The 288,358-nt window shown below is 34.9% G+C and overlaps 2 protein-coding genes across 3 annotated transcripts; one reads left to right on the top strand and one right to left on the bottom strand.

The window, feature by feature from the left end:
* Window positions 1-12,977: 12,977 nt before the first annotated feature.
* On the bottom strand, window positions 12,978-28,858 carry LOC118205759 (mitochondrial ubiquitin ligase activator of nfkb 1-like). Its single transcript, XM_035378045.2, has 3 exons — window positions 28,627-28,858; window positions 28,333-28,538; window positions 12,978-14,661 (listed from the first exon to the last, which is right to left on the bottom strand). Exons 1-3 carry the CDS (start codon window positions 28,738-28,740, stop codon window positions 13,920-13,922), a joined length of 1,062 nt encoding a protein of 353 aa, XP_035233936.1. The 5' UTR covers window positions 28,741-28,858; the 3' UTR covers window positions 12,978-13,919.
* Window positions 28,859-69,397: 40,539 nt separating this feature from the next.
* On the top strand, window positions 69,398-222,643 carry LOC118201659 (potassium channel subfamily K member 18-like). 2 transcript variants are annotated; one of them, XM_085820409.1, is made up of 5 exons: window positions 69,398-70,101; window positions 83,651-84,060; window positions 111,757-111,880; window positions 217,532-218,201; window positions 221,012-222,643. In XM_085820409.1, the coding sequence occupies exons 2-5, from the start codon at window positions 83,773-83,775 to the stop codon at window positions 221,445-221,447; spliced, it is 1,518 nt and encodes a 505-aa protein (XP_085676535.1). In that variant the 5' UTR covers window positions 69,398-70,101; window positions 83,651-83,772; the 3' UTR covers window positions 221,448-222,643. The 2 variants fall into 2 exon arrangements, with proteins under 2 accessions (XP_085676535.1, XP_085676536.1); XM_085820410.1 differs by lacking the exon at window positions 69,398-70,101 and adding an exon at window positions 72,281-72,398.
* Window positions 222,644-288,358: the final 65,715 nt, after the last annotated feature.

Raw genomic sequence — 288,358 nt, forward strand, 5'->3', positions numbered from 1 at the left:
TTATTAATATAAACAACTTTAAATTTCAAATGCTATTCATTGCACATCATGATTTCTATCATAAACAATAAAAAATATCAATAATTAAATTGCATATATAAAAAAACCCTGTATATGTATGGCATTTGCTTTGTGGTTTCAGGGCACGACCACATCCCCACTAGAGCATTGTGTCACAATGCTCTAGAGGCTCAGTGGTCGCGCCTTGAAACCACTGCTCTTCACAATGGCGTTTGCTTGCTTCTCAAATAGGAATGTTTATTTTTCCCCGGATATAGATAAGGGGTTTTGAAATCACAGAGTTATTTTATTACTAAACAATACAAGCACCTGCCCAGTAAAAAGGTCTTTCTTTTCCAGAAACTTTTCTCTGACCTCAACACACTTGCTCCCCAAGCTAGTACTGTGACTTTATAAATTACTTCCTGTGGTTTAAATTTAATGTAAATATACTTTGCTGTAATTAAAAATAGAAATCGCGTAAAGTTTTATTTAAATTAAAAATATTTTCTAAATATTTTGAGACGAAATACGAATAAAATAAGTATGAATGGGAAACGAAAGATCCGTACCAAATCCAAAAAGACCAAGACCTCCCCCCCATTAACATAACAAAAAAACACAAATTTCATGTGCCTGATAAAAAGAAACTAAATAACGCTGAACATATACCAGTGAAATATAGATTCAATCTGTGTACTTTGTGTAGCACAAGGAAGAAACAGAAGATACATGTGCGAAACCGTGCAATGTGGGTACCAAAAAGACAAAACATGCTTTGAATAATGTCACAAAAAATATTTGTTCTTTGAAATTAAAAAAAAAAAAAAAAACACTGAGTCTTTTTTTTTTTATTCTTATTTTACTGAGTTTTTTAATCCATGTAGCCAAACGTCCTTATTATGTAGGTACTTATACTTTCATTGCTATAGAAAAATTACATAAATGTTTATTTTTAATTTTTTCTGACGATTTAGTTTGTAAAATAATGTAAAAAATATATATATTATACAATTCTTACATGCATTTTTTTTTAAATTCGTAAATTTCGTCATTTATAGGAAACGCACACGGACAAAGGTAAGTTTTTTTCCCCTACTATGTAGGTAAGTTTCAAAGTCCTAGACGCGCGGTGGTTTCACAGTGCGACCACCACCTACAAAACAATGGGCAAGAGTAGATTTTTTTTAATTCATATATTATTTGTCTCTAGGATCATAATATTCAATTTCTAGAGTTTTTAGTTACAAAAATTATAAAAATAATATCGCGCGCGTCAGAGGGTTAAATGACTGCAACAAAAGAAAGTTTATTCATTATCAAAAATGAAGAAAAATTTACAAACCTCCTTGCGTCAAATTACATTAGTTGGACCCTGTTTAAACCACAATAAATGCGCTGGGTGCGTAGCCTGTGCCATTATTTTCCCCACTGCAATATGAATACCAGCCAGTTTTTCTTAGAAAGTCCTCTACAAAAGCATCTCTCTCTGTAGGCAGATACAACACATCAGCGGCCGAGCAGTAAAGTTGCTGAACACCGGTAGCAAGTGAGCTGGCTGCATGGGTGTTTTTGAAGTTTTACCCATATTTAATGCATATGCAGGCCAGTTTTCCATAGAAAGTCCTCTGCAAAGGCATTCCTCCCCTCAGCCACACAGCCTTTGTGTACTTTGTCATAATCCATATGGCTTAATCTTCCACAAGCACTTAACAAAATTAAGCTTGTTCATTTTTACCTGAAGGTCAGGAAAGTAGATTGTACACTTGTAAATAAATAATGGTTTTTAACTATTTATTGCATTAAATAATAAACTAGTTTGCAATCAATATCATTACTGAAAATTTTTGTACACCTTACAATTAAGCAGGATGATTATGGATTAGAGTCACTATGAAAATTAGTTTAGCCCTTGTAGAAATCATGGTGTGTTTTCTGCGTAATATACATTAAAAATAAAGACCTGTTCCCTCAACAAATCCTCCATAGGCTTCCCCTTCCATAGTCTTGACTTGTTTTCCCTTAATCGAATAATTCTAATTCACATATTCGCTGAAGAACATCATAAACACATACTTGTTTAATAATGTTATGCATATGTAGTTCTATATGAAACAGCTAAAATTTGCCACTACAGAAAATTGAGTTTTATAAACTTGACAGGCGGTCTTACCATCACAGGTAGATAGCTTTTGAGAGGGATGAGAAAAAAAGGACAAAAATTTAGAACCATCAAGAATTGCTTGCTGCTGTTATGAATTTCTTTAAGGTGTTAAATTCTCTGGTGACAGTAGAAACTCTGTAATCGATTTGTTCTTTGACAGAAGAAAATCTTTCTTCAACTTTGTTTTCAACAGTGTCTGTTCTGCTATTCATAGCCTCAAATCTGTTTTCGGTTGATCTTTGAATTATGGTAACTTGGCGATTTTTTGGCGAAAATTTGGCGACCAACTCTGCCACAACAACCCTCTATTTTTTTTTTTTTTCACCGCCATTTTGTCTTCACGAAGTAAAGACATGTTTCTTTTCTTTTTATTTACCGAACACTTTTTCCAACAATCTACTAGCCGAATTACACTGATGCTAGAAATTTTATGTAACAAAACTGCTTAATCATGACAAATATTAACTGCAAAATTGGGAAAAAGTGCACAATCGCAAACTCCTTGCGCGTTTTTCAGAATAGCACATAAACCATTTACACATCGACTTATTTTTACTTAAAAAACATCCCAGAATTGCACAAAAATGGCATTGCACACACTCTTAACTTTATCCATCTACACTGCCAATTTCTCATAAATTACAAAAATTTGCACGAAAATGCAGGAAAATTTTCTTAATCTTTAAACTCGATAAAAAGCACATATATGAAATTACCTGATCGCGAAAAAGTACATACCCTTTCCAAGGATGAACATTTCCACGTATAAAATAAATAAAATATCCAAAAACTTTTACCTCTAAATTATCTATTATATTATAAACGTCAGCAACGAATTTATACGCAAACATTAAAAATAGTTACAAATACTTAGTGTCAAATATTTAAATTATTTCCATACACGTTTACTTCAACTGAAACGTATACCAAATTCCTACAAACATAAAATCCACAAAATAACTATCATTTAATTAAAATATCACTAAACCATGTACACGTCGACTTAATTTTACTTAAAAAAACATCCCAGAATTGCACGAAAATGGCATTGCGCACACTCTTCACTATATCCATGTACACTGCTTTTTTCTCATAAATTAGAAAAATTTCACGAAAATGCATGAAAAATACTCAACGTATACTACTCAAACGTATTCCAAAATGCTACAAATATATAACTCACAAAATCACGATCATTAAATTAAAATATAATTAAATTAAAAAACACTACTTAAAATATAAATAAGCACATACATTAAATTAATAAAAATTAGATTACAATCCTAATTACTTTAAACTAAATCATTGCTAATATCAATTTTCCAATAATACCACATTAACTTACTCCTTACATTTATAACAATGCATAAAAATAATATCCTCAAATGATTAAAAATACTACCTTACCTAATCTTCTTCAGAATCTTCATTACGTTGCTGCAGTACTACTGCTAATTTCTAAATCCTAAATCAAGTAGTCAACTGGAAGTCTATTCACCAAGTAATAAGAAATTAATAAAATTTCACCTATACTCAAACTACTTTCAGCAAACCACATACCCTTCCTTACACTCCTTTTCACAAAATGTCCATTTTCACCATATTTCTTGCACCGCCATTTAAACTTAACTGTAATATCCTTCCTTTCACACAATCTCAACTTATTATTATTATCAGATACACGCATTAAAAATTTAGAATTCACTTTACATAGCGCCATGCAATCCGAAAATTAATCAACACTATTTCACACAACACACAATGAAGCTTAATACAAAATAATTTTTCCAAATTAACCTCCTTTTCCGATTAAAGAACTGTAACTCGTCCATTAATGTCACGTTTCACACAACACAGAATAAAGCTAAATACGAAATTTCCAGATCCCCCCTTTTCCGATTAAACAACTGTAATTCGTCCATTAATGTCACATGACATATCTCATGATCTCTCATTTCCCTCACACAAAATAATGCGTAATCGGAACTGAGTGCTTCTCACATTATTACCAAAGTCCTAGGTAGTAACCTTTATCGCCTCCAAAATGTCACCAAACTACCAGTTACCATATCACCTTACTTTCTTTGGGAACATGCAGAGACCTGACTCGGAACAGGGAGCTTACTAAAGCTATGTTCAATAAATGTGGGAAGTAGACAAGATACACAGGAAGGGTATACGAAACCCTTTATTTTTCACTCTTTACAATAATTTCCGTACTTCGGAATACAGAGACCAACTACTTGTGGTCTGAACGTAAGAATATAAAAATATTAACTAAACTCTAACTTAACTTTGGAATAATAAACAAGGGCCTACGTGGAAGATTGGCCATATATTAACAGGAAGCCGTATGTAGTACAGAGACCTGTTAACACTGTAGTGTTTAAAATACGTTTAAAATTATTAAGAGGATTAAACCTCTGGCCTGGAAGGCAACCAGCAACCGAGTAAAACTGCTAAGGCAAGCGGCCTGCTTCTACTAACTCCTTCCTCTCCTCTCGCTTGGCAAAAAGCCACAACTTAAGTACTTGGCGTTCGCCAGACACATTTGCATAAATAAGTTAAAGCTTTTAATTCTGGCCGGAAGTAGAAAATAAGAAGTGATAGTAAAGATTTAAAATAAAAATAAACGTTAGTAAAACTTAAGATCTTTACATACTTCCCGCCAGAGTTAATTAGTTTGAAACTGAGGTCTAAAACGACCTTGTTGAAAACTTTTAGCTCTAGAATCTAACGCGAAGCCAAACTTTTACAAACATTTCTCACTAGAAAGTAGAAATTTTTTAAAAAAAAATTGTTTTTACATTATCAGCTCCATGGACAATCACTTTTCATCTGTACTGCATCTAAACAGGAGCTTTTAGTTCAAATCTGGTTCCTTCCAGAGATCTGGAAGGAAAACTAGTTTAATGAAATGTTACACAATGAAATGGCAAGTAACATGAATATTTATATTTCTCTTAACATTCTTATTTCATTCATGACTTTATTTTAATTATCTCTCCCCGTGCTCTCTGACATGTGTTGTAAAAGAAAACACCAAACACGAATGTGTTTATGTATACGTGTTCAACACTGCCGCCTACAATCAAAACACTAACGTGTTAAAATTCAACATAACAAGACCTCGTAACACACCCTATCTTCAACTCTAAACCCTGAGCTACTATTCTGAAAGTGGCTAACTCTGAAGTGTAGCGTCAGAGAGCCTAACTACATTCATTCAACCTTTAACTGATGTTCACAATACTTTTTTTTTTTTTTTTTTTTCAGTCACACGAATAAGTTTAAAATTTTTGGCATTACTTTCATTTTTACCATATCACAGTATTTCTTAACATTTAAAATAACAGTTCACATTGTATGTAAGAACATATTAACATGCCGTTAATTTTACGCATTTTAAAACATACATTAGTAGTACATTGTTAACTTCTATTCTTTTCCAAGCAAGTGCCAGTTCTTCTACATTGAAATACTACATTTCAAAAGTCTTTCAGACTAAAACTTCTTTCTTGCCAGAATGTTTTAAATAAAATTTATACAATAACTTTTACAATATTCAAGTATTTACACATTCCTATTATACATCAACTTTAGTTTTACTCGCGAGTAATTGAAAAACATAATACCAAAATAGGTAACAACTCATTTCTCGCCTTTTTGGCGATAAAGGTAGACCTCACATGAGGTAAAACTTCTTGAAATCTGCCACTTGCAGTAAGAATGAAAGATTAACTTAAGTTTGCAAAGTAACATAAACTTTTACTTATCTTTGTGATATTCGGACATTCTTTTCTCAGCCCAGTCCTGAAAGGTAGCAACGATTCGTGTTTGATTTATCCTCCTTCTTGTGCGGGCTCGCCCTTCAGTACCTTCCTCTAGAAGCTTTCTTTTCCCTCCAGTTCGGTCACCCTTGAATATTTTCTTTTTCGCCTCTGCCTGTGGTCCTGGCCGTTTGATGGCCGCTGGTCTTGGCGGAACCGGGACACTTCTCTCTCGTTCCTGCTTGGACCTCGTTGCTGGCCGTTCAAATTTTCCTTGTTTCTTTGCCTCCGCAGCTGGTGTTCCTTCATCAATTCGTCGACATTTGCTGCGTAGACTCCTGTCCGATGGGTAGATTTTCCGTTTTGGAGCCGGGTTATAGTTGCCGTCATTTCTCCTGGCTCTCTTTGCATTTGTCGTACTTCTCCCTTCTTCATTCTGGGGGTGGACGGTGGAACGGCTTCTTTTTCTTGTTACCTTCAATTTTCCAGCGGGGAAACTTTCTTTTCAATTGCTCCTGCCTCCTAATGGCTTGCCCTTGTACTTGTCGTTGTTCCACCTCTGGAGCTTGTGCCTGCCGTGCCGGATCCTGCAAAAGATCTTTGAATATTTGCATTTTATTACGATCATAGTATGGTTTTATTTGATCAATGTTTGCGGAGCATGTTTCACCATTCCTGGCTTTTAACACCACTACAGCGTGAGTTATTTTTTCTATGACATATGGTCCTTCAAATCTGGGAAAAAATTTGGCGGTTTTATCTTCTGGTGCTGAAGAAAGTGAATGCTTAATTTTTAATACTTCATCTCCTACTTTATAAGTTACTGCCCGTCGTTTCAAATCGTAATAGAGTTTTTGTTTCTTTGTGCTACTTCAGTGTTCTTTTTTGCTTCTTTAATTAATTTTTCTATATCACCCATTTTAAATTCTGGGGCTCTTTGTTGAACATAAAATAATTTATCTAACGGCGTTATAATCTTTCTGCCTAAAAATAACTCAGCAGGAATTTTGCCCGTTGTATCATGTTTTGCGGTCCTAAGGGCGAAAGCAAATTCATTGACATAGTTATCCCAGCCTTTATGAAAATTTTTAACATAACCACGGATAATTTTCACTATATTTCTATTGACCCGTTCCGCTATATTTGAATGCGGCCGATACGGGACCATTTTTAAATGACGTATGCCCAGTTTTTGGCACATGTCTTCAAATATATTACTTACAAATTGAGGACCATTATCCGATATAACTTTTAGGGGCGCCCCGTATTTTAAAATATATTTATTTAAAATAGAATCAGTAACTAATTTCGCGGAGGCTCGTTTTAAGGGAACAATTTCGGTCCACTTACTAAAATGATCAACCATAACAAGGAGATACCGACTTTTATTTAACTGACTTTTTGGGAAAGTGGCCAATAAATCGATGCCAATTATTTCATTTGGAAATTCGGATTTAATGCTATTTAGAAACCCGGCCGGGGTAATTAATTATATAATTAACTGCTTGACATGTTGGGCAGGACTGGACATACGCCCTTGTTAGCTTTTGAAGTTCAGGAAAATAGACTGCCTCGCGTACGCGTTGGATAGTTTTTCGAATACCAACATGAGAAGCTAAAGGGCTGTCATGTAACTCCTGCAAGATATTTAATCTAAGACTAGCTGGGATAACAGGTCGAAATTCGTTGTTGAAATTTGTAGTTTTTGTATAAAATAATAGACCATCTATTAGTTCGTAATGGGCCGCCCTATTTCTTATCGCCACCTTGGTGGCTAAAATTTTCAGGATCCTTTAAATACTAATAAATGTTTCCAAACTCAGGATCCTTACCCAGTTCGGTTATTACAGTTTCTCGGGAATTTATTGTACATGCTGTGAGCATTGCCACCTTTACAGTATTACCTTCTTCATCTATTTTTATTCTGGATAAGGCATCTGCTACGATATTTTCCTTTCCGGGGGTATGCTTGATTACCAGATTATATTCTTGTAGCTTGAGTGCCCATCTTATTAAACTTGGGGATAAGTTTTTCCCTGAGTACAATCTAGTTACCGCCGCATGATCAGAATACACTGTTATTGGCGCTCTTCCAAAACAGACTCGGAACTTTTGCACTGCTAACAGAACTGCAAGTGCCTCTCTCTCGGTCGCGGAATAATTTCTTTGTGTTTGATTTAAAGTTCCACTAAAAAATGCCACGGGCTGCTGATTTTGCGAAAGTACTGCTCCTACCGCATAATCCGAAGCATCCGCTGAAATTTCTAAATTCTCATCCTTTTCAGGAAATTTCAACACAGGGACTTGCGTTAATGCTTGCTTTAATTTTTCGAAAGCACTATTGGCTTCGGCCCTCCACGAGAATCTTTCCTTTTTCCTTTTTAATTTTAACAATGGTTCAGCAATAGCTGCAAAATCTTTTATAAAGGACCTATAATATGAACAAAAACCTAGAAAAGAAGAAAGCTTCTTCGCCGTGTTTGGCGGCGGATACTTTTGCACAGCGATTATTTTTGATTCGTCTGTCTCTATTCCTTTCTGAGATTTTTTGTAACCTAAGTATTTTAATTCAGGGGCTGCAAATTTGCACTTTTCGACATTAACTTTTAGACCGGCCTCATTTAATAATGAAAACACCTGTCTTAGATCCTGTACATGTTGGTCCAGATTATCACTAGTAATAATGATATCGTCTAAATAGATAAATGTGGACTTTCCAAGAACAGGCCTTAACACAATGTCCATACATCGCTGAAATGTTGCCGGTGCCCCTGAAAGGCCAAATGACATACGCAGGAATGCATAAGTGCCAGACTTGGTTATAAAAGCAGTCTTAGGCACGTCCTCCGGTCTAACCCCTATTTGAAAATAACCAGTCGTTAAGTCTAAAGTCGTCATATATTTGGTAGACGTTATATTCCTTAGAATTTCTTCAATAATAGGTAACGGATATACCGGATATTTAGTTATGGAATTTAATTTACGATAGTCAAACGCGAAACGCAACCTTTTTAAATGTGTTAATGGGTAGTCATTGTTTTTCTTACATAAAACCACCGGGCTAGCATAACTACTTGAGATGGGCGTTATGATCTTTTTACGTAGCATATCGCTAATGTGCCATTCTCTAATTTTTTCTTTATTCGTATCATACCGGTATGCTTTGTGGCGAACTGGCATTGAATCTCCGGTGTCAATACTGTGGTTAGTAACTTGAGTAAATCCTGGAATATCACTAAATAACGAAGCAAATTCACTTACCACTTGTCGGATTCTTTCTTGCTCTTCCTTAGGCAGGTGATCAAGTTTTAACATTGGCGGTTCCGATTTTTCTTCTCGGACTGGTTTCATCGTCAGCTTAAGGGACGCTTCATTAAAATCCAGCGTTGCTTCTGCCTCTGAAAGAAAATCTATTCCTAAGATAATATGTGCTTGCAGATTCTTTACTATAAAAAACATAACCTTTACTTGTTCGTCCTTGATACGGACGTATAGCGGTAATTTACCTATGCACTTGCATCTTTCTTCTTGCGCAGCTAACACTGTCGTATTATCCGAATTATATATGCTATATATCCGAAAATACATCCTAAAAAAATCTTCTAACACACAGGAACACTGCGCGCCTGTATCCAGGAGTGCGGTGGCTGGGATGTTATTCACCAACACTTCAATCTTTGGAAGAGTCCAATTTTTCACCATTACTGTATTTAACTTGAAGGAAGAGGGGTTTTCTTGGCATTTGGATTTCCGCACCCTCCCGTTAGCAGAAATACGTTTTAGTTTAAATCTTGTTTTTACCTTTCCATGCTTTCCTTCTTTTTCCACTGGCCTTCACACTTTTTTCCTGGATTGCTATTGAACTGTCGACGTTCGCCGGCTGTTTTTGGATGCTCGGGTTTCCTTGCCCACTGATTCGCTTTGCTTCCGTAGCCGTGTGCTTGACTGTGGTCTTGGCTAACCAAATTGGTTTCGTTGTTGATATTGGCGTCTTCTTTCAATGTCCGCCGTTCTTCTACTTTCAAACTGGATTGCTAGCTCAAATAAACTTTTCCAGTGTAGTCGGATTCCTTAATTCAATAAAGTCTTGTACTTGTGGAAGTAACCTCGGCAAAATCACTTGAATTATCTTTAATCACTTGAATCAGGATCCGGACGGTTTCCATACAAGAGTTTGAAGACGTGAATTTTTCTTAAAATAAAGGTGGAAAGATTTTCGATTCTTTGCTGATATATGCTGAAAAGTTCCGTTTCTAATTTCGCACGATCCCTTACGACAGGGAAGGCTTTTACTAGGGCAGTCTTGAAATTTTCGTAAGTATAGGTGGGACTTCCTGCTTGATCCAAGAGACTTCTGCCTATACATTTGAACCAATTAAGCGCTTGGCCCCTCAAAGCGCTGGTAGCTAAGGTAACTTTCTGGAACTCGTGCACGGGATACATCATGAAGTGGTCCTCCAATTTTTCCAAAAACTGGTTACCGGTGAGTTTCCATTAAATGTTGCTTCTGGTTTCATCGCTGCACGCATGGTCTGGACGATGTAACCAAATCCTTCCAGGGCGGCAGCTGGCATTTCTGGATTCTGAGCCGTTTCTGCAGGCAGCACAGGTTCTTCTTGAAACTCGGCCATGGTTATTCTTCTTCGTTGGGCGCCACTATCAGGTTCAGTGTTCCGCCTTACTTTCTTTGGGAACATGCAGAGACCTGACTCGGAACAGGGAGCTTACTAAAGCTATGTTCAATAATTGTGGGAAGTAGACGAAACCCTTTATTTTTCACTCTTTACAACAATTTCCGTACTTCGGAATACAGAGACCAACTACTTGTGGTCTGAACGTAAGAATATAAAAATATTAACTAAACTCTAACTTAACTTTGGAATAATAAACAAGGGCCTACGCGGAAGATTGGCCGTATATTAACAGGAAGCCGTATGTAGTACAGAGAACTGTTAACACTACAATACGTTAAAAATTGTTAAGAGGATTGATTAAACCTCTGGCCTGGAAGGCAACCAGCAACCGAGTAAAACTGCTAAGGCAAGCGGCCTGCTTCTACTAACTCCTTCCTCTCCTCTCGCTTGGCAAAAAGCCACAACTTAAGTACTTGGCGTTCGCCAGACAGATTTGCATAAATAAGTTAAAGCTTTTAATTCTGGCCGGAAGTAGAAAATAAGAAGTGATAGTAAAGATTTAAAATAAAAATAAACGTTAGTAAATCTTAAGATCCTTAGAACCATATTCCATAGCTTGATAAAATTTATTCTACCAAAAGAAACATTTTACAATTCTGGAATTTTCCACAAAAATATTCTTACAGCTCTTCACAGTATCACAGAGTACAGTCAGTAGTTCACGTCAAACTACTAAGGACATTAAATACAACTAAACGCGAAGTGCATCATAAAAGTGAAGCTATTCGGGGGGGAGGTATGTATCTCAGTACTCCAAACGATGTTGAAACAACAACTGTTGCTCTCTCCGGTCTTATACTTTTCTCGCAGTAGGTAAGAAATCTCTAGTACTTTTTTTTCCTTATAATAACTGAAAGGCCTACGATGGCTGGATATGGTTACAGATAATATAGGAATCACTTACAGTTATTAAATTATACCAAAATGGACCAAAATGTCACTAAATTTGGCGACTTATGCAATTTATCACCAAATTTAACAATTAAATTTAGTTGGCAAACTGTTGCCAGCTTGGTGATATCTCACCAAATTAGCGAGATAACCATTTACTTCTTTCTAAATATATTTACCTTTGTATTCTTATTTTTCTGGCACAGCATTGTTTCTCGCAATCTCTTTATGTTACATCATAGAGAAAAATGCAACAATTTCATATAAAATTTCACCAAAATTATACATATATGTAAAAAATTCATATCATTATTGATCCTATGCTGACATTTTCAGTACATAGTTTCTCAAAAAGAGTTAAGAAATACAGTCAAAAGTCGTTAATCCGGACTCATCGGGACTTCGGCGATTCCGGATTATCGATTTTTTCGGATTATAGATCATCAGTTTAAATCTGGTAAGATGGCATGCAGAAATTATAAAGTCAAAAATATGAAACCGCAATTTATGAAATAAAGAACAATTATGATCTAAAGGGTATCAAAATTTACAAAAAAATAAGCTTAATATTTATTTGTTTACTTTATTAAACATTTCTTTCAATGTAAGTTGTTTAAGTTGCTTCGTTCTTTTTATGTGATAATGCTTTTTCTTTAATTCTATAAACAGACATAATTTCTTGTTCAGTTACAAAGTTCCACTGTTCAAGTCCTATAATCGCTGTGTCGAGGACATTATAATGACGAGGAATTTGATTTAAATCATATCAAAAACGGAGTACATCGAGATGAAATAATACATTTAGTAAGGAATTATAAGCCGAATACAATAAAAATATCTCTCCTGAAGATAAGGATAGTGCTAACAGATCAACTTCCAGTTAATTGCGCGCCGCGACGTTCCCCCCCCCCCACACACGCAGAGCAGCGCGAAATTGATAAACAGATTTTGGAATAATTACATAAACAAAGGATATGCCTTTATCCATTTTTTGCAGCAATTTCACTTTTTGTTTAATGGACTTCGAAACATACTTTCGCTTTGTAGATCCTTTACATATTAGTAAATATATATCAGAAATTCTATTTGACATAATCGAAAGTTCAAGCTTACTTTTAAAAAATTGCTCTAACGGTCTGCAAAAAATAATAAGCCGGATCCAATTCGAAGATTAAGGAACAACGCACTCTGCAACATTTAACTGAATTAGATAATTTTACCTTAGCTTATACCGTCCGTTATACATTAAACGCGCATTCGTAAACGTATTTTGCGCATGCGCACTCGCATATTCGCAGCCGTAAAGGTCTTACGTAGCTTTGAGGTCTGGATTATACGTAGATCATTCCGGATTATGGGTGTCCGAATTAACGACTTTTGACTGTATTATGGAAACAGTTTCTGGGTAGTGAAAGGGAGTGATGTAAAAGTAATATTATATAGCCTTATACAACAAAATTTCCAATTAATAAAATACTCATTTTAATTAATTAAATAAAAAGTTTTATATTTTTACATACAAAATTCCAGAAGTTAGAAGCATTCCTGAATGACTTGCACACTTAGTAGATCACAGTCCTGAGTTAGAAAACATTTTAGAATTGAAGGGCTTGCAGCAAGCAAGGTCCAGCTCCACTTTGGTGGATTTTGTGTTCATGGGTCTTTTCTGTAAAAAAAAATCGTTCCTTGCATTGGAGAAAAAAGCTATCGGAGAAGCCATAAAATATCATTTTTACTAGCACTTCCTCAATATTTTTACTTTTGTTGACATAGTGAAACACAAGTGGGAAATTACATTATTTAAAATGTTCCATAGCTTTGTATGCAAAAATTTGTGAAATTAAAACTTGTCTTTACTACTTACTCCCTGAACATAATTTAGTATTCGGCATATTTTTCTGGAGTTCTTTGGTTTTGTAGAGAATACTTCAATAGTACTGCTGGGAAAGTAAACCACACATGTGATATTAATTATACCCTAAGATGGGAAGACAAATTGAGCACATTTTTCTCGGAATTTCAGTGAACGGATTTTCATCGGGTGGCATGCTGTTCTTATAGGGTTACCTCATTTAAAACTGAACTGCTTTTAATTACTTCATACTTTGGCTTCATGTACACGCTTACGATGCTGTAAATCATTTAGTTCAAACTTTTCATTGCAACAGCCCCATGTCATTCCTCTTTCCTGCAAGGCAATTGAGAGGGAAGGGTTCAGATAAGTCTTTAACTCATTTGCACTTTTAAAGATTATACAGCAACATATATTACTGTTCTTCTTGCCTAATAACTGTAAGTCCAACACTAAAAGTTACATGAACTTCAGAATCTAAATAAACGATAAAATTCTTTCCAGTTTTATAAATCATTTAAGATCATCGTTCAAGATTATTACAGATTTCATGGTAAAAATACTTGTACAAATGAGATAATTTTAGACCTACAAACTGGACATAAGTCCCGAATTTCCTGAGAACAGTTTAAGCACAAGCATGCATGACCACATTCAGTAATTAAAATTTCTACAGGATTTTCCATGCACACAATACATCTAGAACAATTATTATCACTAGCTTGCAATTTACGGGTGCTGTCTGCGATCATTCGCAGCCGCCTCGCTTCTTCAATCTCTTTCAAACGTTTTGCTCGATTTATTCGTTCTTTAATTCCTGTATAGCCTCTTTTTGCAATATAAGCAAACAAACATAAACCTATCGCACCTGTAATAATGCAAATAATTTTGTGAAATCTAGCTGAATCACTTACTTTTTTAATTAGAGAGTCCAGAGTCATCGGAGTCACAAAATAATTCAGACCTGGATCAGGAGGCATTATTTTTACTTTACCTTTGTCAACAATTAATTTGCCAACTGCAGTCAAAGTGGAATCTTCCATTAACATATTTTCAATTTCTTGAATACCAACTGTTCTTTCTCCACGAAAAAAACTAAACACTGCTTCACCAATAGTATCTTCATGCATGGTAAATTCATCATAAATTGTAGGTAATATCAGTTCTTCAGCCACAAATGGGTCCACTATTTCTACACATATTTGCTTCTTAAACAAACTATTGGTTCCTACACACACAGCAAATGGCACACTGCTCACAGAATGCTGAATGTTATTATCATGGGCACTCCTAAAATGAAAACAGCAAAATATTACAAAGCAAAAGAATAAGTGTTAATGATTCTAATAAAAATTCTAATTAAAAGAAACAACAAGTATAGACATTAACACAAAAGAAAGATAACAGCACTGAAATCCAATTGTATACAGCATTGAAATTGTTAAAAATAAGACAATGAGAAATTAAGTATTAGCTTTAGATTATTTTCTTTAAAAAGAAGTCTGTTTTAAAATAAACTACAAATTTAAATAGTATATATGATTAGGCTTACCATATTATTTTAGGTTCAACACAGAACATATTTTAGAAATTCTTTAAAAGTCTTAAACAGTTTACTGAAACAAACTTTATTTATTCAGTTGTATATTTCAATAGACATGACTTTTCAGAAATTTTTTTTTTCTTTTAATTACATCATAGAATTCATAACAAGTAAGCTCGAATTACCTTTAACATTTAGCAGATGTTTAATAGTAGATACTCAAAGTCTATCTTTTCTGCAGGGCAAATATTTCCCACAATTGAAAAACACTCTCCCAACTGGAGCAGATGTCTCAGGCAAAGACATCACAAACTCAACCATTTTAGAACTATCAGCCTTTTGAAACACCTTTTGAAAGTAAAGTTTTAAAGTAACTTGAAATCCCTCCTCCAAACTGAAATATCTTAAAACAATTGGAAGTTTTACTACTGTTTAAGCTATCCATCATTACTTTTAACATAATTAATGCTTTCAGAAGAATGCAACAAATTATCAAATATAAATAGAGAAATGATATATTAAATATAAATAGAAAAATGATATATCAAATAGAGACCAATGATTCTAGGTTATTTTCATACCTTATTTGGTGTCAAATATCAAATAAACTTGTACTTTTTAAATGTTTTTATGAAACAATACAGTCCAACAACTATATCTTTCATATATCTCACACACCTGTTTTTGAAATTTTCTTTTATTTTTAAAACTGTTTAGCACATTCTGTGTGAACTGTATTTAAATACATCCCAATAATCATTCCATGTGATCCATTTTATTGTTTTTCTCTACATTTCACTACCATTGGCATCTTCACTCTCCATAGAGGGTGCCAGTGCCTCACACCTCCTCATTCAAGTGGGAGCTCGAATGGTGTGATTAAAAGTAAATACTTTTCTTGAAATCGACTAAATGAACAATATTTTTAAAAATTAATCATATCGGAATACAAATATAGATATTTAAAACATAAGATTTAATTCTCTGTTGCCTGCTGCAATAACTTCATAAACTGTCACCCAAAAGTCATTTGGCACTATATTCCAATATTTGAATTTGACTGGCATATCACTAATTATATCTTCATAATATAATCTATAATACAAGGTAAGCAAAAAATGTTCTTTCCATTTCTGATATGACATTGGAAGAGTGAAACCCCAACATAAAAATAATCGCCAAACCTGGCAATGAAATGGTTAGAAAGGGAATCCAGGCATTGACCAAGAGTATCAAAGTGCACTGCATCGGTACCTCAAACATAATTCACACAGCAACTGATTGAAATGGACGCATCAAAGGCGTTCATTCGGAGTTGTTTGCTGTATGATTTAAAAATGGGGCTGTCAGCAGCAGAATCAAGTTGGCGAATTTGCCAGGCCTTTGGGGATGATGCCGTTAACAAACAAACTGCTAAGGCGCAATGTTTCCAGAAGTTCAGGTTAGGGGATATGTCTCCATCGCTGTGTAGCACCACAGAGCGGTCGGCCACAAGCGCTGGACAATGAGGCCCTGAAAGCAGCCATAGTGACAGTAGGCATGTGGTGAACTTGCTACACACTTCCAGGTATCTGATGAAATGATCAGATAGATCTTTCCGCTAGTCAGTTGTTTATATTCGCATCACTGCTGATGACAATCTGCATCTGTTCGTAATGGTTTGTTGGGGTTAAATGGAAACTTTTTGACTTTGTATAGCCCTTCTATCATGTGAATTAAATGCATTTGCTCTCTCTCAAGCTTGTACTTCTTTTTTGAGGAATTCTAGAAATTTTTTTTTATATTTAAACATGCACCATCATCATTCATATGACTATATTCTAATCCTAAATAAAACTGGGATACACATATTGTTACAAGTTTTAGGATAAATATTTAAAGAAGAAAGACTTCAAACTTGTACTTCTATAGTGTTATATAATTTTCTTAATTTTAAAATATCACTTGATTTGTAAACAGGGGAAAGATTTAAGAAATTTTGCTTATATGTGCATTTATGATAACATTGTGTCTTCCAAATCTAGTACAGCCAAATACCGAAAATCCGCCGACCTAAAATCCGCATTGCCTCTCAAAATATAAACATTTTTATAGCTTCCGGAAACCGCAACATGGAGCACGAAATATCGAAGAAAAAATACTTACTGGATAATGACATCATAATTACCGAATAATAATGAGTCATAACGGAAATACCAAATTATTGACATCATGATAAGTTTTTTTCCCTTCCAATCTGTATCGAGGTAAAAAAGCAGATGATTAATCAACTCTTCTTTCAAGTTTACACTTCACGTTGTTGTACTTTCTGAGCGTTATTATTTCACGAGATTGTTTAGTGATGTCGTTTTTTTTTATCCACATATTTTGTTGATAAATTAAGAATGTTTTTAATTTCAGCGCTTTTTAATACTATGACAGACAAGAAACGCACTCGTGATTTTACTGCTTGCAACGTTGAAAAACGTAAACACGTTGCATTGATGGTAATGAAAAAAGTGGAAATTCTGCTAAAGATGGAGGCAGGTGCTTCTCCTCGGTTTATAGCAGAATCGTATGGAATTGCCACACGGACTGTGTATGATATACGAAACAATAAAGGAAAGCTGTTGAAATTTTACAGCAACAATGATTCTAACACCGGAATCTGAAAGAGGAAGTCTACATGAGGCAAAGTCGGCAAACCTCCATGCTGTCTTCTACGAGTGGTTCCGGCAGCGGCAGAGTGATGGGGTACCTATTTCAGGACTACTAAGAGAAATGGGGAAGCAGATTCATACTGATTTAAAAATAGAGGAGCCTAATGTAAATGAACAATATAATCAGTTTATATATGTAATAATAATTTAATGCATTATAATTAGTTATTGTATTAATGTATAAAAAATTTAATTAAATGTATCTAATATGCCTTATTTATTTTGCACTTTTAGTCTGAATATTATCTTTTCTGTCCTGAAATCTGCAAAATCCTAAAATCCGCACAACCTCTGGTCCCAAGTGTTGCGGATTGCTGGACTTCTACTGTATTTAAAATTTGTATTGCTGCATTGTAATTTCCTTCAGATACTGAAAAACCTTCTATAACATTGATGGCAGTTCCATTTAAGTAGTATTTTAAGTAATTAAATTTTTCTACTTTCGAAAGAGCAATATTATTGTGTATCATGATTTTGAATGAATTCCAAAAACTTGCGCATTGACTGACGTCACCACAACCACAAAATTTAGAAATCTTTAATTTAGGAAGGAGAATTTGATGATTTTCACTCTTGTATTCAGTTGACCTAATATGCAAGTTTATTTTGTGGTGTGTCCGACTGGATTTTAAAAATCTCTACTTTAGATTAACATAAAATTAGTTTATCCTTTCAATTTCTATTTCAAGTTTCTTTTTATCATCTATCAAAGCTACAATTTTCTCATCTAAATTATACAGTTCTCTTTCTTTTTCAATTAATAATGCTAAAGAACCTTATATTAAATTTTCAGTATCACTTTTATTTTTTGGCTCTAGTGTAGAATTGGGTACTCCTTCAATTAGTCACACATTTTGTTAAATTTTGGTGATGGAACATCATTTCTGGTTACCATGATAGTTTTAACTTCGCTTTGGCTTCCCAATATTTTTTAAATGAAAATAGATCGATGTGTACACGGACAAAATTAAGGCAGTGCACAATGCCTAGTTTGTGCAATTCTCTGATTTTTTTTTAAAGTGAAAATAGATCGATGTGTACATGGACACGGAGTTTGTGCAATTCCACAACTTATTATTTTGATTTTGAGTAGCGGCCATCTTGAAATTGTGCCTTCCTGGTGACGACCTTGGAGTCACCAGAATTGCCAAAAAACAAGGGGCACCCAATTATAAACTTTAACCTATTTTTTATATTGTCATTTACTTTTAACAATATTAGTTACTTATGTTCTGAAAGCTCTTCACTTTTTAATAGTGTTTTCATTTTATCCATTTTAACCTAACAAAGTAAAATTTTTACCTTTAGAAGTCTCTGTACACTTTAAAACTCAATTCAAAGGTAAGGATAACTTAACCTTATGACCCCACTTCTGACACCAATCTGTCATGACTGATGATTACGGGTCCTTTCGATACCTTATTTGGCGTCAAAGATCAAATAAACTTGTGCTTTTTAAGCATTTTTATTGAGAGTAATATAATAAAACAACTATATCCTTCATATATCGCATACATCTGTTCTTAAGATTTTCTTTTATTTTTAAAACTGTTTAGCATGTTCTGGATGACTGTTTTTAAATACAATCCAATAATCATTTTACGTGATCTGTTGTATTGTTTTTCTCAGCATCTCACTGGCATTGGCATCCTTGCTCTCCATAGAGGGTGCCAGTGCCTCACAATAACGTTAAAAATAATTGGTCGGTTTTGGTTCTAACAGATGAAAATTTTGCATCACGTGACTTTTAAACCAGTTTAGATATACAGTCTGATGTTTTGAAACAGAGTTTGTGTCTAGCAGCGTCAAATGAAAATGTGGGGGTTTTTTTAGCAGTACATTCCAAATCACTTTATTGCTATTCCCATCTCTGCCTGTAAAAAAATCTCTAATGTTTGCTGAAGCAGTACTATTAACAGCAAACATATGTTTAGCTGTTTTCACAAGGTCTTCAATATCACCCTTTCTTTTATATGCAACTGAAAATTTTGCAGTACACAGTGTGCAAAAAACACATTTATTGTTACTGTCATTACACAATTTCAAAAATTTGTTTTCCTGCTGCTGGTTAACATTAAACACACATTTTTTTTCCTCCCACAGCTAAATGATGAGACAAAAATCGAAAAGAGATAAAATGATCAAAAATATGTAGAAAAGACATTTCACACACACAAATAATATAAACATATTGCCCTTGTTGTGTTACAAATAACTAAATAAAATATTGTGGCAAGACCGGTAGCTACGCCTCTCAAAATCAACATCAGCACTTTTTTCCCAAGGTCGGCTGGAGATGCATGACCTTAAGAGAATGTTTAAAAACGAGCATCTTTGCCAACATTTTTGCAACCCCACAGAGTACTAAAAAAAATTAGGACTGCCTGGGCTAGTCTTAGACATATGGCAGGGCTCTCCAACGACCCGCGGGCCAAATTATTTTTATGGCCCGTGAGTACATTTTACTATGAATAAATTTATGTTACTAAATTATTATTATTAATATTAAAATTATTTTACTATGTGAAAATTTAAATCTAATTTGAATTTAAAGTAGGTACTATTTAGTTTGCATAACTTCACTTAACCTGGCTGAATACAGCAGCAATCCGTTTAACATCTGATGACGGTTGGCTAAACGTTGGCGCCACATATTATATTTGTGGTTGGTTGTTGTCTATCTATGGTTGCCGCATGTGATGCGCACACTACCCTGTGCTATTTGCTTGATTTATGTAATCATGAGAGTGCAGTCTTGTCTAGTATTTGTTGAGGGGTGACTGTGTTATAATATTAATTATATATTTTTTAATTAACATAAACTGACTTAAGACACAATAACACGCCGAATAAATACTAATTCAGAAGTCAAACAACAAAAATCAGTGTTATATTTACAAAATTTTCACAGGACTAGTTTCGATGGTTTTACCGAACCACCATCTTCAGCTGCAAAACCGCAAATGAACAAGATAGGAAATAATGATTAGATAAGATAAGAAAGCCTGGACAAGAATAAGCAAGTGGCACCATCTGTTGGTGAAACCAGAACTAAAACGTAATTTCTTTAAAGGGCGAAGGCAAATTTGGATTGGAATTAAGATCGTTAACTAGAACAGAAAGATTTTTATGAATGTGAAATGTCTCTAGAAAATCCAGTTCTCCAATGGAAGATGTTTTTTGAATAATTTTGGCAGCAGCAAAAATTGAAAGTGTGGTTTTCAGACCAACAATGTTGAGCAACAGAAGACTTCTGTGTTTCCTTTTTTCTAACATATGCCTCATGTTCCTTAACGCGAAATTTTAAGGCTCTCTTAGTTTGGCCAATGTAAATTAAACCACACTGGCAAGGAATCCTATAAATACCCCAGGAATTCATATCCGGAATGGGGTCCTTGAGTATGGAACTCGGAATTTTATTGATGGGAGAATAAACAACCCGAAAGTTAAATTTCTGCAAAATATGTGGAACAGCACATATTTTGCAATTTCACGTCAAGGAACATGAGGCATATGTTAGAAAAAAGGAAACACAGAAGTCTTCTGTTGCTCAACATTGTTGGTCTGAAAACCACACTTTCAGTTTTTCTGCTGCCAAAATTATTCAAAAAACCTCTTCCATTGGAGAACTGGATTTTCTAGAGGCATTTCACATTCATAAAAATCTTTCTGTTCTAGTTAACGATCCTAATTCCAATCCAAATTTGCCTTCAGCCTTTAAAGAAATTATGTTTTAGTTCTGGTTTCACTTACAGATGGCGCCACTTGCTTATTCTCGTCCAGGCTTTCTTATCTTATCTAATCATTTTTTCCTATCTTGTTCATTTGTGGTTTTGCAGCTGAAGATGGTGGTTCGGTAAAACCATCGAAACTAGTCCTGTGAAAATTTTGTAAATATAACGCTGATTTTTGTTGTTTGACTTCTGAATTAGTATAAACTGACTTTTCATTTATCAACCTTCTTGGCCCCCCAAAATGTTTGGTGAAGAAAATATGGCCAGCGGGCTATGATAAGTTGGACAGCGCTGACATATGGTAAGCCTAGATATGATAGCTATAAAAACAAGATATAATAATAATATTAAATATAAAGATTTATTTTTCAATAACTGGGGGACTGCCCGGGATAGTCTTAGACATATGGTAAGCCTAGATATGATAGCTAAAAATCAAGATATAAGAATATTAAATAAAAAGATGTATTTTTTCCTATAATAAAGAACAGTTCTCATACTCTGTAAGCTTATATCACAAAATACTACAATTTAACACTAAAATGATGCTTATATTTAGAACGTTTCTGATATAAAAACAGAATATTTTATAATTCAAATTTTGAAACTACTCTTATATACACCCTTGCTTGGCGACAGATTTCTCACCAAATACTTTTGGCGAGAAACTCCACGGAGCCATATTACTATTGAAATTTTTTGTCTACATTTTGAACTTTAAGCCCAAAATGTCTTCAAAAACGCTGTTTTATCCGCAACAAAAAATTTAGATAGCGCAAATGTAAAGTTTCTGACCAAATATATTTGACAAGAATCCATGTACACAGCGATATATTTTAACTTAAAAAAAACATCTATGAATTGCACAATCTAGGCAACGAACGAATCTACGAACACCTCGCTTTAATAAATTAACATAACAACAATACATTTCAAAGAATACCATATACACAGCATCCTGTTTAAACTTGAAAAAACATCTACGAATTGCACAATCCAGGCATTGCGCACAAATCAACAAAATAAACTAAAATAATAAACATTTCAAAAAACAACAATAACAACAGAAATTCATAGTAAAACAATGAACATAACATTCTACAAAATAAAAACAGTAAAATAAAATGCACTTACCATTATACATTCGTTAATAACATTTTGCCAGTCACACAACGTCTGTGAGCAAAAGTGCCACGATTTTGCTATATCACATGTCTTTCTGGGATTCAAAATTTCAAAAGTAATGATAAAAACTTCCTCCAAAGTTAACTTACTATACGAAAACAACGATCCAAATCTTAAACTCCGCTGACAGCCACATACTTTACCAGCAACCATTTGACTGCAAATCCACACAAGAACTATCAGAAATGCTCTTCTTTGTCCGAGTTCTTATAGCAGCTCTGCATTTCGGACTCCATTTTAAAAGTCCCACAGAAATTTCTAAAATACACTTCAATCCTCATAAACACACCCGTGAACAAAAAACTCGTTAACAACTCCAACATCGTACTCTTTAATACTAAATTTACTTTCCATATATTCTATTCTATCCGCTATTCGAAAACGCATTAATTCATGGTAAGTGCATTTTATTTTATCCCTGTTCTTATTTTGTAGAATGTTATGTTCATTGGTTCTTTAGTATGAATTTCTGTCATTATTGTTTTTTTTCTAAATTGTTTGAAATTTACTTTAGTTTATTTTGTTGTTTAGTGTCTAGACTGTACAATTCGTAGATGTTTTTTAAAGTTGAAACAGAACGCTGTGTACATGGTATTATTTGAAATTTATTGTTGTTATGTTATTTTATTAAAGCGAGGAGTGCGTAGATCGTAGATTCCTTCCTCACCTAAATTGTGCAATTCGTAGAATTTTTTTTAAGTTTAAACAGGATGCTGCGTACATGGTATTCTTTGAAATATATTGTTGTTATGTTAATTTATTAAAGCGAGGTGTGCGTAGTTTGTAGATTCGTTCGTTGCCTACATTGCGCATTTCGTAGATGTTTTTTTAAGTTAAAACATGTCGCTGTGTACATGGATTCTTGTCAAATATTTTTGGTTAGAAACTTTACGTTTTTGCTATCTAAATTTTTTGTTTCGGATTTTTAGCTAAATTGTGTGTTCAAAACGTTTTTGCATGTGCGAAAACCGCGTTTTTGGAGACATTTTAGGCTAAAAGTTCAAAATGTAGACAAAAAATTTAGATAGTAATATGGCAGTGTGAAGTTTCTCGCCAAAAATATTTGGCGACTTGAGGGCACATATCAGAGTAGTTCCAATTTTTCTAATTTAAAGTATACATTATCATCTTAATGCTTCAAAATATTTTAAAAAGATTAAATTTAAAGTTAATTATGGAAAATAAATAAAATAGCTTGTTTGGAATTTCAGCTTTAAATTTATTAAAAAAATCAAGTTAATCTAACTATAATAAGAATCAAATGGCTAACTATTGTTGGTTTAGCATTTGAATGAAATAGAAAGTGTCACAAAATCTCCAAGGAACATAATTTTCATTACAACAATGGTCAAAACTAAATGTTAATATAAACAGCTACCAATAAATTCCACCAGCTTTTAATCAAACTTTCACATAATCATATAGCATCCTAAATATGTATATAATAAGCCTCATCAACATAGATGAATGCTAAAAAAATGAGCAAGTAATAGAATAAATCATTGCAATGAATACGTTACAAGCTGATCTTGAAAAAGAAGTTTATTGACTAAAGTAAAGATTAATCTGGACATAATTTAGAAGCATTTTTATCACACACATGAAACAATTATAATAAATAGAAAAACTACATATCGAATAGAACGGCTTGCATGAAAAACAAGTCATGCACAGAAACTTGAAAAATCAGCTTATTAATGATGTTCTTCACAGAAAAAAATAAAAATTAGTTTTATAAAAACGAAACAGTGACATACAGAAACATTATTTAAAGAATATGTTTAAATATGCATTTATTTATTATATAATATATATTTATTTTATCTATTAACACACATTTTTTGACATACATTAAATCTAGTCAAGCTATTTCAAAGACAGATATTTCTAGCAGTCTCTGAACATTAATTATGTGACATTCTACCTTAAAACACCTTTGCAAATCATTTGTTGCTGACTTGAGTGTTCACAACTTGAGACACCATTCATCATCCAATGCAATTGACACACCCCAATTGACCCTTTATTAAAGTGCCTAGTTCAATTGAACAGCATATTTTGCTTTCTAGACAAGAAAAGGAAAACAACAGTCAGCAAGGATACTCACACAAATCTCCTAAAAGGACAACTCCTTAGCTAATGCATTTAGATGTTTAGATTGGCAAATTTAATCACTTTATCCATAAAATGTAAATTTCAAATGCATATGCTAAAATTTATGTGATAACTGTTTTAAAAAGGAAGTAACCCCCTAAATCCATTGCAATTAACTCATAGATTAAAATTACTATTGGTATTTATCACAAAGTTTGCATCAACAAACTATTTGCATAAAACTTTTGAGAATATAACATTAAAATTTCATAAAACGTTCATCTAAAAAACACCTTCATTTTATTAAATTCCTTAACTTTAATTGCCAAAATCTTTTTTTGGAATTATAAGCCAGGTTCAAATGAGTTTTTAAAAGTCACTGACTGTTACCAAGCACTAAATATTTTATCCTCATACCACATTACTTAATTGGCAGTCACCAGTAACATAGCTAAAGGAGAGTAAACAAACATGGTGGCACTTTTTTTGGAGGTAGAACAACGATACTCTGAATTGCCATATAGAAATAAATTGAGAGAATAAGTATTTTTTAATACTAAATAAAGTGCGTAAATAGATCACTAAAAGATTTCAACAGCTACATCACCCTCGTGGCTAATCTTTAGAATATGCTAACAGGTAGTTTGGCGACATTTTAGTAAGGCGATAAAGGTTACTAGGTAGAATTTTAGCAATAATCTGAGAACTACACAGTTCGAATCGCAGATTATTTTGTCTCGGAGAAATGAGAGATCATAAGACATGTCATGTGACATTTTCCGGAAAATTCCGATCGTGATTTTAACTAATGAGCACTTAGAAACAATTTCGCTGCTAAAGTGCAGAATCGCCCACTTATTTGTTTGGCCCTTTTTACAAGAGTAAGAAGAATTGGATTTTTGTCAATTTTCTTTGACTTTTTAAGTGAAAATAGGTCGATGTGTACATAGATAAAGTCAAGAGTGTGCACAATGCCATTTTTGTGCAATTCTGGGATGTTTTTTTTAAGTGAAAATAGGTCGACATGTACATGGATACCGTGTATGTGCGATTCTTAAAAACGCGGGAAGCAGTTTGCGATTCTGCACTTTCTCCCAATTTCGCACCTAATCTTCGTCATGATTAAGCATTTACGTTCCATAAAAGTTCTAGTATAAACGTAATTCGGCTAGCAGATTGCTGGAAAAAATGTTGAGTTAAAAAAAACAAAAAAAAAAAAAAAATGCCTTTACTTCGTGAAAACAAAATGGGGCTGATCTTTACAATATGGTAACTGGTAGTTTGGCGACATTTTGGAGGCGATAAAGGTTAGTACCTGGGACTTTGGTAATAATGTGAGCAGTACTCAGTTCCGATTACGCATTATTTTGTGTGAGGGAAATGAGAGATCATGTGATATGTCATGTGATATTAATGGACGAATTACGGTTCTTTAATCGGAAAAGGGGGGAAATCGGGAAAAAATCTGGAAATTTTGTATTTGCCCTTATTCTGTGTTGTGTGAAACAGTGTTCGTTAATTTTTGGATCCAATGGCCCTAACTAAAGTGAATTCAAAATGGGTATTTAGTGGGATTGAAAGGCGTAGTAATAAGTGTTTCTTTAAGGTTGTGCGAGATAGAAGTAAAGATGTTTTATTAAGTTATTTATTTTACCTGGTACCTTGGTGTGAACTATAAGTATGATTTTAAAGATCCTGAAACAGAAATAAGAAAAGTTTATCGGACACGTAATCAAAATTCTGAAGAAGAATAGGTAAGTTAGTATTTTTAATTATTTGAGGATATTATTTTTATGCATTGTTCTAAATGTAAGGTGGAAGTAAAGTAATTTGCGTAAACGTGCATGGAAATAATTTAAATATTTGACACTAAGTATTTGTAACCATTTGTAATGAAGTAAAGGTATGAATTAGTTAGTGACGTTTGTAATATAATAGATAATGTAGAGGTAAAAGTTTTTGGATACTTTATTCATTTTATACGGGAAAATGTTCATATTTGGAAAACGTATGTACTTTTTCGCGATCAGGTAATTTCATATATGTTCTTTTTACCGGGTTTAAAGATTCAGAAAATTGTTATGCATTTTCGTGAAATTTTTCTACTTTATGAGAAAAAAGGCAGTGTACATGGATATAGTGAAGAGTGTGCGCAATGCCATTTTTGTGCAATTTTGGGATGTTTTTTTTAAGTAAAAATAAGTCGACGTGTACATGGTTTAGTGATATTTTAATTAAATGATAGTTATTTTGTGAATTTTATGTTTGTAGGAATTTGGTATACGTTTAAGTTGAAGTAAACGTGCATGGAAGTAATTTAAATATTTGACACTAAGTATTTGTAATGCTTGCGGTATGAATTCGTTGGTGACGTGTATAATATAATAGATGATTTAGAGGTAAAAGTTTTTGGATATTTTATTTATTTTATATGTGGAAATGTTCATATTTGGAAAGGGTATAAACTTTTTCGCGATCAGGTAATTTCATATATGTTCTTTTACCGGGTTTAAAGATTCAGAAAATTGTCATGTATTTTCGTGAAATTTTTCTAATTTATGAGAAAAAAGCAGTGTACATGGATATAGTGAAGAGTGTGCGCAATGCCATTTTTGTGTAATTCTGGGATGTTTTTTTAAGTAAAAATAAGTCGGCGTGTACATGGTTTATGTGTATGTGTTATTTTGAAAAACGCGTAAGGAGTATGGTATTGTGCACTTTTTCCCAATTTTGCAGTGCATATTTGTCATGATTAAGCAGTTTTGTTAGATAAAATTTCTAGCATAAGTGTAATTTGGCTAGTAGATTGTTGGAAGAAGTGTTCAGTAGATAAAGAGAAAAGAAACATGTCTTTACTTCGTGAAGACAAAATGGCGGCGGGGAAAAAAAAATAGAGGGTTGCTGTAAGAGAGTTGGTCAGCAAATTTTCGCCAAAAAAACGCCAAGTTACCATAATGTAAAGATCAACCCAAAATGCCATCCAAAACAAAACTAGCAGGTTGCTGTAGCAGTGTTGGTCGCCAAATTTTCGCCAAAAAATCGTTAAGTTACCATAATGTAAAGATTCACCAATCTCGTTTTACCTTTGTTGAACTTTTGAATGAAAAATATGAATATCATTTAAATTATGCTCAATGATATTAATACGGAAGGATTCCTTATTAAGAAAGAAATATTTCAGTTTTATTTCTGTTACTGCTGAGGAAAATTAAAGAGGGACAATGAAGGGCAGTCCTTTTGAACTTCTGCAGTTTATTCTAAAATTCAAACTCCACAAAAAAGTTTGAAACACCATAATGCTACTGCAAACTGTTTAAAATGTTGCTAGTTGTAGCAAAATTTTTTTAATGAATAAAAATATATTTAAAACCTACAAATGTATATTTTACTATTAAGAAATTTCTCTATACTGTTGCCACAACATCAACTGGAGCAGCGATGCAGACCTCTACAATGTCATTGATGGTTCAGAAAACAAACAAAATAATAAAATAATAGAACTAAAGTTTTACTTCAAAATAAGAGTTTTAATTTATTTCCCTGTGTATAATTTTGACATTTTTAGCTATTTGCTAGCGTATCGATAGGGACGGAAAAACTCTGGTTACACAACTGGTAGTCGTATGTTTAATTCAGATTTTTGTCTAATCTAATACATTGAACATAATAATTAAAACGTTTTTGAATCACACTAAAGCATACAGACCACATTCTCAGCATTGGACTCCATTTCACTTTGCGTTCTTTAATTATTTTTTCTCGTATAACTCCATGCACTGATGGAAAATATTGACTTGTTAGAGATGTTGCAAGAGCTTTCACGTTTCCCGAAATAACAGCGTACGGGACAACTCCGCCACTACTTTTTACTTTTTCGGGTAACTCAGAGTTAATTTCAAAACTTTCAGCTTCCTGCGAAAATACAAAATATATCAAGCGGATATCTTAAAAATAAAATATGTAACCGAACACCTAAAAAGATGTCAATATAAATACAGACCTTTAAGGACTTTAGACATATTTCTCTAGTTTTATACAGTTTGTAGAACAGACTAAAAAGACATACGTCAAAGGCTAAAGTAGCACATTCAATAAAAACTGAATCTGGGTCCATAATGAAAAAAAATGATTTTCATGCAATCTAATAAGCTTAAAATTTCGAAACGAATTTAACGAGTAATACAATACGAATACTAAGCGGAATATAATTAGATACCTACAGACAGACAGACAGACAAAGTAGACAGATGTCTTGTTTTGCACCCGCTAAGTCTTTCTGCACCGATGGGCGAAAAATCAAGCATAGGTGCGAAGGAAAGGTATATAGAAAGAGGGGCAATTTCGTATTTGAGGAGAGTAAAAAGGAACTTCGTACATCTTGTACGAGTTCAAAAGGCCAGGAAGAAAAGATGGGACAAAATAAAATTTAAAATAAATGGCCTAAAAATAATAGAGGGAAAAAGAAAAAAAAAAAAAAAAGGGCCTATAGAAAGAAAAGGAAAAGAAATAGAAATATCCTAAAATACGATTGTGTCCATGAGTGTAGTTAAAAGGAGAAGAAACTGTCTTCATTTACAATAAATAGTGTCTCACAGGTGTGTTTGTGTAGTGAGTGTGTTTGGTAATAGTGAATAGATGTGTTACTGGGGAAAAAACAAATATTGACGGTGTTAAAATGCTTTGTATCAAGGTATTTAGCATGGAATATAAAGTAATATGTACGCTTGCATCCTGAGATATCAACAAAGGTCATCAAACAAAAGTATATATTAATTTAACCAAAGTAACTTATGCTACTTTCATTCTCAACATTTTCATACATTTTTCAAAAAGCAGCAGCAGACTAACAACATAGAACCATATACAATACAAGACCACAACCGCATACACCAAAAAAAAAAAAAATAAAAAATAAAAAAAAAATAAATAAATAAAATAAAATATATATATATATATATATTTATCTGTGTAAATAACTGAGTATATGTATTAAAAACACAAATTAAAAAGTATTTATTAATTTAACTATCATAATTTATTACAAGATTAATTATTTTACTATCATAATTTATTACTAGTTAAATAATGTTAATATAACACAATGAGGCACACTGTTATTTATATAAGCTCATAGTTCTAAAAATTCATTTAAGGCGGTGAAGAATAAACCATCCCTTACATATGGACATTTAACAGATAGCAAAGAACAGTATGAGAAAAAATCGGTGAGGTAGAATATTATTTAAAGGCGAAACTATCCGCGATTCCAGCGCTCTGATACGCCATCTAGTGGCTAAAAGGTGGAAACATTAAAGCTCGGTATTTACGTTTGGCAATGCTACCTAGTTTATGAAGCGTGTTGTGATCGAAAAGTAATTAAACGTTTTATTTTTTATTGTTGTGGGAATATGTATAACTTAAAAAGAAGTACAGACCGCATGTTTTGTTGTGTACATCAGTGTAAATCACGAGCTTGCAAGGAACCTGAGTTATGCTTCAATCGCATTCTTGGTTCGAAAAATATCGAACGAGATAGCAAAACGAAGAGGGTAGATTCGCGTATTTCGAATTGGAAAGAAAGTGGGACATTATGTGAACGTGCGTTCTAAGCATTTAAAAAAAAAACTGATTACATTTTTTCTCGTAAGAAAAGTTTTCTTTATATATGCAAAATTTCTTTCTCGTGTATCACACATATAAACGTGTATGTGTATCCATTATTTTTAAAATTGATATATTTAAATGCTTTTGTTCATATAAAAACAGCAATAAACACATTTCTAAATAATAAGATTATTAAGAAAATTTGGAACATTTATAAAGGTTTGCAAGGACAACATGATCGATTTTGTTATAAATCACATGGTTTTGACATGTTTTGAGTATGCTCCTGACAGATTGGTAGAAGCCTGGTGATCCTGTTATGAACAAATCTTAACAGATAAAGATATAACATGTGAATATAGAATATAAAGAAAAGGTAAGGTTAGATTAGGCTATTTGAATATGGCTAAGCACATTGGTTATCAGCCTGAAGAAGAATGCTTTTATGAAGAACTTTATAGGGAAAACTGGTTCGTATTCACAAAACACATGCAAAAAAATAAAAACTGCACAGCCAGCTTGTTCACCAGGATTTGAGCTGAGATTAAACTACCCGTATTGAGTTGTTTAAACCACTTGTAGGACAAAACTAAAGAAAATGCTTTTAATATCATGTAATCAAAAGTTAACTGCATGTTATATGCCACAATTGCTTTCTCAAGTACTGAGGTAGGTAATACTTAATCTGCTTTTTTTTTTTTTTTTTGAAATGTTTGGTCATGGTATTATTCATTGCATGTATTTTCTATAATACATACAGAATATTAATAGTTCTATAACAAGTGTCTTTTTTTCATTTTTAAGTGCTTTGCTTGTTGATATTCTCAAAATTGCATTTGATGATTAGTGCTATCATGTGTATAATAAATACAATAGTTGCATATAATAGATCAATATATTTTTAGTATACATATAATAATTCAATATCATTTTTATGGGGAAAAAAGACACTTTTGACTGCACAGATTTTCTAGAAATCCCAAGTAAAACACACATGAAATCATGGTTGATCTTTACAATCAGTGAACGTTAAAATCAGCTACCTGTCACAATACAATAAAACAGCGACACAATTTCCTACAACAGCCAGCAGTTCCTCCGTTACGTGAACAAGAATTTTTTTTTAAAATTTTTATTTGTCCTTTTTGAACAATGAAATGTCCTTCGATTTCATGCGATCAGGACGCTATAGAACTTATCCTTAAATAGAAAGCCAAAACTTGTACATTGGATTTCAAGTAAAATTCCGTGCATTACCAAATGATCAGCTTTTTAAAATGCTCTCTGCTTCAGTAATACAGCGAGAATTTACGCCTCCTTGAACAAAATCAAACATTTCGGAAGAGCTAAGTAACTCCATTTTTGAATGTACGAAGTCAGATCACAAATCAAAATACCGAGTTTTATCCGCCATACTAATGTGCGAAAGCGCCATCTATAGGTGAATTGAATCGCGGATATTCAAGGGATCTAGAAAGAAAAGAGAATCCAGAAGATCCGAGAGGGAAATAGCGCGATGCACAAATTATCCCTCTCATCCCCAAATTTTCCCTCTCTCGAGATTCCTTAAGGGCTTTGTAAGTGTTGACAGACGTGAACTGATAACGCTGGCGTCTGTTTCGAGTTGATACACAAAGGAAGCCACAAGCAATGGCAATTTCAAGTATTTTTTAATGCTTTAAACTGATGAAAAATTAAGATTTATTGATTTAAAGGCACTTATTTATAGAAATTTGATTTAGTTTAGATGAAAGAAAAGTACTTATCTTAAAATTCCAGGCTTTTGGAGTATATCCTTACATTGTCCGCTGTTTTATTCTCGTCAATATCGGAGCCGAAATTCATTGGAATGATATAGGTTTTGTAGGGGAAAAATAAACATTTTTCAAAGAAATTTAATTGATAATCACCAAGAGGAAAGGAAAAATTTTCACTTTTTTACGGAGCGCAGCGATCGTGCTGCCGCTTGCCTCGGTGATGGCAAAGCGCAGCTGCCAAACGCAATCTGAAAAATTTGTAAACCTAAATAGATACCTAAACTCTAGTCTTTCTGCCCCGTAGACTATAGTTACAGGGCTATAGTTAATTCAATACTGTAAAGGCCTTTATTTTCTCGAGGCTTTCATTTTCGAGATTTTCGCGGGCCCGTCGTAATCGCAAAAATTTAAGCCTTGCGAAATACTTTTTTTTTCTGCCTGAAATAATAATAAAAAATCAAAAATTTTTCACTTACCCAAAATTTAATGATTTATTGCGCAGTTACAAGCATTTTTTGACAACTTTTTTCCTTATAACTATTTTTTGAATAATATAGAACTATATTTCTTGAATATAAAACAATAAAATTAATAGAAGGCAGCTTATTCATTTAGAATTCTATTTATATCAGCTTCTTTGAGGCCATTCAAAATTATCTCATGTTTGGCTTCAATACCATTAAATACGCGCACAAGCCAAGACGCGTGAGTCGGTTATATTCGCCAGTCCACAGATTCTTTTTCCTCTAGAAATTGAAGCTCATATTAGAATACCACTCAATAAACTCATTCTTGAGCAAATGTTTCAACTCGCCATTTAGACCGGAACGGGGGGGGACGAACTTTTCGGACAAAAGGAAGTTTCTTAAAATGCTTTATGCAAAAGTTGTACTTACGCAATTTTTCAACTTTCTCAACTTTACTTACTTTTGAAACTTCCTTAGGTACTTTTGAAATTTTTCAACTTTCGGTTCTGTTCATATAAAATTCGAGAAATTTTCAACTCGCGAAATCACCGATATACTCATTTTCGCGAAAATTACGGCCCGCGAAAATAAGGGCCTTTACAGTATCTCGCATGGTATTCAGTACTGCGAGATATTCAATTAACTATATAACAGTGTACTGTAGACTATAGTTAATTGAATATCTCGCAGTGTATTTTCTTCTTTGATAGTGTACACCAAACTTAAGTAAAGTATAAAATAGAAACTAACAACATACAGGGGTTGGACAAAAATAGGGAAACACCTTTAAAAAAACATGTTTCTTTACTTAATATGGTGTAGGAAACCCGTTGGCATCCAAAACAGCTTGCAGTCTTCTCGGAATGGATAAATACAGTTCCTGTATGTTTGCCAAGGGAATATTATACCATTCTTCCTGCAAAACGGTGGCAAGTTCAGATAACGATGTTGGCGGTGGATAACGAGAACGCACTTTCCGTTCCAATGTAGACCACAAAGGTTCGATAACATTCAGGTCTGGTGACTGTGGTGGCCAGGGAAGATGGGACAACTCATCCTCGTGCTCAGAAAACCAGTCCTGGACAATGTGAGCTGTGTGAACAGGTGCTTTGTCGTCTTGGAAGACACCATCACCATCGGGGAACAAAGTTTGTACCATGGGATGAACTTGATCGGCCAAAATGTTCACATAAATCTTGGCAGTCATGTGCCCTGACACAGTTATCATGGGGCTAGCAGAGAACCACGATATGGCTGCCCAAACCATAACAGAACCCCCGCCATGTTTCACTCTTGGCAACAAGCAGTCTGTATTATAGGCTTGAGATGGCGTTCTCCAGACGTAAACTCGGCCAGAAGTGGGAAACAATGTGAAAGAAGACTCGTCAGACCATATTACTCGCTTCCACTGCTCTATAGTGCAGGCTTTATGACTTAAACACCACCTTTTCCTGTTACGGGCATTAGCATCACTGATGAGTGGCTTCTCAATTGCAGCACGGCCAGCAATTCCCTGTTTATGAAGCACTTTTCTAATTGTTTTGGTACTCACAGGGTTCGGTAACACAACATTCATTTCAGCAGTAACTTATGCGGCTGTGGTCTTCTTATTTTTCGTCACAATTGCTCTTAATGATCGTCTGTCACGATCACTCGGGACACACTTTCGTCCGCGCTGTGATTTAGCAGATGATGTTTTTCCGCTTTTCAAATATGCGGAATAAATCTTCGATACAGTACCTCTTGAAACACTAAACACCTCGGCTACCTTGCTTACGGAAGCACCTACCATACGTGCTCCAACAATTTGCCCACGTTCGAAGTCTGTTAACTCTGACATAATGCAATGACAACCTCACATAACAGTACTCCGACAACAACTAAACTGTTTAGCACATTTACGAAGTTGTATAGGTGGCGTCAGTAGTCAAAAACGCCAGCGTCACCTACATATTTGATTAAAATCAATCTTTCTTTTCAAACATGCATTTCACAAGGTGTTTCCATATTTTTGTCCATCCACTGTAGATTTGCAGTATGAAATAGATTCAAATTTATTTTTCATTTTCAGCAATGTATTTTCTTCTTTGATAGTGTACTCCAAACTTAAATAAAGTATAAAATAGAAACGAACAACATAGATTTGCAGTATGAAATAGATTCAAATTTATTTTTCATTTTCAGCAATCTACGAATAATATATTTTTCCCTTCCCAAACGTTATTTCCGCAACGCCATTAGTTATAAAGATTTCTCTTGGGTTACGTTACCGTATTTGGCCCTTTATCACATTGTTGGAAACTGAAAACCAAGAAGGTTAGAATCATGACCTAGAATCATGGAGGTAGGAAGGAAGATGGAGTGGCTCTAACCAAGTGGCCTTGGCCGTACTTCGGAAAAAAACTTCTTGTGAACACTTTTCAATATGGCGTCGGAACCACACAGCGATAAATTTTTTTTTCAAAGAGATCGTAACTGTCCACAGGAATACAATTATCGTCGTTGTTTACAACATCCTCATTTTTTTCAAACCATATAAAGTGGTATAAATTTCATATTGTTACTTAGGGAGAAAGATTGTATATTTGTAAATCAATGATCCGACCAGTATATCTATATGCTACACCTGTATGTAACACCGTAAGTAATAGGAACCTATATAAATTACGGTTTCTATTAAATCTAATTTTCTGCCTTACAAAATTCTCCTTAATTTTTACAAATGTTCGTTATTTCATGTGTAACAAGAAGCTCTATAAGTAGTCCAATATTAAATACACCAAATACTAACTTCAACTATATAACAACTTTTAAAATAAAGCAGTTGAGTGTGAAAGAGTATTCAATAAAATACAGCTACGAAATTTTCGAGGGCAGTTACAACTTAAGTCACACGGCACTCATTTATTAAATATTAATTAAAATACCTTTGCGACGACTTATACGTGTTTCATTATTTCAAACAGAAAGCGATAGCACAGATAGTTGAGTGGTCAATGCGATAAACTGCAAAAGGAATGTTTGCGAGTTCGAACCACACCCGTAGCCAGTGTAAATGAACCCTTAGCCTGTCGAGTGATTTTCTGCGAATCCCTTTAAAACTGTCGCTAGTTTTGGACCGAACTTCCCGTAATATGTCGCGAAAATAACCCTAAACCTCTGAAAATTGTCAGCCAGTTCTTTTGTTATTTCCCATCCCTCCCAGAATTTTACTTCAATGATTCCGCTAAGTGAGATTGATTGCTATATATTGTTCGCATCTATGTGAGCTCTCAAGAGAATTGCAAAAGGCTAGACTCTCCGTGATGACCGTCTTAAAGCCGCAGGGTACAGCTGCGAAACGTAAAAGTTTTCTTCCCTTAAACAATCTTATTTCTACATATCTTCTCTACATATAATAAAAGAAAGAGTCTGTCTGTGTGTGTGCCTTTCGTTCGCGCTGCGCGTAAGCTAATAGACCCACGGCTACGAAATGTGGTACATAGGTACATCTACACAAGAGCCAGTGCACTTCGAAGCGATTTTTTCGAAATTCGAATTCGAAATTTTTTTATTTCATGTTTTGTGACGAAATCGTGTCATTTTGAAACATAATGGGCTATAGGAAAGCGAGATTTTACTCTACACACTCCATTTTCACATCGTCATGAAACGTAGGCACTTAGCTATTTTACGAACTTAAAATAAATTTCGTGTTTCAATAAATCGATTAAATACGAATTTATTTAACAAAGGGAGCTTAACACTTTTTCAATGGGAATTTTTCTAAAAAAGTTTATTTTTAAAAATGTACAGTTTATTTTTCTTTGATTTTTGAACACGTTAAACTTTCATCTTTGCGAATGCTTTTACAAAAAGAATTTTGGAAAAATGATAATATTTTGTATTTTTAAAAGATTTTTTAAATAAAGCATCCGAGTACAGTTCTCACATCTCACATCTTTAAAAATGTGATTTTGGCAACAATTTTCCTGTCTTATTGTTGTTGATAGATTTTTGATGAAATCGCATCATTTTGAATTGTTTCATTCTTTTAGAAATATGGGTTTGGCAACAATTTTTCATCGTATTTCTTATGTCACTGTTTTTAAGAGATTGGCATATTTCATTTTCATTTTTATATAAATATAATATATTTTTATTGATTTTTTTTTGATAAAGTTGTTCTGTGGAGTAAAATTCTACGCGGAATTTTATGCTTTTTGAGTTGCTTTCATGTTATTTTTTGCTTATTTCACTGTTTATAAGATATTGAAAAGTTCTGCATAATTTTTGTTCTACGGAAAGTTGGTTAATTTTTTAATTAGGCTAATTAATATTTGTATTAAGAGATATAGCTTATTTCATTTTAATTTTTTCCCTTGAAAACATAAGATAAAATATCATTAATTATACTTTGCTTTTCAGAATTTTTTGTTTTTTGCATTCCTTTATTTTATTAATTGCTCATTTCACAGTTTTTAAGATATTGAAAAGTTTTGACTGATTTTTTTAGGAAACAAAGTTCTTAACCTCCTTAATACCATTTGAGTTCTTAAGATTTTGCAAAGGGAATTTGGTTAATTTATTTATTAGGATAATTAATATTTGTATTAAGGGATATTGCTTATTTCATTGTATTTTTGTTATACGTAATAACTTTTTTTATGAAGTTGTTCTGCAGAGTAAAATCCTACGCAGTATTTAAAGTTAACGTTTGGAGTTCCCTTCAGCCATTTTTCTGGTACATTTAAAAGCCAGACGAAGACTCGCAGCGAAGCTGCTAGTTTTCAAATAAATTGGTTTTAAAATTTACCCGGTTAAATTTTAAATTATTACGCATTTTTAACCCAAGTAACCTAAATCTGTATGTCACTGATTATCACCGGAATTTCAATGCAGATTGATTAAACTGCTATCACTAAAATTATATTCTGAAAAATATCTGGTGCAACTTTCATTCCTTCTGAGATATTGCTGAAACATTTCGTATTATTTCCGATTTTCTGTACTTTTGTCATTAATTAAAAATATTTAAAACCTTCAGCATTTTCCTATATTTTTCAACTGCATGCAACTAATAATTATTTTAAATAATTTCTTTTTTCCTTAATTATTACGTAGTTTTAAGAGAGTAATAAACAAATATTTGGGTGTTTTAAGGCTGATAATATTAATATTAAATTTGCATTTTACTTTTTTATATACATTCAAGATATTCAGAAAGGGAATTATAACATGAAACCGTTTTCAGTGTATCATAAATTTATTGATTCAAATTAAAAATTCTTGCTTTCCTATCCAAGAAACACTAGTAAATTTTATCTGAAATAGGAAAGATGAGACATATTAATAACAAACAAAGCAATTAATTTGGAAGTCAAAGAACAAAAATCAGCGTTATATTTTCAAATTTTCACAGGACTAGTTTCGATGGTTTTACCGAACCATCATCTTCAGCTGCAAAAGCGCAAATGAACGAGATAAGATATAATGAAAATTAGATTGTGAAAATTTGAAAATATAACGCTGATTTTTGTTGTTTGACTTCCAATTTAATGTTTGTTCTGCTTGTTATTGTATCTTAATTAAAGAAAACAATGTTGTTACTTATTAGCTTACAATATAATTTATTTAATATGGTATTTTTTTAAAGAAAGAGTGTTGCTGTACATTTGGTAAAGTATAAATAAGCATTTCATTTAATAATTATAAAAGTTATTAATTATTTAATAATTAATCATAAGAATATGAATAATTAAATATTTTTTCGGAGATATATTTTCCGGCGATATTTTTTTTCTAGGGATCCCAGCATACATTTTTGAAGCATTATGCTCTCAATAAATGTCTTGTTTAAACATAGCATTTATTGTTGACAAATCTCCAACCAAAGGAAATACCTTACTAGGGAGGATATTGAAACAAAAATTTTTATTAGAATAAATATTTTCGTTATTTTAATACTACTAATAATATACAAGCATTAGTTTAAGTTCACTATAGTTGAGTGAATAAGATTGCTGGATGTTGGTATTTTGTTGTTGGCAACCGAACAGTTTAGCTGCTGCTTGTGATTTTCCCGATGCGTACATGAATTCAAGCCAATTTTATTTAGAAAATTGCCCACGAAGGTGTTCTCTTAAAGCAGATAACCCATGACTTCTTAAAAACTGTAAAATATAATCTGTGGATATTTTCCGTTATACGATAACACGAAGAAAATGATTTCCTATACGAAACATATGATCAGCGCTGTTATTGCCCGCCGTTTAATTAAATGCATCCATCTTATTCCTTACAATTAATTTTCCTCTTTCAAAGAAAGTTTGATTTCAGTAAAATGTACTATTTACAATGTGTCATTTTATTTTGCTCGTTTTTTATGCAAATATTCAAATTCAGATAGGTATTGCGTAAGTTCAGAAAGCCAACTAGTCTCCAAGCGGTAAGATAGCTGAGCACCGGTAAATTCTAGCGGCTGCGTGGGGGGGGGGTTTAGGGGTTTTTCATAAGTACAATTGATTGTGAATTAACAGTTTGTTTCCCACAAAAAAAATCTACCCCGAAGACTTCCTTTCCCTTAGACAAATAGGTCCTGTGTGCTTTATCATAATCCAAAATCTTAAGCGTAAAAATCTTTTATCATAGCCCCGATGATGACGATAAAATATTTTCTATCTGATGTGTCAAGTTAGCATAATTGTATATTTCTAACGAAAATTGTTTGGCTCATGTTACCTTATAATGAAAAAAAGATTCAAATCGGTTTTTAGCTTAAACAGTATTTTCATTATTAATTATATCACGAATTTTATCAACAGTATTATTAGTATTAATTGCAGGCATGTATTCAAGAATATAATATACACAAAGCTGTGTCTAATGATTACGGCTAATTTTTATATAAAATTTTATAGTATAAAAATTTAGGTTCATAGGTCAGCCATATTTGAAAGAGTACTTGTGTATTATAAGAAAAGAGAGAGAGAAATTTAAGAATCAAAAAATTTACCACGAAGTAATATAAAAATGCAATAGAATACAAAAGAGTACAATACTATTTCATGTTTTGTGGATATACTTGAAGACAGAAACATGTTTCAGCTGTATTCGTTCATCGGAGAAAAACTTTTCATATGAAGCTATTTTTTTCAAATCTTTCAATATACAAGTAATACAAAAGCAGTATAGGAATTTCTTTTCTTAATACCCAACCGAAGAGCTGAGGGGACGTACAATGATTAACATACAATATGTGCCTTGAATTATTTTGTTTTACATGCAGTTTCCTTATATATGTAAAACAAAATAAATTTTCACCCATTCCAAGATTTCAAGAACTCACAGAGAGAGAGAGAGAGAAATATCTACAACAAATTTTACTGCTGTTTGAATGATTGCTTCGGGAACAATAAGTCTTGAAACTCAAGCTTTCAAGCTTCAAGCTATTCAAATACGAACGTTTTTCAGCAAAGCCATTTGGACCGCATCTGCTTTGTTAAAGAAAACCTTTTGGGGGTAAAATCATCCACTTCATCAGGTTTTTCAAACAAAGCAGTCAGTGGTCTTGTTACAACCTGCTGACCTAGAGAAATTTCTCAGAAACTTTTGTTAAAAAAAAACGAGTTTTATATTTTTAAGAATTTCCATTCTGACAGCAAGATTTTGTTATTTTTCATATATAGATGAAAAGAAACTACTTTGTTTTTAATAAAGAAGAAAAAAAAATTAATAAGCTTATTTAAATTTTTTACACAGCACCGAGTAACGAGACGAAATTTAATTTTCTTTATAAATACTTTTCTCAGACAATACTTTAGTGTTTTTCAAATTACGAGAATAGCGCGTTAGTGCATGCATTTTCAAACCAGATTTATTTAATTAATATATATGGATATGCCGAACAAGCACACTTTCGCACACATACACTGTATATTAGTACATACATAAAAATGAAATAAAATTTGAAAACAAGCAATTTAAAAACTACTGTATTGAAAAATTATTGAAAATTTTTTTTTACCTCATTTTCTTTTTCGTTATATACATTTACGTCATTTTTTTATATGCATTTACTTAATTTTATTTTCTTATATGCATTTACTTAATTTTATTTTGTTATATGCATCTGTTATGCTGTTATCACATCTATAGACGCGCGCGCTTACCCGGGACAATTCCGAGAAACGAGATTCTAGTAGTACGGCTTTAAGCGGCAGGCTTCCGAGAAATGTTTCGTCTAGCTAGGAGGAACGTGTCCCGGCTACGAGCAACATTTTAAAACTTTTCCCAAAATGTTCCGGCTGGAGACGTGTTCCTCGAACGTTCAACCAATCAGACGAAAGGTCAGCTTCTGAAGGATCACGGGTAACTTTCAATATGGCGATGGCTCTCACTGTGAAGTGATGGACGGTGGAAATAGAGGCCGATTTAATTATTGCTATTTTGTTGTAATACAACTGCCTGAGTCATTTTTTAAATGTGTATATATTCATTAAATATATAATCGTGGAAATTTCAGAGTTGACAGTATTTTACGACGTTCTTGCATTTCGGATTTGTTTACAAATTGTTCGTAGCCAAAAGTTCGCCAAATTTGTCGTATTTCGTGCTGATCGTGTATTATAACACTGTTATATAATAGAATTTTATTTCTTAAATTTGAATAATATTTTAAAATCCGTTTGTATATGCGCGGAACTGCATAATCAGTGACACATTTTAAACAGCATAAAAAAGAAAAGCATAGCTTATGTAATAATGAGAATACTCATTAAATTTGTCTATTATTTTCATGTTATTAATGAAATACTTTTTTTGAATTATAAATACATTAGAAACTATACTTTTATTGTAAATGCTACATATTGAAACATTGAAAATTTATGGATTTATTATTATGCATGATGAAAAACATTTGTATATACATTCATTAATATAAATCTTATTCATTACATTAATACTAATAAATATATATTAACAACTTCTAAAACATTGCATCTCTCTATCTGTATGTAAATATATGACTTATTAGATGTGTATATATATATGTATGTATGAATACAAAAATGAACATTGCCAAGAAGTTTATTTGAAGTTACTTTTAATTCAGATAACGATTATGTAATTGGCAGCAACTATAGTTATCAGTTCTTTGCAAATTATTATGGGTATGTAATAATCAGTTGAAAAATAATTGATGAGTATTTGAGTACTAAAGAGTGTACACATTTTGTTATTGGGTTAATTCATAATTATATCATACGTATGATCTACGTAATAAAAACATGACTAATAAATAATAAGAAATGTAACAGCTGTGCATTTATAACATTTGATTACTTAAAACAGCGCTCAACTGATTATCACCTTCATGTCTGTTTACATAATGAATTGCACTTTCCAGTTAAGTGCACGGGCCTACTAGTGGCCGAAGCGTCGTTGAACACTTGTAGTTCTGTCTCAGGTTAGAATGCCGCGAACGGGCTGGCTACATGACGTTTCCTTGGTTTGCCCCATTTGTAACTGGTATACGAGCCAGTTTTAAAAAATCTTCTACAAAGGGATCCCTCCTGTTGTTATCCCTAGAGGCTTTGCGGTAATCACATAAAACCAACTGAGCCCACCAGCGGCCGAGCGGTAAAGTCGCTGAACACTGGTAGTTCGGTCCGAGGTTCGAATCCCACGAACGGGCTGGCTGCATGGACGCTTTCGTGGTTTTCCCCATGTGTAACGTGTATATGAGCCAGTTTCCCTTAGAAAGTCCTCCCCGAAGGCATCCCTTCCCTTAGGCAGATAGCCCTAGTGTGCTTTGCTGTAATCTCAATAAACCAAACCATAAAACAAACTCATGATGTAAACACCTAATTTCTAGAGTTGGTATAATTAATGTGTTTTAGGTATATTACCGAGTGTTCTATTGGACAGTAAACAACTCGCACATGTTTGATTGCTCATGTATTCATATGCTTTATTTGATCTTCATTTTGCTGAATAGTATCTGCTGGCTGTGAGGAGGTAAATATCAGCCATATAGATTTTTGTCATTTGAATGGACAGAACAGTAATTATGAGCCATAAAGTTAGTCAGAAAATGCTTTCACCAGGTCACAAATTTTCCAGTGAGCCATCAAATTTTCATTGAAATGCAGACAACAGAAAATACACATAAGCGATGTGTGATAAATAGACTTATCCAGCACATGTTTTTAAACTATTCTTAGGTGTATACAAAATTTGGCTATTACTGATGTAATTGATTGCTATAACCAGAAGTGTGTTTATCTGTTACATGAAGTGCCAGAGTGGAGATCAAAGTGATTAACTTGATAGCAATCACCTTTCTATTATCTTCCATTACTAACAATAAAGTTTAAAACGAAAAGCGTGTTAGCGATACAAAACAATACGAAGAAGCGAATGTCACTTGAAAGGAAACGTCACTTTCGCCAATCTGAGCGATAACTGATTCTTGTTTGGCTTTCAGCTTGTTTGCCAAGTGAAGATGGTAACCCTATTTCGCCAAAGGCCGTTTCTCAGAACTGTTGCTACAAACGTTTTGTCCCGGCAACAAACAGCTAATGTGATAACGGCTTTAGTCTTTTTGAAATATTTTTAGATTTTTTGAGTATGGCAAAGGAAACGAGATCTATCAGCCGAAGGCAATGAATGTCTCCATGGACGACTTTCTAAGTAAAACGTAATCATGTTCATGTTACACATAGGGGAAATCACAAAATTCAACCAGTTCGTTTGTTTGGGTTCGAATATGAGTCGAAATAGCGATAATCAGATATCTTAGCCAGGAGGGCATTGATTGGGTTTGACAGATTTGGAAACTTAATAAATAGTATTTAACAAATATAATATTATTAAACGAATCGAATTTATATAAACCAAATAAAATTCTTATATCGAACACAACTAAAACTCGATATAACTTACACTGATAAACTGATGTGTAATAACACTGATAAATTGAAATACTAAACGGAATATACATTAATTCTACATAGATAATTTTTTGTAATGTATTTCGCTGGGAATGTCTGGCCGCAAAATCCTGATTATATATATACCCTTATTTTAAGGTTATCACATATCTGATGGTTTGACGTTTACCTCAAAACACAAAGAATCCACAAAATTCAGTAAAATTAATAACTTTATTTCCCTGTTGAAAATTCTCTGAATCTTTTCAAATATAAAAGCACACGCGCCAAACAGTTTGCTTTAAATAAATACATGCAGCAACCGACAAGATGCGCTTTTGACAGCAACTCGTTTCGAAAATCGAAAATTTTTCTAAATGTAAGAGATTTGTTGCTTAAATTAATTTTTCATTAAACAAAAAAAAAAAAAAAAAAAAAAAAAAAATAGAATCGCATATTATTAAAAGAATTTTATTGATAATTCAGATTCTGAAAACAAGAACCTTGTTGTTATAAAAAAACAAAGAAAAAATAAACAACATATTTCATTCAACGGGGGCCAAATTTGGCGCATGAACTTTTCAACATAAGAATATTTGAAGCATGTTATGGATAAAGGTTTATTTGATTATGGCAAAGTACTCGATGGTTATTTGCCTAAGGTGAAGGATGCCTTCGTTCGAGGATTGCCTAACGGAAATTGGCTTGCATACATGTTACACATATGGAAAACTAAGACTATCATTTTGGCAACCAGCCCGTTTCCCGGGATTCGAACCCCGGACAGAACCACCAGTTGTTCCGTTAGACTCCGCTCAGTCGCTGGTGGGCTGTCCGATAACGGAAAAGTTCAAAATTTCAAATTAGAGGAAAAGTGGTAGCATAGTATAATTCGAAGTTATTGCTATTTCAGTAATGTGAAGAGATTTCAAGAATGTTTAATTATTTTATTTAGCTTATGACAAACTAAATAAAATAATTAAATATTCTTGAAATCGCTTCTCTTAACATACTGGTAGTTTGACCTGCATTCAAACCCCGTGAACAAGCTGATTGCATGGGCGTTTTTATATTTTTAACTTTTTGTAGTGCGAGATTGTTTCCCTTAGAAAATCTGTCACGAAAGCATACCTCCCCTTAGACAGATCGCCTTCACGTGCTTAATAATCTAACAAGCCAAACCAAACACAACCCGAGTGAGGACTCGTAGTCAAGGCACGTCATCATGAAAAGTTAACTAAAATTGGCTCATATTCACATTAAACATGGGCAGCAAAAATTCGCTAAAACTGGTATGCAGGCAATCCATTCGTCAGGATTTGAACCCGCTTCAAACTATTAGTATTCAACGATTTTACCGCTACTTCGTTGGCGGCCTTTTGTAGTACCTATAAGAAAAATAATCGCAAAGACACAATCATTGCATACCGACGGATGAATTAAGTTCGGAATTTAAAGAATAACTTTCATTCGTGCTATAGCTGTTAGCATTGACATTTGGACAGATGTTAATTTATTTTAAATTCTTTTAATGTAATTAATTCATATCATTAAATAATTGATCTTCTGACTGTAAATTTTTGTGCGGAGTAGATCTAACCCTTACGTACACTAACTGTTTTAATTAATTTACACTCCATTAATTTTAAGAGATATTATATCGATAGATTTCTTTCTAAAAATGTTTCAAGGATTACATATTTTTTTCTTTAGATTTCAAAACATTTTGGATTTAAAGTCTTAATAATAAAATTTTTAAAACTAATATTTCTAGAAATTCCTTCGGCGTATTCATTTATTCCATTTAGTTGAAGTTTCGAGTAGAATATCTTCCTTTCAACATTCATATAATTTTTATATGTCAGTTCGCCATTTCTACGGAGCATAGAGCCACACATAGGAGTACAAAACTCAGGCATGCTGAAAGCACAGTTTTAACATTTAAGGATGTAAAAAGAAGAATATACCATTATAATAACGCGCATTTGAAATACGAAGGCAAACAAGAAAGCTGGTTCCAACATTTTATATTTTTTTCCTGACGAATCAGAACTTGTAATCATTTTTCAATACAAAAATAAAATATTTGATTCTATAACATATAGGTATAAAGGCGTCCTCCGTTACAATTCTTATTTTTTCTTGTTTCTACTAAAATTCGGCAATGTACTATAACAACGTCGGATCCTGTTTGACTTTCATTTGTATAAATTACCACAAGGCAAACAGTTGTAAAACGATTTATCTTCTTTCGCAAACGTTTAGTCGGCACACAGATAATACATACCTGCTGTCTGCCAAAGATATTTCACTCTAAGGACTTTATCCTAAAGTGCTCTTTTCAAAGACACTTCACACCCTATTAAGACCTTTGTGTCAACTGACAGCCGCCTGCAGAAAGGTAGGGGAAGGAAGACCAGATCGCGTCGTCTAAACACGTCTTAAGCAATCTTCGCGAAATTCGGGCTTCGTGTATACACGTCTTAAGCATTTTTCGTGCGATTTGAAATTCGTGTAAAGACGTCTTAAGCATTTTTAAAGAAATTCCAAAAACGTTTAAACACGTCTTAAGCTGTTAAAGGGTTAAACCTGGCTTTTTCTCGTGGCTGAAGAGTGTTTCTTACACACAAACATGAATCATTTTATTCTTATTTTATGTATTTATTATTATTGTTTTCATTTATAATGTTTTCTATTATTATTATTGTTTTCAATTTAGTTTTAAAATGTACGTTCTAAATATAGAAACCATTAACCCATTATGTAATTTTATATATGTATCTCTTATAAAAATTATTTCTTTATTTTTACCCCATTGCATATTTTATTCTTTACGTAATTTTACATAAACTGTAAAAGATTTAAACCTTATTCTAAATTCAAAAATAAATAAAAAGAAAAAAAATAATAAAAAGAAAAACAAAAGAAAAAATCTGAAAGCTTTCAGAGTTTATATAACTCTTAAATGGGTGTTTTTCCCCTTTCATTTACTGGCACATACACGTTTTGAGAGCATTTGGACTAACGTCACATTGTAATAAAAGCATTTAAAACAACATATCTTTAGAAATTTTCTTGGATGAGCTTTTTCCTTCAAATTTATTTGTGTAATAATATATACAGAATAATCAAATTATAGACCACTTTACTTATTACACAGGTTCCCTTACACTTACTCCCATACCAAACATAAGCAAACAAGCCAGTGGAGGGGTGAAGACGAAAAAATGCGAAGTTGATTTTATTATATGATGGATTGTGTTTCAAGTCATTTAACTCTCTTTATATACTGTTTTATAAATTGTACAAATTAAAATTTTTTACAATTTTATAAATCTTAATTTGTATAAAAACTGGTTTTTGTGTATACTAACTGTTTAATCTTACTTTCCGATTTCTTAAATTGCTTAATAAACAAAAGTTCACTATAAAATTAAGCGAGTGTGATATTCTTTTGATCAGACTAAAGAGGAAACACTTTAAACTTGTATCCTTTTATGTGATCTACGTTCTTCTTCCTACGTCATTTTTTTTTCTCTTCAATAATTCCATCCGTTAAACGCAGACTTCGCTCGCGTCCTCGTTTGACGACTTTTCGCCGGCGACGTGTGTTTCGTTGTGTTATTTACCTCGCACCTTAACATCGAGAAAAGGCAAAGACCGGTAATATGTGGAAAAAATAGGACAATATGATATAGATATCATATAAAAATATGATATGATATGAAAAGTAGGACAATGTCCTGGCTGTACAACTACAGCAGCCGATCATATGAAGCCTGTTCCTGCTTAGAACTGTGCGGCTCCTCTGCACTTGTATTTTTTGTTTTTTCCTTTTTTAAAAAATTTATTTTCAGGTGCGGTCTTGATATACCAGTGCCGCTGATCCGTGTTTTCGAGGTCGAAAACAAAGTCAGAATATTCGAGCTGGGGAACGACAAGTCTTGCAGCCACCAGACGGCATCATCTGATAGGGAAAACTCATCGCATGCGCACCTGAAGACAAGTAGCGTCTCCGTTCTGCGAGCCTTACTATTCACGCAAGCGCAATACACATTTTTTCAGCACGGCAACCTTCGTCGATTGGCGACGGATGTAGACTTCAGACACGCATTATAAATCAAGGTGCTTTAATATTATAAATTACTGCGAAGTGTGTGTGCTGTGTTTTTTATTCATATACAAAAAATAAATGTTTAAAAGTATTCATATTCCAAAAGATAAATATTCAGTACTGTTCGCATTAAGAATTACTGATTTGTTATTTCGCTAGTCCAAGTGCGGCCTTTGCTTGTACACTCCCAGGCGGAGTTTTGCTAAATCTTATTGGAATAATAAAGGGTTAGTTACCCTTCTATCTTGTTGTTTCTTGTCACCGAACTCAAACGATTATTCGCTTATCAGTTCTTAGATTCTTCACTTCCAACATTAACTTAGAATTCCAAAGTGTTCTACACTACAAGTTCTTAACAAAAAATAACAATGAGTTAAAATGAATTTTTAGTAACTCAATATATTATTAATTAGTATTTAACATTAGTGTCTAGTGTCTTTATCACTTGTGTGAACTTTGTTATTTTTAAAAGTATCGAAAAAATTCACTGCAATTTAGATGGCTATTAATTTTGCAGATTAGTAAAGCTTCTACTGTTGATTCAGCCAGTTTACATCTTTCTTCAAACAATTTTTTTACGGTGCTCATAATTGACTATATTCTTTTGACTGCTGCCAGTGTGTATCGCATGCTTGAAAATATAGTCTATCATTTAAATGGCACTGTGCAATGAAATGTGTTTTCTTCGAAATGATTGAAATTTTCCATCCATTTTTCTTCCCAATTTTTTCCAGTTTTATTGACAATGTCAGTTGTTTTTGTACTTTCCACAATCAACATAGCTTTGTTAAATAATGAGAGTTGCCATTGTAAAAACCATAAATAGTTCATTTCAATACAATTTTTTTATCATCCCTTCAAAGCGAAAGAAAATTGGTGTTGTTTATGTTAACAACCTTTTTAGTCTACATATACAAATTCACAAAAACCTTTTAGTTTTGTGACTCAAATTTATAAATAATAATCACACTAAATATAAGACACAAGGAAACCGGTAAGTCAGAGCTAACTCGAGCGGTGACAATATTTAACGGAACAACATTAATCGCCAATCTTATGATACGTCGCCAATAGAGTATAACAGATGCCAGCCTATTACGCTAGAAAATCATATCACTGCGCATGTGTGAAGCGTTAGCCCTGCAGAACGGAGACGCTACTCTGGAGACAGAGCGAGGTAGAGCAGTACCTCCTACAGTAGGAGGCACTGGGTATGTAGAAGGCATGGAGGTAAGAAAGGAAGGAGTGGCCAACCCGCACTTGAAGTGAAGCACTGCTTCGAAGCTTCGGTCACCAGATGGGGTGTTCTTTGTTTACATTCAGAACCTCGCTTGACAGTGTTCTGATAGTACTTCGACACACGACAGTTCCATACAAATCGAAAAAGGGACACTTTCACATGAAAGAAACATTCATAGTGTGATAAATAATAGCAATTTGTATAGTTAAGTGACATTTACGCAAAAATCACATCTTGTTTTTTTTTCGATAACTAACAACAGCGATTTTGATTATGAATTTGTTTTATAAAATTCTAAGCTGTTGAACTACAAAAATATAAATTTTAACAAAAATGTTATGTTTAAAGAATGAAAAATACCTTTAAATCTTAAAAAAAATTTACCTTAAAGAAATTTAAGCGGTACCTTTAAAAATGTATACTTCTTTCGATACCCTTGATAGAGTATTCGCTACTTTTATTTTATGTTCCAAACACCAAAATGTTTTAAATAAAATAAATCTTTTTTCTTATCCATATATTATTGTAACATGTACCTTTTAAAATTTTTTAGAGGAGAGGCTTTACTGTTGCTCATTTTATCATTTTAATTTTATATATCTGAAATATAATCCCTTTGGGCTTACACGTTTTACTTATGTGGGTAAATTAAAAATAAAATCTAGCGAATGCACAGAAATGAAAGATTTGCACATGCCGGAAATGAAAAATATGAAATATGTTTGGGTATTTATGCATGTGCTTGCAAAAAGCATGTATCTATCTGCCTTTGACAAAATACATAAATATTCATTAAATTATTTATAAATGTGTTTGAAATGAAGAATTTATGCACTTATAAACAACTGTGAAAGTACTGTGAAGAAATCTAATTATTAAATGTATCTAATTTATAATGATTATAAATGTTATCTAAATATATAATAATCTTAATATTGAATTGTAAACATAAATTGAAATCCTGTTGAAAAATATGTTATAAAATTATTTAAGCAAGAATTATTGTTCGTATTGGAAAGCAATCTGTTAAAAGGTACTGTGAAGCAAATGCTATGAGATGCGCACTTAAGAACGTAATAGGAAGTTTTGGAATATGTATTGTTGAAATGAAGGGTAAAAAAAAATCTGATAAGTATAATTAAAAGAATTATTCCCCTTACATTTTATAATAACTCAGTTACAAGTTTTAAATAATACTTTAAAAAATCCTTATTTTATTCCCTTTCAGAAATGTTCAGAGAGAGTTAAGTACTATTTAAAGTATTTCGCTAATTTTTAATAATTCTCTAATTTAAAATGAACCGAATAGAGCATTAATTATAAATTGACTTATATTTTTCTATCTAAAGATGCCTCAGAAGCCAAAAAATTATGTCATATTTAAGAAAGTATTTTAGGCAGAAGCTCTATAAATAGAAAAGAAATAATGCATAATTTTAATATTAATAATACAATAAACTTTGATCTTAATTTTTGTACCTTAACCGAATAAAATCGAATTACTTTAATTTTTTTCTAATGTAATTAACGAAAACTTGTGAAAATATTTCATTCAAATTAAACCATTCTGAGAAAACTGTTCTGCGAAAAGGATAGCATTTAATTCCGTTCAGAATGAAATGTTGTTTAAAAATATGTTGTTTTCATATGCTTAGGACTCTGAAGTGTTGTAGAAAAAGAAAATATATACTTTTATATGTATATTTACGACTTAATTACAAAATATTTACATCCGATCGCGTTAAAACCCATTGAACTCAATGGTAAATGACCCAATGTTTTGGTCACTACCATCTTACTTCCTACCTCCATGGTAGGAGGCATGGAGGTAGGAAGTAAGATGGAGTAGCCCTAAACAAGTTTCTCCCGTATCCTGCTCTGAAGCACCGGCGATCCCTACGTAGTGACAATACATATTCCAAAACTCCCTAAAGAGAGAGATGCCATCGTGGAGGAATTTTGAAGAAAAACTGACCTTTGAGTGGGTATTAAAAATAATGCATATAATTTTCATTCAAATTATATTCATATATATTTTTATGTAAAACTTTCGGGTGTATGCTAAATTAGTGTAAATTTCTTTACACGAAAAATATAGTGAATGCACAGAAATTAAAGATTTGCACATGCCGGAAATGAAAAATAGAAAATATGTATAGGTATTTATGCATGTGCTTGCAAAAAGCATGTATCTGCCTTTGACAAAATACTTAAATATTCATTAAATTATTTATAATTATTTATAATATTATATTAGGCAGATAGCCCTTTGCATGCGTTACTCTATTTAATAAAAACTTAATCTGACCTATGTGCCTAATTACAAATATTTTAACATACGTAATTTTATATTTACATTTAGCTATCAAGTTTCAAACTTTTCAAATCTTCTAGAAAATAAATTTTGGCAGAGCACTCAGTATTTTAAAAGTACATGTTACAATAGTATATGGATGTGAAAAAAATTTGTTTTATTTAAAACATTTTGGTGTTTGGAAAATAAAATAAAAGTAGCGAATACTCTATCAAGGGTATCGAAAGACGTATACAATTTTAAATGTACCGTAAGGTATTTTTCATTCTTTAAGCATAACATTTTTCTTAAAATCTATATTTTTGTAATTCAACAGTTTAGAATTTTATAAAACAAATTCATAATCAAAATCGCTGTTGTTAGTTATCGAAAACTAACCAAGATGTGATTTTTGCGTAAATGTTTCTAAACTATACAAATTGCTATTATCCATCACACTATGAATGTTTCTTTCATGCGAAAGTGTCCCTTTTTCGATTTGTATGGAACCGTCGTGTGTCGAAATACTATCAGAACCCTGTCAAGCGAGGTTGTGAATGAAAACAAAGAACACCCCATCTGGTGACCCAAGCTTCAAAGCAGTGCTTCACTTCTTGTGCTGGGTGGCCCCTCCTTCCTTTCCTACCTGCATGGTAGGAGGCATGGAGGTAGGAAGTAAGATGGAGTCGCCCTAAACAAGTTTCTCCCGTACCCTGCTCTGAAGCACCGGCGATCCCTCCGTGGTGACCAAAACATTGGGTCATTTACCATTGAGTTCTATAGGATTTGACGCTTTCGGATGTAAATATTTTGTAATTACGTCGTAAATATACATATAAATGTATGTATTTTCTTTTTCTACAACACTTCAGAGTCCTAAGTATGTGAAAACAACATATTTTTATACAACATTTCATTCTGAACGGAATTAAATGCTATACTTTTCACAGGACTGTTTTCTCAGAATGGTTTAATTTGAATGAAATATTTTCACAAGTTTTCGTTAATTACATTAGAAAAAAAAATTAAGGTAATTCTATTTTATTCGGTTAAGGTACAAAAATAAGGATCAAAGTTTATTGTATTATTAATATTAAAATTATGCATTATTTCTTTTCTATTTATAGAGCTTCTTCCTAAAATACTTTCTTAAATATGACATGATTTTTTGGCTTCTGAGGCATCTTTTAAATCGAAAAATGTAAGTCAATTTATAATTAATGCTCTGTTCGGTTCATTTTAAATTAGAGAATTATTAGGAATTAGCGAAATACTTTAAATAAGTATTTCGCTAATTCCTAATAATTAAATAGGTATTAAATAGTACTTGACTTTCTCTGAACATTTCTGAAAGGGAATAAAATAAGGATTTTTTAAAGTATTATTTAAAACTTGTAACTGAGTTATTATAAAATGTAAGGGGAATAATTCTTTTAATTATACTTATCAGATTTTTTTTTACCCTTCATTTCAACAATACATATTCCAAAACTCTTTATTACGTTCTTAAGTGCGCATCTCATAGCATTTGCTTCACAGTACCTTTTAACAGATTGCTTTCCAATACGAACAATAATTCTTGCTTAAATAATTTTATAACATATTTTTCAACAGGATTTCAATTTATGTTTACAATTCAATATTAAGATTATTATATATTTAGATAACATTTATAATCATTATAAATTAGATACATTTAATAATTAGATTTCTTCACAGTACTTTCACAGTTGTTTATAAGTGAATAAATTCTTCATTTCAAATACATTTATAAATAATTTAATGAATATTTAAGTATTTTGTCAAAGGCAGATACATGCTTTTTGCAAGCACATGCATAAATACCCATACATATTTCCTATTTTTCATTTCCGTCATGTGCAAATCTTTAATTTCTGTGCATTCACTATATTTTTCGTGTTAAGTAATTTACACTAATTTAGCATACACCCGAAAGTTTTACATAAAAAATATATATGAATATAATTTGAATGAAAATTATAAGTATTATTTTTAATACCCACTCAATGGTCAGTTTTTCTTCAAAATTCCTCCACGATGGCATCTCTCTCTTTGGCAGATAGCCCTTGCATGCGTTACTCTATTTAATAAAAACTTAATCTGACCTATGTGCCTAATTACAAATATTTTAACATGCAGAATTTTATATTTATGAAACGTGTAAGCCCAAAGTGATTATTTTTCAGATACATAAAATTAAAATGATGGGTTTAAAATAAGCAGCAGTAAAGCCTCTCCTCTATGTAACATGTACCTTTTAAAATTTTATATTATATGGATATATAATATTTTATTATGCCTTTTAAAATTACCTTTTAAAATTAATTAACCTTTTAAAATTTTAAATTATTATTACCTTTTAAAATTTTAAATTATTATTACTTTTTAAAATTTTATATTATATGGATATATTATATATTATTATTTATTATTTATTATATGGATTTATATTATATTATATGGATATATGGATGTGAAAAAAATTTGTTTTATTTAAAACATTTTGACGTTTGGAAAATAAAATAAAAGTAGCGAATACTCTATCAAGGGTATCGAAAGACGTATACAATTTTAAATGTACCGTAAGGTATTTTTCATTCTTTAAGCATAACATTTTTCTTAAAATCTATATTTTTGTAGTGCAATAGCTTATAATTTTATAAAACAAATTCATAATCAAAATTGCTGTTGTTAGTTATCGAAAAATAACCAAGATGTGATTTTTGCGTAAATGTCACTAAACTATACAAATTGCTATTATCCATCACACTATGAATGTTTCTTTCATGCGAAAGTGTCCCTTTTTCGATTTCCATGGAACTGTCGTGTGTCGAAACACTACCAGAATCTTGTCAAGCGAGCTTCTGAATGTAAACAAAGAACACCCCCTCTGGTGACCCAAGCTTCAAAGCAGTGCTTCACTTTTAGCGCGGATTGGCCCCTCCTCCCTTTCCTGCCTCCATGGTAGGAGGTAGTGGGTAGAGACGAGATGTCAGACCACGCCCCGAAGGTGAGACAATGGGACTTTGCTCTGATCATGAGTGCGAGTAGGCTCTGAGTGACTGTGTAAACATTTAAAGTGATGCAAAATTGTTCTAGTTTTCAACTGGCGCGAGAAGGCACTAAGCAACTGTTATATCCCAATTTAATTTGTAGCTTTTCACGTCATTAAATATTCTGTGGGGTGGAAAAAGGATTCCTCATTATTTACTGAGTGACATCACCTTCAACTTCGCCCTCACATTATTAACTTGCAGTTTGTGCTTGCTGCCTTTGGTACAACCTTAATGTGTGGTTTGTTTTGGTACTTTTATTTATTTTGCACACTGTTTTTATTACTTTATGTCTTTACAGGATCATTTTGAACAAGGAAACATTTTGAAAAACAAAATGTAAAATAAATTTGCTTCTTTTCTGGTCTTACACAGTTAGATGGAATATCTGTGCTTCAAATTGATAACACAGCTGCTATTAGATTAGCACAAAGTCATGAGGTTCACTGTCGTATAAACCCCATCAGAATCAAACATTTTTTTTTTTTTTTTTCATAAGAGAAAAGGTCTTAGAAAAGCAAATACTGGTGCAGCAGGTATCTCCAGTTGACTAAGTTGCTGATATGATGATTAAACTTCTGTTTAAACCAAGACTATTGACTCTGTGTTCTAAAATAGGACTTTTATAATTGTTTATAAGAACTTTAATGAGCTCACAATGTATATATATATTTTTCTTTTAACAAGGGAAAGTGTTAAAGATTCATTCACAAAATGTGTCGTATTAAAAGAAATTCATTCTAAGAATTAAACTAATTTCTTGCTTCCTTATCCAAATATGTTAAGAACTCAGTTATTATAAATAACTCTGATGTGTAAATCAGTATTCTATGATTTTGTAAATTCTAAATTGTTCTCCTACTCTACTGACTGACTCGGCAAGATGATTTTCTTCGAGTTTCTGGATGACTATAAATGTTATGGTGTGCTGCAGTATTTTTGTTTAGGTGCCAATTCTGAAATAAAATTGACTTTTGTATTTAGTGCTTACTTTAACATTGCATGTATTTTTAAAATTCCTTAAAATAATTGATTTCTAAAATTTATGCTATACTGTGATGATGTAAATATAGCTGTATTGGAAGAATGATATCTGCATATGTTTTTAAATTGGTCTTCTTCTCTACTGATTAATATGTACGATGAGGGTTTTTATTTTACTGGATGATTTGGAACATCATAGTATTTTTGAGGAATTGACAATATTTTTTGTATATATGTCATATTTTGTATATATGTCGTTTGAATGTACTTAAAGATTGGCTTTTGTGTATGTAACGTAAAATGGTAGTGGATAATAATTTGGCTAATAGTGCTTTGATATTGAGCCAAGTATTTTTAAAAAGGAACAGATTATTACTGCAGCTAGTTTTAAATTTAGTTATAAATTTAGGTACTATTTATTAAACTGAAGTTATCTTCATATGGTTATATACTCATATAAGTATGGTGTGCTTCAGAAATCTAAAAAAAAAATGACTTGGGTATGCAACGAGTAGAAAAAGGTTGTTGAGGATAGGTCTAACAGACGAAAGTATAGCACTCTAGTGTTAAAGAAATATCTTTTCAAAGAATATTTTATGTGGAACTTTTAAGCTTTTGAACTCTGTATTTTATTAAATGGTGAAATTACTTTAGCAACTTCTTGATTCCAAGATTAGTATTACATACAAATGAGGACATAGCTAGAAGTTTCAGTTGAGGGGGCGGGGTAACCGAGTAATTAGCAAAGGAAATTTTATATTTAATAACTTTACATTTTGTGGAAAGGGGGAGATTCAAGCACACTCAGCTCCCTTTCTCTTCATATTCATAAATGAAGTACTATCACTTTTCTCATTTTATGATGCATAGAAAAAGTTTAAATAGTTAAATCGGTATCTTTTTGTGCATGAATTTAATCTGTGTTCATTCTATTGCTCATTTTCTCGCAAATATATTTCTTATGATAAACAACTGATGTGCAATATCATCAGGTGATTCAGCTAGTCCAGAGCTTTTGTCAAAAGATATCAAAGATGCAAGTTATAAAATTATATTACATTGTCAGTTCTCGTTTTCGAGTCTATAAAAAATATTAAAATGCTTTATAAGTGTATTTTTCAAGCAATAAATATAAATAGTTGAATAATTCATGTGTTTGATTATTAACATGGTTCCACATATTGCCTTCTTTATAGAAATTGCATTGAAATACATATGTGGCGTTCCGACAGATACTTCAACTTCTATTCATGAGATGGCGCCACGTGTAAAATCCAGTTCTTAATCGGAGCAGCAAAGCGACATCTTTACTCACTCAGACTTCTCGTCGGACAAGTGTACGCGACGCTAGCACGAACTGTGTTCCGAGCTCTGTGTTGATCTCTGCAATGTAATTTAAATTGTAATTTAGTACTTAATATATTCTTTTGTTATAGGAGATTGTCTATTCTTATTTTCTTTAATTATATCATGCATTAAGCACACACGACCACCAAAAGTGGTGACCTTTTGACTGAGCACGCTACTGACAATGGATTTTCAACGACCCTAAGCCACGTGCATCCAAGGCATTCTGAAGAACTGACTAAAAATAACAACGAATATGGACATTAAACGTATGCTACAACGTACCCCTTCAATTACTTCTAGATGTATTGATATATATTGCTTGTGTTTTTTCAAAGTCGTGCATATCATCGCAAGGAGCTTCAGCAAATCATCAATGTGATCTGTTCCGTTCCGCTGACTTCGCCAGTCGTGCAATAATTCTTCGATCATTCAACGACAAATGTGCTACAACAGTGATTTTCGCTAAATGTGCCACATCAGTAACTTTTCTGCAACGTGCTACGGCAAAATTCTTTTCTCAGTGTTCGAAAGTAGTGAATTGTTTCCCCATGTGCTACAGGAGTGATTTCCTTTTTCCTTCGAAAGTGCCTTAGCAGTGTGAAGTGGTGATTTTGTGCGTGCGCAATACAAAATTAACGCATCATTTTTTCTCAAATAGGGGTTTCTTTTCAAATGCATTTCGGTAAAATATTATTTGTGTGTGTAATTGCTGATCCTGTATTATTTGTGTGTGTATCGTTACGTAAATTTTTTCTGCATGGTTAAAATATTTATTGTTATGGCAAAATATCAATAGTGTATCATCTTGCTACAATATTTGTGCTGTTAAGTGTTTATTAATTAAAGTGAAAATTATCTATCAGTATGCCCGACGATATTCCACCAGAGCCACAAATCACACGCGTTGCGGTGAAGCCACCGCCTTTCTGGAAAAATAATCCTTCATTGTGGTTCGCTCAGATCGAAGCACAATTTTCTATCGCTCGCATTAGTGAGGATTCTACAAAATTCAACCATGTAGTTGCAGCAATTGAGTCTGATATTCTGAATTCAGTGCATGACTTAATTCTCAAACCACCTGATTGTGATAAATACTCCAAACTGAAACAGCGGCTCATTGAAATCTATTCAGAAAGTGAATCTTCAAAAATACGTACTTTACTACAAGGACTTGAACTTGGAGATCAGCGACCTTCATACTTGCTGTCACGAATGCGTGATCTGGCAGGAAGCCATTTTAGTGACGACTTGTTGAAGTCACTATGGCTTTCGCGTCTCCCTAATAACATACAAATAATTCTTGCTGCTGCCAATGAAGATCTAACCCGTTTAGCAGCAATGGCTGACAAAATTAATGAACTTGTTACTCCAGCTTATGTCAGTGCTGCTAATGCTGCACCTTCCAGTTCATCCCTCGAACAAAAAGTGGCTGAATTGACCAAAAAAGTATCTGAACTCTCTACAAGTCTTCATGCTTCACGGAGATACAATCGATCAAATCAGGGCCCACGTAATAAATTTCGTGCTCGAAGCAGGAATCGTTCTCGTCACAATACTCGAACGCAGTACAAAGATCCCACAAGTGGCATATGTTTTTATCATATGAATTTTGGCACGCAAGCTCGCAAGTGTGCCCCTCCATGCACTTTTGAACAAGCGGGAAACTAAATGGGCGGTCTTCTGCTGGCCAACAGAATGTCCGCCACATCGACAGAATAGTACTGGCTGATCGTTCAACTCAGTTATGTTTTCTAGTAGATACTGGAGCTGACATATCAGTGCTCCCGAGAACTAAAACAAATGCTCACCAACTTAATAAACTTGTACTGTATGCAGCCAATGGTACCCAAATTGCAACCTACGGCACCAAACTATTGACACTTGATTTAAACTTACGCCGGACTTTCAACTGGCCTTTTATTATTGCTGATGTAACTCAAGCAATTATTGGTGTCGACTTCTTGACACATTTCCACCTTCTAGTGGATGTCAAGAATAATTGCTTAATTGATGCTACAACTCAGCTGACATCACAGGGCCAAGCTTCTCACGTATCAAACGTACCTACCAACATAAGTGTTTTATCGGGCAGCACACGGTTTCATCGGTTATTAGCAGAATTCCCTGACATTTTAAACCCATCCAAATCAGGGCAGCATACTCATCAGCCAGAAGTGTATCATCACATTGAAACACATGGCCCACCTGTATTTTCCAAGCCTCGTCGTCTTTCTCCAGAGATGCTAAAAGCTGCTCGCAAAGAATTTGAATTCATGCTAGCACAGGGAACCATTCGCCCATCTAAAAGTCCATGGGCCAGTCCACTTCACATGGTTAAAAAGTCTAATGGTGACTGGCGGCCGTGTGGAGATTATCGTCGACTTAATGCCGTCACAGTCCCTGACAGATATCCAGTCCCACATATCCAAGACTGTACCCATCTTTTTCATGGAACAAACATATTTTCTACCCTCGATCTTGCCAGAGCATATCATCAGATCCCAATGCATGCTGAAGATGTGCCTAAGACCGCAGTGACTACACCATTTGGTCTCTTTGAGTACTTATATATGCCATTTGGCCTTCGCAATGCTGGCCAAACATTTCAGCGTTTCATACACCAAGTACTGTCTGGTCTCGATTTCTGCATCCCATATTTTGATGATATCCTGGTTGCATCTACAGATGCGGAAGAACATTTTAAACATCTGCGTCAGATTTTCACTCGCCTTAAAGATCATGGATTAAAACTAAATCCATCCAAATGTGTACTTGGTCAACCCTCAGTTTCCTTTCTTGGATGTCTTATCACCCAGAATGGAGTCAAACCTTTACCGGAAAGAGTCAAAGCAATTAACGACCTACCTCAGCCCAAAACCATCTCTGAACTGAAGCGTTTTCTAGCAATGTTAAATTTCTACCGACGCTTTCTGCCATATGCCGCAAAAACACAAGCCTGCCTACATGAGTTTCTGAAGAATAGCAAAAAAAAAAAAAAAAAAAAGATCAACGAGCTGTCCCTTGGACTGAATCTGCATCTGCAGCATTCGTGCAATGCAAACACGATCTGGCAAATGCAGCCACACTTTCTTATCACTCATCTAGTGATCAGCTCTCTATAATGGTAGATGCATCTGACAAGGCCATAGAAGCAGTGCTTCAAGCCCATACCACTAAAGAACTTTCCCCAATGGCATTCTTTTCCAGAAAACTCACTACTGCAGAAAGGAAATACAGCACATATGACAGAGAGCTACTTGCTGTGTACTGTGCTGTTAAATACTTCCGGCACAACTTGGAAGGACACGACTTCATCATTTTCACCGATCATCGACCATTAACCTTCGCTTTTAGAAAAAACTCTGACTCATGTTCTCCTCGTCAGCTTCGACATCTGGATTTCATCGCCCAGTTTAGTACAGATATCAGATATGTCTCCGGTACTGATAATTGTGTCGCTGATGCCTTGTCTCGGGTAAACAATATCAACCTCACTACCCCAGATTTCTCTGAAATTGCAAAAGCTCAATTGCATGATGAGGAACTCAAGAACCTAATCTCAAATCCACAAACCTCCCTTCAGTTACAACCGCTGCACATTGATCCAACGCTTAAAATTTACTGTGACATAGAGAACAATAGAATACGTCCCTATATTCCTGTCAATTTTAGACGTGAAGTGTTTAATGCCTTGCACAATTTGGCACAATTTGCCTTGCACAATTTGAAAATATATCCGCTGAAACTGTAGCTCGAGCATTCATCTCCCAGTGGCTTTCAAGATTTGGCATGCCTACCACCATCACTACTGACCAAGGCCGACAATTTCAATGTCACTTGTTCGCATCTCTCACCTCTCTTCTTGGCATTCGCCATATTCGCACAACACCATACCATCCATCTGGAAATGGGATGGTGGAACGCTTTCACCGATCTCTCAAACAAGGTCTGAAGTGCCACAGTAGCACATACTGGACAAAGCCTTACCCCTAGTCTTGCTTGGTCTTCGCACAGCATTCAAAGAAGACATTGGTAGCACTTGTGCTGAAATGTTATATGGTGCAACCCTCCGTCTGCCAGGTGAATTCTTTCACCCAGAATCTACTCCAGTTATCGACCCTCCAACATTCCTTCAACGTTTACGTGAGACCGTGAGCAATATCTCGCCAACCCCAGCATCTTCGCATAACCAGCCAAGCTATTTTGTACATCCTGCGCTTGAAACATCTTCGCACGTATTCGTGCGCAACGATGCAATTAAGCCAACTTTAACACCTTCATATGATGGTCCATTCAAAGTTGTCAAACGAACACCGAAATATTTCACCATCATCTGCAATGGCAAACAATCAGTGATTGGAATCGATCGTCTCAAACCAGCATTTCTAATGCAAGATCCAACAACTTCCTCATCACCATCACTCCCGGAAGAAAGCTTACATCCCGTTAAAGAGCAACCTAAAACTACCAGATCTGGAAGAAAGGTTAAATTTAACCCAAAGTACTTATAACGTACCGATGGTACTTGGGGGGGGAGTACTGTGGCGTTCCGACAGATACTTCAACTTCTATTCATGAGATGGCGCCACGTGTAAAATCCAGTTCTTAATCGGAGCAGCAAAGCGACATCTTTACTCACTCAGACTTCTCGTCGGACAAGTGTACGCGACGCTAGCACGAACTGTGTTCCGAGCTCTGTGTTGATCTCTGCAATGTAATTTAAATTGTAATTTAGTACTTAATATATTCTTTTGTTATAGGAGATTGTCTATTCTTATTTTCTTTAATTATATCATGCATTAAGCACACACGACCACCAAACATATTCTTCTGCTCGATCTCCGGGTAACGTTCCGCAAATACAGAAGCAATCGAAACACTATGATCTGTTTTAGATGTCAGCACTATGGACACGGGCAGATGTTCTGTAACAGCGCAGCTAGATGTCTTAAGTGTGGGCAAAATCACTTAACTACACCTGTAAGTTACCCAAGGAAGAAAAACCAACCTTTGCGCATTGCAAGTTGGATCATATTGCTTCTTCGAAGCTGTGCGAGTTTCGGCTAAAAATTCGTGGCAAACCCACTACTAAGAAGTCGACCGACCTCAACACGGAAATTTCAACCTGATACCTCCGATGTCTGAGACACCGGCGAAGAATACATGTATTTTGCCGTCGAAATCTTATTTGGATGTTCTGAAGCAAACAAAAGCAGATTTCAAAATGGACAAAAATTTCCAGCTACTTGTCTTCAAATTTATTGAATTTGAAGAAAAATGTAAGAAGATAGAATCCCCCCCCCCCCATCAAGGAAAATTCCTACTTTCTTTTGGAATCGTTGAGCAGATGACCCAAATAGGCTTGTAATTCTCCTTTTTTTTTTTTGCAAGATGTATTCTAGAAACTCCTTTATAGTGTGTTTGGGCTTCATCAGATGGCGCCATATTATGGACTTTGCATTCGTTCACTCGCAAGCATCAACTCTCACTTGTTATGATTAGACTCCTCTCTACATCTGTCATGTTTTAGGCTTCTCTTCCCTGCCATGCCTTTCTTTTGAATTACTATGTCCAAACCTTCTATGTCATACGCCTTCTGACCTTATTTTGTCATCCAGCCGGGTACGAAGCGCTTCGCGCGATATCCCGGCAATACTTTCATAGACTAGACTGGGCGGTAGGAAGAGGAGTACAGCACTAAGTGAGCAACATCCCATTAAGGGAGATGTAAAATATAACGGAAAATAATTAGAACTAGTGTATGTGTAAAAACAAATTTAATAATATTGAAACAACTAATAATAAAATCACGGATTAGAGTTCTATAATTGATCAGAATAATACATCCCGTACTAAATGCACTGTTATGCTGAAATTTCTCTAAAAAAGCAGGCTAAAGTCATGACATTTCAGAGAAAATGCAAATTTCGTATATAAAAGAAACCCTAAATTTTATTATCAAGTACGGGTAGCTAAAATAATTCGTAAAATTAAGAATTCATAAACTAGAAAGCCATTTAAAAAGCGAAAAATATGCAATTGGTCTAACTTATATTTATTAGAAACTCCAAAATTCTTTTTAAGTTTTCTTTGCTTTCTACCTGCACTCTAATAAAGATGTGATCTATATAATAGTTACTGGCAAACATTTGCTGATTGTTATGTGCTTTCGAGGAAGGGAGAAATCCAGTTCATCATCAGATTTCCCCATCGTCTGCTTGCTATATGCAGCCATGTTAAAAACATTCAGAAAAATCCTGAAGGGTAAGGAATTCTTCAGAAACTTGAGCATTTTGTCCACGAAATCCTCGCATCTGAGAGGTGTTCTGCACTGTGATCGAAATCCTTTTACTACGATAGCTTTACCTGATTCTGAATGTTGAATGTTTCGTAAAATTTTGTCATACTAGGAAACTTTACACCTCCTCGTCAAATTTTTGGTAAAGCTATAATATGTACTGATAATTTTACTGCAGTGATAAATACTGAGAATGTGTAATTTTAGTTCGTAAATCGAAGCAAAATTTAAAACTGGTTGCAAGAATAACTTCTGGAACCAAGGAGATAGTCCGTTAAGATGATCAGCTCGTAAATGCGAAATGCATAAACGTCCACGCATAGAGATTTAACACATTGTTGGGAATATGAAGGAAATTCTATACATTGCAAAAATTTTATGACAGAGGTTATGATTCCTTAGAGTATAAATAGATTAATACAAGTAATTGTATCAGTCAAATTTCCCTTCAAGAATCCTATTGATGTAATTTCGCTATTAGTGAATGAGCACTTATAATTTGTTAAGTTAGTTCTGATAAGTAATAAACCATACGTTTTGACAGAATATACAAAATTTGCAAAGTAGTAATTCAAATTTTAATATGGATCAATAAAATACGAAAAAATCTTTCGTAATCGGCACCCAGTTAACCGTTAATATAAAAGTAACAGGAATTTTGAAGTCTAAATTTGTAGGGTTCGGCTGTAGAAGCTTAATTCAGTGTCTTTCAGACTCTTAGAGTAACAAGCGAGCTATCGTTCCATACTGAATTCAAATAATTCGAGGTTTTACGAAAGTTAACATATCTTTTTATTTAATTAAGACACAATAACACGCCGAATAAATACTAATTCAGAAGACAAACAACAAAAATCAGCGTTATATTTACAAAATTTTCACAGGACTAGTTTCGATGGTTTTACCGAACCACCATCCTCAGCTGCAAAACGCAAATGAACAAGATAGGAAAAAATGATTAGATAAGATAAGAAAGCCTGGACGAGAATAAGCAAGTGGCGCCATCTGTTGGTGAAACCAGAACTAAAACATAATTTCTTTAAAGGCCGAAGGGAAATTTGGATTGGAATTAGGATCGTTAACTAGAACAGAAAGATTTTTATAAATGTGAAATGCCTCTGGAAAATCCAGTTCTCCAATGGAAGATGTTTTTTGAATAATTTTGGCAGCAGAAAAATTGAAAGTGTGATTTTCGGACCAAAAATGTTGCGCAACAGAAGACTTCTGTGTTTCCTTTTTTCTAACATATGCCTCATGTTCCTTGACGCGAAATTATAAGGCTCTCTTAGTTTGGCCAATGTAAATTAAACCACACTGGCAAGGAATCCTATAAATACCCTAGGAATTCATATCCGGAAGCGTAATGGCAGACCGCACATTGAGTTGAACAGTGTTAAACGAATGTCGCATACTGCGCATGCCCAGAAAACAATTTGGCGTAATTACTGTGTTGGCGCTATTTGAAAAGAAGATAAATACGGTATATGGTAGATGTACCGCCATCTGATTGTAAACAAATCTGGCGTTTAAATCTTCGTAGAGTATAATGTAAATGTAAATTAATTACTGTGTTAAAATACTATTTTTTGCTGTACTGCTCAAACAACTAAAAAGCTGAAATTATTGCGAAGTAATGTGAAGCAGTGTTTGCATTCAAAATGTAAAATATAATACCTATGAAATTCTGCACATTCCTTTGGAACTGTACAAATTTTCGTTCAGAAAAAGACTGAAATTTAGGACATATTAGTTGAAAACTTATTCATTATACTTTTAAGCAATAAAAACAATTCAGGATTTACCATACGTACGATTCGTACATACATAAAGAAACACTGAGGAATATAACAAGTGCTTGCAAATAACACTGAAGAAATTTTACAGTTCCTTAATGCTAGTTATTAAATTCTTTGAAATGAGAAAATAAAAGCGCGAATATACGCTAACAAACGAAGCGAGATACTCCAGTTTACAATTACTGAATTATAACATGTAAACAAATTACATTTAAATAACGAATTATTACGAACATATAACAAATATTAAATGCACTGTTATTGACAAATTACAATGAAATATATATTAGAAAAATAAGCAAGTGCAATCGGTATGGATGTTAAAATAACTAATAAGCAAAGTTCCACAACATTACAGTTGTAAACATCATTCGAACACACTCGACAGCCATGGTGATCACGAATAAGCTAGCGTAGGGTTGCTTAGTCGCCAATATTTCTCTCCGTGCCAAAGGTACACCATCAAGCAGTAAGCGAAATTTGCTTAACATTATTCAACTCAATGTGCGGTCTGCCATTAAGCTATCCGGAATGGGGTCCTTAAGTATGGAACTCGGAATTTTATTAATGGGAGAATAAACAACCCGAAAGTTAAATTTCTGCAAAATATGTGCAAATTTATAGCTAATTGATGGAAAGAAGGGAATGACAACAGAATTTTTATAATAGCCTGAAACAAGAGTGTGCCTTTTAGTGTGTTGAGATGAGAATTTTTTAACTGCATGATTAATAATGTTGGGTGAAACCATATAACCCGATCCCTAAAGATCCTTCACCTTCCGACTTGTCAAAAATAAAAACTGCGATCAAATCTTCGCAAATCATTTCAAGCAACTTAAAACATTCGCTTATCCCATCTGTTGCGAATTGTGCCAGATTATATGGTCTTCCCAAAATTCATAAAAGTGGTATTCCTTTCCGCCCTATTTTATCAAATTTAAGTACTGCCTCGTATCCATTAGCTAAATATTTGGTTTCTAGATTTTCCACTCTATTAGACAATAACATTTACACCATAAAAAATTCAATAGAGTTTGTAAAAAAGGTTAAAAACATTTCTCCTAGTAATTTACTCATGGTTTCTTTTGATGTAAAATCAATATTCACCAATGTCCCAGTGGAGGGTGCATTAAGATGTCTAGAAACCAGACTTCGCGAATTTCATTTCTCTTGCATCGAAATTGATGAGCTAATTTCTCTCACTCAACTCTGTTTGGAACAAACACATTTTGTTTTCCAAAATAAATATTACAAGCAAACTGAGGGATTTGCCATGGAAAGCCCCCTCAGTCCCATCCTGGCTGATATCTACATGCATTATTACGAATCAAAATTGTTTGAAACTTTAAACTTCCCGGCATGGTTCCGCTACGTAGACGATACTTTTACCCTGTTTGAAGGTAATAAAGATGATTTAAATAAAGTTCTTTCAACAATGAATTCTATTGATCCTGCTGTTCAGTTCACTTTTGAACTTGAGACTTGCCATTCTCTTCCGTTTCTCGACATTCTGGTCACACGTAACACATCCAACTTCAGTACTACGGTTTACCGTAAACCTTCATCGGTTTGCCTTCCACCACACTTTAAATCATGTCATCCGACTAAACAAAAGTTAGCTTCATTTTATTCCTATGTTTTCCGTGCTCTTCAAGTTTGCTCCTCCAAACTAGCCCTTGATGAAGAACTAAATTATTTAAAAGCAATACTATTGACAGGGGCTTTTCACCCAACATTATTAATCAAGCAATTAAAAAATTCTCATCTCAACACACTAAAAGGCACACTCTTGTTTTAGGAGATTATAAAAATTCTGTTCTCATTCCCTTCTTTCCATCAATTAGCTATAAAGTTGCACATATTTTGCAGAAATTTAATTTTCGGGTTGTTTATTCTCCCATCAATAAAATTCCGAGTTCCATACTTAAGGACCCCATTCCGGATATGAATTCCTGGGGTATTTATAGGATTCCTTGCCAGTGTTGTTTAATTTACATTGGCCAAACTAAGAGAGCCTTAAAATTTCGCGTCAAGGAACATGAGGCATATGTTAGAAAAAAGGAAACACAGAAGTCTTCTGTTGCGCAACATATTTGGTCCGAAAATCACACTTTCAATTTTTCTGCTGCCAAAATTATTCAAAAAACATCTTCCATTGGAGAACTGGATTTTCTAGAGGCATTTCACATTTATAAAAATCTTTCTGTTCTAGTTAACGATCCTAATTCCAATCCAAATTTCCCTTCGGCCTTTAAAGAAATTATGTTTTAGTTCTGGTTTCACCAACAGATGGCGCCACTTGCTTATTCTCGTCCAGGCTTTCTTATCTTATCTAATCATTTTTTTCCTATCTTGTTCATTTGCGGTTTTGCAGGTGAGGATGGTGGTTCGGTAAAACCATCGAAACTAGTCCTGTGAAAATTTTGTAAATATAACGCTGATTTTTGTTTTTTGTCTTCTGAACTAATCTTTTTATTTATTTTTTTAATTTAACAGAAAACTCCACTTGTGCTGCAGGACGAAACTCCGCCACCTGCGGGTATTTAAAATAACATAAACTGAAGTTCAAATTTAAGTAACGTAGTCTGAGGCTACAGGCAAATAATTATATTTTGATTTCAGCGTCTTACTAACCGTTGCTTTAAAATACGGCCAAATGATTCTGAGCCAACCTAATTAGACTATTTTGTGTGTAATCTCAGACTATATTAGCTGTATCTGAATTACTTCCTACTATGCTGATTTAAATAATCCTTAGATAACGGAAGTTAGTTGTAGCACAAGCTGTGCTTGTTCTATTGAACTTGAGACTAAATGCACAGGTTATTTTAACCGTCTGTATTTGTGAATTGTTTAACAAGACATAGCGATAACTCGCTATCAGTCTAGTAGGGACAGCGGGACTTCAATACAAGCTCCCAGTTATAGAAGAACTCTACATTTGGCGTCCAACAGTATCACGAAGCAAGATAGCGCAAAATTTAGCCTGCCTCCCTCCTCCCCAAGCTCCTACGGCATTAGCGAGTCCTGTTGAAGGATTCGTCTTTATAAATGGATACTTGTCGTGCATCTATGAAACCATCTAGCAATTTCGAGTGCAGAAATTCGGTACAATTATTTTTAGAAAGCTTGGGAATGCAATTTTTGCTATACCAAGTTGGAGAGTTCCAAAAGGAGGCTATAGCTACCGATGCGCTGCTAGGTTACGACATGAGTTGGTGCAAAGATATCGGGAAATATTAACCAGGTGATCTAGGTAATGAGAATTAGAAGTTTTTGGTATTTAAAACTGCTCATATGAAAGCATTGCTTGTAGTTGAAGATAAGACAAACTTAGAATCAGAACTTTACGGTAAATATCAGATGGTAATACGGTTAGATGAGTAAACGGATCTCATTCTAAGAAAGGTACAGATGGCGAATTTGTTGTATAGGTAAAAAATCCGATTTAGAAGTGAGTAAGTCGACCCATATTGTTGCCGCATATTCAAGATTATATTCATAGATATTCAATAGATAGATCGGCATTGTTTGACAATATTGTTTATTGATAGTTTTCCCATGTTTTTCAGTCTGAAAGACATGTCACCATAAATTAAGACTTTTTGCCTCGCTGGGTTTTAGTGAATTCCAGTATTTTTCTGAGACTTGTTTAGAAGAGTTCGTTTCGTAACCAATATACTCGTAGTATAGAGCAGCAAGCTAACGAATGAAAAAGAGGAGGAAAAAATGCTGCAAATGCTGCTAAAATTTGGTCGTCAGGAAAGGTCAAATGCAAAGTTAGATTAATACAAATCGAATTATTGTTTTGGTCGGAACGGATGATGAAGAGTCAAAAGCTCATTCACTCACGTATATATATGAGAATGTGGAAAACAAAAACTGAGCTGGGAATAACGGTCAAATATTTCAATTAATATTAAATTTTCAATAAATAAAATTTTCAAGGTTGAATGGGACAACTCTAAGGGGTTCCATTGACTGGAAGAGCTTCACATGCAAAGTCCTATCTTTTCTGAATCACTGTTAAAAAGTGAAACAACCACTTGACTGACTTGATTTTATACGATGACGGTAATGCCATGATTATTTCGCCGAGCGACATGCTCGGCTCGATGAGAATAATGTCGTATGAACACATAATATGAGCACTTCTTGACCGATGCAACCCTGAAAGAGTCAGTAAGTCCAATGAGAATGCATAATGTCGCATGGAGACATAATATGAGCAGATCTTGATCGATGATAGCTGAAAAAGTCAGAAATTCCGAATGAGAATTCATCATACAAAGGTTGCAGAAATTTAAAATTCAGCTCCTACAACCATAGTAAGTGAAAGCAGAAGCTTTTCCTTTGTAGCTTTGATCTTCTTACATTTTCCGCAAGCATTATGAGTTTGCTGAAGAAATTATTTATTCATCCATCCACGTTTATCTCGACCTTTTCGGAGTTTTAATCTGCTCACGTTGGGGCGAACACTGCGCTTAGTGATACTGGACTGCTAAATAAAGCAAAATTACATCAAGATACTAGTGAATATTACTTTATTTTTATTCGAAAAAACACATAATGTTATTACTTTATTTTTATTCGAAAAAACACATAATATTGCGTATTTGATGGGTGCTAATAAATTGCTTACAAATGGTGACACGCTAAATAGTCTGATAGTCTGAACCTGAAATGAGCGCATAATACTGAGAAGTCATCACGCGAAGTACAAATTGACAACGCGCGTGACTGAATGATTTCCGCCCACAATATCCGTCACTTAGTTTCCGGATCTTTTACTGACAGCATCTTCCCTCACGTCAGAAAGCGTATTTATAACCTACGCGATGCCAAAAACTTTTCCCGCCTCTCAGTAGTTAATACGAAATACTGGAGAAGTGTAGCTTGTTCGAGGATGCGTCCGCTTCAACCTTACGCACGAAAGCGAAAAGTTTTTCAAACTTAAACGATATCAAAGCAACTATTAGAATTTTTAGGAAGAAAATGTATTCAAATCGGTAGATAAGTAAGTGAAAATACATTTACGTGTAAAATTACTGTGTCTGGTATGCGCAGACGATACTTTTCTCCTTCAAAGAAGGAAAAGAAAATCCAGAGACTGGAATGAAGTAATTAAAGTGAAAACTTTCATAATCTCTTGTGTTAAAAAATCCGCTAAAACTTATAAATTCGTTGTATTTTTTTAAAAGCAGTTAATGCATTTAATTAGTTTTCTAATCATTAAATTCAAATTATCAAACAATTTTAAAAATCATAAGCATGGTTATTTGTCTTTGATTCTTTTAATACTATTTTAAAAATATAAAGTATTTGAGGCACAACAATAAAATATAGATATATATTTCATTTAATGCTACTTGTACTACTAATTTGCTACGTCCACGTATTCTTTAAATTCATTGTTGCGGAATAAAATATGAAACTTATGCTTGGAAACCAATTTTGGCCTCTCGAACTTGGCTCTAAAACACGCTTTATGAGCAAATATTTCCGTACTGCTATTTTGAGAAATTTGTGCATTTTAGAAGGCTCGCAACGTGTGGATGCTACTGATGAAGCTTCTAATTTCTGAAGTAAGTAAAATATTTTTCCTCTAGAAAGCAACTCTGTTTAGTATTATATGAAATGTGTATTTAAAGTTCTAATGTTATTATTTTTATTTAATTTTAACAAACTTAAGTAGTTAAATTAATTATAAAATCAAATTTTATTTCCTTCATTATTATAACTATTTAAAACACAGGATTGGTCAGAAAATTTGACGATACTTCTCCATTATGCACATGAGACGCTTTTTTGCCCCTTGAAGAGAAGACAAAAACATGACGACCGCGAATAATATAATAGCAAATCATTTGGGGGATATGTGTGTATGTGCGTGTAAATAAGAATAATTAAACACAAACTAACATATTAATTATAATACTACTTTGGAGATGCAATTACCAGTTTAACTATATCAACTAGATAATGAAACAATCTATCAGTCGGAGTGATTCACAGCAGCTCAGAACAATTTTCATTACGTTTCGATGAATTAATTGGATTGTGCTTTATTACTCCCGTTGCCACTATTAAAACAGGAAACCTGTACTACGAAGACTTCAAAATGCTAGATTATATCATGGTCTGATATTTTTAAGAAATTTTACTGCTAAATATTTCTAAAAATTGAAAAAAATATATAAAAAAGCTTACATACAAGATTTTGCAGCCGTTACGCAACATATGATGTTAGAAACATTTTTAATTACAAAAAAGCTGTAAGTGTTTCCCAAAACTATCAGATGAATTAAGTGTAAATTAAATGTATTACAATTTAAATTAAATATTTTATGTCTTGCGCAGGGGCGAAATTCGCCACTGCTTCCCCGAGGCTACTTCTAGACTTTTTCTGTTTTCCTCATCCATTGGTTTTGCCCCGATCAGTTCTGATACGTAAAATGAAACTAATACAGCTGGAGATGTAATTACAGGAGAATAATACAGTAGTTCTTCTATAATTTTATGTAACAGGCAATAACATTCATGCACTTATAGTATTCAGCGAGTCGTAGGTGAATCAATATACAATGAAAAAGATGCTTCATAAAATATAACTAACTAATAAAAATTCATTTAGCGTTATTGGGTATTTCCTATGCGCAAAAATTTATTCATCAACCTTTTCTCTTCTAAAAAGGCATTTTGCTAAACAACAACAACAACAGTTAGGATCGTAATAATAAGACTCTATAATGATCAAATTCATAATTAGTTTTTCATGAGCACTTTGTGAGATTTTACTTTTGGTTCCAATAATGCAGGGCATAATATAAAACAAATGCAGTGTAAAAATTTCAGTCCATTTCATGACTCTTATCGTGCTGGACATTCTACTGCGCAGCTATTGCACGTGCATAATCACGGCCTTGTTGATGAAAAATGTAAGTGATATTCAAGTCCACTTTCGGAGTCCTATGTAAAACTATAATATGCTTGCTTTTGCTTAACTAATTTAAAATGTGACATTTGAAACATTTGAAATTTGTTATAAAGCTACCCACTTTTTGCAAGACGTGACTAGTGAGATAGTGTTTTAAGATCACTGAATATTGGTAGTTTAACTCGAGTTCGATCCCCAGGCTAACGGTATGGCTTTGTGGCTGTTTTTCGTGGTTTTCCTCATGTGTAATGTCAATACTAGCCAGGCGTTACAAATCTCTCCCTTTAGGCAGACAGCAATTTGTTTAACAGCATTTAAATTACTTAAACTAACCTAAACTTTCGCAAGACATAATCGTCGATTATGTCACCATAATATAAACTTTCAGCAAAACCATTTCCTATGTACAGAAATGAAGAATTTAGCTCTTCTTGTTTTCGTTGTTATATTTGTATTTTCTTCTCTTCTGATTTTCTCAATGATATTAATCAATTATTACACGTTGTTACTACACTCCTTGTTACATAATACCACAACACGGTGATTTGAAATCAGGCTGATATGAGATATAAAATACTGACACAAATAAATTAAGAGTTTTGGTTTGTTTAAAGTCATTTCTCATGATTTCTCTACATATATAATGTTTCACTATATAATGTACACAAAGTGTACGAAGTGATTGATGAAATACATGTCAAAAAGATGTTATGATAAATTTACTGATGGTGTATGCATCTTGAAAATAGGAATTTCAGGTTATTTGAATACTGGAAAACACAAGCGGGCTGTCTGCCTCAGGAGAGAGATTTGCAAGGAAGTGGGTTGCATTCATGTTACACAAGAGGAAAATCACAAAAATCAGCTGTAAAGCCATGATGTTTGCCTAGGATCGAACTCAGTTGGAATAACTAGCATTCAGCGGTCTTAACCAATCTGCTACTGGTAGGTAACGTCTTAGACAGATGGATAGATCTGCAATAGATTTAAAATGTTAAAAATGTTGCATTTTTAATTAAGTAAGTATTGTGCTAGTTTGAAGTATTAACCCTTTGTACTCTAGGTTTTTTTTTTTTTTTTTTTTTTTTTTTTGCTCACGCGAACTCTAAACTCGAATCGATTTTCCACATATTTGGTGAATTTCTTACAGCTGACTTGAAAGATTTCACATACCATTTAAAGAAATTTATTGGTTCTTTTATGTCTCAAGATATTTGCTGCACTGCAGCTCTTTCACCGCATACAAATGGCATTCTTTACGATATTTCTCCGGATTCTGTGCTCTTTATCCATTCTGAATTTTCTGTCATTTTTGAGGAATTATTATAGCTTTCACATTCACTATCTATCACCTTGATTTTTCGCCTAATTACACTTTTTACTTCATCGCCTATATTCACCTTTAAAATTAAACTGAAATAAATCGCCTATTGTTTTCCTCCTTTCTGTCGTCAAGTAGTCATCATCAAGTATGCATTGATGTAATTTCGTTCTTCATCAACGGCAAATTGAACTCATCTTCACTTGAATTAATTCCTTCCTCGTATTCCATGCTTACTGAGCTCCGTAACTTTGAAAATAATGCTTCTATTGCCATGACTGTCGAGTTCGAAAATGACGTCGAAGATGCATATATAACAATAAATCTATAAAGGTAAATTAAGATTAAAAATTGGCAGATGCTTATACCCATGCATGGTTGAATACACTCATGAAGCTTTATTGCCCAAACCAAACCTAAATAAACATTGTTACCGCATCAAATTAAGTGTGTGACCGAGAGCTACATCTCGAGTGTAAAGGGTTAATATATCTCCATTTTTATAGGAAGCAGTAAGGTTTCAGGCGGATTTAAATTTCAACTACATTTTCATCATGTTTCATTTTGTAGCATGTACAGGGTCGTAATTGTGCATGTGAAAAGGTCCAGCATTCTAGGAGTCACGAAATGGATTGAAATTTTTACATTACATTTATTTTATGCTGTTACCTGCATTCACGGAGTCCAAAGTAAAATCATACAAAGAGCTCATGAGAAATTAGTTACGGATCTTTCTAGAAGTTTAACCTCTTTTTATTATGACAGTATACGTTTACATACAAGTATGCCATCTCCAGGATTCGAACTGAAACTCAGAGCTCTGGCAACGGGCTTCTGTACCTCCGTGTCAACAGAGCGGTGTGGGTAAAATGCAAATATGCACAAATGTGCATGTCCAAATGCAGATGTGTTGAACTAACATTCTCACACAGTGATAGTCTTGGGACCAGATGCATTGTCTTAAAGAAGAAAATAGATGTAATTTTTCAAATATTTTGTCTCCATATGGTGTATTTTATGGTGGGGTTATTAGTCCCAGAAGCCCAGACTGACTATTAAATGCTCAGAAGGACTATTAATTTCGTTTTAGCAATTTGCGTTGGTTCACTATAAATGTCGGTTCTCTTTAAAATTGTTGCCACCAAATATTATCGCCCTATATTATATTTAAAGGAATTAAATAATGAAGAATCTGCGTAAATGTATGCTACCTAGAGACATTTTGAATAACGTACTTTCCACCCGAACATGGGCATCTGGAAGCCCAAATTTTGAATTTGTTTTATTATCTTATTTCATATTTAGTAAAACTTTAACGAGTTTTTGATTAACCAACTCAACGATCTAAAAGCGAGCAGTGGCAACCCTGTACGAGAAAAAGAACCTTTTTATATCTAGCGCGCGAGATATCCGGAAATTCTAAAGATATGCTCATTTTAAAATTATTTTGCGATATTGCTATTGAACTGAATTTTATGTTTTGAATGCGAAGCACATGATATTTAATACACAAAGGTAACACACAAAACGTTTAAAAAAAGCCCCTTTTGGCATCTGAAAGCTTTCAGATTTTCAATTTTTTTTGTTATTATTTTTGTTTTTTATTATTTTAATTAATCAGTTATTTATAATTTTAGCCCTTACTCTCACTTCTCCTTTCCGCTCACTCACCAGAATGCAAATTAGTTAGAGAGTATATAAGTCCAGAGTTTTGGATTGTAACGTGTTTCTGTCTCTCGAGGCCACGTTAATAGGTTTGCCAGCTCTGAGAAGATTGTAATTCTTTAGCTTTGCGCTTCTGCTGCCGACATTTAATTGTCACGCCGGTGAGTAGTTCTAAGCTGATTTAAAATCAGATGTGTAGTCGTTTACTGCTAAGCAAAGTTTCAAATTTTGAATTTGAAACTTACTTTAAGTTTCACTGCTACAAGTGGTGGGTGGTCAAGACGCTGTGGATATTTCAGTCCAAGCAATAAGTCCCTCTGAGTCTGTTAGGAGTTTGATACTAGTTTATGCTGCCAAAGAAAGTCAGACTCTATATACTACTTTAGAATATTCTGAAAGATTGCTGTAGAAATAATACTTTAATTATTGGATCTAATTTATTTATGAGAAAATCCTTTATTATCATACGGAAATGGGAGTATTGCATTAATTACTATTTTCGACAAAAGAGATTTTTAAATTTTTGGTGATTTTGGCAATTTTTGTTCTATTTTGCTTCCATGATATCTACATTTTGATTCCTCTTGCACTATTATTCACGAATTTTGGCTTCTTTCATTAACAGATATGAAGTTACTGTGCAAGTAACGCGATGTACGTCCAGTTCAATTCACTTCACATTCTATAATAGTTACTCAGGTATACGATATTGATAGCAGTAGTCAACCGCAACGATTTCTAACAGCGTTCCTTTAAACGGTTTCCAGCAATCACTCATATTTTGGTCACGCATGAAGAGGTTATCTCTTCTAGCGACAACCCCTGCCAGACAGGTCTTTTCTGAAAAACGAGATTCTGGTAGCACTGGTTTGAACGAGAGGACTTCTAGAAAAAAGAGCTCTGCTGGAAGCGAAGTCCCGCCTAGGTACACACTCAGGCTTAAGCTAAAGTAGAAATCTCATTCGTCAGCTAAAGTACACTGTACCAAAAAAAGGGGGAGGGGAATCAGTTCTATATCTTCCGTTCTACTGGGCCGATTGGCAAAATTTAACTTGCATTGTTGTTTTCATGTATCGAAAAGAGCGACTTAGGCTATATATTAGATTTATACATAACATTGTTCTAATATAGGTATTCTAACACAAAATCGGAACTTTTCTGAATTGACATTCCTATTTTTTTTCCATATTTCGATTTTCGATTCAAATTATGTCAAAGTGCCAAGATTTGTAACATGAGTAGGTTTTAAAAAATTAGCTTTCAAAATTTTAGCTCCTCAGTGTTAATTGAATTTGGTATATCTTTATTCATCTCTATCTCTCATTTTTTTAAAATAAACTTACTTGATGCCTTCTTTCACAGTCCGAAATTTAAGTTCAATCCAAATAAAATCTGCGACTATTTTCTGATTAGTTTTAAGAATTTGAATTTTTATAAACTTTTGAAAATAGTTTTTGATTTATAGCTATAAAATTGTTAGCCTCACCTTTAAGTAGATATATTTCTAGGAATACCTGCACAAAAATAGCAAAAATTAAAAATAGATAGCAAGCGATAACAACGCCTAAGTCCATCGTAATTCAACCCCACTCCTGACACTAATAACTGGCTGCGTGCGGACGGGCTCGTTATGGACTGAATGCAGACAGAGCCGATGATAGCTTGATAAAATTTATTTCCTAAAAGAATCACCTTACAGTTCTGGATCTTTCCAAAAAAGTACTTAGCTTTTTCTCAGTATAACAGAGCCCAATTAGTAGCTACTCTTCAAATTATTAAGAAGTTAAACACAACGCCACGCAGAGCTCGTCTAAAAAACGACATCGTACGGGCATCTCTCAATATTCCGAATCAGTCCTGAACTAAAAACTGAGAACTGATATTCTCTCCGGTGTTATATAGTTTTCCCCCGGCCGCCGAGAATTTTTCAGTATCTTCTATTTCCCGAAGTTACCTGTTAAAGTTACATATAAGGTTCGGATACGATTACAGTTATACATGGGGAGGAATTAGTTATTCAGTTATAGTACCAATTAAAGTTACACCGGAGCGAGGCAAAATGTCGCCAAACATGGTTGTAAATTTAATTGTTTGCAAAAATGATTGCCAAATTTGGCGAATTTTGTGATTTCTCGCCATTTTGGCGAGAAAGGCCATTTGCTTCAGTGTTAAATAGACTTGCCCCTGTAGTCTTATTTTTCAGGCAGAGCTTCATTCTATCTTCAGACATTTCGTGTTACATTATGCGAAATTCGTAACAATCTTTTTGTTTCAAATTTAATAAGAAAACTCAGGGCTATAAAAGAAGTGCGTTGCCACTTAACAAAATGTAATATATTTATTTGTCTTTTAAATTTAATTGCATTGTAGAAACGCGTCGATACCAAGAGGCACCAGATTTTCAACAAACATAGTCCTCCCCTCGAAAATATCCACTTGGAAGCCTGAATTTTAATTTTATTTCATATCTTGTATGAATTTAAAAAACTTTGAATAAAACTTCAGCTGTATAAAAGTTTTGTGTTGCCAATCGGCAAAGCTTAAGATATTTATTATGTGGCAGCAGGAAAAAGGGTACCTGAACGTGCCCTAACCCTGCTTAATATTCATAAATAAAGTTCAAATCAGATAAGAACACATCGTATGGTTTCGATGATAATTTATTCTGTGAGGTGATGTAGCAGCAGGGACTAGTTAGAAAAGTCAAGTGATGGCAGAAAATCAGAAGAATGATAAAGAGCATGGAGCTAAGCTGTTGAAATACTAAAAAGAGTATCAGAACTAGGAGGCTTTCGTAGGGGGTTGAGGGAGACTCTTTCAAAAACCGCACAGTTTGAAAAAGCGGAAGGAATAGAGAGAAATTTCAAGAATAATTTATAAATAAATTACGAAAGATGCAAATTAATGTACTAATTGCTCATCATTATCATTGCCATTGATCCCGGAAAGATTTGCAGGAAAATATAAAAGCTTATCGATTTAACTCTTATAAGTTTTAATTGTTGGCATATATGTGTTGCTTATGGATATTATAACATTAAATTAATTTTTTTACCAATAACAGAACTTTGCCTTGTATTATTAACTTTTTACGTGTTTATTTTATTTATTAAATATCACGTCATTTTCACTTACGACACATAAAATTCACTTCAACACCAAAATTAAATAAATAAATAAATAAATAAAAATAGATTTTACATTACCCCAAAGACGCGTTTTTTTAATGTTTTATGTGTTATCTTTATTTATTAAATATCATGGTCTTTGGACTTAAACCCTAAAATTCAGTTCAACAACAATATCGCAAAATAATTTTAAAATGATTATCTTTAAAATTCAATTATCTTTAGAATCTTTAGAAAATTATCTCTAGAATTTCCTATACACATCTCGTACGCTGGAGATTAAAAGGTGTTTTTTTTTTTTTTTTTTTTTTCCCCCGTAGAGTATTGCCATTGCTCGCTTTTAAATCGTTGAGTTTATCAAAAATTCGTTAAAGTTTTACAAAATATGAATTAAGATAATAAAACAAATTCAAAATTTGGGCTTCCAGATACCCATTTCCCGTGGAAACGTACGTTATTCAAAATTGGATGGCTCTAGGTTTTCTCTTCGTGCGCTTCCATATTGCATAACTCACGCACTTCAGCTGCACTCTCAAAACCGCTAGGATATAATTTCGCTGTCTTGCTTGCTATCGCAATAATATCAAAAATGTAAATGTTCTGTGAATAGGCACGACTGGAGTGCCAAGTAATTGGGTTTCACAAACGTCAATTGCAAATAAAAATGGAATTAAAACTGCCTCGACTATTAAGTTTTTTGGATATTACGAAGTCAACATATTAGCATACTCCGCAATTAAAATCCTTCCTCTTCAGTATGATCTGGATTTACGATCTATCCTATATAGGCTATTACGTATCAACACTGCTTCATCTTTTTCTTGCTATTATTACACTCACGCACACATATATGTAAGAAAATAAAGAATATGTAAAAGATTAAATTGGCAGAGAAAATTAATTCCCTTCTGTATTCTAAAAACAGTAACCTCTATTTGCACTGCGTCATTTCGAGAAAAATCTATGTCATATGACTCTTACATAATTCTGATGATGTAAATGAAACTAAAACAGACAGCCAATGGTAATTTTACAGCAATATTAACCATCCAATCAAAATGCATTGAGAACCAAAACTAAGTTTGAATTAAGATTTCACTCTGAACATAGCACACTTGCTTTCAACGCTTTGGCCTAGCTGGACTGCTGTCTACCTGCTGCTTCTTTCTTGCTACAAAGTTATCGAAAATGTAAGCTTCTTGGAATAGGCACAATTAATGTGTCAACTGGATTACCGCCACAACATGTTTACTGAAATAAAAGTTAAATATACCTTGACTGCCAAATTTCTTATTCCTTGTGGATCGGCGTTTCAGCATTCTACGGCAGCGAAATTCTCGTTGTTCATTTTGGATACAACCACTTCATATATACACAACAGAAACTATTATATATATATATATATACACATATACTAAAAGAAAGAATCTGTCTGTGTGTGTGTCTTTCGTTCGCGCTGCGCGTAAGCTAATAGACCCACGGCTATGAAATTTGGTACATAGGTACATCTACACAAGAGCCAGTGCACCTCGAAGTGATTTTTTCGAAATTCGAATTCGAATTTTTTTTTTTTTTTTTTTTAATTTTAGGTTTTGTAACGAAATCGCGTCATTTTGAGACATAATGGGCTATAAGAAAGCGAGATTTTACTCTACACACTCCATTTTCACATCGTCATGAAACGTAGGCACTTAGCTATTTTACGAACTTAAAATAAATTTCGTGTTTCAATAAATCGATTAAATACGAATTTATTTAACAAAGAGAGCTTAACACCTTTCAAATGGGATTTTTTCTAAAAAAGGTTTTTTTTTTTTTTTTTTTTTAATGTACAGTTTATTTTTCTTTGATTTTTGGACACGTTAAACTTTTATCCTTGCGACTGCTTTTACAAAAGAATTTTGGAAAAATGATAATATTTTGTATTTTTTAAAAAAAATTTAAATGAAGCTTCCGAGTACGCTTCTCACATCTCACATCTTTAAAAATGCGATTTTGGCGACAATTTTCCTTTCTTATTGTTGTTGATAGATTTTTGATGAAATCGCATCATTTTGAATAGTTTCATTCTTTTAGAAATATGGGTTTGGCAACAATTTTTCATCGTACTTCTTATGTCACTGTTTTTAAGAGATTGGCCTATTTCATTGTCATTTTTTTATGTATATAATACATTTTTATTGATTTTTTTTGATAAAGTTGTTCTGCAGAGCAAAATTCTGCGCGGAATTTTTTGTTTTTTGAGTTTCTTTCATGTTATTTTTTGCTTATTTCACTATTTGTAAGATATTGAAAAGTTTTGCATGATTTTTTTTCTTGAACGGAAAGTTGGTTAATTTTTTTTACTAAGTGCTATCTTAAATGTTATGTTCTGTTAAATGGCTGCGATGTGACTGCTGACACATTTTATTAGAAGATTCCTAAAGTATCATAGCATTTCAATATTTCAGAAAAAGAATCATCAAACTATCGAGTAAGAAACTGTTTAAAAAATTTTAATTTTATTGTAGAATTTTTATATAATTTTTTATGTAGTTATGGTGGTGGTTAAGAAGGGGGATATAAATTATGCTTTAACAAATGTTTAATGCACATCTCATGCAATCAGTTTGCTAAAAATTCAAGATGTATATGTTTTATAGAGATACATAAGGGCCGTATGCAAGGGACGGTTGGAATCTTAACAAAGAGAAAAAAGTTGGAAGAACTTACGCGGCCCAGGTGTGTCTTTTAGGCATTTTTCCGGTACATTTAAAAGCCAGACGAAGGCTGGCCGCATAATGCTATTTCTGGCCTTTATATCCTCATGTACATTCCCTTTTCTTATTATATATATATATATATATAATTTTTAATTTTATTTTTTATTTTTTGATTTGTTTTTACAAAGATTGCATTATTTTTCTTATATTTTGTAATTTTCTATGTTTATTTCAATTACTTTGAATTCTATTTCATAATGACAATTTCCAATGTTTAATTTTTACAAATAGTTTTGAACTAAAATGCATAAACACGAGGGTGGCGGGGGACAGTTACTCGAGCGATATCAATTTTACTGCAGAAATTGCTTTTCACTCAAAATTGAATTAGCTAAAATGCTTTATCGTAATGAGTTTTTTGGTTCTCTGCATTGGTTCTTCATCCCTTCTATTCACGGAAATGTTTGGCCTAGCTTGAATTGCCGGTTTGGCATCGCCTTATTGCTCGAGTAAAGGACGAAACACCTTCGTATTTATTTCTTAATTATTGTTCATTGAACGGGCGTTGGTTTGCTTCCCTTGAAAAGTCAACTAATTTCCGATCAATGGCAATGATTACTTGCATTTAATTTAATTACTTACTTTTAATTTATTTCTTTTTACAATTGAAATTTTGTTATTCATGATTTTATTCAAGTCCCCATTAAACATTTTAAACATTTTTCGAAATTGAACTTACTAAGTATGGATTAACTCTTTTAAGATAGTTCTACTAAAATTAATCTTGGGAGATAATATAATCAATATTCTTTAGTAAATAAATTATTATTATTATATATATATATATATATAAAACTTGGATAACTCTATGATTCTTTTCTGCGCGTATCCTTGTACCAACTTGGCAAGATGGCAACGTTATAGATGCATAATAGAGAAAACTTCTGATGTGGCCGTAGATTCAACATATAATTTTATTTTTCCTAACTAATTCTCACGATTCTTTATTCATTATCCATATGACTTTTACATAACGATAAGTTACTCAAAATTCTCAGAACCGAAATCTTTTGCTTAAACTAAGTTTGAATAACTACGCCCTTGCTTTCAGCACTTCGGCGTACATAGACTGCTACTTACTGCTTCTCTTCTTACTGAGAAGGTATAAAAAATGCGAGTGTTTTAAATCAAGCATAATTATAGCGCCAAGTAAATTGTGGCTACAAATGCACCAACTGAAATAAAAATTAATATTGAATCTGCCTCAACTGCCAAGTTGCTGTTTCTTATGCACCAGTATCTGTGAAATCAATGTTTCTACATTTTTACATATACATATGTGTTTATATGATTTTTTTAAAAGAAGAATAATAGTAATGTAGTAATTAGGTAGATATAGTAGCATTTAAACATATATTTAGGTTTTTGCTTTTAATAGAGTCATTGACATCACAGTTGTTGAGTTGTGCCTCATCTCACTTGTCTGACCTAATCAGAAGAAGCCCACGAATTTTATCGACCCAAAGAGTACAAGACTGTGTGTGTCGTTGCAATAGCCTTGGGCACCATATAGGTAGCAGTACGATTTTACTCTTCCACCCCTGTTTAGAGAGAGAGAGCATTTGGGGGGGTCGAAGGATCTCCCACTCTCTTCTACCACCAAACCACACGAGATGATTTTCGGCTCTCCATATATTTAGATTTCCTCCATGCCGCAAAATCTGTTTACATTTACAACATCCATGTCTTCTTTGGGATTCGAATCTGGACCCTTTGATACAGTAGTCAAAATCATCAACCACTATTCGGCTGGGCGGCCTATCATAGTTGCAAATCTGTGCCGCAAGGAGAACAAGACTGCGTCTGTCGCAATATTTAGCATTTCATTTCGTTAAGAATGGTTTCCAAATTTGTAGGCAAATTGAAGAAATCGGGTTAGGGTAAAGTTATAATATAATTCTGAAAGTGTTTGTTTATTTACATCTTTATTGTTTCTTTATCTTTGTAAGCGAAGCATTTTAGGCTGAAGTTAGATTAGTTTTGTTCCTTTCCGGACCATTTGGGAACTGCCAAATTGGGATTAAATTTTCCCAAGGACAAAGTTTTGCGATATACGTTGCTTAACCATAGAACCCTCGTGGTGTAATCTGCCGAAAAGGCGATAATTTCATGTTTTCCCCATTTAAAGGGTGACTGTCTAAACCAGATCCAGGTGGTGGCGATTTATTGTTCACCATATTTTATTTCAATCGTCCCCACACAAACTATTAGGTTTTTCAGAGCTGAAAATTCTGAAAAATCAGATGTGTCTCCTCTAGGATTCGAACCACGAATTTATTTTTTCAGAAATTTAATTGCTTGAAATCTGTTTCCATTGACACAACATTTTCTTTTATCGTCATTTCCTCTTGTTATCATAAGAAACATTCCATCATTAGAAATAACCACAATAATATTAGTTCATACCATTTTACCCTTTTATAAATTACATAATTGTTCGGTGTCTCCAAAAATTCCAATTTCAAGTTATTTTCTCACCTATCACAAAAATTCTTAAAGATCCCATCTCTAATTTTAATTCTTGGGACGTTATAGCATATCTTATCAGTGTGGTTTGACGTAAGATGTCCAGATTAAAAATGCGTTAAAATTTCGTATCCAGGAACACGAATGTTCTGTTTTAAGAAAAACTAACAAATCTTACATATTTAATGATGAGTTATTATTATTTTTTTTTTCAATCACGGCGACTCATACTATGGTTTTCTCTATAGGGAAGGATGCCGCGTGGAGCACTTCAAGAGAACCTGGCTTGTATCTACGTTATACATGGAAAAACCAGCGAAGCGGCGATACAGCCAGCCCGTTCGCCAAGATTTGAACCCCGTAACCTAACTGCCAAAGTTAATCATAATTGGGTTCTTAATCAAAATTTTGACTTTGATTCTGAGAAAATTAATCGCCCAGTTTCATGAAATGTACTTCTTTGAAGACTTTCACATACACAAAAAATTATTTTTCCTTAATTAATGACATTAAAATCCCAATTAAAGTTTAATTAAAATTTCTTTCTTTCTTTCTAATTAAATCTTTCTTCTTCTTTTTTCAGTGCTTTCAAAATCCTAATACTTTAGGTGTCTTAGGTTTTTTCTGTCTTGAAATAGAGGACCTTACATTTGATCACCCCTGATATCGATAGAGCTTAATTAAAAATCTGCACCAATTTTAATGTTGTTTTCTGCCTAATTTAAAATTTTACATAGGCATGCTTCACTTACGATTTGATTTGTTAGAATGCTTAAAAAAGTTTTATTATGATGCTATTTATTGTCTTTATTCCCCTCCATTGTTTTACATTTTTTTTTTTGTTTGTTTGTTTAGGGTTCAAAAGATTTACAAAACTTCTTGGCATCTACTTTTCATCAGCAAAGCTAGATATTTTGTTCCTCACATTCCTGCTTCAATGAAAAAATCTGATAGCAAACTAATTTAAAGGCTGAGAAATGCCCGGTCATTCCAGTGGTGTTTCGAAGTGCTCCAAATGTCGAAGATACTGTCGCCTCATTGCAACTTTCTTGTTCTCACACATTGGCCTCTGTGCGCTTGTAGTAGGCTATAGTATCATCGGAGCTTTCACATTCGAAGCTCTCGAAGCTGGACATGAGAAAACTAAGCGGCAACTCATGTTGAAAGAAAGAGAAAATGTCGTTATAAATCTTTGGGCACTTACATCGAAAAGCAATGTGCTGTCCGAGCATAACTGGACAACACTGGCCACTGAAACGTTACAGGTATGTTTTTTAAATATCCTTTGATATTCTTTCCAGTTATTTAGATGTATTGATAGTATTTTCTCTTACTCAAATCGGCAATTTTCGCCTATTCTGTGCTCAACATTTTGTCTTGCAAATTGTGTATTATACCTCCTTTTATTTCTAGAGTTACCTTTTCATTGCTGTCTAAGAGTCAGAAATAATATACTAGTTTTATTGCACACCCCATTAAAATTTAAGATTAACGCCATTTCCTTAAATGTTACCTTTTTCTTGTTTAAAGCGTAACACTGGAACTAGAAACAGGTTAAATAAGCAACAAAAATTTTCCTCCGTAATAGATAGTCCATGTTATCTCGATTTTGTAAATCTGTACTATTAAAAACCGTTCCAGAAGGATCATTTCAGTAGCTGCTTAAAAGAATTTGACTGTATTCAACTGCGAAACGTTATAAGTGTCGAAATATGAATTAAAAGTGTTCTAAATAATATCAATAATAGAAAAAAAATTAACAATTAAAAGAGTATTTTAAAAAAGATATCGTCAATAAATTGACAGCTCATATTTTTTACCCTTCAAACTGTTTACATTACTAATTTTCAATTGACAAAAGAAATAAATGCATATGAAGAAATTGACTGATATTTTCAAACAGTATATGTATTGCTGCGTGCATACGGGTTCGTAAAGGTTCAATGCACAGAAAACTTTGGTAGTATGATGAAATTTATTTTATCGAAAGAGACAAATCACAGTCTGAAACTTTCCACAAAAACTGTCGAACAACTCTTCACAGTATCACAGAGTACAGTCAGTAGTTACAATACAAACTACTAAGAATATTAAACATAACGCAATGCAAAACGCATCTAAAGAGAGAAACTAACACGATAATAGCTTAATACTCTGAATACACAACTGAAAGTAGATGCACTCTCCGGTCTTATACACCAGTTTTCACCTGGCCGCCGAGATATTTTTAGGTCTTCTCGAAATTATTGGAATACATATGAGGGCCAGACACGGTTACAGTAATATAAGAAATCATAGAGCTATTCAATATCAATACGTATTATGGTGATACAGGGACTGGACCAAAATGTCGCCATGTTTGGCAACTTTTCACTATTTCTCGATAAATTTGGCAAAACAATTAGTCACGCAAACCGTTGCCAGCTTGGAAACATCTCCCAGATTAGCGAGTTAGCAATTTACTCAATGTTAAATGGCCTTCCCCTGTGTTCTTACTTTTCGGGCATAGCATCGTCTCTCTAGATTTTCATGCTACGATACAAAGAAAAATGCAACAATTTCACTATAATGCCCTAAAATCATCTATGTATGTACAAAATTCGTAACATTACCCCCCTCCCAAGGACTACACGTCCCGGGCAGTACAGTCCCTGGAGGGAAAACCATCCTTACAATAAGATAAGTCAATGCAATACTTAAACAATAATTGAAATGCATAATATAAAATAAATCAAATGCTAAACCAATAAATACATACATTTACAAATTCATATGCAAATAGGAGCATGGTCTTAGCATACTATTCACATTACATACACTATGGGGACAACGTAATATGGCCATAACAAGGATCCAGCCTGTCGTAGTGAAAAATTTTAGGCTTAAGGTTTGATGACTTACGTATCCAAACTAGAGCTCATACCCATAAATCGTTCAGCCTGTTTAGCACTGCGTAAGGACGGTCCCAGGTTGACTGTTGTTTAGGAGGAAATCCTTTCCGTCGAATAGGATTCCATAACCACACATTGTCACGTTCGTTGAATCAATGTCCTGTAGCTCTCGTGTTCTATCGGGTTTTCATCTTCTCCGTCGCAAAGCTGACTCACTGTCGTGCAAAGATGTGCATCACTTAAAACCGTGTCTAGAGATCCTGGATATACACCTCAGTCGATCAAGCCGCATCCGAAGGGCGACCAAGTAAAGCATCACAAGGCAGACGGAGGTAACGACCGAAGAGAATCTGCGTTGGGAAATAGCCAGAAGTCTCGTGGACAGCACTAAGATAGGCCTGTAAGAACAGAGGCAACTTCTGGTCCCAACCTTGTTGGTTTCTCGAAACCATAAGCGAGAGGTTGTTATGGGCGGTTCAATTAAATCTCTGTGTCATGCCATCAAAGTGCCGATGTAAAATTGTCGTTTGGGTTTTGTAAATGCCGAATAGTTTTAGAGTACTTTAATTACAGCCGATATAACATTTCTTCCTTGTTGGGAATGTAACTGAAGTGACAATCCGAGCCTGGAAATCCATTGCTGTGTCATTACCTCTGCTACCGTGACAGCCCCTTGATTAGGTATAGGATACGATTCAGGCCACACGGTGAAGTAAACAATGAAAACGAGGACGTATTTTTTGCAATTAAAAGTATGCGGCAGAGGTCCTAAGATGTCAAAGCCGATACCTTCAAAAGTCGTTCCTATATTTTAACGTTGCAGATTCCTCGGCTGCGTTTCTTCGGTGCTTTCCAACTCACACAATTATCGCTTGATGGGAACCACTTTTGCATATCATCCCTTGCATTACTCCAGTAAAAGCGTTCTCGAACTTTATGCAGTCTTCATTATTCCGAAGTGGCCTCCTGTTGGACTGATATGTAATTCTCTAAGGACGTCCGGATTCCGGGATCTTGGAAGCATCAGCTGCCATCGGAATGCCTCTCCATCATCCGATTCGAACTTCCGGTACAAAACGCCGTTTCGAATATGTAGTGAGTCCCAGAGAGTATTGTCGTAGGACTACAGAACAAAACGTCCTGCCAGGTAGGTTTTCCATTTGAAGATTCCAATATGTCAACTATATGTTTAATGTCGGCATCTTCAATTGGTATTTGTTAACTTTTCGTAGTTCATGGGTCTCGATCAGCAGATGTTGAAGATGTAACTTCTTGAGCGACCGGATTAAGTAACTCTTATTTCACTTCGATTCTGGAATAATATAGGCAGCTTACTGGACAGGGTCATCTAGGTAGAACGTCAGCGTTTCCATATAATTATCCTTTCCTATGACAAATAGTTATGTCATATTTTTAGAGTCTCTGTATCCATCTGACTATATGGCCTTAATGGGTTCTTGAAATTTAATAGCCAGGTCAACGATGCAGCCACTGCTCGCAACCGTGTCAAGAATAAGTGGTTATCGAGCTGAGGATGCGTCAAGATTGTTGTAGATATTAATACTTTCTTAAGGTTGTTAAATACATCCTCACATTCTTTCGTCCACGAGAACTCTTGCTGCTTACTCTCAGTCAGCTTGTGAAGGGGATCTTGCGATAGAAGAAAAGTCCCTAAAAAATCTCCTACAGTAGGTGCAAAGCACCAGGAAACCTTTTAGCTGATGGATATTTTCGGGGCGTCACCAGTCTTTAGCTCATGACATTTTTTCTGGATTTGTACCGCCACCTTCGGTACAGAAAATATGTTCAAGGTCCTGTCTGAACCATTTACATATGGATGGACTTAATTTTAGATTTGGTTCTTCCAATTTCTGAAGTATCTTTCTTATATTTTCTAATTTTTCTTCGAAACTCTTCTTGACGATGATGATGTTACTAGATAGGCTTCGTAGAAAAGACCTGTTCATACGGCATCCATGAGGCATTCATATGTTACCGGCACATTATATAATCCACACACGGCATCATCTTAAATTACCACAATTATTGTCCGGTAGTAAAATCCGTCTTTTCTCGGTCACCAGCGTGTAACTCGACCTGCTACTATCCACTCTCTAAATCAAGCTTCGAAAACCGCTTACTTCCAGAATATCGTCAGTTTTAAGAAGATGTTAGCTGCCATTCTTCATATCCTCGTTCAACCGGCGATAACCAACGCAAAATCTAGTTGAATCATCTTTCTTTCTGACCAGGACGAAGGAAGAAGCCCCAGGACTTGCTGATGGCTCGAGGACGGAGCTTTCTTGCATATCCTCTAGGAGGTTTTCTACCTTTTTTTATTTAACAATCGGATTCTGGAAGGTTACTTTTTGTTTAACGCAGGTCTCCAGAGTACCGGACCATGTAAACCATCATGACTGGATATTGCAACAACTTCACCTTTCGTTAATCACTTTCACCTTACCGGTTACAATGGCAACTTTCACCGGGATAACTGTCCTAAGTTGATATGTGCTTAGGCTAGAAGTACTCATCGCAGGGGGGTTACAGTTCTTGGGATATTCCATTACACCGTGCCGGAAATTTTCGTTTTCGGCTATGAATTCAGGAAGTAAAAATTATGTTCTTGTTGGTACTGTGATATCGTTTTGATGATATGAACTGTGATAGGATTCATTAATTCCGAATAGGGTTATGAATAGAGTTATATGAGGTAGAATGGAGTCTGATATTTTTAAAGTCCACGGAGAAAAGTGCATTTCCGTAGAATGTAATCCGCGTGTGCGAAGGTCGGCAGTATTCGTTACATATGCCGTGTGATGGTAAGCGTCGCTTCCAAGCGGGATGTTTACGTTTAGTATTCCATCGATGCCCATTTTATCCTCGGACATAGTCTGGACGGTAAGGCAGGACGTCGTCCACATGAGTTGACCTTCGATTTTTTAAGCCAAATCTTTTCGAATGAGGTAACATTGGCTCCATGCTGCCTCCAGAATCGTATTTGCAAATAGAAGGCAAATAGAAGCGAGACTCATCGCTGTGCACTACCCTGCACCATTCAATCATCCAAAAGGTTATGCCTCAACACCACTGTAAACTGCGGTCTTGGAAGTTGATGGCTTTGCTTCAATGTGAATCTTCGTAAAGGGTGGTATGACTTCAAGCTATGCGTCTCTTCATACGTGCTGACGTCCGTCTGGATGTCTTAATAACCTGGCACAATTCACATTCCTTTCCTCAATTCATCTTTTTCAAATCGTTTTACACATTATACTTATGTATATGTGTTTCAGATGAAATACAACGTTGACCGGGTTCACTAGCGGCCGAGCGATAAAGGGGCTGAACTTTGGTAGTTCGGTCAGAGGTTCGAATTCCGCGAACTGCATGGGCGTTTTCCCCTTGTGTAACGTGTATACGAGCCAGTTTCCCTTAGAAAGTCCTTCACAAAGTCATCCTTTCCCTAATCAGATACCCCTCGAGGCATTACTGTAATTAAACAAATCAAGGCATGACCGGATGAAGGCTGTCAGAAATTCTAAGCCAAGAGTTCTCAAACAGGGACCGAATTTTAGAATTTTTAGGGAAAATGCGATCAAATTTTTACTTACTTGCTAATTCTTTTAGTTTACAAATATAAGAAACTGCTTTTACTAAAATTTTGGCATTTATAGACATTTGCTTTGCTTTTTCTGGATTTAATTATAACCCAATTTAAATAAAAAAATATGTATTTTCAAGTTTCAGAAAGGGAGGAAATTATTATCCTACAATGGTGAAAGTGGTGCATGGAGCAAAAAAGGTTCAGAACCATTGCCCTAAGTAACTGAAAGATTCTGATACCCACATATACATTTTAAGCAGAGGTCTGCAACACTCGCGGTCACCATAGCACCCGCCGACGTTTTTACGTACGCCCGCTGCTGTACAGCTATGATAAAAAAATATATAAGTTTTCAATAAATTGTCATGTAAAATGGTTTAAAGTTAGTAATTAATTAGAGAAATATGATTGTATTTATTCGAAAAAGTATTTGCTTTTAATTATGTATTTATAATTATACATTATACCTTACTTTGAATAAACTAAACATCCCGGTTTGATTTGGATTGTCCCAGCATAAAGGTATAGTTCCGACTAGTTTTTTTAAAATTTTGTCCTGGTTATTTGTTAAAAATTAAAAGAATGTCAAGTACAAATATTATTAAGAATATCTTTTTGCCTCCCTCAACTACTCTACTGCGTATCACTTTCTGTAGATGGCGTCATACCCAGGGGGTGATTATATGCTCTGCACTCTGGTGCCATGTATGGAAAATAATCCTTATTTAATGGGTATGCTCCTAAATGCTATGTTATATTTATTGAAAGTTATATGCTGATATTTTTAGTGCACGCGTCTCGTACGTTATTGCTGGAGATTTCTCTTTCATTATTTTTATATACTTTATTTTTTAACTCCGAAATAAGTGATTCAAGTAAAAGACAAAGGAGATATAATTTTAACATTGATTGGGCAGAATCATATTGCTTTGTTAATTTCAAAGATAAGTGTCTTTGTTTGTTTTGCCTCAACATCAGGTCCCAAAGAAAGATGTTGAACGTCATTTTCAGGCGATTTATAAGGTTAGTATTTGAAACCAAGCACTTATTTATAATATTTCAGTCTTTACTATAATATTTTCTTTTTGTTTTTTCACCAGAATGCAAATTAGTTAGATAGTGTTTAAATCGAGGTTTCGGGATTGTAAAACAGAGCATGTTTCTACCTTTCGAGGCGACGTTACATTAGTTCTGTCAGCTCTGATAAGTTGCATTTATTCGGCATTGCATTATTGTTGCCTTGCCGAAATTTGAATTTATTACACCGGTAGATTTATTAAGCTATCTTAGATTAAAATTTAATTTAGCGTATCGGCCAGATAGCCCGCTGACGGAATTAACTTAGTCCATATAACACACTTTGGTGCATATTGTGCTGAAGACGAGTGCTGGGAGCGCTGAAAACAAATGCTGGGCGAGATGATAATGTAGTGATGGAAGAAGGGTGCATTGCAGACATTTACAGAGTTATGGATAGGTGGTTACAGTAGGCATCCACAACGTGAATAATAAATGAGTACAGTACAATATATGAGCAATTAACAGAGTGACTGATAAAAAAGTAAAAATAATATCTAAAAAAGGCAAAATACTAAATAGAAAATAAAACATAAGTAAAATAAGGCAAAACAGTGAAAATAATACATAAAATAAGGCAAAATACATAATTCAAAGTTCACATTTCAGGTTTTACAGTTCAAGGAAATAAGTATAAACAGAAAAAGCTAACTTAAGATAAAATAAATTAACTACAAGTACAGAATATACGGGGGATGTGCTGGTGACGAGGAGGGCAGCTGAGAGTTACTCCATCCTGTTTGAGATTTTGGGTGCAATATTAACGGAATCGCATATGCGTTTCAATGCACAGCGATTTTTCGAAGTAGCTTCGCCCCATGCATGGATGCGGTACGCTACTGGCTGCCTAAGATGATGTTCCAACGAATACACAGTGGTCCGGATCTCCTGCCATCCCACATGAGCAATGGTCGTTTTCGCGTCGTCTGAAGCGATGCAGGTAAGTCATGAAGGGAATATGCCCTGTTAGAAACTGGGTGAAGTGAGGCGAGCCACTTTTTAGAAGCCGACAGACTTTGGGGAAAATCTGTAAACTCTTCTGCCAGTGGCTTAGAAAGTCCTCCACGAAGGCATCCCTCCCTTTAAGCAGATAGCCCTCGTGTGCCTTGCCATAATTGAATAATCCAATCCAGTCCTTCTGCCAGTGGTCTCTGTCTCCCACAGATGTTACCAACGCTTCAGTAATTCTCTCTCGAGCTCAGCTTTTAAGAGCGAGTCCGAAAGAGACACATGAAATGTGCGATAGGGGAGGTTAGTTGCTGCTCTTTTGTCTGTTGCATCTGCAATTTCATTACCCAGTATCCTGGTGTGGGCAGGTACCCACTGGAGTTCAGGCCTATAGTATTTTGGCGTCCTTATTAAGAGTTTCTGCATGCCCCTGACGAGTGGATATTTACTGCATGTGCCTTGGATTGCCTAAAGGCTGAGTCTGAATAAATACTGAAATAGTTATTTTCCAGTACATAAACAAGTGCAGCTCTTAATGCAATCAGTTTAGCCTGAAAAACTGAGTTGTAGTGCCTAAGCTTTCTTTCCCAGGTCTTTAAGATCTAATTCCCATGTTAGAACACAATATTCGCTACCGGTGCCACATTCTCCTTTGGAACCACTGGTGTAGAATGCAGTGTCTTCGAACCACGTTGGTGACTTGCAGTTAATCAAAATGTTGAATTCGGCCGGGTAACAGAGTGGCTCGGAAATGCTTTGCTCATAGTCAGTATATACATAAGTTCTATTCCACAAACTTATTGTCTCTTTGATTCAAAATACTCGCACTATTGCCCTCTCGCGTTGATCTAAGAGATGCAGAAGCGGCAGTCCTGAAATCACGTTTAGAGCATTAGTAGGCGAGGTTTTATATCCTCGGGAAATGTTTAGGAGGAATGGTCTTTGTGCTGAGCGTAGCAGTGATCCTTATGCCCCACGTGGAGGCCACATACAGTGCAATACACTCAGCAACTACAAAGTACCACATCTTAAGCATCTTCGAAGAAACTCCCCATGTTGGTGTTGCTGTTATGAGCATGGAATGCAATATCCTGTGAAGTCGTCCCTTGACTTCCTTTAATGTGGCATCCAAGTGAGTGTGTAGTCAATTACAATCTCGCAGTATCTCAAGTTTCTAACTATTTTAATATTTTTGCCATGAAGGTTGACGCAGGGGGTTCTTCGATGGCGCTTACCTGGGCAATAAGCATACCTTGGGTTTTTAAAATGACAATAACTAACTTATAGACATTGTTATTGGCCCGTTTGGCAATCTTGTCCATTTCTTCTTGCGCCCTAGTCTCATATGCGTTGCGGCTGTGCCCTTTGGTCATCAGCAAAATGTCATCGGTATAAGCCAGTATTTCCGTTTGAGGATCTGTGTTAAAGAGATTCAGCGCTGTCTCGGCTACAAGATTCCAAAGCAGTGGACCCAGACAGGATCCTTGAGGACAGCCTCTATTGATGGATCGTGAGTGCACTCCTGCGTCCGTTGTGGCTCGTAAGCGGCGATCACTTAGGTAGCTGTAAATAAGATCAAAGAGTATCCTAAGGCAACGCATGTCCTGTAATCTCTCGAGAGTAGGTCGGATGACCACAACGAATCGAAAGCACCCTGTATGTTCACAGAGATAATGAGACTGTGCTAGTTATTCCTTTTAATATTTGCTATTATTTTTGTAAGTGTTGCAGTGCATGATCCACCGATTTGCCAGGGATGGAATCGTATTGTTTTTTACTTATACTATGCCCAGACAAAATTTACTTATACAATGCCCAGACAGAACGTTAATAGCTTTCCGTATGCCTCCTTCAGTTGCTTCAAAAAATGATTGACATGTCTCTTAACAACTCGCGAAACCAATGAGCCATACACTAACGTGGAGGGGGAAAGCACTAGGTAGAAAATAAACGAGGCGTTGGGGCGGTTTGCCGTTGCCTGAATGAACGGGCATTACGGGCGACTTCGATGCGAAAGAGTTAATAGATTGCAGAATGCCATTATCTACGCCATCAAGACCTGGGGCTTTATTGATGTTTAATGCTTTAACAATGTCGCTCATTTCCTTGACGGTTGGCAGCGGTTCTAAATCTGGTTTCTTGATTTTGTAATATTGCTCAACGTTGAATGTTTGGTATTTCTTTGTGTGGGATTATCTGTGTCTGTGTTATCAGGTCTGACGATATTGTGCAGAATGTGCGCGACTATTGTACTAGTTGCTGCTGCGTAGATTACTGTGGCCGTAAGATAAGACTGTGTAAACATTTTATCATGTGCGAAACGGAAGACAGTTCCGAAATTATTCGCAGTGTTTGTACAGTACTCTTTCCAGGATGAAAACTGTCTTTTGTAAGCAGCTCTGTGCTTCCGAAAAATTAGCGAGGGTATCACTCTTTCTATGGGATCCTTACATGCTTTCATTCTGCGCCTTAGGGCACAGATTTTGCTGCGTTCTGTAGTCAGCGTGGAGCTCCACCAAGGGGTGCAATTCGGGGCAGCGTAATTTTTTCTTTTCAAGACTTTTTCGCACACTGTGAGCAGTGTTTGCATAAGATCTTCATGCATTGCGTCGATGTCTTTTCCACTGTTGCAACTGTTACATTGTGCGACGAGACTTTCAATATGGGATAACAGCGCATCTTTAAATTTGTTGAGGTTTATGTACTTCGTTTTCCATTTATTCTTTGAAATAAATTGGTGTTCCGAATCAATTCTGAACTCAATGTAGCGATGATCACTGAACGAGAGGTTTTCGCTAACCTTCCAATTGTGAATTTTGTTAAGTATACTAGTGGTAGCTGAAGTCATATCAGGCCACCCCTGAGCCCTGGTAGTCCAATATGTAGGAGGGCTGTCGGTGGGTTTGATGACTGTAAGGTTATGAGAAGAGATGAAGTCAAGAACAGAGGAAGCACGCCTGTTTTCCTCTGGGGCGCCCTACAGAGGCGGCATGTCTCTCAAATGCCATTGTGTGTTCTCCGCTGAGCAATCCAAAGCTGTAGTCCTTGACCATTAGTTTTAAATTGAAATTATTGTTTCTTTTGTTGCATCACCACGAACCGTGGTTGATTTTGTTAGCACAAGTTTGTGCATTGATGTTTTAACTTCTGTTTAATAAAAAAGATTATTAAAATCTCTCCATGGCTTATAGTTGCTTAGACAGCCGGATAGCTCGCTTCATATCTGGTGGGGTTAATAATTTCTGATTGAGTACAACCCTATGAACTCATGCCATTTTTAGTACTATTTGTTCATTTAAATAATTTAAAATCAATCATAAAGCCCGTGGTAAAATGAAACATGCCATAGCAGCATCTTTCAAAGAAAGAATTTGGAATTGTTGCTGATTGTTTGTTAGAGGGATTAAAACTTACAGTTTTCACTTAATACCGTCATAATAAGTAAACATGCCATTTCAAAAGACATGCAAACTCATTTAAACCGGGACCTGGAAATACGTGACCGGCTCTAACTACAATTTAATGAGTGTACAGATATATAAGACACTGCGCAGTTAGCAGTTATGGTGCGAATGGTATTTCTAACATTAATCTTTAGTGTAAAAGAAGCCCTATTGAAATTATTATCCATGAAAGGACGAGTGAGAATATCTACAACATATTTACATGCTTGTGTTCCAGTAGTGTTGGTAATGATCTCTCTGTAAGGAAGGTAAATAATTTTAAAATTTTGCATCGTATTACTGCATTACCCACCAGGAAGCTTTGTGTAGAAGAATATTGTCCTTCAGATACTTCATGGAAATATTTAAAAAACAGTAAAATTTACTTCAACAGCCCGCCTAGGGCATCATCATTTCAAGACCCTACTAGAAAATTCTGCATACTGAAGTACGTTGTCTTAATAATGGTAAATGTAAGATACAATAAGATGCCAAACAAATATTAATTTAGAAGTCAAACAACAAAAATTATCGTTATATTTTCAAATTTTCACAGGACTAGTTTCGATGGTTTTAGTGAACCATCATCCTCAGCTGCAAAAGCGCAAATGAACGAGATAGGATATAATAATTAAATAAGATAAGATAAGAAAGACTGGACAGGAGATAAACTACTGGGCCATCTGTTGATGAAACCAGAACTAAAACATAGTTTCTTTGAAGGCTGAAGGCAAAGATGGATTGGATTAGGGTCGTTAACTAGAACAGAAAGATTTTTTTGAATGTCAAATGCCTCTAGAAAATCCAGTTCACCAATGGAAGATGTTTTTTGAATGCTCACTGCTTCACAATTTATATTGAAAGCATGGTAAAAATATCCAATTTTTATTTGAATGGCAGTGAAATCTTGAAACCTGCCTTCTAACTAAAAACGCAGTTTTCTCAACCCATCTTCATAATTCTTAAGCTTCTCTTCATTTTCTGAGGGTATTGAATTTAACCTCGGGAATGAGACGTTCTTAACTTACTGCCCAGCAAACAGATTAAGTTTTAGTTTAAAAGCTTTGATATGGGCCCAGATATCGTCGACAAATTAATTTTTCCCTTGCATCTTGACATTCAAGATGCTTATACGACAAAGAAGATTTGTGAAAAATGCAAAGTCCGAAAGCTATTCTGTATTTTCTAACATTTCGCACTTCGTAGAACACTGTTTCCCATGGAAGAACAACACAGCTGCTAAACTCACTAGAAAAAACATCTTTCACTAAGCCATTTTAATTTCGTGTAATACAGTGCATCAGAGTATTCAGATTGCACAAATTGAAGAAAATCTCGAAACTGCCTGTGAGAAAGCCCACGAGATCGAATAATATTTACAAGCTTCACGACTGCGTAAAGCACGAGTTTCATATTCAATGCACATTTACACAGAGCATCTTGATGTATAACACAATGTAGAAAAAACAGCATTGTTCCCGGGATAGTTTTGATTAAAGTCGGAGAAATTCAAATTTTTTTCCTGTCATATTTGGTTCTCCATCGGTCGTAATATTACACATATTTGTTATAGGCACTTTGAAAGTTAATAGCCCTTCCTGAAAATCACGAAACATATCTCATCCCGTTGTAGTTCCCTTTAAAGAACGTATGAGCGGCAGTTCCTCGGTAATTTCAAAGTTTTCATCAACACTTCTTATAAATAATACTAATTGAGCAGAATCATTTATTTACACTAATGTCCATAAATTAAGGATAATGCAAAACCAGGCAAAGGAAGAGTTAGAAGCAAAACAAATTTGACTTATTTGGAAAGCTTATTTATTAAACAAAAGGTAAAGAGCAAAAAAAAGATGCCATATGTTTGATATTATTAAAAAAAATTAGCGATTTTTTCTTCCTGGAGCAAATTAAAAAAAAAAAAAAAAAAAAAAAAAAAAAAACTATTTACAAAAAAAAAAAAAAAAAAAAAATTACGTGGTTGGTAGGATTGTTAATACATTGTATGTCTCCCAGACGACGCAACACAGTCCGTACAACGCCTAGGCATGCTGAGTATCAAATTATCGATCTGATCTTGGGGGATATTACACCACTCAAAAAGCAATGCTCTCCGAAGTTCCGGTAGACATGTGGGAGGATTTTGACGGGCTGCAACTCGTCGGCCAAGCATGTCCCACACGTGCTCTACTGGATTCAAGTCCGGTGAGAATGCTGGCTATTCCATACGGGTGATATCCTCCGATTGAAGGCATTCACTTACGATGTTTGCACGGTGAGGACGGGCGTTGTCATCCATAAACACAAATTATGCGCCCATGGCGTCCCGAAACAAACGTACATGTTGTTCCAGAATGACGTCCCGATAGATTTGGCTTGTCATAGCTTCAATTTGAACATGCAGGTCAGTTCTGGAACCCAGAATAATTCCACCCCAAACGAGCACTCCTGCACCACCGAAACGGTGTCGTTCAATGATGTTTTCTTGGTGGTAACGGGTACCTGGAGCTCTCCATATGAAAGTCTGGCGAGAATCAGACTGCAAGCTTAACCTGGACTCGTCGGGAAACATCACAGAAACCCACTGTTGCGGTGTCCACAATGCATGCTCTCTACTCCAGGCTAACCGCAGGCGACAGTGAGTTGCAGTAAGTGGAACGCATTTGACAGGTCTAAGAGGATATAGACCAACCTGTCCTAAGCGTCTGTACACGGTCTGCCTTGAAATTGTCGTACTAGTGGCTGAAGAGAGCTGACGAGACAGGTCTGAGGCTATGCTCCGCCTGTTTCTTTTGGCAGTAACTGCCAAATACCGGTCCTCATTCGGCGTTGTAACTCTGGGGCGACCTGTGTTGTAACGTCTACTGACATTACAATCATCTTGGAATCGTTGCCAAAGCCTGGAGATGACACTCTGGGCAATTCCAAGTTCGTCTGATACTTCCAGTTGGGTACGCCCACATTCCAGACGGCCGATAATTCTACCACGTAAAAAAGTCATTATGTCCTTTGTGTCATAACTATTCAGTTATTGCACTGAAATGCTTATAAAGCGCCTGCGAACAATTTTACTTCTTTGCCTGTATTCCTTATATATCACTCTCTTACACTCTCGTCATTGTGACGTACCATCGGTGTCATCTGGTTACTTCCTGAAATCTGCATATGATTCTTGAAGATGTGTGTAGTGATTTTACAGGTGATATATTTATTTTAGAGTTCGATTTCCGCGTACATGAGTGTATATCAGTGCTTTATCCATAGCTATGGAGCAAAATTTAAACTGGTCAATCTTTAAACTCTCATTGTGATGTCAAATTTTTATTGATGTCTTCGATTATAGAAGTCACCGTTTTTTGATATAACCTTAGTCTCATAATTTTCTTCTCTGGAAATAAACCATAAAAAACTTGGAGCATGCATTGTTAACAAACTCCTCATCACTGAGAGCTTTATTATCTTTAGCAATATTGTGTACTACTATGTAACTTGCATATGTAGCTGCTTCTTGGATGCTGTTTACCTTCTTGAAAAAATTTTATCGGCCTGATAATTTTTTACAAAGACTTTCTGCATTTTTTTTTTCATATTCGGGCATTGCTTCGTAATTGGAATTCTTATGTTTAGATGCGAAATGATGGGAAATGTTATATTCTTTGAAAACTGCTACAGCTTCATTGCAGAATCTTTTACAAATGTAAAAAAAATATTTCCAGGTCCATTAAAGCACGGCTCTCTGAATCAACTTTACTTTTTCAGTAGCCATTTTGGTGTTGAAATATTTTACGAATAACCCAAACAAGCACTAGATACGTTATACTTTTAATAATTTCTCCACTATTCACAGTGATGCAATATGTCCTCAATAATGCCATACGCAACCAAAAATACTAAAACTCACGTCAAAAGAAAAAGCCGCTGGCTGGAGTTTAAAATGCACAGTCTGCCACTAATGAGGTCTAATTAACCTATATTGGATTCCCATATGTCTGCTCCCCGAGAAAGAGATAACGCTTGTTGGCGCCAATCTACAGCTATAACTAACAAAGAACTCCCGCTTCTAACTCCTTGCTGATTGAAAGATGTCCGTGTTTGCTATTTCCGTCGATTTATGTTTTGTGGAACAAAAATAAGGAAAGTAAAAAGATCATCAGTCCTTTGAAAAATAGGAAGAAAAAAATAATACTTAAACAAAGTAGGAGAATATGTAATGTATAAATATATATGTAATGGGTATGTAATGTATAAATGGTGATGATGTAATGTATAAATATGAGATATGTAATGTATAAATATGAGATATGTAATGTATAAATATATGAAGATGGATATGTAATGTATTAATATGTATTTCTTTTAATTTGCCTCGGACCAGCAAATTAAAATTCTATCCGCGGGCCGGATAGAACCTTCCGGCGGGCCGTAGTTGGCCATCCTTTTTAAAGGCTATAAAATGTTTGCGTGGCTTAAGCCACGCACCTGCGCGCGCAAACTTTTGCATCGTTTAACTTATCGTTATGAAACTTTCAACATTTAATGTTTATATAACGACAACCATTTTAAGCTATAAAACCTATTATATAGTAAGAATTGTAAGCTCCCTTCAGCCCACCTGGACACGAGTGTTCCCATAGCTCAAAAGAAGGGGCCCCGTATCTCCACAAACGAGGGCATCTAGTAACCCAGCTACCCCCAAACAACAAACAAAAATACTAAATTCAAAATAAGTAAGCACATCTAACACAAAATTACAGACCCCACCCCCAAAAAAAAAACATAAACACAAATTCACAGCATAGAACACCACAAATATCTAAAACCCATATAAATACAGAATTCAATTTTAACAGAAGATTCCTATCAGCGCCCTATTTTCATTGATAAACTTAATTAGAGCAATAGAATATGATTTAAAAACTTTAAAATTAATGACACTTACATTAAAATCGTAATGTTAAAAATCTTATTATATAGTTTAAGTTTCAACAGATAAGTTAAATTTTATAGCCTATAACCTTTTCTAATATAACAAAAATATTTCTTGAAAATTTCATGATGATCGCTTAAGTAATTAAGGCGTGAAAGCATAATAAACAAACAAACTCACGTTCGCATTTATAAAGTTAGGATACAATACTGTTTTATAGTCTCGTTATGTAGTCTTGTTATACATTTGGAGCTATCATGTTGTAGGCTGCAGTAAATGTGTGCATGCATTTTTGGATGAAAGTATATTAAGAATAAATTTGTTACAGCGTTTAACAAAAGGTGAAATTTTTGTCAAAACTGGGACTCATTTCGCAAAAATAATTTTTAAATTCAGATTCAAAAAGTCAGATTGACTCAAAAGTAAGAAAGATTCATAAGTCAGATTAAAAAACGGATACCCAAATACTGTAAAACGTGAAAAAATGCCCAAATGCTGTAAATCATGAAATTTTGAAAAACGTGTTTAACTGTAATAAAAATAAAAGGCACTTTTATAAAGTGTTTTGGAAAATGTAATGCAAACATTAAAATAAAACGCAATTAAATTAGAACGCAAGGAGCATTTAAAATTTTTATTTAAAAAATTCCATTTTATGTTTTAAGAAAATTGAATTATTTAAAATTTGAAATTTTCAACACGTATTTGATAAAATAATTTTGAGATTGACTTGCTGCCTACTGCTATAAAACGTATTTGTACAAAACTTCTTGTTTAAAAAACAAAAAATCGAATTTTTTTTAAAGCCCACTATTCCTTTGTAGAAAACTGTCCCCTTTAAAAAAAACTTTGTATAGAAATTTCTAAAGGAAACAAGTTCGTTTTTGCGTTACACACAGCGAAAAACATGAAGATATTCTTGCAGCCACTCGCAGGGATTCGAACCGAGTCAAATCCATCTCTTATGCGTAAAGCTACAGTTTTTGAATGAATGACCAATTATCTCTTTCGTTTCTTGCAGTATGAAATTTCATGTACATAACACACGTAAAAACTTTAAAAGTGATTTCCTTAATATAAAGGATAAAGATGCTTAAGGAAAAAGTATCAATGGTTTATCATTTGATACTTTATACACATTTGATGCTATATATATTAATGTTAATACATAATACATACTTATAAAACGTTACGCAAAGTATGGGTTATTGACTTTATTGTCTCAATTAATTCTAAATTTGGTTAATTGATTAAAAGAAAACCACGTAAGGGCGATCTGCCTAAGAGAGGAAGCCTTAATGTAAGACTTTCTAGGAAGAACTAATTAATATTTACGTTAAATATGAATTAATTTTATTTATTAAATTATGACAAAGCTTACTAAATTATCTGCCTCAAGGAAAAGATGCGTTCCTGAAGAAATCTCTCCGAAAAAAACTGTTTCGTATCCATATAACACATGGAGAAAATTTCACGAAAAAACCCACGTAGCCAGACGGGTCTCTCAAGTTTTGAACCAAAGTCCAACTGCTTAGTCAGCTTATCCATTTGGCTTCTCGTAGCTAAATAGGTTGAATTACGAAATAAATAATTATAAGCAAATACGTGCAGATAAGTACTTTGATCATAATTTTATTTCCTAATAAATTTAGTACTTAATACCAATAATACCAAGCACTACTGTGATTACTACCGACTTTTATTTAGAGAGTTTTATTCTAATAAAAACTGAAAAAAAAAAAAAAAAAAAAAAGGAAAGAAACATTTATTTATATATTTAGGTTTTTAAAGTAATGTTTATTTTACTATATCATGTTGCCAATATTCTCCAGTAATAACGATATTTTATATATTTTCCAGTTGTCACTAACGATTATCATTATTTTTGCTATCTTTAATATCCGTTGTCATTACAGTAATATGAAGAGTGTGTTTCAATTGTTCCAAAAAAAAATCTGAATTTTGAATCTTGTTTTCTATTTCTTTGAAATTGGACAATTCATTTTATTATCGTATAGTAAACAATTATAGTAATTATAGTAATTTTATTATTGTATAGAAAACTTCGGGAAGAGAAATTGTGCCTTTCCTGATATGTTTACTTCCAAGTCATCACAGAAAACGCAGTTCAAATGTCAATTGGCTTAACCAGTCTATCAATAACTGAAGCTATTTCAGGAATAACCGTAATTAAAATCAATTGTGTAGTTCTGGTAGAAAATAAATATGAGTACAACAGGATGAAAACTCGAAGAATGCGTAAGGTTCAACTGAAAACTTAATAAGAAAGAATGGACCATGAAACTGATAATGAGATGAATTTCATTTTTAGAAAACCTTATTTAAACTTCTGATGCAATTCTAATGGACTTTATACACCAGATCTTGCTGAAATAAGCTTTACATGTGCATCACATCATTTTAAGTTGAATTTGTGGATGATAGAGATCATATCATGGCAAAGTTGCCCTAGTTTCAGTTTAAAGGGATTTGTTATAATGGAAACTGCAGTAAAAATTGGAAGTAAAACAGAAACACCGATATAGGAGCGGCATTTTTCTTCGGTGCTTCTGTCTTTGTTTCTTATGGATTTTCAGTTTATGCATTTCATTACTATCATTAATATTTATTTAAACCGCAGCTGAGTTATTTATAAAATTTTTATTGATCTTCTGTTCTGAACTGATAGGCAAATATGCAATGAAAAAATTTGTTTTCACAGAAATCAGCATGAATTAAGGTAAAAAAGTAAACCGGTTAATTCCCATTTAAACGGCTTTTTGCTTATTACTTTGATACTAAGCTGTTTCTAATAAACTGACAGGCCTATCCTGACCAAAAATATGATTACGAAAAATGAGCAAATGGAATCAGATGTTCGGCAACGCAGCACCGACAATGAATGCGTTATCAAGAACTAAATGCTTTTGAATTGTTGTAAATAATGTTAATAAAGTTTTTTATTTGAAATATGGTATTTTAAACTGTGTTTCAAAGTCGAATGTTTTAATGAATTTCTAGTGTTTTCTAGTGCCCCCTTTCTTGTAATTCACCTATAAGTTCCTTATTTGCATCACCTTGACAGTGGCAAAGTACATTGAATATATCACTTCTAAACTAACTGGCATGGGAGAAAGTAGGCGTCTATGAGTTGGTGAAAGAAAAAGAGAGCTTTGGCCAGAAAAAGACGCTAATCCTCACTCCTCAAAAGGGAGAATGCTCATCTGAACCGGAATGCAGTAGATCCATGCCAGTTCAGACTCTTGCCTTTCAAAGCGACAGTCAAAGCGTTATACAGAGCACGTAATTTCTACTTTTTGGGAGTTTAAGAGTCAGAAAATATAATTTTTGCTAATGGCACCGTTTCACTCGCCAGCCTGTATGTCTGACGTTACGAGATGAACTGTTACATTTTAACTTTTTATTATATAACAACGAGATGTAATTTCCTTAGTAACCAGATGTTTATCTCACAGAATAACATCAGGACAAACTTATGAAATTCATCGTGGCAAGGAGTGCAAGACTGCGCCTGCCGTTGGCAAGAGCCTTGAGCACCATACAGAACTTGACTGTAGGACTTTGCTCAGTTCCGCTCTCCAGTTTTGAAGGAAAGCACCCGGAGGCGTCGGGTGCTAGGGTCACCTACCCCCCTCTCTCTTCCCCTACCATCTACCTCTCGAGAGAACTTTCGGTTCGCTGCATATTAAGAGGGCTCCCATGCCGCAAGAAACTATACATTTAGAAACATCCATGCCTTCTCTGGGATTCGAACCCAGGACCTTCGGTACGGCAGTCAGCGTAGTTAACCGGTTGGGCGGAGTAACCAGATGTAGTCAAAAATTTCCGCATATTTAATGAAAGTTTTTATGTAATTAAATTGCGTCCTTTTACGTGCCATGCTATCTCTTTATTTTAAGAGTTACCGAAGTAATGTCGTTTAGATGTTATTTATTGTGTTACGTTTTCAGAAAAAGTCTTCAGTGCGAGACACGCAACAATCATAGACAGAATCACTGTTTTATTGTTTCCACCAGAGTATCGACAGATACGTCTCGCTTTTGCATGAATCCCATTTTCTGTGCTAAGAACACATATGCGTCTTCATACGTAGAGATGACGGCTTGAGATTAAGGATCTATTCTCTAAGGATACACTGTCTGCGGAAATACGCAAGAATCATAAATACATCGACCATTTTTGGAGGAAGTGATATATACAGACGCACCTTGCAGGAGATGTTAATACACATTTGTAGCCTATTGCAAATACCATCTTTCAAGTCGGTAATAGTTTGATGCAGTCTCCAATCATGCATCAGTAACATTATGAAAAGAGTAATTTTAGTGAATTGGTACTGATTTTCTTGTATTCCACTGACTCTGTGTTTTTCCGAATTTAAACTGCTGTGCACTTGTGAGATTATGCAAAATTCAGTATATTCTTAGAGGCGACATCTAGAAATAAATTCAGATTTCATTATGGACAACCACAGTATATAATTAGACTTATCCTTGCTAACACTCCAACATCTCTTAACTCAGTATCACTCTGAGCATCTATAATTTTTTTATGCAACTGGAGGAGTTAATGTTTCTATATTTCAGTATATTTCTTTTTCATTTCAATGCTCTATTAAATACATTGTTATTTTCCTACTTTGCTGTTTCCTATCCAGAAAAATGTGAAATATCTACATATTGTAGTGGTCATTAATGTAGATTTATAAATAGTTGGACGCCATCACCAGGTCTGTCGCAGGTAACAGATATTCCGGAACTCAAGTACAAGAAGAATAACAAGTAGGCTGATGTACTATTCTGTATAATTTTAAGCCTATTTAAGTATATGACGCACGGGAAATGAGGTAGCATTTCAAAATTTTGTAAATAAATATCGTATAAATATGTATATAATTCTTATTTTTTTTTGTTATTTTATTGAAAATCTTTTGTATATTTCAGTTTATAGTAGTTAAACAATTTGCAGTTATGCTTGATATTACGTTTAATGATTCGATGCGCTTTTCAAAGATTTAAAATATTCCATCTGATTGTCAATGTCTCAATTAGAAACTAAAACTTCATAGATTTTAGAGAGATCCATTAATCTTCAAATCACAATATACAAGGAGCTACGGATGAAAATCATCAGAACCATTGAATACTATGTCAGATTTTCCAAGAAACTCTATGAACGTGAACAATAATACAGTTGCTTGGGAAAGCTCCTGTATTAGCAGTTTCTACACATTTTGTATCATTTTAAACAATTTTTTGTTGATTTATGATCAGCAAGAATATTTTTTGAGTATTGAGCTTCTACTATACAGGGTGTCTCAAAAGGTCGCTGCTAAACTTAACATGATGGTTTGTCATATCATGACAAAAGAAGATTTGCATAGGAACTTGTATCCGAAAATGCGAATGGCGACCGTTAGGGGGCAATGTAGAGGAAAGAAAGAAGGGATGTGCTAAGAGGTGTTAATATGACTTTTATTAAAGAACACGGTTAAATCACAGAAGATTGTAACAGCTTTAAATAATATTAAAATTTTGTAGTTTAAACAATTTAAATAGATGAACATTAAGGTATCTGTGTATGGCAATATTTGAAACCAGACTCGAGTGCCTCGTGCGACTCTCGCACGAAGAATGTAATTTATTTTTAAATGTTAGAATATGTTTTCTCTTTTTGTTTGTATGTCGCCATTTTTTTTTGTGTTAAATAAAAGTTATTGCTGTGTTCCATCATTGGAGTTGCTTCATATCGCCAAAGAAGTATCACAGTCTTAATTATTTTGGAGGCACCGACGAGATCAAATAATCGTGCGTATTTTTATTTTATTAGTTCATCACTGAACGCAATATTAGCGATACCAGATTATTACTTTCTGTTAATATTGGATTGCTTTATGTTATTAGTTCATCACTGAACGCAATATTAGCGATACCAGATTATTACTTCCTATTAATATTGAATTGTCTTATTTTATTACCGTATTGGATATTAATTTTAATATTCATTTTAGTTGTCCAGACGGTAGATATATATATATATTGCTCTATGTTGTTATTCTTATTTTAGTCACAATTAATGTGGTAGAGAGAATTAACTTCATATAATTTAAATATTTCATTTTTTTGAGGTATACGTATTTAACAGAGTGCATTTAATTCCGTGATTCCTGACTGCATTAATTAATTAAAGTAACTGATTTGAGCTATTTTGAGGAAGTATAAAGAACACAGTGTTTGTTAATTTTAAACATAGAAACAATGTCTTACTTGGGAAGAGCTCGTAAGGAAGATTTGCAAAATCTCGCGGCTGAACTGGGCGTTCATGTGACTGCAGATTTGAAAATAGTCGATTTAAAACAGAAAATTGTTGAAAGTAAAGATTATGATGAAGTATTCGTCAAAGGAGTCTTAGACTCAATAATAGAAGAACGGAAAGAGAGGGAGAAAGAGAAAAAGAGAGAGAGGAAAGAGAAGAAAGGAAAGAGAAAGAGGAAAGGGAAAGAGAAGAACGGAAAGAGAGGGGGGAAAGAGAAGAACGTAGGAGACAGGAAGAAGCAGAAGAGCGGAGAAGGAACGAACAGTATGAATTAGAGAGACTAAGACTTGAAGCAGAGACAAAGTCTCAAAATACCGGACAGATCCGGCCGAAAACGGAGCTGCGTCACCTTATGCAGAAATTCGATGACAAGAAAGGAGATATCAGTCTATATTTGCTATTGTTTGAAAGGTAAGCAGAACGGGCTAAAATTGATAAAGAAGAATTTGTATCTCATTTACTAGGACTACTTCCTTACGAAGTAACCCAGTTAATAGCTAGAGAACCCTCCGATAAAGCTAAAGACTGTGAACACGTGAAAAATTTATTGTTAAGACGGTTTAAACTAAGCCCGGAAAAGTTTAGGCAGAAATTTATGAAACATCAAAAAAGTACCGAATCCACATGGGTGGATTTCAATTATGAAATAGAAAATTATTGCAAAGAATGGGTGACTGGTCTAGGAGTTAAGACTTTTGATCAGTTGCTAGATTTGATGGTGCTTGACCAACTTAAACGTCGAGTTCCTCCTGAAATTCGAGATCATTTTCTTGATGAATGGGTAGAGATGATTTCATCTAAAAAATTAGCTGAAAAACTTGATGCCTATGAAAACGTTTGCGGAAACTTTCAAAAAAAGCCTGTAGTGGATCGGCAGAAAGAAAGATACAATGCACTAACTCAAGGTAAATTGAGTTCAGATAATAAAAATAAAACTGAAAAAAAAAAAATTGTCATCAGGATTTAATTCGCAAAGCTGGTTTCATAGACCTAGAAGTCCACGTCCAGATGATAAATATGAAAAACGAAAAACGCCACAATGCTATCAGTGTGGGTCCTATCAACATTTAAGACCCCAATGTCCAAAACTTAAGAATAGTACTAAATCTCCTGCTAATCTTAACAGAATTAGTGCAAAACCAGAGGATAAATTTCTATTACCTTATACTAGTATGGGTTACGTAAATGGTCATAAAATTCCTATATTAAGGGATTCAGGTGCTAGTATTGATATAGTTTGTCGCAAATACATCACGCCGGAAATGCTGACAGGTGAAAATGTGTGGGTGCAACAGCCATTAGATTTGAATCCAACCTGTTTACCATTGGCTGAGATCGAACTAAATTGCGATCTTGGGCGAGTAATAACTAAGGCTGCCATTATTAGAAATGAACTCGACAAAGGAAGGTATTTATTAGGCAATCGAACTTTTGCACTGTTGAATAAACAAGGAAAGGAACCTGATAGTTGTCCTCACCAGGTTAATGCTATCTCTACTAGAGCTCAGAAGAAAAGAGAAATAGCCGAAGAGAAGATCTTGGAACCGATGAAGGAAGAAAATAAAGCATCCAGAGATGTTTTTGAAGAAGAAGATAATTTACCGGAGCTAAATTCGGAAGATGAAACTCTCATGAAACTGGTAAACATTGACTCAGAAGAAATTGCACAACTTCAGCTTGCTGATAAGGAACTGTCTAAAATTATCCAAGAAGTTAAAGAAGGTACATGCAAAAATGAGAACTATAGTCTGACAGGAAAATAACTTTTAATTAAAAAAACGACGGATAAAATGGGCTTTGAAAGACAGCTTGTCGTTATACCTGAAAAACTCAAGCCGTGAATTATAAAGATGTGCCACGAAGGAACTTCTGGTCATTTGGGGGTCAAAAAGACCAAAGACAGACTTGCTAGATATTTTTACTGGACGAGGTGTTACAAAGAAACTGAAGATTTTGTAAGAACCTGTGATGCTTGTCAGCGCGCTGGAAAAGGAAATGACAAAAAGAAGGCTCCAATGACATTAGTACCAGTAATTTCCGAAATATTCACTAAAATAAATGTCGATGCCGTTGGTCCGCTACCTATTTCAAAGACTGGAAAAAATATATTATTACAGCTCTGTGTATGTCGTCCAAATATCCAGATGCTGTAGCGGTGACAGACATTTCTTCGTCATCTGTGATTGATGCTTTCTTACAGATTTTCAGTCGTATGGGTTTCCCAAAAGTGATCCAAACAGATCAGGGACCTCTTTCGTCAGTGCTTTGACAGAGGAATTTTTGGAGCGTTTCGGCATTAAACATGTAAGAAGCTCTGTGTATCATCCGCAGAGTAATCCTGTTGAGCGATTCCATAGAACGCTAAAAAGGGTGTTAAGAGTCGTATGTATAGGAGCGACTTCGGATTGGGAGAATTATCTACCATCAGTTCTTTTTGCTCTCAGAACAGTCACACACGAAAGCACTGGTTTTACACCAGTAGAATTAGTTCATGGCAAAAACCTACGAACGCCAGTCACTTTACTTTATGAGCAGTGGCTAGAAACGATTGAAGAAAGTAATAATGTTGTCAGTTACGTTTTCGAACTTATTAATCGAATGAAGAAATGCCAAGAACTTGCCGTGGAAAACATGAAAGAAGCTCAACAACGGAGGAAAACATGGTACGATCGAAACGCAGTGAAAAGAGAATTTGCTAGAGGAGATTTAGTTCTTGTTTTATCAACGAATCGTCAAAATAAACTAGAAGTACAGTGGAAAGGACCTGGAAAAATAGAAAAATAGAGCAGAAAATTTCAGAAACCAATTATATTGTAAGTTTCGAGGAACAAAATGAGCCAAATCAAGTATATCACATTAACATGCTTAAACCATATTACAAAAGACCAGAAATGATTACTATGATAACTGAAGTGGAAGGAGACTTAGAAATGGACATTCCTCGTTTACCTTCCAATCCAAGTATATTAAATTTCTCGGACATCATAGAGGAGAATGAACTCGAGAAAAGGTTGAAATCCGAGCAAACAGAAGATTTACGAAAGATTTTATGGAAATATTCTGGTTGTTTTTCAAATAATCCTGGACTAACAAACTTAGTTTGTCACGATATTGAGCTATTAAATAACGAACCAATACAAATAAAGCCATACAGACTGACACCCCGACAGACTGAAATTCTCAAAAAGGAAATACAGAAAATGCTCGATCTTAAAATTATAGAGCCGGGAGAATCGGACTATACATCTCCCATGATTTTGATAGAATCTTCATCAAAGGATCCTCGGCCTTGTATTGATTATCGTAAACTCAATGCTGTTACTAAAACTGAATACTATCCTCTGCCTAATATTGAAGAACGTATCGAAACTGTAGCAAAAGCAAAATATATTACCCTATTAGATTTATCTAGAGGCTACTGGCAAATTCCGTTAACAGAAAGAGCCCAAAGATATGCAACATTTGTAACTAGTTTTGGAAGTTTCAGGCCTCTACGTTTACCCTTTGGATTAAAAAATGCCCCATATTTTTTTAGCAAAGTTATGACTAAAGTCCTGGCTGGATGCGAAGGTTTCGCTGTACCATACCTGGATGACATTGCCATTTACTCAGAAAACTGGGAAGAGCACCTTAAAAACTTAACTTCTGTTCTAGAAAGAATACAGAAAGCAAATTTACGACTAAAACCATCAAAATGTAAATTTGCACAAGATCAAGTGAGATACCTAGGCCATGTTGTGGGGCAAGGACAACGAACCCCGGATGAAGTAAAGATCCTGGCTGTAAAGGAGTATCCTACACCTAAAACCAAAACAGAAGTACGTGCTTTCTTAGGACTGGTAGGGTATTATCGCCAGTACATACCGAGATTTTCAGAAATTGCTTCACCCCTCACGGACGCTTTGAAGGGGGTAACAAAAAAAGGAAATATACAATGGTCTGAAATATGTGACAAAGCTTTTAAAAATTTAAAAGAGTTGCTATGCAAGAAACCAATTCTGTATGCTCCCGATTTTGATAAAAGGTTTATTATACAAACCGATGCCTCAGACAATGGCATGGGTATAGTACTATGCCAATTAGATGATGAACAACGTGAACATCCTATCTTGTATATAAGCAAAAAATTTACTAAGTTTGAAAAGAATTATTGTACTACTGAAAAGGAGTGCTCTGCTATCATCTACGCTATCAAGAAACTGCATTTTTATCTGGATGGTCAGCAAGAATTCTTGATTCAAACTGATCATAACCCTTTGGTCTGGCTACAATCCAACGCCAAATGTAACTCTAGATTGATGCGCTGGGCACTCTCATTACAACCTTATAATTTTAAGGTCATTCATCGCAAAGGATCTTTGCACAAGAACGTAGATGTTCTGAGTAGAATTAAGTAATGTAACTCTTAGTGTATGTAACCACGTTTAGAATTAATTTTATTATTTAATGTATGCTCAACTAATGTATTTGAACGTTCTCCATTTCTTTCTTTTTAAATGTGGTGTAAAAGTATTGTTTAAAACTTAAAATTTTTTGGCCTGAATTTTTAGAAATTTATAAGAGAAATAACCTTTTCTCTTTAAGTAATCGAGCAAGCCGAGCTTATAAACTTTCGAAATTTACAGAAATTTTCCCTTCGGTAAAAGTCTGTCCGTTGGGGAAGAGGTTGTAACAGCTTTAAATAATATTAAAATTTTGTAGTTTCAACAATTTAAATAGATGAACATTAAGGTATCTGTGTATGGCAATATTTGAAACCAGACTCGAGTGCCTCGTGCGACACTCGCATGAAGAATGTAATTTATTTTTAAATGTTAGAATATGTTTTCACTTTTTGTTTGTATGTCGCCATTTTTTTTTTTTTTTTTTGTGTTAAATAAAAGTTATTGCTGTGTTCCATCATTGGAGTTGCTTCATATCGCCAAAGAAGTATCACAAGATGTTCAAAATTCCTTCCATTAGTCACAGCATACTTCACAACATCCACGCATGGATTTACAGACCCGTTCAAAATGGGCATCTGTGTCACGGACACATGCCGTTGTAGCCACGACTCTGGCGACGAGACTCATGTCCGATATTCCTGTTGTCTCGTACACCGTGGACTTCATGTATCCCCACAGATAGAAATTCAAGGCAGTCAGGTCAGAGGATCGCAGTGGCCATGCGATTCGTGCTCCTATGCCAATCCAGCGATCAGGATATGTCCTATCGAGGTATTCCCGCACAGTGCTGTTAAATGTGCAGGCGCTCCATCATGCTGAAACCAGATGTTTCGTATGTAGCTGCTGGAACGTCAACCGTCAAATCCAACAATACTCTTTCCACAAAATGTCTATAAAGAACTAAGCTAGAAAATCAATTCACCTTTCTACAGCAGCGTCCTTGCCTGAAATAATCACATTTCCCACTCTCCTATAAGCCTACGAACATTGGTCTCTAGCGGTCGACGTTCGCCTTTTTGGACACAAATTCCTATGTTAATTATGTTTGCCATGGTTTAACAAATCAACATGTTAAGTTTGACAACGACCTTTTGAGACACTCTGTATATAGGCTAATAGCATAGTATTTGAAAGAGGCTTTCATGTTTTCCTTCCAGTATTCAATAATATTCATATCATTAAATATTTGTAGTCCGAGTAATTCTAATTACGCATCCCGTTCCTGCGAGATATAGATTAGATATATTTCGTTGTCCTTTTGTAGCTTCATTTACCGAATCTTTTTAACAGGATTTCGAGATAACTCTAGTAAAGGCTGTGAGAAAAGAAGGATACGATGGAAAGGACGAGAGCCCGCTCCAGTGGACTTTCTCAGGGGCTTTACTGTACTCTATTATTGTAATTACGACTATTGGTGAGTGCCTGAATCTTTTTATTTCCTTATTTTTAAATATTTAAAGGTTGTTTTAAAATGATCAATGGTTAACCGTTTCTTTTTGTTATTACTCTCAAATTTTTTCTTTTATTTCAGCTTTTAACATAATTATTACTTATTTACGCTGCTGCATACAGTATTTAAATTATTTTATTATTATAAATTCAAAATATATTGCATATTCGTCTGATTTTTAATATTATTTATACGTATATGCAATACAATTTAGTTTAAAATTACACCTTAATAAAAAAAATCGGGAGTGTATCCGGTGAAGTTCCTATATCCCCCCATTTTATCTCTACAGATCTACTCTAACCCACATACCAACAACAGACGATGCTTTAAAAACATGAAACGAATTAAAGTACTCGTACTTTATGCAACAGTACGGTGCATGGCATTATTGTTCAAGCACAAATTCATGGGTGCTGTGAGCATAAATTAGGCAGGACTGGACTGGTTAATAAGGATGTGTTTGTCTAACATTTCCAACATCACTCCTGTGGTCGTCACATATCCCTGAAATCAGGATGTCGGGTAAATCGATATGAGATTCCACCAACCAGAGCGTTTCAGTACGAAAACCCTTGAATTACCCCTGCTCTGAAATGATGAAAATAATGTTATAAAGGATTTGAAAGCGCATAAACTTTTATGTTCAGCATAAAGCATAAGCTGACGTTTTTTACCATGCTACCGAATTCATTGCATAGTAAGGATTTGTAATTCGGGAGAAAGGGATTTTGACCAGATGTTTGTACATATTGCAAGTTTTGAAAATTGGGCAAGAAAGCAACCTGACGTAGATGTACAATAAAATTGTATGGATTTTGAGGGTTTAAGTTAGTAGTTCTCTCAACTTAGGAAGCAAAAATTGCGTTAAATGAAGCAACACGTTTTCGTTACCGAAAAGAAGAGCTATTAAATAAACATTATTCAAAATATGTGCCAATGTAATCAAATATTTAAGTTTGTTTCAAAATATGCAAGTTTGTTTCTTGTCTAATTTTAAATTTTATATTGACATATTTCTTTTCTAGTTGAATATTTCACGCAAATTAAAAGAACGATTAATTAGTAAAATAAGGCAGACAGTAGTACTGCTATTTACCTCAATTTTGATTTGAAATATATCTGTTAGGTAGAATGGCGACTATTTTCAAAATTGTTCCCAACTTATGAAAAATTTGCACAAATGGAAATTCTAAAATCTGTGGCCTTATTTAGGAAATAGATGCAAGCAAATCATTCAGGAAATGCCTGGTGAAAAATCATGCAGGTTTTTGAAAAATCTCACTGAAGAATCATACTAAATAACCGCTTTTGGAGGAAAGACGAACTAACTTTAGAAGTGATTTTTCAATAGCATATGATTAATATGTTTAACTCAAAAGTTAATCTTTAGAACTTAGGTGACGTAAATAAAGATCTTTTCAAATCTGAGCAGATTCTCTCGAGTACCAGTATCTATGCCAAGGAGCTTATTCATTGTTTTTGCAATGAAATAATCTGTTGCTGCAAAAGGCAATAAAACTAATTTAAAAATGTTCTTTAAGCGTTTAAGTGATAAATATGCACTTGTAGTGTCGGCGGTAAGAATCGCGCCAAGTTGTTCTATCTTCGCACATCCTAAATTCAGCTGCCTCGTGTCGCGGTATTTTTCCAAAAAATTGTCCGCTCCTAAATTTTGTTTCGCATTGTCTTTCCTAAATTGTAAGAATTTGTGCCGTTCCCAAATTTTTCTGCTCCATGCTTCTATAAATTTTAAAATTTGACGCCGGTCTGTGCACTTGTAGTTACTAAATGGGCATCTAACTATTATATATTAGAACTCAATAATAAAGTATATCCTAATTTTTGTTATAAAGGAAATTTTAATGATTATTTAGCTATTTAATTTCTTTCTTTTATAGTTTTGTTATTATCTCACCTTATCAGGTTCTGTGTTCCTCCTTACTTGCTTTGGGAACATTAAATGTCCTGACTCGGAACAGGGAGCTTACTAAAGCTATGTTCAATAAATTTGGGAAGTAGACAATACACACAGGAAGGGTATATGAAACCCTTTATTTTTCTCTCTTTACAATGATTTCCGGACTTCGGAATACAGAGACCAACCACTTGTGGTCTGAACGTAAGAATATAAAAATATTAACTAAACTCTAACTTAACTTTGGAATAATAAACAAGGGCCTACGTGGAAGATTGGCCGGATATTAACAGGAAGCCGTATGTAGTACAGAGAACTGTTAACACTACAATACGTTTAAAATTATTAAGAGGATTAAACCTCTGGCCTGGAAGGCAACCAGCAACCGAGTAACCGAGTAAAAACTACTAACTCCTTCCTCTCTCTCGCTTGGCAAAAAGCCACAACTTAAGTACTTGGCGTTCGCCAGACAAATTTGCATAAATAAGTTAAAGCTTTTAATTCTGGCCGGAAGTAGAAAATAAGAAGTGATAGTAAAGATTTAAAATAAAAATAAACGTTAGTAAAACTTAAGATCTTTACATACTTCCCGCCAGAGTTAATTAGTTTGAAACTGAGGTCTAAAACGACCTTGTTGAAAACTTTTAGCTCTAGAATCTAACGCGAAGCCAAACTTTTACAAACATTTCTCACTAGAAAGTAGAAATTTTTTTAAAAAAATTGTTTTTACATTATCAGCTCCATGGACAATCACTTTTCATCTGTACTGCATCTAAACAGGAGCTTTTAGTTCAAATCTGGTTCCTTCCAGAGATCTGGAAGGAAAACTAGTTTAATGAAATGTTACACAATGAAATGGCAAGTAACATGAATATTTATATTTCTCTTAACATTCTTATTTCATTCATGACTTTATTTTAATTATCTCTCCCCGTGCTCTCTGACATGTGTTGTAAAAGAAAACACCAAACACGAATGTGTTTATGTATACGTGTTCAACACTGCCGCCTACAATCAAAACACTAACGTGTTAAAATTCAACATAACAAGACCTCGTAACACACCCTATCTTCAACTCTAAACCCTGAGGTACTATTCTGAAAGTGGCTAACTCTGAAGTGTAGCGTCAGAGAGCCTAACTACATTCATTCAACCTTTAACTGATGTTCACAATACTTTTTTTTTTTTTTTTTTTTTTCAGTCACACGAATAAGTTTAAAATTTTTGGCATTACTTTCATTTTTACCATATCACAGTATTTTTTAACATTTAAAATAACAGTTCACATTGTATGTAAGAACATATTAACATGCCGTTAATTTTACGCATTTTAAAACATACATTAGTAGTACATTGTTAACTTCTATTCTTTTCCAAGCAAGTGCCAATTCTTCTACATTGAAATACTACATTTCAAAAGTCTTTCAGACTAAAACTTCTTTCTTGCCAGAATCTTTTAAATAAAATTTTATACAATAACTTTTACAATATTCAAGTATTTACACATTCCTATTATACATTAATTTTAGTTTTACTCGTGAGTAATTGAAAAACATAATACCAAAATAGGTAACAACTCATTTCTCGCCTTTTTGGCGATAAAGGTAGACCTCACATGAGGTAAAACTTCTTGAATTCTGCCACTTGCAGTAAGAATGAAAGATTAACTTAAGGTTTCAAAGTAACATAAAGTTTTACTTATCTTTGTGATATTCGGACATCCTTTTTTCTGCCCAGTCCTGGAAGGTAGCGAAGATTACGGTTTGGTTTATCTTCCTTCTTGTGCGGGTTCACCCTTCAGTTCCTTCCTCCATGAGCTTTCTTTTCCTTCCAGTTTGGTCACTCTTGAAGACCTTCTTTTTAGCCTCTGCCTGTGGTCTCGGCCGTTTGATGGCAGCTGGTCTTGGCGGAACCGGGACAACTCTCTCTCGTTCCTGCTTGGATCTCGTTGCTGGCTGTTCAAATTTTCCTTGTTTCTTTGCCTCCGCAGCTGGTGTTCCTTCATCAATTCGTCGACATTTGCTGCGTAGACTCCTGTCCGATGGGTAGATTTTCCGTTTTGGAGCCGGGTTATAGTTGTCGTCATTTCTCCTGGCTCTCTTTGCATTTGTCGTACTTCTCCCTTCTTCATTCTGGGGGTGGTCGTGCTCTCTCTTTTCTGGTCGGTGGAACGGCTTCTTTTTCTTGTTACCTTCAATTTTCCAACGGGGAAACTTTCTTTTCAATTGCTCTTGCCTCCTAATGGCTTGCCCTTGTGATTGTCGTTGTTCCACCTCTGGAGCTTGTGCCTGCAGTGCCTGCCGTGCCGGATCCCGCAAAAGATCTTTAAATATTTGCATTTTATTACGATTATAAAATGGTTTTATCTGGTCAATGTTTGCGGAGCATGTTTCACCATTCCTGGCTTTTAACACCACTACAGCCTGAGTTATTTTTTCTATGACATATGGTCCTTCAAATCGTGGAAAAAATTTGGCAGTTTTATCTTCTGGTGCTGAAGAAAGTCAATGCTTAATTTTTAACACTTCATCTCCTACTTTATAAGTTATTCCCCGTCGTTTCATATCATAATAAAGTTTCTGTTTTCTCTGTGCTACTTCAGTGTTCTTTTTTGCTTCTTTAATTAATTTTTCTATATCGCCCATTTTAAATTCTGGGGCTCTTTGTTGAACAAAAAATAATTTATCTAACGGCGTTATAATCTTTCTGCCTAAAAATAACTCAGCAGGAGTTTTGCCCGTTGTATCATGTTTTGCGGTCCTAAGGGCGAAAGCTAATTCATTGACATAGTTATCCCAGCTTTTATGAAAATTTTTAACATAACTACGGATAATTTTCACTACATTTCTATTGACCCGTTCCGCTATATTTGATTGCGGCCGATATGGGACCATTTTTAAATGACGTAAGCCCAGTTTTTGGCACATGTCTTCAAATATATTACTTACAAATTGAGGACCATTATCCGATATAACTTTTAGGGGCGCCCCGTATTTTAAAATATATTTATTTAAAATAGAATCAGTAACTAATTTCGCGGAGGCTCGTTTTAAGGGAACAATTTCGGTCCACTTACTAAAATGATCAACCATAACAAGGAGATACCGACATTTATTTAACTGACTTTTTGGGAAAGGGCCCAATAAATCGATGCCAATTATTTCATTTGGAAATTCGGATTTAATGCTATTTAGAAACCCGGCCGGGCGGAAATTAATATAATTAACTGCTTGACATGTTGGGCAGGACTGGACATACGCCCTTGTTAACTTTTGCAGTTCAGGAAAATACACTGCTTCGCGTACGCGTTGGATAGTTTTTTGAATACCAGCATGAGAAGCTAAAGGGCTGTCGTGTAACTCCTGCAGGATATTTAATCTAAGACTAGCTGGGATAACAGGTCGAAATTCTTTGTTGGAATTACTAGTTTTTGTATAAAATAATAGACCATCTATTAGTTCGTAATGGGCCGCGCTATTTCTTATCGCCACAATATCTTGGTGGCTAATATTTTCAGGATCCTTTAAATACTCATAAATGTTTTTAAATTCAGGATCCTTACCCAGTTCGGTTATTACAGTTTCTCGGGAATTTATCGTACATGCTGTGAGCATTGCCACCTTTACAGTATTACCTTCTTCATCTATTTTTATTCTGGATAGGGCATCTGCTACGATATTTTCCTTTTCGGGGGTGTGCTTGATTACCAGATTATACTCTTGTAACTTGAGTGCCCATCTTATTAACCTTGGGGATAAGTTCTTCCCTGAGTACAATCTAGTTACCGCCGCATGATCAGAATACACTGTTATTGGCGCCCTTCCAAAATAGACTCGGAACTTTTGCACTGCTAACAGAACTGCAAGTGCCTCTCTCTCAGTCGCGGAATAATTTTTTTGTGTTTGATTTAAAGTTCGACTAAAAAATGCCACGGGCTGCTGATTTTGCGAAAGTACCGCTCCTACCGCATAATCCGAAGCATCCGCTGAAATTTCTAAGTTCTCATCATTTTCAGGAAATTTCAAAACAGGGGCTTGCGTTAATGCTTGCTTTAATTTTTCGAAAGCACTATTGGCTTCGGCCGTCCATGAGAATCTTGCCTTTTTCCTTTTTAATTTTAACAATGGTTCAGCAATAGCTGCAAAATCTTTTATAAAGGACCTATAATATGAACGAAGTCCTAGGAAAGAAGAGAGCTTCTTCGCCGTATTTGGCGGCGGATACTTTTGCACAGCGATTATTTTTGATTCGTCTGTCTCGATTCATTTCTGAGATATTTTGTAACCTAAGTATTTTAATTCAGGGGCTGCAGATTTGCACTTTTCGACATTAACTTTTAGACCGGCCTCATTTAATAATGAAAACACCTGTCTTAAACCCTGTACATGTTGGTCCAGATTATCACTAGTAATAATGATATCGTCTAAATAGATAAATGTGGACTTTCCAAGAACAGGCCTTAGCACAATTTCCATACATCGCTGAAATGTTGCCCGTGCCCCTGAAAGGCCAAACGGCATACGCAGGAATGCACAAGTGCCAGACTTGGTTATAAAAGCAGTCTTAGGCACATCTTCCGGTCTAACCCCTATTTGAAAAGAACCAGTCGTTAAGTCTAAAGTAGTCATGTATTTGGTAGAATTTATGTTCCTTAGAATTTCTTCGATAATAGGTAACGGATATACCGGATATTTAGTCATGTGGATGTGTTACCGGATAGTCATTATTTTTCTTACATAACACAACCGGGCTAGCATAACTACTTGAGATGGGCGTTATGATCTTTTTACGTAACATATCTCTAATGTGCTACTCTATAATTTTTTCTTTATTCTTATCATATCGGTATGGTTTGTGGCGAACTGGCAGTGAATCTCCGGTGTCGATACTATGGTTAATAACTTGAGTAAATCCTGGAATATCTCTAAATAACGAAGCAAATTCATTTATCACTTGTCGAATTTTTTTTGCTCTTCCTTAGGCAGGTGGTCGAGGTTTAACGTTGGTGGTTCTGTTTTTTCTTCTCGAACTGGTTTCATCGTCAGCTTAAGGGACGCTTCGTTAAAATCCAGCGTTGCTTCTGCCTCTGAAAGAAAGTCTATCCCTAAGATGACATGTGCTTGCTATAAAATTCTTTACTATAATTGCTATTCTTTACTATAAAAAACATAATCTTTACTTGCTCGTCCCTGATACGAACGTATAACTGTAATTTACCTATGCACTTGCATCTTTCTCCCTGCGCAGCTAACACTGTCGTATTATCCGAATTATATATGCGGTATTTACGGAAATACTTCCTAAAAAAATCTTCTGCCACACAGGGACACTGCGCGCCTGTATCCAGGAGTGTGGTGGCTGGGATGTTATTCACCAACACTTCAATCTTTGGCAGAGTCAAATTTTTTACCATCACTGTATTTAACTTGAAGGAAGAGGGGTTTTCTTGGCATTCGGATTTCCGCACCCTCCCGTCAGCAGAAATCCGTTTTAGTTTAAATCTTGTTTCTTCCTTTCCATGCCTTCCTTCTTTTTCCACTGGCCTTCAGACTTTTTTTTTCCCTGGCTTACTATTGAACTGTCGACGTTCGCCGGTTGTTTTTGGATATTCGGGTTTCCTTGCCCACTGATTCGCTTTGCTTCCGTAGCCGTGTTCTTGACTTTGCTGTGGTCTTGGCGCACCAAATTGGCTTCGTTGCTCATACTGGCGTCTTCTTTCAATGTCCGCCGTTCTTCTACTTTCAAACTGGATTGCTAGCTCAAATAACTTTTCCAGTGTAGTCGGATTCCTTAATTCAATAAAATCTTGTACTTGGGGAAGTCACCTCGGCAAAATGACTTGAATTATCTCAGGATCCCGACGGTTTCCATACAAGAGTTTGAAGACGTGAATGTTTCTTAAAATAAAGCTTGAGAGATTTTCAATTCGTTTCTGGTATATGCTGAAAAGTTCTGCTTCTAATCTTGCACGATCTCTTACGACAGGGTAGGCTTTTACTAAGGCGGTCTTAAAATTTTCGTAAATATAGTTGGGACTTCCCTCTTGACCCAAGAGGCTTCTGCCTATGCATTTGAACCAATTAAGCGCTTGGCCCCTCAAAGCGCTGGTAGCTAAGGTGACTTTCTGGAACTCATGCACGGGATATAGCATGAAGTGGTCATCCAATTTTTCCAAAAAACTGGTTACCGGTGAGTTTCCATTAAATGTTGCTTCTGGTTTCATCGCTGCGCGCATGGTCTGGACGATGTAACCAAATCCTTCCAGGGCGGCAGCTGGCATTTCTGGATTCTGAGCCGCTTCTGCAGGCAGCACAGGTTCTTCTTGAAACTCGGCCATGGTTATTCTTCTTCGTCGGGCGCCACTATCAGGTTCTGTGTTCCTCCTTACTTGCTTTGGGAACATTAAATGTCCTGACTCGGAACAGGGAGCTTACTAAAGTTATGTTCAATAAATTTGGGAAGTAGACAATACACACAGGAAGGGTATACGAAACCCTTTATTTTTCTCTCTTTACAATGATTTCCGGACTGCGGAATACAGAGACCAACCACTTGTGGTCTGAACGTAAGAATATAAAAACATTAACTAAACTCTAACTAAACTTAACTTTGGATTAATCAAACAAGTGCCTACTCCAAGATTGGCCGTATATTAACAAAAAGCCGTATGTAGTACAGAGAACTGCTAACACTACGATACGTTTAAAATTATCAAGAGGATTAAACCTCTGGCCTTGAAAGCAACCAGCAACCGAGTAAAACTACTATGGCAAGCGGCCTGCTTCTAATAGCTCTGTCCTCTCTCTTGCTTGGAAAAAAGCCAAAACTTAAGTACTTGGCGTTCGCAAGACAAATTTGCATAAATAAGTTAAAGCTTTTAATTCTGGCCGGAAGTAGAAAATAAGAAGTGATAGTAAAGATTTAAAATAAAATAAACGTTAGTAAAACTTAAGATCCTTACAACCTAAATGAAGGATTGGATGTATATTTAAGAATTTCATTTATTCTTATAAACTGGATTAAAATTTCTCCACACAGGGATTAAAAAGTCCACACAGGAAAAATTTTTATTTTTTCGTCTATGGCTTTTTTCCTCTCTCCTTCCTTTTCCAAAAGCATAACATCCAGGTTTACTATCCTCTTTAAACATAAAATGCAGACTTTAATATACAAATGATGAAATCTAATGTACTGTTACGTTTTTCGCTGACATCAGTTGTTACGTTATTTTCTTCCTTCACGTTCGTACGGGGTTCGTGTGAATTTGGAGTGAATAACGAAGACAACACTTGATGAAATATCGAAACACAATTTTTATTTAGCCAGTACTAATCAGGGCAGCTCCAAAATCACGTTACAGTGGTCGATAAACTACTATAAACACGCTGACACAGCCTTCAGGTTATCATGCTATAACGGCATAGGCAGCTTCACTGCAAAGCAACAGAGTACAGCTCCTGACTCTGCTCGGTCGTTCTCGGAACTCCACGTACTCTCGAGACTCTCCACGCTACAACTCGCGATGCACTCGACGACGCACAAGCACGGCTCCCGACTCTTTCCCGGAGCTCAACACGCTCTATCGACGATGCACTAACCGCGATATAATTCGATGCACTCGACGAACAACTCGGCGCTAGACTTCGAGATACTCGTTCAGTGACTGACTATAAGCTCGCAAGACGAGGCATACACTGACTGACTGCGGGCCAACAGGGTTTATATAGCTCTCGGGTTGTGTTTGACAACATTCTGGGCTAAATCGGTAAGAATTCGTTCCAGAAGGTTCACCAACCGTCCATGGTATACCACCAATTTTGCTGCCAAATATCGCCAAATGAGCAATTTCTCACCAAATGTGGCAACCCTGCCTTCCTTTGGGTTGGTATGGCAACCCTAAACCTGCTTTGCGGGAAAGCTGTCTTACAGCGTCTGTACGTTTCATAACAATATATTTCAAAGGGCAAGAGAATTGATTCATATATAACTATGATGTATGTTTAAATTCCTGTATTGATATTATTATTGTTTCAGCTGTCGAAAACCTCAAGTTGATGAAATTATTTTAAAATTTCTTAGCTCGAATTTCTGCATCTTTTGTTAGTAATTGCTTAAAAGAATATTTCAGCATTGCATTGATTGCGGATGTCTTATGCAAACGCGTATGATTGCAAAAGGACCTCATGTTCTTCCCCGAAAACACAGAATATCTCCGATGATCTAATTTATAGATGGATGAAGTGCTCAATTATTAAACTGCTAGGGATATATTTTACAGCTTATTTCTTCATATAAAGAATTAGCATAATTTTCTAACATTGCAATAAATCATTGAAGATAATAAATTAAAATGTTATGTCTTTTGCTTATTTCAAATTCTCTACGACACCTTTATGATGCCTCGTCATCAGTAGCAGCTGAGAAAATATTATAAATAGAAATTTCTTCTTCTGAAATAACTTGTTCATGGTATTAAATATCGACTTTCCCTTTGTATCTGTTTCCAAAATTTTAACAAATAATAACTATAGACAATTTTTTTTTTCTTTTACGAATAGAACGTGTCATGGGAGTAGTGCTTCATTATTTAGTAGACTGACTGATCCATTTGAATGGAAAGTCTGTATATGATATTTTATATCATGTGATTACTGATATTTCATCTATTCTTCTTTGCACCAAATTATTAACCAGACAAATTTTTCCGATAATATCTGACAATGTCATAAGTTGAAGAACAGTTTTTGTTACTTCTCTGAGTGTTGGCAAAATTAATTCCTCCCCAACTGTGTACGGTTTCCTGCTTTTAAGTTTAACAATCAAATAATTTTTATATGATGCTGAAAATCCATCATCTTGTTTAGATGACGACTCAAAAAGGTTTGGTAGAGTTGGCTCTTTTAAATGTTTCTTTTTCAGTCCTTGAAAATAGAATAATTATTTGTCTTTTTATCAGCATGTCTTTTCAAAGGCTCTGGTAGGCTAGAAAGCTTCTGACCTTATTTCGAAAAAAAAAAAAAAAAGGGAGGGGGGTAATTTGGAGAAAATAAACACAGGTAAAAACAATAAGCATAGGTAATGACTGTTTTAATCCATATTTCAAATACCCAATACTAGGTAATTTACTAAATAATGAACGTGCGGAAGAATAATCTGTAAGCACTATTTTTTAAATTAAGGAAGATTATAAGTAGCTACGTGCTTGAATAACAATTATAACACGAGGTTATAATAAAAATATTTTGAAGATAAAGCTAACACATAAAACGTTAATAAAAAGGAAAAAACCTGAAAGGGCTCAGATTTTTAACGGTCCACCAAAAGGGTTTGTTAAGATTTTTTTACGCTCTCGCTGAGTTTGCAGCCTACCAGTCTGCTCTTACACTTACTCCTACTAACCAACTTCTTTTAATCTTCTTAACTTTGAAAAATTACAAAAATTTTAAAAGCAAGACAGCAGTATACGTTTAGAATTCACAATGCAGCGTTAACTGTTGGCATATACATATTTAAACAAAAAGGGACGTTAGTCCTCTGTGGGATATTACTCCCGAAACGGCATTTTGCACTCGACGACACACTACAAAACTGCGCATGATTTTTCAATAATATTTGTTGCCACCAAATATTACCACCCTGTATTATATTTAAAGAAATTAAATAATGAAGAATCTGCATAAACGCTTGCGTGTTTCTCGTACTTTGATAAAAAAAAAAAAAAAAAAAAAAAAAAAAAAGGTACTTAGAGCCATCAAATTTTGGAAAACGTAGTCCTCCAACCGTACATGAACACCTGGAAGCCCGAATTTTAAATTTTTTAAATTTTTTCATTACCTATTTCTTATTTTGTAAAACTTTAAAGAATTTTTTACGAACAAATTCAACGATTTGAAAGCGAGCAGTGACAACACTGTACGGAAAAAAACATTTTTATCTCCAGCGCGCGAGACTGTCTATGGGAAATTTTAAGGATATGTTCTATTTAAATAGTTTGTGATTTTGCTGTTGAATAGAATATAGAATTTTATGTAGCGTACGCGCCACGAATGTGGTATTAAATAAATAAAGTAATCACATAAACGTTAATAATAAAAAGACGAAAAATATCTTTTATAAAGACATCATGGATTAGTAGGAGTGAGTGAAATAGGAATTGCGATAGATTGCGAGCTCAATGAGAGCGTAAACAACCTTAACAAACCCTTTTGGGCGACCGTTAAAATCTGAAACCTTTCAGATTTTTTTTTTTTTTTTTTTTCAAGTCTTTTCTCAATTCATCAAAGTTCAATCTTCTTACTAAGATGGGTTTGCAAAACTTATTTTTGTCTTTTTATTATTAACGTTTTGTGTGTTTCTTTATTTATCAAATATCACGTTTTTGGCGCTTACGTCACACAAAATTAAATTCAACAGCATTTTAAGCAGCATTTAAAAGTCACAAAACATTTTAAAGCAGCATATCTTTAGAACTTCCTATAGACAGTCTTGCGCTCTGAAGATAGAAATGTTTTATTCTGTACAGTGTTACCGTTGTTCGCTTTGAAATCATTGAGTTTGTTAATAAAAAATTTATTAAAATTTTACAAAAATGTAAAATGGATAGTAAAACGAATTCAAAATTCAAAATTTGGGATTCCAGGTTCGAGTGGAGGATTACGTTATCGAAAATTTGATGACTTTATTTTGGTTTTTTTCACAATGGGAGGAACGTGCATACATTCAGGCAGATTCTGTATTATTTCTTTATATATAATACAGGGCGATAATATTTTGTGGCAACAATCTGAAAAGTGATACACTGTTTATAGCGATTCAACACAAAAGGATGTTTTGAGGCCCATTCGGGATTAATGTCCCTTTTGGGCTAAAACTGCTTAGAATGGAGCATCATTCCTTTTAATAACGTTGAAGGATGTGAATTTAAAGGTCCCGATATAGTTTTTCGAACTATATTGATAAAATAAATAATTATGTCAACAAAGCAAAATGTTAATTTATGGATTTTCCCTCCCCCAAAGAATTAGCAAAAATCTAATGAATATTTCTTTTAAAGATAGATAAAGTAAATACGCAAAAAATAAGTGTGAAAAACATGAAAATAATAAGAAAAAACTTTCCTTAGAGGAATCTTGTAAAGCATAATCCGTAAGAAAATTTTGATTTAAGTATTTTGTACTGAGAGCCATGTAGGAAAACAGAACCGCTGTTAAGGTGGAGAAAGCTGACATTCTGTACAAGGCTCGTCACATAAACATAGCTTTTATTGCCTTATAGGCTGCAGGGGTGGAAGAGAGGAAAAGTTATTTTCGTAGCTCCTGTGTAGCTGTTTCATTTTGAGGGAAATAAGGCAGCTTTAAAAAGTGGGATTTGTCTAGTCAGAACTTCCAAATGTCAGCTAAGGTGTTTTACTCATTTTCGAAAGAACAGGTCCTTAATTTTTTTTTCAAAACACCAAAAAGGTATGGAACAAATTTAGGATAATATGAAAAGCAGTATTTATATAACCCGCTAATGAACAATTATTAATTTTATATTATCATCACTATATGAACGAATTACATAATAAAATTCTATGAAAGTTTTATATGTCTTCTAGTTTGGTGTTTGATGCATTAATTTTCATGAACTGATTTTTCTTATTTATCTTTAAAGGTAAATTCTGAGTTTTAAATTTTAATTAAATGTGTTGCCTCCTACGTGGCAATAAAAGTTATGTACAGCGCATTTGTTTCGGTGCAACTTCAAAGTTATGTACAGCGCATTGTTTCTGCGCAATTCCAGCTAGTTAAGATTCGAACTCCTAGCTTAGCATACATGTTTTGATCGCGTATGGTCGGGAATTTATCATTTTCGATTTAGATTTTTAGTTATGTTACAGTCCACAAAATAAAATTGTTGTTGTTATTGTAAAGTTGTCTTTAGTATACTGTCTAACCAGCGACCTCAAAACAAAATGAAATACTTCAATATTATCCTTAAAATTGATTTGAATTTAACATTAGTTTGACATTACAAATGAGGAAGCCGTATAGATTATGAGGACGTATCTCTCTTCATCACATCATGTTCTCTATTTATAGCGCCTTAAAAGCTTAAATTAAAAGGGCATATAATGCTACCTTTAACACAGTTAAATCAGAGGATCAAGGTCAAGATCAGCTTTTAAAATCACAGCGAAGGGAGGGAAACATACTTGTTTCATAAAGTGCTTAAAGTATTTGTGTAGTAAGACTAAGACTCAGATGAACGTAAAAGGTTCTAATGAATTCAGTAATAAAATATTTAATAAATTATTAATAATTTAAATTTAGTTAAATGTACATTAGTTAAATTTACTTAAATTTAAATTAGTTAAAAGTAAAGAAATAGTATTCTCAGGAATTGCATCTTTTGTTTTTAAAACGTTTAGTTTATTAATCAACAGTTTAAACTTGAAAGATAAATATCTCACATTTTACCGAATGACAATAGGCTCGAATGAAAAGTGAAACAACGCATTTACGGTGGACGGCATTTAAAGCGAATCGTCATAAAATTGTATTTCGAGACTAACAGACTTTTTGGATTAAAAAAAAAAAAAAAAAAAAAAAAAAAAATACGGGGGGGGCAGTTTCTTTTCCAATTTCTCGTAGCAATAGCTAAGCTGCTTGAATTCTCACACAAATAACTGTAAATGCCCAAGTCAGCTATTATCTGTGTTGTTTTTGTTACCAGTTCCATACTTTAGCGTACAGCCACCTCTCTCGAGGAAGAACCCCGTGAGTGATTATGGGTTAAGAGGAAAACTGTCTGTTGTTGGCTAAGGCCTTGAGAACTAATTGGTAACAAATACGATTTTGTCCACTTCTATCCCAAGTTTGACAGAAAACGCGCAGAGATGGACTTTAAGGACCTTACACCTGTTTTTCTCTACTTCCAACCTTTTGATTCTTCTCTACTTTCAATCTTCCTTTATCTCCAACCTGTTCTTCTCTACCCAACCTTTCTTCTTTCTCTACCTCCCGTCTTTTCAGTCAATGTATTTTAAGTGCTGGGAAAACACTACAGATTTACAAAATTTCTTTCAGACTCGAAATACGGGCCGAAAGATAGAGCAACCAGCATCTCCCAACCTTTCTTCTTTCTCTACCTCCCGTCTTTTCAGTCAATGTATTTTAAGTGCTGGGGAAACACTACAGATTTACAAAATTTCTTTCAGACTCGAAATACGGGCCGAAAGATAGAGCAACCAGCATCTCCTAACACCATACCGATCAGGATGGTGCTACGTGTTCAATATGCTGCTTCATCTTTTTTTACTACTATTTGAGTATGTATCTGATGCGATTCTAAAAATACAAAAATAAAAGACACATGCAAATTAAAAACATAGCTTATTTATGAAACGCCAAATAAAAGCTTCATTTAAAATAATATATTGATTTAAAACAGTGGATTAAACTTTTATAAGTTCCTCTATTAATAAATACATTTCAGAGAAAACGATTCATTCCATATTTCGTGAGTTTCCATTATTCAAGGCTTCTGAAAAATGGATATTAGAGGAATTAGAATAGAGAGCATAAAAGAAAGGCGCTGAAGAGGCTACAATCAAGACTCTTGGAAACAGTATTACAACTGTGCGTGTATGAGTCAATTCTCCTTGTTAACTGATGTCATTTTCTAGAAAATTAATAATGCTTGTTAAATCTCTTGTTTTATATAACGAACTTCGTTTACTGTCCCTTTCTAAGCAATAAACAAATAAAATAGAATTCAAGTAGAAGGTTAGTCGATAGGTTAATTCATGAAAGCAAAACATGTATGGACTATCTAAGGGAATGAATGCTGTCCTGGAAGATTTTTTTTTTTTTTTTGAGAAAGACTAGCACGTCTTTTCATTATATTTGAGAAATCCCCATGAACCCAGCCCTTTTATTTAGATTTAATTTGGAATGATACTAATTAATAATCAACAGGTTTTTCGGAATCTTTTTAAATGAAGTATTTGCCAATCACCACTAATTAAACCAAGAAAATTTTTTTAACTAGATAAAGTTCCTACTCTTACGAAATCAAGAAGATATTCGTATGACCTCCATTAAATAAATACTAGAATTCACTACGTTACTCTAATCGGGATTGAATATTTGCATTTGTGTTTTCTTCTTTAAATTTGCTATGTGAATCTTAATTATTTATAATGCTGACCTTCCACCCTCCACCAGGCCCCTTTTCACTACTTTTAGAGAGAACAAATACAGCATAGGGAGAAAAAAAAAGGTAATCATCGACCTTCGTGATTGTGTCCATATTTCAGGACTGTCAGCGTTAACAAATAGAAGTGCAGAGTGCGTAGGAATTTTTAGCAGTCTAAACGATCTCGTTAAATGAAGATGTGGATATTTTTAAAAACCGTTCTTGTTTTTATAGCAGAATGTTTATACAGTGGTGCGTCCAACTGTGCGCTTACTGTGTGTTTTTGTGCAAGAAAGTGAGATGATGGGCGGTTTTGATGGCTTGGAGAACAGCCACAGCAGCATTTCATACCTGGTCACTGTTTAGCTATTTCAGTTATTTACATAAAACTGACTTTTTTTACGATTTCATTTTCACCTCTTCATCCTTTGGTTATTTATTAATAACTAACCTCTAGTAATTATTTAATAATCATCTACTTATCCCTTTATCGGAAAGCTCTTGCATCTGAATTGACATTTTGTTAATCATCAAATAGATTTAAACAGCAAAAAGAAAAACATTTTGTATGAATATTTCCAGTCGTCTACTGCAAAATATTAACATCTGGAAAACAGCTGCTTTTAAATTTTACGAAATTTATGTTACGTTAAAGCGATATTACAATTTTAACAATTAACGACTATTTTTACTGCTACGCTCATTTTAAAAATTTATTTTCAAAGTTCCTTTTAAATTTCAGATTAAGTTCACTTTCATTTAATCTATTTTTAAATCTAAAATTAGACGAAACTGCAGAATAATGAAAGATGACCAACAAGTTGATTACAAAAGCATGTCGAGTTAATTTCAACCGTATATTTTGACTTTTCAGAGAAGAAAAATTCTCCAGGCGCTTTTTTATGTTCTAGCAAAATAATATTAGGAATATTAGTTGTGAGATAAATATCATTACCAAAATTTGTATTATCTAACTTTCTTTTATCAGAAGATTAAAAATCTGATGTGTACACCACATGACTTCCTTTATACGGAATATTAAATTATACGCATTTTTATTGCATTTCATTTAAACTTATTAGATTGAATTAAATCTACTTCACCGACAGCGCATAAACCACAATAGAATAAATGCATTCTTTAAAATTCACTCTATTTGTTTGCCATAGCGACACTCTGGCGCTAGATTCACTTAACAGTATTATATTCTGTTCATATTATAACTCAGAATGCACAATATTTATATCATTTAAAAGAATTATCTAATCGTTGCCACGTGTTCTATTCAAATACTATAATAAAGCTAGAACGATGTATAAAAGAAATTAAGCAACCAAAACAAAAAAGAAACAGACGATTGAGTACTTCTCATTCAATTAATTCAGTTATCACTTCGCGACAAGGCAAAAATACATAAAAAGTCAAAATATGTGTACTAAAAATTACGAAGTAAATCTTAAACACTTATTTCCTCGAAAAAGTTCCAGAAAGGATTAAGCATGATTTAATTCGCAATAATAAATGAAGCGTTATCTTTGTAGTTGCGAAGCTAAGTTTCTCTAGATTGGCAACAAATCCCCTATTCTGCTGTTTCAAATGTAAACAAGCAAAGACCGCCATCAAAAAAATTATTAGGCTTAGCGGCACTTACACAACTTTAAAATTGTTGATAATTCTAAAAATATTGCATACAGATTTACTAAAGGCATAAAAACCTTAACCGGAAGATAAGAACATCATAATTCAATCATTTTTTAAAGCAAAAAATGTACAATTTACAAACATATAAGAGTAAAGAAACTGAGATCACTGAGCAGGGTAACAGAGTGGATATATATATAAATATATTTATATACATTTGGTGCGGCCGATTGCAACCAAAATACGAGGTGCACATCTACATGTTATAGCAGTCCTATATACGAAATTTCAACGTTCTGAGGCTACTCGTTTTTGAGTTATGCGAGATACGTACGTAGGTACATACGTTCGTACAGACGCCACGAAAAATTCTCTTCAGAATTCATTTTAAAGCAGTTTTATAATTTTTTTAGAGGAAAAGAGTCTTTTATTGTGTCCTTACGTACAGATATGACGCAAAAACATCGTTAAATTGCATTCGATAGCGGTCAAAATGGATATTTTCGTTGAAATATGCTGCCTGAAACTTTTTACTTCGTACAATTAAGTAAAAACGGTCTTGCGCGGAATCTACTTTAATCCAAGTACGTTAGTGTTGTTTCTGAAGTTAAGAATGTTTTGAAATAACTGTTATGAATAATACTTCTGACGGTGCTGCGAATTTTGTAAATGAATATCCAAATTGCTTTAAAAAATCTCTTAGCTTATAACGGCTCTAAAATTAACAGTACGATTCAAACAATCCATATTCTCCTAACTGGTTTAATTTTTTTTTTTTTTTCCTGATCTGTTAGATTTAGTGCCTTTCCAGAATTCATGACTAATATTCTGTTTTGCTGCATTGTTTTTCTAATTTAGGAGCTGCTTCACATCTGTTAGCTAAATATTTAGACCCAGAATTTTCTTCAACATTTTCGAATAATAACTGTGCTGTAAAAATTCGTGCAATTTGCCTTTAAACTCAAAAACATCTCAGAGATCTCATCGTTTTAAAAATCTCATTTTATTTTTCTTTAGGTTAAATCACTTTTATTAACGTGTAGAGACATTAGGATTTTTTGGAAGCAGAAGAGGTGACAAATGAGCAACGCCTTCGCCGGGAATCGAACCGCCAACCTCCGGAATATGCGCCCAGCGTGCAGACCACCCCAACACGAAGGCATGCTAGGAAGATGGGAGAAATACTTTATAAATCGGACTTATCTTTTATGGAATTTTTGGCGAAAATTAAACGATTATTAAGGACTGAAGTTACGTCGGATAACTCAGGAGAATGTTAAAATTTCGAAATAAGGAACTTGAATCTTATGTCAGAAAAAGATAAATTTATAAGTCCTCAACAATTAATCAATGTTGTTCTCCCGCCTATTTTTTTAAATTTTTAATTCCGTCACTATTATTGGAAAAATATCTTTACTTGGCATATTAGATTTTATATGTACTGAAATTTAGAAAAATTAGTTAATGATTTCCATTCCAATCCAGTCTTTCTGCAAATTACTTCTATTCCATAAGCGATACAACATTTGGTTGCTTCCTTTTTGTTCTTTCTTTCTTAATTTTTGGCTATTTAAAGAATATATGTCTGGCCATAACACAGAACATTTTAAATCTTATAAAAAATAGAATAAGAAATTTCTGTTTTCAGCTATGGACCTAGCAAGTAAAAATCTGTTTTTATCGTCTCTAGCTATGATTTAGTAAAAGGATTTAACTCCTTCATTTTTAATTCCAAACAGGGTTATTCCACTGAGGAAGAATGCAGTTCGTTATTTTTAAAGTCCAAGGAAGAATAATGTTTCATTATAAAGCCTATTCCGAGTAATGCCGTGCGATTGGAAGCTACACTTTTAAACGTCATGTTAACGTTTAATTTTCCATCGGTGTCGATTTTATCCCCGGACACAATCTGGACGGTAACGCAAAGAGACTTTAAGATATGTTTAGCTTTTAAATGTTGAGTCAAATCTTTTCGAATGATGGAGCATTGGGTTCTGTATCGATAGTCATATTCCAAGGAAATTCATTTATATGTCCCATGATGAAGAGTCTATTATTGCCGCCACTCATAGTAAGAATCTGAAGCGCTTTAAAACAGGGTATCTCATTATCTAGCAAACACTCTTCCGAGAGATGGCCAGTAATAAATTTTCCTCCTTCGTGCTGGGAGTGGTCTAAGGTTAGGTTCCGTGCCTTGGGGCATTCTGCAGTTCCTTCATACATTCCTTCAGCATCGCAGTTTCAGCACTTTAGGGTCGATAACTTTTCACTCTTATTCCATCTCAAGGCATTGACTTGGCTGGTCAAATCGTCTAGACGAGTAGTTACTTGATCCACTGGCTCATGGACTTGAGCAGCTCTGATTGGGTAGCAGCTCTGATTGGGTATGACGATCTCTACGAATTTCGTGCTAGACTGCCTCGAATTTCATGGCGTACTCTAAAGCGCTCTTAAAGTCTTTGACGCCCGCCATTTGCAGGACTTTTTGTATCTCAGGTTTCCGGATACCGTCGGTGATGGACAATATTTCCCTTGTTTCTGTCGGGCAGTCCGATAAGGCGAGATGAAACAGCCTTTCAATGCGAGCTTCTGGAGTGTTTCCGAGGGCTTCTGTTGGCAAGATTTTAACTGAAGCCAGCTATAGACTTTTAAACATTTTCCCACAAAGCGCAGCTACAGCGTGCTGGTTTAGAGCTTCGAAGTCTAGCCTTTGGTTTTCGCGCAGAGTTTGGAGGATATCTGCTGCGTCTACCCTCACTGAAGCGGCGAGATGGCAAGCCTTAGCTTGAGAATTTCATCCATTTACGTCCGCATTATAGTGAACTGCATCTTGTACACTTGCCAGGAGGTCTTTCCATCATATGTAGACAGCTTTAGAGAGAGTCGAGACTACGTATGTTCGAATTTAAAGGTATCAGAATTGTGACCAGCTGTCGTTATGGACTGCATTAAACAATCAGCTTCCTTGGCAATAGCAGAAGGAACTGTTTCTTCGATGTGTTGTTCGAAAGCGGAAACTCTTTCTTGAGTTCTCCAACATTATCTTCATCCGAGTCTATTCTGCCTTGCACAAACTCGGATTTGTTTTCACATAGGGCAGTAATTTCTCTTTTCACTTCCTCTTTACCTGCTTTCATCTCGTCTTTAACGGAGTTGACGGCTCTTTCCATCTGTTCTTGGAATGTAGCAAAAGCAGTCACCAGCAGTCTTAGTGTCTCATCCATCGTTATTGTTACCGACATTCAGCTCCACTCCTGACACCGAAAATTGAGTGCGTATAATTTCGTAATATATTTAATGCACACAGAACTGATGATAATTTGATAAAATTTATTTTATCCAAAGAAACACTTCACAGTTTTGGAACCTTATAGAAAAATACCCGTACACTCTTCATAGCATCATAGAGTTCAATCAGTAGTTAAACTTCGAATATTAAGAGCGTTAAACACCAACGCAATGGAAAGTGCGTCTAAAAGGATATCTCAATACTCCGAAGTCGCTGTGAACTAAAAATTATTACTCCGAAAGTGATGGTCTCTCCGGTCTTATATAGCTTTCCTCTGGCAGCCAAGAAATCTCTTGTACTTCTCGAAATTACTGGAAGGCATCTGAGGATCGGATATGGTTACAGCTACATATAGCATCAATTAGAGTTATTCAATTACAAGACCTGTTACAGGTATGCAGGGACCGGACCCAAATGTCTCTAAATGGTAGCCAGGTTTGGCGATATTTGGTGAAATCTTTCCAAATTTGTCGTCAAAATTAATCACCCAAACCATCGCCAGCTTGACGATGTCTCGCCAATTTAGCGAATACCATTTACTTAGTGTTTAATAGACAATTAATTAATATCAATTATTTTGTCAATTTAATTAATATGTGTAGCAAATATTATTTTGTTCCCATTTCCAGTTTTAATTTTTTCAAAATTTTTAAAGTTGCAGTAACATTAATTCTCTCAATATATTCTATATTATTTTCTTATTCGTTTATATATATATACAGTATCACAAATTTTTATTTTAAAAGAAAATTATTCCAATCTTACAATATCACAAATTTTCCTTTGGAAACAAAATTATTCCGATCTTATTGCCGCGCAATATTAATTAATTATAGTCAAAATATGCTGAAAATTAATCAATTATAGATAAAAAGTAAGAAATTTAGAACCAGATCTACAAAGACCCAGAAGAAATGATATTCAAAACCAGTAAAATTTCATAATTTCCTATAAATATGTAAATAATTAACCAAAAGTTAGATGAATTAAAGAAAAGTAAAATACAAAAAGTCCCACATTTGAGACCTTAAATGTGCAATTTAAAGTTGCCGATCAATAGTTAGAGTCGTCTAGAACGAGCCTGATGTTGATGAAGCCCGCCTGCGAGAACTTGTGGAATAAAATCAGTATGCAACCACTTGAGAGCTTGCTAAGGAGTTAGACGTTAGTGCATTGCCCATTAGTCGCGTTATGCATAGCATAAACTTGACGTACAAGTTCAATCGTTGGGTGTCGCATGAGCTGACTCAAGCAGATAAGGACAGACGTATTCGAGCCTGCACTAATCTGCTCGGATATCAGTGCAAAGACAAAATTCTGAACCTGATCATCACTTGTGATGAAAAGTGGATTTACTTCAACAACACAGGCGGGAAAAGGGGGGTTAGGTCTACGCCCGATGAACCCGTGGGCAGCGTCGCAAAGCGCAATTTGACTAACAAAACGATCATGCTTTGTATCTGGTGGAATTGCGGTGATATTAGTAAGTACGATTGGTATTATCCGCAAAGTGTATCTGGAAAAAGGTAAAACTCTCGACAGTAAGGTGTACAAAGAATGCTAGTCCGTGTTGTCTCTGCTATCAAGGAAGAAAGTCGAACTGAGTTCCGGCGCAAAAAGGTAATGTTTCATAAAGATAATGCAAGATTATCTGCATTTACCATTGTCTGCATTCGCCGGATGGAATCTGTACGGACTCGATTGGGATCTTCTGCCACACCCACCATATAGCCTCGACATCGCTTTCTCGGACGCCTACCTTTTTTTCACGCCTGCAGCTACATTTTGCTGGTGCTATCTTCCATTCTGCACAAGACGTCTGAAATGAGTTTGATCTGTTTTGACTCTCGGTTACCAAATTTCTGGGACGAAGGCTTTGAAAAACTACCAAAACTTTGACAGAAAATCATAGATATGGATGGTGATTACTACCTGCTCTAAAGATACTGCTTTCATGTCTTTTTTTTTTTCTCTAACTTTATTAAGAGAGTTGTTGGGTCCAATATGATTCCAAGATTTGAGAAAATTAGCAGGGGAAAACAGAATCATCAGTAACATTGATTTCGATATATTCATTCAATGATATGGTGGTTCAGTGATATGCAATTATTTAATTTTTATATAAATTATTTATAAATTTCACTTGAGTGTTTCATTTACTTTCTTGACTTCATTACCTTTCTTGACTTCACTATTCTACATTACATTTATTCGGTAAGCTTATCGGACGCTGGGAAAATAGGAAATCCTAAATGTACTCCGAGAACTGTGAACGAAAATATTTGAGAACCACTAGTTTAAAATGAAACTAAATGATTCTGTTAGACTAACAATTAGTTAGTCTAACAGAATCATTTAGTTAATTCTGTTAGACTGTCTGTTAAAGTGTTACTAATTGAAGTCTTTTTTTCTACATTTTGCTTAAACGCCAATTTGTCTTTTCTTCATTGCAAACTAAATAATAAAGCAATCAGTGCTTTTACAAATTATTCAGTATATGATCGCTGTTCAGCGGAACATAATTTTTATTGATGTTTTCATTACATGGATATAACAGGAGCTGAGATTTATGAACAAAAAATATATTTTAAAGAAAAATGCTTATATTGTACGGTTCAACACTACTTTAGCTGCCAACATTTAGTATCTTAAAAATAGACACACGACTTATCGTCAAATCGCATATTTTTAAATATACTAAACACCAGCTCAGATAAAGGTTTTAAACAAATCTTTTTAATTACCCGCGAGCCTGACATAAACTATTCTTAACGGGGGAGATATCGAAAGCCGTAACTTGCAAGAAAACGTAGAAGAAGCGTTTCAGTCAAAATGAAATATTAAATGCAAAGCAACCCCCTAAATTAGCTCGGCTTTCAATTTTTCAAAAAGCAATAGCGGCTAGCGAAGCTAAAGCCAGTAACCAGTTTAGCAGCAGGAGTGCCAGCGACATCTACCAAAGACTCAAGGCTATTACGCTTATATACAGCTAGTTTGCACCCTGCTGCGAATGAGAGAAATTCGAAGTACTAATAAAGGCCCGTCCGCACGAGTACGCTCGCGACGTAGTTGACGCAACTTTTTTTCCGCGGGCGTAAATTTGCGCTACGCAGAAGACGTAAAACTGAGTTCGCTCCTGTTCAACTTTTACGTTCGTAACGTGAACGAGCAGCCAATAGCCGACCGAGTTCTTATCACGTGTCATAATCGGAAAATCTTCTTTCTTCAGTATGGCGTCAGAACCACACAGAGATGAGTTTTTGCTTAGAAATATCATAACTGTATACAGCAAAAAAATAATCAGCATTGTTCACGCCATCCTCAGATTTCTCAAATCATATATATTGGTATAAATTTCAAATTCTCATTAAAGGGGAAAACTGTATATTTATAAAGCAATGATCCGACCAGTATATCCATATCCTTCCCCTGATTATAACACCGTAAGTAATAGGAACCTAAGTAAATTACAGTTTCTACGAAATCAAAGTTTCTGCCTTACAAAGTTCTCCTTAATTATTACAAATATTCGCTATATAATGTGTAATAAAAAGCTCTATAAATATCCCAATATTAAATACACCAAAAACTAACTTCAGCAATATAACAACATCTAAAATAAAGCAGTTGACTGTGAAAGAGTATTCAATAAAATACAATTACGAAATTTTGGAGGAAAGTTACAACTTGGGTCATACGGCAATCATTTATTAAATATTAAGTAAATTACCTCTGCAGCGACTTCTACTTGTTGCATTATTTTTCACAAAAATTACTATCACAGATATTTTAGTTAGCTTTTCTCATTTTGTTTCTTATATTTAATCATGAATCATTATATTCTCCTTATTTTACCTATTATTATTATTGTTTTCATTTCTTATTTTATTCATTATTTTTATTGTTTTCATTTCTTATTTTATTCGTTATTTTTATTGTTTTCATTTCTTATTTTATTCATTATTATTATTGTTTTTCATTTAGTTTAAAAATGTGCATTACAAATAGAAAAACTTATGTAATGATACATCTGCATCTCTTTATTATATATCATCTATAAATTATCTCTTTATTTTTACTTTATTGCATATTTTATCATGCACATAATTTCTCATAAACTGTTCAAAGTTTGAACCACATTCTAAATTCAAAAATAAATAAAAAGAAAAACAAAAGACCAAGGGAGGGGGAGTTTTAAAAATATGAAGTTGATTTTATTATATAGTGGATGGTGTATATAAAGAGAATTAAGTAATTTAATTCTCTTTATATACTGTATTCAAAACCAATTTTATAAATCCTAATTTTCATACAATATAGAATCGGCACGTCTGTCGAATTGGTCGATACTCATCCTCACGTAATTAAAAAACAAGTAATATATATAAAAAAATTAAGTTAGGTTGTAGGGTTTATATTTATTTTAACTAACATTTATATTTTAAGTTTAAACTATCTTTCCTGTCAAGCCTTACTTTCCCCTGGAATTGCCAATGCCAGAGTATGTAAATTTTAGTAGGACGCGCAAAGTATTCAAATTGTCAGCGGAAGTAATTTGAGTTAAATAGAAGGGAAACGAGTTCGAAAGTGTGCTTTCTTGCTTCACGAGCGTGGAGGTGGCTAGGCAGAAATTGAAGAACCACGCGTTTCGGCCTGTGTGCTTGCCTCCGCAGATATTTGAATCTTTCTACTTAATGTTCAGAAGTTTGCTGAAATATCAGCGGTATCTTAGAACGCGGTTAGGTTAGTTACGTTTAGAGAGCCTCGTAGGTAGTAACTTGTTATTATTCATTTTTAGTTTCTTATTTTTATTTTACCGCCGGGTCGGCGTAGTTTGTGAGCGTCAAGAGCACGCATCTGTAATTTCTAAAGTTGAATAAAAAGGGATTTAAACCCTTCTCAAGACTTTGTGTACTTTCCAGTTCTTAGCAGTCACCACTATTGTTGCGTGCAGGTTGGGGCCGCGCAACATTACAAGATCAACAAAGAAAAATTAAAAAAAAAAAAAAAAATCTTAAATGTTTCAGATTTTAAATTACGTTCAAAGGGGCGTTTTTTAACATTTTGTGTGTTACCTTTCTTTATTAAATATCATGTTCCTCGCACTTAAACCATAAGATCCAGTGCAACAGCAATATCGCAAAATAGTTTTAAAACGAGCATATCTTTAGAATTTCCGATACAGAGACTCACGCGCTGGAGATAAAAATGTTTTTTCTGCACAACGTTGCCATTGCTCGCTTTGAAATCCTTGAGTTTGTTAATCAAAAATTCGTCAAAGTTTTAAAAAATAGGAAATCGATCATAAAACAAATTTCAAATTTCAAATTTGGTCTTCCACATGCTCATATTCGTTGGAGGATTACGTTATTCAAAATTCGATGACACTATGTACCGTTATTTTATGACAATGTGAGAAATATACATACATTTACGCAGATTTTCATTATTTAATTTCTTCAAATATAACGCAGGATTCTAACATTTTATGGCAACAGTGAACATTTTATGGAAAAGTGAACTGACATTTATGAGTCCGACGCAAAATGCCAAAACGAAACTAGTAGTCCTTCGGGATTCAAATCCCTTTGGGCTAAAAAAAAAAAAAAAAAAAAAAAAAAAAAAAAAAAAAAAAAATCTGAAATGTTTCAGATTTTAAATTACGTCCAAAGGGGCGTTTTTTAACATTTTATGTGTTACCTTTCTTTATTAAATATCATGTTCCTCGCACTTAAACCATAAGATCCAGTGCAACAGCAATATCGCAAAATAGTTTTAAAACGAGCATATCTTTAGAATTTCCGATACAGAGACTCACGCGCTGGAGATAAAAATGTTTTTTCTGCACAACGTTGCCATTGCTCGCTTTGAAATCTTTGAGTTTGTTAATCAAAAATTCGTCAAAGTTTTAAAAAATAGGAAATCGATCATAAAACAAATTTCAAATTTCAAATTTGGTCTTCCACATGCTCATATTCGTTGGAGGATTACGTTATTCAAAATTCGATGACTCTATGTACCGTTGTTTTATCACAATACGAGAAATATACATACATTTATGCAGATTTTTCATTATTTAATTTCTTCAAATATAATGCAGGACTCTAACATTTTGTGGCAACAGTTTGAAAAGTGAAGCGACATTTATGAGTCCGACGCAAAATGCCAAAACGAAACTAATAGTCCTTCGGGATTCAAATCCGTTTGGACTAAAAAACTACAAACAGAAATTAAATTTTAATATGTGAAAAAGCTGCATTAACATCAAGTGTCATCCACTACAAGTTTAAAAAATTGTATTTGAACTTGAGTGGATTCAACTCCTCCAGCCTCTCCTTCTGCTCTCGAACTCTCAAAAAGCGCTCTACAGATTTACGCTCTGAAGACCAGACACACGGATCTACTGTTTGACATACAACGATTACAACGATCAGAAACTCCCAACAAAGAATTGATGATGAAGCAACTACAGGATGAGGGTGAGAAAATTTTATTTTCTTTACACACGCTTTGCACCAGACTCAATATTAATCTTTTCACCCTACCTGCAACAGAGGAAGAATTTATCCAAGAATTTCAAAAAAAACCACAATAGCATCTGACTCTGAAACCAAAAATCCTAAATCTAACTCACCCTCATCCTCAGACCCACCCAAAGAAAATTCTAAGCCTGACACCAAAAAGAGAACCAGACCTGTCGACAGTGACGGCTTTGCAGTCCCCCCCAAACACTTGATTGCAAAGAAACTACCCAGCACTAACGATAATACTAACAACATTCCAAACACAAATTCTTACACAAACATACAAAACGTTTCAGAAAACACAGAAAATTTAACGCAGCAGCCGGCTGAAAATACAACACCTAAAATTCAAACACCACCACCCATCTTCATTAAACCGCGTGCTGATTGGCTCTTTTTACTAAATCAGTTACGCAGACACGCACCGACTGTCCAATCCAAACAAGATATTGAATTTCTACGCCTCACCACCACTAACGAATCAGATTATAGGACAGTCGTTAGATTTCTCACTGAAAACAACATACAATTTAAATCACATACACTAAAATCGGACAGACCACTCAAAGTGGTCATTAGGGGATTACCCTCCAACACACCCATCAACGGTTGAAGTACTTGGTTATAAAATCCACAAGATCTCTCAACTTAAAAAATTCAAAACCAAGATGCCTATGCCTCTATTCTATCTGCAAATTCACAATAGTCTAAAAGCTTCAGATATCTACTCTGTCACCGAACTCCTAGGAACAGAAGTGGCAATGGAACATTTCACAGGCCAGAAAGGTCCCTCTCAATGCTGGCGTTGCCAGGGATTCTTTCATTCTTCCGAAGTTTATACTCTACCCCAACGATGTGTAAGATGCGCTGGTCCGCATCAGGCGAAAGACTGCACCAAGCCCTTCGAAGAACCAAATAAATGCGCCAACTGTTCCGGGAGCCATGCAGCCAACTGGAGATCCTGCCCGAGATTTCCAGGATCGAAGAATCGCCAGCCACCTAAGCCAAGTACCAAGCCCAGTCAGACCGTTGACAACACAAACAAATTTAATTTACAACAAAATACATTCCCAACACTGCCGGCTGCACACACTCCCAGTGCAAATAATACTCGCCCTGGAGTTTCATACTCTGCTGCCCTTACGGGTATGCAACAGGCAGCACCACAAATTATTCCAAATTTATCGGTCCCCTTAGGAACTAATTCGACACTAAATTGTACCGAAATTCTTTTGGCTATAATCCAAATTTCTAATCAGCCTGGTATTGACCAGAGCAAATTACTTTTGGCATTCAAAAACGCCTTACCGCAGCTCAGAGTGGCTCCATCTGGTGCTGACGCGGCTTACTACATCTTTGAGAGTTATATTACTCTCCAATTCTCTGATTCCCACATTCATTAAAATTCAATACTTTGAAAGGGTTGAAAAATCTTAAACTATGCACCTGGAATGCAAATGGCATTCTTTCCAAGTTTCATGAGTTTAGAGACTATGTAGAAGAGAAGGATTTTGATATCATTTTTGTCCAAGAGACCAAACTCCAGCCAGGGAGAGCTCCCAAGCTTGTAAACTATGCACTATATAAAAATGACAGACAAGCTTCAAATACACGTGATGTTTATCATGGTGGCACTTGTATTTACATAAAAAATTCAATCCCACATCGCAGAATTGACACACCAAATATGAGCAAACTTGAAGCAACAATTATCGAAATTTTTATTCAAAATTCGCCATCCCTAGTTATGATCTCTGCCTATCTCCCACCAGGTGGAAATTTTCCTGTGGTAGATTTTAATAAACTGCTCAATTTTTCAAATAATCTTATCATAGCTGGTGATTTAAATTGTCACCATCAGCATTGGCGTTGTCATAGATCAAACTCTGCTGGTCGTGGCCTCCTAAAATGGGCTCAGTGCGCCCAAATTAAAATCATAGCGCCGGATTCCCCCACTAGATATGGTTCACGGGGTGCCCCCTCTTTTATTGACTTGGCACTCTTTAGAAACATCCCTTTTGGATACCAAGTGACTGTTGAAAATTGTTTATCATCAGATCACAAACCCGTAATCATCGACCTTAGCTGTACTATTTTTACTCAAAATTTTCCGGCACTCGTCTCAACAAATTGGGACAATTTTCGTTTTAAACTAAATTCTAAAAGCTTACCCTCCCTCGAAATTAAATCCAGCCATGATATAGACAAGGCAGTAGATCAATTAACAAACACCCTAACTGATACTTATAAGGAAGTATCAAAACCCACCCTCAGACCCAATTTTCGTAAAATACCTCAAGAAATTAAACTCAAAATTAAAGAAAAGAATAAAGTACGGAGACTTTGGCAAAGAAATAGAAATCCTGGCTTAAAAATTCAACTCCGTACTCTCCAAAATGAGATCAAGGCATCATGTGACCAGTTTTTCCAATCACAATACACGAATTACATTCAGTCCCAAACGACCAATGATAACAGTCTTTGGCGCGCATCAGCCCGCCTACGCAAACACAAATCTCACATTCCGTCCTTAGCTACGGACGCAGCGGTGGCTCACACAGACGCTGAGAAATCCGAATTAGTTGCGGATTCTCTTCAAACTCAATTTACACCACATAATGAAGGAATTTTTGCGAACAACGCAAATTCTTTCCCACAAGATGTTGAACGTTTCCTCTCCTCGCATTTTGCGAGAGAAATACAATACACATCCATGAGCGAGGTAAGTGAATACATTACCAAGCTCAAACCCAAAAAAGCCCCTGGTATGGACTCTATTTCTAATCGTATGATTAAAAATTTACCCACCAGTTATCTATTTTTCTTAGCAATGCTTATAAATTTTATGATACAGCATTGCTGTTTTCCTCAAAGCTGGAAACAAGCACTCATTGTGCCTATTCCAAAACCAGGCCAAAGCCTTTCAAATCCTCAAAATTATAGACCTATCAGCCTCCTATCATCGTTATCTAAGATATACGAATTTGTGTTACTTAAACGCCTGAATGATTTTCTCCGAAATCACAACGTTCTGATTGATGAACAGTTTGGATTTCGAGCAAAACACTGCACCACGCACCAGCTGCTGAGGACAGTGGAGTTCATTCACGAAGGGTTTCGTAACAATATGCTTACTGGCGCTTTATTTCTTGATATAGCCAAAGCATTTGATAGGACTTGGCATATATTAATCATTATCAAGCTCATACGACTTGACGTTTCGGCCCATTTAATTCATATAATTAATTCGTACCTCACTAATAGATCTTTTTCTGTACGAGTTAATTCTTTCATTTCGGCTCCCCGTCCAATACTAAGCGGCGTCCCCCAAGGGTCACTTTTAGGCCCAATTTTGTTCAACATTTTCATAAATGACATACCAAAATCACCAAGTATCACTCTTGCACTTTATGCAGATGATACGGCCATCCTAGCCCAACACAAAGGCCTTGAAAACCTGGTTCACACCATTCAGAGATATCTCTCCAGCCTTGAGCACTGGCTCATCACATGGAAAATCAAAATTAATGTTGCTAAATGTGCTGCTATGATATTCAAACGTAGCCCCCTCCCGTACCCTTCCATTAATTTAAAGTTTTTCGACGATTATGTTCCCTGGTCAAATTCTTACAAGTACCTAGGAGTTGTACTTGATTCAAAATTACGCTGGCACCTTCACATTGAAAATGTTCTCAATAAAGCAAAAGGTGCTAGAGCCCAACTTTACCCTCTCTTAGCTCGAAAGAGCCATCTGTCAATTAAAAACAAAATTCTTCTCTATACATCAATTATAAGACCTGTCTTCATGTATGCATGTACAATCTGGGGTACTGCTGCAAAAACTCATGTCAAAAAACTTCAATCTTTTCAAAGTAAGACATTACGTATGGCCCTGAATGCAGCCTGGTACGTCCGTACAGATGTGATTCATTCGGACCTAAATATTAAACCTGTAGATTACCATATTAAAAAGCTTAGTCGAAATTTATTCCTCAAAATTGAACAGATTGATAACCGAGCACTTCAGCAGATTCCAGCATACGATCCTGCTATTCGCAGCTCACAGAAGAGACCGAGAGCCGTGATTGGCCGAGAGTTCGGCATCTATCCACCATCTAAAAGGGCAAGACACGCCCTCTCAACTTCAGTTCCAGCCCCCGCGCCATGAAGGAAGGACGTCTCTTCGGTTCAGGCAAGGCTGGTGGGCTTGCAAATCGGGTTCCTACGCAGGTGCGTTACCCCGTGAATAATAAAGTGTCCGATTTTCTAATATGTAGGAGAAATGAGCAAAGTTACATAACAGTCCATGGATAAAGTGATAGAGTTCGTAGACAGGCATAATGGCATAAGAGTTGACGGACGTCTGAGGAACCGAGGAGAAACATTGCTACCCCAGGGGGCAGTACGCATGTGGTGCGAGAGAAGTATAAGCAAGTGCACAGAATGATATCGAATCAAGAAATTGTCATAAATAGACATGTGTTTTAAATGTACAATAAAAACAAAGAGGTTTACCAAAATAAATCTTAGATATGATGCAGTGATACAATAAGAATACAAAATGGAGCGTGATGCTTCTGTCGATGTCCTTTCGTAGTCTGGTGAAGAGGATGGCATCAGATTTCTGGACGTTAATTTGGATTTTCCATGCGACAAGCCATGATTCCAGTGCGTGTATGTGGTTTTGTAATGTTGTGACGGCTGAGCTAAAAGATGCACTTTGAGAGAGAATCGCAGTATCGTCTGCATAGAGTGCCAGTGTGGTGTTGGGTGTTTGTGGGATGTCGTTCGTGTAAAGGTTGAATAAGAGGGGGCCGAGAAGGGACCCTTGGGGGACCCCAGCCGTAATGGGCCTGGGGGTGGACATAGTGTTATTACACGAACGACAAATTTTCTACCTTTTAGGTAAGAGTGAAGGATGTGTGTGATGTACCCTGGTATGCCCAGGTTAATGAGTTTGTAGAGTAGGCCCCTGTGCCAGACACGATCAAAGGCCTTGGCTACATCGAGAAACAGTGCTGCCGTAGTAGTTTTGTCATTCAGGCCTTTGGGAATGAGTTCGGTCACCCGATACAACTGGTGGATAGTTGAGTGCTTTCGGCGGAACACATGTTGTTTGTTGATCAGCAGGTTGTGTTCTTCGACATATGCGAGCAGTCTGTTCATAATCACATGCTCAGCAACCTTGCTGAGTGCCGGAAGAAGGCTGATAGGCCTGTATGACCCAGGATCTTCTGCAGGCTTGCCGGGTTTGGGTAGCGGAGTGATGACTGCCGTTTTCCACAGTGCGGGGAAATGTTCCAGCCGGAGCATGTGATTGAGGATCTTTGTGAGCTTTAACAGCATGTGAAGTCCCATGTTCTTAATCATTTTGTTTGATATTTGGTCCAGGCCAGGACTCTTCCTAGTTTTCAGCTTCTCGATGTATCCATAGACCTCCTCAAGCAGTACAGGGGGGGTGTTGGTAGTGTGGGGATGTGTTGAGTAGTTGGAGAGTATTTCTGTGACAAGATTGTCTGTGTAAGGGTGTGAAATGTTGTTTGTGCAGAACTGAGTAGCATAGTGATCGGCAAGCGACTCAGCTTTCTCAGTCTCTGTGTATGCGATTCCTGCATGGCCAGTTAAGGGCGGAATGTTTGTGTGGCATCTTTTCAGTTTGGAGGTAGTTTTCCAGACTGAATTATCCTCATTGGAAACAGATGATAGGTAAGTATCCCAGTCTTGGTCTGCGATCTGCTGTGTTAGGAATCTGACTTGTCGATTACGCTGATTGAGCAATGTTTTGTCAGGAGGATAACGTGAGCTCTGCCACTGTTTCCTTAGAGCATTTCGTCTTTTAATGAGGTTTGATTTTGATGAGCAGCTTATTACATTTCTTCGGTCGGTTGGTGGTGCAGGTACTATTGTTTTTCAGAGCAGTTTGCAATTCGTTGGTGAAGGTGCTAATTAGTGCGTCTAACTCATCACTCGTCTGAGGTGTTGGGATGAACAGTGTGGTGTTGTTTAAGGCTTTGGTATAACCAGTCCAATTAGTGATAAAGGCCTTTTTGAGTGGTGAGTTACGAACAGAGACGTCCAGCTCAATTATGACTGGATTGTGGTCCGAAGAGAGCTCGTTCAGAGCTTCAACATGTTTGGAGGCACAACCCTTCAACAGGAAAAAATCCAGTATTGAAGCTGAAGTTTGATCGTAACGTGTTGGGGTTTGTAGAGCTGCAATGGTAAACCCAGCCGTTTCGGCAAATTCGAGTAATACACGTCCCAGGAATGTGTCATATCTGCAGTTCCACTCGCGGTGGTGTGCATTATAGTCTCCTCCAAATATAATTCTGTTATTGAATCTGGATAGGGCAACAAAGTCTTGCGAAATTATCCTTCGTGATCTGTGTGTGCTTGGTACATAGGAGGAGATAAGAGTGATTGGTGGTGAGGTGAGTGGAGTGATTGTGATAGCTAAAGCCTCAAGTGCTAAAAGCTGTGGTAATGCTGTGTGGTGGTGAGCGATGGAGCGCTTAATTAGAATGAGGAGTCCCCCTCCAAGGCTGCGACTGTTACGTCTCGCTCTGTCCAGTCTGTACTGAGAATAATTGGGTATGCTGAAAGAAAAGGTAGGACTAAGCTTGTGTTCTTGTAGGAGTAAGACATCAGGGTTGTACTGATCTATAAACAATTGAAATTCGTGTAACTTATGCCTTAGGCCATTTGCATTCCATGTCACAATAGTAAGCAAATTATCCATTAATAGAGTGTTCGCCTAACCCGTTGACCTCTTCCATTACTATATACAAAATGTAAATTTTTTCCATATATGTGTTTGCACTTCTAAGTTGTGGCAGGTGTTTATTGAAAATTTGAATTAAAGTAGGTATATTAGTGCCAATTTCTCTTTGGAATTCATTCATAACAGAAAAAAGTGACTGCATATCAATCAACTGACTATTGGAATTAGGCATGAGAGGTCTCGGGGTTGGATGAACACGGGCAGGTGCAGCAGCAGTGGTGACTGCGGACGAATTATCAGCATTCAACGATTTGCCTTCTGAAATTGCAGCTGTAGGTACATTAATGGTACTGGCAGTTGGTATAAATGCCTGAGTAGGCTTTACGGCTTGGGCAAAACTGAGTCCAGGCCTAACAGTTGAATTTTTTTGAACATTGGAATTTTGCTTTTTTTTGTAAGTAGGAAATTTCGGGCACCCCCTGTAGGATGCTGTATGTGGGCCTAGGCAATTGGCACACTTAGGTGTCTCTAAGCGTCCCTGAATATCACAATCACCAGTCTTATGAAACCCAGCACATTTGACACATCTGGGAGCAACATAACAATTTTCCGACGAGTGGTGCCATTTCTGGCAATTGTGGCATTGAGGGACTTGATTTTTTGAAACATATTTCTCGACTTTAATATGAAAAAGCATTAGATTACTGATTTCGTAAATTTTTTCAAAATTTTCACATGGCAAAATTTGAGCCTGATAAAGTGGCATAAGAGCTTTCGTTTTAAAACGTGACAGTTGGACAACTTTAGAAACATTATAACCATAATCCTCAAGAGAGCTTTTTATAATATTAATGTCTGCATCAATTGGTAAACCGCGGATTAAGACTTTTATAGGTTTCTTGTGTTTTGCATTAATAACATACTGCTCCACCTTTTTGCTAATGAAATATGCACTTAGTGTGCGGTGGTCGTCTGGAGTACCTGGCTCAACTTTGAGAAATTCAGCGCTAACGCGGCCAAAAAAAGTACAATTCGGTAATTGAGTCTTTAGTTCCTTTAGAAATTCATAATAATTAATTCCTTCTTTAGGTTTGACCATGATAGAGGGTGCCTTAGGCTGCTGCTGCACTCTAACTGGAGTAGCATTTACATCACTAATATTATTTACATCAGCATCTTTAACATTTGCATTTACTAAATTATCACTGTTATTATTAGCATGCATAGAATTATTATTATCATTACACACAATTTTATGATTAACATTATCACTTACAGCCAGTTCGGCAAATCTATTTTGGAGAACTATGTTATTTTTAGAGGTAACTCTTTTGAGCCCCTTGCTGGTTTTAGTAGGTTTCTTAAATGAAACATCTTCAATACTAGAATCACTTAGGTTACCATCATTCTTTCTCTTATTCAGATTAGAATTAAGAACAGAATTATTAGAAATTTTTTGCTTAATATCAGATCGATTCGATATCATAACTGCGCACTTACCTTGTAATGTGGTGGCACATTCCTTGGCTAAATCGATATCATCCTTGATTTTTTGAAGCAGAATTCTAGTATCCTTAGGTATATCCGTGGAGAGTTCACTCACGTATCGCGAATATAATTGCTGATTAGTATCAGCGATGAGTTGGAGCTTTTTCACTACAATAGCACAGCACTTAATCGCGCGCTCGACACGCGCCGCATCAAGTTGTTGAATACTCAAAAAATCAATTTCCCGAAGCCTACGTAACATATTTTTATCACTAAGATTTAGTTCTTGCACATTTTCCAGTAAATCCATATCCATAGGCACATTAATAACACAGCTTGGCTGAGTAGGAGGTAAGGAATTTGAACACTCTAAGGTATCCCATTAATTATTCCCATTAATTATTTGCACTCTCCTACACAAGCCAAATGCCAATGAGCCTATTAATCGTAAACTCTTTCCTATCCCCTTTTTGCTTTAGTGTTTGTACTGTGTATAAAAAATTATAAAAACCAAAAAAATGTATAAAATATAAAATACAAAAAAAATTATAAAAACCTAAAAACTTATAAAAAAAAAATCTATGATACTTAAGTTTTTATTTTCTCATCTCTATCCCTAAACTTTCTCGAGCCTGTGGCTCCCTCTATTGAGCATCAAGTAGATCACTTATGCCAAATTTTTCCTATTTCTGCTCACTTTTAGTAATTCTGATGTGGATGTAAATGGTTTTGAACTATAGGCACTCCGAAATTTGCAAATCATGACTGACTGACTGTTTGTATATTGCCAGAATGCAGCACATGGCCGCTTGTCCGGCTCCATAAATTGCCATGAAGGCACATCGCAGTAGTACAATCATCAGTTTAGAGAGGTAGGTGGTAATAAGGGGGGCCAACATCGCAGACCAAGCAAGGAGACGATCATGGACAGACGGGTAGTGTGAAAGTCATCAGTGTGAAATAACAAAATACATAAATACATAAATAAATACAAAAACTTTTATAATAAAGATACAATCATAAAGTAAAAAATATAAAATACAAGATGCTTTACAAATATTTACAATTCTTGATTATGTTGGAAAATTAGAGTCGTGAGTGAGGTGAGCCGCGAGAGGTCTCAATTTTTCGTCGTCAGAGACGATAATATAATTAAAAGTATCAAATATAGCAAGATGGTCACAGTTTAGTGCTTTATTAAAAAATTGTGAATTCAGCTTGTGCAGGTGTTCTTTAATTGAATGGAGTTGAAAGTCATGATGCAATGTGACGTTACTAACGTACATGTGCGCATTAGTCATTTGTCTGAGCATTTTATTCTGTATAATCTGTAACTGGTTAATTTCATTATCTTTTACAGTGGCCCATGCAGGCGACGCATAAGTTAAAATAGGCCTAATCATGGTAATATATAGAAGTCTTTTCCTGCGAAGATCAAGGCTGGAGTATTTGCCAAGTAAAGGCCTGAGGCAGTTAATAATGCTGTAAGCTTTTCTCTTAAGGTTTTTAATATGATTCTTCCAGGTGAGTTGTCTGTTAAATACGACTTCCAAGTAAGTGGCTTCTTCAACATGCGGGACTGTTTCCCCAAACAGTGTAATATTTTCATTTAATTGTATAAGTCTGCGTTTCTTCCAAATCATTAAAAGGTTCGATTTTTGTGCATTAATAGAGATACGCCATCTTTGGCACCATTCTTCAATGTCAGGCATGCGTTGTTGTAGCTTGAAAATAGCATGTTTGGCGCTAGCGGACTTAACGGCTAAAGCCGTGTCATCCGCGTAGCAACCAAGAAAATAGTTAGGATCATTGTCAACATTAGGGAAGTCTGCGACGTATAGGAGATATAAAATGGGTCCCAAAATTGATCCTTGGGGGACTCCAGCATTTATTGGTTTGACACAAGAAGAGTCATCTCCTATGGAAACTGAAAAAGTCCTGTTGGAGATGAAAGAGACGATGAGCAAGATGATCTCTCTGTCAAGATTGTGATGAATTAATTTGTAGATAAGTCCTTCATGCCAGACGCGGTCGAAAGCTTTCGCCACGTCCAGCATGAGGAGAGCCACATTTTGATTTTTGTGCAGTGCGTCACCGCAAAACTCAACCAATCTAATCAGTTGCTTGGTGGTGGAAAGTTGGCTGCGAAACCCGAACTGCTCAGGTGGAAGTACAGATAAGTAGGGTCTTAATCTGATAAGTATAATGCGTTCAAATATTTTTGCAAAACTGGCGAGCAGACTAATGGGCCGGTAACCATCCGTGATGTCTTTTCCGGGCTTTGGAATTAAAATCATCTTTGCATGCTTCCATGCGGTGGGAAAATAGCTCATATTCAAACATGCGTTGAGGATGCTTGTATATTTAGTGACACAGTTATCAGGTAGGTTTTTGATAGCGTTGTTGCTAATTGTATCATAACCTGGTGCTTTCTTAGCTTTAAGTCTTTTAATAACTTCTTTAACCTCAGTAGGCGAAGTGAACTTGGTAAGATTCCTAGCGGTCGGTGCATTTAGCCAGTCTCTAATGAAATAGGAAACTTCATAAGTAAAATTGATGTTTCTGGGTTCTCTGTTCGGCATAAATTGTTGTTCAAAATGATTAGCAAAGATCTGTGCTTTTTCACTATTGGTGGTGGCAACGTAGTTGTCCGAATAAATGGGTCTGTTGCTGCAAGGCTTACGTTTTAAATTTTTAGCAAATTTCCAAATAGAGCCGTCAGCAGGATTGAGATTGAGAAGTTTCTCTTCCCAAACTTCGTTACGGTATTCAGCAATTTTCTTTTTAATATCTCTGTTTAATTTATTCCATTCTCTTTTAACATGGGGACTCCAGGTCAAATGCCATCTTTTGCGTAATTTATTTCGTTCAGAAATAAGATCTCTGATACTGCGGGGGAGAAAATTGGCGAATTGCTCTCTGCTGATTTCTTTTGAGGCATTATTAATAGCAGATTTGACTCCATTAGTCAAGTTTTCAATAGCAACATCAATATCTTTTCTAGTTTTGAGTGGACCGATATTCGGGGATTTATCTGAAGAATATCTTTATAGAGATTCCAGTCAGTGAGTTTAATTTTATTTGCGTTTTTATCCCTGGCAACTCCTAGGGTGACAACCACTGGCAAATGATCAGAAGTGAGTTCGTGTAGAACTTCAATAATCATGGGAAAGGAAGTATTAATAAGAAGGAGATCTAAAATCTCTGCTCTCCGAGGATCATTTGGCCGGTAAGTGTATTCAGCCGGCGCCTCTAATGGCCTCTAATGCAATGGGGTGATTCGTAATAAAATCATGTAAAATTTTTCCATTTTTGTTTGTCTGTCTGCATCCCCATTCTTTATTTTTTGAATTAAAGTCTCCAGCAACGATAAACTGATGATTGTCAGGGCAAATACTTTTCAGTATATCTTCATTAAGCTCAACATAGGGTGGGTTGTAAAAAGCACTAAAATAAACAGTCCCTATGTAAGGTAGTAATATTGAAACTGTGACCATTTCATTTGTGGAGTTTCTTTTATCGGAAATAAAACAAGATTGCAGGGAGTTTCGTACATAAATTGCGACTCCTCCACCTCTTTGACTCAAGCGATCACATCTATATGTGCGATAATTATTAATATTTATGTTCTTACACGGAGTGGCGTAAGTCTCAGAAATTAAAGCGATGTCAATCTCATGAGTAGTGAGGAAATTGTGTAGTTCCGTGATTTTATTAAGAATGCTGTGAGCATTCCAAAAAACTGCTCGAATGGGGGCCTTATTAATGTTGTGATTGGCCATTATGGTCTCCGGATTGATGAGTTTCTTGAATTACTGCTTTGGTCTGTTGAATTTGCTGTGAAAGCAAAAAGCCTGAGCTTTTAATTACATTAACAAGTTCAGCCAAGTCTGCGAACACCTTTTTCGCTTCACTAATCGTGTCAGAATATATTCCAGTAGAAAGAGCTTGTGCGTAACTTTTGCTTTCCACTACTCTGCTTGTGTAGGCTTTGACTTTCTCTTGTTTTTTCTTAGGGAATTTGTCACATCCTCGAAAATTCGATGTATGTTCTTGAAGGCAATTGGCACATTTCGGTGGTTTTTCTTTATTTTTAATGGGGCAAAGATATGATAAATGTTCTTCAGCGCACCGAACACATTTGGGCGTAAAGTAACATCCTGCTTGGGTGTGGTGGAACCCCTGACAACGGTAACATTGTAGGGGCCCAGCTCTACCTTTATAATCTTCAATTCTTACTCTAAGCCCGCATAGGTTAGTGATGTTATGTATTTCCTTCGATTTATCCTTTCTGGGTAGTGAAACAAGGAATAGAGGCAATTTAGTTACCTCGCCATTTCTCCTGCTAGTCATTTGTTTGATAGAACTAACGACTAAATTTTTAAATTTTAATTCCTCATTAATTTCCTTGATTTCTGTGTCATGAAGTAGTCCCCTAATGACTACTTTAATATCTTTATCTTGTGGCAAGATAAATGAGTGATGTTCAATTTTTGCGGCTTGAAGCAGCTTAACTATCACCCTGTAGTCTTCGTCATCTTTAGTCATAATTCTAACGCCTTTAGGAGTTTGACGGCTATCTACTTCAATATTACGCTCTTGAAAGGTTTTCCTGATATTATTCCAGACCTTGTTAGTCACTTTAATGGTAATAGGTGGAATTTTATATTTTCTGACAAAGTTTGTGTCAGTTATCTCATTTTCGTCTTTATTTTTGGGTGTGTTTCGGTTTGAGAGTGTTCCGTTTCCGGAGCAGTGGTATCCATTGTATCATTTTCGGTTTCAGCAGTAGTGGGTAATCTCTGTTGGTGTTTGTTATTTTGTGTTAACTCATGTTGTTTTTCTTTTGATTGTGTATCATCATTATATTTCTTATCAATAATATCAGAGTTAATGTGCTTGGTGGCACGTGGTAAGTCATTCGGCATATTTTGTTTTTGCTTTTTCGCCGGCGGTTTTGCCGTTCTGGTGCGTACTGTCTGGTCGCCTCTTCGTTTAGTATAAAATTCTTCGTCAGAACTAGTTTCCTGATCGAGTGTAATTTCTTTTTCGGTGTTTGTTCGGTCATTATCATTAAATGTTAGTGGACTGCGTGAACGTTCGTTGTCGCTAATTTTATCAGCTTCGTCAGTTTTTTGTGTGTGTTTCGTTTTATTAGTATTACTATTTTTGTCAGCTAAGTATGCGTTGATGCATGTAAGCATGTGCACGTAGAATTTGTAGTCACGTTCTTGTTCGCAAGTAAGCGCACCATCATCGCAACGCTTATGTTCTAGCTCTTCAATGAGCTGCTCGAAAACAAGGCTAATTCTGTCCATGATCGGTCCGAAAAATCCAAAATCCAAAAAAATCGCAGCGCCCAAGAACGCAGAGAAACCCGCGCCCTGGAACCGGGCCCGCTCAACGGCGTCCCGGCAGACAGATGGGCGGGTGGAAACTCACAAGGCTCCTGACAATCACCTGACAGTGAGAGCTAGGGAGTAACTATGTGAGTTGAAAATCCAGCAAGGAAATAAGCAAATAGCAGTAAACACTCAGCAATTAGGCGTGATAGCAAGAATATGGTAAGATAAGCAAGGCATAATCATAATCCGAATAACCGTCACTGCGTTAGCACGTGTCCGTGCTCATCGAAGCGTGAAAACGGCGATTTGGATTTGGCGGAACTCCCCACGATTACGTCCTTCGCAAGCGAAGGCAACCCTGAGAATGACTGAGAAAAAAAAAAAAATTGCAAATCATTGGCATTGCCAAGTATTTTATTGTAAATAATGATGTTTAGAAATCTTAGCCGGATGATCATGTGACACACACAGCCACGCCCACAAGATATTACTTATATTTTTCCTGTATATACTATTATACTTTTTGGAATCGTATTTTATTTTCTGCATTTATGACTGCAACACAGACCTTTTATGAACTGATTTAGTACTATTTTATGCATAACTATTGTAAAACTTCAGATTTACAGCGCTACGATGCCTGGATACCTCATCGCCAACCAGATGTCTTATCGTTCATCACGTGACATTGGTCACACCCCCTGCATCTGCTATCCTGTCTCCACGAGAACTACGTTCGGCATTTCCTCACCTGCAGCGCTCCTAGAAGCACCAAAGTTCGATAGCCGGAACACAACCTGCAATTTCGCAGGTTATTCGCGGCAAATAAAGCAAGTTGGAGTTGGAAAGTATTTTATTAACGACGGAAAATTTGAACAAGATATACGTGTGCTAAGATACACATACAAGATATGTGACATACATATACAAGATATGTGAGCTAATAGTAGAAATTTAATAATTCCGGATATTCATTTCGCAAACGAGGCAGTATAGGAAAAAAAAATCTCTTTGAACAGGTCGCTCTAAATAAATCTTTCGGATGCATTCTCGCCATTTTCTTGTAGTTTTACCTCTGCTTAATGAAGTAAAGTTTCAGCTATCAAAAAATCCTCTGATTCGGACAACTTGCCGCAAACATATAGAAGCACAGCGAAGTAATAAGATACAGATCCGTTGACGCTATATTACAGCGCCACGTGATTTTTTTGCGCAAAATAATTCAATTGGTTGAACACACTCTTCGAAGCGTACTTGTTTGAACGCTTTTTCGCTGATAACGTAAAAGGGCGTTCGTCAGCTACGCTTTTTTTTGGATGTTTTTTTGGAGGAGGGAGTTTTTGGGAGTTCGGCTGGTGACTTGGAGAGTGAAGAACGTACTTTTGCGTTTGTCCGGTTCTACCTCGTGCTAGCGTGCGCCATTTTCGCCGCCATCTTGGATGGTTTTGTGTTTTTGGTTTCTACTCAACAATTTTTGTGCTCTTATTTTGGATTACGCGATTATTTTTGATCAATGGTTATTTCTCGGAATTAGTGAAGTGCTCCGTTTGTGTTATTGTGAGTTTTTCATCGATCTTTTGTGTTTTGGTGAAGTGTGATTTCATCCCACATGGTGGGCAACGAATTTCCGCCGTTGCCGGATAAACTCAAAATGGATGCGCCGACTGTTAGCAGGAAATTATGTGATTTCGGCTCTGACGTATTGGATTATGGAAACAAAATTTTGGACTCGGACTGGCAGGAATTTTATGCAAAAGAAATATGGACCTACGATGATGTCTGCCGTGGTGTGGACATAGTTACTCAAATAAATACGGATATGATTGCGCGGGGAGACTCGTGTAAGAACGTTCTAAAATTTGTGTCTGATGAAGCGACTGCGAAGAACATCCGGGGGAATCTGGAAAGGGAACAAGCCATCGGAACATCACTCAGAGCAAGCTTTGAAGGTAAGTGCCAAAGTGCTGCTTCTGCCCTTGGTTGTAATTTGAATTCTGATAATGTTAAACTTGCACGTAGAAATGTTTTAATTAATAATCTGTTTTCAATTGCTAATAATTTGAGTTCCTGTAAAAATACTGATATGACTAATGATTTAAATAATTGTAATGCCGGCCAAAATATTAATCAGGCCGAGTTAACTAAACCTAGGCCTAAGCGCCCATCAAAAAAATTGGCTAAACGATGACAGGGACGCAGATGGTTTTATTCTCCCAAAGAATACTGCGCGCCCAAGTAAACTAATTAAATGCAATGCTGAATTGCCACTGGCAAAAAAATTTGAAAAATTAAGTACGCATGATATAAATTCTAAACCTGATGAGGTTAATGATGATGTGATAATGGAAAATGTTTTTGTTAAGATTCCCAAACCTAAACCCATAATGGTAAAACCTGATGTTAAGTTTAATGACTTTATGAAGGTGTTACGTGATGATGTAAAATGTGAATTTGCGGGCAAGGTGCAGGGGGACTTCCTCAAAATCTTCCCTGACACTGAAAATGATCACAGAGCAATAACTAAATTCCTTGACGATAAAAAGGTGGATCATTATATAATTCTATCTAAACTTGATAAACCACTCAAAGTGGTTATTAGAGGTCTACCAATAGACTGTGCCACTGAGGATATTCAAGAGGAGCTAACTAGAATGGGATATAAAGTACGAAAAGTCGCCCAGATGCATAGGATTCGGACAAGAGTCCCCATGCCCTTGTTCCAAATTCACGTTGAAAGAAATCCTGAAATAGATAAAATATACGACATAACCAAATTTCTAAATTTTTTTGTTAGTATCAAACCTTACCGAGTAAATGGGAGTGTTGTACAATGTCATAATTGCCAGCACTTCCATCACTCATCTGAGAATTGCAAGTTGAAACCACGTTGTGTAAAATGCGCTGGCACCCACAAAACTGAGGAATGTGCTAGTAAATATATTGACAATGTAAAATGTTGTAACTGCGGGCAGGCAGGACATCCTGCGAATTATCGCGGATGCCCTAAATTCCCAGCTCCTCAAGGTGCCAGAATGCAAAACAAGAAAATATTGACTAACACCAATCAACCCATTAAGGAAAGTTATATTAAATCAGGAGTTTCATATGCAAATGTAACTAGCGGGAAAACTCCCCAGAGTACTGATGATTTAGCCAAAAATGAGAAAATTGTAAAAACTGATACTAAAATAAATAAGCCCTGCAACCGGAATGATATGGGCCTTTCTGGCCTATTTGAGATCTCAAAATTAGTGAAAGACATTATAAATATGTTTAATGGGATATCATTTGTAAATGTACTACGTAAAATTACCAACAAAATGCCTGAACTACAGGCTACCCAAAATACAGTGGACAAATTGTTCATACTTTTTGATTTATTTGAAGAAATTTTTGGTTCTGCCAATAATGTACATAATGTATAGTTTGAATACTGTTTTGAACATAATTACATGGAACGCAAATGAATTATCTCATAGAATTCACGAGCTAAGAGATTTTATAAATGAGTACACTCCTGATGTTATGTTCCTACAAGAACACAAGCTTGGCCCAGCTACTCCAATTTACGTGCAAAATTACGTGGTACATCGTTCCAATAGAGCTCCGGCAATCTCCCGCCCAAGAGGGGGTGGAACAGCACTCCTGATTAAACGCTGCATCCCACATCTTCCTGTCACAATACCGCAGCTTTCGGTCGTGGAGGCCTCTGCAATATCACTCACAACAAACACTTCCACAACATACATTCTTGTCTCCACTTACATTCCCCCAGGACGTCATGTATCTGCAGTCCTGGCTGACTTACAAATATTACTTAGTCTCGGTAAACACATTATCCTAGGTGGAGACTTAAATGCACGACACCGCGCGTGGAACTGCTACAACTCAAACGACACTGGACGTGTAATTTTCAACTTAGCCCACTCGGCTGGATTACACATAGCAGCTCCGAAAACCCCAACACGGTACACCACTAGGTCCACCGGGATCCTCGACTTCTTCCTGCTCGGAAATACCAGTGTCCCACTGGATATTTCCGTGCTGGACGAATTGTCATCGGATCACAACCCAGTTAAGATGATTCTGGACATTAGTAGGTAAACCACAACAGACACAAGAGCCTTTAGAACAGACTGGCATATATTTGCCAAAGCTCTCAACAACATACACTATACACTCCCTACGATACAGACTGGGGATGACATTGATAGTTTCATTCAGGAGCTCACCCAAAAAATCAAAGATGCTCATGACAAAGCAAAAATAGAAATCCAACAAAGGAAGCATGCAAGAAATAGAGATCTTGATGCATTAATCAAGCGAAGGAATGCTGCAAGGAGACTCTTTCAACGCACTAGGTGCCGAGAAGACAAGAATCGGTTCAATCGCCTTGCCAATGCAGTCAAGTCTCTCACACGCGAGCAAGCACAACAAAGCTGGACCAGCTACCTTAACTCACTTTCCACAGATGATAACTCTCTGTGGAAAGCTGTTTCTAGGTATACAAAATGCTACAACAAAATTCCGCCCCTTAAAGGCCCCACGAGGATTCATTACAGTGAAACTGAGAAAGCAGAACTGTTAGCAAAGCAACTGGAATCTCAGTTTTGCACGAACAACATACATGATATATCAACAGAACACATTGTTTACACATTTCATAACAATATCACAACAAATACAAACATAAACAACATCCCTCCGGTTATGCCCTCGGAGGTTGTTGACTATGTCGATAAACTCAAGAAGAAGAAGAGCCCTGGTTTGGATGGCATCACAAATTCCATGCTAAAGAACCTACCATTGAAGATCCTTTTCATCCTGTCAAAACTCTTCACTAGGATAATGCGACTAGAATACTTTCCACAGGCATGGAAAACAGCCAAGATTGTACCCATCCTCAAGCCAGGAAAGTCAGCATCCGATCCAGCTGCCTACCGACCAATCAGTCTGCTCTCCTCCGTGAGCAAGATCTATGAAGCTACACTTCTCAGCAGGATCAACAGCCACCTAGAGCGAAACAACATCCTAATCCCAAGCCAATTCGGTTTCCGGAAAGGCTTGGGAACTACCAACCAACTCTACAGGGTGGTAGAGCTAATTTCTGAAGGCCTGCACAAGAGGAGAGTAACTGGTGGTCTGTTTATTGACATAGCCAAGGCCTTTGATCGGGTCTGGCTGGAGGCACTAGTTTACAAAATACACAATCTGGGCTTCCCAGATTACATCACAAACATCACCAAATCCTACCTAACAGGTAGAAACTTTGTCGTTCACGTCTCAGGAACAAATTCTAATCTACACCCCATAAGGGCAGGGGTCCCTCAAGGGTCCCTTTTAGGGCCCACCTACTTTAATATTTACGTGAACGACATCCCTACAACACAGGACACAACACTGGCTATGTATGCCGATGACACAGCAATCCTCACACAAAGTGCATTTGCTGGTTCAGCTATCCAACATTTACAAATTACATACATGCATTGGAGACTTGGCTCACACAGTGGAAAATTAAAGTAAATATTGACAAGACACAAGCTATCTTATTCACCAGGGAAAAGAAATTCAAGAAGAATCTTGTCATGTACGGCAGTTCTATCCCCTGGGCCAAGCAAGTCCCTTATCTTGGGGTGATCCTCAGTAAAACTCTGTCATGGAACCCACACATTACAAATATTATCAATAAGTTTCGAGCCCGTAAAGCTCAACTCTTCCCCTTAATTGCTCGAAACAGTGTTTTGTCAATAGATAACAAGTTACTCATTTATAAATCCATATTGCGTCCATTACTATGCTATGCATGTCCTGTATGGGCGTACTCATGTAACAGGTATCGGGGCAAATTGCAAACAGCTCAAAATTGTATTCTTCGACAAATAGCCAACGCACCTTGGTATGTGCGAAATAAAAAGATACATGAAGAACTGGGCATTCGCCCTCTAAAATCTGTGTACTATAGAATAGCAAAAAGATTCCACAGCAGGCAGCTAGAAATTCAAAACCCTGCCATTATGATACCTGAGTACGACCCATACAATCTGGACAACAAATACAGACCTTTGGCCATATTAAATGAGTGGATAATGTAGCATAGCATAGTAATGTATTTCTGCTTAATATAATCATATATTTAGGTAATACCTTCTTTATGTATATTTATAAATTCTTGTCGCATTATTATTATGTATGTATATATGTAGATATTTATTTACCAAGGGCTGGTATCACTTTGTGCACTGCTTTGTGTTAAAACATCTTGACTTCCAGGTTTTTCACCACTCGATAGCTTTCTGGCCTTCCAGTCCTTTACAGCAACTGAAAAAGTAACCTGTGTTAATACAGGAAATAGGATTTTAGCATTTAATATACAAAAAAACCCTAAAATAAACAAAAAAAAAAAAAAAATTCAAAATATATATAAAAATATAAAAATAAATAAATAAATAAATAAATAAGACTAATCTGTAAAAGTTAATGAAAAATCAACAAATCGTAATGTCTAAATTATATTCTACAAGGGGTAGGGCCTTCGGCCCAGGTACCCTGGTGTACCAAGGCACCGTTCCACTGGGGTCAGCTACGCTTCGAGCGTAGTCGTGTGGACGGGCCTTAATGATAAAATAACAAGACAAATGGTTAATTAACATAAACTCCTCTAATATTAGTTTAATGACATAGGAATGTCTTTAAACTAATATTATAACATCCCTATCACAAAACATAGGAATGATATAAACAAGACAAGTTTCGTAGAAGCAGTTCTCGTATAACTAACTAAGCTAATGATAATGAGCATAATCGCAAATATTATTTGCAAGTAAGAAGAAACGCTTTTAAATATGCCATATATCAAGGTCCTTAAATTTAAACAAAACGGTTCCCAGACAAAAGCCCACTGGACAAAAGCGCACGCGACAAAAGCCCACAAAAAAAAAAAAAAAAAAAAAAAAAAAAAAAAAAAAAAAAAAAAAAAAAAGCCCGCTATGATATTTTAATGTCTCAAATATATGTCTGTTTGTACATTTTATCACTACTTGATTTGTTTAATTTATTAGGTTGAAAGCAAACTTTCTGCTCTCTGATTGATTAGCTGTAATATTTCGATGATAAATCTGGAATTGCATTTTATGTGGTATGTGTAAGTGAAAATGAAAAATATCATTGTGAAGTTTCTCACATGCTATTTTTAAGGTAATATGGCTGAGATTAAGTATAATTATGTTTCATTATTAAAACTACTAACTTTTTAATTAAAAAACACTTGAGTTTTATTTTTCTTCCTTTTTAGTTTTTCCTTTAGTTCCTTTTAGTTCGGTAATATTAAAACAGTCAAGCACAATGTGAGTGTGTGTGTGTGATTATGGCAAAGCCTCGAGGGCTATCTGCCTAAGAAGAGGGATGCCTTCGTAGAGGAATTTCTAAGGGAAACTGGCTCATATACACGTTACACTTGGGGAAAACCACGAAAACGCCCATGCAGCCAGCCTGTTCGCGGGATTCGAACCTCGGACCGAACTACCAGTGTTCAGCGATTTTACCGCTCGGCCGCTGGTGGGCCGTTTAAGCACAATGAAAACTTCGCTAAGAGATATTTTGTTCTTTACTTTAGACTGAGCTTATTATCAAAGTTTAAACATATTTCTCATTGAAAGTTTTTTGAATGTAACGATTATAATTTGGCGATTTTCTAGAAATATTTTCTTTCAAATTTCTGAATAAATTAAAACCGTCAGCTGACACCCTGTCAGAAAATGAATTCCAAGTGTAACCTCTTAATCTTTCAACTACAGCAATTTGGGATAGTGTTTTCAATTTTCATTTTATTTATTTATTTATTTTTTGGGGGGAGGGAACAACTCTTAGAAGTCAACATAAATTTAAGTAGTACAATCATCTCATTCTATAGTAATAAATATGTAGCATTTTATTAGATTTTGTGACGATTACAAAGAACTATGCAATAACATCTAACAAAATTTTGTAACTGCATGACTATATACAGTCATCATTTTCGAAGTTCATCGTTTTTAGATGCTAAGTATACATATTATATAAATTCATCATTCATTGATAGTATTATGTATAGTAATAGAAAATTAGTATTAATGTTTCAAATTGCAATTTTTTTAATAATTTGTCTTGCATTTACTGTATATTTGTTCAAGACGTATGGATATCAGTTATAAAACATGAAAAATACACAGAAAGCAGCTAATCTTATATAACAGCTGATTGTGAAAGAAAAATCACAATGCTCTTAATTACAGTTATAGTGCTTTTAAATCTTCCTATTGTAAATAGCCGTTTTCTAATTGACATTAGATTAAATTAATTCCATTATCCCATATTAGAAAATAATTATAGTGAATTATAGCTATTGACGACGTTTCTAAGAGGTAGCCTTTTGAAAGAGACGTGTATTTTTGTGAACATTAACAAACATAGCAGTGAATATCACATTTCTAAGACCATCATATCTACAACCAAAATCCTTTAAACCGTGAACGGTTGCGAAGAGGACTCACTATATTTTTAATAAAACATATACATCTTAGTTATACACTTGCTGCATATTGATTTTCTGTCAAAGCAGAGGAACAGCGGTTCTATTTCTTTAAAAATATGTGAAATTAAAAAAATGGACACTATATGACAAAAATGGAATTAGATTCAAAAACACACCTCTTGAACATGCCTGAAATTCATTATTCTGCTCGGAATAAATTTATCTAAAAGAAATGTTTAATAAGTATTAGAACTAAAAGTCTAAGTCAGGTCAATATAGTAAGGGTCATTTCGTCTGAATATATCTTTTCTTAATCATAAAGTGACTTTTTGAACAGCGAATGAAACGGTAAAGACAGAATAAGGGAGGACGGCAGCGGACGAAACGACACTATTTCGAACTCGGCATGAAAAGAGAAAGGATGAAATGGCATTAAGCCAAGGGAAGGCATGCCTTCGTGGAGGATGTTTTAAAGGAACTCTTTCGTAAACATGTTACGCAAGGGAAAAACCACGAAAGCGCCCATGCAGTCAGCCTTTCCACCGAGATTTGAACCCGGGACCGAACTACCAGTGTTCAGCGTTTTTACCGCTTGGTCGCTGTGAGCCTTGTGCCTACATGGAAAGATTAAGAATTTGATGAATGACGCTTTCTTAATGTACAGATTTTATTTTATTTTTTATTAATTTTTATTCATCTAACTAATTATTTATTTTTTTTCCCGATATTTGAACTTTTTCTCAGATTTATTTTCAAAGGAACAATGTCTTGAAAGTTTTTCGAATCGAAAATAAATGATTAAGTGTTAGATGAGATACGTTCTACCAAAAAAAATTTTTTTTTTCACATTTAGAATGTAATTTATGTAAGTTGTTATGAATACTGCTTACCTCAACAAATACTCAAATTTTTGTTTTTGTTGAAATCAATAGAAATTTTTTTTATAAAACTAACCCCAATAAAACGTAGAATTTTATTTAATTTTATGTTTGAATTTTAGCTTCAAGAATGGAGTTAACAAACATGTTATAAGGTCTAATCGTTCACGGGAGCATACAAATTGTCAATGATCCTCTGTAAGATCGCTGGTGACTTCTCACTAGTCAACAGAGTCCGCCGAGGGGTAAAGTTGCGGAACACTGGTAGTTCAGTTCGAGTTTTGAACCTCGCGGACGGGCTGGCTGCATGGACGTTTTCGTGCTTTTCCCCATGTGTAAATTGTATACAAGCCAGTTCTCTTAGAAAGTCTTCCACGAAGGCATCTCTCCCCTCAAGCAGGCTTTACCGTACTCACATACAGCAACCAAACCAAACTTACTAATCAACATGATGTTCAGTAGCAATAAGAATAAGGATAAAGGTTGAAACCTTTTATTCAAGCGAACTATTTACAAGAGTGCACCTCGTGCTTAAAATATAGATCACTGCTTGTGGTGTTATGTTACGTAGAAATGAAGGGGGGGGCACCTAATATTTACCCAAAGTAAGTAGACATTAGCTCTACACACTGACTAGAAAACCAACAACTCTCCGGCGTCCTCGAGTCATGATGAAATTGTGACTCCAGCCAACATTGCAAGTTCTGCCACCGCCAGGCGTTAAATTAGATCAAGTAAAATGCATTATATTGCATGGTATACATAGCGATACATAGTTGTACAGGTGCATGTTTTATGGCGTTATTTATTGTAATGGGTACAGGCATCATGTTTCACGATATTACATACTCCAGTAGATAAAGGCGTGAAGGATGATAAATGCGTGATGTAGATCAGTGTTTCACAACCAACGGTCCGCGGACCGGCACCGGTCCGCAAGAAATATTTGCCGGTCCACGAGAACGTACCGAAATATTTTACCGGTCCTTGGAGTAAATCTAATTAAGAAACACTGATGTAGATGATGTTCTTTTAGGACATGTTTGCAAACATGATCTGTTTACATTTGTGTTTACTATCAAAATTAAGTTAGTACTGTAAAATTGTTTACAAAGCTTACTTCATTCTGTATATTTATGCTTTCATTTAAATATTGCTGTATAGATGTGCTGATACTTTAGCTATTCAGTATTGACGACTGAGTTGCTAAAGTATCAGTGCAACCATACAACAATACTTAAATTGTTGTATTGATATTTTAATAACTCAATCGACAAAATATTGAGTTGCTAAAGTATCAGCACAACTATAATAAACTTAACATTTCAAGGTAATAAATTAAATAGAAGAATTCAAGATTAGCCTAACAGGCTTTCTCAGACAATTAACTTACTGGCACACTTAATGCAACGGCCGCAAATGGCTAAACCTTGACAGCAGAATTCGACGCATTCCCTTTCAGTCTCAAAAACTTCGCCTTAAATACTCTTAACTCATTTGCATCCTAAACACGTTTACTTACTAACTTATGTACATTCTAGTGAGAAAACGGAAAGTAGAATTGACAGTAGAGGTTGAAATAATACATAACAGAATAGTATTTTCTCCCTCCTTCCAGCATGCCTTCGTGGCGTAACGGTTAGCACACTCGGCGCGTATTCGAGATATTCAGGTTAGCGTCCCGGCGAGCGCATTGCTCATTTTTTCCCGTCTCCAGCATGGCGCCTGAACTAAATAAAAAAAAATGGTAGATGATTCTTCCCCACCGGGATTTGACGACTGGGTCCCTTAATCCCCAGTCGTCTTTAAAAGGAGGAGTATATAAGGTATTTTCTCCCTCCTTCCAGCATGCCTTCGTGGTGTAACGGTTAGTACAATCGGCGCGTATCAGACTAGACCAGTGATTCTTAACAGTTTTTCCCTCGTGTTTCCTTTTCACCATTGCTAAACGATCATTCACTCCATCCTTCCCAAAACTTGAAAAGTACAAATGCGTTTGTTTAAGTATGGATTATTTTTAATGCATTTTATAAATTAAACAAGTATTAAAAATGTTGATAAATACCAAAATTTGAACAAAAGTGTTTTATTATATTCATAAACTAAATCTAAATATTTAATAGGTAAAGAAAAAGTTGACTAGATTACTCTCTGAAATTGTGAAATTCCCCTAAGGGGTATTCCTCCTGATTGAGGACCCATAGTCTAAACAGAATTAGTTTTTAATAGTGACTGAATGTGCAGATAATTTAATTTGCCACACTTCTCTATACTAATTTTGTTATATAAAACTTCGGATTACGTGCCTGTTTTTTGAAAATAAAAGTTCAAACACCAATTTAAAATAAAATTATGTTTAAAATTTGATGCTGAATTCTAAAACATTTATTTGGTAGCCAGACCTAATAAACCTAAGAGATCAAATTGGAAGTATACCTTACTTGTTCTTACTAACTTCTGCTTAATGAATTATTCTTAGGAACGAACCTTAAAAGCTGGTGAAACAGTTCATGCTAGGTGTGGTGTATTCAATTATGGCAAAGCACACTAGGACTATCTGCTTAAGGGGAGGGATGCCTTCGTGGAGGACTTTCTAAGAGAAACTGGCTCGTATACACGTTACACATGGGGAAAACCACGAAAAATCCCATGCAACCAGCCCGTTCGCGGGATTCGAACCTCGGACCGAACTACCAGTGTTCAGCGACTTTACCGCACGGCCGTTGGGGGACTATTTCATGCTACGAAAAAAGATAATAGAAACTTTTGAACTCATTCAATAAGGGAAAAAATTATTCAAAACGTAGCTCCATAATTATGCATTTTTTTCTACTTGATCGCCAAAATACGAGGCTTAAAAGAAATATCTCCTACAAGTTGCGTGGCCACTATTTCTGTGTTGCCAAAATATGAAATTTGTATAGGGAAAACAATGCATTTCGAGGTGAAAAAAAAATGACCTTAATTTGATAGTTCTTAAATAATTAAATTTTTAAATGTTATGTGTTTCTTTTTCTTAATTTAGGCCAGTGATTCTACACCTTTTTTTGTCGCGGCGCACTTTTAATGATTTCAAAATTCGGCCGCACACACACACACACAAAAAGATAATTTGTTTACTTACCTATAATACACTGCGTAAAACAGTTTATGATACTAATTTTGAATGTAAAATAAAATAATATGTACTACCAAAAACAGCAGTACGTTTATTAAGGGATTAATTGCAAGTTAATAATAATAATAATAACACTTTTAATGTGAAATTTGAGCTTGATGTTTTTGATCATTTCATTTATATTTGTTCGTGAAAATGACAATGACTACTCTCATATAGTTTTCTACATTTAACAGTCTCGATGTGCTTTCGTTTTTATGTTGGTTAATACTGAAAATCCGAATTCACACAAATAAGATGTAGAAAATTGTAATATTTTTAAAGGTTTTTTGGTTATCGCATTTAATGTTAATTCAAACTGAATTAATTGATTCTTCCGAATATTTTAAAATTAAATTTCGATTATTAGAAAGCGAAATTAGTTTCTCCTCTTCATTCAAAGTTAATTCAAATACAGAAGGTCTTCGGCACCAAAATCGGCTTGGATACCACAATTGGCGCGCTTATTAATGTCTTAAAAACCGAATTTCGCCAATTCCCATGTGTACCGTATACTAGGATTAAACCCATTATAATTTTTACTACTTGTATATGCATTTCTAAAACTTGGTGGCTCACTTTAAGAATTTGGAGGTACAACAAAAGTGTCACGGCACAGTAGTTGAGAATCACTGATCTAGGCGAAATAATATTTAACATGTAATAACAGCATAAAACCCACAAAAGAAGCATTCCAGTGAAATTCAGTCCCAGAATTCCAGTAAAATTCAGTTTCTAAATGCTCTTTAAATGTATTTCACTGAACGTTTTTGTATATAAATAATTACGGTAAATTAAAATGAACTGTTTTTTAAGAGTTTACAGTTAATCGAGTAGCATAATATTTTTTATTGAAATAAAATTTATTTTTAATGTGCAAGATTACTTTTCTTACAACGCTGCGTTCATGGTTCTTAAATCCTCTTGTTCTTGAGCTCAGAAACCATCGTTATTAATATTATTCGAATAGTTAAATGCGTTTTCAACCATACGAAAGTTAAAATGAAAAATATTACTTTTACGTAAATTTAATATATTGTTACGGATTTTTTATTTGAATAGCTAATGTTAGTTGAATTATAAATAAAATTGTTTTATTCCCCGTGCAGTGCAGCGCGTGACGAATATTGAAAGAAAGCTAAGCCGGAAGATTAAAAGTACAAGAGCGCGTGCATTTAACATTAAATAAATAAATATCTCTTTTTGATTTCAAGAAAGTTTCAGAAAGTTCTCGCGCGCGATTTAAAAATCTTATAAAAAGGAGGAAAACCTCTCAATTCAGTTACGTAGTAGTTGATACGAAAGTTGTTTGAGTTCGTATTATTATTTTGCTCTACGAGTGTGATTCTAAAATTTAGGAAGTGAAGGAAATTTATTTATAAATAGTAAGTGTTTTTTGTTGGTCCCTTTCGAGAGGTGTACTTGGAGTAGCTCATCTGGACAAGTTCGTGAGTATATTTTTGATTTCTACGCTTTCATTATGGACATTGTCTTGTACATCGATAGGATAGCTTGACTTGGTAAATATGGATGAGATAAATGATTTAGCAGTCCTTAATAGGCGCGATATTGTTGAGAATATTCTTAAACATGGCACGATTGAGGATTGTAGGCAGATTATGGCTGAGTTTAACTTAGGGTTTAACACGCTTAGAAATGGCTTACGGAAAATCACCCCAGAAATGGAGCAATGGCTCCAAAAAACCTATGCAGAGCTTGAGAAGTGTGTAGCGATTAAGCAAGCTGCAGGAGATTCAGTGCAAAATATCTGCGGTAGCATCCCGTTAGTTAATACTAGCAATGATTCGACATCTAATCAAACTACAAAGCAACCCAAACCAGTTTCAAATGTTATTCAGGAAATAAGCAAAATAAATAATTATAAGGAAAAATGGATTACACCAAAACAAATACCACAAACGAACACTTAGTGAAAGCAGCAACGCTTCAATGACGTCAACTAAAAATAAATACGCTTCATTATGATAAAATGGACACTACAAATGTTAGTTCGCTAAACTCACAAGAAGACAGTACTAATAATGAAGGTGATTTCATTACGTCCAACAAAAAGGCTAACAGAATTCCGCCGATTATCATTTCAGATGTCATGGACTGGAAAGCCCTCAGAGATAATATTAAGAAATTTACCATATCAATGGAATGTGTACAGAAAGGTGGTGATATCCACATTAAAGTTAAATCGGACACTGAGTATCGTGAAGTCACGAGATACCTAGACGAAAAGGAAATTCCTTAAAATACCTTCCCTCTCCCTCAGGATAAACCGATAAGAGTTGTAATCAAAAAATTATCTGTTCACACCAAACCCGAGGACATTATGGAAGAACTAATAGATAATAACATCCCGGTTAAAACAGTAAGACAAGTTACCAAGAAAATAGACAATGAAATTGTCAAACTACCCACTTTCATGGTTGAAGTCAAATGCAGCATAGAAGGCAAGAAAATATACAACATAGCGCATATTCTAGATTTGGATGTTAAAATTACTCCCTTCAGACCCACTCCAGGACACAAACAGTGTCACCACTGTCAGAGGTATGGCCACAGTCGTTCTCACTGTAAGCACAAGCCCAGGTGTTTAAAATGCGAGCAAAACCATATTACTACTACATGCACAAAAGACAGAAACTTACCCGGCAAATGTTGCCTCTGCGGAGGCCCCCACATTAGTTCGTACCGTGGTTGCGAAATGCATCGAGATAACTTGAAAAGAAAAATTGCAGAAAAAGAATTCCAGAAAGAAGCGAGAAAAACTTCAAAAAATAGTCCCCCTGATATCAACTTAGAAAATTTCCCCCCCTCTGCCAAGAAGAAACATAACCCAAAATAGCAGTGAAAATGTTAATGAGCAGAATGCTTCATCTACCAATCAGGACGCAGCTGTCGAAAGTGAGAACTTAGGCTCCGTTTCCGATTTCATAATTTGGCTGAAGAAATTATTCCTGCAAGGAAAAAATCTTTTCGAGCGGTTCTTAAAATCTAAATCAATATTGGAAAAAATTCAAGTCGGCTGGAAAGCCTTTGAACTTTTATCAAGCATCAATTATGAATTTTAACCACATTAACAGTAATTCAAGAACTCACCTCACTGCCCCCAGCAGTTTAAACCTCGCATTTTTTAACGCCAACGGTATTCGCCACAAGAACGTTGAAGTTGCAAACTTCCTTAATCACCATAATATTGATGTGTTTCTAGTGAATGAAACTTGGCTCAGACCTAATGATAAGTTCGAGATCAATGGTTACAACGCATTCAGGACGGACAGAGACCATAACAGGGGCGGCGGTACTATGATATTAATTAAAAGGCATCTGCACGCCAACGAGTTTAATATTCCCAATAGCAGCAGCATTGAAACCACTGCGATCGTTGTGCATTCGCGCACAAATGAGCCGATTGTCATCATCTCGGCTTATAATTCCCCCAGAAACATTCTCACCAACAATGACTTGCAAATTTTTAACAATATCACTCACCCTGTTATTATAGCAGGGGACCTGAATTCTAAACATCATAGCTGGAATTCTCAAAGAAATAACACAAATGGTCACAAACTTTATAGCTATGCTCTTAGCTCTTACGAATGACCTTAGAATTTTTGGACCAACGGAACCTACCAGGTATCATCATACAGGCAGCTCGGATGTTCTCGACATTGTTATTACAAAAAATATCCAGCAAATCCCTTTCCTACAGGTGATTAATCAATTAACCTCTGACCATCTCCCTGTTAAATTTACTTACCATAGCTTTGAGAAGACCTTGCCTTTAAAGAAAATTATAAACTGGCAGAAATTCAATAATTCTCTGGAACAATTACCTGCACACCCGGCTCTTGCCGATATTGTAGACATTGAGTACAATATCACTAAGATCAATAGTAAAATTAAGAAAGCCCTTGATGATTCCACCAAATTCAAAGATTATAAGAAAGATAAGCTCCCCGACCACATCATTGAGAAAATAAAAGACAAAAACCGCACAGCAAAAATCTGGCGAAGAACAGGCGATCCCACTGTTAAAAGAAATCTGAACAGAAAAATTAGGAACATCAAGACCCTCTTCCTAGAGTAGAGATCAAATTGTTGGGACGATTTCTTAGACTCCATGGATTTCTCTCCGAATACAGTCTGGCGTATTGGAAATTCCTTAAGGAATACTAATAACAGAAATATTGGTCCTCTCCACACCAGTAGTGGAATTGCTTATTCTGAACATGACATGGCTGAAGCCCTTGCGCAGCATCTAGAAACATGCCTCTAATAATGATGAGACAGATGAAGAAGTCGATAATTTCATTAATCACCTAGCTGACAGAAATTGTAATAATCACTTCAACCCAATTTCTCCAACAGAAATAAGTAATATAATTAGCAACTTAAAATCCAGGAAAGCTCCCGGCTACGATAGCATCACCAATACGGTTCTCAAAGCTCTCCCAAGAATCTACATAGTCCTCATTACAAACATAGTCAATGCTTGTATGAGGCTCAATTACTTTCCGCAACAGTGGAAGCACGCGCAGATAATTACGTTTGTCAAGCCGGGGAAAAACCCAAAGGATTTAAACTCCTACCGTCCGATCAGCCTTCTCCCCAGTTTGGGAAAGGTATTTGAGCGTGTGCTCCAAAAGAGATTAACTCAACATCTAGAGGATAAGAAAATTATATGTAAAGAGCAATTTGGTTTTAGAGCCGGTCATAGTACCGTGCACCAACTACTGAACGTTACAGAATTTATTGCAGACTCCTTCGCAAAAAAGAACACAATCGCCAGCTGCTTTCTAGATCTAGAAAAAGCATTTGACAAGGTGTGGCATGAGGGTCTCCTCTACAAGCTGCACCTTGTTCATCTGCCCATCAGTTTTATTAAGCTCATGAAAAGCTATCTTAAAAACAGGACCTTTCAGGTAAAATCTCTCTTCAAGAGAAAGATTTAAAAGCGGAGTGGCTCAAGGAAGCGTTCTGGAACCGCTTCTGTTTAATATCTACACGAATGATATGCCGGTTCCTTTGAATACAAAAGTAGTGAAATATGCCGACGACACAGCAATTTTAACCAAGTCGCTAAAACCTCAGCTCACTGTAGATAAACTTGAAAGCGCAGTAAATATCATAGCTCACTATTATGATTCATGGAAATTAAAAGACGTCATCGGAAGTTCACTCCTGTGAATGTAAATATAAAAATTAACGATCAAGCCCTAGCAATTGTTTCAAGTACCAAGTATCTAGGAGTGGTCTTAGACTCACAGCTGTTATTCAAAGAACACACGGAGTATGCCTTGCTCAAAGCCACCGCTGCTAAAATGTCTCTTTACCCTTTAATAAGAAGAAATGCTAAATTAAATATCAGTCTCAAGAAGAAGATCTATATCAGCTTAATAAGACCCACCCTACTTTATGCAGTGCCTATCTGGGCCACTGTGTACAAGACTTATAGACACAAACTACAGGTCTTTCAGAACAAAATACTCAGACAAATTGTTGATTCCCCATGGTTCGTACGTAACCTGCAAATACATAAAGAACTAAAAATAAGACCCATAGCTGATCAAATTCTCACCACGAGCCACAATTTCTATGCTAAAATAGAACTCTCTCAATACGAACATATCCGTAATCTGATAAATTATGATCCTACTATAGAAATTGCAGCAAAGCGCCCAAGAGGCATCTTCCATAACAGCAAATGGTGAAATGTGTATATATTGTATACAGTACTATTATCTTTATCTTATCTTCATTGTGTCATTTTACCAGTGTCTTTGAAACTTTATAGACTTATGGACATGATCCTTGTACCTGGATCTTCAAAGCACTGATCTTATATTTGTCATTTTCGTAATCTTCTTATTGTTATATCAGAGACTTTGTAATATTGTGGACTTATGGACATGATCCGTGTACCTGGATCTTCAAAGCTCTGATTATTTATTGCTAGTGTAAAATGCTTTTCACCATTTACTACTTCGCTCAAATACCGCCGTACCTATATGTACATAGTGTATAGTTTCAGTAACTCATGTGCCTCAGTGTTGTACAAGAACTTTAGTGTTTAATTTCTCAGACCAAGACTTCACTGAATTGTGATATATACTATTTCAAGATGCATTGGCTGTGGACAGTTCACGGGAGGGTGACCCCCACGGGACTACCACTGTCCAATCTGTGTTTTACAGCAAGGATGAATTAGAATATTTTGTTTAGCTAATCTGTTGCACTCAGTTGTGCCATTTGTCTTCATTTAGATCGTGATATTAGTTTAATTATTCCAATCTGGATAACCTGTTTCAAAACTTGATAATTATTAATATATCCAATATTTCTCATTGCACGCGTAAGCTGCTTTGCTCGGAGTCTGAACTTGGGTGGGTGACCACCCACGTGACAGGCTCCTGCCAATCATCTCCCTCCACTCCACCTACATTTCACAAAATTTGACAAGTTTCGCCTGGTTGGGCGGCGTAAATCGCCTTAATTAAAAACTTAAGTACCAACGCCTTAGGGCAATTTACCAACAGAGACGGTTAAAGTAGCTGTTGGCTACTAATTGCCGCCTAGCCATTGACTCGATTTCGATTTCGATTTCAATTCAGTTAATGACTCCCAAAGCTAAAACGTTCAATGAACGTATAGTGACGAATAAATTATATGCTCAGGCATTAACTACGGGACTCGCTCCGGAAGCTATGAAAATGATAACAGAGGCCAAGCAAATGTTCCAACAACTAAGTATGTTGGTCACCTTCATTAAGGAATCTGGAATTCCTTTTCTGTGCAAGAAATTAATTGATGAAAACTCAACTACACATCAGGAACGAAATCCGGACTCCCAAATTCATGGATAATTACACCAGACAGTTAATTTAATTTAATTGGAATTTTCGCGAGGTATTTCTCAGAAGACACGTAACCAATGATAAGTCAGTTTGCAGCCCACGTGACAACTGGTCACGCCCCTTCGCCATTAGCTCCTGCCCTTCTGGACTCGCACTTGGACTGCTTGCTCCTGAGCGTGAAGGTGCTCGTCCCCTCGCTCTGCGTTTTTTGCTGTTCTGCAGTATTAACCTCTCGTTTTTCTGAGTTTGACTATTGTGACTGAGGAACTGCTGTGCTTTCTCGATTGTGCATTCAGGTCAGCATGCAAACCACTATGTTTAGTATGCTGTAAAACGACCTACTTTTACCCTGTGCTTTTTAAGCATAGACTTTCTGCATTTCACTACTTCATAAACCGGCATCATGGAACGTTTCCTGGACTTCATTGCAGCTGAGATTACTCAGCTGGAACTCCGTCAAGAAGACAAAGGTTTCCTTACCCCTGAAGAAACAAGAGACCTGAATTTGTTCAAAAAATTCCGAGCTCTTGCTGACCAGGAATTTGTGAACTCCAGAACACAGGTCGACCGTGCTAAGACCAAAACTGATGACAACCCTGGCTTCCCGCCTCTCCCAAAGATCAACGCTCGACGTGCTGAGAGTCCCGCGAGATCGGATGAGGACTTTACAAAATACAAGGCTTTAGATGTCAGCTCTGACTCCGATGGAGAACCCAAAGGAGACAGAACCAGACGCACCAGAAAACCTGCGAAAAAGCTGTTGCACCCCTGGCTGCTGCAACTGCTCCTGAAATTCCAAAGACTCACCCTGTTGCTGATCTCACTCCGCAACAGAATATGGACACAGACCCCGCCCCAGTGCAGACACCTCCAACCAATCAGAACGCTCCGATCAACAGTGCGAGAAAACTACCGCCGATTATAATCAAAGACAGCAGATTCACATGGAATGACTTAAAAACGCTGTTTAATAATAAGAATTTTTCTCTGCACGATTTCTATGGAGAAAACATGAAGGACGGAATCAAGATTAAAGTGAAATTGCCCACCATTTATCGGGAAATGGTAAAAGTGTTAGAAGAAGAAGGCATCAGGTATCACTGCTATGCGCTTCCCGAATCTAAACATATAAAAGCTGTGATACGTAACCTCCCGTCTTACATGGACCCTGAGGAAATTATGATGGATCTAAAAGAACATGGACTCGACGTCGTGCGGGTCAACCAACTCACTATCAGGCGTAACGGAGAAGTTATTAAGCTTCCCCTGTTTCTCGTTACTCTCACCCGCAAGGAGAAAAACAAGGAGGTACACCAGTTAAAATTTGTGCTGGGAATGAAGATTAGTGTTGAGATATACCGTGGCCGTAAAGGACCCTTGCAGTGTTATCGCTGTCAAGGGTTCCATCACGCCCAATCGCACTGCAATCACGAACCACGTTGTTTTCGTTGCGGTGAACCTCATGAATCATTTAACTGTGACAAGGATAAGACAACTCCGCCTAAATGTGCCAATTGTCATGAGATAGGTCATACAGCTAACTACAGATTATGTGTGCGTTTTCCAAAACCAAAAACCACTCCGGCTGTGAAAATGTTCTCTGATCGGGTAGTGCATAATAAAACTTATGCACAAGCTTTAAACACCGGCCTCGCTCCTGAATTTCTAACTGAAGCAAAACAATTGCAGCTGAGCTACGTATGCTTGTCTCTGCTCTAAAAGAAACTGGATTTACTCTGATGGCAAAATCAAACGTATCTCAAGATCATACTCCTGCAGCCCCTGTTAATGGCTAATTACATGAAAAAGTGTACTCGCGTACAAATAATGATATGGAATGCCTGCGGGCTACCCACCAAAATTACTGAACTGCACCATTTTTTAAGTGAGCATGATATTGACATTGCAATCATATCAGAGACTCATGCAAAACCATGCCAACGCTTGAGAATTGCAAATTATAATTCATACCGCTGTGATAGACTTTCACACAGAGGTGGTGGTGTGGCAATATATGTGAAACGTAATTATGCATCTTGTCTTATATCTGATTCAAGAAATTTTAATTGTGAGCAAACTACTGTGTGTGTCACTCTTCCTGTGTTTAATAACATCAATTTTTGTGCTGTGTATAACCCTCCAACGAATAGACTATGTGATAATTTTCTAAATAGCATTCTACCGGATGACATACCTACCCTTGCTGCCGGGGACTTTAATGCTAAGCATATAGACTGGAACTGTCGTCGAACAAACCTAAATGGTAAAATTCTCCATGAATATATTTTACAGCATCCGGTGGCGCTACATGCCCCACCAGAATACACGTGGTTTCATAATAGAATTGAATTTTCTGATATACTAGACATTGCAGTCACTACAACGACTATCCTATCAATGTTCCCGTTGCACTGGAAGTATTTCATGAATTGTCCTCTGACCACCTCCCCGTAATCGCAGCATTAGGAGTGACAAAAACTTCTGAGTTCTCTACTAAGCGAATTACGAATTGGAATCTCTTCAGAAATATCATGAAAAATTCACCTCCTCGACTGCAAAATCTCAATACCAAACAAGGCATAAACACCGTAATTAATGCCTTAAGTGAAAGCATTCAAGGTGCAATTAAGGAAGCCAGTACTGAAATTACTAATCGTGATAAGGCTTTCAGACTGCCCCTTAATATACGACAGCTTATGAGAGAGCGAAATAGACTCAGGAAATGTTATCATTTAACGTGGGACCCGGCATTTAAACGTGAAATAAATCGTAAAAATAAGCAAATTCAGAAGGCCATTAAAACCTTCAAAGAAGAACTATGGAATGATAAAATATTAAATCTGGATTCTAGAGAAGGTACATTCTGGTCTTTAATCAAAAATTTTAAAACTTCCTTCACAAGTAATCGACCCCTCTATGACAGAGGTAATATTGCCATCTCCAATCAGGAAAAGGCAGAAATCTTCGCAGCACACCTCCAAGAACAGTTCTCGCCAAATGATTGGCCAAATGACTCTGATTTCGAATTAAAGACCCTCCTACGAGTGAGGGATTGGCTCAACGCCCCTTCAGTCAGACTTCCGATTAAATATGCCACTCCTACTGAAACGACTAATATTATCAAACACCTGAGACAAAAGAAATCTCCAGGAATTGATGAAATCAGCAATACAGCAATTAAAAATTTGCCGCCTAACATCATCTCCAGCCTGACAAGTATTTTTAATGCTTGTCTTGCTCTTTCTTACTTTCCAACACCTTGGAAAATTGCTAAAATTATTTTACTACCTAAACCGGCTAAAGATCACACCCGACCAGACGGATATCGTCCTATTAGTCTACTGTCGGGCTTAGGCAAAATTTTTGAGAGAATTATCCTGAATAGACTGAAACCATATTTTCAGCATCTTCCGCCGGAACAATTTGGGTTCCGTGCTCACCTCTCAACAACGAAGCAACTTGTCCGAATAACCGAATTCGCTGGTGCAGCTCTGCACTGCAAACTTAATGTTGCTATACTCATGCTAGACGTGGCGAAAGCATTCGACCGCGTCTGGCATGAGGACTTAACTGCTAAATTAATTGACCTTCAACTGGACAGAGAACTCATTCTGCTAATCCATTCTTTTATCAGGGATCGGACATTCAGAGTCTCGGTAAAAAATGAATTATCCAGCACTAAAATAATGACTAGCGGTGTTCCACGGGGTTCTGTGACTGGCCCTATACTCTATCTATTCTACGTTTCAGACTTTCCGAGATTGCATTTAAATCATAATTCTATGCTAGCCTGTTATGCAGACGACACTGCCCTGGCAGTGAAGTCTGCTAACATCAATCATGCTATTCGGAAACTCCAAGACACTATTCCCTCCATAGAACAATGGTGTGGATATTAGAAGATACGAATTAACGCTCAAAAATCGCAGCTCCTACTCATAAGGAAAAGGAAGAAAAATGTTCCGATCAGGCAAAGTGTTTATCTTTTTAACGAGGCTGTGCCTATCGTGAAACAAGCCAAATATCTGGGCATCACCATCAACGACAAGCTCACATGGCAGCATCACATCCAACAAATCAGGGATAAAGCGATTAAGTCGTGAAATGTTTATATCCTATGATAGGGAAATATTCAAAACTTTCGTTGGACAAGAAACGACTTATTTATCTAGCCACAATCCGAACCATCATGACGTACGCTTCGCCAGCATGGACTACCGCTACGAAGGGTGAAATCCAAAAATTACAAGTTGTGCAAAACCAATTTTTAAGAATTATCACAAATGCACACCCGTATGTGAAGAACAAACGTCTCCATGAAGATTTAAAAATGGATACAATAGTGGAATATTTAAGAAGAACTAACACGGCATTTTATGACGCCGCTAAGGAGTGCCAACATATGGACATTTTCAACCTATTTCACTATGAAATTTTATACGAGGACAGGCACCTCCGTCCATATGCCGCTTTTCTACTCAGTGGAAACCAGGATTTTCCAACATAATTTGTGTTTTTAAGTATGTAGTACTCTGAAAAACTTATTTGACTTGTAAATAATGATGTTTAGAAATCTTAGCCGGATGATCATGTGACACACACAGCCACGCCCACAAGATATTACTTTTATTTTTCCTGTATATACTATTTTACTTTTTGGAACCGTATCTTATTTTCTGCATTTATGACTGCAACACACACCTTTTATGAACTGATTTAGTACTATTTTATGTATAACTATTGTAAAACTTCAGATTTACAGCGCTACGATGCCTGGATACCTCATCGCCAACCAGATGTCTTATCGCTCATCACGTGACATTGGTCACACCCCCTGCATCTGCTATCCTGTCTCCACGAGAACTACGTTGGGCATTTCCTTACCTGCAGCGCTTCTAGAAGCACCAAAGTTCGATAGCCGGAACACAACCTGCGATTTCGCAGGTTAATCGCGGCAAATAAAGCAAGTTGGAGTTGGACTCGCACTTCAAACTTATTCTCTTTTCAGCGCTCAAAGAGCAAACATCTGATCACAGCCGGAACACATCAAGCAGAATGCTTGATAATCTCGGCATAAGTGTAACTTGGAACTTGGAACAATTCAGTTAGTCGGTGATTTTAGTTAGTTTGTTGTTGTTTTTAAGAGTTTGTTTAGAAAACTGCTCTTGTTGATTGTAGCGAATTCGCGGATTAGCTTTCGTTAGCTGTTTTTGAATTAAGTTCTTTTGAACGTTTGAGTAGTTAAAAGATAACTACTGTGATATATTGTAATACTGCACGAATATTTGAGGAAATTTAAACATTTTTGTTGTGATAATAATAAATTTGTTCATTTTTCATCGGACTTGTGCATTCATTTTGTAACGAACCCGTACGCACGCAACAGTATGTAATAATGTAAATTTTTTAGAAATTGTTCAGTAGTTTTACTTTTAAACAATGGCTTTGCTTCGATATAACAGACATGTTTAATTAGTTCATCAAAAAGCTGTTAGAGAAACTATCGAATCAGGAACTACCATATTTTTCCACTCTGCAGTTTTACTGCAAAAACAGTGAATTATCCCTGTAAAATGGTTAAGAAATATTTAATTCCTTTCGTTCTGCAGTTATTGAAAGTTTTTAAATAATTGAAATTCTAAGTAAATACTTAGATAAAAGTTATTCAAAAGAACTAGTTTAAAGAAAATACACACACACACACACACACACACACAAAAAAAAAAAAAAAAAAAAAGGAGGATTAACTTCACTTATAAGTGTAATTTTAGATATTGTTATTTTCTAATAACTAACAAAAAATATCTAAAATCCTCTTTAATTTATTTCTCACCAAACTCTAATTGCTCTCCTGCCGTCCCCTCTTTTCTTCGCATAGATCATGCTTCTGAGGCCGTTCTTTAGCATCCCAGGTTTGATAGGGGATAAAGCAATTAAACAAGGCTCTCCTCTCTTTAACTGCTTTTTCACTCAACTGGGGTCAAAAGAAAAGGAACGCAATGGTTTCCGCCTGAATAGCCATAGGCCAGTTAGAAAACTGCATGACAAAAGCCCACAAGACGAATGCCCTCTTAAAAGCAGCACACATTTTCAGCAAATCCGAAGTAGCTATGACTTCCTGATAATGGGAATGAAACTAATTTATGTAAAATCCAAGTTGTCAAAATTTAACTAGATTATTTGAAACCGTGCTTTTAATTCACTATGAAAACAGTATTTGTGATAGTGCACACAAATATTTTCTTAATCATAATAGAATACGGTACTTTTATCTTTCTCGTTGAAATAAAAGTTCGGCTTTAATCCCCCATATTAAATTCATTATATGCAAAATTTTCTGCAGTGTTAAATTAGTCATAAATTATTCGCTGTATATGATGAAAATTTACATACATTTTATACCCCTTATAATTTTGTAGAATTAAATGAAGCAGTGTGGCCAGTATTCCCTTTCACCTCCCTTTGTCGGACTTACACGAGGGCACTTCCATTTGTCGAGTAAATATAATAACAAAGTTACACATATATGCATATGTTTATAATATAGTGTTACGAATTTGGTATTTAAAAAGCTAATGTTAGTTCAAATATAAATTAAATGGTTTTATTTCTCGCGCAGTGCAGCGCGTGACGAATATTAAAAGAAAGCTAAGCCGGAAAATTGAAAATACAAGAGCGCGTGCATTAAATAAATAAATATCTCTTTTTGATTTCGAGAAAGTGCTGGAAAATTCTAGCGCGTGATTTTAAAATCTTATAAAAGGAGGAAAACATCTCAGTTTGTAGGAGTTGCTTAGTTTGTTGTTGTTTAGAAAACTGCTCTTGTTGATTGTAGCGAATTCGCGGATTAGCGTTCTTTAGCTGTTTTGAATTACGTTCTATTGTACATTTGAGTAGTTAAAAGATAACTACTGTGAGCTATTGTAATAGTGCATGATAATTTGAGAAAATTTAAGCATTTTTGTTGTGATAATAAATTTTTGTTCATTTTTCATCGGACTTGTGCATTCATTTCATAACGAACCCGTACGCACGCAACAATATTTACATTATTTTGATTGACTCTCTTAATTCAGGCGGAGCCCAAAATGAAATGTGTTCCTCTACTTAAATTTATTGTTCAATTATTTGTTATTCATTTAGTTTATTTTTTTATTTTATCTTTATTCATGAATCTACTTTGTGCAGCTGAAGAAAAATGCGAAAAAATATTCATTTTAACGTAGCATATATATCGGTGTGGGTTTTTGTCAGCGTGGGCTTTTATCAACGTGCGCTTATAACTACTGTGTGATATTGTGATATTGTACGAATATCTTTGAGGAAAAATGTCAGTATTTTGTTTTATTTCTTTCGATAAGAATAAATTTTATTAACTTTTCATCAGACTTGTGCATTCAATCTATTACAAACCCGTACGCACACAACAATGCTTAATATAAAAGATTTTCTACTTAGTATATAAAAAAATTACAAGGATTGCAGATAACCTTTTCAATTTTATTAAAGGTTTGGTGCATAAAAACATGTAAACTGTAACACCTGGAAAATGTGTAAATGTTATGCATGGTAAAACCTGGAAGATCACTGGAAGTTTCAATGGTATTTTATACAAATTATGCCTAAAAGCACTTTTCTGAGCCTTCGGACATTGATATTTGCTTTCAAATTCAGTGTAATTACATTTAACAATATATTTCGTAGTCTTACCCGTACGTTATATGACGGCCAATCATAAGACTGAGGTCACGTTGTTAACATCTTCTTCTCTGTTATTTGGCTTCCATTTTGTGACGTCATGCGTACTCCATCTATCCTAACCTCCATGTTATCCACTGTAAACGGGTAATCATTTTTCAAATTGTTGCCACCAAATTTTATCGCCCTGTATTATTTTTTAGAAAATAAATATCCATGTGTTTATCGATGTTCCTCGCACCGTGCAAAAACAAAGCTTCTCAGAGCCATCAAATTTTGCATAGCGTAGCCTTCTATCGGAATATGTGCACCTGGAAACCCAAATTTTGAATTTCGAATTTTATATTTCATATTTTGTAAAAAAGTAATGAATTTTTGATTTACAAACTCAATAATTAAAGCGAACAGGGGCAACTCTCTGTGAAAATTTTCTACAGCGCGCAAGACTGTCTGACAGAAATATTAAAGATATGCTGTTTTTAAATATTTGTGATTTATGCTGTTGAATTGAATTTTCTATATCAAAAGTGCGAAGAATGTGATATTTATAAATAAAGTGAACGCACGAAACGTTAATAATAAAACAAGAAGAAAGTTTTGTAAAGCAATCATAGTAAAAAAAACTGAACATTGATATGGTGAACTGAGACTGGAAAAATGCCAACACTTAACACCGCATCGAGAACTCTAAACATATGTTGTTATACTGCTTTCCACTTGTAGCGACTCGTCTCGAATTTTTTTAAAATCTTGCTGTTGAATTGCACATGGTGTAAGTGCGAAGAAAATTGTGCTTAATAATAAAGCTAAAATGCTAAAAAGAAATTTGTTTGCAAATGTGAATGCAGCAGCAGACCGGTAGACACTGCAAGCTCAACGCGCAAAAGAGTAAAAAAAAAAAAAAAAAAAAAAAAAAAAAAAAAAAAAACACTTAACAAATTCCTTTTCGGGCAATCGTCAAAATCGGAAACCTTTCCCCGATATTTTTTTTATTTATTATTTTACTAGAATCTTGTCTTCACTGTTATTTTAAACACACTATCTCAATAAATCTTAAACAATTCGCTGTCAGCTTAGACACGCTTTGATAACATATCGTAATTATGTCTTTCATTGCAGACAAGCGCTTTATGTGAAAGTCCTCCCAAAAGTTGCTTAATATTTTCTATTAGTAGGTTGCTATACAGTAATTAACTTATTATCAAAGAATATCTGAATTAATTGAAGTCGAGTATAAGGAAAGTTTCTCCGTCTTTCCCTCTTAATTACTAAATTACTCTCCTTTTCTTTCACTGATGTTGCCTTTCAAGACATGAAGTATAAAAGAATGCTCCGATCCTTATGAGAGAGATGATAACTGCTTTTTTTATTTATTTATTTTTCCCGGGTCATTATACTAGAAGAAGTTATTTGTGGTTTGATCTGCCAAAATGTCCTTTGTGCTACTTTTCGTTACTGCAAATACTTGGTTGTCTAGTTAACTCTTTTTGCTTTGTTTTTACCATTGTCAGGGTCACAGAATGCTATTTCCATCTATACACTGAAAATAGTCGACTTGTAGGACAACGCATGAAATCAAAACAAAACTTCTATAATCCAATAATATTTAACACTCGAAATATGTAAATGCACAGAACAAAAGTCATCTATACATTTCTTAAAAATATGAATTGCGATTTTACTTCTAAATCATGAGACGTCAGATGAGAAGTTAATTTTTAAGCATACTTTTGTTGTGCAATTTTTCATACATCATTACGCTTCTAATATTAAGAATTATCCCGTAATCAATAAATCTGTATATTTTTAGCTTAAAATATATTCTTTTTGTATTGTACTAATATTTTCGAAATTTTATTTCGCTGGCGATAATTTCCTACTAAACATCTGCCAGAAATGTCAAAAATATTTTATAAAAACATAGTAAAAATTTTGAAAATCACTGAGGAGTATTACATTATTTTTCTAGCACTAGATTAGAGAATATCACAAAATGCTTACTTATTTTCGGACATACTTTTTAAATATTAGCTTGTACTTTGATTAGATTCTGCATATTTTACTTACTAAGACCAGTACAAAAATACTAGAAGCACCTGCTTCTCGAATACGCGCCGAGTATGCTTCCAATTACACCACTAAGGTATGCGGAAAGGAGAAAAAAAATATTTTATATACTCCCCCTTTTAAGGGGAGACTGGGAATTAGAGGCCCGATCGTCAAGTCCTGGTGGTGACCAATTATCGTCCACCACTTTTCAGTTCGGGCCCCACTCGTAGCGACTCGTCTTCTTTTCTAGCATATACTACTACAGTGTTACCAGATCGTGCGATTTTGCGAAAATTAGCGACTTTTGACGAACATGTGCTACTAAAATTTTAGTAATTGTGATTTTGTGAAATTTTTGCAACATCCATCATTTTCTTATGCTACCTTTTGCGACTTCAAAGTTTTTTTTTTAAATATCGTAAAATGATTTTATTTTAAAATAATTTTAAATATAATTTATATTAAACAAATAGTTTATTTAGGCTTAAATAGAAGTTGACATCTGACAGTCTTATTTAAGGGAAGTGAAAAAAAAAAAAAAAAAATGCTTCGGGACCTCACCACCAACCCCGTGCATTTTGTTTTTAAGTCAGTTCCGCCCCCCCCAGTTCTATGGCGATAATGAATCGAACCAAAGAACTTGCAGCTTGGTTGCCATATATTGGGTATCCAAACAGATAAATAAAGTAAATTGATACTTTTGAATTATAATATTGCTAAGAACTCAGCAGTGGAAATGACTTGAAAATCAAAGCAACGGCATTTTTTTAAATAACAACAAAAATAAATTTAATAGTGAAAGAACAAGGCTTTCTTAAGTAATCAGAATTTGAAACAGATCCACCACACGGAACAGAAAACTCACTGAAAAGCCTTCCTCAATTAAAATGTTCACAATTAAGAAAAAAAAAAAAAAAAAAACAATGAATTAAAAAAATAAACTGCCAACTGAAAAAATTTAATACAAAAGAGCTAACAGTCTAAACGTGAGGAATCTTTTAAGAATGGATATACGCAAATTAATTTAAAAATTAAAACCTAAATGAAATGAGAAATAATTTTAAAAATGTATATGTATGTAATCAATTAAAAAATGAGGAATATAGTTTTAAAATTTTCGTTAAAGCTAAGATACTTAATTAAAAAGACTGAGAATCGAATACAGTCTGTAAACTTATAAAACCAATAGAGGGTAAATTTGTGATGACGTCAGAAGTCATGTTGTAGAGACATTAGGATTTTGTTGGAGGTCGGAAAGATGAAAAATTAGCAACCGCCTTCGCAGGGAATCGAACCACGGACCTCTAAAATACCAACCCAGCGTGCAGAACCACTACACCACGAAGGCACTCTAGGAAAGTGGGAAAAATACCTTATAATGTAAACATAGGCGAAACTATAAGGTCACAAAAATCACGTGATCTCTGACATCATTTGCGATTTTTTGTGACTTTTTTAGTCTCCTTTTGCTACTTTAGTTGAAAATTTTCTGGCAGCACTGTACTGCTATTAGACCTACTTATCGCTCAAACAACAACAGGGAAAGGGTGCTCAAACTAACACAGCGAAAGAATGAATACATCAGAGAAAGGACGCAAAAGAACCCTTTTATTGAACTCAATAATTTCCAGACGGCGTGGACTTCCTTGCTTACAATTTCACCAGCTACTTGTGGTGAGGAACTTAAAGATAGTGGTAGCAAACTAAATTACAAGGTGAACTAGTAGTTTAAGACTATACAAATTAATTTAAAGCTACCATTTGACTCAGGAACCTACACCGGCGTGATATTAATTTCGGAGGCAAAAACGCGAAACCGAGATTCAAAATTAAAACAGCTGGTAACAATAGCAACGTGCGCACGTCGCAAACACGCTCTAATCTTTTCATTCCTTCAATTTAAATACACTCCCGTTCACTCTATCTTGGCGAGGAAGTGTGAGGGAAACCAGAAAGGACAGGAAAGGCTAACACATTAAAATAAGTATTAACACAAATAATATACTTCACAACATTATTATTAGCTTATTAAAGAGGATTTTAAAAATAATTGTACGTCTAAATACTTATTAATTGGTTGGGTCAAAATTATAGGGGTCAGTTTTCAGATAAGAATCGAATAAGTCAGGTTTTCAGACTATGACAATTTTCATAATGTGATGATATCTTTTAATAAAATGAAAATATACAAAACTTAAAAGTTTTATACGTCCTCTACGGCAAAACATATTTTAATGAGAAAAATATTTTCTGTAGTCGAATTTTATAGTCGGATGATATTTTATAAACTAAATTTATTTCGAGTATCGTCTACATATGTTACCACAGAGTGCTACGAATATTCCGTTTTCAAATGAGAATTTTCGAAAGTTATATTTTACGTCGGAAAGAGATTTATTTGAAAGAGAAGGTTTCAAATTATTAGGCATTAACTAAATATGTTCTTCATGCAACTAAAATACTAATTGTGGTTTAAGAAATTAAAAAAAAAATGTTTTATACCTTTATGTGCAAAATTGAAGGAGATACTTGAAAACGAATTTATTGAAATAGATATTGTTTTAGCATCTCCTGCTGATAGGAACTTGACACTATTTAAACAGATTCAGGAAGCCATTAAAGATAAAGTATCCTTTTCTGGATTAATGGCTTAATGTCGGCTAAAACAATACTCATTATTAAAGTTTTACCTGGCTCGTGTAATCTTATTACCTCTGCGAATTTTGCGCGTAAAAGTATGGAAATTATGTATAAAAGATCATGAATATTTTGTTGATTGTTAGTTATTCTCTACTATGAAGATTGAGTTAGATGTTTTCCCAGTTTTGAAACCATTTGCATAAATTTCTCTACCTTATTCTGAAAACTTTTCTAAGTACATGTGTAGGACCAATATTTAAAGGAAATAAAAGCAGTTGTTTTTTTTCAGGCAATCTGCAATTAAAAAAAAAACTAATAAATAAATAAGTGCATCTATTTAAGCAACTTAATATGATAAACGTTAGATGATGTTAAGTCGTTTTGCACTATACATGGTCATACTGCACGTTTATGGGAAATTCGAAGTACAAACATGTTCATAAGTTACCAAACATAAAATTCTTGAATTTAGAATTTGATATTCAAGATTATCTTATGCTAAGCTGACTAATACACGGTATGCATGTATACCTACAGATATGTGAATAATTCTAAGTGCACTCTACAGTGATACAAGCAGTGCACGCAAGACCATGAGTATGAAAGTGTGACTTCGATCCACTTTTCGCTTTCAGCTGTTAAAAGTTAAGTTGGGTTCTGCGAGACTACCGGATGCACAGTCAAGTAGCTCTAGCGCATATCCTTTCGCTGTTGAAGCATAAATACGTAATGACGAGTTTTGCTTTCTAACGCATCCAAAATGTGTCAATTCATTTCTTCTTCTGTACAGTGTAAAAGCAAGGAAATACGGTCCGATTACTTTCGATTAGTGGAAAATGAGCTAAATCTGGTTGTAATTATATCAAGTTCATTCGCTTTTTGAAAAGGTGTTGAAACTTATATCGGATTTTCTTGTAACAAATAGTTAACTCTACTTGAAAGTCTTATAGAGATCACTGGACTTCATTATAATGCGGCAATCCAAAGAACCACTGCGTGGATTTAGTTAGAAGACTAGCAATTTTTCAGAGATTTGTATGGGATTTTGTTTCAGAGAAAGAATCAAGATAGCTAAGGTAGTCGATGTCTACGAATAAATCTGCGTGAAACTGTCTATAATATATATTTATAATAAAATCCTATAAATTCTTACACGTAGTTTACGTCATAATTATAATGTTAAAACATTTGTAAAGCTACTAAAATAAAATTAATTTCTGAAATGAAAATTAAAATACAATAAAAAAAAAAAGCTGAGCAAAATTTCTGAAATTAATGTTGTTAAATTATGCATTCATTTGATTGAATAATTTTATATTTAGTAAACAAAAAAAATAACGATCCAGGAAAACGCCTTATTATAAATTTCTGTTTAGTAAATCGAATTGAAAATTATTGAATGATTGTTTATTGAACTAGGGTTTTTAGAACAATGGTTGCTGAGTTTTTTATGCATGGCATCACTAGAAAATGTTCGATTGATATTCACGCCATTTGTAAAACTAATATTACCCATAAAAAGTAAAATCACATTTATAAAATTTGACTACGAGATGTAGCTCAAGGATGCAAATTATTCTCTGTAGCGAGCTCCGAAGTTTCATTTTAAACTTCAGGATAAGAATTTTTTCTTTAAAACTACACTGCATTATATCAATCCTCTATTGCCATCATGTATGATTTCACTATTTAATGAGTTTTTTATTTTAGAATTTTTAAACAAAATCAGGCTTACTTTACCAGCAAATTTATTAAGAACTTCTTTATAAACTAATTAAGTACATTTCCCGGCAAATGAATCTTAAAGTAGGTCTATTTAATCGAAACTCTGTCAAGCACCACTTTAATTGTCTATAAGCCAGAATATACCTTTCGGATACAGAGGCGTAGCAAGGATGGGGCAAGGGGAAACATCTGTCCCCGAGCGCAACATTCAGGGGGCACCAAACTGATGTTACGAAATTTTAGAATGTTTACCATTCTTAGCACACAGAAGGGTTCGGATAACATAACAGAATAGGCAGCCTAAAATACAACAAAAACAGCCATTTTTAAAAGAGTGCAAAATTTTGAGGAAAACCTTATAACAGAACATCTATCGCAGTTAAAACCTAAAATTCTTCAATCCGGATGCTCTTCAATGTAAATAATCATTGAGTAATTTGAGAAAAGAACAGGTTACCGCCACAAGCGTAATGTATATTACAATGACATCTCGTTTACCCTGATTTTGATTGTTCGATATTCATTTTATCTGACATGCCGGATTTGAAAAAGATTTTTTAGTTTTATTCCATGATAATTTATAAATTATCAGGAGTAAAACTAAAAAGTAACAATTATAGTGTTATAAAAATTTAGTATAACAATTAGGTTCCATTACTCGCAAGTTAGTTTGTGAAACTATAGAATAAATACTATTACCACTTTCATTAACATCCATCTTGGTATAATTCTTCCTTATAATTTTTACATGGTTATTTTATATTTTTTACTGCCAGAATATCTTTTTTTTTCTTTTAATGAAACGGTTTGACTAGTTACTAGTTATATATATATATGTGTGTGTGTGTATATATATAGATATATGTGTGTGTGATATGAAAGAAAACTACTAACTTTAATTTATCAATAGTCCTATAACTCCTTATTTTAATTAACTATGCTCCCTTCCTGGAATCTAGTGTGTCATTTACAAAACTAATCCGCATTATATTATCTTATTAATTTTGCAATGAAGTAAGCTCTTGTTCAACAACGTTCCAAAATTTAAACCATAAAGCCAATTCTGCAAATACTCCTTGCTCAAATGCGCACTTCCTTCCTCTTGCTATGCTGAAATGTGCGGTTGCATCGCTCTGTTCTCGAAGTCGTCCATTGCCTGAGAAAATGTGGTATGATACGAAAATTTGTGGGGTATTTATCGTACCTATAGTGATTTGTACAAGAAAATATGCGTTCTGAGAATTTGTCATCAAGAAATACCTTAATTTCTCATTTTAATTCGGATGTTTCCCATCTCTATTCTAAATATAGTAATAATTTTTTTCTTAATCTGGACTTGGTCATTTCTAAATTAATTTTATCATATGACTTTTACATAACGATGAATACGTAGCCAATTCGCAACTTAACTAAAAATTTTGAGAACAGAAAGCTTTCTCTTAACAAGTTGCCATACTGGATAAACAGCGCACATTGTTTCTACTTTCTTTGATTCTCGCAAAGATGCTGCCTCTCTGTTTTCTTCCTTTCGAACAATATCTGAAACGTAAATATTCTTGAGGAGGCAGGATTAATGTGCCAATTTCTTTGGGGTCACAAAATGTTTATTGGGATAAAAAATGAATATTTACTCCACCTACATATTATACCTATATATTATACATACACATGTAAGATATAATAAAATACGATAGCTGTTTTAAAAAATAATTGGCGATCTCAAAATTAACATTCTAAATTTGGTGCTCTCCTCCTGAATTCATCTGTTCTCCCAAATTCGAGATTTTTCTACGTTATGTAATGCTACTAACTAACCAATCATAGATTAGCTGTATTTGTACCTCAAACTTGGTATGAATACCACTGGCAGTTAATAGCTCCCATCTTGCTAATATCTCCTCGCTTTGCATCCCCATCTAAAGTGCCTGCGTCTTAATTTTAATAATCAATGTAAATAGCAATTATCATATTTCATTATGATTGAATCATAGAAATGTATCGGATTTCATTATGAATGGATAAACATCTACGGAGATGATTTTATATGCGTAGAAATAAAGACTGGAAATTCTTCAAGTTCATGTTTTGTTATCTTCATCTGTAAGCCTTTCATGCTCAACTACGACGACTGCAAGCTAATTCCTCTTCTATGTTTCCCGAAATTACGTCAATTCAGTCGACAGGATTCCTGATGAGTGCTGTGAATACGCCAATGAAGTGTCAACAATTTCTAGTGACTGGAATGCGAAATAAAAAATTCGAAAAGAGTGATTTACTTTTAACGCCGTAAAAATGTGTTCTGGTCATATGCTCGAGTCTTTTAGTGCTGTGCCTACCTTTTACCCAGTATGTTTCGCAATGAAAACTCCTACAATTTTTGGCTTCGGATCTATTGAGTGGATTGCTTCTGTGTCTCTCTCTCCGTGGAACGGCGTGTGGTACACCAGGGTACCTGAGCGACAAGGCTCCACCCCTTGTAAAACAGTTTGAGAATTGCGAATGGTATAATGAAATAACCTAAAAGATATCTAAGTTAATTTGTTTTTTATAATAAAGTTTTTAAAATGAATAATTAATAATTTAGAATTCATATTTAAGCCAGAAGTTAGGAAATGCTAATTAAAGTGTTAAACGATGTCAAATGACTGCAGGCCAGAAGTCGTCGAGCGGGTGAGCGTGTGGATAAAGGCAAGGTTAGGCGAACACTGGTAATTTGAATCCGATAAGTAAGACATAAATTCTATGAACGTAAGACTAAAAAGAATGCACAGCAGATACAATAAAAGAGGATTAACATAAATCGTAAAGGCATTATAATAAATATTACATAATATATACATTCATTTATGCCAAGGGCCTGCCCATATTTGTTAGGTCATTGTGCTCATAATTGCAAATCTTAATGGTCGGGTTATTAATTGTTTTTTTGTCTTTCATGAAAGCTTTTAGTAAGTTTATAATAGTGTGAGCGTAGTTGCTCCATATCTAGTTGCCCACCAGCGGCCGAGCGGTAAAGTCGCTGAACATTGGTAGTTCGGTCCGAGGTTCGAATCCCGCGAACGGGCTGGCTGCATGGGCGTTTTCGTGGTTTTCCCCATGTGCAACGTGTATACGAGTCAGTTTTCCTTAGAAAACTGACTCGAAGTTCTTCACGAAGGCACCCCTCCCCTTAGCTAGATAGCCCTCGAGGCTTTGCCATAATCACACACGCACACACACCCATACCCAGTTCTTCATGAATTCTATTCTTGCGGATATACCACTCCGCTTTAACTATTTGCCTAAGAACAGAATTTCGGCAAGTCTGTAATTTTTTCCTATTACATGTTTTGGTATAAGCCCAAACTGGACTAGCATAACATAGTAATGGACGGAGAAGCGGACTTATAAATGAGTAACTTATTGTCAATAGATAAAACACTGTTTCGAGCAATTAAAGGGTATAGTTTAGATTTACGAACTCGAAACTTTTGGATAATAGATGTAATGTGTGGGGTCCATGTAAGAGTTTTGTTGAAGATCAAACCAAGATAAGGGACATGCTTGGCCAGGGAATAGGGGTGCCATTAAAAATGAGCTTTTTCTTTAATTTGCTTTTTCTGGTGAACATAATGGCCAGTGTTTTATCCACGTTTACTTGAACTTTCCATTTTATAAGTTAAGTCTCTAATGTATGGATGTAGTTTTGTAATCGTTGAATGACTGGACCTACGAATGCACTTTGTGCTAGGATCGCAGTGTCGTCTGCATACATCGCTAATGTTGTGTCGTGTGTGGATGGTATGTCATTTCTGTGTCAAGACCATGTATAGTGTTTAAAACTTGCTGTGCTGTGCTTTTCGTCGGCTACGCGGGGAAACATTTTCAGCGGTTTAGTGAAGAAGTGTCTTCAAGTGTGCCGTAAAATCTTCAAGTATGGTGTTTTTGAAATGTGGAAAAAAATTCTAGTAACGTGAAAATTTTTCAGAAAAGTGTATCGTAATTCAGTTTATTTTGGTATAATGTGGTGTGTTCTATTATAAGGTATGAAAACCCGATCTCAAATAATGTCTACGGAAAAAAGTGAAACTGCAACGGGAAATGTGGATAAATTTCAGTGAGCCATCTTTGATGGCTCTAACAATGATGTTCCAGTTAACAAATATCTTTTATAATTTGAAAAGTAATGTGATGCCAAAAATATTGGAGATACGGACAGACCGTTAATATTTTCTCTGTGCCTCCCGAGGCGGGGCCTCATCTTTTTATCTTAGCGAATGTGTTAAATTAGACTGGTTAATAGTAAAGAATAAATTTCTTACGTATTTTGCCCATGCGGAAATTGTTAATTTTAATGATTTTTAAATATTGCTTATTCCAAATTCAATGACACTAAAAAATATTTTAGAGAAAAGCTTAAATATGCTACCAGTTTAAAATAAAATGGTACGATCTTAACTGATGCTTTGAACCAAGGACTTCCTGAGCAGCAGAGGATGTTGCTCACTGTGCAAAAAGTAAACACAATTCAAGAATGGATAACTTTGGCTAGAAACATTTTTCCTAATTCCAGTTGTTTTACCTCAGATTCAATGAAAGAAATACAAATTTTCCAACTCCTAAACAAAAAGTACCATCAAATACTTTCCAACCAAGGTTTTACCAGCCGAGATACAGGTCTCCAAGATCATTTTTCAATCCTAGATATAATAATCAGGTCTGGAGAAATTTCCAACCTCAGCAAATCACTTACCCATATAGATCATTTCCTTCTAAAAGTTATTACAATCAAAATTCTCAACAAACTGAGCAAAACAGGAAATGATTATATTTTGAAACAAGTGTTCATATTAATCAAAAAGAACTCCCGGCAATTACTGACACTTGGACTCAGATAAACGTAATTTCTAAAAATGTTTAAAATTCTATTGATGCAAAAACTGAAGTAGTACAAAATAATACTAAACTATGTTCAGTAGCAGGAGGTTTTGTTGTGACTAAAATAATTAAATTGTTGTGCAAAGTAGGTAAAATTAGTAATACTGTAGTGTTTCATATTTTAAATTTTAACCTAACTTATTTATTATTATCATCATGTTGTGTTTCCTTATTTAAATTACAATTAAAGTTTGATAATTATGAAGTGTATCAATTTAAACGTATGATAAGTAAAAGTGTTAAATAAACTGTTTCAGAATAATTTTGTGTATCAAAATAATGCAATTACTAAAAATTTTTATAATCATGCTGAAAATACTGAAGTTGGTAATGATCAATTACAAAAATTATTAAATAAATATAATCATATATTTTCTAAAAGTAAATATGATATAGATTGTATTACTATGGAACCTCCAAGAGTAATTTTAATCTCAGAATTACCTATAGCTTCTTAATTGTACACAGCCTCTCTCAGAGATAATAATGAAATTAAAAAGCAAATAGATGAACTGGTTAATGCTGGAATAATAAAACCCTCATATATTCCTTATGCTGCACCTTTAACTTAAGCTTATAAAAAAGATTAACAAACAAAATCTAGATTATGTATTAATTTTCAGAAACTTAACGAAATTACCAAAACTGATTCCAAGCTCATACCTAGAATTGATGCCGCATTAGATCAGTTAACAAATGCAAAAATTTTTCCACACTGGACATAGTATCAGGTTTTTAAAATATCAAATTAAATTTAAAATATACTGAAAAATTGACATAATTCCGGGAAACAAAGACGAGGAACTAGCTTGCCCTTGTTGTAGCTGAGCGTGAAGGCGCTTACAGATGAAAATAACAAAACATGAAATTGAAGAATTTCCAGTCTTTATTTCCACGCATTAAAATCATCTCCATAGATGTTCATCCAATCATAATGAAATACGATACATTTCTGATTCAATCATAACGAAATATGAGAAATTACTGTTTACATTGATTCTTAAAATTAAGACGCAAGAACTTTAGACAGGGATGGAAAGCAAGGAGACGAGAATGCAAAGCGAGGAGATTCAGGGAGACATCTCCCCCTGAATTCATCTGTTTTCTCAAATTCGAGATTTTTGTACGTTACGTAACGCTATTAACTAACCAATCATAGATTAGCTGTATTTGTACCTCAAACTTGGTATGAATACCACTGGCAGTTAATAGTAGCTCCCATCTTGCTAATATCTCCTCGCTTTGCATCCCCATCTAAAGTGCCTGCGTCTTAATTTTAATAATCAATGTAAATAGCAATTATCATATTTCATTATGATTGAATCATAGAAATGTATCGGATTTCATTATGATTGGATAAACATCTATGGAGATAATTTTATATGCGTGGAAATAAAGACTGGAAATTCTTCAAGTTCATGTTTTGTTATCTTTATATGTAATCCTTCACACTCAGCTACGACGTTTGCAAGATAATTCCTATTCCATGGTTCCCGGAATTATGTCATATATATATAGAGAGAGAGAGCAAAATAGAGAGAAAAAAAGAAAAGAGTTTTAAAGAATTTGTAATTACCTCAGATTTGTACTAAATGTAATTTTTTGTTCAGTATGTCTATTTTAGTAACAGATCTTCGTAGTTCTGTTAGCAAGCACTCTGTGGAGTTGGGTAGCAGGATAAACAATTATTTGTAATATAATCGGAAACAGTTTTCTGTTTGTTTCTTTTAGAAATAAATGTTTCTCTACACACTGAATACTCACTTTGAGCTGCTAATTTGTGCAGTATGAGACTCTTTAATAAATCATGACAGTTGGCTCTAGTGGCGGGATTTTGAAAAAAAAAAAAAAAATGTTTTGTTTTAAATTGTACCCTTCCTGATCTTTAGAGCGAAGAAAACCATAGCTAACCAATACATCTCAAATATGCCTTTGATTTCATGCATCTTTTTTGCGCTCAGTAGTTTGCAATTGTATTAAATAACAGGAATAATTATTTTTATTGGGCACTCTTCATCAATTGATACAGATGTGACCCAAATGCAAAAATAAAGGAATTTAGAGACTTTTTTTTTTCGAATTCTTATGTATTTATAATTTGCCACTGTTACTTTTATTACACAATGAATAATGGCACTATATGACCTTCTACAATGCGTACTTTGTCCTGAAAGTTTAGTTTATTAAACCAATCATGTAGAGATTAAAGTCGATTCCGATTTTGACCGAGAGTACGCCGAACTGAAATTGAATTCGAGGTTCCAGGATTTTGCACCCTTTTTCTCTCTCACTCGAAAGACTTTCGAATCTCGAGATTAAAATTGCCTCCGCAGAAATCATATGATAATAAGTGCCCGTGAGTATACGCGATTTCATTCTAGTCGAACCCACATGGAAATCAGTTCATCTCCGCCAATTACCATACCAACCATACTATCGTATTTTTGTTTACAAACTTTAACGAATTATTAACAGCTAAACTTGTAAAAATAGAACATTGCGCATATTATTTGAAATTCATTTATTTTAATTTTAAGGAAAAGAATACATTCTTCTATAGTCATTAACGAAAACCAGTCTTCTTTCTCCAGTTAGTCCTTGAAATCAATAACTTCTTTGATATATCAGTCCCTTGTGATCAATAAAGTACATTAACTTTCCTATAATACATTATATTATTTACAAATGAACAAAAGGTTAATTAAGTAAGTTTTGATACATAATTGTGCTAAGTATCGTTCGCTTTAAGAGCTATTTTGTTTACAGCAAGATTTTTCTTTCCTTATCTTCTTTGTTTGATAAGTGAAAATATTTTCTAATTCCTTGTGTGAAGTAAAGGAAGTATTTTAGTGGCCGAAAATTTCGGGTATCACAGATATATCCATTTTGTTCGTGTTTTATCCATTTTGCCGAAATATCTATTTAGTACTTTTTTTTTTAGCTTGACGCCTTTAATTTCGGACAGAATAAAGGACTTTTTCCCCCGAAACGGATTGTAAAATCGATTTAATGTGGATTCGAAAACGATTTTTTCGTGACGTCTGTACTTTCGTCTACACCGTATGTAGTTATGTATGTTTGTATGCATGTATCTCGTATAACTCAAAAATGATTTGCCGTATAACGCTGAAATTTTGTAAATGGTGCTACTATATCATGTGCACCTCTCTTTTTTATTGCGATAAGCAATAAATATATCTCTTTTTTTATTGCATATAATCGAAGAATTAATTTCTTTCATGAAGCATAAATTTACATTTCAAATTTTTAAACTAATTTATACTTATATCAATGAAACGAACTTACTTAGAACTCATTTGATTCCTATCGTTTCCTTCACTTAAATGTATACTTTATCTACTTTAGACACTTCAAAACAAAGCGAGAATTTTACCAGCAAATATTTTCCGAAAATACGGACATGCCGTGAATATAAAATTCTGTTACATACCTTTGAAAAAATATATTTATTTCCTTTAAAAGCATTTCCTTTCTGCCCCAACTCCTCAAATTAATTTTAACATTCTTCTTCCGTTCTCACTCTGTCTAGAGAAAGGGAGGAGAAAGGAAAGAATGAAAATCATTACAACACTTTTTTGTTTCCTTTCCAGTTCTTTTCGTTCTCTATAATTGTCTAAGCGTGTTAGGGCAAAATCATATTCTACTTATGTCGTGTTATCAAGAGGTTGTCTTTAAATAAACAAATAAATAAAAACTCTTTCTATATATAACTTGGATTCTGTATCATCTGGCGTTGAAATCATATATACTTTTCTGAACTATTAAAAATTAAATCGAATGAATTGCAGTTTGTCATTTTATGAACAAATCCCACCGACTTATCTCTTTCACTGGGTTTAGTTAGAAAGAAAGGAGAGGAGGGAGGGAAGGCTAGTTGCAAGAAGGCGCACGAGTTTTACTTTCATTTTGATCCCATAGGCTGATTTAGTATGAAGCAACAGAGTGTGAGATTTTAATGACGCAGAACGCAGTCAACGGATGCTTCAGTTTGCTCTGTCAAGCAATAAGTACCATAGATATTGGAAGAAGGCGAGTCCGTTTGGGAAATTAAAGGTAAGATAACAACGAATTATTTTCAAAGATTCCAGAAAATGCTGACATAGCAGATTGATTAAATGTTCTCAAGACTTAGTTACATTTTTGTGTTATTTTATAATTATATTCGGTTTAAGAACTAACCAGATGTTAGTCAAAGAGTTCTTGATTTGTAATGTCTTAGAATCTTGCATAATAAAAGATTTCACTCGCTAGATATTGCACAAAGAATTCTTGAACATGAATATATTTGCTCTTTTTAGAACATTTCAAATGTTAATTATAAAAAAATATCTATAGATTAAAAGGACACCATTAGATTTACCCTTCGTTATACGATAAACTAATTTTTCTCTCTTTTTTCTAAGTTACTTAAGCAGATCTTGGTTTTAGGATACAATCTAGTAATTAATTAAAATGTTTTAGGATTTTTAAGTCAAAATACTTTATAGCTTTGAAATTAAAATAGTTGATGATGTAAAGTATGATATAGGATTCGTAGAAATCAGAGTTTCTTAAACTGTGCGTCGCGATCCCCATGAAGGTTGCGCAGTTTTGATATTTCTTATTATAAAAATTTTATGATCACCAAATATTTTTACACAATGTGTCTGAAAATAGATAAAGATAAGACAATACAGTCAAAGAAAAAAAAGGAAAACGTTTCGACGTATTCTTTTTATATTGTTCTATGTCTTAAAATTAGAAATTAAAGTTAATGATCTAACGCTGCAATAGTATAGTACAGTACAAGTGAAAAAAATTGACGGTTACACTCGCGCGCGAGTCGGATTTGTGCAGTGATTATGGGGTTCAACAAAATTTTCGTAAATATTATGGGGTCCTGGGATCGCCAAGTGATAAAAAGGGGTCGCGACTGAAAAAAGTTTAAGAAGCCCTGGTATAAATGATTCATTGGGTTTTTAGTTCATTGGGTTATATTTAGAATTGCAAATTTAAAAAATGAGTACTTCATGAAATAAATTAAAATATATTTTAAATTTTAGTCATAGGATTTTAGATATTCAATGTACGTTCTTGTTACATATTAAAATCTCAGGTTCTACGTACATGCATTGTAACAATTCCCCATTCATAGTTGCCAAAGCAATTTTAATGCGGTCCTTTAATGTTGCTGACAGTGGAGCGTGTATATATTGTCTTTAATATTCCCTCGAAGGAATGTCGAGAGACCTTTATGGCCATCTTCCCCAAATCGAACAGTCCAATGACGTGGAAGTTCATCATTCAAATTACGATGTACGTCCTTGTGGCAATATTGAGCCTGTCTTAATGAAATATGAAATTTCTAAATCCTTTTTTGTCTGATGAAACACCCACAACTGCAACATTTTGAGGTACGGCATAACCATCACAGTGTTATCGAAGGAAACAAGTTCTGTACATCGTTTTCTGTGAAATGACGTGGAAGATGTTTATTTCTGGTGACTTCTATCTTTCTCCCACGAGCAGGACATTTTCTATGCCCTATTATCCGGGTGTGATGAGTGTTTATTATTTCGCACGAAACTTTATTTCGTCAGTGAATGTTAGACATGCAGTAAAATTGGCATCTCACAGTTCTCCATACGCTTACAAAATTCGTATTGTTTGATATAATTATCAAGCTCTAAATGTACAACATCTGCAAATGGTAGGATTTCATTTCTAATCACCACCACTAAATTTTTTAAATGATTGATTACTGAATAAAAAGTTCGAGGATAGCGCGATTAATTAATTTTTGTAGGCTACACTCAAAATTTTCAGTAACGTTCTCTACTGTTTTATAAGAAAACGCTTGGTCGTCCGAGGAACTTCACAGAGGCAAGAAGGGTTTCTATTCATGACCTGCTGCGCAGTACTCTGGTAGCTTGGTGGATTTCTCTTGTATCGCCTTTCAAAGGTAGTTTAAGAGGTTTCGTGTACAGTAACAACAGATAAGCACATTGCAAATTCTAAAATACAATACACTTTCTGCTTTAAGCTCACCATTTGGAAAATGGAACTTATATTTGCTGCATTTGTGTATCGAAAGAAAGTCCGCAAACGATAATTCAAAACATTAAGAAGTTCTTTTTCGTTACTTATATATTTATACTTATTATTTATATATTCCATAACTTGGAAATTATAGCATTTCAGCAATCGGTGAATCATTTTTGATAAGCTTGCATTGGTAAAACATATTCTTACCTGATATGAATACTCGCAAATCACTCTGCAGTGGAAATTCATACAACATAATTCCGATCATTTGAGGCAATATGGACCGGTACAGCCTCAGACTACTCAAAATTTGATTAAATCCGTGGCTTTAGTTACTCAGAATAAAAACTACGGATATAAAAAAATGCAATAATTTTATAACGATAAGTATCACTTTTAAATCCTTTCATAACAATTTTGAGATTTTTCAGCTTTAGTAATTTTGATCTCAAAATATTTATCTTAACTTATTAAATTCAAATACATTAAAATAAAGTTTAAATTATAAAGTTAATCTTAAAATAAAGTTGTAAAATTAAAAAAAAAAATAAATCCGAATTAACAAGTTTCAAACCGAGTTAAATTTTTACTTAAAATACTTCTTACTTACTAATATATTTTCTCCTAGAAAGACATTTCTATTAGAAGTTGCAATTCGTTTATTAAAGAAAAATGCAATGATATCGCAGGGCTTAGCTTTCGCGCTCTTTTACATTTATATACCTTTTGGCTAGACTCGATGGCATCTTTAAAAACTTTCTGACTTCCATAAAACTCAGAATAAACTTAAATTAACAATAGTGCAGACAGGAAGATTAAATGTAATTAAGATTTATTGATAATCAGCCTGAGGTTACAAAGACTAAAAATATACAGACATAATATTATACTAAAAACTTTTACAGACTTCATAGAAATTTAAGGTACTACCAGTTACAATCAATGGAATCATCACACTTCTCCATGTTTACTCTCGTGGTATAAGTGGATAGTATGTATAGCTAGAAAATCCCGTGATTTCGAGTCCCAATAAAGACAAACTGATTTAACATAATCCCATGTTTCAAAAATGCTTAGTGTTCCTTACAGCGGCATCCAATTTAAAATTCGTACCCTCTGAATTTGGTCAATTGGATCTCATGCCCATTTTCAAACTCATTTTTATGTAGAAGAGAATAATAGGAATTATTGCATTCCGCCATGCCTATTATGGAACGAATAGTTAAGTTCAGCTAGCAGTCGGAAGATCTATGTTCCAACCCCGGCGAGGGCATAACTGATTTCTCGTAATGGTAGCTACACAGTAACGGTCTGCATTTACCAAGCACTTCTGGCTCTGGCATTTTCTCACTCCGACATGCATCTTCTGAGGTCAGAAAAAGAAATGCATTTTAATTTTGTACTTGCAGTCCAGATTACCTTATTATATGATTATGGTGGTTTGGTCGAATATAAGATGATGCTATTACTTTAAAATGCATCTGTGGAAAAAAAAAATTAAATGATTGTTTGTACATGTATTACATTTAAATACATCTTGATTTATTATTTGATCTCGAATTTTTGCATTAGAAACCTAGTTATTTAGTTTATTTCAAGATATGATACTTAAATAATTTTATTTGTTTTTGCAGAAACGTTTTAGTTTTATATATGTGTTTGGTCTTGTAGACAAACAATTTTTAAAAGCACCTTCATGGTTCAAAACTCAAGCAAAAACTGTCTGTCACATGTGCTTCATGGTGTCTTTTCAAATAGATGAAACATTCGCACATAAGAACATATTCATATGTTTCCTTACCTTTATGTGAAAGACTCAGTAGTATTTTAACGTTGTTGCTACACATGCTTTCTTTAATAGAAAAGTCTTAATAAAAGAATTTTAAGTTAATTTCTCCCTCATTTCTGCCTACCTTCGTGGTGTAAAGGTAGCACACTCGGGGCGTATTCGAGAGGTCCAGTCTCGAGTCCCGGTGAGGGCATTGCTCATTTTTTACGTCTCCCGCATCAAAAAAAAAAAAAAAAAAAAAAAAAAAAAAAAAAAAAAAAATCTAAAACATTCTACCTATGAAAGTAAGACAAGGAAAAACAAATTTCTAACATTTTAAAGAAATAGTTAAATAAATTTATGGTATGAATGTTTAGCACTTTTTCCATATATTGCTGCTTTATTTATGTTAGACTTATATTATTTAAACTACTTTGTAAAATGACTGTTTTATCTTTCCTCGGAGTTTTGTTTCATTTATCACTGTCAGTGCTCTAATTTTGGCTCTGTAACCCGTGACCTCTCAGCTATTCCGTCTCTCCAACAGAATTACAAAGGAGAGGTGGATGTACGTAGGTACTTTTTCTTACGTTGTTTCCTATTAAACTGATATTGTTTCCCACAGAATTAATACATTCATTATTTGGATCTAGAATAATTATTTCGTTTATATTGTAAGAATTATGTTAATTTTATTAACAGTTAAACTTTAAATTCCTTTCCTCTCGATTCTTAACTTCAACTTACTACTTCCGGCCAGAACGTAGTTTTAGAATCACGTCTGAATACATAATGAGGAAGAGCGGTATTTAACCGCGAAGTTCTTCGGTCTTAGTGAGAGAGTTCCCAGGTATTCTCTCTGCACGAGTCCGCCTTTTTAGGCTACTCTCTCATAAGCTATTATTACGCTCGGCCGTACTTTAGGCCCTTGATAGCTTCGCATCAATTAGTATTAATGGGCCAACTCGGTTAGAATCTTGATAGTTTTGGCTATATCTCTTTTAGTTTAGATTAGTTTTAGTTTAATTCTTAGCCTCATAAGTTCAAGCCCAAGTGTCGGCTTTTATTGTACACTCCAAGACGGAGTTCTGTTAAATCTTATTTGAATAAAGGGTTACTTACCCTTCCATTTTGTTGTTTCTTGTCACACGAACTCAAGCGATTATTCGCTTATCAGTTCTTAAGATTCTTTACGTTCAACTTTAACTTAGCATTTACAAAGTGAGGAATTCTACAATATAATGCTTATTATATTTTATCTTTAGTTTAATTATGCATTATATAATGCATAATTAAACCAAATATTCATTTATATAATGCATAATTAAACCAAAGATAAAATGTAATAAGCATTATATAAATGAAATAGTTAACCTAAACCTAAAATGGATTATATAAATGAAATGGTTAACCTAAGCCTAAAATGGTGAACTACAAATCAATGAAATCAAAGCATGGAAAACAGAAATAAATCAATCATAAATAAAAATTAATAAACAAAATTCACATCAAATTAAATAATATTTAATTTTTGGTCTCTTTTTGGTCTTTGTCAAAGACCAACCACAGATTTATCAACTATTGTTTAACTTTACGCTATTCGTTTTATTAATATATCGTATATTGTTTAATTTATGTTAATTTTTTTTATTAATGTATAATTTTTATTAATATAATAAATAATTTATTTATTGACTTATTTTTGCTTACTTTGTTTTCCATGTTTGGGATTCATTGTTTTATTTGTACCTTCCTGTTAGAGAATTAAATATTTCACGATTATATTAATTTATTTCATCTCTTTTTAAACTTATAAATTAATTTTGCAGCATTTTAAGTAACATTAATTGTATATTAGTTAATTTTTACCCAATTGTTAATACTGTATCTATATATATGTATGAATGTGTGTGTGTGCCGGGAGATGTAAAATCTATTCGCTTATATTTTCGAGCATATGTCATGTGTTTGATGTGATTTTTTTCTAAAACTTTTGTTTTGCATTGTTTTGGTTTGTCTTTTTTTTTTTTTTTTTTTTTTTTTTTTTTTTTAAAGCTTTCAGCAATGCTTTTCTATACAATGTATATTTTAACTGGTTATTTGTATTAGCAGTTTTGCTATTTTTGTGCTAAATCATAATGCAAAATTGAATATGATATTTAAGTTTACTTAGAATATATTTTGATTTTAACAATTATTACCACTAAAATTACAGCAGAACATAATTTGTGTTTTGAACTTAACATCTTTTTTTTTTAAATTAATGCTAGCCCCTATGCGGCCAGTCTTCTTCTGGCTTTTAAATGTACCTAGAAAATGCCTAAAGGGAACACTAAACATTAAATTTAAAAGCTGCATAGAATTTTACTCTGTAGTAGAACTTTATTTTTTAAAAAATTTTCAGAATTTACATTACGCCCAGAGAGGTGTTTTTGAACGTTTTGTGCAGTACCTTTATTTATTAAATATCATGTTCTTCGCACCTAAACCATAAATTCATTTTAATAGCAATATCGCAAAATAATTTTAAAACGAGCATATCTTTACAATTTCCGATACACAGTCTCGCGCGCGAATAATAATCTTTCTAGGCAAATTGCCCCTTTGAAAAAAAAAAAAGAGTTTTCAGATTTTAAATTATGTCCAAAGGGGCGTTTTTTTAAAGTTTAATGTGTTAACTTTATTTATTAAATATCATGTTCTTTGCACTTAAACCGTAAAATACAGCTCAACAGCACAATGTCGCAAAATAATTTTAAAGTGAGCATATCTTTAGAATTTCTGATACACAGTTCTGCGCGCTGGAGATCAAAAGTCCCCCCTCCCGTAGACTGTTGCCATTGCCAGCTTTTAAATCGTTGAGTTTGTTGATCCAAAATTCGCTTAAGTTTTACAAAATATGAAATCGATAATAGAACAAATTCCAAATTTCAAATTTGGGCTTTCAGATGCTCATATTCGCAGTAGGATTACGTCATTCAAAACTGGATAGCTCTAGGTACCATTGTTTTTTATCACAATGCGAGGAACATACGTGCATTTATGCAGATTCTTCCTTATTTAATTTGTTCATTTATAAAAATTAATAAACAAAATTCACATCAATAGTATTTGTATAATACAGGTATAATAATATAATTTTGTATAATACAGGGTGACAGTATTTGTCGGCAACGATTTGAAAAGTGATACACCCTTTTAAATTTTTCAACGAAAACTCGCAAAACGAAAACAATCAGGGACAAAGCCCCTTTGAACTAGAAAAAAAAAAAAAAAAAAAAAAAAAAAAAAACCACTCAAATTTCAATAAAAATGTATTACATATAAAAAAATTACAATGAAATAAGCAATATCCCTTAATACAAATATTAATTATACTAATAAATAAATTAATCAACTTTCCGTTGCATTCTCTCCAGAAAGTCCAGTATCCAAGAAAAACATTAAATTTAAAACTGCAGAAAATTATCGCCCTCTTTTTTCCGAGTGGCAACAATGCTGGTATCAGCAACAATGGCTGCGTGCCATTTATCGATTTGATGCGATTTCATCAAAAAACATAAAAGTAACAAAACTCATTCTAATTTTGAAAAACTCGCTTCGAGGTGCACTGGCCCTTGTCTAGACGCACCTATGAATCAAATTTCGTAGCCCTGGGTCTATTAGCTTACGCGCAGCACAAACGAAATACACACACACGCGCACACAGACAGACTCTTCCTTTCATATATATAGATTCATAACACGATTTGGAATTTTTAATTCTTCGCGAATCGACAACGCTCATTGTTACTGAAACCTGGAGTTTATTTTAAATTTCACTCGTGAATCTTTTGCTCTTTCCATATTTTTGGGGAAGAGAGTAGAAGTAAATAAATTGGGTTTGTTCATCAGTCTTACAGCGCGCTGACACAGTTTCAATTACCTCAGCATTGAAATAAGTTTATTTTGAAATATTTCTGAATATTAATTAGCAATGTCTTTTTGAAACATTCATTTTAGTCAGTCATGATAATTGATTGATTCAAACAGGCTAAACACAAACGGCTAGGCATTTCATGAAAAAATTCAATAATATTTCTTTTTAAAGGAATTTAGCTAGTAATCAGTGTAATTATGTTTCAGTAGTAATCCTGCTGAAATTGAATTTTGTTAATTATTTTATAGGGTGGTTATAATTAAAGTTACCCTATTTACACCTACAAAGAGCCATTTGTGGTAGACTATGACTCTTTCGTTAACTAGCTAAATACGTTATATGGATCACGAGCAAAAGAAAACTGAAATAAAAAATAAAAGTTAAAATTTCGACCACCATGCGTGAAGAACAAAAATACAAATTGGAAACACAAGACTTTATTTAAATCCCAATAATATTAGTTCAATCTGCATTTCATTTGCGTAAATCACAAGTTCAAAGCGTTTTATAGCGCGTTCACCAGTAACTCGAAAGGTGTTTCGATCAACTGCAGCAACATGACGTGTCATACTTGCTTTCAATTGAAGCACGGTCTGTATACTTCTTCCACAGACACGATTTTTTAAGAATCCCCACAACCAGAAGTCACAAGGATTCAAGTCAGAAGAACAGAGAGTGGTCAGGCAGTCGGAAATTTTCTTGAAAGGATCTCTAAAGCATCATCTCTCAAATGCGCACGAAACAGTTCCTTCACTAGTCCGATAATGTGAGGCCGTGTGCCATCTTGCATGAAAACAGTAGTCTCTAAACATTTATTCTTGTAAGGCAGGAATGACTCGCTGCTGAAGGAGTCCGCAGCAATGGGCATTGCGATGGAACATCTTTGAGGGCATTGAGGATTTTTTCTCCTCAAAGAAAAATGGTCTAGGAATGAAATCAGCAGTAAAGCCATACCCTACAGTAAGATAATCAGGATGCAGAGATCGTTCATGAACAACAATAGGACTTGCAGCACCACATATACGACAGATTTGAGTATTAACTGCTTCGTTTAAAGTAAAATGTTACTCGTCCGATCACAAAATGTTCAAGTGTCATGCATTGACAACGGCTATTCTGGGCAAAAGAAGTCTAACAAAATCAGTGTGTTTGTCGTATTTTGCAAGATGCAGTGCTTGTGGAACTTGGATCTTGTACGGATACTACATTACAATGCAGAACCTAACGTATTGTCGATTAAGGAGAGACAAATCATGCAACATTACTCAAATACTTATCGAAGAATACTGGAAACCGATCGCTCTTTCGACCACAGCAAGCTTGACTTCTTGTGTTAAATATTAAGTTACTTATGAAATTTCAAGTGCCATAAATAATGTAAATACTATTCATAGCTAGAGTTAGCTAGAGTTTATCATATCAAACAATAATTTACTTAACGTGGTGTAAAATGTGGACAGAGATATTAAGTCAAAATACAGTAATTAATTAGTCAATTCAATTCAATCAAGTAAACAAAAAATATTTAATAATAACAGTTGGAATACCATAATTACACAGTTATTCAGATGAGTAATCATTTCTAAAAATTACGTTTCTTCAACACCTAAATCGATATTACCGCCAGAGTCAGAAAATATAGATTCATAAACTTTACCAGAAAGAGGAACCAGAAACCAGAAAGAGGGGTACCAGAAAGAGGAGTAAAAGTTAAACAAAAACTTGTTAAATTTACACACCAAACTAGTGTAACAAACAAAAACTTTAAATTTTAAGAGTTAAATAATCTTAAGTGTCAAATCTAAACGACCTCAAACAAAACAGTACAAATAAAACCAAAAGTAAATTTAAGATCTTAAACAAAATTAAAAGTTAATCAAACTTCACTAAAAAAAAAGTTAACCAAAAGGATAAAAAGAGTAACACTACCAAACTTCACTTTAAAGGATAAAAAGATTAATACTACCAAACTTAAATTTAAAGTTAACAAATTACAACTTACAGATAAAAATTAACTTTTAACAATTACTTAAAACAGAACGAATAAAATAAATTAATAAAATTCAATCACTGACAAAACTGAAATTAAGAGACAGTAAAAACTGATAAATTGAAATTGAGAAACACTATTACACTTGCACAGTGTTATTTAAAATCCATTCCTGTCATCTTCCTCGCAGAACACAAAACTCCCTAGCCTCTTCAAAATTTAGTAATAATCTTTTTCAAACCCTGCCTGGACATAGGCCTTTTTCGTAAGCCTTTCAAGCGTCGACATTCTTGCAGCTCTGTTGAAAAATTACTGCTTTCTCATAAAATAACTTGATTAGCAATTCTCGATCTTTCTTCTCTAAAGGCATGGTGAAGAACGATTTTATGACATTAAATTACTGGCTTTCTAAAAGGCTCCAAATCCACATAACGTCCTTTCTACATGGCATGAAAGTCACCATCTGTCAATTAAAAATTTAACTATTAATTTTTATATCAGATTTCTTTCCCTCATTGTCCATATAACATATAGCATGTAGCTTTCCAAGCTATTGCCTTTTCTCAGATCTTTGCTGTTCTTTCTTGCAAAATATTTAAATGCTCGATATACAGTAAAAATAAAAAAGATCTTTTTCCCGTTAGTTTATGTTTGGTAAAAACACATTTCACCTCCAAGAAACTGAAAATCACATTTACGTTGGCTAAGACTCTTTACATACTGTATTGCACTGCAACGACATTGGGCTGCAGTTCTTCCCGATAGACTGAGGGTTGTTATTATTAGTATTACTATACTTGAGTAATTAATTTGTGAAGAACTTTTAGATGGCAGAAAGATCCGAAAGGATTCGTCTCCTCTCGTCTGGTAAGGGTGAATTTATGACTGGACAGGGCAGTCCCTCTCTGGCAGCCATCGATTAAGCATCGAAGTGACCTCGCTCATGTCAAGTGATACTGGCTGAATTAAAAAACTAGCATACTTATACTATTGTGAAATTTCCGCCTATAATTCTTCTTTGATTTGTTAAATGACTCACAGGTGATGTTTATCTTTGTTTCCTTTGCGTATGTGCTAAGCTAATATATTTTTCTAACCTAACTAAAATAATAAATGGCATATTATATTCATCCTTGCACTAAGACATGTCTCGATGAAATGGTAACTCTAATCTCGACTGAGGTAAGACATGACAAACTCTTCTTACAATTTCAAGTAGGAATAATAAAAGCTTTATTTGCTGGCTTGTGTGTTAAGTGTATCCTCCTGTCTTAAACAATCTTATAAGTTTAAGATAGATATTGAAGTATACCTAAAAATACAATAATATTTCCTCAAATTTTAAAATTTAACTGAAAATTATTTTGTAATTAGATGAAAGAGAATGTGATAAGAATTTCATTGCAGTGAGTGTATAAGTAAATAGAAATCAATACAAACCATGAATTATTGGTTACTGGATTTGAATGCACTGCAGCAGCTCTTTTCCATCTTTTTGAAACGTAAAACATCGTCAAAAACAAAGCTGAAAAATTTCTAAACCATAATGTAAAGGCTACCACAGAATTCTAAAATTATTCAGAAATGAATAAATTAACATTTTTGGGCTTTTTTATTATTATCATTAAGGAATGAAAGGATTATGTAGCTTCAAATAATCTAAGTAACTAAGACACAATAACACGCCGAACAAATACTAATTCAGAAGTCAAACAATAAAAATTTACACTATAAAAAATTCAATAGACTTTGTAAAAAAGGTTAAAAACATTTCTCCTAGTAATTTACTCATGGTTTCTTCTGATGTAAAATCATTATTCACCAATGTTCCAGTGGAGGGTGCATTAAGATGTCTAGAAATCAGACTTCGCGAATTTCATTTCTCTTGCATCGAAATTGATGAGCTAATTTCTCTCACTCTGTTTGAAACAAACACACTTTGTTTTCCAAAATAAATATTACAAGCAAACTGAGGGATTAGCCATGGGAAGCCCCCTCAGTCCCATCCTGGCTGATATCTACATGCATTATTACGAATCAAAATTGTTTGAAACTTTAAACTTCCCGGCATGGTTCCGCTACGTAGACGATACTTTTACCCTGTTTGAAGGTAATAAAGATGATTTAGATAAAGTTCTTTCAACAATGAATTATGTTTATCCTGCTATCCAGTTCACTTTTGAACTTGAGACTTGCAATTCTCTTCCGTTTCTAGACATTCTGGTCACACGTTACACATCCAACTTCAGTACTACGGTTTACCGTAAACCTTCATCGGTTTGCCTTGCACCACACTTTAAATCACGTCATCCGACTAAACAAAAGTTAACTTCTTTTTATTCCTATGTTTTCCGAGCTCTTCAAGTTTGCTCCTCCAAACTATCCCTTGATGAAGATCTAAATTATTTAAAAGCAATAGATATTGACAGGGGCTTTTCACCCAACATTATTAATCAAGCAGTTAAAAAATTCTCATCTCAACACACTAAAAGGCACACTCTTGTTTTAGGAGATTATAAAAACTCTGTTGTCATTCCCTTCTTTCCATCAATTAGCTATAAAGTTGCACATATTTTGCAGAAATTTAACTTTCGGGTCGTTTATTCTCCCATCAATAAAATTCCGAGTTCCATACTCAAGGACCCCTTTCCGGATATGAACTCCTGGGGTATTTATAGGATTCCTTGCCAGTGTGGTTTAATTTACATTGGCTAAACTAAGAGAGCCTTAAAATTTCGCGTCAAGGAACATGAGACATATGTTAGAAAAAAGGAAACACAGAAGTCTTCTGTTGCTCAACATTGTTGGTCCGAAAATCACACTTTCAATTTTTCTGCTGGTAAAATTATTTAAAAAACATCTTCCATTGGAAAACTGGATTTTCTAGAGGCATTTCATATCCAAAAAAATCTTTGTTCTAGTTAACCATCCTAATTACAATCCATCTTTGCTTTCTGCCTTTAAAGAAATTATGTTTTAGTTCTGGTTTCATCAACAGATGTCGCCACTTGCTTATTGTTGTCCAGGCTTTCTTATCTTAGCTAATCATTATTCCTATCTTGTCCATTTACGGTTTTGGAGCTGAGGATGGTGGTTCGGTAAAACGATCGAAACCAGTCCTGTGAAAATTTTGAAAAAATAACGCTGATTTTTGTTGTTTGACTTCTGAATCTAAGTAACTGTTTCCAGCTTTATGCAAACAATTTTACAAAAAATCTGTATTAATACATTTTGAAGAATGAAAGCTGATGAGGATTTAAGGTTAAAAAAGAAATCGTACGAAATTTGTTTAACGCTATGCTGCCAAAAACGTATAAATTTAATAAAAATAAGCAGGTAAGAGAATTTTCCAAGATGGCACTTTGGCATGCGAGTCTAAAATAATCAAGCATACCGAGGCACCATATCAGTAATTTCAGATGATAACCCTCGATATTCGACGCTAAGGTTGTTAAGGAATATTCTTTGATATCGCCAAGAGAGGGCGTTAGAAGACCATCTATTGGCTTACGTAACCCTTCCCCTTCTGAACACGTGACTTGAAATTTTATTCTTCTTGAAGGTAGAATTCGACGCACTACGCAATATAATTCAATTTAGATTCTTTGATGGAACTATTCAGTTCTAGTTCTTGCCTTTTGAGCCTTAATATTCGATCGAGACATTTTAGCCTACTTTTCAAAAGTTTGAAAAGATGACAAATTCAAGAATTTTATTGCCAAAGAAAGAATCCGTTGGAAATTTATAATCGAAGCTAGCCCATGGTGGGGAGGGTTTTATGAGATACTTGTAAGAATGTTTAAGAAAAATCGTAGGAAAAGCATTGTTGACTTTCGAAGAAATGTCTACACTACTTGTCGAAGAGCAGACAGTTCTTAATTCACGACCTCTAAGTTATGTTTTAGTTCTGGTGACAATGACGAGCCGCAACCCTTGACTCCAATGCACTTCCTAAACATTTGACAAACTGATTTGTAGTATCCTTCGACTTTTGCTAGAATCATCGGTAGGGAAACGACAAGAGAAACGCTGTTAAAAAGAAAGCATTATCAAAAATTGCTGTTAAAACAGTTGTGGTGGGAATGGAAGTAACAATATTTATTAGATCTTAGAACTGCCCATTTTTTGAAGAATCCAGAACTAAAGGAAGGAGATGTTGTTTTAGTTGAAGGAGACAATAAAAACAAACTATTATGGAAACTTGGCAGAACCATAAAAACTATTCTTGGACGTGATGGTAAAGTCTGACCATTCGAATTAAAAACTGGTAATGGGACTTTAAAACCCATACCTCTTGAAACTTTAGGTATTTTTAACTTAGGTAGGTATTTGAAACTTTTAGGTATTTTGAACGATTTAGTTATGCATTTTTCTTTGTTTTCCTATTAATGATTAAATTGAATATCGCTAGTTAAGTTTGTTAAGTTGAAAATATTTTTAAAATTTAGTTCATTTATTAGTTATAACATTTATTAACTGATACATGTTGTATAACCCGTATTTGTTATATTGCTCAAGATTTCTTCAGTATTTGTAATTAAAGTTTAGATAAGTTTGTTAAGTTGAAAATATTTTTTTAATTTAGTTAATTTATTAGTTATAACATTTATTAACTGATACACGTTGTATAACCCGTATTTGTTATATTTCTCAAGATTTCTTCAGTATTTGTAATTGAAGTGTTTAACTAATTAGATTTTTTGTATTTTTATAGAATAGTGATTTATGTACATGATTGTATGTATAACTGAGTTAGATGAACTTTTGTCAGAGTTCAGGTTGGGAGTGGGTTAAGGAATATTCTTTGATATTGCCAAGAGAAGGCGTTAGAAGACCATCTATTGGCTTACTTAACCCTTCCCCTTCTGAACACGTGACTTGAAATTTTATTCTTCTTGAAGGTAGAATTCGATGCACTACGGAATATAATTCCATTTAAATTCTTTGATGGAACTATTCAGTTCTTGCTTTTTGAGCCTTAATATTCGATTAAGGCATTTTAGCCTGCATTGTATATATGAAAATATTAAGTTTAATTAAAATTTATGTAAAATCCTCCAAACCATGCATCTCATTTTGAATTATGAGTATTATGAGTGATTCGAATTAGATCTAGAATTTTTCATTCAAGGTGATTTAGATCATGATGTGTGCTTAATATCTTTTTTCTCTGTCTTTTAAATATAATATTCTGTCACCACATAATCCCCGACTACACACGACCTAACACAGAGTTAGTGCAAGCAGTAATCTGAAATTTCCATTTCGCTTATTGTCTTTCCGATCCTAGTGCAACTATACCCCTTACGTTATTTTTGGATGTTATATGAGCTGTGTATTTATCATAATATTTTTGCATTTAATATTATTTAATGTGATTTAATGATCCCTTTGCATGGTTTAATACATTTTCTGGAGGCTTGGAAAAGTTCAAATATGTTTTCTATGTGAATTAATTACTTCCTCGCTTAAGGAACAAAAGGTTTTCCTGGAACTCTCTAATTTCGTAAACCTAACCGTCAATTCTGTTTGCACCTAATTTAGTTATGAATTTAGTGATGAGTAAATTGATTAAAATAAAATGGAAAGGGGATTACGTCCAGGAAAACAACGCAATATTATTTGCATAATAAACGATTCAATTCGCAGAAGCATTTATAATGAAAGCAAATATGTTTCACACGAAAACAAAGATAACTTAATAAATATAATTATCACGATACTTCAAAGGGAAATTTGTATTCAATTGACAGAAATTTTATTCATTAATGTATTATGTAAACATAGGAATAAATAATGTACCCTTTGTGCTTAATAGTATCTATCGCGATAGAACTTCCCGCTCTAAAGGAACCTTTTTGTACTGAAATCAGTTGTTTATACTAATAACAGTCTTTGTAATTTCTCAAAAACATAATCAAACAAACAAAAAACATGCATTTGAAATTCCATCACACAGAGGTCTAACGACACGATTTGAATCGATTCTTTCAGAAAGAAGATCTCCATCAAGAAAGAGTAGATAAAGAATTTTCCATGTCAATCGGACGATCACGGAAGAAAATGGATCTTTTTATAGTTCAGCTTTCCTACAATCACACTAGGATATTTCAGATAACGATTTTGCACGAACAAAATCCATAATGATTATGTCATGTCGGGTGGACGTGAGAGGGAAAGCAGATTTCTTCAGTAACTCGTAGCCCGCGAATGGTTTCCTTCAGGCTATGATGTCAGTATTATTTCAGTTACATTATCGTAATTTTATAGCTTTTGTCAATGGCACATGAAAATATCTTCGGTCGAAGTTATAATGTTGACTTATCTATTGCGGAATTTTTATTTCAGGAATTAAGGGGACTCATACACCTCAAACCCCTCATGATCTTCGAATATGTGACTGTTGCAAGAATTTGAATATTTTATTTATTTTAAAAGCAATTACTTCCAACATTTTACAGCTGACTACATAATATAGCTGCTTTAGAAACTAGTAACCAGAAAGTTTGTGTTGCCACAAATATTTTGTAATTTAATCCTCTTTGTGACAAAATATTTCGCCATGTTTCCACCTTGCGCGCATGATATTTTAAAAATGGCTCCTGGTACATTCTTGAAATTTGATGCAATTCTTTATATGGGCACTATTTTCGAACTGAACCAACAATCTAATAAATATTTTAATATTGAAAAATTTTATGGACGAAAACATTACAAATTTTGTTAATAAAATACATTTTATAAACTCAACTCAAAATAAAATAAAAATTGAACATGGAATTTTTAGAATTTTAGTTTCACAGTAGTTTCCAAATGTTATAAAAGCTATATATTAAATATAGAATTAAATTATGAAACAGAATGTTTTAAACTGTTCGCGCAAGTTGGAAACATGACGAAAAATGTTGTCACAAAGCGGATTAAATTATAAAAATATTTGTGGCAACACAAACTTTCTGATTACTATTTCAGAAAGCAGCTATATTATGTAGTCAGCTGTAAAAAGTTGGTAGTAGTTGCTTTTAAAATAAATAAGTTATTCTAATTCTTGCAACAGTCACCTATTCGAACATCTTATGGGTTTTAAGGTGTATGAGTCTCCTTAAACCATTAGTTTCAAGCAGAGTCGGGACAGGTAAGAGGCACTTGCGTTAGGTTAATTACTAGAAAGAGAGCCGAATCATCTACAAAACATTAGAAATTCATTAATACATGCAAATTTGAAGCACATTAAGAAACCCTTTTTAAAATAACATATTTAAAATTAAAAACTTTATTAACACAATTGAAAAGCATTTTATTCTTGATACCGCATTCATCTTCGATGCTGTGTAATGTTCTGCGTGTGCTTCGATGTGTGTGCTACGACTGTTTCCTTTTCTAGCGTATGTTTAATTATCAAGTTATATTCTTGTAGTTTAAGTGCCCATCATATTAGTCTTGGGGATAAGGTCTTTCCCAAATATAATCTAATGACCGCCGCATGATCGGAATAAACTGTTACTGAAGAACTTTTCCAAAATAGACTCGGAACTTCAGCACAGCTAACAGAACCGCAAGTGTCTCCCTTTCAGTGGCGGAATAATTCCTTTGAGTATCATTTAAAGTACGACTAAAGAATCTGACGCGTCTGCCGCAATCTCTCAATTTTCGTCATTTTCGGGAAATTTCAAAAGAGGGGCTTGTGTTAACGTTTGTTTTAATTTTTCAAAATCAGTGTTAGTTTCAGCTGTCCAGGAGAATCTTGCTTTCTTTCGTTTTAATTTTAATAGCTGTTCGGCAATAGTGACGAAATAATCCTTTATGAAGAATCTGTAGTATGAGCACATTCCTAGATAAGAAAATAATTCTTTCGCAGTATTTGGAGGCGGGTAATTTTGAATGGCAATTATTTTTGATTTATCCGTTTCAATTCTTTTCTGGGAAATTTTACATTCGAAATAGCGTAATTCTCTAGCTACAAATTTGCACTTATCAACATTAACTTTTAGACTGGCCTTATTTAACAATGAAAACATCTCTCTTAAATCTTTTATATTTGTTCCAAATTCTCGCTGGTAATAATGATATCATCTAAATATATAAAAGTTCTCTTCCCTAGGACGGGTCTTAAAACAATGTCCATACAACGTTGAAATGTTGCCGGCGCCCCCGACAGGGCAAACGGCATATGCAAAAATGCATAAGTGCCAGACTTAGTTATGAAATCTTTTAGGTGCATCTTCAGGCTTTCCGCCTATTTGAAAATAACCAGATGTTAAATATAGTGTAGTTATATATCTAGTGGAAGTTATATTTCTCAAGATTTCTTCAGTTAGGGGTAATGGGTACACCGGATATTTTGTCACGCTATTAAGCTTACGATAGTCTATTGCAAAAAGTCACCTTCTCAGGTGAGTAACTGGATTCTCATTATGCTTCTTGCAGAGAACCACGTGACTGACATAATTACTGGAAACTGGCGTGATTGTCTTTTTTATCTAACATATCTTTAATATGCCATTCCATAATTTTCTCTATGGATTTATTTTACCGATATGGCTTAACTGGTTGTTAATCTCCAGTATCTATTGCGTGATGAGTCACTTGTGTAAGACCGGAATTTTCTCTAAACAAACTAAAATACTCACCACTTGCCGCGGCTTTTCTTCTTCTTCGGCTGGCAGATGCTGGAGATTTGCTGGGGAGGGGGGGCTCCGCTTTCACTTCTGGGACTGGCTTCATGGATAACTTAAGTGATGATTGTTGAAATTCCAGTTGCGCTTCAGATATTGAAAAAAAAAATCTATCCCCAAAATGATGCAAGTATAAGATTTCATACAATAAGAAACATAATTTTTAGCTGCTCGTCCTTAATCCGGATATATAAGGCCACTTTACCTATACACTTACATCTTTCCCTCTGAGCTGCTATCACTGTCATACCATCCGTTACTGTAGATCGTATATCTATGAAAACATTTCTTTTAAAGTTTTCTGACACGAAGCTACACTGAGCTCCTGCATCCAGGAGGGCGATAGCTGGGATATTGTTCACTTTAATTTTTGGTAAAACTAAATTTTTCACAACCCGTCAGCAGAAATCCGTTTCAGTTTAAATCTTCTTTTTTATTCTTTTCAGGGCCTTCCTTCTTTTTTCCGCTCACATTCATACTTTTTGTCCGTCTTTCTATTGAACTGTCGACGTTCGCCACTTGTTTTTGAATTTTCGAGTTTCTTTGACGACTGATTTCATTTGCTTCTGTATCCTTGTTCTTGCCTCCGCTGTGGCCTTGACGTACCAAATTGGCTTCGTTGCTTATGCTGGCGTTTCTTTCGTTGTCCGCCGTTCTGCTTTCAAACTAGATTGCGAGCTCGAATATTTTTTCCAATGCCGTAGGGTTCCTTAAATCAATAAAGTCTTGTACCTGGAGTAGTAATCTAGGCAAAATCTTCTGGATTATTTCAGGATCCGGCCGGCTTCCATACAGGAGTTTTATTTTTCTCAAAATAAAGTTCTCAATAGCTCCTCAATTCTTTTCTCTTATATACTAAAAGGTTCCGCCTCCAACTTGGCTCGATTTCTTACTACTGGGAGGGCCTTTACCAAAGCGGCTTTGAAATTTTCGCAAGTATGATGGGACTTCCTGGTTGAACCAAGAGATTTTTTCCGATGTACTTGAGCCAGTTAAACGCTTGACCCCTTCAAAGCGCTGGTAGCCAGGCTGACATTCTGAAATTCTTGAACTGGATACAACATAAAATCGGTGTCTAATTTCTCCAGAATTCTGTTCACCGGAGAATTCCCATCGAAGCTTGCCGCCGGCTTCATTGCTGTCCGTATGGTCTGGACGATGTACCCGAGTCCATCTAGGCTGGCGGCTGGCAGTTCTGGATTCTGAGCCGATGCTGCAAGTGCATCCAATTCTTCCTGATCGTCGGCCATATGTCTTTTTCTTCGGGCGACACTATCAGTACTACTATTTCTTCTAATCATTTTGGAAAACATGTTGGGATTCTGATGTATAACAGCGACTTTACTTTAAACTATGTTCATAGAAATTGTAGAAGATACAACACAGATGGGAAGGGTTTAATTGCCCTTTATTCTTTACAGTTTACAGCTGCTTCCGCACTTCGGGATGCAAAGACCAGTATTTGTGATATGAACGTAAAACAATAAGACCTACAAACTAACTAAATTAAGTAAGAGCTAAACTCAAATGCTTTACAAATATTATAAACGCGAGAATTGGCATTTTAATCTTTAAGTATGCAGTACGCAGAATGCGGGAAAACTACAATGCGTCTTCAATATCGAGAGGACTAAATTTCTGGCGTTAAAGACGGAAAGCAACTGACTGAAAAGCGCGCGTGAAATACGGTGGCGAGAAGTCTCTCTCTCTAACTCTCCTTCTTGGCTAAAAGCCACAACTTAAATACTTAACAGTTTACAAGCACAGTTTGCATACTAAAACTAACCGCGTTTATTCTGGCCGAAAGTGTAAAATAAGAGAGAACAGTTTTTTAAAAAATAAAAGTTTTAAAATAAAATAAACGTTAGTAAAACTTAAAATCTTTACAAAATGAATAGAGTAATAACATCTTTCTTCTAAATTATAGCTAATTTTTCACAAAGAGTTTTTTTTTTTTTTCAAATTTAAAATGTTAATTTCTTTGTTGAGAACTGCGCCTTTGTAGTCAGTGACAAATGACTGCGTCATCACTCCTCACTTCCTGCTTCAGGGGGAAAAGCTCTATGAACTAACCCCCCTCTTATAAGTTCTGAAATTTATGAGGATTGAATTCCAGCTTCTGCCCTCTAGATAAGTACCTTTTGGTTGACAGCCAGATTTTATGTGCAGGGTAACCAGATTCTTTTGAAGCATTGATAATCGCTTCAGCTTTATGTGCCAGGGAAGGCCACGAAGTATAATTTTCCCAGGAAATTTAATTTTCGAATTAGTAACAAAATGTTGTATGGAATACTTTCCAAGTAGCGAAGGCAGTTTGCCACGATCAGTATCAGTATGGGGTGGAATTTTTATAAATGCTGTGTTCAGGTGGCCTAAGAATTTTAAATATATGTTGAAAGGTATTCCAAGCAATCACTATAAATACCGTTTATCGGTGGTTTAACCATAACCATAATAGTTGCTGGTTGAGGTTGTGTTATTGATTGTTGAGCAGTATCTGAGTTATTAGGCGAACATACTCGTGCAAGTTGCCTCATCGTCGAAGAGTTCAAATTTATTTTGTAGTTTAAATAATTTTGTGCGTAACATCAAGTTTAAAAGCTTTTGCAGTCTCAGAGGGAACGATGATGGATCTGAACACCAGGATAAACCAAATAGTGACTTTTTTGCGTTTATAGGTGAGCAAGTAATCTGGTATCGAAACGTTTTTTAAATATAATTTTATCCTTTTAAATTAAATCTGCATTCAAGCTTTATTTACAGTTACAAGTGTTTACTCATACAAGAAAACAAATTTATAACTTGCTCTAAGTCGTTTTAAGTGAAAAAGCCCTGCGTATTTCAAAGCATATATTTCTTTCTTGGATGTTCCCTTCACAATGGAAACAATTGCAATATGTATATGCTGAGCATATAATGTCATCTCCTGAATGTAGCTGGATGTAAAAGAAAACAAAATATGAGATAAAATGCTAATGCCTTTTGAAAGTGAATGTAAGAATTAAAATAATTTTCTAATGTTAACAGTTTTGAATGGAACCTGGAAGCTTTCCGATAGCTGAAGAAATTATTTAGATAATTTTAAAGAAGAAGAAAGAAAGAGAAATTGAGAGTAATTTGAGACACTAGGTTTATTAATTTCTCCTTTTTTAGCCTAAGATTCCTGCTCCACTATGCAAAATTTCAAATATTAGTTTAAATTGCGTATGCTGAAAACAATATTACAAATTCCTCTAACTTTTTTATATCTGGGTAAGGACTTAAGAGATTGAACCTAAAATGATATCATTCTGATTTTGTCCCATATTTGAAGCTAATGTCTTTATTAGTATATTTAATTACACGCTATTGTAAGCTTCTTTTCAATTATTATGTATTTATTCTTATCTTATAAAGCGGTTTCTTCCTGTAAAAGTTTTGTTTCTTTCAGGAACTGAGCTCCCCATCTACCGGTAATTGATCTACTTGTTAGTTTATCCTATCATTTTTTACTTACCGACATTTTAACCTTACTTTTTCCTAGTGAAAATATATATGAGCTATCTTTTGCTGTAATCACATTATTAATAAAGTACGTGATATTTTATGTAGCAAAGCCCCTAAATTTATGAGATGAAAATTTATTTCAAAAAAATTAAATTGCATATTTATGTCATTTTTGTTTTTCAGGTTATGGAAATATTGCTCCGAAAACTCCATGGGGCAAAGTAGTGACAATTTTTTACGCCATTGTAGGAATTCCTTTATTACTTTTGTGCCTTTCCAACATAGGGGATGTTATGGCACATTCTTTTAAGTTCATTTATTGGAAGGTATGTTGCTATCTTTGCGTTCGTCCAAAGAAGCGTCGTAAAAGAACAACCAGCAAACCAGTCACCATTCCATATCGTGCACCCATCATAAGACCATCGGCTGCCACAAACATGAGATCAACACAATGTAATCATCCTGTGACAGACTCTCCTCATTTACCATCAAGCAGTACATATCACACAGCACAGAGCAGCGCTTCGCCTACTATCAGCTCTTCTACTTCCACGCCAAGACACGATGTCAGCCAAGTTCAATGTTTCCTTCCGACCATGCATTCAAATCCAACCAACAGGCCGATCACGAACCAACACTTCACTCACCAGACTCAAGATATAGCAATGGCACCTGTGATAACAAATAAGTATGCTATCCAGGAAGATTTGCCAATTGATGCAAGACCTTTGCAACTTCGGAGAAAAGATGGATGTGCATTGTTTGCAGCACCAAACATTTTCACCATCATGAAGCAAAACAACTGCGACGGATACCAATATGACACTCATCAGGCGTACAGAACAAATGATAGGTAATTAAAATAAGACTTCTATTACTTTGGTTAGAATTAAATGCAAATAAAATTTTTTTAAAAGTGCCGACATTTTAGGCGAGAGGACTGATCAGAATTTAATAGGCTCTTTTGATTCAGTTAGAAAAGAAACTCAAAACTGATCACTTCTCTAACATTAAAATTAATAAATCATTTCAACATTTAATTTCGATTGGAATCTGAATTCAAATGCATTGTTTCGTCTGGGAATAGTCAAAAAATGGATTGATTCTGAATACTTGTTTGCTTTTATTTCATAATATCAACATAACTACGTGCATTCTAGTTTTATTTCTACAAAGCCCCCTCCAAAAAAAAAAAAAAAAAAAAAAAAAAAAACTCACCTCCAATTTAATGAACAGACAAAAATTATCCCATATTTCACATTTATTTATTTTTAATAAAGTTATCAACATCTTAATTATTTATAGTACATTTTATCTATAAAAATTTTAATGTGATTTATATGCAGTTATCTTATTTCTCTTACAACAAGGAACATTGTGCAAAAAACAGAACAGGTTCTAGAATACACTTAGCTTTTTTTCTGATCAGATATTCATGACAACAAAAAACATTAGCAAACACAGTAGTCGAGATAACCTCCAATTCGTTTGCACTTACGGAGGCAGCTATTGGAATGAATACTGTTTATCACAATGTGGACGAAAGGCGTTCAAGGAGTCTTGAGTCTAATTCATTTACGTAAGATAAATATCTAAAATGACCTACTCAGTTTTCTGTAATGTTTACTTTAACTCCTGTGCGCTTAGCACTTGGAGCGCACAGGAGTTAAAGCAAAATAATAAACTTGGATAAATTAGGAGTCTAATTCCATCATCAATAATATTCTGTCACGCTTCTAAAAACATTTCCTAAACGGTATCTTTCACGTCATCATCGTTGTTGTAATGAGAAGCTTGCAAATGTTATTTTAATTTTTGAATTAAATAAACAAATATAATGTAATATTAACAAATAAATAGAACCATTCTAATATAGGTCTGGTAAACACATTGCTAGTGGGAGAAGCTGAAATCCATACTGCCGAATTATTGAGTAGGAAAGCCAAACAATTTTGTGCAGCTACGTTGTTTGTTTAATCAGTTTGCCACAGCGTTTCTTCTTTATGGTCTGCAAGGGGCTACCGGAGTTAATATGATATCTTTATCATGACATAATGTCGTTACTCTATTATCGTGGTGTCATACGGCAAACAGTTCATGAGCAACGGGCCTCTTTATCCCCATAAACAGTGGTATTCAACCCCTTTCTATATCCGAAACTTGTTCGAAAACTACTCATTTGGTACATACGTTAGACTTTTCCACTAACCTAATAAACCATTTTCATAGCATTCAGAAAAAAATGTCACATGTCAATTTTCCATTACATATTCTTTAATTTTTAGAGTAATTCTTTAATTTCTTCGGTTGTTATTGTCCAACTGAAACCCCGTATATACCGTGTCTCATCAAGACCGCTCAAACTCTGCTACAGCCAGATTCCTCGCTTGGAATATACAAAAAGTGCTCAAAGAATTGTACCTGTACAACACATAGTTTTCGAAATAAATGCGAAAGAAAATTGTGAAATTATATCTAGGGCAAGAAAAGAAAACCATATTGGAAACATGGATATCAGAATTTGCATATGTTTATATACGAAAATGTTCATCGCACATGTCGAGGCATGCATGTGAACGCATGAAAACGTCTTTTTCTCTTTAAGGGTAATAAACCAAATCGATAATAATGTATGTGCTCTCATTTATTGCCCTTTGCAGTAATAGTTATTATGCTACTATTAAATGATAAACGAGTATAGAGTCTTATCCTCTTTGGTAATAGAAACTAAGTGAAAACTCTGGAAGACTTTAGCGCTTTGTCTTGGAATTTACAATACAGACTTTAGAAAGGGTATAAAAGACCCTTTTATTAACTCAGATAAATTAACAGAAGGCACTTCTACTTACAGGACCAGCCAGCATTTATGGCGTAAATCCAAAATAATTAATTGAAATTAACTAAGTAAACTGTAAGTTAGCCCAAAAGCTACACACACAAAATGAATGCAAGTTAGCTCAGACTTGATATCGGCATAACAATTCCAATGGTGATAATGACGCAAAGCCGCAGATAAACTGCGACGTTGCGTTTCAATTAATACCCCGGCCTTCAGCAGGCGGAATACGCTCTACCATCTAAAACTTTCCTTTAAATACTATCTTTTTCTACCTCATCTGAATACACGCGAAATGCTACACAACGGGCTACCTGCTGTTATGGAAGAAAGAACATATATGTCAACAATCGTTTTTAGTAAAATAACGTTGTTTTAGGGAAAAGTAATGTCATATATTTGGTAACAAATGTTTCAAAATGAGAATCGTCTGCTGAAGTTTTATACATAAGTACGATTATTTCAAAATTATATTATAGATTTTTATTTTACTGCTATTTATAATGCACAAAAATAAGAACATGTGAAACTGATTAAAGGGAGATGAATGAAAAAAAAAAAAAAAAAAAAAAACTAAAATTCTATACCACAATCTAACTACTTCAAAGCATGGTTCTTTGAACCATCAGTACTTCCACACAATGAGTGAGGTTTAGAAGTGCTAATGCATTCCTTATTAAATAAAAAAAAATCTTTTTCATTTTCATGATGTCAATGATCCATGCTCATAGTTGTGAAAAATTGTCTAGGTCCATATTTTATCTTTTTGGGTGGTAGTTTAATTAATGAATAATATTATTTCTTATACATATGCGTATTTTTCCTAGATACCAATGGAAAAGAGACCACCGCTATATGGACACTGACATTGACATGACAGATGAAGAATCACTTCGTGATCTTACTCCGGAACCAGACGATGAGGAGGAAGTGACAGTTCCTATGTGGCTGTGTCTAGCCCTCGTCATCAGCTACATTTGTGGCGGTGCAGTTCTCTTCACTTTCTGGGAAAAATGGAATTTCTTGGACAGCTCCTATTTCTGTTTCGTGACTCTCACAACCATTGGTTTTGGTGATCTCGTACCAGGCACTGCTGTCATTTCAGACGATAACCAGTTGACACTTGGTCTTTGTTCTCTGTATCTGTTGTTTGGTATGGCTCTTTTGGCCATGTCTTTCAATCTGGTGCAGGAAGAAGTCACGAGATCTGTTAAATGCGTTGGAAAGAGAATAGGTATCATTTCAGACGATGAAGATGATTGACAATTTATAAATATTTAGCTGAAAGTCTTTAGAACTCTATATGTAAATGAAAGGAATGATAATTGTTTAAATGTTAAAGTGGTTTCAATGTTGCAATTATAGATGCAATGATATTCCAATTCAATAACTCCTTTCCTGTTATTCTGAATATAATTTGACACCAACTAGCATCACAGATAATGGCACATAATATTGCTCCATATCTTCGGGTAATACTTCCAAGGTTTACCCCCGGATACATGAAACCACAGATAATAGCGATGAAAAATATTTTATATCTTATAATGTGTTCAATTATATGAAAATAAGGGATTCTGATATCTTAATCTAATGGGAATTCTTTCCCGTACATTATGCAGTTTTTGGAAAGAATGATAAAAAGAAAATTTCATTTTTTTCCTTTGAAAGGAATTTTTTAAAAAACGATGTAGTTAACACGGTGATAATATGAATAACAGTAGAACTAGGGAAAGCAATTTCAGAGCAGAAATGTAGGCACGGAAACAAAGAAAAGTGAGACAAGCACTTTTTGCACACTGAGATAGCGTTGAGTCCCTGTCAATGCATTTATATAAACCAATACGAAACAAAGAGGGGATACACATATTAGAAGGTAACCTGAAGCTTATTAGTGACGCGAATATATTAATGATCCTCAGTGATCTCATATAGTCCTTCATATTTAGATACATGGGTGTAGAGAGACATACATACTTAGGATTCGAACTCATAATACTTCATACATATACATATGTATAGATATATGGGATGCCCCACCCATTCTCACTGAAAGATGGTGCTATCACCACTTTCTTGCTGGGACAGCGTCCGTTGGGAACACAGTCAGTCGTCTCCGAGAAGAGACAAAGTGCCGTAACGAAAGGATAGTCGTAGAAGAGCAAGATGGCAGGCTTAGGGTAGATAGCCTACAATAATTCTGTTCATCTCACAATTCAATTAATTAGTCACAATATTTGTGTCATGATACTACACACTCTAAATGTGCATGCAAGCATCAGTTATAATTTCATCTACATTTCCCTCTACCATGTAATGTCTCAAACGCACGCTGTACATAAGCTTCAATAAATGTATGAGTCTACAAGCCGAATTTCTTTCTTAAGAAATTTAGAAGGACTCTCTCTCTCTCACACACACACACATATATATATATATATATATATGTAAGATAGAACAAAATACTATGGCTGCTTTAAGAATGATTGGCGACCTCAAAATAAATTTGGTGTTCTCTCCCTAAATTCATTTGTTCTCCCAAATTCGAGATCTTTCCATGTTACATAACGCTGCTTAAAAGATGGAACTAAAACCCAAAATTAACCAATTACAGATTAGCTGTACCTTATGCACCTATCTAGTATAGATAGCTAATAACTGCGTAGTCTTTCTCTTTTTCGCCTCTTTCGTTTCAAAGGAGTGCACCGTGATGTCGAACTTTTAAATTTTTGAACTTGAAGATACTCGATATCCATTTTGAATTTCATTTGCACATCAAAGTTTGAAGAGGTGGTCGGTTAATGCAGACACTGCAATGACGTTTCCATTGGAGTTTGGACACACAGGATATGTATCCTAGTCGACTGTAAATAAATGTAGTAATTTAACTGCGTAGGTGATTGGAAATTACCACGTAGTGGATTGACACAATGAACTTTTGGAAGAAGCACGATCGGCTTGATAGTTAAACATCATTTATTTTTGAATGACGAATTTCTTAGCATATATCTTCATATCTAATAGAAGAGTAGGGGTGCTAAACGCGCCCATAATTTTAGATACGCTATTGCATTTTCAATAATGGCAAATAGCTAGCAGAGGCCGAACGACACGCCGTCAACAGGCAGGCAAAAGAGGCGCGAGAGAGAGAAACTACGCAGTTAGTAGCTATTTAATACTAGTAAGTGCATAAGTACAGCTAATCTGTGATTGGTTAATTTTAGGTTTTAGTTCCATTTTTCAAGCAGCGTTATGTAACATGAAAAGATCTCGAATTTGGAAGAACAGATCAATTTAGGGGAAGAGCATAAAATTTAGAATAGTCAATTTTGAGGTCGCCAATCACTGTTACAGCAGCCATCGTATTTTGTTATAATCTTACATATATACTAATGCTTTTTCTTCCACCATGCTCTCCCAACCTTTCTTTTGAAGGGGGGAATATGTATATTTGAAATTACGACTTTGAGAATTTATTCACTGCTCTTCCATTACAAGAAGTTTTTGACAGTCTTCTAACTCTAAGAGATTTTTTTTCATAAATTATTGCGGTTACTTCCGAAGAACAGTGGCAGCTATATTTAAAAAGTATTCTTTTTAATAACTATATTGCATTGAATAACGCTTTTTTTAAACAAATCAGCGGTATCCCTATGGGAACTAAAACAAGTTTACCAATCTGCAATTCGTACTTTTTCACGAAGAAACTTCATTTACAACAACACTTATCTCAAGCACAATGTTCCTATTATTCTTACATTTACAGATACATGGATGATATTGTTACGAATTTGGTATTTAAAAAGCTAATGTTAGTTCAATTATAAATTCAATGGTTTTATTTCTCGCGCAGTGCAGCGCGTGACGAATATTAAAAGAAAGCTAAGCCGGAAAATTGAACATATAAGAGCGCGTGCATTAAATAAATAAATATCTCTTTTTGATTTCGAGAAAGTACTGGAAAATTCTAGCGCGTGATTTTAAAATCTTATAAAAGGAGGAAAACATCTCAGTTCGTAGTAGTTGCTTAGTTTGTTGTTGTTTAGAATACTGCTCTTGTTGATTGTAGCGAATTCGCGGATTAGCGTTCTTTAGCTGTTTTGAATTGCGTTCTATTGGATATTTGAGTAGTTAAAAGATAACTACTGTGAGATATTGTATTACTGCATGATAATTTGAGAAAATTTAAGCATTTTTGTTGTGATAATAATAAATTTTTGTTCCTTTTTCATCGGACTTGTGCATTCATTTCATAACGAACCCGTACGCACGCAACAATTTTTGGTGTCAGAAGTGGGATTTTGAATGCCAATTACAAGAGCGATGGAAGAACAATTCAGGCAAATGATGACTGCATTTGCTGCTTTCCAAGAAAAGATGGAAGGGGCCGTCAACTCCGTTAAGGAAGAAATGAAATTGGCCCAGGAATCCGTTAAGGACGAAATGAAAGCCGTTCAAGCTGGTCAAAAAGAAATGAAAAGAGAAATTACCTGCATAATAGAAAATAAATTTGAAGCTATAGAAGGCAGAATTGACACAGTTGAAAATAAAGTTGGACAAATTGAAATCAAAAACTTAGTCAAAATTCTCTTCGAGAATAAAACACCTCTATTCAAAATTTCTATAACTCTATAGAAAACTGGTATTAACTACATTTTAAAAATTTCTCATCTAAGTTTTAACTGTTATAACTTTTAAGTCCTGATAGCTACCAGGGGTGGCTTTACCACCTACTGATTTTCACGTTCTTTGTACTATTTCTCGTAAACGAAACCGTTTTTTTGATGTTATGTTTATCTACTTCATGAATGATATACTACTGTCGAGTTTCGTAGTTATGTCTCAATTCTTTCTATACGGTCATGAAATTTGGTACATATAGTTGTATCTAGACAAGAACCAGTGCACCTCGAAGCGATTTTTTCGAAATTCGAATTAAAATTTTTTTTAATTTTAGGTTTTGTGACAAAATCGCGTCATTTTGAGACATAATGGGCTATAAGAAAGCGAGATTTTACTCTACACACTCCATTTTCACATTGTCATGAAACGTAGACACTTAGCTATTTCACGAACCTAAAATAAATTTCGTGTTTCAATAATTAGATTAAATACGAATTTATTTAACAAAGGGAGCTTAGCACCTTTTCAACGGGATTTTTTCTAAAAAAGTTTATTTTTAAAAATGTACAGTTTATTTTTCTTTGATTTCTGGACACGTTAAACTTTCATCCTTGAGACTGCTTTTACAAAAGGAATTTTGGAAAAATGATAATATTTTGTATTTTAAAAATTTTTTTAAGTGAAGCTTCCGAGTGCACTTCTCACATCTTTAAAAACGTGATTTTGGCAACAATTTTTCCTTTCTTATTGTTGTTGATAGATTTTTAATGAAATCGGATCATTTTGAATAGTTTCATTCTTTTAGAAATATGGGTTTGGCAACAATTTTTCATCGCATTTCTTATGTCCCTGTTTTTAAGATATTGGCATATTTCATTGTCATTTATATATATATATATATAATACATTTTTATCTTTTTTTTTTTTTTTTTTTTTTTTTTTTTTTTTTTTGTTTATATATAAAGTTGTTTTTCAGAGTAAAATTCTGCGCGGAATTTTATGTTTTTTAAATTACTTTCATGTTATTTTTTGCTTATTTCACTGTTTGTAAGATATTGGAAAGTTTTACATGATTTGTTTACTTCAACGGAAAGTTGGTTAATTTTTTTATTACGATAATTAATATTTGTATTAAGGGATATACCTTATTTCATCGTAATTTTTTTCTCTTGAAAATATAAGATAAAATATCATTAATTATACTTTGCTTTTCAGAATTTTTTATTTTTTGTATTCTTTTATGTTATTTATTGCTCATTTCACTGTTTTTAAGATACTGAAAAGTTTTGAGTGATTTTTTTAGGAAACAAAGTTCTTATCCTCCTTGATACCATTTGAATTCTTAAGATTTTGCAAAGGGAAGTTGGTTAATTTATTTATTAGGATAATTAATATTTGTATTAAGAGATATTGCTTATTTCATTGTAATTTTGTTAATTACATTGTTCATTGTAATTTGTAGTAACTTTTTTTTATGAAGTTGTTCTCCAGAGTAAAATTCTAGGCAGTTTTTAAATTTAACGTTTGGTGTTTCCTTCAGCCATTTTTCCGGTACATTTAAAACCCAGACGAAGGCTGGCAGCGAAGCTGCTAGTACATATGTTACCGTGAAAGACCGAAATTGAAGAATGTCGACTTTCACCGGAGAATGTCAACATTCACCAAATACGTCGGTGAAAGATCGAATATTTCTTTACATTCTTGTACATTCGGACCCTCACCGGTGTATGTCGACAATCACAGATATGCTCTGGTGTAAGTCGAAAAGAGAGGAGTATATGTACACGCTGTCATTCCAAAACGAAGTGTTCCACAAATAAATGCAGTTGTAAAAGCAAGGGCCTCTTGTCCAATTCAAAGTGTCATAATAGTTTAAGTTGTTGCAATAAATAAGATTTGAATCACATAATTTGGTAAGTTTATAACTTCCATTATTTTCCTATCTCATTTTGAATGTACTGTGTGTTTTAAGTTCTTATTCTGAGTCTCAAGTGCGTTTTTTCGCGAATGAATTACGGAGAAGGAAATATAATATTCTTATACACTCACGTTTGTGAAAATTGCAACAACAAGAAGGAATCGTCATAATGCAATTTAATACACAGTTGAGTGGTAGTGGTACAAATAAATGATTAAATGTTCAAAGCAAACAAACAAGAACAAGAGATCAGAATCAGTATTTTGTGTGGCCACCACGCGCCGCAATAAGTGCTGCTACACGACATGGCATGGAGTCAAACAAAGTTTGAATGTCTGACTGAGGAGGAGCATTCCATATCGTTTGTACGCGTACCCAAAGTTCGTCTGCAGACGCAACAGGACGAGGATCACGAGCAAGACGCCGACCAATGACATCCCACACATGTTCAATTGGCGACATATCCGGGGAACACGCAGGCCAAGGAAGAAGCTGTACCTGCTGCGCTGCAAAGAAGGATTTAACAATCCGAGCAGTATGAGGGCGGGCATTGTCCTGTTGAAATACAGCGCCTGGCAAGCTTTGAAGGAAGGGAACAGCTTCGGGCTGTAGAAATTCACGGATATACCGGTTGCTGTTCAGATTGCCCACAATTCGTAGCAATTGAGATCGTCTATGATATGCTATGGCGCCCCAGACCATAACTTCGGGTGTTCGTCCACTGTGGCGTTCGATAATGCACTCCGGAAGGTGGCGTTCACCGGCATAGCGTCTGACACGAATGCGGCCATCATGGTACCACAAATTAAAGCGGGATTTGTCAGAAAACACGACATGCTGCCAATCAGCACGCCAGTCTCTATGCTGATTGGCCCATTGTAGCCGCAGGCGGCGATGGTCGTGCGTTAGGGGATCCTGTATAAAGGAGTCCGTGCGCGCAGTCCACACTGCAGCAGACGTCTACGAATTGATGAAGCACACAATGAAACACCTGTAGCTATTGACCACAGTGCTGCCAATTGTCTAGAGGAAGCTGTACGGTCCGTCCGCGCCATGCGGACCAGGTGTCTATCATCGCGAGCTGACGTCACATTTCGGGGTCCACTCCCGGATTTCCGAGTTGTCCGACACTCGTCCGTCCACTGCTTCTAAACGCGCATCACTGTGCTGCTGTTACGCTGCACACGGGAGGCTACTGCACGATACGACAATCCAGCTTCACGAAGGCCGATTATTCTCCCTCGTTCAAACTCTGTAAGTTGTTCAAATCTCGCTCTCTTTCGTCGACGAGGCATAAGTACAGATTGAGTTAACGTTTACCACTAGCAGATAACCACCGATAACCATACACGCCTCGCTACAGCCGTCTATTTATTCGGATCCATCAGCTGTTCAGAGGGCGCTGCTCAGCATACGCATGCGCTACGGATTTGCAATTCTAATCATTTGCATATCATGCGCTACTTTGCATTTCCTGAAAATTTCAGCTCACTCGCGTAAGTCCTTCATGGTGTTGCAATTTTCACAAACGTGAGTGTATGTTCAACATTCACCATTAGTACATGGTGAATGTCGACATTCACCGGTGTAAGTCAGAAATAAGAGTATTTGGAAAATATTTTGGACATACACCAAGCGACTATGTGAATGTTGACATTCACCGATGAAAGTCGACATTCTCCAGATTTCGATGTTTCACCGTAACATATGTATATATTGTAACAGAGGGTTTATAACGCCAGCACGCAATAAAAATTACCTATTTTATAGGCATTTATATTCATTAAAGGTCATATTTCGAATCAAAATACCATAAAAATTACAAAACTCAAAACCTTAATATATTCGGAAATATGAAACACATAAAATTTACAATTTTCAAATGAAAGGCATTAAAAATTTTCTTTTAGATTAAAAAAACAGCATTTAAATAATATAAACAGTATTGTTGTGGCATTTATGTTTAGTTTCACTAATGTTATTTAAAATGCATCTTTCCCATTTGTCTCGTTTTCGGCATGAGATTCGCTCATTCCAGAATTTATGTAGATTTGCTTGGCAAACAGTTTTACTATAAAGCTAGAAGAAGTGAGCAAATCTACATAATTTAGCATGATTAGAGTTCTGGCATTCCAGCCGACATTAGATTTCTATGGAAAGTTTTTCTGTCTTGGCGACTCAGCGCTGATCTCGAACTAAATAGATTGGTTTTGTTTGATTTGCTTATGGCAAAGCAAGCGGGGGTTATCTGCTTGAAGGCAAAGATGCCTTAATTGAGGACTTTCTAAGTGACACTGGCTCGTATCCACATAGGATTTGTGTTCGTATGACTTGTTATAAGCTGACTTGAGAACTGGTTTGGATCCATATAACTCCTTACACACAGGGAAAACGACGAAAGCGTCTGTGCAGCCAGTCCATTCGACCCTCGGTAGAACTATCCTTGTTCAGCGATTTGACTGCCTGGCAGCTGGTGAGGTCAAACTGAATAGTTTCGGTTTGGTTTATTTTAATTGTGGCAAAGCACACTACGGCTATCTTCCTAAGGGGAGATATGCCTTCGTGGAGGACTTTCTAAGGGAAACTGGCTCGTATACACGTTACACATGGGGAAAACCACGAAAACGCCCATGCAGCCAGCCTGTTCGCGGGATCCGAACTTCGGACCGAACTACCAATGTTCAGCGACTTTACCGCTCGGCCGCTGGTAGGCCTCAACTGAAATAGAATAACGCAAGGATAGGTTTGATTTACTAAGTTAGAAGTTTGAATCTTTGTCGCGCTCTTAAGTAAACGTTTGTAGCTTTTTTTTGAGATAAACTAAATTATTTGAATTTATAACAGTTTAAAAGAAGTTTATGCTTCATCCAGATTAAAGTGACGAGTAGTTTTATGCTGGATAATTTAAATTTGACCCTCCTAAATGATGATGTATAATGAATTTAAAGTTATTCTAATTCTGGGTCTGTTTATTTTAAGAACTTAGAAACTCTAGTGGTGATAATTTACCCTCCGAATCCATGTAGCATCTTAATTTGATTGTAGGTAATCTTAGTTGAGCCCCAGATAGGTGTTACAGTGTATCTAATATAACAGCTACTGTTATTATAACTAAGCACCATTTCAATACAAAGCTCCATCTCCATTAAACGCAATTCTAAAATAATTTGTAATTAACGTTCTCGAAAGTTTGTAACATCTAGCCGATACTAAACGTTTACTGTTTTGAAGTGAAAAGAATAAATCATTGGGAACATAATTATTTTTCAAAAACCTTTCTTTCGTGCTACAAATTTTTAAATGCAGCTCTGTTTTTAAAACAAAGAATTTCCTTCTTCGTAGACGTTTTGCACGTAGACGTCCTCGTAAAGGGTGAATGCACTCTGTTTGCCACATGAGGTGTGGTTCTATTATACTATGTTTGGAATAATTTGTTAATTTGCTGGAACAATTCCATACCTCCTAATTTATATTAGTAATCCCATATAAATCGTAACACTGATGCACATTGAAATGATTTTTAAGTGGAAAAATTTTATTTTCTTAAAATTGGTCAAACGTATTTCAGTCTCTGATTCAATTTCTATAAAATGCAATGAATGTTATAGTTTCTTCATTTCCTGTTTGTTCATCTTTAATATAAATCAGCAATTATTCCTTACAATATGTTAAGTTAAATTTAAACTTTCATTTTAAAATATATTCCTGATTGTGAAAATTCTCCTTAGCAAATAAAAATAAACTCTATACAGTTAGATTGTCTTGCATTTTCCGCATTCATTTGTGACCGAGTGAGTAAAGCTTTTGGATAACTGTAGCTTGTACTAATACAATTCTTGGCGAATGTATTATCTGTATATAGTTTTCGGGACTTTTCCATGATTTATCTGAATAGGAGCCAGTTTACTTAGGAAATCCTTCGTCAAGGCAATCTATCTAAAGACAGGTAGTACTCGGGTCTCTTGCCATTGTGAATTAATTAATAAAGTTGAAGAGCTATTAGGTTATTTCGAAGGAAGAGAGATGAAAAACGAGCAACGTCCTCGCCGGGAATCGAACCACGGAACTCTGGAATACGCGCCCAGCGCGCTGATCACTGCACTACGAAGGCATGCTAAGAAGGAGGGAGAAATACCTTATAAATTAATCTTCAATATTCTCATCAAGGAAGACCTAATTTGTTTCCTAACTAAATTTGAATATTATTTTATCTTCGAAATATATCTTTAGATACAACTAAGAAGATCGTTATCAGGTAATATTTTATATGCCACTGCAGGCATGGCGTTCTTATGATATAAGCATAATTTTATAATTAATAATATTAAATATTGCTTTATGCTTTAATTTCACCATCCTTCATCTTATGTGCCAAGTTGATTTTGACATTTCAATTTTAGTTTTTAAAACAGAGTTTTCTGTGCTAAGCAATTTTTAATTTAAAATTCCCTGTGCTAAAGTGTTTAATACAAGAAAACTTGTATGTATTAATTTGATTTTGATATTATAATATTTTTAATCGATAGAGTTATTGTGTTCATTTATTTCTATTTTCTTCATATTTCAATTTTTCCGAAACTGTATATTTTCTAAAATTCCTATATATAATATAATAACAAAGTATTATTATATATAGGATATAATAATGTCGTATAATATATAATAATATCGTAAGAACCTCCTTATCGTATCTATAGGGTCTCGCTTTACAAGGTTCACTTGACTTCATCAAGTAAACCTTGTAAACCTTGTAACCTAAATCATACACACAATTCAATAAAATGAGGTACTATCTGTGTATTCCCTGGCCTATCAGCAAATAATGAAGAAAATTTACTTACAATTTCTTGCAGCTTGGCTCTTTTCATCTTGCTTTAGATGCTGGAGGTCAACTTCTGGAATTTTTTCAGCTTCCACCACCCTTGGCTCCATATCCAACGTGACTGAATTACTTGAAAAATCAATTCTTGCATTTGCTGCCCTATAGAACTGAGTTCCAAGGATGACTTTATTTTGTAAATATTTCACCGCCAAAAATAAGACTTTTAGATTTTCTTTTTTTAACCTGCACATTAAGCGACAGTTTTCAGACGCATTCACAAACCTTCCCTTGAGCGGCTATGATTTCCGTTGTATTATTTTTAAATAACCGTACTTTTCTAAAATTTCTGTAATAAAAATTTAGACTTAAAAAATTTCTTTCAGCTCCGGTATCTACGAGTGCTTCCACAGATACATTGTTCAAAAGAACCTGTATTAGAGGTAACTGGGAATTCTTCACTACCACAGTATTTACATACATTTTATATGGATTTTTCGATGCCCAGGGGGTCTGGACTCTCAAATTCTCAGGCCTCTGTATTCGTTTAAAGCCGTTTTTCCTCCTGATGTTTTCTGGGTACGCTGGTGGATTTTGGCTTCATCCTTTTCATTGTCCGTTGCTCGTTTTTCATTGTTCGTTGATGGCGAAACGCTTTCCTCCGTTCTATTTATTTTCTTTCCGCGGCCGGCTGTCGGGAGAACTGCTGATTATATCTCTGCACAGGGAATCTTGACTCTTCTGCTATCCGCTGATTCTGGAACTTTACGGCTAACTCGAATAATTCTTCCAGCGTTCGTGGATTTCGGAGCTCCACGAAATCCTGAACCCCGGGTAATAATCTTGGCAATATAATTTCAATGACTTCGCTGTTTACCTTCCCACCGTACAGCATATTCACTAGCTTGATTTTACGCAGGATAAACTCAGTAAGATCTTCAATCCTCTATTGGTAAAAGCTGTAGAGTTCAGCTTCAAGTTTGGCACGATCTTTAACTATAGGAAAAGCTTTCAGGAGTGCCGCTTTGAAGTTCTCAAATGTGTAGATTATGCTTCCATCTTCTCCAAGTAAGAACTTCCTTTCCACCGAGACTCCGCCTATCCTCGTAGGGCTCTCGAGGCAATAGCCACCTTCTGCCTTTCGAGTACAGGATACAACTGGAAGTGAGTATCAAGGGCATCCAAAAATGAAGTGACGGAGTTCATGCCGTCGAATACCACCGCTGGTTTAATTGCCCCCTCATCGTCCATAACAGGAAGTTAAATCCATCCAAGGGGCTGGTCAAAAACGAAACGTGCGCTGGCTAGCGAAAACACGTTCTGAATAAACTCCAAGATTCATCCGTTTAAATACTCACTTCACTTAAATTTAAATTAACATCCTGGTGAGGAAATACAAGGGAAAGTTGAGGAGTTCAGGAAAGATAACAAAAATTTGAATAATTGGTTATTTGAACTAAGGGAAACCCTACAAGCTTTGCACCTATTACAAGAGATTTGAAAGGAAGTTTCTTCCACCACAAGACCTCGTCACAGAGTAACAGAGAGCAAGCAAGAGTTCTTGTGGACCAAATAATGTGAAGATGCATTTTACAAACTGAAGGAAGCCTTAATAACTGCAACAATTCTGACTTATACTCAACTCGACAAACCATTTCACTCTTCACATGGATACGAGCAAGGAGTGTGTCGATGTTGCCTTATCCCAAGAAATAATCGGTCAAGAACGTGTCGCGCATACTGAGGCAACTGGCTATATAAACCGAAACCGAATTACTTTATCGGCAAGAAGTAGTTACTCGCCATCGTTAAAGTCGTAGAACATTTAAACATTTACCTCTACGGGCATAAAATTCCTGCTTGGCAAAAGATCATGCAACGTTGACCTGACTCTTAATTTCAAGAATCCCGAAGACCAAATATTCAGATGAACATAGAGACTGTAGGAATATGACATCAGTATCCACCATCGATAAGCATCGTCACATGAAAACGCGATGTCCTGTCTAGAAGACAGTTTCCAGAAAGCTCCCGATATAATTCCAGGGTCGAAGCGAAATACAAGTTCGTTAATCTGATCGCACATCAAGTTACAACTACAATATCGGCTGACCCAGACCCATGGAGTGATGAAGAAGTGAGGAAAGACCAACTGGAAGACCGCAACATTGACCCCATAACTGACCTACGAGACTCTTAAAATAAGAAACCAACCTAACAGGACATTTCAATCTATAATCATATGACAAAAAAAAAATTATGGGCTCTCTGGAATTCACTTCATATTCGAAACGGGGTCTTGCACCGGAAATTCGAATCGGATAATAGAATAGCATTCCAGTGGCAGCTGACCCTTCCAAGCTCCTGGATCCCGAACGTCCTTAAAGAATTACTCCTATCAGATAGCAGTCCGTTTGGAGGCCATATCGAACATAAAGAAGACTTTACTTAGAGCTTGCGATCACTTCTATTGGAATAAAGCAAGGGTTGACCTGCAAAAATGGTGCCTATCGCGCGATGCCTGTGTTGGTCGGAAAGAACCGAAGAAATGTAATCGAAGAAAGCTGTGACACTGCCAATGTAGGTGCGTTTTTGAACGTATTGCCTGGGATATGCTGGGATTACAGCCACGGATTGCTGACGGGTAGCAGATACATCCTCGTTGTCATTGATTACTTTACAGAATGGTCTAAAGCGTATCCTGTTTCTGATCAAGTTGCCGTCAAAGTAGCAAAGTTAGTAGTGATACAGCATTCAATCTCCAGTTTTGGAGTGCCTATTCAGTTGCATTCCGATGAAGGAAGGAGTTTTATTTCGGTTGTACTTAAAAGCAATGTTACAAACTATGTATATATATGTAAATAATTTTAGTGAAATTGTATGTAGATTAAAGCATCTCTTCTATAATGTATTATGAAAGATCTCAAGAATCAAAGCATCTCCAAGGAAATAAGGTACATGAGTAAGTGCATATAATATTGAGGTAAATGGTTCTCGAGATTAAGACAAGCTGTTGAAGGATCTGCCGACTAATTCTTGTTACCAAATTTGGAGAAAAAATCGCCAAAATTTGTGACATTTTATTCGGTTCCTTGTGTAATTGTAACTGTGAAGTTGAACCTCTACCTGATTATAATCTTTATTTTGATGTAATTTAGTAAATCGCGATTGGTAACAGTCGAGTTTTTACATCTACGTTTTCGAGTTTGTTGTATTGTTTACTTTCGTTTTAAGTAATGAGAAAAATGACTTTTTGAGATGTTTGATGTTTTTCATGAGTATTTAAAAACTGATGAGTAATATTTTATGCCATTTATGTTCTGAGTATTGCTTTGAGGTGTCAAAGCTAAGACTAACACTTAATTAGACTTGTAAATAGAATCGTAATATTAAACTGTTTGTGTTTTGACGAGATGTCTTTCATTGGATAATTGATTGTATACTCATTTTCCATCATAATTCTTCTGATATCGAAGGTAAAACGGGATATCTGGCGTCCAAGAGACAGGACTACGGCTGCATTTTTAAGAGTGAGTGAAAAAATATTTTATATTTTCTTCTATTCTTTGTGCATTATGGATATTGTTTTAAAAGATAGAAAGCAACTTAGAAGGTTGTTTACTCGAGCATGTAATACTTTTGATGAGGAAGAAATCAAATTAAATCATGCTGATAAAATTAATAAATTAAAGCTAATTGAAGAGAAAGCTTTATTAATGATAGCATGTGAAGAGAAATATAAACATTTGTATTCTGAAAATACTTCCGATACCGAAATAGAGAAAGCGGTAGATGAGTCAGAAATGTATATTGAGCGATGGAGATCTTTAAAACAGAAGCTAGAAACACTAGTGAGTGAACAATTATCTTCTAAAAATGAAAATTTGAACATTGTTTCGCAGCCGAACACTTTATTACGTTACCCAAAAATAAAATTACCTACTTTTGACGGTAGTGTAAGAAATTGGCTATACTTTTGGGGTCAGTTTCAAAAATTGATGAAGACATTAATATCGATTTTCACGATAAATTTTCGTATTTATCTCAAGCAATGGAAAAGGGCAGTTCTGCTGAAGAATTAATTAAGAGCTATCCCCCAGGGGGGTAATAGTTACGAAAAAGCTTTAAAACAGCTGAAAATGCGTTTCGGCAGAGATGAACTATTGATTCAGGTATATGTCAGAGACTTATTAGTATTAGTTCTTCAAAAACAGAATTCTAAAAATTCATTAAGGAAATTGTTCGATCAACTTGAGAGTAAACGGCAATCACTTGAATTATTAGGTGTTACTAGGGAAAAATATGCTGCAATGCTTTTTCCACTAGTTGAATCATCATTACCCTAAGAAACTCTTGTTGCTTGGCAGCGCTATAGATCTTCTCATCGTAGAATTCGAGAAGTGAGTTTAGATGGTTCAAACGAAAGTAAAACTATAATTGAGAAAAGTGATTTAGAATGCATTTTAGAATTTTTACAAGCCGAAGTTGAAGCTGAAGAACGCATTTTTTTAGCCTCTCAAAGTTTCAACACATCGAAACCAAAAGCAGAAGTAAAACATAATCCTTCCTATGAGAAAAAGGTAATAGAGAACAAATGTAAGAGTAGAAAGTTTTCAAATATACCTAGTGCAACAGACCTTCTAACTTCATCTCAAGTATCAAAACAGTGCATATTCTGTTCTAATTCACATTTTTCTGGAGACTGTCTAAAAGTAAAAAAAAATACCTTTAAGGCAGAGGGAGTAACTGGTTCAACAATCTCACAAGTGTTTTTTATGTTTGAAATCTGGACATTCAGTCAAGGATTGTAACTTGAAAGTTGGTTGCTTGTGTTGTGGTAAAAAACACCATATTCTTCTGTGTAGAAAGATGCACCAAATAACTATGTAAAAAAACGAAGAATCACCTGAAGTTGAAAAGAAAACTGAGATTAGTGCCGAAGTGGATCAAGCTCTTTCAAATTTATCTTCTACTCCGGACGTAATGCTTCAAACATTCAAAGTTATAATTAGAAGTAATGGGAAAAAATGCGTCGCAAGAGCTACTATCGATACTGCTTCACAGAGATCATATTTATTAAGAAGTACAGCTAAAGAAATGAACTATGAACCTCAGAGTTGTGAATATTTACAACACTCTTTATTTGGAGGGAAGGACTCAGGGATATGCAAGCATGATGTATACACTTTATATTTGTTGAGTGTGCACGGGAATTATAATTGCAACTTTAAAGTTCTTAGTCAACAAATTATTTGTAAGTCAGTGCCACCTACTGTCAACAAGCTTGGTCTGAAAGAGTTAGCAGCCTATAATATAAATATTGTGGATGATTGTCAAAATCCTATTGAGATTCTTATTGGGGCTGATGTAGCTGGAACACTCATGACAGGTGGTCGTCGTGAGTTGCCTTGTGGTCTCGTAGCTATTGAGACCAAATTTGGATGTTCAGTTATGAGACGAATGCCGAATACTTCGAAAAGTGAGTTTTCATCATCGTTCTTAGTTACATCCTTGTTATCTAGTGTGGAGACCATAACAGATCTATGGACTTTGGACACACTTGGGATCACTGACCCATCAGTCAAGAAAAACCAGACTGAACTACAAGAAGCTGCTCGGTTACATTTTCTAAATACAGTTCGTATAGTCGATGATCGTTTCGAGGTTGATTTGCCCTGGTTGGAATATCATCCACCACTAACAGACTATTTTGACTTAGCCGAGAGAAGACTGAACAAAACTGTTAAACGTCTTAAAGTCGAGTCCAATTATGAAGCTTATGGAGATGTTTTCAAGGAATGGCTAGAAGAGGGAGTAATTGAAGAGGCTGATAAAAAATATCAAGGGCAAGTTCTTTACCTTCCTCATCGAGAAGTTATCAAAAGGAATAGCACTACAAAACTCCGACCGGTATTTGATGCTTCGGCCAAAGTAAAGGGATTTCCTAGTCTTAATGACTGCTTAGACCCAAATCTAATAGAACAGCTTCCGAGTATTTTAACACGCTTTCGAAAAGAAAAGATTGGTGTTATTGCTGATATACGAAGAGTCTTTCTTCAAATAAGTGTTTCACCTACTGATAGAGACTTTTTGCGGTTCTTGTGGCTTGATAGTGATGGTCAACTGAAAGTGTACAGGCACTGCCGTGTAGTTTTTGGTGTAGCAAGTAGCCCTTTTCTTCTAAACTCTACAATTCAACTTCACCTACAAACTGTTTTAGAGAAAATAGAAACCGGTGAATCCTTAAATACGAAAAATTAACTTATGCATAGTTTTTATGTTGACAATTGTGTCAGTTATGTTAAAAATGAAGAAGAACTCAATCATTTTATTAGTGTATTAACTGAGGTAATGGCTGAGAGAAAATTTGAGCTTAGAGGGTGGGAGTTCAATGATATTAATGCTGATGCTTCTGCTGATACAAATGTGCTCGGTTTATATGGAATAAAAAAAATCTGACACTCTAAGAATAAATACTGGTAGTATAAAAGAGTTATGTTTTGAAAAAGTGACTAAGCGCTTAATCTTATCTACAGCTCATAGATTGTTTGATCCTCTTGGTATATGTTGTCCTGTTATCCTCATCCCTAAGTTATTACTTCAAGAAACTTGGAAGCAGAAGATAACATGGGATGAAGAAGTTGATACCTGTACGAGAACTACATTTTTAAAATGGTTGAAAGATATTGACTATCTGGAAAAGATTCATTTTCCAAGATATTTTGGTTCAAGGAGTACGAGTGAAAATATTTCAGTACATATTTTCTGTGATGCCAGTAAGCATGCTTATGCCGTGGCTGCTTTCATTCGTATAAAAACTTTTGATTCTACTAAAGTACAACTGATACAAGCCAGGAGTAGAGTTACACCAACTGGAAAAGAAGAAACTACTATCGCGAGATTGGAATTACTTGCAGCTACTATAGCGTTTCGCCTTTCGTCCTCAGTTTTGTCTGAGATACAGAGTGAAGAAGTTTACTTCTGGACTGATTCTTCTACTGTTGTAGCATGGATAACGAGAGAAGAAGCCTGGAGTGTATTTGTCCAGAATAGGGTGAAGGAAATAAGAAGACTAACATATAAAGATTCTTGGAGACATATTCCTGGTTGCATGAATCCAGCTGATCTTCCGAGTAGAGGTTGTTCAGCTCTCTCCTTATTGAAATCTCAGTGGTGGTTAGGTCCAAGTTGGCAAGTAAATCCAACTTGGACCAACTTTATCTGAAGAAGATTGGCCTAAAGGTGACTTAAATTTAGATGAGACTGATATTGTTAGAGAAAAGAAAAAGAGCATAGTTTCTTCTGTAACTAAATGTTTAGTTTTTGCATGCTTGGTTACCAAGAGAGACTGGTATTACAGATATTTTTCCCAATACAAAAGGATAGTTAATCTAATTGCCTGGATCCTAAGATTCACCTTGAATTGTCGAACTGAAAAAACAGTGAGAAAGCATGGAAACCTTGATTCTGATGAAATTTTTGAGGCTAAGAAGTTATTGATCAAAATGGTTCAAGAAGATTGTTTTATGAATGAAAAGGATGAGAAATTAAGAACTTTAGGAGTATTCAAGGATCAAAGTGGAATCCTCAGACTAAAAACTAAACTTACCTTTCGTGAGGATACAAAAGACTTTAAAACTACAGCTATTCTTCCATCCAATCATGAGGTTGTCAAGAGACTAGTGCGATACTATCATGAGAAAAATGCACATGCTGGTACTCAAATTTTAATAAATATTCTACGAGAGAGATTTTGGATTCTGAATGCTCGTAAAACTGTGAGATCTATCATCAATCAATGCACCGTGTGTAGAAGATTTTCTGCAAAGAACCTAGAAACTTGTACTGGGGTTAATCCAGAAGATAGATTACGAGAAGCAGCTGTATTTGAAATATGTGGAGTTGGTCTTGCGGGACCAGTAATCCTGAAAGGCAACAAGAAATCTTGGATTTGTTTATTCACCTGCGCCATTTATAGGGCAGTCCATTTAGAGTTGGTTGAATCGATGTCTACTGAGAGTTTTCTACTAGCTCTTAGAAGATTTATAGCTCGTAGAGGACGGAGCAGAATCATATACTGTGACAACGGAACCTCAGATTCAAAAGACTAGAGCAGGTCGTACAATCAAAGTACCTAAGAGACTGGACTTATGAACTACTTATAATTTTCTTTTTGTAACTTATAAAATATTCACAATTTTCTTTTGTAAGTTAAGTTTTTGAGGTAAAAATATTAACTTAGGTGGGAGGATGTGAAGTTGAACCTCTACCTGATTATAATCTTTATTTTGATGTAATTTAGTAAATCGCGATTGGCAACAGTTGAGTTTTTACATCTACGTTTTCGAGTTTGTTCTATTGTTTACTTTCGTTTTAAGTAATGAGAAAAATGACTTTTTGAGATGTTTTTCATGAGTATTTAAAAACTGATGAGTAATATTTTATGCCATTTATGTTCTGAGTATTGCTTTGAGGTGTCAAAGCTAAGACTAACACTTAATTAGACTTGTAAATAGAATCGTAATATTAAACTGTTTGTGTTGTGACGAGATGTCTTTTATTGGATAATTGATTGTATACTCATTTTCCATCAAAATTCTTCTGATATCGAAGGTAAAACGGGATAGTAACTGTATCAGGTCTGCGTAATTTTATCTGGCTCTATGTAACTGTAAGTGTAGTGTGTGCTTTGCAGCAGTTTCGAGAAATCGAAGATACTAGAAATTTCTCAGCCAATGGAGGAAAACTATGTTACACCGAAGAGAGCTTCCAAAGATGCTGTCTCCGGCCACAGTTGGGTTAGTCCAGATTTGAGCTCAATTTAGTCGAGTATTAAGAGTATTGTTCGCTCTGCGAGCTTAAGCATTGAGGGTTTGTCTTGTGATTTACCAGGACTTAGAAGATACGGTCTAATTCATAGAGCTTTTCCCTCTAGAAGAGGAAGTGGAGTGCTCATGTACTTAAGTTGACACTGACTACGACAAACGCAATTCGCAGCTAAGAAATAGACGTTTTAAATTTAAAAAAGCAGCCCGAAAATCTGTGCATGAAAAATGGTAAAGTGCGTGAAATTTTGATTTAAAAGAGAAGATGTTATTGTTGGATAAGTGATACTTCCGCCTGTGCGCGCGCATAACGGATTGAACTGATTACGTAAGTTTTAACCGCGCGCTCAACGATTTAAAAAAAAATGATGTAATCAGTGTTCTATTTTTAGTTTACTTTATTTTTGAATGCCTTAGGAAATAGATGCGTAGTTTTTTATCTCTTTTAATAACCTCTCTTTTATAACTTGTGTACAGATTAAAGTTTTAAGAAGCTGAACCTTTGCGTATTTTTTTGGATATACTTGAATGAAAAACCCGGTGATTCAGGTAAGTGCTATTTTGCTTATACCGTTGGAATGCTTTACGCATTGATTAATATTGTCTATTGAATTGACGCAATATTAATTTGGCATCCCGTGCCGAGACGAAAGCGAATTAATCGAAGATTGATATTTATAAATTGATGTATTTTGAATTTGAAAGGCACTTATTGAATTCTTTAAGATTTTATATGTTATATGTTTGATTCAGTAAACATGTCAGTAGAACACATTACTAAAGAAAACGAGAAGTGGTTTGAGAACGTCCAATTTACCAAAATTTTTAAGAAAATAGAATTAGAACTAGATAAGTCTTCTGTTGATATAAATTTGTTAGAAGAAGACTTAGAAATCTTGAACGATAAGTTTGAATCCGTTAAGATAGCTGAATCTGAAATCGAAAGTACTTTGAGAACAGAAGAATTCGATGAAGAGATTCAAACTACAGAAGAATATCGCGAAAGAATTCTGTTGTGGAAATTTAGAACGAAAAAACGGATTCACTTGGCAAACCAAAGTACTACTATTATTGATAAAAATCTATCTAATTCTCAAATAGTCAATGATTCATCGAGACGGAAGTTTAAGCTTCCTAAAATAGAATTTGAGTTGTTCGGCGGTGATATCATGTTAGATAGAATGGTTGTCATTTGGGGCACAATTTGAGAAGATACACAACGATAATGAAATCGCGAAGGAGGATAAATATCAGTATTTATTACAAGCTACATTAAAGGGTTCAAGAGCGCGAGAACTTGTTGAATCATTTCCCGCCGCAGCTGATAGTTATGAAAACGTAATACAATGTTTAAAGACGAGATTTGGCTGAACTAACATGTTAATCGAAGTGTATATTAGAGAAGTTCTTTTATTGATGATGAATAACGCAATCGGTAAAGGCCCTAAAATGCCTTTTTTCAAACTGTACGATAAGATTGAAACTTATGTTAGGTGTTTCCAGCGCAAATTATTCTTCAATATTGTATCCATTGATTGAATATTGTTTGCCTGTCTACATATTGAGAATTTAGGAAAAAAATTTGAATTCCATATCCCTAACATGTAAAGAAGAAACTGTTGATAAGTTAGATAACATGATGAAATTTTTATGTCACGAGATTGAAAGCGAAGAGAAAGTGCGTCTAGCACGGACCGGATTTAACCGTGAAACTGAATCGAAAGCAAAATTATTTCACCCGCGTCAGCACGACGGGAAAGATTTACTCCGACAGCTGTAGAGTTATGTAACGCTTCGGATATTAAAAAGGAAAGTTGTGTATTTTGTAACAAAGCACATATGAGTAGCCAGTGTAGGTATGCTGATAATTTGCCTTATGAAGAGAAAAAGCGAATGTTGTTAAAAAGGGGTGCGTGTTTCAGATGTTTAGCAGTAAGAAAGCATATTTCTCGATTTTGTAAAATGAAAGTACGGTGCTACTTTGGTAGACGGTTGCACGGATTTTGGCGATTTTTTGGCGATTTTTCTTTTGGCGAGTAATACAACTTATGGTAAACCCACAGCTGGATAAATTATTTATGGTAACCGATACTTTGTTGCCATTTTATTAACAAAATAATGCGTTTTATTATGCATAACTTCCGTGTTTTAAATATTATTTATGGCTTCTAAATATTAAAAATCAATTTAATTTTACATTTTTATTTGAAATAAAAATTTTATTGTTTATGATATTTTATGGAATTTTATGTTGTGGTTAATGTAATCAATGACGTCACCATACTTAAAAAGTAATTGGTTTTATTAATATCTATAAATTTAATCTAATGTTTTAAACATTGTTTATGGCTGTTAAATATTAAAATACAATTTAATTTTACATTTGTTTTAAAAATGATTTTATTATGAATGATTATTTAAATAATTTTAATTATATGCGTGATGTAATCAGTTCTTTGATTGGTTACTGAATATTTTGTGCATTACCGCGCCATTTTAAAATTTTATTATTCATCTCTTCGAATTCCTCAGATTTCAAATGGAATGGATATCTCCGTTTCGAAGATCAATGTTGTTATTGGTAATTACCAAGAATTATTGGTATTGGAATAAAAAAATTGCCCTTTGAGACCTTATTTTGGCCAACCTGTCTTTCCTAATCAAAGATTAATTTTTAAATTGTTAATAGCGTCAGAGGAAATTTATTTTAAATTTTTTGGAGGAAATTTCGCTAATTGCTTCTTCAATGAAGTGCGAGATATGTGGATAACAGATGAAGATGGTTAAAATAACCGATTCAATTGTGATTTCGATTTTTTTGGTACTTATCAATAAACAAAAAGTTAAATTACTCAAAAAAATGTAAGTACATATTTTTCTTTTATTTTATAATTGTATACTTCAATTTTTGCTAAAAAATTCATACACTATTTTAAAAAATTGCTGAGATAATTATTGACACATATGTTTTAATGTTAATTATATTTTATATAACGTATTTGAATTTAATAATATTCTAATTCTTTTAAATGTTGGTAGGATGGTTTTTAATTCGATATTCAATTTCAGTAATATTTTAATCTAATTAAACGTTGGCACAATGTTTTTATAGCGGTGTTCTTATTCTCGTTTTTGCTATATGAAAGTAATAATAGCCTTATTTTAGTATTTTATACTCATAGTAAATGTATTTATTTACACTTGCCTGCCGTCTTAAAAAACGACATTTTCAACAAAAAATTAATCCATTACTTTTAAAGATATTTATTTTTTTTTTAAGTTTCGAATACTTTACTATGCGTAAAAACAACGTTTTTCAAGATGGCTGACGACTGTAAAAATTGCGCCAACGTAAATCGCCAAAAATCCGTGCAACCGTCTACCAAAGTAGCACCGAAAGTACCACCGTGTGAGATTTGCGGTAAGGGTCATTTTAAATTAATGTGTATTGAAAAATGTAATCCCGAAAATTCGAACCGATCGCTCCAGGTTGAGGAGAAACAAATCAAAAGTAAGGATTCCGCTGTATCTAACAAAACAGCTACTCGTGAAGTTCTCTTGGAAACACTTATTGTTCGTCTTAGGAATAAGAATAAAACGAAATACATAAGGGTACTAATTGATTCAGGTAGCAGTAAATCTTACTTGTCAAATTTTGCAATAATGGAAATGGGATATGAATGTATTGGTGAAGAAATTTAAACACATAGTTTGTTCAAAGGTAAAGAAACACATAAGAGATATTTGATTCGCCTTAGTGACTTCTCGAATAATTATCGATGTAAATTCGAGGTGTTAAATAAAGAAAAAATTTATTCCGAAGTCCCAAAAATACCGCGTGGTAAACTTATGATTGAAGTTAAGAAATATGAAATTTTCCTGTCTTATTTGAATGATAAAGTAGATCTGTTCTATCAATTCTCTCCTGACGAGATTCATGGACTCGTAGGGGCTGATGTCGCAGGTAAACTGTATATCGGAAACATAAAACAGTTAGACTTGTAAGGATCCTAAGTTTTACTAACGTTTATTTTATTTTAAATCTTTACTATCACTTCTTATTTTCTATTTCCGGCCAGAATTAAAAGCTTTTACTTACTTATGCAAATTTGTCTTGCTAACGCCAAGTACTTAAGTTGTGGCTTTCTGCCAAGCAAGAGAGAGGAAGGAGTTATTAAAAGCAGGCCGCTGGCTATAGTAGTTTTACTCGTTTGCTGGTTGCCTTTAAGGCCAGAGGTTTAATCCTCTTGATAATTTTAAACGTATCGTAGTTTTAGCAGCTCTCTGTACTACATACGGATTTTTGTTAAATAACGGCCAATCTTGAAATTAGGCACTTGTATATTAATCCAAAGTTAGTTTTAGTTAGACTTTTTAATTAGTATTTTTATATTCTTACGTTCAGACCACAAGTGGTTGGTTTCTGTATTCCGAAGTTCCGGAAATCGCTGTAAAGATAGAAAAATAAAGGGTTTCGTACACCCTTCCTGTGTGTATTGTCTACTTCACAATTTATTGAACATAGCTTTAGTAAGCTCCCTGTTCCAAGTCAGAACAGTTCATGTTTCCAAAGCAAGTAAAGAGGAACACAAGTCCTGATAGACTCAGGTCTACTCTTAATGGAAACGCGGCTTGAATGGACACTAATGGGTAAGACTGATACGATCGAAACTTCAGATAGCACGAATAGCGTTATGTCGCTACATGTCAACGATGCAAAAATTTCAGACTTATGGCGACTTGATACACTTGGAATTTTGGACCCTGGAGAGAAGGGAAGCCGACAAGAGCTTGAGATGGCAGCTGAAGAACATTTTAACAGAAGTGTAAAATTAGATGTCGATGGAAGGTACATTGTAAGTATCCCGTGGATACAAGGCCATCCTCCTTTGCCCACTTGCAAAAATGTTGCAGAACGAAGTCTAAAGGGCTGCGTTGAATCACTGAAGAGGAATGGAAACTTAGAAGCATACGAAGAAGTATTTAGAGAGTGTCTTCAAGAAGGCGTTATTGAAGATGTTAAGAATTCCTGTAAAGAAGAAAGTGAACACTTCTTACCTCACAGGGCTGTACTGAAAGAAAATTCCACTACAAGTGTCAGACCGGTCTTCGATGGATCGGCCAGAAAAAAGATCTCATCTTCTATCAACGACTGCCTGGAAAAGGGTCGCAACACCGTCGAGCTCATTCCCACCATCATGAATCGATTTAGATTAAAGAAAATAGGCGTTGTTGCAGACATTCGTAGAGCCTTCCTACAAATTGGACTGAGTGAGAGTGATCGACCATATCTAAAGTTTTTATGGTGGGAGGGTGGTGATTCTGCCAAAGCTAAAGTTTTCCAGCACAGACGGGTTGTGTTCGGACTTTCATGTTCCCCGTATCTTTTGGGAGCAACCATTCGATTACATTTACAAAATGCTCCTCACCGTTTTGAAAAAACAGCCACCAAGCTGTTGGAATCCTTTTACGTGGATAACTGTGTTACCAGTGTGGAAAATCCCGAAGAACTTGAGAAATTTATTGAGGAATCCAAAGCTGGTTCTTAACACCGCCAAATTCGAACTTCGAGGGTGGGAGCACAGTTATAATAATAAAGACTCTGAAGACCCTTTGCCTAAAAATGAAAAGAATATTCCAGTGCTAGGGCTTCAGTGGAACTTAAAGAATGACGTTTTGACGGTAGATTTACGAGAAAATGTTGAAGACGATACGGCTGTGACAAAGAGAAAAATCCTGTCAACCGTACATAAAATCTTTGATTCCCTTGGCTTCACCTGTCCTGTTACTTTGGGATCAAAAGTCCTCCTACAAGAGTGCTGGAAATTGAAGTATCATGGGATACTGAACTTCCTACCACCATTACGAAGAAGTTTGAGAAGTGGAGACAGAAACTTTCTAAGCTGAAAGAAATAAAAATTCTTCGATGTCTTTTTCCCAATTGTGAAGCACCAAGAAGTCTAACGTTCCCTGTTGTTACGTCGTGGAGCATAAACAATTTTACTTTACAACTGACTGCCACTGGCTCCGACATAGCAATGTGAATACTCTACATCTAAAATTTTATAACACCATTCCAGAATTTTAAATGTTTATTTTATAGAATTCTATTCATATATTTGCAAGTTATACACTATAAACACAATAAACAAAATTTGAACTTATCTGCACCATCGTGAATAAGCCTGGCATAATATTCTGAACTCGACGCAACTTTAGCAGGAAAAATACCGCAAATTCAAACACAAGGTTTCATCCTTTCCAACGTAGCTAAATTTCTAAATAGTACATTTTACTAATATCCGCTGCGGGACAGCGGATTCATTTCATTCACCCAAAACTCAAATGTTTTAACGCAATAGTATCGCAAAGGAAAACGTCGACTCAAAATCAAAATATTAAAATCTATAGAATATCATCCACTGTTGCCATTACAGCACTGTCAAATTTTTCTTCCTGCAGCTGTTGCCAGACTTATCCTCGCTGTATGTGAGAGGTACAACATCCTCCCACCCTAAATTTCTCAAAATCAGACATTGCACAAAATTTTCTAACATTACGAATAAAACAAAACAATGCTATGTACTAGTATTGTATGTAGATTGTATGTAGATTAAAGGATCTCTTCTATAATGTATTATGAAAGATCTCAAGAATCAAAGCATCTCCAAGGAAATAAGGTACATGAGTAAGTGCATATAATATTGAGGTAAATGGTTCTCGAGATTAAGACAAGCTGTTGAAGGATCTGCCGACTAATTCTTGTTACCAAATTTGGAGAAAAAATCGCCAAAATTTGTGACATTTTATTCGGTTCCTTGTGTAATTGTAACTGTGAAGTTGAACCTCTACCTGATTATAATCTTTATTTTGATGTAATTTAGTAAATCGCGATTGGTAACAGTCGAGTTTTTACATCTACGTTTTCGAGTTTGTTGTATTGTTTACTTTCGTTTTAAGTAATGAGAAAAATGACTTTTTGAGATGTTTGATGTTTTTCATGAGTATTTAAAAACTGATGAGTAATATTTTATGCCATTTATGTTCTGAGTATTGCTTTGAGGTCTCAAAGCTAAGACTAACACTTAATTAGACTTGTAAATAGAATCGTAATATTAAACTGTTTGTGTTTTGACGAGATGTCTTTCATTGGATAATTGATTGTATACTCATTTTCCATCATAATTCTTCTGATATCGAAGGTAAAACGGGATATCTGGCGTCCAAGAGACAGGACTACGGCTGCATTTTTAAGAGTGAGTGAAAAAATATTTTATATTTTCTTCTATTCTTTGTGCATTATGGATATTGTTTTAAAAGATAGAAAGCAACGTAGAAGGTTGTTTACTCGAGCATGTAATACTTTTGATGAGGAAGAAATCAAATTAAATCATGCTGATAAAATTAATAAATTAAAGCTAATTGAAGAGAAAGCTTTATTAATGATAGCATGTGAAGAGAAATATAAACATTTGTATTCTGAAAATACTTCCGATACCGAAATAGAGAAAGCGGTAGATGAGTCAGAAATGTATATTGAACGATGGAGATCTTTAAAACAGAAGCTAGAAACACTAGTGAGTGAACAATTATCTTCTAAAAATGAAAATTTGAACATTGTTTCGCAGCCGAACACTTTATTACGTTACCCAAAAATAAAATTACCTACTTTTGACGGTAGTGTAAGAAATTGGCTATAATTTTGGGGTCAGTTTCAAAAAATTGATGAAGACATTAATATCGATTTTCACGATAAATTTTCGTATTTATCTCAAGCAATGGAAAAGGGCAGTTCTGCTGAAGAATTAATTAAGAGCTATCCCCCAGGGGGTAATAGTTACGAAAAAGCTTTAAAACAGCTGAAAATGCGTTTCGGCAGAGATGAACTATTGATTAAGGTATATGTCAGAGACTTATTAGTATTAGTTCTTCAAAAACAGAATTCTAAAAATTCATTAAGGAAATTGTTCGATCAACTTGAGAGTAAACGGCAATCACTTTAATTATTAGGTGTTACTAGGGAAAAATATGCTGCAATGCTTTTTCCACTAGTTGAATCATCATTACCCGAAGAAACTCTTGTTGCTTGGCAGCGCTATAGATCTTCTCATCGTAGAATTCGAGAAGTGAATTTAGATGGTTCAAACGGAAGTAAAACTATAATTGAGAAAAGTGATTTAGAATGCATTTTAGAATTTTTACAAGCCGAAGTTGAAGCTGAAGAACGCATTTTTTTAGCCTCTCAAAGTTTCAACACATCGAAACCAAAAGCAGAAGTAAAACATAATCCTTCCTATGAGAAAAAGGTAATAGAGAACAAATGTAAGAGTAGAAAGTTTTCAAATATACCTAGTGCAACAGACCTTCTAACTTCATCTCAAGTATCAAAACAGTGCATATTCTGTTCTAATTCACATTTTTCTGGAGACTGTCTAAAAGTAAAAAAAAAAATACCTTTAAGGCAGAGGGAGTAACTGGTTCAACAATCTCACAAGTGTTTTTTATGTTTGAAATCTGGACATTCAGTCAAGGATTGTAACTTGAAAGTTGTTTGCTTGTGTTGTGGTAAAAAACACCATATTCTTCTGTGTAGAAAGATGCACCAAATAACTATGTAAAAAAACGAAGAATCACCTGAAGTTGAAAAGAAAACTGAGATTAGTGCCGAAGTGGATCAAGCTCTTTCAAATTTATCTTCTACTCCGGACGTAATGCTTCAAACATTCAAAGTTATAATTAGAAGTAATGGGAAAAAATGCGTCGCAAGAGCTACTATCGATACTGCTTCACAGAGATCATATTTATTAAGAAGTACAGCTAAAGAAATGAACTATGAACCTCAGAGTTGTGAATATTTACAACACTCTTTATTTGGAGGGAAGGACTCAGGGATATGCAAGCATGATGTATACACTTTATATTTGTCGAGTGTGCACGGGAATTATAATTGCAACTTTAAAGTTCTTAGTCAACAAATTATTTGTAAGTCAGTGCCACCTACTGTCAACAAGCTTGGTCTGAAAGAGTTAGCAGCCTATAATATAAATATTGTGGATGATTGTCAAAATCCTATTGAGATTCTTATTGGGGCTGATGTAGCTGGAACACTCATGACAGGTGGTCGTCGTGAGTTGCCTTGTGGTCTCGTAGCTATTGAGACCAAATTTGGATGGTCAGTTATGAGACGAATGCCGAATACTTCGAAAAGTGAGTTTTCATCATCGTTCTTAGTTACATCCTTGTTATCTAGTGTGGAGACCATAACAGATCTATGGACTTTGGACACACTTGGGATCACTGACCCATCAGTCAAGAAAAACCAGACTGAACTACAAGAAGCTGCTCGGTTACATTTTCTAAATACAGTTCGTATAGTCGATGATCGTTTCGAGGTTGATTTGCCCTGGTTGGAATATCATCCACCACTAACAGACTATTTTGACTTAGCCGAGAGAAGACTGAACAAAACTGTTAAACGTCTTAAAGTCGAGTCCAATTATGAAGCTTATGGAGATGTTTTCAAGGAATGGCTAGAAGAGGGAGTAATTGAAGAGGCTGATAAAAAATATCAAGGGCAAGTTCTTTACCTTCCTCATCGAGAAGTTATCAAAAGGAATAGCACTACAAAACTCCGACCGGTATTTGATGCTTCGGCCAAAGTAAAGGGATTTCCTAGTCTTAATGACTGCTTAGACCCAAATCTAATAGAACAGCTTCCGAGTATTTTAACACGCTTTCGAAAAGAAAAGATTGGTGTTATTGCTGATATACGAAGAGTCTTTCTTCAAATAAGTGTTTCACCTACTGATAGAGACTTTTTGCGGTTCTTGTGGCTTGATAGTGATGGTCAACTGAAAGTGTACAGGCACTGCCGTGTAGTTTTTGGTGTAGCAAGTAGCCCTTTTCTTCTAAACTCTACAATTCAACTTCACCTACAAACTGTTTTAGAGAAAATAGAAACCGGTGAATCCTTAAATACGAAAAATTAACTTATGCATAGTTTTTATGTTGACAATTGTGTCAGTTATGTTAAAAATGAAGAAGAACTCAATCATTTTATTAGTGTATTAACTGAGGTAATGGCTGAGAGAAAATTTGAGCTTAGAGGGTGGGAGTTCAATGATATTAATGCTGATGCTTCTGCTGATACAAATGTGCTCGGTTTATATGGAATAAAAAAAATCTGACACTCTAAGAATAAATACTGGTAGTATAAAAGAGTTATGTTTTGAAAAAGTGACTAAGCGCTTAATCTTATCTACAGCTCATAGATTGTTTGATCCTCTTGGTATATGTTGTCCTGTTATCCTCATCCCTAAGTTATTACTTCAAGAAACTTGGAAGCAGAAGATAACATGGGATGAAGAAGTTGATACCTGTACGAGAACTACATTTTTAAAATGGTTGAAAGATATTGACTATCTGGAAAAGATTCATTTTCCAAGATATTTTGGTTCAAGGAGTACGAGTGAAAATATTTCAGTACATATTTTCTGTGATGCCAGTAAGCATGCTTATGCCGTGGCTGCTTTCATTCGTATAAAAACTTTTGATTCTACTAAAGTACAACTGATACAAGCCAGGAGTAGAGTTACACCAACTGGAAAAGAAGAAACTACTATCGCGAGATTGGAATTACTTGCAGCTACTATAGCGTTTCGCCTTTCGTCCTCAGTTTTGTCTGAGATACAGAGTGAAGAAGTTTACTTCTGGACTGATTCTTCTACTGTTGTAGCATGGATAACGAGAGAAGAAGCCTGGAGTGTATTTGTCCAGAATAGGGTGAAGGAAATAAGAAGACTAACATATAAAGATTCTTGGAGACATATTCCTGGTTGCATGAATCCAGCTGATCTTCCGAGTAGAGGTTGTTCAGCTCTCTCCTTATTGAAATCTCAGTGGTGGTTAGGTCCAAGTTGGCAAGTAAATCCAACTTGGACCAACTTTATCTGAAGAAGATTGGCCTAAAGGTGACTTAAATTTAGATGAGACTGATATTGTTAGAGAAAAGAAAAAGAGCATAGTTTCTTCTGTAACTAAATGTTTAGTTTTTGCATGCTTGGTTACCAAGAGAGACTGGTATTACAGATATTTTTCCCAATACAAAAGGATAGTTAATCTAATTGCCTGGATCCTAAGATTCACCTTGAATTGTCGAACTGAAAAAACAGTGAGAAAGCATGGAAACCTTGATTCTGATGAAATTTTTGAGGCTAAGAAGTTATTGATCAAAATGGTTCAAGAAGATTGTTTTATGAATGAAAAGGATGAGAAATTAAGAACTTTAGGAGTATTCAAGGATCAAAGTGGAATCCTCAGACTAAAAACTAAACTTACCTTTCGTGAGGATACAAAAGACTTTAAAACTACAGCTATTCTTCCATCCAATCATGAGGTTGTCAAGAGACTAGTGCGATACTATCATGAGAAAAATGCACATGCTGGTACTCAAATTTTAATAAATATTCTACGAGAGAGATTTTGGATTCTGAATTCTCGTAAAACTGTGAGATCTATCATCAATCAATGCACCGTGTGTAGAAGATTTTCTGCAAAGAACCTAGAAACTTGTACTGGGGTTAATCCAGAAGATAGATTACGAGAAGCAGCTGTATTTGAAATATGTGGAGTTGATCTTGCGGGACCAGTAATCCTGAAAGGCAACAAGAAATCTTGGATTTGTTTATTCACCTGCCCCATTTATAGGGCAGTCCATTTAGAGTTGGTTGAATCGATGTCTACTGAGAGTTTTCTACTAGCTCTTAGAAGATTTATAGCTCGTAGAGGACGGAGCAGAATCATATACTGTGACAACGGAACCTCAGATTCAAAAGACTAGAGCAGGTCGTACAATCAAAGTACCTAAGAGACTGGACTTATGAACTACTTATAATTTTCTTTTTGTAACTTATAAAATATTCACAATTTTCTTTTGTAAGTTAAGTTTTTGAGGTAAAAATATTAACTTAGGTGGGAGGATGTGAAGTTGAACCTCTACCTGATTATAATCTTTATTTTGATGTAATTTAGTAAATCGCGATTGGCAACAGTTGAGTTTTTACATCTACGTTTTCGAGTTTGTTCTATTGTTTACTTTCGTTTTAAGTAATGAGAAAAATGACTTTTTGAGATGTTTTTCATGAGTATTTAAAAACTGATGAGTAATATTTTATGCCATTTATGTTCTGAGTATTGCTTTGAGGTGTCAAAGCTAAGACTAACACTTAATTAGACTTGTAAATAGAATCGTAATATTAAACTGTTTGTGTTGTGACGAGATGTCTTTTATTGGATAATTGATTGTATACTCATTTTCCATCAAAATTCTTCTGATATCGAAGGTAAAACGGGATAGTAACTGTATCAGGTCTGCGTAATTTTATCTGGCTCTATGTAACTGTAAGTGTAGTGTGTGCTTTGCAGCAGTTTCGAGAAATCGAAGATACTAGAAATTTCTCAGCCAATGGAGGAAAACTATGTTACACCGAAGAGAGCTTCCAAAGATGCTGTCTCCGGCCACAGTTGGGTTAGTCCAGATTTGAGCTCAATTTAGTCGAGTATTAAGAGTATTGTTCGCTCTGCGAGCTTAAGCATTGAGGGTTTGTCTTGTGATTTACCAGGACTTAGAAGATACGGTCTAATTCATAGAGCTTTTCCCTCTAGAAGAGGAAGTGGAGTGCTCATGTACTTAAGTTGACACTGACTACGACAAACGCAATTCGCAGCTAAGAAATAGACGTTTTAAATTTAAAAAAGCAGCCCGAAAATCTGTGCATGAAAAATGGTAAAGTGCGTGAAATTTTGATTTAAAAGAGAAGATGTTATTGTTGGATAAGTGATACTTCCGCCTGTGCGCGCGCATAACGGATTGAACTGATTACGTAAGTTTTAACCGCGCGCTCAACGATTTAAAAAAAAATGATGTAATCAGTGTTCTATTTTTAGTTTACTTTATTTTTGAATGCCTTAGGAAATAGATGCGTAGTTTTTTATCTCTTTTAATAACCTCTCTTTTATAACTTGTGTACAGATTAAAGTTTTAAGAAGCTGAACCTTTGCGTATTTTTTGGATATACTTGAATGAAAAACCCGGTGATTCAGATAAGTGCTATTTTGCTTATACCGTTGGAATGCTTTACGCATTGATTAATATTGTCTATTGAATTGACGCAATATTAATTTGGCATCCCGTGCCGAGACGAAAGCGAATTAATCGAAGATTGATATTTATAAATTGATGTATTTTGAATTTGAAAGGCACTTATTGAATTCTTTAAGATTTTATATGTTATATGTTTGATTCAGTAAACATGTCAGTAGAACACATTACTAAAGAAAACGAGAAGTGGTTTGAGAACGTCCAATTTACCAAAATTTTTAAGAAAATAGAATTAGAACTAGATAAGTCTTCTGTTGATATAAATTTGTTAGAAGAAGACTTAGAAATCTTGAACGATAAGTTTGAATCCCTTAAGATAGCTGAATCTGAAATCGAAAGTACTTTGAGAACAGAAGAATTCGATGAAGAGATTCAAACTACAGAAGAATATCGCGAAAGAATTCTGTTGTGGAAATTTAGAACGAAAAAACGGATTCACTTGGCAAACCAAAGTACTACTATTATTGATAAAAATCTATCTAATTCTCAAATAGTCAATGATTCATCGAGACGGAAGTTTAAGCTTCCTAAAATAGAATTTGAGTTGTTCGGCGGTGATATCATGTTAGATAGAATGGTTGTCATTTGGGGCACAATTTGAGAAGATACACAACGATAATGAAATCGCGAAGGAGGATAAATATCAGTATTTATTACAAGCTACATTAAAGGGTTCAAGAGCGCGAGAACTTGTTGAATCATTTCCCGCCGCAGCTGATAGTTATGAAAACGTAATACAATGTTTAAAGACGAGATTTGGCTGAACTAACATGTTAATCGAAGTGTATATTAGAGAAGTTCTTTTATTGATGATGAATAACGCAATCGGTAAAGGCCCTAAAATGCCTTTTTTCAAACTGTACGATAAGATTGAAACTTATGTTAGGTGTTTCCAGCGCAAATTATTCTTCAATATTGTATCCATTGATTGAATATTGTTTGCCTGTCTACATATTGAGAATTTAGGAAAAAAATTTGAATTCCATATCCCTAACATGTAAAGAAGAAACTGTTGATAAGTTAGATAACATGATGAAATTTTTATGTCACGAGATTGAAAGCGAAGAGAAAGTGCGTCTAGCACGGACCGGATTTAACCGTGAAACTGAATCGAAAGCAAAATTATTTCACCCGCGTCAGCACGACGGGAAAGATTTACTCCGACAGCTGTAGAGTTATGTAACGCTTCGGATATTAAAAAGGAAAGTTGTGTATTTTGTAACAAAGCACATATGAGTAGCCAGTGTAGGTATGCTGATAATTTGCCTTATGAAGAGAAAAAGCGAATGTTGTTAAAAAGGGGTGCGTGTTTCAGATGTTTAGCAGTAAGAAAGCATATTTCTCGATTTTGTAAAATGAAAGTACGGTGCTACTTTGGTAGACGGTTGCACGGATTTTGGCGATTTTTTGGCGATTTTTCTTTTGGCGAGTAATACAACTTATGGTAAACCCACAGCTGGATAAATTATTTATGGTAACCGATACTTTGTTGCCATTTTATTAACAAAATAATGCGTTTTATTATGCATAACTTCCGTGTTTTAAATATTATTTATGGCTTCTAAATATTAAAAATCAATTTAATTTTACATTTTTATTTGAAATAAAAATTTTATTGTTTATGATATTTTATGGAATTTTATGTTGTGGTTAATGTAATCAATGACGTCACCATACTTAAAAAGTAATTGGTTTTATTAATATCTATAAATTTAATCTAATGTTTTAAACATTGTTTATGGCTGTTAAATATTAAAATACAATTTAATTTTACATTTGTTTTAAAAATGATTTTATTATGAATGATTATTTAAATAATTTTAATTATATGCGTGATGTAATCAGTTCTTTGATTGGTTACTGAATATTTTGTGCATTACCGCGCCATTTTAAAATTTTATTATTCATCTCTTCGAATTCCTCAGATTTCAAATGGAATGGATATCTCCGTTTCGAAGATCAATGTTGTTATTGGTAATTACCAAGAATTATTGGTATTGGAATAAAAAAATTGCCCTTTGAGACCTTATTTTGGCCAACCTGTCTTTCCTAATCAAAGATTAATTTTTAAATTGTTAATAGCGTCAGAGGAAATTTATTTTAAATTTTTTGGAGGAAATTTCGCTAATTGCTTCTTCAATGAAGTGCGAGATATGTGGATAACAGATGAAGATGGTTAAAATAACCGATTCAATTGTGATTTCGATTTTTTTGGTACTTATCAATAAACAAAAAGTTAAATTACTCAAAAAAATGTAAGTACATATTTTTCTTTTATTTTATAATTGTATACTTCAATTTTTGCTAAAAAATTCATACACTATTTTAAAAAATTGCTGAGATAATTATTGACACATATGTTTTAATGTTAATTATATTTTATATAACGTATTTGAATTTAATAATATTCTAATTCTTTTAAATGTTGGTAGGATGGTTTTTAATTCGATATTCAATTTCAGTAATATTTTAATCTAATTAAACGTTGGCACAATGTTTTTATAGCGGTGTTCTTATTCTCGTTTTTGCTATATGAAAGTAATAATAGCCTTATTTTAGTATTTTATACTCATAGTAAATGTATTTATTTACACTTGCCTGCCGTCTTAAAAAACGACATTTTCAACAAAAAATTAATCCATTACTTTTAAAGATATTTATTTTTTTTTTAAGTTTCGAATACTTTACTATGCGTAAAAACAACGTTTTTCAAGATGGCTGACGACTGTAAAAATTGCGCCAACGTAAATCGCCAAAAATCCGTGCAACCGTCTACCAAAGTAGCACCGAAAGTACCACCGTGTGAGATTTGCGGTAAGGGTCATTTTAAATTAATGTGTATTGAAAAATGTAATCCCGAAAATTCGAACCGATCGCTCCAGGTTGAGGAGAAACAAATCAAAAGTAAGGATTCCGCTGTATCTAACAAAACAGCTACTCGTGAAGTTCTCTTGGAAACACTTATTGTTCGTCTTAGGAATAAGAATAAAACGAAATACATAAGGGTACTAATTGATTCAGGTAGCAGTAAATCTTACTTGTCAAATTTTGCAATAATGGAAATGGGATATGAATGTATTGGTGAAGAAATTTAAACACATAGTTTGTTCAAAGGTAAAGAAACACATAAGAGATATTTGATTCGCCTTAGTGACTTCTCGAATAATTATCGATGTAAATTCGAGGTGTTAAATAAAGAAAAAATTTATTCCGAAGTCCCAAAAATACCGCGTGGTAAACTTATGATTGAAGTTAAGAAATATGAAATTTTCCTGTCTTATTTGAATGATAAAGTAGATCTGTTCTATCAATTCTCTCCTGACGAGATTCATGGACTCGTAGGGGCTGATGTCGCAGGTAAACTGTATATCGGAAACATAAAACAGTTAGACTTGTAAGGATCCTAAGTTTTACTAACGTTTATTTTATTTTAAATCTTTACTATCACTTCTTATTTTCTATTTCCGGCCAGAATTAAAAGCTTTTACTTACTTATGCAAATTTGTCTCGCTAACGCCAAGTACTTAAGTTGTGGCTTTTTGCCAAGCAAGAGAGAGGAAGGAGTTATTAAAAGCAGGCCGCTGGCTATAGTAGTTTTACTCGTTTGCTGGTTGCCTTTAAGGCCAGAGGTTTAATCCTCTTGATAATTTTAAACGTATCGTAGTTTTAGCAGCTCTCTGTACTACATACGGATTTTTGTTAAATAACGGCCAATCTTGAAATTAGGCACTTGTATATTAATCCAAAGTTAGTTTTAGTTAGACTTTTTAATTAGTATTTTTATATTCTTACGTTCAGACCACAAGTGGTTGGTTTCTGTATTCCGAAGTTCCGGAAATCGCTGTAAAGATAGAAAAATAAAGGGTTTCGTACACCCTTCCTGTGTGTATTGTCTACTTCACAATTTATTGAACATAGCTTTAGTAAGCTCCCTGTTCCAAGTCAGAACAGTTCATGTTTCCAAAGCAAGTAAAGAGGAACACAAGTCCTGATAGACTCAGGTCTACTCTTAATGGAAACGTGGCTTGGATGGACACTAATGGGTAAGACTGATACGATCGAAACTTCAGATAGCACGAATAGCGTTATGTCGCTACATGTCAACGATGCAAAAATTTCAGACTTATGGCGACTTGATACACTTGGAATTTTGGACCCTGGAGAGAAGGGAAGCCGACAAGAGCTTGAGATGGCAGCTGAAGAACATTTTAACAGAAGTGTAAAATTAGATGTCGATGGAAGGTACATTGTAAGTATCCCGTGGATACAAGGCCATCCTCCTTTACCCACTTGCAAAAATGTTGCAGAACGAAGTCTAAAGGGCTGCGTTGAATCACTGAAGAGGAATGGAAACTTAGAAGCATACGAAGAAGTATTTAGAGAGTGTCTTCAAGAAGGCGTTATTGAAGATGTTAAGAATTCCTGTAAAGAAGAAAGTGAACACTTCTTACCTCACAGGGCTGTACTGAAAGAAAATTCCACTACAAGTGTCAGACCGGTCTTCGATGGATCGGCCAGAAAAAAGATCTCATCTTCTATCAACGACTGCCTGGAAAAGGGTCGCAACACCGTCGAGCTCATTCCCACCATCATGAATCGATTTAGATTAAAGAAAATAGGCGTTGTTGCAGACATTCGTAGAGCCTTCCTACAAATTGGACTGAGTGAGAGTGATCGACCATATCTAAAGTTTTTATGGTGGGAGGGTGGTGATTCTGCCAAAGCTAAAGTTTTCCAGCACAGACGGGTTGTGTTCGGACTTTCATGTTCCCCGTATCTTTTGGGAGCAACCATTCGATTACATTTACAAAATGCTCCTCACCGTTTTGAAAAAACAGCCACCAAGCTGTTGGAATCCTTTTACGTGGATAACTGTGTTACCAGTGTGGAAAATCCCGAAGAACTTGAGAAATTTATTGAGGAATCCAAAGCTGGTTCTTAACACCGCCAAATTCGAACTTCGAGGGTGGGAGCACAGTTATAATAATAAAGACTCTGAAGACCCTTTGCCTAAAAATGAAAAGAATATTCCAGTGCTAGGGCTTCAGTGGAACTTAAAGAATGACGTTTTGACGGTAGATTTACGAGAAAATGTTGAAGACGATACGGCTGTGACAAAGAGAAAAATCCTGTCAACCGCACATAAAATCTTTGATTCCCTTGGCTTCACCTGTCCTGTTACTTTGGGATCAAAAGTCCTCCTACAAGAGTGCTGGAAATTGAAGTATCATGGGATACTGAACTTCCTACCACCATTACGAAGAAGTTTGAGAAGTGGAGACAGAAACTTTCTAAGCTGAAAGAAATAAAAATTCTTCGATGTCTTTTTCCCAATTGTGAAGCACCAAGAAGTCTAACGTTCCCTGTTGTTACGTCGTGGAGCATAAACAATTTTACTTTACAACTGACTGCCACTGGCTCCGACATAGCAATGTGAATACTCTACATCTAAAATTTTATAACACCATTCCAGAATTTTAAATGTTTATTTTATAGAATTCTATTCATATATTTGCAAGTTATACACTATAAACACAATAAACAAAATTTGAACTTATCTGCACCAGCGTGAATAAGCCTGGCATAATATTCTGAACTCGACGCAACTTTAGCAGGAAAAATACCGCAAATTCAAACACAAGGTTTCATCCTTTCCAACGTAGCTAAATTTCTAAATAGTACATTTTACTAATATCCGCTGCGGGACAGCGGATTCATTTCATTCACCCAAAACTCAAATGTTTTAACGCAATAGTATCGCAAAGGAAAACGTCGACTCAAAATCAAAATATTAAAATCTATAGAATATCATCCACTGTTGCCATTACAGCACTGTCAAATTTTTCTTCCTGCAGCTGTTGCCAGACTTATCCTCGCTGTATGTGAGAGGTACAACATCCTCCCACCCTAAATTTCTCAAAATCAGACATTGCACAAAATTTTCTAACATTACGAATAAAACAAAACAATGCTATGTACTAGTTTAGAAAACACATAAAAGGAATTCGGTTAACATACAATATAAATGACAAATCATACTAAAATGAGATCAATAAAGAATAAACTTCTAATTAAAGTCATTGCTAAAGAAAAGAGGATGTAAGTCCAAAACGTCTATAGTGTACATTATGTCTAAGAGCATGTCCTTGGTTTTAAGAGTCTACCGTAATTAAAGTCATTGCTAAAGAAAAGAGGATGTAAGTCCAAAACGTCTATAGTGTACATTATGTCTAAGAGCATGTCCTTGGTTTTAAGAGTCTACCGTATCTAGATCTGTTTTCAGTTGCCAGAGTTAGCACAGGATCACTGGTAGTTGAAACTTCTAGTGGGTACAGTTTTTTTGATTGGTCTTACCAAATATCCACTGCTTGGTTTTACCTGTACCACTCTGGTAGCCCCATCTCTACTACTGAATATTTTTACAATTTTGCCCATTGGCCACATTACACGTTTTTATTGTCTAGTTCTATGAGGACTACGTCCCCCACCTTTAGGTTTTGAAATGAAGCGCTTGCCTTCTGCACCAGTTGAGCCAGATATTCCTTGCGGAAGCGATTTCTCAGTTCTTGTCTCAACGTATTGCAGTAATTTACACGCACATTCAGTTTCTGTGAATAGATGTAATCCAGATCTGGTACCCCCACTTGTTTTATGTCTTGTAAAAACAGGGAAGGTGTCAGAGGTACGAGCTCTTCCGAATCATTATAGGTGTACGTTTTTAAAGGACAGTTGTTTAACGTGGATTCAACATCACACAGGACGGTCAGTAACTCCTCGAAATTCACCGACGATCTCCCTAGAATGTGCACGAGAAGAGTCTTGGTGGAACGAACTAAGCGCTGCCACCATCTCCCCCACCACGCAGCCGTAGGAGGGTGAATTTCGATTTTAATGGAAAACACTCGTTTTCTGTGATTTTTCTCCAATCCAGGCATCTCAGAGCATTGTCTGCTCCTGTAAAATTGGTTCCGTTATCTGAATACATTGTCGCAGGACGGCCTCGTCTGGCAATGAACCGTCTCAGAGCCTTTAGAAACGTTTCGGTACTCAGAGAGGTAACAGGCTCCAGGTGAATTGCCCGGTATACGGCGCAGGTGAACAAGACGATCCAAGCTTTACTCTTTGGTCTCAGAAGTAAAGGTGCACAAAGATCGACTCCAGTTGTTTCAAAGACTGCAGAATCTCTTATTCTGTCAAGGGGTAACTGGATCGGAGGTGTAGATAAAGCCTTAGCGGTAAATCTCCTACATATTACACATCGACTTATCTTATATTACGTTTCGACGAAATGATCCAGTATCGCTCTCATAACTTAGCAGCTAATATGTGCACTCCCGCATGACAGTTCCTTTCATGATACTCTCGTATGAGGCATTCAGTTAAGTAATGCTTGGACGGAAGCAACAGGGGATAAAGGAAGCAGAATTCATCATCACGTTCAATGATTTTAGTTTTAACTCTGAGGACTTCGTCGTTGTCTTTCACTACCAATAATCTATGGACGGAATCTCCTTTCTCTTGAAAGTGCTTTCTTTGCTCTAAACTCCCCAAAAATGTTTCGGCGTTAGTTTTTTCTTCTACTGCTAAGGTATCCGAAGAATACGAGGGCTTCTTTGGGAGTTTATTAGTAAAGCGTAGAACCCAGCAGAATACTCGAACTATTTTAGAAAAACTCGAAAAACGTTTGTACCACTCAGAATCTTCTAATTTTATACTCAAATTGACAATTACTCCCTTCTTAATTTCTGCTGCAACAGAATTTTCGTCTGGAGTAAACTCAAAGTCTGGCCATTCTTTCGGAGAGCTTTTCAGAAATTCGGGGCCCTCTCACCAATTGCATTGCCGCAAATATTCAGGCGTACAGCCACTAGATGCCACATCTGCCGGATTCAATTTCCTAGGGATATGTCTCCAACACTCCTGCTTCGAGAGTTTCCGAATCTCCTTTACTCTATTGTTCACAAATACTCCCCAGTTTCCCTCTCGTTGTATCTAGCTAAGAGCCACAGTAACGTCTGTTCAGTAATATATCGGGACACCGACTAAGCACAGGGTTTCAACAGTATACCTTGCCAAGCGTGCACCTAGAACACAGGTTAGCAACTCCAAACGCGGAATAGTTATTTTCTTTAAGGGCGATACGCGTGATTTTGCTATGACGAATTTCACGAAAACTTTGTCTTCTTCCTTACTTCGTAAGTAAATGACAGTTGCATAAGCGGTTTGACTGGCATCGCAAACGAAGTGTAGAGTCCATGAAATCTTAATTCCATGACCCATTCGACGAGGTAATTTAATGCTGGAAAGACTAGGCAACCTTTCGTACCATCTCTCAAATCTTGTTTGAAGTTCATATGGTAATAACTTATCCCAGATCGATTTTGTTGCCCAAGCCTCTTGAAGAATTAATTTCACAGGTAATATGACGGGCACAGAGAAACCTAGCGGGTCAAAAACAGCATGGATTAGAGACACTAGTCTCCTTTTTGATAAGTCTCTTTTAAAGATTTCACTTTGGACGGATATTGTAAGGCTGTCATCTCGTCGGTCCCACTGCAAGCCTAGAACTGCGGAGACTGGACCACTATCTTCAGCTGCTATCTCTTGATCACCATATTGATTAAAAGTCCACAATCTAAGATCCATTTTGGTTTCTGCCATAATAGTAATCGACTGGTTCATAAAAACCTTTAGCTCTTCGTTATTATCGACGGACGTGACACAACTGTCAACATAAAATGATTTGGCAAGTTTATTCGCAACAGCTTTCAATTCAGGTGAAATAAGGGACAAATGAAATGAAATCACAGCTGCCATTAAATAGGGGCTACTAGTTAACCCAAAAACAACCCTCTTGTGACGAAACACTTCAATTTCATTATTTACCCACCACAAAAACTTTAAGTAATTTTGATCCTCACGCTCTACCTCAATCTGTAAAAAGGCCCGCCTAATATCGGATGTTATACAAATTGCCTTTTCCCTAAACCCCATTAGAATGGCTGAGATTTCTTCTACAAGGTTTGGACCTTTTATCAAGCAATCATTTAGCGAAAGCGAACCAACGACTTTGCTCGACGCATCGAATACAGGCCTAATCTTGGTAGTGAGGCTACCTAATTTTATTACTGGATGGTGTGGTAAATAATGCCCTCCGTCATTCTTTACTGATTTTGGGACAATTTCTATGACATCTTCCGCTAGCCATTCGTTAAATACTGTACTATACTCATCAATTTTTTTTTAATTTTCTCAATTTTCTCGTAGTAGCAAAGAGCCTCTTTTCTGCAATATGCCAGTTAGAGGGAATATCAGGAGGGAATTTTAGAGCCCAAGGTAAACTCACGCAATATCTACCATCTCCGGTTCTGCGAAGGCCCCTAAGAAACTGCTCTTTCGCTGCTTGATCTTCTGCGACCCTGGAAATGCTTTGCGCATCATCTGCAATGCCGATAGGTTCTAACTTCCACATAAAGGAAGGTTCCATGTCTTGAATAAGAAGATTAGTTACTAACATTGATGAGGTACCCTCAAAACTTTGGATAATCGTTCCTTTCAATTTCCCGCACAGCGTTCATCCCAGTTTAGTATTTATGGCTGTCAAACCACTCTCAAGTTGAATTACTTCACCAGTAAGTATTTGCCCATAAATATCACTCCCTATGAGAATTTCTGTTTCCGGGTGACCCTCCCCGACATCTGAAATCCAAATTCTGTGTCTTTTTAATTCCTTCAACAGTCCTTTAGTTATGCGTGGTATGCCTCCACAAATGGTATTTTGATCCAGAAAACTAAATTGGTACACTTTGTTTTTCCCAACCGGGCTTAGACCTATAGAATATCTCTTGTGAATTTTTGATTCAGTCCTTGTTCCGCCAAATAACGCGTGAGTTAAAGTTTCAGAGGAAGTGCTTTTCAGATTTAAAGCTTCAGCTGTGGATTGTAAAACGTAAGATCGTTGGGATCCACAATCCAAGAGGCACCTGACCACCTTCTTTACAGTGCCTACTACTATTTCAACCATTAACGTCATAAGAGTGACTTCATTCATACATAAGGGAGAGGACATTGTACTTTGTACCATTACCGACTCGTTTCGTTTTTCCTTATTGTCAGCATTGTTTTCTTATACCTTCGGGCATAAAATTATAGGGTGAGATCGCCTACACAAATAGCATTGAATAAACTGTGGACACTTCTTTCGCAAAATGCCTTGGTTTAAGACAGCGGAAGGAGCATTTTAATTCTCTTAATTTGTCTAATCTTTCCTTTAAGCTCATCGATCGAACTGTAAAACATTCTTTGCTTTCGTGAGATTATTCGCAAAAAACACATTTTTGTTCTTTGACAGCAACTAGACTTGCTGAGCTAGAGATTGGTTTTTGCTCTTAACTTTTACATCTTTATAATGCTTATTGCGCGAAGTAGAAGAAATTTCAAATCCAGACCTGGCTAGTTTAACTCTCTGCTCTCCTTCGACCTCTTTACGCAAAAATTCCAGGAGATTTGTGAGACGTGATCCTTCTTTACTGAACAAAACGCTTCTCTGCCATACTCGAAGCATCTCAGCAGACAGACAAGACTCGACCATGGGATATAACCAGGAAACATTAGTATCCAGCGCTAAGCCTAAAGACTCTAGAGATCTGAGATGGGATTCGATTTTGTCAAACAGTGACACTAGCGGCAACCGATCCTTCCCTTGTGAGCGTACATTTTGATAATTAATTTTAACAATTCCCTCACATATATCTCAGTTAAAATTTCCTTGTTTCCAAAACGCTCCTCAAACGCAGAAATGGCTTTCGGGTAATTTTCAGCCGTTAAAGGATAACTATCTATCAACTCACTAGCCCGAGTTCCGGTTAACATTGATTGAGCTAAATAATGAAATTTGTCAACGTCATTAAGCTCCTTATCCTCATGGATCTTCTTAAATTGACCCCAAAATGTAAGGTAACTTAATAATTGTCCATCGAATTTTTTAATTTGAATTTTCGGCAACTTGTACCGTTTTCCATTAGAAGCACTTATGCTACTATCCGTGTTAGAACTCGTATTAACACTACGGTCAACCGCATTATCTATATTCTCTTTCACCCGACGATTAAGCGTGATAAACTCATCTGAATATTCTTCGCAGCTTATGATCTCTGTTTCCAGATTATCTTCAGCAGCTTTTCCCTTAATCATTGAATCTAGTATTTCTGAATCGCCAGATCTCAACTCAGCAATTATCATCTGCAACTTCAAAATTTTGTCTTTCAATACATCTCTATCCGCTTGAACATCTTTACAAAGTTCGGTTTTTAGAATCTTTGCCGTCCTAGTAAAGGCACTGCGTGCCGTTGCACGCTTTTTCTTCAACATATCAACATTAATTTTATCTTTAAATGCAGACCCACTTAAAACTCAAAATCTGTAATGTTATCATCAATCCGACAAATCCTCAAAAACGTCTTTACTCAGCAATTCCAAATAATAACTCAATATAATAAAAATGAATAACAATATGTCATAACATTCATAATACAGCAAAACAAAATTATTTTGAATATCACAGCAGAAGATTTAACGCATAACCTTTTCTACGTTTACACTGCAGACGATTTAGCGCATAGCATTTCAATTGAAAATTGAAACTAATTCGAATACAAATACGAAATTCAACATTGCAGACGATAAAACGCATTACGTTTCCAAATAACACTTAAATTAATATTTACTTCTACAATAATATAATATAGCAAACACAATACTTTCTCAACTATATTAATAGAATAATCCCAACACATTCAAATCAGGATCGCAATCCTGGCAGGCTCGCCATTTTGTTATGTCGTGGAGCAAATACAATTTTACTTTACACCTGACTGCCACTGGCTCCGACATAGCAATGTGAATACTCTACATCTAAAATTTTATAACACCATTCCAGAATTTTAAATGTTTATTTTATAGAATTCTATTCATATATTTGCAAGTTATACACTATAAACACAATAAACAAAATTTGAACTTATCTGCACCAGCGTGAATAAGCCTGGCATAATATTCTGAACTCGACGCAACTTTAGCAGGAAAAATACCGCAAATTCAAACACAAGGTTTCATCCTTTCCAACGTAGCTAAATTTCTAAATAGTACATTTTACTAATATCCGCTGCGGGACAGCGGATTCATTTCATTCACCCAAAACTCAAATGTTTTAACGCAATAGTATCGCAAAGGAAAACGTCGACTCAAAATCAAAATATTAAAATCTATAGAATATCATCCACTGTTGCCATTACAGCACTGCCAAGGTTTTCTTCCTGCAGCTGTTGCCAGACTTATCCTCGCTGTACGTGAGAGGTACAACACCTGTATTCTCTGACAATGGTTCTAATTTTTCAGGAGCTGAAAATTTGCTGAAGAAAATTTATTGGGACGCCATTTCCCAATACAGCGGATCTCAAAAGATCATTTGGGAATTTAATCCCCATTCTGCCACATATTGGGGTGGGTGATGGTAACGTCTGGTAGGTATAATCAAAGGAATTCTACGAAAGGTTCTAGGTAGAAGCTCACTTAATTTAGAAGAAAGGAACACCGTTATTTGTGACATTGAAGAAGTGATTAATCAGAGACCTTTAATTTATATTTCAGAAGACGTTGATGATTTAACTCCACTTACCCCTTCTATGTTTTTGCATGATCTTAAAGAAACAGGAATTCTAGATCTTGATGCTCTGGATTCGTCGTCGTTAAATAAAAGACATGTTTACCGTCAACGTGTGAAACAAGATTTAAGAAAACGGTTTCGTACTGAATATTTAGGGAATTTACGCCAATCATCGAAATCTCATAAAAATCAGAAACCCATCCAAATTGGTAATATTGTTCTGGGTTTCTAGTGATAACGTAAAAAAAAATTGAATGGCCTCTGGCTAGGGTGGTCGAACGCTATCCTTCTAAAGATGGACAAGTTCGCCTAGTGAAAATAAAAATGAAAAACGGATAATTTCTCCGCCCAGTGCTTAGGTGGGATACCTCTTGAAGTGACTGATAAAAGTGACCCCGTTATACCTGTAGCAGAACAGGATTCTATTTTCAATGAACTGAAGATTGATGAAAATCGTCGGTTAAAATTCCATAATCGGGGTGAGCGCCAAGGTTGGCGAGAGTTTTTTATTTGGCGCGATTTTAATTTGGTTGTGGTTTCCGGCTCTATGTTTTCTTGTGGCAAACCTACAGCTTTAGGTAAAATCCTAGTATACGCTCCAGCCTTGGCGCGATTTTTGAAAATTATCGCCAACACCAAAAATTACCAAAAGAACGTCTATGTATATATGGTGATAGTATATTATACACTATATTCTATCACTATATACATAGTATATACTATGTATAACTACATATATTCTTTGAATACCCGTTTACTACTCATCGTATATGTCCCGTTTTTACTGCTCGTCATAAAAGTCGCCAAATCCCGTGTGCACCGGATACTAGGATTAAACCGAGCTTTATTTCGGTAACTGTAAGAGCGCGAATTTAGTGTAGCCAGATTTTTTTTAAATTTAATTTTGAAATACTGTGTTTGTTTTTAAAAGTTTTACTGTTTAATATGATTGTTATATACGAGTATGTTTAATATTATATTTATATAAATATTTGCAGAAAGTTAAGCTGTTGTTGATGGGAGAATGTTGGATAGATGACATGAAGTTTATAATTTATGAATGTTTTCATTTAATTTTATTTAGTTAATTTTTTTTTTTTTTTTTTTTTTTTTTTTTTAGTTTTTAGTTTTTAGTTTTCTTTCTTGCATGTGGCAATCGAAAGATGTGGAATATTTAAAGCTTTGAACGAAAGTTGTTTAGTGCGTTGAATTCCACGACGATAGTAACTTGAATATTTTAGTTAGTTTATGATGCTGAATACGAATAATTTGCTATTCTGTTTACGTTTAAAACTGATTTCACAGTGCTTTGATCTGATAAGTGTACACATTTGTTTACTGAATAATTATTTACAAAAATTGTTCATTGTACTATTTTATGATGAATTACATATATAGGACTATGCTTTTACTTTCAAAGCTGTTGGACTTTGTTTTTCTCATCTAGTATTTTATCATCTCATTTTACTATTCTGTTTACATAAAATAACGGCGTTTCACTACTGCAAAACTTAAAAGTTACTATTCTGTTTACGTTTAAAAATCACATTTTAGTGCTTTCGTGTAGTGCGAATAAAAAATTCGTCAACTTACCCCGCTTATGAAATTTTAGCCAAATCGTCTTTCAGAGACCGCTTCTAACAACCCAGTACTAGTTCAAAAGATAACTCCTTCTAAGCAACGAACTGTTAATGACTATTCCCTAGAGACTGCTCCTGAAAAAAGATGCAGATATGGACGATTAATTAAACCTAGGATTAGTGTTTGAGATTCCCTGGTTCGAATCTCAAAGGTGGGAGGATGTTGGATATGTGATACTACCGCCTGTGCGCGCATAACGGATTGAACTGATTACGTAAGTTTTAACCGCGCGCTCAACGATTTATGATGGAATCAGTGTTCTATTTTTAGTTTAGTTTGTTAATGAGTGACTTAGGAAATGGATGCGTATTTTTTTATCTCTTGTAATAACCTCTCTTTTATAACTTGTGTACAGATTAAAGTTTTAAAAAGCTGAACCTGTGCGTATTTTTTGCATATACCTGAATGAAGAACCCGGTGATTCAGTTAAGTGCTATTTTGCTTATCTACTGTTGGAATGCTTTACCCATTGATTAATATTGTCTATTCAATTGACGCAATAGTTATTACTGTATGCAGTTAATAACGCGTAAAAAGTTAATAATACTTATTTTATTAATTTTTTATTTCTTAATTTAGTCTCCTATCGGACATAAAATACGCTACGTTTTCTGAAATATTTCAGGTTTTTTTACCCTGTGCCTTTATTATTAAATCACGATGGGAAAATCTATGCTATTCATTATCTTTTCTTCATCTGCATACTAGGTAGGAGAATTCTATTACTCTTTCTGAGATAATTATAATGACAGATATTTAAAGTCAGACAAAAAAGCAACTTAGTTACAGTCAATTTTTTTTCTGCGGCTAAAGAAGAGGAACTTATATTTATTTGACTGCCCTTTAAAATTGATAATTTTATTCAAAATTTAATCAAATCTAAAATTGATTTTTTGACCTAATTATAAATTTTACATTGGAGTGTTTCTCCTAAGATTTGAAATAATAACAAATATTTTAAAGATATTTGTCAACTTATATTCACATTTACACACATACATTATATTTAAATAAATGTATGATCGTTGTCTCAACTTTGCTCACAATAAGGTTTTTTGGTTTTCCAAGTTTCATGCTCACAGTATCTAAAGATAATTGCTTAATCTTTGAAAAGAGCAGAAAAAGAGGAAGTTCTTTTTCAAGTGAAAATACTTCGATGTTTTATACGATTATAAATCGCCTAAAATGCTCAGGTGGTTTTGTTTTTCACAAATTATCAATTCATTCTTGTTTATTTTTACAGTTAGAACATTCAGCAATATTTGCATAGTCATCTGTGAGTTCTATTTTAAAATCTGATATATTATTTCTATCATCATTTCCGGAATCGCCCTCAAAATGATTTTTTTTTCAAACTTAATTCATGTAGTCTTTTTAAAAGCACTCTGCATTACTTTTTTTTTTTTTCTTAGCACATTATTGGATTTTGTAGGGATTTATATTTGTTTTAAATAACCTGTTATGTTTATGCCTTCTTTCCTATAAGCCTTCATTCCCCTAAATGTCAAAACCAGAATATTTAAATTTGGTAGGTTGAGGAGAAAAGGTTTAAATACTGAGTTCTAGATCGAAACGTTAGTGTGGTCAAGCACTGTACCTTTGTAGCGCGAGTTTCTGGTTCTGCATTTATTGCTGGTTGAAGTGGCGTAACAGCTATTAGCTTGCTGCCACTAGAATTTGGGTAACAGGATTATCTGAGCCCTGGGAGAAAATTCTACTGTTTTGTTAATATCCTTAAATTTTTAGTTCTTGTTAGTTGAGTTACCGCCAGGACGAGACGTAGTTTGTTGGCGTCAAGTCTATGCATTGTTGCGTTTTCTTCTTTTCTGTTCTGACACCAGTTGTTATGTTATTTTCTTCCTTCACGTTCGTACGAAGTTCGTGTGGATTTCGAGTAAACAACGACGAAACTTGTTGAAGTATCGAAACACATTTTATTGGCCGGTATTAATCAGGACAGCCTCCAATAACACTTTTTACAGTCGTCGAAGATCTACTATAAACACGCTGGAACAATCAGCGACACAGCCTTCATACTGTCAGGCAATAACGTTGGAGACAGCTTCCTGCAAAGCACCCGGCTCTGCTTGGTCGTTCTCGAAACTCCACGTACTCTCGAGACTCTCCACTATACAACTCGCGATGCACTCGACGACACATGAGCACAGCTCCCGACTCTTCGGTTCAGTCGTTCCCGGAGCTCAACATGCTCTCTCGACGATGCACTAACCGCGATACACTAACAGACTCCTTCGGCGCACTCGACGACCCACTCGGCACTCGCTGCCCGGCTGTCAACTCGATCGACTCCGCAGGGATTGACTCGCTAGACAAGACACCAACTCGATACTAACTCGTACTCTAGATGAGGCACACACACACTCCCTCTCGATGAAGCACACACTGACTGACTGCGAACCAGCAGGGTTTATATAGCTTTCGATTTGTGTTTAAGAACATTCTGGGTTAAACCAGTAAGAATTCGTTCCATAAGGTTCTCCATCCGTCCATGGCTTATCGCCAATTTTGTCGCCAAATGGGCGATTTCTCGGCAAATGTGGCAACTCTACCTTCCGTTGCCATTTTATGGCAACCTAAAACTGCTTTGCGGGGAAGCCATCTTACCGCGCCTCTATATTTCGTAACACTGCCCCCTCCTAAGGACTGCACATCTCGGGCAGTACAACCCTTGGTCAGAAGCCTAATTCGGTACAAACAAAACGTAATACAACAAACAAATAACATAACTAAAGAAACAAACATTTACATTATGTACAAGTTATATACATAAATTAAACACATGACAAATTTAAGTTATACAAATTAAAGTCCTGAATGAATTTCAGTCTCAGTCTTTTCATTAAAATATACCCTGGTCAAATACTTTTGCACTGCAGTTCTCAGATGCATTTCTGTTTTGCATATCACAGTCTGAAGATATAGCCCTTTCAGACTTTTCAGCTACCGGATGATCTGAAACAGTTTGTTCACCAGTCTGTAGTTCAGTCTCAGCAGGCATACAGTTCACCTCGGTATTTTTAACAGATGGTTCATGCTTATTTTCCTTCGTTTCCTGGGAATCAGCTCCAAATTCTGCATCAGAGTCATGAACGGAACCCAATTCTTCACAAACACAAGTATCCAGGTTTAGAATAAAGTCCTTGTCTACAAAATCTGCACTATGAGACGCACACCCAGTTTGCGAATTGGGTGAATTTTCTTGCAGTACTGGAGCGCACTGCTTAAGCTGCACATCAGCTTCTCCCATCTCTGCATCACATGCACTTTCAGATGGTGCAACACCTGCTGCCTGCGACTTCGTAACTTCACTATCAGTTTTGACGAACTTAACAGTCGCATTTTCATTTTCTTCCACTTCAGGCACTTGAGAATCAAATGCTTCTTTCCTGTCTTTTATTTCTTCATATTTTCGTTATTTTTCATTAATCTCGTTAGATGTTTCATCCTTAATTTCTTGACCATTCTCAGACAATTCAATAGCTACTTCCTTCTTTTCTTCATCCTTTGATTCTTCAGATGCCACTTCTCTCATTTCCACATCTTCTTTTGTGCCTCCAGTTTCTTCTGTAAGCTCCACTTTCAGCTGTTGGAGTTGCTGTCGCACATTTTCTTGGCCGCCATTTATCTCTTCTCGTCGGCCTTTCTTCTCTTCTAATCCGGCTTTAATCTCAGCTGTCATCTCTTTATATGCAGCTTTTATCTCTTTACATCCAGCTTTCATCTCATCATATCCGGCTTTTATCTAAGCACATCCGGCTTTTATCTCAGCTTTCATCTCTCCCTGTCCGGCTTTCAACTCGGCTAAAAGATCCATCAAAGTCTTCATTTCTTCCGCTATGGCTTTCCTCTGCAGGCAGGTCACTGGCATTCACTCGCAAATCCCACTTCTGACACCAATTGTTGCGTTTTCTTCTTTTCTGTTCTGACACCAGTTCTTACGTTATTTTCTTTCTTCACGTTTGTACGGGGTTCGTGTGATTTGGAGTGAATAACGACGAAACTTGTTGAAGTATCGAAACACACTTTATTGACCGGTAATAATCAGCACAGCCTCCAATAACACTTTTTACAGTGGTCGAAGATCTACTACAAACACGCTGGAACAATCAGCGACACAGCGTTCATACTGTCAGGCAATAACGTTGGAGACAGCTTCCTGCGAAGCACCCGATTCTGCTTTCCGGAGTACAGCCCTCGACTCTGCTTGGTCGTTCTCGAAACTCTACGTACTCTCGAGACTCTCCACACTACAACTCGCGATGCACTCGACGGCACACGAGCATAGCTCCCGACTCTTCGGTTCAGTCGTTCCCGGAGCTCATCACGCTCTCTCGACGGTGCACTAACCGCGATACACTAACAGACTCCTTCGGTGCACTCGACGACCCATTCGTCACTCGCTGCTCGGCTGTCAACTCGATCGACTTCGCAGAAATTGACTCGCTAGACGAGACACCAACTCGATACTATCTCGTACTTTAGACGAGGCATACACACACTCCCTCTCGATGAAGCACACACTGACTGACTGCGGACCAGCAGGGTTTATATAGCTTTCGGCTTGTGTTCGAGAACATTCTGGGCTAAAGCGGTAAGAATTTGTTCCATAAGGTTCTCCATCCGTCCATGGCATATAGCCTATTTTGTCGCCAAACGTCGCTAAATTGGCGATTTTTTCGACAAATTTGGCAACCCTGCCTTTTCTTGCCATTTTATTGTAACCCTAAAACTGCTTTGCGGGTAAGCCGTCTTACCGCGCTTTTACATTTCGTAACAGTATTGTGAATTTTAAAGAGTTTTAATAAAGGGTTCTGTTAAACTTCTGCTGTCTGGTTCCTGCGAGTTCTTCAGCTGCCATACCAAAAGCTGAACAAGTAGGTATTACAATTTTAACAGCTTTTTCTGCGGTAATCCAAGCAAGCTATTTTTCACGTCATTTTCGCAATCAGTGCTGCATAGGAATTGTTCGCTGCAAATTCTTCTGTTCTTCACATTAGTAGGATCCTGTCTTCGACACATATATTCAGTTTTTTTCGCCAAAAGCGTTATTGACTTTACTCTAAACCTGGATACTTGTGTTTGTGAAGCGTAATTTAAAATTGTCCAATATCCCTAACTTTCTCGTTTCCATGAATTTTATGGCACTTCCCTACAACGCAAGAAGACATATGTTGATTATTTAAACCATACTTTTACAACAGTGGTATCCAACTTATAATGCACACGGCTCAATGCAAAATTAAAAAAATAGCCGACAGATAGCAAATGCACACAGACACAAAAGGGGGATTTTTTTTAACAAAACAAAATTCAACGAAACAAAGTTTTTAATTTAATTATTAAAATCATTCTACTAGATATTTTTAAAAACGTACGAATAAAAATAACACAAAGAAAAGTGCCAAATTTGTACTTATATTTTTCCTGGAATCTAAAATTTAATGTCTGCAAGAAATTTCTGTTGGTCACAATTTGGAGTTCCAACAAGCAGCTAAGTATTAAAATTTCAAATTTGCATTTATTCAACTAATTATAGTAGACTGAACTACCAAGCAACTTACTGTTAATTTAAACTAAAAAGGAATACACGAAAGCTTCCCAAGAAGGATAAGACTGGAGAATACATAATGACAATCTGTTCTCTTTCTTTTATTTATTAGATTTTTCTATGAAGCAAAACACACACAAAAAAAAAAAAATAATAATAATAATATTTATGTGTAAATTAGTGTAAACATCTTTCCTTTTTAGTACACTTTTCAACTACAGCCCCTCATAACGTTTCGATTTTCATGAAGTTTGTGATCTTGGAACGAAATTACTAAAACGTATCATCAGAAAATGTATATATTTACTGGCAATCTGGCTCTTTTTAGTAGACGTATAAAATTGTTCTCATGTAAATGTACTCAAAATCAAAGCGAGCATTCTTGTTGCAAAAACTCGTAACTTAAAGATATTTATCTTTCGAAAAGTACGGGACACCAGCGGCCGAGCGCTGAACACTGGTAGTTCGGTCTGAGGTTCGAATTCCGCGAACGGGCTGCCTGTATATGTGTTTTCGTGGTTTTACCCATGTGTAACGTGTATACGAGCCAGTTTCCCTTAGAAAGTCCTTTACGAAGGCATCCCTACCCTTAGGCAGATAGCCCTAGTGTGCTTTGCCATAATTAAATACACCACACCTTTCGAAAAGTACCAATAAAAGTTTGTAGGGATTTATATTTATTTTAACTAATAATTTAAAATTTTATTTTAAGCTTTCCCATAAGCCTTCATTCCGCTAATTGTCAGTGCCAGAATAGGGTAATGAATAGGTAGAATAGGTAAATGTTGTAGCGCGCGTGGACGAATGCAAATTTTCTACTTTAAAGGAAGTAGTTAAAAGTCGTGTTTCGGTAGGTGAAAGGCTTAAGCTCTAGCCGCCGTCTCTGCCGTAGGTACGTATGCTTATTGCTAGTTCAAGTGGCTTAATTGCATTTAACTGCTGCCACTAGCTTCAAAGGGGGGGGTTAATTTACGGGATCTCGTTGAGCCCTGTAGTCTAGGTCTATCGTTAGTTATGATCTTCAAATTTTAATTTCATTTCATGATTTTCAGTTACCGCCCAAGAAGAGGCGAAGTTTGTTAGAGTCGAGTTGACGCATTGTAAATTTTGAAAAGATTTAATAACGGGTATTTTAACACTTTTCTTGTGTAATTTCCTGCTACTACAGTTTTAGATAGAAGTTCACCCACCTGGACTCTACATTGACGCCCGAATAATTACGCGAACCTGATGGCCAACAAAGAAGTATCTCCACAAGTCTCAGAAGTGGTAGATCCAATGGTGACCTTCCCGTTAGATGGATTTGGCTTCCTAATACAGACTATGAGGGCCGCAATTAAACCAGAAGTGATATTCGACGGAAAAAAACTCCGTTTTCGGAAGCCCTTGAGACGCACTTCCAATTGTATCCGGTACCGGAAAGGCAAAAGGTGGCTATTGCCTCCAGTGTCCTCCGTGGACAGGCGGAAGCTTGGTGGAAAGGAATTCGGAAATTCTTACTTGGCGAAGTTGGTTCACTCAACTATACATTCGAGAATTTCAGAGAGGCATTCCTAAAAAGTTCCCGATAGTTAAAGATCGTGCCAAGCTTGACGCCGAATTATACAACTTTTATCAACGGAGGGTTGAAGAACTAACCGAATTTATCCTACGAGAAGTCAAGCTAGTGAACATGCTGTACTGTAGGAATCCCGACAGTGAAATTATCGAAATCATTCTGCCATGATTATTACCCTCCCTTCAGTACTTCGTGGAACTCCGAAATCCTCAAACGCTGCAGGAATTATTCGAATAAGCCGTAAAGTTTCAAAATCGGCGGATAGCAGAAGAATCAAGATTTCCGTCCCACAGATTTAATCAACAGTTTTCCGAACAGCCGGTTGCGGAAAGAAATAAAAACAACAGAGGAAACCGTTTTTCACCTAAGCCGTCAACGAGCAAGAAGGATAAGGATGAAGCCAAAACCAGCCAGCGTACCCAGAAAACTGCAGGAGGAAAAACGGTTTAAACGAATAGAGGAATTTGAGAATTTGAGGGTCTAGACCCCTTGGGTATCGAAAAATACCTCTAAAATGTATTTAAATACTGTGGTTGTGAAAAATTCCCAATTACCTGTAATACAAGTTCTTTTAAAAAATATACCCGTAGAAGCATTCTTAGACACCAGAGCAGAAGGCAACTTCCTAAACCAAAATTTTTATTACAGATATTTTAGAAAAGTAAGATTATTTAAAAATAATACGGCGGAAATAATGACCGCTCAAGGGAAAATGTGCGAATGCATCGGGAAAGAATCACTTAATGTGCAAGTTAAGGACGAAAACCTTAAAATACTATTTTACGTGATGAAAAACTTGAAGAACAAAGTAATTCTTGGAACTCAATTCCTGAGGGCGGCAAACGCCAGAACTGACTTTTCAAGTAACTCAATTACATTGGACATGGAGTGAAGGGTGGTGGAAGCTGCTGAGAAAATTCCAGAAATCGACCTCCAGCATTTAAAGCAAGATGAAAGACCGAAGCTGCAGGAAATTGTAAGTAAATTGTCTTCATTATTTTCTGATAAGCCTGGGAATACCCAGATAGAAAGTCATTCTATTGAATTAAAATCAACTGAACCTTGTTAAGCGAAACCGTACAGGTATGATAAGGAAAAAGGGGCCAATATTGAGTACCATATACAAGAAATGTTAAAAAGTAAAGTTATAACTCCCATAAATAGTGAATATGCGAGCTCTGTCGTGCTCTGCAGAAAAAGAATAACATTCCCCCTACTGATCCCAAAGCATATCGCTTTGCTATAGATTATAGAAAACTCAATAGTTTAACTAAATTTCTGGTTTACCCTTTACCGGTGATTGAGGAGATTATTAGGAAAATAAGGTCTTCAAAATTTATGACCACTCTCGATCTTACTTCAGGCTATTTTCAAATAGCCAAGAAACCTGAAGAAAATAAAACTGCCTTTATCACTAAAACAGACACTTATGCGTTTTTACGTATGCCTTTCGGACTTTGCGGGGTGCCCTCAAGTTCAACGCGCCATGGATATTATTTTGCGTCCTGTCCTCGGAAAATCCACTTTAATTTATTTAGTTGATATCATCATAATAAGCAATAGTTTATACGAACATATAAAAGACCTCCATGAAGATTTTCATTATTGAAGAAAGCGGGATTAAACGTAAATGCATCAAATTGTAAGTTCGCAACCAAAGAATTACGATATCTAGGGTACAAAATTTCAGTTAAATGCATCGAGACTGAGGATTCCAAGATAAAAGCTATTAAAAATTATCCTCCGCCAAATACGGCAAAGAAGCTGTTATCTTTTTTGAACTATGCTCTTACGTTTATTCAAAACTTCGCTAATATTGCTGAACCTTTGCTAGTGTTAAAACGGAAGAAATCAAAGTTTGTGTGGACAGCTGAGGCAAACACAGAGTTCAAAAAATTGAAAACAGCGTTAATTAATGCACCGGTATTAAAGTTTCCAGAGGGAGGATGATAACTTGGAGATTGCGGCCGACGCCTCAGATTATGCCGTGGGTGCGGTGTTAATGCAAAATCAGCATTCCCTGGCATTTTTTAGTAAAACTTTAAGCACCACACAATGTAATTACACCGCTACCGAACGAGAAACACTAGCCGTGTTAATGGCAGTTCAGAAGTTCCGAGTATATTTCGGAAAAGCACCCGTCACTGTATATTCAGACCATGTTGCCGTAGGTAGACTATATTCGGGAAAGAATTTAACTCCTAGACTAATTAGATGGGCCTTAAAGTTACAAGAGTACAACTTGTAATAGTTAAGCATACTCCAGGCAAAGAGAATACCTTGCCGAAGCGCTATCAAGAATCAAGATAGATGACAATGGGGATCAAGTAAAATGTGCAATTTTGACGTCTTTAGTTTTAGATTCCCGAGAAACTATCATTTCTGGATTGATAAAAGATCCAGAATTCGGGAATATCTATGCTTATTTAAAGGATCCAGATAATTTCGAACATCCAGACCTCAAAATTAGAGTCCAAAATTACGAGATTGTGGATAATTTGCTGCTTTATACTAAGTCTACGAATGAAAACTTCGAATCCAGTAGAAATCGTAGTGGGCCAGTTATCCCAGCCACACTACGGCTAAGTATTTTGCAAGAATTGCATGACGCCCCGACCGCTGCTCATCTTGGGGTAAAGAAAACGGTGTGTAAGGTACGCGAGGCGGTGTATTTTCCGCAGCTACAGAAAGTAGTAACTGCGTATGTCAGCTCCTGTAAATTATGTCAGTTAATTAACGACGTTAATTGGGTACCTAGATAGTATTCGTGCGACTTTTCCTAACGAAATTCTCGGAATAGATCTTCTAGGCCCTTTTCCCCAAAGTGAGTTAAATAAAAATCGATATCTTTTAGTGATTTCTGACCATTCCTCTAAATGGATAGAAATAATTCCGTTAAAGCGAGCGTCGGCTAAATTAGTCACAGATGCGTTTTTGCATAGGTATATTTTAAAATACGGTATACCGTTAACAGTAATAAGTGATATTGGTAGGCAGTTCGTAAGTCAAATTTTCGAGGATTTATGTAAAGAGCTTGACATACGGCATATGAAAATGGTCCCTTGTAGGCCACAATCTTATACCACAAATTAAAAAGTAAGGAAATTGGGGATTAATTAAAGAAGTAAGGAAACAAGGATTTTTCTGACCTTGTTTTTTCTGTAGTTCGGCGCGTCATCATAATCTTTCTGTGAGTAATCCGAAAATTATATTACACACGAAATAGTAATTGAAACGCATTTATTTGATACATTAAAACATGTTTAACGTAAAATATGAATAACTGAACGTTTCTCAATTTGTATCATTTTCAATAAAGTTTTATGCCAGAATATTATACTGTCCTTTCGCATCAGCGTGAAGGAGTGAAGTATATTTGTCACAGTGCCTTTATTTAACTACACATAGAATAGGTGAATTTAGAATAGAATTCTAAATTTTTTCACCTAGAATTTCTTTCCCTGTTGGTGATCGATGATGTTCATCATTAATTACCTCATCCTGTCAATGGTTGTGTTGACCCTTTCCTGGAGAACCAATGTGCGCCTTCTAAACGTGGCTGCAGATATTCCAGGTACTGCCAATACCACCAACAGTTAAGACTCGGTGTAACTCTCGGTGGTGTGGGTACTGTTCAGATGAAGAAGGCATGTCTTGTGATCATCCGAAGAAGAAGTTACACAGCAAAATTCATGTCCAAAAATCATTCGTGACGAAACACTCCTCTTCGCTTGCAGGACTAAAGGCAGTTTTTGATCCTAGGTCTGCTGACTGTGGCATACGAAAAAAGAGATATGACCGTCCGATTGCGATTGAAAGTAAGTTGTTTGTATCTTTCCCATGCCGAGGATTCTACAGAAACAACTCCGATCTCCAAGAGAGAAGGACGTATTTTTCTGTTGCTGCGAGATCCGGTTCACATTATTCGAGCGAGAAAGTGTGTTCGACGTGATTCGTAGTAGGGTTAGCTGCGACAGCTCTGTTACCTTTATTACCTCGTACTACTTGGATTGTAGTAATATTGTGCTTGTGTTTTAGCGTTTGTGACATCTGTGCTCGTGTTTTCACTATGGAGGATAATTACTGTGCTGAAATTTTGGACTCTGATGCCATGACTCCTGTGGATAAAGATTTACTTCTAAAGGACTTACTTGCTAAGAAATCTTATGATGAACTGAACTTCATAAACGCTGTGGTCTTCTTCAAGAACTCCATCGGTTTAGAAGAGAAGTCAATGATTGCAATGGACAATTATCTTAAGAAAAATCCTGACAAGGACGTCAATCTGCATTGTGAGATGGTATACGTTTAGATCAAAAAATGTTTGCGCAACTGGATAACATCAAAGGTGAGTTTTTTAGGGCTCGTAACAAATTTTGTGTTTTAGCGTTTGTGACATCTGTGCTCGTGTTTTCACTATGGAGGATAATTACTGTGCTGAAATTTTGGACTCTGATGCCATGACTCCTGTGGATAAAGATTTACTTCTAAAGGACTTACTTGCTAAGAAATCTTATGATGAACTGAACTTCATAAACGCTGTGGTCTTCTTCAAGAACTCCATCGGTTTAGAAGAGAAGTCAATGATTGCAATGGACAATTATCTTAAGAAAAATCCTGACAAGGACGTCAATCTGCATTGTGAGATGGTATACGTTTAGATCAAAAAAATGTTTGCGCAACTGGATAACATCAAAGGTGAGTTTTTTAGGGCTCGTAACAAATTTGCATTATGTGAAACCATGTTAAAAATTCTCATGTTCTTAGTGCTGATAATGTTATTTGTAATGAGCCTTGTACAAGTAAGGATAAGTCTAATGGTGATGTGTCTCTACCTAGTTGTAGTAACGCTCCCGTTGTTGTTATGGTTAAAAATATCAAATATTCTGATGTCGTAAAAAGTGGTATTAACATTGACAAATTGAATGCCACTAGTGCTTATACAAATGTTAAAACGGAAAAAACGTACAAATACAGCGGATATTAAGAACGGATTTACCTCACCTCGGAGGACAGCCCAACCCAAAAATGTCAAGATAAATAAACAATTTTTAGATGTTGATGACAGCAATAAATTCGATGTACTTTGTAAAGTTAACACCAACGTCGATAATAAGGCTAGTGTGTAAGGTAATGCGCTGCTTCTTGCAGAAGCTCCAGTTACTAGGATTAAGCCTATTATGGTACTAGGATTAAGCCTATTATGGTGATACCTACTTTACAATTTAATGACTTTGTTAAAAATTATTTGAAGAAACTCTGTATTTATGGCTAGAATAGCCGGGGACTTTCTGAAACGTTTTCCTACTAGTGAGAATGATCAGAGAATTATCCCAAGGTATTTATCTGACAACAATGCTCAACATTATCTTGTACATCCTAAAGATGTCAGAACACATTAAAGCTGTAATTATAGGTATTTAAGCTGATTGTACTTCGGACGAAATAAAGGATGAACTAATTAGTGACTATTACATAATTAATCAACTGCTTTTGATCGAAGTTGTCAGTATCCTCCTACCATCACACCTACAGTACCATGTATTTCCACCTACATATGTAGGTTCTATTTTTAATCTGATTTGGAAACAAGAACAAAATTCATTTACCTTTTCTGATGCATTGTTGAATCTGACGGTGATGTCTCAGCTGGAAAGAAGAACGTTCTTCACAGAAAACAGAATTCATTTTCTTGACATCACATTTTATTCACATAAAATATTCAAAACGAATAAAACAATATTTAATTATTATTTCTTGTACAACCTCTCTTTTTCACTCATGGCTGTACGAATCAATCTATCCGTCCATCCAAGGCACGGACTCGAAACTCAAAACTGTTTACACTTTACAAAAAAAAAGAGAAAACAATGTTTATTTTTCTATCAGTGGAACCCGTGCCGGCATCTAGTGAGGAAAAAAAAACACTTTAACATAAACATCTAACAAGTGATGAATATAACGTGCTCATGGTAGCACAGATAATAACATTCAAAACACGTTTTCCCATCCTATGTTCCAGATCCGGCTCGTAAAAAATGTGGGTGTGGTAAATTTCTACCATATGAAAGACCATGTATTTCTTCAAAGTCGCTATTGAGCCATACAAATTTGAAGGCGGTGTGGCTCAGTGCCAATATTTCTATCATTCCTCAGATGAGTGGGAACTCGGTCTGAGGTGTGTAAAATGTGCTCTCTCACACGAAAGTTCGGATTGTCAAGCAAAATGGATCGAAAACCTGAGCTACTGCAACTGTGGCGACGAACATGCGCCAAATTTCCCGAGTGCCCCCAAAATTCAATGACCATATGCAAGAAACATTCTGATAAAACTGAAACAGCTCTGTACCACGTAGCGAGGAGCCACGAGTAAATAAACAGGTACGAGTAACTATCACCGAGGAAATTGCTCCTGGAGTTGATAGGTCTAAATCTGGACCAGAAAAAAAGCAGAAATATTGCCAGTAATAGATTATTCTGTGCTGAAATTTCTGAGAGGACAAAAGCCTCAGCAAAGAAAAATGCTGAAAGTTTAAATAGTATGTCTGCCACATTCGCGGATTCACAATGAAATTAAGGCAATCTTTTCCGAATTTTCGATTCTTAATGTAATCAAAATTATCACTAGTAGACTTAATGAAATAAGGGAAACCCCTATTTATACTGGCAAGATATTTGTATTATTTTGTATACTTGAAGAAATCTTCAATGCAAAAAACTTCAGGGATATAAATGTCAAATATTTCTTCCCATATTTCACGTGTGCTGAAGTTGCCAGTAAGTTGCTTGTTTTCGTACCGTATCTGGTAATTTAGTATGTGATGTGTATTTGTACCTAGATTTTACGTTTTGCATTTCTAATCCGTTTATCATTTTGTATTATTTTAAAATTTGTTATGATGCCCTTAAGACTCGCACTGGCTTTACTTGTTTAACTTTATTTTTATTTACATGCTCACCAGCTCAACAGCTCGCCTTACATGTTTCGTTCGTAAGAGAAGTGCTATGTGTTAGCGGTATTTTTATGCTTAGAACTTTCGTCAATAATCAGCATTTAAAAACACCTCTGCTACTTTGCAGTAAATTCGAAACTCTTTACTCGCTGGTGGTAGGTCGTCACAGGCCAGGTACTCCGGTGTTTGCACCACTCGAAGAACTCAGAGGATTCTACATAGTCCTCTAAATATACCTTAGTCAGAGTTATTAAAGAGTTATGAACCAAAATCTGGAAATCCTGTTTTCTACTAGAACTTCTGTGAAGGTTGAAGCTTCTTGATTAACGGTAGCATAAACTTCTGATCATTTACTAAAGTAGTCAATAATAATTATGATTGTGTTACTTTTCGTTCTACTAGGTATAGGTGAAATAACATTGTTGCGTAAGTACGGTTTCGTAATAGATTGAATGCAAAAGTCCAATGAAATGTTAACAAAATTTATTCTTATCATAAGAAATAAAACAAAATGCTGAAAGTTTTCCTCACAGATATTCGTTTAATATCACAATATCACATAGTAGTTATGTTTTAAACTACTAAACGTTAAACAGAACACGATTCAAAGTGCACAGCAAGCTAATGCGATCTCAAAATTACAGCAGCTCAGTACACGACAACAACTTAATAAACAACTAAACGGAGATGTTTTCCTCGGGCTTTTATAAGCTTTTTAATCAGTCACAAGAGTTTTTCGAGGTTTCTGGAAAACAAAAGAGTAGACTTACAGTTTCAGCTAATGCACAATTGCATTATTTCAATTTAAATATAAATTAGGGGCTATCTATTTATTAAATGTTAAATGCGCGTGCTCTTGTATTTTTACTTTTCCAGTGTAGCTTTCTCTTAAAATATGTCTTGTGCTGCAATGCACGGAAATATAAAACAATTTTAATTACAATTCTACTAAAAATAGCCAACTAAATATAAAATATGTCACACTGCCCCCTTCCCAAGGACTGCACGTCCCGGGCAGTACAATCCCTGGACAGGAAGCCAAACTTACAACTAAGGCATGAATGCAATAATAAACATTACATTACTATAACGAACAACATAAACAGTAATTACAATAAGTAACTTAAACCAAATTATTTACTATCAAATACTAAACACAAATCAAATGAAATATAAATTTAGAAACAAAAAGAACCGTGGTTTTATACTATTTACAATTATGTACACTACGTACTATGGCCATAGTAATGAGCTAACCTGTCATAATGAACGACTTTAGTGTTTGGTGACTTACGGATCCGAACCGAGACGTCGTTCAGCCTGTTTAGAACTGTGTACGGACCATTCCAAGGTGACTGTAGTTTAAGGCAGAGTCCTTTCCGTCGAGTCGGATTCCACAACCATACCTTGTCTCCTTCGTTAAATCGGTGTCCTGTAACTCTTCTGCCGTATCGGGTCTTCATCTTCTCCGTCGTTAAGTTGACTCCCTCTCGTGCAAAACTGTGCATCACTTCAAAATGGGCCTGAAGATTTTGGATGTATTCTTCAGGTGATGAAGGCTCATTCGGAGAGCGACCAAAAGAGAGATCACAAGGCAGACGAAGGTCAGGACTGAAGAACATCTGAGATGGAGAATAGTCTCGTATTACTCTTCGAACCTAGTATGATTTCGGCAGCTTTCTTAGCAGGGTCTTTCAGACAAGGAGTTGGCGTTTCCAGGTGAGGATATGATGGATATGTCCTCTGATGCGGATAATGTATGTCCTCTAATGCTGAAACCAGTCGGTTGCTTTTGAAATCCAGGGAATAATTGTATTTCCTTATAAAGTCCAATTCGAATATGCAAGATCTGTAATATGTGCCACATATGCCGTGTGATAGTAGGCGGCACATCCAAACGTAATGTTAACGTTTACTTTTCCGTCGATGTCGATCTTCTAGCCTCACATAGTCTGAAAGGCAACGCAGGATGGCGTCCAAATGAGTTTATCTTTAAATTGTTGAGCTAAATGCTTCCGAATGATGGCAACATTAGCTCCTCTGTCAATGATCATAGTGTAAGGAACTCCATCGATATGCCCATTGATAGTACATTACTGCTGCAGAAATCTTGAGCGCTTTAAAACAGTGTTTTCCACTATCGTTCAAAGTCCGCTCCGCTATATGGTCATTAATTTGTTTAACCCTTAGCCTGTCGAGTAATTATCTGCGAATCCCTTTAAAACTGTCGCTAGTTTTGGACCGAACTTCCCGTAAAATGTTGCGAAAATAACCCTAAACCTCTGAAAATTGTCAAGCAGTTCTTTTGTTATTTCCCATCCCTCCCAGAATTTCACTTCAATGATTCCGCTAAGTGAGATTGTTTGCTGTATATTGTTCGGTCGCTGTGAGATCTCTAGAGAATTGCAAAAGGCTAGAATCTCCGTGATGATCGTCTTAATGCCGCAGGCTACAGCTGCGAAACTTGAAAGTTTCCTTCCCTTAAACAATCTTATCTCCATATCTTCTCTACATATAATAAAAGAAAAAGTCTGTCTGTGTGTGTGCGCCTTTCGTTCGCGCTGCGCGTAAGCTAATAGACCCACGGCTACGAAATTTGGTACATAGGTACATCTACACAAGAGCCAGTGCACTTCGAAGCCATTTTTTCGAAATTCGAATTCGAATTTTTTTTTTATTTCATGTTTTGTGACGAAACCGTGTCATTTTGAAACATAGTGGTCTATAGGAAAGCGAGATTTTACTCTACACAATCCATTTTCATATCGTCATGAAACGTAGGCACTTAGCTATTTTACGAACTTAAAATAAATTTCGTGTTTCAATAAATCGATTAAATACGAATTTATTTAACAAAGGGAGCTTATCACTTTTTCAATGGGAGTTTTTCTAAAAAAGTTTATTTTTAAAAATGTACAGTTTATTTTTCTTTGATTTTTGGACACGTTAAACTTTCATCCTTGCGAATGCTTTTACAAAAAGAATTTTGGAAAAATGATAATATTTTGTATTTTTATAAGATTTTTTAAATGAAGCTTCCGAGTACATTTCTCACATCTCACATCTTTAAAAATGTGATTTTGGCAACAATTTTCCTGTCTTATTGTTGTTGATAGATTTTTGATGAAATCGCATCATTTTGAATAGTTTCATTCTTTTAGAAATATGGGTTTGGCAACAATTTTTCATCGTATTTCTTATGTCACTGTTTTTAAGAGATTGGCATATTTCATTGTCATTTTTATATAAACATAATATATTTTTATTGATTTTTTTTTTTTTTTTTTTTTTTTTTATAAAGTTGTTTTGTGGAGTAAAATTCTGCGCGGAATTTTATGCTTTTTGAGTTGCTTTCATGTTATTTTTTGCTTATTTCACTGTTTATAAGATATTGAAAAGTTCTGCATAATTTTTGTTCTACGGAAAGTTGGTTAATTTTTTAATTAGGCTAATTAATATTTGTATTAAGAGATATAGCTTATTTCATTTTAATTTTTTCCCTTGAAAACATAAGATAAAATATCATTAATTATACTTTGCTTTTCAGAATTTTTTGTTTTTTGCATTCCTTTATTTTATTAATTGCTCATTTCACAGTTTTTAAGATATTGAAAAGTTTTGACTGATTTTTTTAGGAAACAAAGTTCTTAACCTCCTTAATACCATTTGAGTTCTTAAGATTTTGCAAAGGGAATTTGGTTAATTTATTTATTAGGATAATTAATATTTGTATTAAGGGATATTGCTTATTTCATTGTATTTTTGTTATACGTAATAACTTTTTTTATGAAGTTGTTCTGCAGAGTAAAATCCTACGCAGTATTTAAAGTTGACGTTTGGAGTTCCCTTCAGCCATTTTTCTGGTACATTTAAAAGCCAAACGAAGACTCGCAGCGAAGCTGCTAGTTTTCAAATAAATTGGTTTTAAAATTTACCCGGTTAAATTTTAAATTATTACGCATTTTTAACCCAAGTAACCTAAATCTGTATGTCACTGATTATCACCGGAATTTCAATGCAGACTGATTAAACTGCTATCACTAAAATTATATTCTGAAAAATATCTGGTGCAACTTTCATTCCTTCTGAGATATTGCTGAAACATTTCGTATTATTTCCGATTTTCTGTACTTTTGTCATTAATTAAAAATCTTTAAAACCTTCAGCACTTTCCTATATTTTTCAACTGCATGCAACTAATAATTATTTTAAATAATTTCTTTTTTCCTTAATTATTACGTAGTTTTAAGAGAGTAATAAACAAATATTTGGGTGTTTTTAAGGCTGATAATATTAATATTAAATTTGCATTTTACTTTTTTATATACATTCAAGATATTCAGAAAGGGAATTATAACATGAAACCGTTTTCAGTGTATCATAAATTTATTGATTCAAATTAAAAATTCTTGCTTTCCTATCCAAGAAACACTAGTAAATTTTATCTGAAATAGGAAAGATGAGACATATTAATAACAAACAAAGCAATTAATTTGGAAGTCAAAGAACAAAAATCAGCGTTATATTTTCAAATTTTCACAGGACTAGTTTCGATGGTTTTACCGAACCATCATCTTCAGCTGCAAAAGCACAAATGAACGAGATAAGATATAATGAAAATTAGATTGTGAAAATTTGAAAATATAACGCTGATTTTTGTTGTTTGACTTCCAATTTAATGTTTTTTCGGCTTGCTATTGTATCTTAATTAAACAAAACAATGTTGTTAACTTATTAGCTTACAATATAATTTATTTAATATGGTATTTTTTAAAGAAAGAGTGTTGCTGTACATTTGGTAAAGTATAAATAAGCATTTCATTTAATAATTATAAAAGTTATTAATTATTTAATAGTTAATCATAAGAATATGAATAATTAAATATTTTTTCGGAGATATATTTTCCGGCGATATTTTTTTTCTAGGGATCCCAGCATACATTTTTGAAGCATTATGCTCTCAATAAATGTCTTGTTTAAACATAGCATTTATTGTTGACAAATCTCCAACCAAAGGAAATACCTTACTAGGGAGGATATTGAAACAAAAATTTTTATTAGAATAAATATTTTCGTTATTTTAATACTACTAATAATATACAAGCATTAGTTTAAGTTCACTATAGTTGAGTGAATAAGAATGCTGGATGTTGGTATTTTGTTGTTGGCAACCGAACAGTTTAGCTGCTTGTGGTATTTATAATTTTCCCGATGCGAACGTGAATTCAAGCCAATTTTATTTAGAAAATTGCCCACGAAGGTGTTCTCTTAAAGCAGATAACCCATGACTTCTTAAAAACTGTAAAATATAATCTGTGGATATTTTCCGTTATACGATAACACGAAGAAAATGATTTCCTATACGAAACATATGATCAGCGCTGTTATTGCCCGCCGTTTAATTAAATGCATCCATCTTATTCCTTACAATTAATTTTCCTCTTTCAAAGAAAGTTTGATTTCAGTAAAATGTACTATTTACAATGTGTCATTTTATTTTGCTCGTTTTTTATGCAAATATTCAAATTCAGATAGGTATTGCGTAAGTTCAGAAAGCCAACTAGTCTCCAAGCGGTAAGATAGCTGAGCACCGGTAAATTCTAGCGGCTGCGTGGGGGGGTTTAGGGGTTTTTCATAAGTACAATTGATTGTGAATTAACAATTTGTTTCCCACAAAAAAAATCTACCCCAAAGACTTCCTTTCCCTTAGACAAATAGGTCCTGTGTGCTTTATCATAATCCAAAATCTTAAGCGTAAAAATCTTTTATCATAGCCCCGATGATGACGATAAAATATTTTCTATCTGATGTGTCAAGTTAGCATAATTGTATATTTCTAACGAAAATTGTTTGGCTCATGTTACCTTATAAGGAAAAAAAGATTCAAATCGGTTTTTAGCTTAAACAGTATTTTCATTATTAATTATATCACGAATTTTATCAACAGTATTCTTAGTATTAATTGCAAGCATGTATTCAAGAATATAATATACACAAAGCTGTGTCTAATGATTACGGCTAATTTTTATATAAAATTTTATAGTATAAAAATTTAGGTTCATAGGTCAGCCATATTTGAAAGAGTACTTGTGCATTATAAGAAAAGAGAGAGAGAAATTTAAGAATCAAAAAATTTACCACGAAGTAATATAAAAATGCAATAGAATACAAAAGAGTACAATACTATTTCATGTTTTGTGGATATACTTGAAGACAGAAACATGTTTCAGCTGTATTCGTTCATCGGAGAAAAACTTTTCATATGAAGCTATTTTTTTTCAAATCTTTCAATATACAAGTAATACAAAAGCAGTATAGGAATTTCTTTTCTTAATACCCAACCGAAGAGCTGAGGGGACGTACAATGATTAACATACAATATGTGCCTTTAATTATTTTGCTTTACATGCAATTTCCTTATATATGTAAAACAAAATAAACTTTC

Source organism: Stegodyphus dumicola, chromosome 7, assembly GCF_044657685.1.
Source record: "Stegodyphus dumicola isolate Sdum_Otavi_A_Nest chromosome 7, ASM4465768v1".
Classification (NCBI taxonomy): Eukaryota; Metazoa; Arthropoda; class Arachnida; order Araneae; family Eresidae; genus Stegodyphus; species Stegodyphus dumicola.

Excerpts from the sequence above, each read along its gene's own strand:
- LOC118205759 (XM_035378045.2), bottom strand. The coding sequence starts at position 28,740 with ATGGACCCAGATTCAGTTTTTATTGAATGTGCTACTTTAGCCTTTGAC. Across the intron at positions 28,539-28,626 it reads TATGTCTAAAGTCCTTAAAG|GAAGCTGAAAGTTTTGAAAT; the intron begins GTCTGTATTTAT and ends GTATTTTCGCAG. Across the intron at positions 14,662-28,332 it reads AGTCCAATGCTGAGAATGTG|GAGTGCCCATGATAATAACA; the intron begins GTCTGTATGCTT and ends TTTTCATTTTAG.
- LOC118201659 (XM_085820409.1), top strand. The coding sequence starts at position 83,773 with ATGCCCGGTCATTCCAGTGGTGTTTCGAAGTGCTCCAAATGTCGAAGA. Across the intron at positions 84,061-111,756 it reads TGGCCACTGAAACGTTACAG|GATTTCGAGATAACTCTAGT; the intron begins GTATGTTTTTTA and ends TCTTTTTAACAG. Across the intron at positions 218,202-221,011 it reads GCGTACAGAACAAATGATAG|ATACCAATGGAAAAGAGACC; the intron begins GTAATTAAAATA and ends TATTTTTCCTAG.